General features: G+C 42.6%; 2 protein-coding genes and 1 long non-coding RNA gene across 6 annotated transcripts; all 3 read right to left on the reverse strand.

The window, feature by feature from the left end:
• Window positions 1-10352: 10352 nt before the first annotated feature.
• Window positions 10353-114423, reverse strand: LOC123373195. Its single transcript, XR_006580608.1, has 3 exons — window positions 114097-114423; window positions 46795-46905; window positions 10353-11326 (listed from the first exon to the last, which is right to left on the reverse strand). It is a non-coding gene; the product is annotated as an uncharacterized LOC123373195 (long non-coding RNA).
• Window positions 114424-167187: 52764 nt separating this feature from the next.
• On the reverse strand, window positions 167188-171581 carry CARTPT (CART prepropeptide). Its single transcript, XM_045021629.1, has 3 exons — window positions 169639-171581; window positions 169245-169328; window positions 167188-168551 (listed from the first exon to the last, which is right to left on the reverse strand). The coding sequence occupies exons 1-3, from the start codon at window positions 169780-169782 to the stop codon at window positions 168444-168446; spliced, it is 336 nt and encodes a 111-aa protein (XP_044877564.1). The 5' UTR covers window positions 169783-171581; the 3' UTR covers window positions 167188-168443.
• Window positions 171582-183618: 12037 nt separating this feature from the next.
• On the reverse strand, window positions 183619-266595 carry MCCC2 (methylcrotonyl-CoA carboxylase subunit 2). 4 transcript variants are annotated; one of them, XM_045022038.1, is made up of 17 exons: window positions 266379-266587; window positions 256766-256832; window positions 254017-254101; window positions 249990-250091; window positions 247069-247196; window positions 244110-244222; window positions 233962-234075; window positions 227675-227739; window positions 220264-220363; window positions 217939-218034; window positions 216462-216534; window positions 216141-216217; window positions 209297-209363; window positions 204599-204755; window positions 203635-203749; window positions 194761-194846; window positions 183619-184027 (listed from the first exon to the last, which is right to left on the reverse strand). In XM_045022038.1, exons 1-17 carry the CDS (start codon window positions 266508-266510, stop codon window positions 183910-183912), a joined length of 1695 nt encoding a protein of 564 aa, XP_044877973.1. In that variant the 5' UTR covers window positions 266511-266587; the 3' UTR covers window positions 183619-183909. The 4 variants fall into 4 exon arrangements, with proteins under 4 accessions (XP_044877973.1, XP_044877974.1, XP_044877975.1 ...); XM_045022039.1 differs by lacking the exon at window positions 266379-266587 and adding an exon at window positions 264866-264966; XM_045022040.1 differs by lacking the exon at window positions 194761-194846 and having other exon boundaries at window positions 266379-266592.
• Between the last annotated feature and the right edge of the window lie 1846 nt (window positions 266596-268441).

Raw genomic sequence — 268441 nt, forward strand, 5'->3', positions numbered from 1 at the left:
GTCAGACAGTGAGCAAGAAGTCATAGTCTCCTGTCACTCCTTTCATCTACCTTATGGTATCCATTTCCAGTATGGATCTCAACCGTACTGTCCCTCTGACCCCCAGCCTCCCTGGTATACGCAGCTGTGGTACGAACCTCCGGGACCCTTCCCACCCTCTCAATGGCCTTACTGGGACACTTGGCAGGAACATAGACATTGTGCCTCCCGTAGCTCTAGCTTGGTCTATCAGGAGCCAATGAGGCACCCTCCTTTGGCCACTGCATCAAGGGTATCCAAGTGTCCTGAACAGTTAAGAGAGGAACAAGAGGCTACCTCCCAGAATAACTTTTCATATTCATCATCAGATGAGACAGTGATGCCCCTCCACTGTCATTGGCAGATGACTTCAAGCTTTTCTAGGCGCTATCTCAGAGGGTGGCAGATGCATTACAACTACCATTACAAGAGGTGACTGAGTCACATCATAAACTATTGGACATTTTACACTCCTCTTCCTTGTCCAGAGTAGCTCTTCCTATCAATGAGGCTCTCTTGGACCCTGTCAAACTCAAATGGCAGACCCCTGCATCGGTGCTGCCAACATGCAAGTAGGCCAATAAAAAAAAATTACATGCCAGCGAAAGACATGGAATTTCTCTTCTCTTATCCGCCCCCAAATTCAATGATTGTGGACACAGTAAACTTGAAGCCATCAGCATCACCTGAAATACACCCCCTATGACCAGGACTGGAGGTGCCTCAATCTTTTTGGGAGAAAAATATACTCATCAGCCACTCTACAGTTCCATATTGCAAACTATCAAGCCTTAACAGCAGAATATGATCACATCAACTACTCAAAACTCAATTCCTTTATTGAGCAGCTCCCAGATTCTCACAAGGATCAATTCAAAGCCATCATTAATGAAGGTCAACTAGTGACAAAGACATCACTCCAGTCTGCACTCAATGGAACTGATACAACAGCACGTTCCATCTCCACTGCCATCATGATGAGATGAGCCCCTTGGTTGCACTTATGTGGTTTCCCCAAAGAGGGACAAACAACTATGGAGGACCTACCTTTTGAAGGCACAAAGCTGTTCACAGAAAAGACAGCTTCTTTCCTCCACACTTTGAAAGACTCCACAGTCACTCTTCGATAGCTTGGAATTGATATACCTGGGCAGAAGAGGAAATATAGTCCTGAGCCTTTGTTCAAGCCCCACTTGTCACAATATTCATCCCAATGCTTGTATGAATCCCAAAGAAAGAAGTCCAGGTTCTTCAAATGGAACCTTTGGGCCCTCAACCTATTTCCTCGCAGCCATCCACCTCATAATGACAGTTTTGACGAGTTGGTCAAGATACCATCAGATCACTCTCTTCAATACCATCCAATGCTGGAAAACCCTCTCTCATCCCTATGGATGTCATCTCACCCCATTCGACAGCACCTGGGAATGGATAACCTCTGACAAATGGGTACTGGAGATTATTCAAGATGATTACTCCCTCCATTTCACCGCCATATCTCCCCCAAAATGCCCCTCCCTGTCCATCTTCAGGGACCCTTCTCACAAGAGCCTGTTACAACCAGAGATAGACCATCTCCTCCCTCAGCACAGGAGCCATAGAATTGGCCCTACATCTAAGAGGCAAAGGCTTTTACTCTCGCTACTTCTTGATACCCAAGAAAAAGGGAGGTTGGAGACCCATACTAAACCTCAAAATGCCCAACATATTTGTCAAGGCTCAGAAATTCAAGATGGTCACTTTAGTGATGATTATTTCAGCCTTAGAAAATACACTTAGCAGCAATATTGACCTTCCACAAGTAGATAGAAGGATACAAAATTTTTTCCCACCTGACTATAAAGTCATTTCTCAAAGGCATAGAGAACCTCTCCCCAACCCAGGCTTCCTACCCCGTAATAGGATCTCAATCTAGTATTAAAAGGGCTGACTAGACACCCTTTGAACCCATAGCTACTTGTTCTTTAATTCATCTTTCCATGAAGATGGAATTCCTGATCACCATTACCTCAGCAAGAAGGATCAATGAGCTAGTGGCCCTGATGGCGCATCCCTCTTCTAAGTGTTCTTCCTTGACAAAGTCATTCTTAGACCACATCCAAAGTTCACCCCCAAAGTGAGTTCCTCATTTCACATGAACCAACTCATTCTCCTTCCAATCTTTTATCCCAAGCCTCACCAGGATAATAGGGAAGCCATCCACAATCTGCTCTATGTAAGGAGAGCCGTAACCTTTTATTTGGACATGACAAGCATTTTTAGAAAATCTCTGAGACACTTCCTCTCCATTGCAGACAAGTCTAGAGGCACAGCAATTTCAGCTTAAAGATTCTCTACATGGGTCTTGAACTGCATCACACTCTGTTATCAGATTTGCCATTTAGCACCCTATCTACAATCTGCACACATTCTCTGAGATTGGTTTCCTTATGCGTCACCTTCTCCAAGGGTATCCCTATATCTGAAATCTACAGAGCAGCTACATGGGCATCTGGATGGCAGATTCGGTGCCACAGTGCTATCATCTATAACAGACTCGACTCTGAAGCCCCAGCCTCCAGCGGGGGATACTGCTCAGGAGTCACCTACAGTGGAGCATGCATAGTGACACTATTGGAAGAAGAAATTTCTCACCTAGTGCAGTAATGATGGTTCTTTGAGATGTGTGTCCCTATTAGTGCTCCATGACCCACCCGCCTCCCCTCGACTTTGGAGTTCTCATACACTCCGCATCAGAGAAGGAACTGAGGAGGGTTTGCCCACGCAATGCTGATTAGCCTCATGGCAGAGCACGGGGGGTGGGGGGGAAAGGGGGAGGAAGCTGGAAGCGCATGTGTGGGCTACCAAAGTTCTCCAATCAGCAGCACAGGGAAACAAACACACCTGCAGTAGAGCACCCATAGGGGGACACATCTTGAAGAACCAGTGTTTCTGCAGAAGGTAACTTCTTATTCATTTTTATGTTTATTATTATTGTCCTGATTCTGCAACCCTTGTTCAGAAATACCAATTCAGAGGTACATGTGAGCTACATATATCTCTACATTTATTTTCTTCTTCACCTCTGTTTCCTACATATATATTTTCCTCTTAAGCAATTCTTTAGCATCCATATAATTCTCCAAATGTGGCTTATTTTTAGAAAGCAGGGGAAATGATGTCAGTAAGCAAATAACAAAGTTGTGTTCTCCCAACATAAAAGAGAAAAAAAGGATGATCAGTTTCCTTTTGGACTCCTATTTACTCCCCTAAAGGATCTTCTAGTCTATTCTCTAGACAACTCTTGGGCATGCTGAACTACAATATTAATAATACCGTCTAGCTTTTAGGTGGTATGTATTATTTCATCAGTAAATCTCAGAGTGCTTTACAAAGTTGACAAGTATAATTATCCCCTTTTTATGGATGGGGAAACAGAAGTACAAGGAGGTGAAGTGACTTGTCCAAAGCCACCCAGCAGGTCAGTGTCTGAACCAGAATATACACACACCCCCCACACAGGTGTCCTGAGCCCAGTCCAGTTCTCTATACACTAGAGCACACTGCCTCCTGGGTAAGTTAAGTTTATCATATCTTAAATTTGAAATCCAAAAAGAATAAACCCCTATTGTAAACAGACTTTTCCAGAAAAAAATGTAAAAGGCGGGTGAAATAATATATTTGTTTTTTAAAGTAATACAGTATTCTATACATGTGGTATAATGCCTTCAGATATAATAACCTCATTATGCAGTATGTCGAGTTTCCTGCAATTCTGAAAGCCGATAACAATAATTAAGCAACAAGACATGACAAGTAGTGTTTTATTATGCAATGCCAGAACACCTAGGTGAGTTGTTAGGCACAAAGCCAATTGCTTTTCACCATCTGGAAGGATTCTTTTTACACATAAAATGGATTGGAAAATGGAATGATCTGATTTGCCCATAGCTATGCAGTTATCACATTCTAACCACCTTGCTTAGAACTCATCAGCTCTGTGGCCAGATTGGTATTGATTTAAGTAGTAATGATCAAGCTCTGGGGCATTTCTTTTGGATTAATGACTGACTGGGAGGAGTTGATGGCCCAGGGCAGAGCCAAAGACCATTAACCCTGTCTGGTCATCAATCCCTAGGTAATGTCCTGTACTGAATTTGTTATTGTTAATATAAAAAATGAAAAACAAACCAGAGGTATACAGGCTTTTGCAGAGTGGGCCTGGGCGATGAAGCATCAAGTGGTACGTACTAGCCATTTCTAGGGAATTCATGTCTATTGCAGAAGCCAGTTGTTTGAATCCAATCTCATCATTCCATTCAAGTAACAATCACATAGATGCAATCTCGAGTACTTTCTAATGGTGTCTATTGGAAATGTTTAAGATAGTTGCATTCATTTTTATTCAGTTGAGTTATATATTAAAGGTTCCATTTCCAAAAAGCTGGATGTTCAAAATACCCAGATACAGGTATAAAATGAATCCTTTCATTTGCTATTGGTTAACGTTCAACTGCATACACATTTACATGGCTAAATGAAACTTTTCAAATCGCCTAATCCTGATCCTATTGAAATCAATGAGAAAATCTCATTGGCTTTAATGTGGGGTAGAATTGAGCCCTAGTGGCTCTACAGGTTTAGGAATCTGTAGAAAACTAATTTATGTAATTTCTTGCATCAAACACATTTCTTTAGTCCAAGCCACAATAACTGCTCTTCTTGGCTTCCAGAAAGGTGCCAAGCAACCTTAATGGGCTCAAGAATCTGGCCCTGTGTGTTATTGCTTATGCTGCACACACTCTGCATTCTATGACAATGATTACATGATTGATTTAAAAGAAGAACAAAGTACATTTTTATCTAAAATATGATATTAAAATAGCAATGACATAAATATTCCCAAAGATAACAATTAAAAATAGGTTTGAAGAATATGATGCAAAGTATATAAACAATACGTAAATTAATATATAGTAGCAAGGGTATAAAATGTTTAAATCTTATCAGGAGGCAAATAATTATCATCAGTTACTAATTTTTTCATTAAAGCCAGGGCCAGCTCCAGGGTTTTTGCTGCCCCAAGCAGCAAAAAGAAAAAAAAAATCCGTGATCACGATCTGCAGCTCTACCGCCGCCGATTCAGTCTTCGGCAGCAATTCGGCGGCTGGTCCTTCGCTCCAAGAGGGACTGAGGGACCCGCTGCCGAATTGCCGCCAAAGACCCGGACGTGCCGCCTCTTCCCCTTAGCGCCTCAAGCAGCTGCTTGCTGGGCTGGTGCCTGGAGCCAGCCCTGATTAAAGCTAAAGGCTTAGATGTTCAAAAGTGACTAGTGATTTGGAGTGCTTCAATTTTTGGGTGCCCAACTTTAGAAAATCCAGGTGTGACGTTCCCCTCTGGTGTCATCTAGACTGATGATCTGCTAGGCCACTCCAATCTTTGACTCTGGAAGCCAGCCTTACCCTGCTCTGCTGTGAGAACCCCCACTCCTGGGCCATTCACGCACAGCCTCTGGCATGTAAGCTGCTCCCAGCTACTTGCAAGCGAATGACACTAGCCAATATCTCCGGCCCCAGACTCAACCCTAGGAACCTTCATCTTGCAGTGTCCAGTTATTCCTACTGGACGCTGCAAGCTTATATGAGTTTGTCAGTTTAACAAAGAAATTGATATATACCGGGCTTGTTATCCCAAGGGGAGTCTCAGACACACTTCAAACCAAACACACTGCTTCAGGTAGAACAAATGTATTAACTACAAAGATAAGTCAGATTTTGTCAAATGAAATAAAAGCAAAATGCATGCTAAGCTGATCTTAACACTTTCAATGTCCTTACAAACTTAGATGCCACCACAGGCTGGTTGGTTGCTCTTCAGCCAGGCTCTCCCCTCTGATCAGCACTTCAGTCACTTGGTATGGTGTCTGTAGATGTAAGTGGAAAACAGAGGAAGAGCATGGCAAACGACTCTTCCTTTTTATCATGTCCTTTCCTCCCTCTTGGCTTTGCCACCCCCCCCCCCTTCCCCGTTCAGAGTCAGGGGAGCATTACTGAGTCTCTTCAGGCAAGCTTGAGCAATTCCCCTGATGTGGCCTCATGCAGGTGAGTCATCGCATTGTAGCTCCCTTGCTGGACAATGGCTGTTGATGGGTTGTTTGACACCCTGCCTGGGCCTTGGTTACTTTCCTTGCTGTTGCCCCTGAGGAGCTAATATCTGGCTGATTCCCCCAATTTACAGCATATTTTAGTGACAACCATACTACACAATTCTCATAACTTTATATGCATTATGATATACATATATGGATAGAGAAATGACTTCCAGCAGATCATAACCTTTCCCCTGATACCTTACAAGGCATGCTTTATATGTAAGATCACAAATTCACAATTACAGTCGAACCCATTTATGTCGACCTCGGTTAACTTGCCAATCCTGTTAAGTCGACGGTTTACAAGTGGAACCGCCAGACTCCCTCTTTGGCTTATGAGTTTCTCATCCGTTATGTCGATTTGCCGAACCCTAATATCTCGAGCCCGTCCCCGACCCACCGTGTCCCCAGCCGCCAGCTCCCCGGCTCTCCAGCCGCGCGGTTCCCCAGCCGCCCGCTTCCCGCGTCCCCAGCCGCCGGCTCCCCGGCTCTCCAGCCGCGCGGTTCCCCAGCCGCCCGCTTCCCGCGTCCCCAGCCGCCCGGCTCCCCGCGTCCCCGACCCACCGTGTCCCCAGCCGCCCGCTCCCCGGCTCCCCAGCCCCGCGGTTCCCCGCTTCGCCGCCCGCCCGTCCGCCCGGCTCCGCTTCCCCGCCCGCCCCCGTATACCCGGTCCCTGCCTGTCCCCGCCCGCCTGGCCCCGCATACCTGGTCCCTGCCCGTCCCCGCCCCACATACCTGGTCCCGGCTTCTCCTGCCGCCCGCCCGCCGGCTCCGCTTCCCCGCCCGCCGGTCCCCGCTTCCCCGCCCCCGCATACCCGGTCCCTGCCTGTCCCCGCCCGCCCGCCCGGCCCGCATACCTGGTCCCTGCCCGTCCCCGCCCCACATACCTGGTCCCGGCTTCTCCTGCCGCCCGCCCGCCGGCTCCGCTTCCCCGCCCGCCGGTCCCCGCTTCCCCGCCCCCGCATACCCGGTCCCTGCCTGTCCCCGCCCGCCCGCCCGGCCCGCATACCTGGTCCCTGCCCGTCCCCGCCCGTCCCCGCCCCACATACCTGGTCCCGGCTTCTCCTGCCGCCCACCCGCCGGCTCCGCTTCCCCGCCCGCCGGTCCCCGCTTCCCCGCCCCGCATACCCGGTCCCTGCCTGTCCCCGCCCGCCCGCCCGGCCCGCATACCTGGTCCCTGCCCGTCCCCGCCCGTCCCCGCCCCACATACCTGGTCCCGGCTTCTCCTGCCGCCCGCCCGCCGGCTCCGCTTCCCCGCCCGCCGGTCCCCGCTTCCCCGCCCCCGCATACCCGGTCCCTGCCTGTCCCCGCCCGCCCGCCCGGCCCGCATACCTGGTCCCTGCCCGTCCCCGCCCCACATACCTGGTCCCGGCTTCTCCTGCCGCCCGCCCGCCGGCTCCGCTTCCCCGCCCGCCGGTCCCCGCTTCCCCGCCCCCGCATACCCGGTCCCTGCCTGTCCCCGCCCGCCCGCCCGGCCCGCATACCTGGTCCCTGCCCGTCCCCGCCCGTCCCCGCCCCACATACCTGGTCCCGGCTTCTCCTGCCACCCGCCCGCCGGCTCCGCTTCCCCGCCCGCCGGTCCCCGCTTCCCCGCCCCGCATACCCGGTCCCTGCCTGTCCCCGCCCGCCCGGCCCGCATACCTGGTCCCTGCCCGTCCCCGCCCGTCCCCGCCCCACATACCTGGTCCCGGCTTCTCCTGCCGCCCGCCCGCCGGCTCCGCTTCCCCGCCCGCCGGTCCCCGCTTCCCCGCCCCCGCATACCCGGTCCCTGCCTGTCCCCGCCCACCCGCATACCTGGTCCCTGCCCGTCCCCGCCCCACATACCTGGTCCCGGCTTCGCCTGCCGCCCGCCCGCCGGCTCCGCTTGCCCGTCCGCCCGTCCGCCCGGCTCCGCTTTGCCGGATCCAGCCACGTGCAGGCAGCGCGGTAAGGGGGCAGGGAGGGGGTGGGGGGGTGGATAGGGGTTTATCTCGATCATTGGTTATCTCGATGGCTTTTGGCAAACCCCTAGGCCGTCGAGATAACAGGGTTTAACTGTATATGAAAATGAGGAATATGGGGGTTACAGCACGCTCCCCCAAGGTTTAGAATGTCACAATGGGGCACCCATCTTCTGAATAGACAATCAATGAATGGTAAATAGTAGGTTCTGAGGATTTGGGGGAGGTAGGATGGTGGCAGAAACTCACTGATTTCTTTATGAAAATGGCATGATTCTCCAGGTTTGATTGAAGGTTGAGAGTAAAATACTGGGCCCATTGAAATGAATGGGAATTTTGTCATCGAATTCAATGGAGTCAGGATTTCATCCCCAGTATTTATCTGAACTTTTATAATCCAAATAATACTACAGGGCTAAGAACACAGAGGAAGCCAACCTGCTGGTTGCAGTTCCTGAAACATCCATTGATGTCCAGGATGTCCAAGAGGGAGAGAAGACATTAAACATGCACATTAATTGGAAAAGTTATTTTGTCTCTTTTTCCTCTGCATCTACCTAATGTAGGCAGATGGTGACCCCACACCTTTATCAGATATTAGGGATATGGGTTACCTCTCACCATCCAATAGTTCTCGGAGCGGCACATACAGGGTTAAAGCTGTTTTTTAATGGAAGTCGTTCTCTAGCTAGTTTGTTCTCAATCACAAAAGCACCACTCTTACCAATGCTGGTATTTCACAACAAAAATACAAGGTAATAGGATGATGAAAATAGGGACTAAAGACTATATTAATTAAAAATAATGGAGATCAGTTTGATAAAGATTCTTTCTGTAAGAAATATAAATGATTGAGGAATAAATGCTGATACTTCTAAGGTCAGATTCTCACCATGCTCTGAGACCTTTACACTGCATAAAAGGTCCAGAACGGTATCAAGGGGCTCTAAAAGCCCCATTTCTCTGTCACAGGCACTGTGGATGACTGCCTTTCAAGGACCCCATCACAAACCCTGGCATAGGGGCAGGAGGGAGCAGGCCTGGCTGGCAGGGCCACAGCAAGCAGCACTGCAGAGAGATTCCTGGCTGTCTCAGGAGGCCATAACTTAGGGCATGTCTACACTACAGACAGTACAGCTACAGTGCTGCACCTGTGCCTCTATAGCACCATATTACAGACATTTGCTCCAGCAATGCAGGTGGGGGGTTCTGTCACTGTAATTAATCTACCCCTTGAGAGGCAGTAGTTACGTTTATGGAAGAATTCCTCCATTGACCTACCGCTTGCGCTAGTGAATTACATCTCTTGGGGGTGTCAGTTTTTCACACTGCTAAGGAACACAGCAAGGTCGACCTAAGTTTTAGCTGTAGACCAGGACTTAGGAGCATGTCTACACTACAGACTTTTGCCAACACAAGTTATGTTAGCATATAGCCACCCCAGTTAGTATATTGCTTGTGCATGTGTATACTTGACTTCTTGCATCAGTGCTACGCATATTCTCCAACAGTGCTTGTTTTGATGTACAATGCGGTGCACCATGGGAAGATATCCCACTGTGCAATTCGCCACCTTCCAGCACACTTACTTCTGGGAAGTTTTGGCAAAGCATAGTGGGGCAGAAATGAGTTGTGTAGAGGTGACTGGGATTGCAGGGGTAAAGTTCCATCATGCTACTTTCTCCATCCCATAATACCATCTTTATCTCATAATTTTCATGCCTATTTTGAAAATCCCACAAACCTGCACAGGAATAGTCTCTGTCCGCCATCTCTGGCAGAAGCAGGGAGCCTTCACAGCTTTGCACTAGTGTCATGACTGTTGCAAGCACAGGACACAGAATCACAAGAGCCATGGGGAACATCATGATTTATTGGAGGCCAAATTGCTGAGAGATGTAGCAAGAACTGATACAAGGTCATTAGCCTTCACTGAGTAGCTGCAAATGCTGCTTCTGGGCCCAAGAAATCATAGATTATTAGGGTTGGAAGGGACCTCAGGAGGTCATCTAGTCCAACCCCCCTGACCAATCCCCAAATGGCCCCCTCAAGGATTGAACTCATAACCCTGGGTTTAGCAGGCCAATGCTCAAACCACTGAGCTATCCCTCCTCCCAGGACCCCGCCTGCCCCTTAATCCTCTGGCTCATGAAACCATACATCAGCCAGGTCAACAGTACCAAGGAAAGATTCAGCTACAGGCTCAGCAGATGCAGAACAACAGTTGAATGAGCTTTTGGTAGATTGAAGGGGCACTGGTGTAGTTTCCAATCAAGATTAGATCTCGGTGAGAAAAATATCCCATGGGTTATAGCTGCCTACTGTGTCCTGCATAATATCTGTGAAGCAAAGGGGAAAAGTTGCTGCCAGGGTGGAGGTGGAGCAGCAAAGAATTTGATGCAGAGCTGTATGCCTCAGGGAGGCTTTGAAAAAGCACTTTAACAGTGAGCCACAGTAATGCATTGTGGTGTACCATGCTCTACCCAGCCCTGCAGTTTGGGGGCCTGTTAGGAATTGTTTGGTGCACATTTATGATAACACTGTTTGTCCCTGATCCTCTGAGCTATATCACAGTATACAATAACAATTACCACCAGGCATTCTACAGCATATGTTGGGAACTAATAAAGATAAATTGTTTTCCAAACAGCAGAGTTTTACTGAACAACAAAAATACCTAAAAATGTGCAAGTTAAAAGGTAATACATTAAAGCCTTAATCAATTTATGGAAGAGAGCTTAAAGAAGGGGAAGGAACATTCATGTCTATTTTAGCTACACATGCATCAACCATGGCTATCACATGTCAGTGTATGTGAAATTGTGGTTGTTCTTAATGTCCCCCTGGTGTGGAGTGGTAGAGACAGGGATGCAGTCCCTGATGCCATATGGAGTTTTGAGGGAGGGTCTAGGGAGGTGCTATCCTGGAGTTCTTCATGGACTGAGAAGGGAGGTGAACCCAAGACTGTTGAATCTGGAGGTCCACAAGAGTCTGCAGCATCTGTCTTTGCTGACAGAGAAGCCCCATTATGTCCTGGTGCATCTCCCACTCCTGCTTCTGGGCCTTTCTCCATAGTCTGCACTATTCATTCTCCAGGGCCTTTGCTTATGGTCTGATAAAGCACTTGGTTGCAGGATCTTGCTGACCATGTCATCCTGAGTCTGCTTCTTTCTCCTCATTTGGCTCAAGCGTTCTGTGGGTATGGAGGGGGAACCTGTCAAGGCCACAATGGCAGCAGCTACAGATAAAAACACAGAGGTATCATTGTCCATATAGTCCCGCTGGAAAGCTAAAGTTACGATTTAGAATTCTCTTCCCTTGCAGAATACCTCCATGAAAGTTTCATTGAGATCTCTCAGGAGGATTCAAGGGACAGCTATGTGTACATAAAGAAATTGCTCTGTGCCCCCCCCTCCCCGCTTGCCTAACTTTACAAGGGAATGAAAAGCAGATAAGTCTACCTCTTTGTTATACCATGGCAGTTCCTTTGCTTTCATGCAGCACAGCTGCTGGTCCCAGTCATACCCCTGCTCCTGCATCCCTCATGCAATCTGCTCACAAATGTCCACATTTCTAGAGTTGGTCTGTAGCTGTGCCTACACAGCCTCCTCTCCCCAAAGGCCCAGGAGATCCAATGTCATCTGGCTACTCCAGACCTGAGTGTGACATCAACATGGTCAGCTGGGCAGTTGCACACAAAAATGGAGAGTTGCAGGTGTGCCCACCAAGATGGACAATCAGGAAAATGCATGTCAAAAATTTACAGGGTTTTAACAGGGGTGGCTTCTGGTCTCTATGGCCCAGCTTGTGAAGGGGACCTAGGAGGGCTTAGCTTCTTCAGACCCACCACCAGGGGTTCATACCCTTGAACAGCTTCCCAACAACTCCGGCCCACAGAGTGAGTCGCTTTTTATCTCCTCAGTTTCCTAGGCTTGGACTCTGGTGTCCAAAACCAATTTGATAAACTCCATGGGTGATTGAGCCAGCCCCTTCCAAACCAGTTGTTCTTCCTTTGTATTGTAAGAATCCTGCAAGTGTTTGTCAAGGGATGTCTTATCCCAAGTCATTGGTCTGCCTTCCTCTTTGTTTCTCCAGTATAGTCTTACAGTGAACTGCCAATAACCAAGACACAATGCAATATCCATATGTTACAGAGCAGCTCTATGTCCTTCACAGTATATATATCCCACACACACCAGTCTGATTCTGATCTCACAAGTATAAAGCAGGAGAAACTGTGTTAAAGTCAATAGAGTTACACCAGTGTAAACTGGTATAAATGAGATCTGGGTCAAACTCTGTAAATAAGCCAGCTGAGATTTTAAAAAATAAATGCTTAGTCTCCTAAGTCTGTATTTAGACACTTAAAACATGGTCTGATTTTTACACTCAGTTTTCCCATTGACTAAAAACAGACATAGGAACCTAACCGTAGGCATCTATTTTAGAAAAATCTTGCCCGTAAAAATATTCAAACACACATTTCAAATTATAGAAATTTAAAACTGAAAGGACCATATTAGCTACTGTATACCAGTGCCAATGGAAGTGCATCTCTACAATATATTCTCTAGTGCTTTTTGCTCAGCTGAATTTTATGAATCTGTTATTCACGTCTAAATGCAGAGTTTTGAGTAGTGACAGATATATGCTATAGATACAGGTATAGCTTCAAATTAGCAATGTGAATCAATATAATTCCTAGATAAAATGTAACCTCTACATAACCACTAACACAGGGATTGATTCTTTAGTGATTCTGCAGCGAAAACTGCCATTGATTTTAATAGTAGTATCTTGTGCAGGGCATCTATAAGATTGGGCCTGTCAACAATCTGACTGTAATGCAAACCAAGTTTGGATTTTTTAATTTTATTTATTTAATTCCTATACTTTCTGGGTCAAATGGTCAAACAGTGACCTTGCAAATATGCACCTGCAGCTATGCATGCATTTAATGAGCTTGCCAATTAGATAAATGCACATGTGAACTGATATCCACTGAATCCAACTACTGAATATAAATGATTAGTAATTTGCTGATCTAGGCTCCTATTCTTCAAAGACTTATGCATGTGCATACTGTGAGTAGTCCCACTGAAACTAATGGGGATAATCATAGTGCACTAAAGATAAACACTGACCATATGGCTTCAAAGTTGTGGGAAATGTGCACAATTGTGGGAATAGGGTTGTGTGCACATTTTTGTGCACAGGCTTCCACCTGCACAGTTTTGAAAATTTGGCTCAAACTGTCCTCAACATGTTATTAAAAACTTTATAGACCAGAGAGATAGCAAATACCATCCTGGCTACTGCCTGCCAATAATGCTTTCCTTGCAATCATATAGCTTAATTTTATGTTTTGTTTAAAATCTAGTTTACACACATTAATTTAATTCTTAAAGTTTAAAAAAGAAAAGGTGCCAAAGTCCAGCAAGAGCACTACTGAAAAAAATACCTCTTTAAATGTGAAAAAGGCAGCTCCTTCTTTCTCTACTGCTAAACATATGTCTGGTCTGCTTTTTATCTGATTTTTTTTTAATCTATAAAGGTCAAATAAAATATATAAATAAGACACTCCTTATTCAGTCCTTCCTGGTGTTTAGATAATATGGTGGTGAATGAGGTCTAACATCTAGCCAGATTTTTAAAACATGACAGTTAGAAGCACCCTGAATGCAAATAAAATGCAGTTTTTATCTTGAGAAACAAACTGCTTATTCTTTAGATTTCTAAACACATCCATTTACAGTACTTGGTAACCATAAATACTCCACCAACACTGTATTTATACATTTTATTGACCTGCTTTTGTTCCAACTCATTCAATACAGAGTTGCTGAAGAAAATGCACTGAATTCACTGTGTGTAGAGCAACCAGACTGGCTGAAACTAATGGGCTGACTAGTTACTTTAAATACATCATGGACCAAAGCCATCTCACCATATGTGATTAGTCCCTGTGAGGCCAATGATCCTACTCACGGAGGTAAGACAGAAGAATTTGGCCCCAGATGGTTAAAAGAGCAGTTCTATAGCTGTTGCCTGTCACGGAAACATTGACAATATTGAGTAGCACAGCAGGTGATGAAAGCTTCTTACCTAATATAGATAACACAAATATTATTTACAGTATGAGTCAGGCCCCCCAAAATCATGAATTTTGTACATGTATATTGGGTTCTTTTTATTTTTTTTCTTTGAACCTTTAGGGTACATTTGGGTCATGTTCTCAAGCTTTTTTCTACAACCACAAGTGTTAGAAACTTACTTTTATTTTTAAATGACAGCTGAGATGCTCACATATTCACATGACTCCAGCAACTGGGGCTTTAAGAAAAAACCCAAATATGATGACACTCATAATCAAAGAGTCAGAACTGGCAACTCTGTATCTACCTTACATACATTGTGGCTATGACTGTCGGGTTAGATGTTATGCACAGAAAGAATATGCATGAATAGCCACTGAGCAACATTAATATTTAAGCTATTCAATTGCATATTCTTGCCAAAAACTTCATTTTTTGTATTGTGTTGTTACAACCATGCTATCCTAACCAGCAAAATAAATTGCTTGAGATTATACGTAATCTCCTTTCCATCCCTGTTGGTAGCAGGTCCTACATATAGCTAGTAAAAAAAAGTTTGCAAAACTGTCAGGTTTCTTAATTAGTTTTTTAATAGAAAGTTAGTCAAGGATTTTTAGATGAAACTTTTGATTTAAAAAAGTGATTTTTTGGCAAACAATCAGTTCTAGTCCTGTGATGTTTGGGACAAAATCCTGCCTCCAAGTCATGCTCCACAGCTGCTACTGCAGCTTGAGGGTTACTCTGTTGATTGCATCACTTGCATGTTGTTCGAGAGAGTACCTGATGGCTCCATGTACTTGTGGATCCACTGGCCCCATTCCCACTCCTCTTCTTCTCACATGGCTCTCCTAGCATACTGGAATGCAGAAAGAATGTGTGGCCTGCAAGGGGCATGGAACTCTTGCATGAGACCCTCAGGGGCAATCAACTCCTTCCCATCTCCCTCCTGTGCCACTCTGCTGGGTGGGAGCCCTTTCACGGCAGGGGAGAACAGGGTAGGTTTTGCCCGGTAAACACCAGTGACTAGACTTTTATTTTGATATTCTGTGAAGGATGCTATAAAATCTTGACTAATGAGCATATAATGGTTGACTGAACACAAGATGCACATTTTGGTTTAAACACTCAGCTAATTACATGCATAAAACAACAGTATCTTAAAGGTTAAACGCATTTTTAATAACTTTTGCATGAGCAAAGTATCCCAAGAATTGATTATGGATACATTATTTTTGTGCTTTATTGATGAAAACCTTACAAGTGGCAGAGGACCAAAGGCATTAGTGACTCAGAAATAATGTTGCCATGGTCAACCCACTGGGTATCCCTTGATAGATGATTATAGGGACAATATCTGTAAAAATAATCATCTGAAGAAAAAAAAAATAAGATTTCTGAGAATCAGTAAGTCACTGTAAAACAAAAGGAAATGCCCAACATGTAACTGTATTTTTGATAGGCTGGCTTGGTGAGGAAACTCACTGTGGCCAGGCTTTTGCTGAATGCTAATATAAGAGGTTTTCTCACATGATCTTGTAAGAGGGAATATAGAGGCAAATCTGAGGTAGAGGCAGCCCTTTGATTTCTAACCTGTGAACATCTGATCTGAAAGTTTGCTTTTATTGTATTTTTGGATCAAGCACTTACTGCCCTAATCTTTATTAAAATACTTCTAGAGTGTAAGCAAAAAAGGATTATATTGGTGATCAATAATTGGGCTACGGTAAAAATAGATAAGTATTGTACAGAGAGAACTACAGACATATACATATATTAACCTATAATTTAAATCAAACTCGTGAAATAAACATTGTCAGAGCTGATTCTGATTTTATCATAACAGCTATTTGAAAATTTACTATGTAAATATTAAAATGAAGAGTTTCTGAATATAAATTTACTTCTCATTTATAACTCCATCTCAAAGAAGCTCTTCGTAATAACAATAATAAAAAAAGTGCTGCTCATTGAAGTTTCCAGTAAAAAATAGTTGGGGGAGGTGAAGAAAAGGAAACAGATTTTTCCATTGTGCTACTCTCTCTTTTGTAGCATGATGCACATAATAGCTAAAGTAAAATCTGAGCCCTGCAGGTGTTCGGAAGAGATAAATACTGTCTGTAACACTAGACTCTGAAGAAGTTTCTAGTTAGATTATCCAGAAGCAAGCTGTCCTGTAAGGATCTATACATTAGCAACTGCTGCCAAAAACTCACTCTCTGGAAGTTTCAGGCTTTTAACTCTAGGATTCCATCCAGCTGGAGGCTCAGCAATGATGATAAAGCAAAGCTTACAATCAGCTAGGCTACGTGAAAAGTAATCTCAGAAATGCAAGCGAGAAAGGATTCTTGTCTCAGACAACAGCACTTCTTGAGATTTTCTGTGCTTCTCTATCACCATCGATACATTTTATCTGCACCAACAACACTCAGAAGTGCAATCTTTCTCCATCACATTTCTCTTATGCATGACAAAGTAAAATCATTTGCTATTTTCTTATCATGTAGCTTATAAAAATATATATTGATATTTGCTCATTACAGTTGTATTTTTGGGAGCCAAAGTAGTTTATAGAACAGTATTTTCACCTAAGTTCTTGAATTTTCCATCTTCTCTTCCTTTAGCTCTCAGTATTCAGTCTTAACACTTGTGCTAGAGCAGTATTGGGCTGCTGCTGAAGGCTCTCACACAACAGATATTTGTGCCAGTGCATATTGCAGCACAATGATGCAGCACAACTTAATTTCCTCCTCTCCTAAGGACAGAAACACTGCCTTGGAAAAAACCAACCCTCACCAGGCATGCCCAGAAGCCATACATTGCCCAGTAATTAATGCCAATTTCCCTTTTTAGTCTGATATCTGAAGCTAGGAGTCAAGTTGCAGCCTCTCTCGAGTGCAATACAGAGGAACATAGCTTTTCAGTTCTGCTGTGCTTTAAAAACATTAGCAGTCAATAGCATTTAGGCAGCCTCTTCCCTGCCTCCAACATACAATCTCTCAACCCACATCGGTATCACTGCATACCACTCAAAGGCAAAATTCACCCCAGCAAGGAGGTCACACATTAGTTTCCACCCCCACAGAATGGGCTGTTGGGATACTTTGTGTGGCACTGCATGTGGGCTTATGTGGATCCTCGGTGATAATAAAATACCTAATAAACTAGGCATTGGTATAAAATGTAACAAATCACATCATGACTTGCAGGTCTTCTCTTCTGAAAGCTAAGGAATGTCTTGAACACTACATCTGGGCTTTCCCAATGTGATTGTTTTTAGTGCTGCTAGGTTAATTGTTAATGTTCATAAAGCATTTTTAAGAGACAGGGTGCCACATAAGCGGTAAATATGATTGTATTATTGAGATGGGCTGATACTGCTTCTGTAGCTTTGGTTTATTTCTGAACATATTTGAGTGTCTGGCTGCCAATAGTGAGGCTGAGTAATCTTACTGCTAGTGCACCACACGCTGACTGGCTGTAACTGTTAGACTAGAACTACCACATTCATGGTACTGCAGAGGAAAAACAGTCATTAAGAACTTTTAAAACCTAATTAAGCAGCCGGCCTTCTGAGGAGAACAATACAGGGCAGAATGTTAAAAGTTACAAGATTAAAATTAATCTGAATTTTCTTCTTTGAAAATACTGGAGTTGCTCCAGCTCTCAAGGGCAGAATTTGGCCCGAGGCTTTTCCAGCAAGCTCAAAAAGAAGCAGACAGCTCCCTGGCACTAACTAGCAGACAAGTGTATTACTCATCCATTTCAGCACCCTGCAAAATCAAAGCAAGGGTGACATCAAAATCACAAATCCTTCAGAGGGATGCTGGTCTGGAAGTTCAAATTCCAAATGCAGGTTGTGTCAAAACAGCATTTTCCAAAACCTAAATGTTTGTTCCTAGTTTGTTCTTCACATAGAATGTTTTTCATGGTTTATTTTAAAATTTTATTGAAAACAGTTTATTGGCATATTATTAAACTTCCCGGGCAGTATTAGAAATAAATCCCAATACCATACAATTATGTTAGTCCATGAGAACTAGAAACCGAATGTTCTATTTTTCCATAGCAAATAGCTTTCAGTCTAAAAATGGCTCATTTTGAAAGAACACACTTAGGAAAGAAAGAATAAATATAAAGCCTCCATGAGGGAGCACAGTGTGTATGAGTCACTCTGTATCATCATCCATCTTGAACTAATTCTCATGAGTGCCCTGAAAATGGGCATTGGCCCTACTGTTTAGATAAAGAGAGAGTACCTAGACAACAGCTTTGAAATTACATAGCTTTATATACCACAAGAAGTGACTATTAAAAATACAACATCCAAAGGGTCCAGTCTTCTAAAGTGCAGAATGCTCTCAACTTCCACTGAAGTCAATTCCCCCCTCCTCTTTCTGAAAAATGTACACCAACTAAACACAAGGATTGCATTTTAGGCCAAATTCTGACTTCAATTACACTGCAATGTCATCTTTACTTCACTGGGTATCCAAGGCCAAAATTTTGCCCAATTATTTCTTGTTCTCCAGTTCAGCTATAATGGCAAGAGATACATAGCTTCTCTTTTCTTTTGTTATGGTCACTTTTATACCCAGTGAAGTATTGACAACATCTTTAACTTGGACCTTTAGATCCTAGATTGATTTAGCTACCAACTCTTCTTTTCTGATCAATGCATATCATCCAGTTTGGCAAACCGAATCTTGGCTATGAGGAAAAAAAAAACAGTTTTGAGTATTTGAAATACAGTTCTTGCAAAGTGAGGTAGGTACAGAAGTACAGATAAGACAGAATTTGGTCCTTGGTTCTGCCAGTGTGAATCAGGGTATTTCATCATAATGAGAAGGATTACTCTGTTTTCACTGGGGAAAATGGAAACAGAACTGTGCCACTAGTGCACAAGTGCTCTTATCTTTAGATCCATAAGGCCATAACTAAAACTGTCCTCATGAGATTAGAATCAAACCATTTTAATTAGTTTATTAACTTAATTTTTTCAATGTGATACACATTAGACCCATTAGAGACATACTTGAAAGTCAAAGATAACTAGTCAAACTAACATCAGATCCAACAGAATAATTAAATAATTTACCTCCTTATGCTGCCACTAGAGGTCAGACAATATAATGTCAGCATGAATACCAAAAAAAAGTATTTCCTTTTCATTTCTGCCCATATTATACTTTCAAATATACCAAACAAAACACATGCTGTGGGCATAATTTTCCTCTTGCTTACACCAGTTTTACACCAGAATAATTCCAATGAGTTCAATTCTTCCCTCTTATCCACCTATCCAATGCTATTGAAGTCAGTGGGGTTGCATGAGGCCCAAGGAGTTTACACTCAATCTGTGTACACCATAGTAATAATTTATCAGAAAAATAATGTGACTAAAAAGTTCAGGTTTCATGAAGATAAGAACTTTAATATGGATTAACTGTCAAGATGCAAGTGGTCATTTTTGACAGTTTCCCCCTAATTTGGGGTGGTGGTGACTTTTTTGGGGGAGGAGGGGGAGGGTTGGCTAGATATTAGCAAGACCCTTGAAATGACTATACAGACCATTTTGATCTTTTCCTGAGTCAATTTAATGATATCCCAGAGGACTGATGTCAGGATTTCTTATGATTGTAGCATGTCATTCCATGTGATTTTGATTTTTTATACCCTCCAGGCATATGCATACAATCTAGGGTTATGTCCTGTGTAAGGGAACACTTCCATACTCCTGCCTTATACTCTTCCCTCCTAAACTTCCCCTGCATCATATTTTGTAAGAGAGGAACACATCCTTTGCATTGCTGTTTTAGTTGCATTTTTGTATGTCATTTAGCACAGTCTAACACACATCTATACATTACAATGTGTGCCACTTATCAGTTATACCAAACAAGTAACTCACAGAATTGATGAGGGCTTATTTTCTGATCATTTTCAATTATCATTTTGAACCCTGATGGCATAAGAATAGGGTTTCTGATTTGTAGTTTTTTTTCTCATAGCATTTCCTTATGCACCACAGCCATGTTTTTCTCGTAGAAAAACAACCTAGCAGCACAGTTTAATGATATATTTTCTAATTCAGTCCAAACGGTCACTCTCCAGAGAAAGTACCCTCCTGTACCATGATCTCTCTCTAAAACCCAGACATTTTCACGTCATTGTGGTTCACGTTCTGGTCTCATTTGGAAACGCCGGGAATGTAATCAAAAAAATCAGGAGCACACAAGGGTCTACACATAAGTTTCTTGTGCTGGTTTTAGAGATGGATAGTTTATTCTGCCATCCTGTAGAGGAGAATGGTATTTACTTCTCCTATTTAATGCATGGAGATAAGAAAGAGGTCAAAAACTTTCTGATGGCACCCGTTCAAGAAAAAGGTACAAAACAGTAACGCTTAGTTCTGAAACACATTTACTGTTTGCTCTAACACTGCATTTATGCACATATGCTTTCCATCATGCCAGTAATTAATCCACAAGGACAGCAGTTAGTGGGATCATGATGCTGGGATAAAGTGGTAAAAAGTTTCTATCAAAGATTATGGGCCAAAAAAAAAAAAAAAAAGTTGCCTAATGCTTTTTTTTTTTAAACTGTCCCTTCAGATCAAGTTCGTTTTGTAGAAAAAATGATGTTTTGCATTTAACTGTAGATCAGAATAAAGAACAAAATTATAGTCTTCTTTTTTCTTTCCAGAAGAACACTACCACTGTCAGTAGCCACTAACATCAGTGAGAGCCTAGGTACTGGTCAAAAGTAAAATGGTGGTGGTCTCTGCTCCCACAGGTGCCATTAGGGGCATGAGAATACAATAGGGGTACACAGAAAAGAAACAAAATGAAGGTAACAGATACCTTCACAATGATGTCCTCTTTTTTAAGCCTGTTTAGGACTCAGTATGTCTAGAGCACTACACCAGAGCTGCCACACTGCTGCAGCACTTCAGTGTTGACACTATCTATGCCGATGGGAGGAGGTCTCCTGTTGGCGTAGGTAATCTACCTCCCTGAGACCGGAACCCATAATATTGCTTTAATGTGGATGAAAAAGCACCTTGGTTGTTCAGGTTTTTGGGTGGCTTATTTCGCTATAGCGAGATGTAATACGTAACTATCCACAGAACAGTCCATTTTCTCCTCACCAAACAAAAACCAAACAATTTCCTGTGTGGTGAGGATATGCAAGATTCCAATACTGGTCATATACACTAATCAACAGAGTAAAGTCAGTGGAGTTATTTTGGGTCCACACTGATATAAATGAGATCAGTATTTGGCCCACTGTAAATGGAGATACAATCAATACAGCTTGAGATATTATACTAAGATGAAAATGAACCTGTGCCCTATACACCTTTTAAATAGTTAGTGCTCAACAGAACTGCTGTAAAGTCCACAGAGGCCCAACAGCCCACATATCATCTCAAAAGCTACAGTACATTTTTTAAAATGTTGAGACAATTCACTTTGCCAGGACCTTATACGTAATGCACTAATAATCCCGTTGGTTTCTAAAGATAATGACAAACAGGATATGTATCTGCACATGTTTTTCTCCTTGTGCTCAGATATCTAACATATTGCACACATTTTATTCTGCAGTTTTCAAAAAAGAGTATCAGTGACCATGTTTCAGCTCTATCCTACTGAAAGCTTACAGATGGTGTTTGTTCTGCAGGACACAGTAAGGTCATATACAGTATACTGGTTGCAAAGCAAGATACATGGTGATCAGCCTCCCCATTACTGGAGTGGTCCAGAGGAAAGGTCTGCCCTGCGGGCAAGGCTAAAAAAGAAAAGAAAAGTCAAGTTTCCATGCTTGGGAGCTATGGAGCCAATCAAGGGTTGAGACACTCGTGAGTGAACCCTCCCACTGGCCATGTACCATATCTGTCTGTTCTTGGTCTTGCGCTTTCCAAGGCTGGAGCCTCCTTTCACAGCGCCAGGTGAGGCACAGACAGCAAAAAATAAAAAAGACTAAAACTAATCTTCTGAAGCGCTGGGTAACAGGGCCATGTAGAGGAGAGGGGGGCAGAGAAGAGCAGTTTTCCTATCCTTAATCTTAGTAAGAGTGGTGGTTTCCTACCTCTGATTGCTAGAAATAGGAGACCCTCATAACCCTAATCACCACTGTGGATGCTGATCCCCGTGTCAGAATGGGGAGCTCATTTACCACTCTCCTATTATGTGTAGTCTGGAGGATGGTAGGGCTTATATGTGATTTGTGACCCAATAATTCCCCCTCTTCACCCAGATTCACCTCAGTAATGGAGCTCAGCCCCTTATGACCCTTTTCAATTTGATTTTCTGGTCATGACATTTTTAGCCATGGAAGAATCAGTCCCCTGGACAGTATTACAATATACAGGGAAGTACATAGGCTGCAGATGTCATTCCCATGAGCCGATTGCTGGGAACTCTGCTATGTAACTCTGATCCTGGGAAGGAGGCAGGCTTGGAATGACTCATAAAGCTGAAATCTCCATCATGCAGACACTTTCAAGAAGTAGCCCCTTGGGCTGTGTCTACACCAGCTGTTTTCCCCCTAAAATGTCTCACCATCACTAACACCATTACTACTCCAATGGTGGCAACACTAGTATAACAGGCAAGGCACCAGAGCCTGCTGACATCTTTACCACCGTACCATCAAGCCCTGTTCAGGTCAAGTCAAAACACCAGAATGGCAGAGTGCTAGTAGCCACTGGCTCTTTGTCCACTCCAGAGTGGAGCTGCACCAATGTTAGCAACAGTGGGAATTTTCAGAGAAGAAAGGCTGGTTTGGACAAGACCTGTGTGGGAGAGAGTGTAACGACCATGGCTGTGTAGATCAGGCCACTGGAGGCCCTGAAGCTGCAGATGAGAATTTAACTGTGCATTCTGAGATTTGACTTACATGGGCCCTGATCCAACTCCCAATGAAATCAATGGCAAGACTCCACTACAGAGTCTTCTCCAAACACAGCTCAGACACAGGAGACTATCTGTCCTAAAGAGTTTGAAACAGCCTGAGTAAAAATTGCATCCCCTCACAATGAAGGAGATTTTATAACCTCACTTATTAGTTCTCCAGTCATCTATAAATTCTGCCAGGATAGACAAGACATGAATTTTTAATGTAAAAAAACATAAGAAAAAGCAACCCAGGTAACAGGCCCATTTTTTCCCCTATGCTGGTCACCATTAGAGAAATGAAGTGCTTTTCATTGTAAATTACTTTTCGTTTTGAGGTTGATTGTTTAGATCCCATTCAGTTTGCAGATAGGATCTTAAAAAATAGGATCTCTTATTATTATTTGTATTACATTGACATCCACCAGTACCAATCAGTTCCCTTGTGCTAGGTGCCACAGAAACATGTTGTAAAATGACAGTGACATGACAAAATATAGCAGGTGGATGAAACGAACAGATGGGCAAGAGGGAAGACAAGGTAGCAATAATAGGAGTAGGTGTTTGCATAGATCAGCTGCGTACATAGAGTAGCTCACCACCTGCCTCATCATTAAATGCACATTAAAGACAGCATTGCACTTTTCAAGGGAGGAAGGATTTTCCTGATTTACTTGGTCAAAATGGTTCTCTCCTGTATGATGATGGTTCCCTCCCTCCCCCTCACTATGAAGATGGCTGAATTTCAGTGGTGCCAAACAATATCACATACTTTCCCCCAACTCTTTTAGGATCCTGTAAGATGAAAGGTGCTATATCAACATATTATTGTCAAATCCTGAGGATCTTATTTGGTTTGCCTGCCTCCACTGAGAGTTTGTCATACTATAAACTAAGTAAAAATCCATTTAAGAATTCTGTATTTGACTCATTACTTATTAATTATTATTAACAGCAGCACCTTCTCTATGGGGAAAATATCTTTTTCCAGGAACTGATTGAAAATTAGCAAGCCTTAATATATTTCATGCACGAGTTGCTTATGTAACTGTATATCAACAGGAAAAACAAATATATTGACTAGCTTCTCTTAAAATTGCATTTGAGAGTTATTGCTTAACAGAAGACTTTGGCTATTTTTTTTATTTTTTTTTTTAACTAACACCCAGTTATGGGTATGGCTCCTGTTTCAAATCTTCTGACAGGGATTCAGAATGATCGGTCTGTGAGGATTGTATCTAAAGCTTGTTACACAAGGAGACCCCCCCCAGAAAGGAATTGCTTTTCCTATTATAAATGCAGTCCAGCCCCACCCCCACTCCCTCAATCAGATACTGCCTTCTGATCTTTTGTAAGGAGTCTTCTTATTCAAATAGATAGAAACATCTTTGCAGCTCTGAAATACGAATGGCTAGGACGATTTCTTCTTCAGATCAGATACATACTTGGGTCCCAGTCCAGCAGACACTTAGCACATGTTTAACTTTAAGTACATGCATAAGTGTTTGTAGGATATGGGCCATATGGTAATATAAATAATCACATATCAAACCTATATATAATATAGGGATTTCCAGACATGCCTCATTCTCACTGTGAAGCTATTGTGTAAGCCCATTCTCACCTCCATCTTTTCTCTCATCTCCTCCTACTCCTCTGCTCTATCCAAGCCCCTCAGTTTACTGCTCCTTTGGGCCACTCACCATCTCCTCTCCCGTGTATACTAGTTTTATTCTGGTGGAACTCAGCTGACTTCAAGGGTTTGTGAAATGAAACAATCCATTTTCAGTGTCTTAGCCCAGAATTTTTTAAGAAACAAGACATCACTTTGGCATAAACTAGTGCTGTGGTACAAAATTGTCCAAGCCAGATATGTCTAAACACTGTTTGCAAGGTCAAATTCTTCTCCCTTTTTTTTGTTTAGATAATACGGACACCAAATCCTGCCCTTACTTTACACCCACAGCACCCCATTGATGTCAATGGGGTTCCACTTGGTGTAAGTCAGAGCCTATGTTGCCCCATAGTTTGTGAATTTACTATAAGCATAATAAGCTAGAAGGATAGATAGTCTGAGGTTGTATTGTCTTTTCCACAATAACCCTCTGTGACGGGATCCCCAGGGTGCAGCCTGGGACTATGGGACTGCTGTGCCCCCTTAACACTCCCCAGCCTGGGCTGTCTTTTGCAATGCCTTACTAGTGACCAACAGCAAACCCCTCCAGGTGCAGTTATCACTCAGCACTACCGCATGTGGAGACCCATGCCCAACTATATTGCATGAATGCTCCCAGAGCCACTCATGAATCACACAGGGAAAGGCACCAGATGCCACCAGCAGAAGGCTTATATTCTTTTTTGGTGGTTTGGAGTCTGTAGTTTCTGCATCTGAGTGTTGCTCTTTTAAGACTTCTGAAAGCATGCTCCACACCTCGTCCCTCTCAGATTTTGGATGGTACTTCAGATTCTTAAACCTTGGGTTGAGTGCAATAGCTATTTTTAGAAATCTCACATTGGTACCTTCTTTGCATTTGCTCAGATCTGCAGTGACAGAGTTTGTAAATCAAACAACATGTGCTGGGTCATCATCCGAGACTGCTATAACATGAAATATATGGCAGAATGTGGATAAAACCAAGCAGGGGACATACAATTCTCCCCCAAGGAGTTCAGTCACAATTTTAATTAATGCACTATTTTTTAACACAATCATCGGCATAGAAGCAAAGACAAACTTGTTTGTCTTAGCGATTGGCTGAACAAGAAGTAGGACTGAGTGGACTTGTAGGCTCTAAAGTTTTAGTTTTTTTATACATAACTGCACTCAAAAACAAAACAATCTACATTTATAAGTTACACTTTCACAATAGAGATTGTAGTACAGTACTTGTATGAGATGAATTGAAAATACTATTTCTTTTGTTTATCATTTTTACAGTGAGCACTATACACTTTGTATTCCGTGTTGTAATAGAAATCAATATATTTGAAAATGTAGAAAAACATCCAAAAATATGTAATAAATTTCATTGGTATTCTACTGTTTAAATAGTGCAATAATTGCGATTCATTTTTTTAAATCGCAATTTGAGTTAATCACATGAGTTAACTGTGATTAATCAATAGCTGTACTTTATATGCAATATCACAATTATATATAGATGAGGAATATGGAGGGTTACAGGGTGCTCCCCCAAGGTTCAGAATCATCATCAGTGATCACCCTCCATACCAAGGAACCCCTGCTTTGAGAGTCAATGGAGAAGAGCTCCAGGAATCCTGAAAGAATTGTGGGGGCATGAGGCCTCTGGCAGATGTGTGGATCTCACAGGAGCCCACACCCCTAACTGGAGGCCTCACTTCCCCTGCACTCCAATGCCCTGCCCCAGCCCAGAGCCTTCTCCTGCACCCTGAACCCCTCATTTCTGGCCCCATTCCAGACCCATACCCCCTTCCATACCCCAGCCCTGTGAAAATGAGCGAGTGTGGGGGACAGCGAGAGATGGAGGGAGGGGGGAATGAAGTGAGCAGGGGCGGGGCCTCGGAAAAGGAGTGGTGAAGGGTGACAGATTTTTGTCACTCATATTTCTGCTCCTGACTTTATTTATAGGGTAACAACACATTCGTTCTCTTCAATTACTGCTGATACCTCCCACTTGGCCCACGAAATAGCATTTTCTAAGCCTGACACTAAAATCTTTTATTTTTACACAGTGTGGCATTAAAAACTCAACATTCGTTGGCCCTGAACCTACAGTAACAGTGGTATCTCTTACACTAGTATACAAGATACAATAGTCATTGTGCTGTGGAAGCTGTTGAGTTTTTAATGTGTCTCACTGGAAAAACTCTTAATTTAATTTTTATCGGGCATAAACTGTGAATCCTGTGGCAGTGTCAGCTGCTTCTACAGATTTTAACGTTTAAGGACATATTTTCAGCTGTAGCCTCTAAACCCATACCACCAAAATCATGAATGAAACTGTTTGTGTGCAAAACCTGTATTTCTATATGCAAAGGGTATTTGTATGCGCAATTTAGGTAGTTGTTACAACCCTACTATTCTGCTTTCATGCACATACAGATAAAGGCTAAACTTTACATGTGCAAATGGATGCAGGCACAACATATGCACATATGAAATCAAAGAGCAGTTTGAAGCTCACTGATGATTTGACCTTTGATGATAGCAGATTTCAGTTCCCAAGCAGAAGTGTACAAGCAAAGAGAGAGGCAAATACTGCCATCATATTTATTTCAAAATATGCACTTTAAATGACTCTTCCTTGCTGAAGTCAGACTATAAATTAAGCATTGAGATAGTCAGGCTAACATTTCAAAGTTAAGATATTTTTGAAGGAAATACAAACTACTGCTAACCCAACTGAAAGGCACTGGACAAAACTACTATTTTTGGAAAGCCAGAATGGAAAGATAGTAACATTTTTCTATAAAAACAGCTCTATTTGGGTCATATAACTGATCAAATATTTGCGGCACCATGCAAGATTCCCTGCTTGATAAAAAGCAGATAACCTCTAGACTAAAATTAAGAAAATGCTAGTCATAGTAAGCTCAAATAATCAGGATTGGAGCCAGTTCTACAGTAACTAGCTTGAAAGCCTTCTCCCACTCATCACCTGTTATGCCACCTCAACTCACCCTGGATTATACAAAGATATTTTTGCTTCCCATCTGAGCTATCTTATTGTTCAAAGTCTCTGTGAGGGGAGGGGGTGTGGGGAAGCATGGTGCTTTTAGTTGTCCCTGGAAGGCACATAGATGAAAGATGTCCCTTCTAAGAAAGAACTTCTGCCATTGTGGTTTCAAACCACTGTGATACAACAGAGACTGACAGGCTTAAGGTCTTTCTCATGGTTCTTCAGAGGTGCTAGTTGAAAAGCTGCTTTTTTTAAGCTTTGTTATCTGGGCTTGTTTCCAGTATTTACATTACTTTACCAATATCTGTTCTATATTGTCTCTGTCACAGAGGTTCAGATACTGTACATTGTATTTTATAGCCCTCCTGTTTCCTTTTAACTTATGACCTTTACCGAGAATGAACGCATTTGTCTGCAGACTGTCAGTAGAAAGGGTTGAATCGCGTGGATTTGGCATCAGTAGAAAGTGCTCAGTTGCTTTGTAATCCCCTGTATAGGGTTATTTAAAAAGAAAAAAAAATGATAGAAAATAAGAAATGCAGGAAATTAGAAAGCTCACTCTGAGCCTTTTCTCCTGAACCACCAAGCAAATTTTAAAGTTTGACCAAAATTTTTAAAAGGTAAAACAAGGTAATCTGAAAAGGGATTTCATTATATCCATTGCACATGCTTCTTGATTTCTTTTCTCATAAAAATAGTTCCCCACCCCCTCTATACTGCTCACACAGGCCGTGATCTTAATTGTATCTGCATGTGTAGAACCCTATGCTCACCTTGAGCCCCACTGAATTACAGGACTGGGTCCACTATCAGTTTCAGAACATTTAGATTTAAAAAAAAAACAAAAAAACACCAACACAATTTTGCTTCTCCCTCATTGTTTCATTGAAATCTATCATTGTAGTACTGCATCTGAGCACCTTGAAACGAGAGTCAGGTTAAAAAAAAAATCACATACATAACTAAAAGCACCTTCAGTTATTAAAAGTGTGTGAAAGGGTCAAATTTCAGAAAGAGAGGCTAATGGTCCCTTTGTAAAAGTGAGCTTGTACCATAACTGCTTGCCTGCATTTGTTCACAGTTGTACATGCAAATTAGGCATATCTAAGTGATGAAAGAGGTCAGGAGAGCTGGCAGTTTCTGAAGGAGAGAATATTAAAGGCACAATTGCAGACCATCCCGATGCGAAGGAAAGAGATGACTAGTAAAACACCAATATGGATGCATCAGGAACTCTTTAATGACCTGAAAAATCAAAGAGGAACCCTATAAAAAATGGGATCATGGAGAAAATTGCGAAGGATAAGTGCAAGAGAATGGCATAAGCATATAGGGACAAAATTAGAAAGGTTAAGGCACGAAATGAATTACACCTAGTAAGGGACATAAAGAACCTCTGCTTATTGCCTTTTAAATACATTAGGAGCATGAAAAAGATGAAGGAAAGTGTAGATCCCCTATTAAGCAGGAAAGGAAAAATAACTGATGACATCAAGAAGGCTGAGGTTTTTAGTGCATAACTAAAAGGTTAATGGTTACCATATACTCAACGCAATATTGACAACAAGGGGAAAGAACAGAATAGGGAAAGAAGGTTGAAGAATATTCAGATAAGTTAGATGTATTTGAGTCAGCAGGGCCTGATCAAATTCATTCTACGTACTTAAGGAACTAGCTGAAGCAATCTCAGAACATTAACATTAGCAACCATCTTCATGAACTCATGTAGGTAGGTGAGGTCCCAGAGAACTGGAGAAGGGCAAACATAGTACCTATCTTTAAAAGGGGAAACAAAGAGAACCCGGGAAATTATAAACAGGCTTTATCTGCAGCAAGGAGAATTTAGGTTAGATATTGGGAGGGGGGGGGAATTCTTTCCATCTCTAAGGGTAGCTAAGCTCTGGAATAGGCTTTGTAAGTAGGATGTGGAATCCCCATCACTGGAGAATTTTAAGAACAGGTTGGACAAACAGCTGTCAGAAATAGTCTAGGTTTCCTTGGTCCTGTGACAGGACAGGGGGCTGGATTTAATGACTTCTCAAGTTCCCTTCCAGCACTACATTTCTATGATTCTATGCCCTGAAGTGTTTATATCACTTATATTTGGATAAAAATGTATAACTTCATGTATTAAATATATATGTGCTTAATCATATTGAATTCAACCAAGTTATTGAGTTCAATTATATCTTTTGGCAGCAAGTTTCATAGGTTAATTGTACACCATCAGGAGCGGCTCCAGGCCCCATCACGCCAAGCGCGTGGTTGGGGCGGCAAGCCACGGGGGGTGCTCTGCCGGTGCCGCAAGGGCGGCAGGCAGGGTGCCTTCGACGGCTTGCCTGTGGAGGGTCCGCTGGTCCGCGGCTTCGGCGGACCTCCCACAGGCACTGAAGCCGCGGGACCAGCGGACCCTCCACAGGCAAACCGCCAGAGGCAGCCTGCCTGCCATGCTTGGGGCAGCAAAAAGCCTAGAGCCGCCCCTTTACACCATATAAAAGTCTTTGAATTCTCTTCTCAGTTTTATGTGGCAAGATTAATGTAGATAACATTGTTTAAAATTAAAAAAACTGCTTCTCTAAGAAAATTTTAATTTCTGATCAGTGTATTTATTTCTCAGCCCTTGCACTGCAGCTGAAATTGTTTTCTCCCTTTTTTTTTGGTCATCACACTGACCATGCATTTCTGGGCAGACACATTTTAATCTAAAAAGCCATCATAAATATCCCAGGTTCAGATTTGAGTTGCATTAACTGGAAAAGGCAGATCTCTCAAATGTGATACTCCAACAATCAATATATTTTCCTTTCAGAACTGGAGAGAGACACCCACTCCCTCTTCTCCCCCAAGAGAAGGCAGGAAATCTTGCAGCATAAAAGGAAACCACACAATCTGCATGCTCAGGACATTTATCAGCATTGCTTCCGCCCTTGGCAACATCATCCATGCCACACTATTGTTGCAGGTACTATACAAAGACTGTTTTTGGCAAGTTAATTCAAATAGCATTGGCGGAACATGGTATGCTCACCAGCCATCTCACTGGTTTAATACAATTGAAATTTGCCAAACCTACATCAATCACTTGTCCAATTTCCTTTAGCTCTTTTCTTTTTATGGGACTATGGTGTTAAAATTTAATGATGCGTTTCAGTGTTTTCTAATTTAAAAACAAAGGATTTCCCCTCCGCCCCCAGTACATCAAGAACAGACTTCCATTTTGGTCCTTGTCCTCTTGCTGTGTAGCAGCTATTACAGAATTGCCACTGCGGACATCTGGTTGTGGCAAGTTCTCATTATGAAGCATTTTGCTGCATTAAACTTGTTGCAGGATATTTTCTCAGTGACAGCTGGTCACAGACATTTCCTCTCTAGTAGCATAGATAATGGGGCATGGATTTATTATTTTGAACTCCAGGCCCCACAGATACCAACACAGATAACATTTTGTTACCAGTATGATTCTGCAGCTAATCATACAAGATTCCTACAATAAAATTGTAAACCATGAAATTTCACGGTGGCCAGATATCATGGAAGATCGCAATAACATGAAAGGCCCATGAAAGGAATTGTGCTTCTCAGGTGACTTGAGAGCATTAGCTGCAGGGGTGGAGGGGGGAAATCTCTGGTTTCAAGTGTAGGAGTTATACCTTCTGCTCTAAGGGAAGAGCTTTAATCAAAATTGTCAAAGCCAGTTATTTATTCTTAACACATCAGAATGACAGTTTTGCTTTTCAGTGGTGCCATAGGCAAGAATGGTTACATATTTCATTTTTTTTCCCTTTAAGTCTTTGGTTCTGGTTATTTCACACGTGGTTTGGCAAATGTGCCTTGCTCTTTAATGAGGGGTATAATTGCTTGGAAGCCTCATTCCATCCTTTCCTTTGCAGTTCACATGATTAGTACATATCTCTAAATACAAAAAAAATGTTAGCAAGTGAAAATGCTGAATTAAGATCAGTGTTGCTTTTATTCTAATCAGCCTTTATCACCTAGGCTATGGTCTGGCATATTGGAGACTCAGTGAAATCTAATTGAGCATTAGTACAGGCAGAGCATCCAGTACAATTACTCATGCTAACTGACAGAATAATTCCCCCACACTCTACCCCAGCAACCTGTAGTCCTAACTAAATCAAAAACTGTTGAAACCCAATGGGAGTTTTGCCAGGTGAAGGATCCCAGATTGGGTCCACAGTGACTCAGTCAGAAGAAACAGTAGCTGAGACATTTTGATTTTTAATTTTTTTTTAAACATAGAAAGGAGGACAGGCAAGTACAAGACATTTCTTACACATTTAACTAAATCCTATGTGGGTTTTTTTGGTTTTTTTTTTAAATTGTGTTGTGTTCTTACCAGAGCTGTGGGTAACATTTAGTGTCACAAATTGCAGAGACTGTTGTAAAGCAGTTCAGGGGTTTTTTTGTGGCCATTGATCTATAAAATGAAATTATCTACCATAGTCAGGCCTGCTCCTGCAAATCATTACTCCCATATGGAGTTCACTGGATTCAAAAGAACTCATCTAGGAATTGAGCTTTTATTAGAAGTTTTTAAAAACAATTTTACTCCCCCTTCCTCATCCCCCAAGGCAAATAGAATATAAACAAGAATTCCTCATATTATACACCATAATTTACTGAGGGGAAAATTCTATCCACTTCCCTCACAGCGGGGTCCACTGGTTATACTATGCAGGATCTGGGCGGCCACAGGGATGTAAACCCCTGTGCAGTGCAAAACCCACAGCAGCTGGGGAGGAGAACAAGGGCAGGGCCAGAGAATCTGTTATTCTGCCTTTCCTTTCCTCCCCACCCCATAAAATCCAAACCTAGAACCAGATCAGAATTTTGTCTTTATTAAGGAGTGGCCCGAGAGCCTAGATCTGAAGTGTAAATGCAAGTTTTGCAACTTGAGCTGTCTCTGGCTATAATTCACAATTGTTTATAATTAGAAGATTCTGTCAGTGTCTTCAGATAGTAAGTATGGTCTTACTTCAGTTTATTGCTTCCAATAGAGGAATATTTCCATGTGGTTCTCTCTCTAACCACTAATATTTCAGATCTGAATATTATTTTTTCCCTTTAAGTCAGCTAATTTTTGTATTGCTATAATTTATCAGAACTATTCACTGTTTTTAATTAGCAGAGGATAGATATGCCTATCAACACAAAACCGTTGATATCCATCAGAATCAATAGCATAAAAATGAACTTCAAAATTCCTCTCTCGTTAAGAAAATAAATGGCAGTCTCAGAAGGCAGTTTTTCAGCATTAGCTGAAACATTGCTGCTAATTCTCATGAATTGTTTGCACACTAAGTATTAAATGCAAGCAGAATGTTTTATTAAGAAGATGGGGATTTCCTGTCCCCCCACCCCACACACACACACACACCTTCAAAATCAGAATTTTTTCAAAGTTTCTCTTTCTAACCTAGCCCAAATAGATCTGCTGGTACCCACTCTAGAAGAGAGAGTTGCTGCCGGTTTGCAAAAACACACACCACCACCACATACGGCCCCCCATAAAACATTCATTAGATGAGTGTCAGTTTAGGACTGAGCAAGTATATTAGGGGAATTATGTTTGCCTACACCAGGCAGAGCTGAGTTTACCAAACTGCATCCAGGACATGCAGCTGTGTTTCCTAGGACATGCTTGCTTTCATTGCAACTTTGTGTCCTGGCATACTAAATGTATGCATACTAAATACAACTGGGGATTCCCCTCGTGTAAAGGAATTCCCAGGTGACAGAGCTACAACTTACCCCATCCTCCACAATCTCCAATATAAGGAGTGTGACTGGAATGTGCTGTGCTCTGGTGGTCAGGGTCTGCCACAGCAGATCTTGGGAGCCATTGAAAGTGGCCCTGGAGACTGGGGAAGCACAAAAACTATTTTTATTCTCTCCAGTTGATCCTATACCAAGCACAGTTTGGCCAGACACAAAGACAGACTCAAAGAGAAAACTGCTTCCCTGCAAACCTAAAATAGTGTGCAGCCCCAGAATTCACAGATGTTTGGATCTCAGCTTTAGTCTCAGGCTCATTTTGACAATAAAATAAGTAACATCACTGATTAGTCCTTTAATTCCTGTGATTGCTGCTTCATCTCTTCTAGGTCTTCTATCAATTTATTGTTTGAGAAAGTTAATACAGGGTCCACTTGGTTATGTGGAACACCACAGTATAGCTGTTAGCTCAGGGTGGCACAGACAACGCTGCTTGCCATTCTGGAAAGCGTTCTTCTAATGAACTCTCACCAAGCAGATACAGAAACATAGGACTAGAAGGGACCTTGAGAGGTCTTCTAGTCCAGTTCCCTGCACTCATGGCAGGATTAAGTATTATCTAGAGCATCCCTGACAGGTGTTTGCCTTACCTGTTCTTAAATATCTCCAGTTATGGAGAGTCCACAATCTCCCTAGTCAATTTATTCCAGTGCTTAACCACCCTGACAGTTAGGAAGTTATTCCTAATATTCAACCTAAACCACCCTTGCTGCAATTTAAGCCTGTTATTCCTTGTCCTATCCTCAGTGGTTAAGGAGAACAATTTTTCTCCCTCCTCCTTGTGACAACCCTTCATGTACTTGAAAACTTATGTCCCCTCTCAGTCTTCTCTTCTCCAGACTAAACAAACCCAATTTTTTCAGTCTTCCCTTTTAGGTCATGTTCCTAGACCTTTAATCATTTTTGTTGCTCTTCTTTGGACTTTCTCCAATTTCTCCACCTCTTTCCTGAAATTTGGCATCCAGACTGGACACAATACTCCACGCTGATTAGGCCTCAGCTGGAGTAGAGCAGAAGAATTACTTCTTGTGTCTTGCTTACAACACTCCTGCTAATACATCCCAGAAGGATGTTTGCTTTCTTTGCAACAGTGTTACACCATTGACTCATATTTAGCTTGTGAGCCACTATGACCCCCCCAGATCCCTTTCTGCAGTAATCCTTCCTAGGTAGTCATTTCCCATTTTGTGTGTGTGCAGTTGATTGTTCCTTTCTAAGTGGAGTGTTTTGCATTTGTCCTTATTGAATTTCATCCTGTTTACTTCAGATCATTTATCCAGTTTGTCCAGATCATTCTGAATTTTAATCCTGTCCTCCAAATCCTCTCAGCGTGGTATCATCTGCAAATTTTATAAAAGTGTACTCTCTATACCATTATTTAAATCACTGATGAAGATAATGAACAGAACTAGACCCAGAACTGATCCCTGCGGGACCCCACCAGGGGCGGCTCTAGGATTTGCACTGCCCCAAGCAGGGCGGCACGCCGCGGGGGGCGCACTGGTGGTCGCCGGTCCCGCGGCTCCGGTGGACCTCCTGCAGACGTGCCTGCGGATGCTCCACCGAAGCCGCGGGACCAGCGGACCCTCCGCAGGCATGCCTGCGGGAGGTCCACCGGAGCTGCCTGCCGCCCTCCCGCGGGACGCCGCCCCAAGCGTGCGCTTGGCGCACTGGGGTCTGGAGCCGGCCCTGGACCCCACTCAATATGCCCTTCCAGGTTGACTGTGATCCAGTGATGATTACTCTCTGGGAATGGTTTTTCAACCACTCTATAGTAGCTCCATCTAGATTGTATTTCCCTAGGTGGTTTATGAGAATATTATGGGAGACAGTATCAAAAGCCTTACTAAAGTCAAGATATACCAAGTCTACTGCTTCCCCCCATCCACCTGGCTTGTTACCCTGTCAAAGACAGCTATTAGGTTGGTTTGACATGATTTGTTCTTGACAAATCCATGCTGTCTGCTACTTTATTATCCTCTAGGTGTTTGCAAATTGTTTAATTATTTGCTTCATTATCTTTCCAGGTACTGAAGTTAAGGTGATTGGTCTGTAATTCCCCAGGTTGTTCTTATTTCCCTTTTTATAAATGGGCACTATATTTGCCCCAGTCCTCTGGGATCTCTCCTGTCTTCCATATTATACAACTGTAACAGGCTCCTCTAACTCAAAGAGCTTAACAGTGGGAACCAAAGTAATAGACATGGATACATCCCTCTTTTGCCCGGCTTTCTTGTGTTCTTTCATATTTAGCCTAGATTGTAATTTCCTTGGGGCAGGGACCCTGAGGTTTATTCTCTCTGTAAAGCGCTAATGTGTATCTAGAGCAGTATATATACAAATATTAAATAATAAATATAACAAAATAATTTTGCTTTTCCACTTTGTTTGGCTAAGCTTTGTTAATGACTAAGGGTTCAGCCCTGCAAAATGCTGAGACAATGAAAGCAGAATTCTCGCAGCTGTGGGCTGGGAAAATGAGATTTCATGGAGAAAGTAATGTATGCACACACAGAAATGATGCAAGACATTACAATAATGCAGTTGTCGAGGTAGTTTCCCCATGATGTAGTAAAGTGGAATATAGACCCAGACAGATTTTTAAACAGTAACCATAAAAGCCTTACTTCTCCCTTTTGTATTAAGAATGCCTGCATTTGTCATTAGTGCAGCTGCAGTCAAATAGGGAAATGAAAATCAAATCAATCCATAATTTGCCTGAACAATACAGTCAGTGATAGGGCGCTATGCTGTGCAGGGAGGGACTCTTGTTGAGCTCAGAGAGGGAACAAGCCAGAAACACTGACTCACTACAGCTGCAGAAATGCTGAGATAGCAGCTTGCTCCTGAGGAGCAGTGAGCGCATGAGGTTACAGAGCAGTCAAATGAGTACCAACAACACGTCCTGTTACAGTATTTGTGTTCTGTAATGCCCTCTGGATTTACAACAAATTGTTTCCAAGACATAAAACACGCTATTTCCACACAAGGTTTTTCATGTGCAATTTTTGATTAAACTTGAATTCTTTCCAAGGTTTCCGCCCCCCACCCCCCGCTGGCATGCAGATTTTGCAAATACATCTATGCTTATGTAAACTGATTCCAGATTAAGAGAGAGGCCAACAGAGAATGTTTTTGAAAATCCCAGCCTTAAATGCTAAACACATTCATGTTATGCACTTTGAGTTTAAGCCTCTCAACAGCCCTCCAGAATAGAGAAGTTTTATTGCAGCCATTTTGCAGCGGGGGAGTTGAGGCACAAGGAAGTGTAATGACTTTCTTAAGGTCACACTGGGATCACATGTGATCCCAGACTCGCAGTCCTCTGCTTTTATATGGCCTGCACTATTATAGCAGCTGAGCATTTGATAATCTTTAATGTAGTTATCCACCCTGCACCCTGAGATAGGGAAGTATTTTACAGATGAGGAACTGAGGCACAGAGAGACTAAGTGTTTGCCTACACACAACAGTTGTATAATTTGAACTCTCTATATAGTTAGGGTGGTATAACAACCACAGACCCTCACCCCCCAGTGTCATACAAGTGCTTATACTAGCATAGTTATTCCTGTATGGAAAGGAGATAAGCCATACCAATCTGTGGCAACTTTACACCAGTATAACTGCATCCATGTGAGCGGTTGTAGGATACCAGTGTACCTGTATCAGTATATACACACACTAAATCTGTGGCAGAGAAGGGACTTGACCCCACATCTCCCAAGTCAGTGTCCAAATCACCGGACCATCCTCCTTTTCCTGTACATACTCTTAAATGTGACCACTTTTCCTGTACTTCATGTAAGCTAACATATGGATATTTCAAGCCCTTCTCTCTGTTCCAGTGATACATGAGCCAGAGTCTGATCTCATTTATACAGGTATAAAACTACCAGTAATGCCACCAACTTCAAGGGAATTACTCTATATTTACACTGGATACAATAGCTGAGGTCAGAATCTAGTCCACAAGTATCCAGATCCAGAATGGACAGTTACAATATAAAGTATGGCTTCAAAACTGTGGACGTTAATTGCAATAATCTAAAAACCATACATCACACCATTTTCTTTTTTTAGTGCTTTTGTCTCCTTCCATAAGTGACTATTAATAATACAGCAGGTACAGGACTGTCCATCCTATAATATATCATCATAATTATGTGCCGTTTTAATATCAGAACATTTCAAAGTAATGATAAAAGTAATTACCACCAAGAACAATTACGGTCTACATGTAAATGTGTTTTTCAAAAGTGTCATTAAAAGAGGTGTACAAAAAACATTTCTCCTAACATTTGCTGAAGTATGCTCTCATCTCTTTAGTGTTCATTTTCCCATTATCGCTGAGCAATCTGGTTTTATTTACACAATGCTTGTGCAAAGCAATTTTTAATCTCACATATTTGAGAACTCGAATGCCTCTTCCTAACTGCTACCTCTCCCAGTCCTCTAAATACGGGTTACATTCATCGAAGCAGGGAATGAAAATAAGATCCGAGTTCATCTGGCATTGAATACTGGAGACTGAATTCTGATAGCAAAATGCTCACATCCAATCCACAAAGTTTAAAATAAATAAATAAAGCACAAAACATTTGAACTGAGCAAACCAAATAAATGACAGGAAATTAAGATTGTCTCATGAGCATTCTGTGAGGAGAAAGGCTAAATGAATCAAGTAAATTATACAACCTTGAATTATTTGCTCAGCATTAGTCAATAAATATTTGAAGCTATAGTCCTTTAGAAGTGACAGGAAGCTCATTATATTGCTAACTGTCTATACCATCAATGTTTTGCATTTCTTTTTCTTAGTTTATTCTTTTTCCAGGTTGAAATGTTGTACCCAGACAGCTTATCAGTTAGCCTTGGGGGAGTCTCTCTTTGCCATTCAGAACTATGATAGGGGAGACAGTGCCAACATGCTAGGAGCAGCCATAAGGAGGAGGGAAAAAAGCCATTGTCAAGCCTCTTTCTTATTCTCAGTTCTCTAATTAGCATTCAACAAAACAGTTTCATCAAATCAACTGAAAGCCTACTGTATGATTCAGTCCATATAATGTTGCCCATTGCACTGTCAAAGTTCTTACGGCAAGAGGCTGAAATGTTGCCACTGGACTGCTATGAAAAGAAGGAAAAGGATGTTAGAGAAGCACAAAGGGCTTTAAAGGGAATGAAGGATTCAGTGTTTCAAACTACGGGTGTGCATCTCCTGGGGTCTGTGTAATTATGTGCCGAGTGTCACCTCACAGAGCTTACTCCACACATTTTTCAGGAAGAAGCAACAATAATGGTGAGCCTCTGATGCTTTTCTTAACATTATCTTGCTTAGTGATTTAATAAGTAAAGAGTAAAGAAAAAAATCAGAAATTGTTTCAGTGCAGTAAGAAACACAGATGAGCATGTCTCTTCAGCAACATACCACTGACAACCAGACTGAAGCGAATACAGTAATGAAATATTACGAGCCAGAAGCCAGTTAAGGTAGTTTTCTAATTTTCTGTTCTCCATGCCACGTTCAGCTGCTGCTGAAGACTAGTCCTTCCTTTCTTGTCTGTAACAAAGAGTCTTTCACAGGGAGGGGCACTTCCAATTCAAGTGCAGAAAATCTTTATATTCCATTAAAAAAAAGCCATCCCAGCCAGTTGCTTTGGTTTTGTGTAACTACTTACTGTGCTTTCAAACGAAAGAGTTGTCACTATAGAAACTGCCACATCACATGGTATTTCTTCTCTCTCAGAGATACAGAATACCTGTTTAATGAGACATTTGTATTTCTTGCAGTCTATAGGAGACATACACTTCACCAAGTAGCATATCTATCAGTTTTACTTCTTAGCTGTGGATTGGAACTAGAGAATATACAACCAATACCACTGCTTTGTTTATTTATTTAAATTTTTTTTTAAACATTCTTTTGCATCCAAGGGAGATGCATGTATGAACATATTTGTCTATTTGAACTGCACCTTATCAACAACATCAATTCTCCTAGCATTGTGGAAGCTTTGAGATTATAGGATATGGATAGAGAGGAAAAGGAAAACATAGCAAATCTGCTCTTAAACACTCAATCCATAGTTTATTTGGGAGGAATAAGGGGATCATGAAGCTCTTTATTACCTACATAATCTAGCACGTCCCACTCTGATGACAAATAGTCTTGGGGGAAAACCTGTCTGTTAAAAAATTATGTATTTTCCTAGACCTGAATGATAGTAACCTTGCCACATGAAAGACTAAGAACTCAAACAGCTGATGTGCAAAATACTATGCTTATTTAATTTAATCTCAATAAATCACATTCAGAAAAAAAACAGTAAACATAACCATTCACCTGTAGGCCATAATAATCTATTTTTATTTAATTATTTCCACCACCACAACAAAAACTGATCTTAGGTGGGCACAAATCAGCTAAGCAATTATACCCTTAGAAGTCTGATAACAGCAAAGCCAGTAAATATTCTCCTTTTTCAAGAGTTCATAGCAGAGCACTCAGTTTTATCTTTCTTTTAAAACTTTTTCCAGAAAAAGAGAGAGGAAGGTCTCCGAAGATATAAACTTCTCCCACTTCACAGGGTGGAAAATTGCTTGCGGAGAAGGCTAGTGCCATAACTGCTTCTTTGCCCAGGATCAGTTTGTCTCTCAAATTACTTTTCTGTCTCTCCAAGGATAATTCACTTCATGTTTGGAGCAGCGTGCTCCCTGAGTTTGCCACTCTCCAACTCAAGACTGCCCCATTAATCCCTGAGCCCACTCCCTCGATCCCACACCCTCCCTTGCAGCATCTTTCATCCCATCCTCTGCCATCTTTGCCTCCCAATCCTCAATCCCACACCTGTGTCTCCAGTTACCACCCTACTTCCATACTTTCCTTTGCTTCCAAACTTTCTCAACTGCACTGGCTGCTTCCCCTGCCTAGAATACCGGTCCACTCCTCTCTATTACTATCTGGCTTTTGCCCATTTACTCCAGTGAAACTTCCTTTACCAAAGGTACCAACTACAACTTCTTGGCCAAGTCTCAAGGCACAGTCTGATCCTTCATGATCTAGTCACTGCTTTCAACACACTTACCACTCCTTCCTCCTAAAAACGCTCTCCAATTTTGGCTTCAAAGACTCTATAGGACCAATGGTTAGGCTCATCAGAGCAGTGCCTAGGACATCTGAGTGGGGACCAAGTTGATTTCTGCTCCACTAGGGGCTAATACTAACACAAAGCCACAGTCTTGTCAGTGAAAAAAATAAAGTGTCAAATGTACTCGTGTTTCAGAGACAGACTAGTTCAACTCTCTGGAGCCAGAGACTTTTAGACCAGATCCCTTTCTTATACACAGCTTTCTTCTCCTTATGGGAGAATCATTGCTTACTGCACTCTCAGCTTCATTTGTCAGTGACATGGTTTCTCACAACATATTGTAATTGAGAGGCTCACGTGTTAATCTCTTACTGTGGGAGTAGGGTTGTAACCCTCTCTCCACCAAACACCAGCTGGAGGCCTTGTACCCCAGCATGCACACACACTAAATATACCCCTAATTAAGTCCAATTCCTCTAAAATGATTCAATGTTATTTAGCCATAGAAGAATTGGCTATGGTAGGAGGAGCCTGAAGATTGGAATGAATTACAAAATGCACAGATCCCTGGATTGGTACCAAACATTACTTCAGCAAAGCTATAAGCCTGTTTTGAGTCAGAAACAGTGTAAATCTTTACCCATTGCTATAAATGGTCTCAGAAGTTACATGTGTGTGTGTCAGTTTTGCCTTGTGTTCAGATGTCTATCTAGTGAAACAAACATGAGTAGTCAGTACATTTTACAAGGCCAGTGTATGAGAAGGTAACTGTCAGGTATGAGGAGGTTGGCTAGAAAATGTGTGTGTGTTCATCATACATTCTTATGAAGTGTTATCAGAAGAAAATCCTCTCTACATTAGAAAGGTTGATATTTAAATTTTCTTTTACAGTAGACGTGTATTTGGTTTCTTTCTTCTTACAGGACATATTCATGAATCTCTCTAATCAGATCATAGCCTAACACTTCTTGGGACAACTTTGCACGAGCTGTTGGATGACTGTTGTAGTCTTCCATAGAGATTTCTCAATATTGATCAAATTCAAAACAGAATGTTGTGCTCAGAATTCTTTCCTGGACAATATCAGTACTGAACATCCCAGCATGTTTGTAAGTGGCACTCACAAATTAGCTTCTATAAAGTGATCCACACTAAAGAAAAGAGTTTGGATATCTGGGTTATGCCAAACTCCAATCAGAATGTCTCTGTGTGTGTGTGTGTGTGTGTGTGTGAAAGATAATGGTATCAGCCATTTGCATCATGTATTTGAAATCCATAGAGCATCTTTCAGCAATTAGAAGTCTAGTAGACGGTTTCTAGTAATCTGGGAAAACTGGATACTTGATGCAAATTATGACAAGAGACAGCTTATAATGTGACTTCTGTTTACCTACACTGATAATGGAGGTTGTTAATCGCACCCCTGCACCCCAAACAGAAAGTCACCCCCGTCCCCGGGCAATGGCAGGTGGTGTTTACACTACTCACCCTCCCTCAGGGTTTTTGCTTCTCCAAAGCAGCCTTGCTGGAGAAGGCTCCTGGGGAACATGCTGTGTGAGTGCATTCTTCAACTGTCCTCTCCATATTTCCCCTCTCTCACCAGTGCTACTCAGTTTAGAGGCTGCATTGGCTAGAGGCCAGTCTCTAGCAGCTCGGAGGTTGTTGGTGCGCTGTGCCACTGCAACCCCTACCCAGATGGACTTTCCATCACCACAGACCCATTGGCTTCTGTCACCATGTCCTACAGCTGAATTAGAAGCCCTGTGTCTCCAAGTTCTCCATTTGTATCCTTTGTTCTCTACAGTATAACCACCATTAGAATCCTGCTCATGCATTCTTTGTGCATACTGAATTCCTATGGGTTTCAGTGGGGGTTCTGGTTATTCAAGGCAGGCGGGATCTGGTCTAAAGTTAATGATTTGGTCACATAATTCCAAGTCATATTTGGACATTAGCATATTTTCCCCTTTATGTTCAATGCCCAGTACTCAATGGGAGTTCCCTATGTACATTATGAAGAGAGCATATACTCTACATGGCCATTCATTCCATCTAAATTGTTATGGTTATATTACAGTAGCACCTACAATGTTCTAGGGGCTGCACAGCCACATATACCAATCCATTCCCACAGTTGTGTAAATGCAACAATGCACGTCAGTTAGGCAGAGTGATCCTTTAAATAAAGGCTTTGTTCTCTTCTCTTTCCTAGCAAGGCAAAAATTAAAGTCAGGTGCATAGCAACTTTTTCTTATATTGCTTATGAAAATAGCACGGGTTCCACCTGTTTCTTCAAAAGTGTTTGGGGGAAAGCACTGACCTGCAACCTCACTCTGTTCCACCACTTCAGCCTATCAGCCAGCTTTAATCACATAGGGCTAGACTGTGCCCACCCATGCCTGCGTGCATCCAGTCAGGAAAGGCATAAGGAACCTCTCCTTTTGCATCCTGGGACAGTATCAGATAATAATGCAGATTTTATCTTTCCCTGACTGCCCACAGCAGCACTAGAGCTTTCTACAGTGCTGAAAAGATGTGGAAAGCCCAGCTCCATTCAAGTTGTCTAGCAGAGCTGGTATCTTGCAAAGGAACACTGCCTGCTGTCAAATGGTGGCATAGCAGCCTCACACCCCTTGTGCTCCAGGTGGCATTCAGCCTGCCTAAGGCACAAAGATTCCTGGAGTTCCCACTATGGCATTGTGCTTTTTTACACCCCCCCACAGGCTGTGTCTTCAAGGCACTAATTAGCCCACAGCATGATGAGTCAGAGCACAGAGGTCAGCATGTTGTAAAAGCAGTACAAGAAAATGCCAAAAAACTTGATCTTTGATTTAACCTTTAATTAAAAAGCTTTGTATGCATACATCTTCTCTCACTGAATTGTACTGGTCAAGATACAGCAAACTAATTTGCTTAGTTAAAGTGAAGTATTAAAAATCAAACACAAGGAAAGCATATGGGTGCTCTTAGGGGAACATGTCCTTGGCCTGGAATCACAGGACATAAAGAGAAATTATGCATCACCTTTAAAAGACAATAACTTATCAGTAGAGGTGACAACAATAACTACAACTCAACTGATAGGTAATAGAGACCAATATAGATAAGTGAAGAGTAATATGAAAGACAGAGGGCATTAAAAATACTATTAGCATAAATAGAGAAATCTGATCGAGAGGTTTGATAATAGGAAAGGGAGCCAGGAATTCCTGAGTTCTAAGACTAGCTTTAAAATTGACTCCTTGTATGGGTTTGACAAAGTCACAATCTCTCTGTTGATGTTAGGGTTTTATACAGTCACCCATCACCAAAGATTCAAGCACCTTCCACATAGCAATAGCAAAGTCCCTTGTGGGTTTCTGGGAGTCTCTGACATTTCTCCTTTTGAGGGTAAAAACTCTACTTGAGATAGGAAGATGCTGCTGCAGCTGCAGCTTTTAAGATTGGTAAGGGTTTATTAGGTAGGAGGGGGAGTCAGAGGGACCCTACTTTTCTTTGGGAAGAACACTACTCAAGCCTCACAGCAGGGATGTTTGAAGATTCATTCACATTTGGAAATCACCGTGCATTTGGAAAACACTCTGTAGTATTTTTCAAAACTAAACAGGAAAGGCAGAAGATTGGGAAGTTCTAAAAACAAACAAGCAAAACAAGATAAGAACAATCATTTAAATATAATAAACAAGGAATTGAAAATTTGAGATGAGATCAGTTAGTATAATGGGTTCTACAAATATGTACAGAATAGGCAAAGGATAAAAAATCCATTGGTTTATTTCAAAGTTATCTTAGGGAAGATAAATCAGGAGTAAAAGTACCTCTGCCATTTCTTTACATCTTTTGCTTCTTAGGATAGAGACCGTATTCTGGAAAGGTTAGATTTTCTTAAAGTAGACATAACTTCAGGTCTGGTAACATACATGTAGGAACATTCAAAATGTGAAGGGGAATAAAGCTCTGACTGATATTTTTTAAAGTTGTCAGGTTTTGAGAGAGATTCCCTGTCTGGAAATCAGCAAACATAAGAATGGTCAGATATAGAACTGATGGAAAATGGGAAAGTTTTATGAATAACTGTGTCACTGTTTTGGTCAAAAGCTTTTTGAAATCTGAAATTTTTTGACCAGCTCTAGTCAGGTATTGAACCAGACAACTAGAAATCACAGTGTAACATCTGTTCTTCAGAAAATCTTGGAAACCATCAAAAAGGCACTCTGGACATGAAAAAAACCCACACACACAAGAATGTGCTAGCAGTAAAATAATGTGGTGAATATTCCCAATAACCAAAGTAAAGCAGGGAAGTTTCTAGCACCTATGATCACATCTCAACATCTTTGATCCTAGTTTCTCAATCCAGTTTCTAGCCTGTATAACTTTCATCTGTAATGTTCCAGTCCAGTCATGTACTGATGGACCCTACAGATCTCCACTGAAGTCAAAGAATTCTAATATATTGGTGAGGCATGACTTCCCTTTAAAGAGCAGCGTTGACACTTCCCCGACATATCAGCCACATAAATGAACAGGATAATTCTCTTCTTTACTATAGTTTCTACCAATTTGCTCAGTACTGAAGTTAGGCTCACCTTTTTTAAAAATTGGTGTTACTTTAGCTACCTTCCAGTCATCTGGTACAACGGCTTGTTTCAGCAATAGGTTACATGCCGGAGTTAGTAGTTCTGCTGCAGTTCCATATTTGAGTTCCTTCAGAACTCTTGGGTGAATACCATCTGGTCCTGGTGACTTATTGTTTCATTTATCAATTTGTTCTAAAACCTCCTCTATTGATACACCAATGTAGGACAGTATGTCAGATGAGTCATAAAAAAGACTAGCTCTGATGGAGGTATCTCCCCCACATCCTCTGCAATAAAGAATGATGCAAGGAATTCATTTAGCTTCTCTGTAACAGTCTTGTCTTCCTTTAGTGCTTCTTTAGTACCTGTGTCTTCTAGGAGCCCCACTGCTTGTTTAGCAGGGTTCCTGCTTCTGATGTACTTACAATTCTTACTATTAGGTTTTTGCATCTTTAGCATCTCAAATTCTTTCTTGGACTTCCTTATCATACTTTTACACTTAACCTGCCAGAGTTTGTGCTCCTTCCTATTATACTTATGAAGTTTTGACTTACACATTTTAAAGGATGCCTTTTTGCCTCTAATAGCCTCTATTTCTCTGCTGTTTAGTCATGATGGCATTCTTTTGGTCATCTAGATTAACCAACATGCCATCATGTTTTAAGATTGAGTCCTATGGAAAAAAGTTACAGGTGTTTGGATTTATTCTTATTGTAGAGCAAGGAGATCACTAAATTACTTTGGGGGTAACCTAATTTAAAATTTTCAATTATCAAAACTATTGACAAAAGTTTTGATGAATTGTTCAGGCGGGTGAAAAATGCAAACAAACAGTCTAAGTATAAGAAAATGAGCTCTAGCTAGGACACATCAATGGAAATGTGTCACACAAAGGACACCATACACATACATTTGTTCAGCAGTTACCGGAAGAAGCATTCAAAGAAAAATCTGCTTAAGTAAGAGAAAGAAGTGATTAAAGACTATTGTGAAAAAACAAAAAGGTAGATCAGCCAAAAACTATGCAGCCATAAGGATGCAAATGGCCTTTTTCTCCTCCTGAACCAGATACCCAAAAGCCTGTACAGATATTACCCTACATCCTTTTAACTGGATCACTAGTGCTATGCTAATGGAAGTCCAACCACTTTGTTCTCTTCACTTGCCCTGACCCCAACTCTTAGATTCCATATAATTAATTTAATTGAATTAATCCCTCTTTATAGCAGGAGCTGAAATATTGCCCATTGGGGATTACTTTGGCTTTTCCTCTCTCATTGTAAGATTAGCTAGCATGTCTTCACAGAGGACTCATGACAAAAAAAGCTATAAAAATTATGAAAGCAAGTGAATGAATTCCTGGACTGGCAGATTCATGTGCAGACAACTGTACCATGACTTATTGTCATTAACTGCACTGATGTCACAGGCAGTTGTAAAATCTCCTCAGTTGCAGAGGCAGAATGCTTTTGGCAATCAGTGTACAGGTATTAATGCCAAAGTATTAAATGAAATTATTTCTTTAGATCTACAAACAGTTCTGCTCATTAAAAACATTACTATATTTTAAAATGTGTTGAAGCACATACTTTGGGGGTTTCAGCTTGCAGGTTCAACGTGATCTTTGCTCCTTACTTCCCATGTGTTGTTGATTATAATATGCATTTTGTATCTCTCAGAGCTTGAATAAAAACATTTCCCTAAAAACAAAGAGAAAAATACCATGTTATTTGTTCAGCACTTCACAATCCGCTCATTCTCTTTGGGAAATCCTCTTCATTATTATGCAGCACAAATCCTATCCAGCATGCAAACCCAAGCCTGTAACCCTTGTATCAAAAGAAACATAAATGCTTAGACTTGAACTCAAGTTTGTTTTGTTTTTTTGACTGCGGAATAGCCTCTGTGAAGGCAATGCAGTTATATCATTGTGCCCACAACAAAACAGTGTTACAGTAAGGTTGAGGTTGCAGGCACATATCAGTGGTTTGTCTTTAAAACCATTATAGTTAAAGAGTAAAAAACTAAAAACTACCAAGCTCAAAAAATTCAGAGATAAGTTAACCTTACAAGATAACCAAACTCTCTCCTAAAAAGCCTCACTCCGCCATGTGAGACAGTCTCTCTCCTGGAGAAGTATTCTGTCAATTAACCACTGCACCAAGAGATGGGGAGAGGAAAGAAGAAAAAATAATCTAGTTTAATTTGAAAACAACAAAAGGAAACATTTTGTACAGTTCAGATACTCAAAAATCAGCTTTTAAAAGAAGCTGGTTTTGAGTAATACTTTTTAAATTGCTCCAAAATTGAGGGATGTGAATGTTCATTTTAAAAAGTCATCATCTACCTTAAGTTTAAGAATTGCTTTCTTTAAGAAAATCGTGGGGGGGGGGGGTGTCCACATTTATAGTATCAGAGCTAGATATTTGACAGAGCAATTTAAATATATGTAAGGCAATAAAAGGGGTTTTGGAGATGCACAATAAATAATGGCATAGGTTACCTGTGTAGTCACAGATAAAGCCTTTCGAGGATTTCCTCTTGTCTTTTTAAATCCCCGTAGAGCATGGATTGCTGTGACTTTTAAGAAGTGTGTCAGACTTGCAGTTCCCAGAGGGCCCCCCACTTTGCAAGAACAGTGAAATCCCAGTGCCTGGTATAAGAGCAAGAGCTGAGAGCTGCTTTTAAACCTTTGAGTATAGTAAAAAAAAATTCAAGTATTTCTTTCATATCTGGCGTCACAATTAATGCTCCCTAATTGGTAGCTATGAACACCTCCAATGGGAAGTGTTTTTGAAAAGGATATGGAGGCTTGGAAAATGCTTTGAAATGCCTAAGAGACTGAGAACGCCTTCTCAGAATCCCAGTTTGTTGGGCCTTAGCAGATCCCATGTAAGCGTATTTAGTCTTTATGAAATGCTTGTAAATTGCTGCATGCATTAATCTCACTTATAATATCTGAGGTGTAGCTGTGTTAGTCTGTATCCACAAAAACAGCGAGGAGTCTGGTGGCACCTTAAAGACTAACTGTTAATCTTTAAGGTGCCACCAGACTCCTTGTTGTTTTTAGAATATCTGTAACCCATGCTATAGGGTAATACTTAAGCGTGTGTTCTGTAACTGCAAAAATGTTTCCTCTGAAACTCTAAATCCAGTCACGAAAGAAACATCACCAAATGTGAAATACCGGTTTCGAGCCATAAGGAGGGTTATTGCTGGACCATCAGGAAGGCCTATTGAATCTAAATGGGCCATTGTAAGTCAAAGAACAAGGACTTTATTAATTGCTCCTGGCACACCCATGAAGACTGGGGAAATGCTCATCCCATCAGCTCGGCCTTGAGGGAGATGGGGATAAAAATCCCTTACCAAAAGGAATTAGGGTCTTCTTATGCTGTTTGGACTCTAAGGGGCAAAGATTCTTTAACATAGAATATCAGGGTTGGAAGGGACCTCAAGAGGTCATTTAGTCCAACCCCCTGCTCAAAGCAGGACCAGCAAGAGATCCCCTGGATTAACCTGGGTTAGCCCAAAAGGATTTATATAGAGTTGCCATATTTCAGCAGCTCTATCACAATTTGAAAACTAAGACTCTCATTTGTATTACCAGTTTTAACCGTATAAATAACCCTCAGTTCTTTTTCTTTGTTAATAGATCCTGAGCTAGCTTATTATAGGGTTGGCTACAAGCATTGTCTTGTGTGTGAGATTTAAGGTGCAAGGTTACTTGGGGTAAATGATTGGTCCTTTGGGATTGGGAATAACCTGACTATTGTTTCAAAGCGGTAGCCATGTTAATCTGTATCAGCAAAAACAACGGGGAGTCCACAACCCACGAAAGCTTATGCCCAAATAAATGTGTTAGTCTCTAAGGTGCCACAAGGACTTCCCGCTGTTTTTGCTGAATATTGTTGTGATCTTTGGTATAAAGTGACCATCTATCACAGAGTCAAGCTTGCCTGGGTGGTAATGTAGAATGCCAAAGAGGACTGTCTGTGACTCCATGTTAAGGCTGTATAGTGCCTGAGGAGTTTACACGTGTTATGTAGTTGGTGAAATGTAAATATAGAACTCTCAGCCAGTTTGGGGTTTGTGCCCTGGTTCTTAACAGTCTGCCCGGAGTTTGGTATTCTCACTTGCGAGCCAATCCAGACAGCATGACTTCAATTATCTCCCTTTTCAGCATATATCACACAATGATCTTGCCTGATTTACAGCAAAATCTCAGCATCTCCCTAGCCAACAATGCATTTAATGGAATAAAATCATGTTCTCTCATTATTACCAACCAGAGCTCATGAAGATTCCTATTATAATTTTGCACTTACTGTGCATTGCTAATTGACCATTGGATTTGCCTATTAGCAACAATGACACTGATTGATGTATGGATGCTATACGAGGACACTTAATCACAGTATTTGTTTTCTTTTAGAAAGTCAGCACCAATAGTAAGTTATGGCATTTTATTGACCACAAGTATATTCATACTGAAGAATCAGCTCATCATCATAAAGCAAGTTGTAAACACAGAAAATCACTTTTATTCATTCCACATTCTTGCAGGGCATGTGATATAAACTATCAAATGATCTAGCTGCTAAGTATGAGCAGGCCCTGATTTCTATATTCTCAATCTGTTATTACCTGTCTGACAAGGAAGGCCTTTGGGTAATTATTTCTTTTTGCATTTTCCAGCATTACACCAGAAATGCTATCAGTATAGTACAGAAGGTATTTCCATTATAAGCCTCTATTTTCACATGTCTGTAACTTTCCAGATAAACAGCATGTCAAATGAAAATATACCTTTATCGCATCCCAATAATTTATTCCCCCACATGAAGAATTGTTGGTAAGACTTCACAGAAACATAAATCATTTGCATCAGTTAAGATGCTTTTCAGACTTTTTAAAACATACTTAGCTAAACTAAGATTGTTACTTTATTTTAAAAAGATTAACCTTGTTTAGTCAAAGCTAATGATTTCCCTATAGGTGATAGCTTCAGTCTCTCTCAGCAACAAACGGTTGTAACAAATTTCTGAAATTAACCAGACACCTTAGTAAAAAAACATATGGTATTTTGACACGTGTATTGGAATCCTGGCTCCATTGAAGTCCATGGGAAGACTCTCATTGACTTCAACAAGGACCAGAATTTCAGCCAGTGTGTTTTCCAGGGGCATAGCCAAGGGTGGGCCTGGATAGGCAGTGGCCCACCCACTTAGCATCGAGGTCCACCCAAATCTGAGCAGGGATATAGTGCTGCCAGAGGTGTAGCATGTCACCAGGGCACCTGAAATCCAGGATGGCGCTATGCGCCCGCCTTTCAGAAAGCTATGCTCCAGCATCTGCCTTGCCATTTAAGAGCTACCCCATGCACATGCCCAGCTTGGCAAGTGAAGCCTTGTGTCTGGGGGCACTAAGGCTAGGAAGAAAGTGTGGGGTCAGGGGAGAAACTGAGCTAGCACAGTCAGTCATTACCTGTCCACCCAAAAGTCAGGGCCCACCCAAATTTCCACTCCTAGCTATGCATCACATCGAAAAGATAACCAATTGGCAACCTTTGGCCAACTAACAGCGCAGAGAGTTCTAAAATGTGGCTTAAGTCTGTCCTTCTCAATACAGAAATGCAAATGGGGAAGGGTACAGGGCCCAGCATATAAATGCTCTGAGCAGAAAGCAAGGTAGAATGGGTGAAACTGGGGAAGAGAAGGGAAGTGGTAGATGAATGAAAAAGGGCAAAGGGAGATGGGTGAGAGGATTAGAGAAATTGAGAAATGAGAGAGGGGAAAAGGTGTATGGAAGAAAAAGAAACAAAGAGGGAAGACTACAATGCAAGAGATTTGACAATAGAAATGGATCAGAAAAACTGGAGTGTGGAAACTGAACATACTTCTAAGGCCTGGTCTACACTGGGGAGGGGGGTCGCTAGCGAATAGCGTAGCTGAAGTCGAACTACCTTAGTTCGAACTGCCTACCTGTCCAGACGCCGCGGGATCGAAGTCCGCGGCTCCCCCGTCGACTCCGCCACCGCCGTTCGTGGTGGTGGAGTTCCGGAGTCGACGGGAGCGCGTTCGGAGTTCGTGTCTAGATTAGACGCGATAGTTCGAACTCCGAGAAGTCGAACTCTACGCGTCGACCCAGCGGGTAAGTATAGACCTACCCATAGTATCAAAAAGGAGGAAAAAAGTAAAAAGTAAAAATGACAGGGGAAGAATGAGAAAAGTTAGATCATGAAGATTAAAGAGGGATGAATCATAGAATATCAGGGTTAGAAAGGACCTCAGGAGGTCATCTAGTCCAACCCCCTGCTCAAAGCAGGACCAATCCCCAACTAAATCATCCCAGCCAGGGCTTTGTCAAGCCTGACCTTAAAAACCTCTAAGGAAGGAGATTCCACCACATCCCTAGGTAACCCATTCCAGTGCTTCACCACCCTCCTAGTGAAAAAGTTTTTCCATAATAGCCAAGCTAAACCTTCCCCACTGCAACTTGAGACCATTACTTCTTATTCTGTCATCTGGTACCACTGAGAACAGTCTAGATCCATCCTCTTTGGAACCCCCTTTCAGGTAGTTGAAAGCAGCTATCAAATCCCCCTCATTCTTCTCTTCTGAAGACTAAACAATCTCAGTTTCCTCAGCCTCTCCTCATACATCACGTGCTCCAGCCCCCCACTCATTTTTGTTGTCCTCTGCTGGACTCTTTCAAATTTCTTCATATCCTTCTTGTAGTGTGGGGCCCAAAACTGGTCACAGTACTCCAGATGAGGCCTCACCTATGCCGAATAGAGGGGAATGATCATGTCCCTCGATCTGCTGGCAATGCCACTACTTTTATACTATATTATTATATTATATTATATTATACAGCCCAAAATGCCATGAGCCTTCTTGGCAACAAGGGCACACTGTTGACTCATATGCAGCTTCTCGTCCACTGTAATCCCTAGGTCCTTTTCTGCAGAACTGCTGCCTAGCCACACGGTCCCTAGTCTGTAGCAGTACATGGGATTCTTCCATCCTAAGTGCAGAACTCTGCACTTGTCCTTGTTGAATCTCATCAGATTTCTTTTGGCCCAATCCTCTAATTTGTCTAGGTCCCTCTGTGTCCTATCCCTACCCTCCAGCGTATCTACCACTCCTCCCAGTTTAGTGTCATCTGCAAACTTGCTTAGGGTGCAGCCCACGCCATCCTCCAGATCATTAATGAAGATATTGAACAAAACTGGCCCCAGGACCAACCCTTGGGGCACTCCGCTTGATACTGGCTGCCAACTAGACATGGAGCCATTGATCACTACCCGTTGAGCCCAACAAGCTAGCCAGCTTTCTATCCACCTTATACTCCAGTCATCCAGACCATACTTCTTTAACTTGCTGGCAAGAATACTGTGGGAGACCATATCAAATGCTTTGCTAAAGTCAAGGAATAACATGTCCACTGCTTCCCCTCATCCACAGAGCCAATTATCTTGTCATAGAAGGCAATTAGGTTAGTCAGGCATGACTTGCTCTTGGTGAATCCATGCTGACTGTTCCTGATCACTTTCCTCTCCCCTAAGTGCTTCAGAATTGATTCCTTGAGGACCTGCTCCATGATTTTTCCAGGGACTGAGGTGAGACTGACTGGCCTGTAGTTCCCCGGATCCTCCTCCTTCCTTTTTTTAAAGAAAAGCACTACATTAGCCTTTTTCCAGTCATCCGGGACCTCCTGCCATTGCCATGAGTTTTCAAAGATAATGGCCAATGGCTCTGCAATCACATCCGCCAACTCCTTTAGCACCCTCGGATGCAGTGCATCCGGCCCCATGGACTTGTGCTCATCCAGCTTTTCTAAATAGTCCTGAACCACTTTTCTCCAAAGAGGGCTGGTTACCTCCTCCCCATGCTGTGCTGCCCAGTGCAGCAGTCTGGGAGCTGGCCTTGTTCGTGAAGACAGAGGCAAAAAAAGCACTGAGTACATTAGCTTTTTCCACATCCTCTGTCACTCAGTTGCCTCCTTCATTCAGTAAGGAGCCCACACTTTCCTTGACTTTCTTCTTGTTGCTAACATACCAGAAGAAAGCCCTCGTTACTCTTAACAGCCCTTGCTAGCTGCAACTCCAAGTGTGATTTGACCATCCTGATTTCACTCCTGCAGGACTGAGCAATATTTTTATACTCCTCTCTGGTCATTTGTCCAGTCTTCCACTTCTTATAAGCATTTTTGTGTTTAAGATCAGCGAGGATTTCACTGTTAAGCCAAGCTGGTTGCCTGCCATATTTACTATTCTTACTATATATCGGGATGGTTTGTTCCTGCAACCTCAATAAGGATTCTTTAAAATACAGCCAGCTCTCCTGGACTCCTTTCCCCGTCATGTTATTCTCCCCGGGGATCCTGCCCATCAGTTCCCTGAAGGAGTCAAAGTCTGCTTTTCTGAAAGAGTAGTCAGCTTAAAAAAAAAAAAAAAAAAAGCTAAATATTCTGTAATGAGTTCATACGACAGAACAATTAGCCTATGGAAAAACAGAAAAGTATGAAGAAAAAGGGACACCAAGGTGAAGAGGAGAAAGCAGACTGAATGTAGGAAAAGAGAAGAGAAGAACATCCCAAGGGGTGGGCACAGCACAGGTGGGAACATTTTATTCTGTTACAGAAAGTTTGATACTGAAATACAATAGAATGTACATAAGTGGTTACAATTATTCACTATATCAAGAGATAGGATTGTGTAAAGGAGGTGGGGGGCTTTGGAGACTTGAGATGTTGTTTCCACAGTGGGGGGCAGATCTACTGTAGAATAAAATGTTTTAAATATGGTGGTGCTGCGGTCTTGCTTAGTTTTATGTCAGTTTTCATCAGAGTACCTGTGTCCATTTCAAGTTTGAGGGTTTAGGTGTGATTTTTATTTTTTTTTATTTTATTTTATTTTTTAAGAGAGAGAAACACAAGCCAGTAGTTTTCTAAACCAGAATTCCAGGTAAGTATTTAATATTTTGCATAAACTTTTTGTCCTAAAAATCTCATTAAATCTTCTCAACTACAGGAAATTCTATCTTGTACTATAGTATTTTCTACTTATATGACCACCTGCTCCCAAGTTGTCCCTTCTATTTTAGTGTACATGCTGCCACATATAAACTTGCGGACACACTGCTGTAATAAAGTAAGGCAGCTTGAAGCCACTCAGTATAAATTTGGTGTAACCCTCACATTGACAGAGTGCTCCTTTAAGCAAAGTTGGGCATCCCAGCCATAGTGCTATTATAGATAATTTACCTTTAAGAAGGGAGACGGTTACCATTTAAAATAAAATTTTATATTTGTCAGACTCCAAGAAATGTTTGCTCCAGTTTAATAGAACAAGCATGTATGACGTGGTAACAGAGGAATATATTAAAAAAAGCATAATGTTTTACAATGATAATGAAACTTTGTCATCTTTTCAGAGCTAGGGTGCCTTATGAAAAACAGTCTGTCAGCAGCCTGGTACATCTAGGCCAAGAAAACATACACTATCCATGGCTCAGGAGAGGGAGAAGCTATTTGCACAGCAGGTGATTTTTCAGTAAGGACCCCCTATGATATCCCCACTTGTAAATGAGGAAGTGGATCTTGGATCTATACATGCATGGCTCTGATGAGACACAAATTGCTGGTGGTGGTGCTGTGCTGATTCCTCTCTGTGCAGAGCCCTGATGTGAGACAGGGCATGACACACCACTTATAGATTCAGTGCTATAAGGCGTAAATAATTGAAAGCTTTTTTATATTATTAGGCCTTCTTATAGCACATCTTCAATAAATAATTCATAGGGATCTTTAGAACATCTTGCTCCATACCTTAAGCCACTCTCAGTTTTGCTTATTATCCATTTTAGATCATTGGCAATTGTGTACATGCCCTTTCCATATGATGTTCTTATTGTGCTAAGGGGGTTTTGTTTTATGCAGTTGTCACTCTTTTGGAATCTGTACATGTCTAATGCCTACAATTGCCATTATTTGAGTTAGTAGCCAATATATCTCCAGCATTCAGTGCTTCCTCATTGTTATTTAATTCAGGATTCAGATTCTGCAGTTCCTTCCCCTTGTTTATTGGATAATTCATCTGATTCTCACACATGTTGTAGAATATCTCAGCCCTCATAGTCAGGTGACATCTGACACAGGTAGCATCCTCAGGCAGACAGATTGGACCTAGTTTAATTAGCCTCTTATACTGTAGGATCTATTGAAAACCATTTTTTAAAAAGGCATAATTTTGCTTTCAACATCTTTTAAATATTAACATCTTATTTATTATTAATCATCATCCTTCATGTTATGCAGAAGAACTTACCTGGTTAGAAATTCCTTTCTGGCTTAAAAAGGTGCTGTGAAGTTTCTACACGCTGTTTCATTTCCTTCACTCACCACCCTCTCTAGCCTAATTTCTAGAACCAAATCATGTTCCCATTCAAATCAGTAGGCATTTTGCCATCTACTTGAGTGAGAGCAAAATCTGGCCCAGGAAGGTTTATTTTATTGGTTTTAGACTTAACTCCACCATGGTGGTTGTTTCTTTTCCACTGCATTTCTTCTCTAATCTAGATTTTGCCATGTTTTACATCCTGTATGGATGGCTTCACTTATCAGCCACTCCAAACAGAAAAGTTTCGTTCTGTTAATACTTGGTGATAACATGGTTTCTGAATTATTTTCTTTTGACAACTCTTACTAATTCTTGTTGCCTTTGTTTCCAATTATCTTATAAAAAATGTGAATGAGCAACTTGTAATATGGTGAATAGTCAAAACAGAGAGAATCAAACAACACAGGGTTTCAAATAAGTTTTATGGAGGGGAAAAACCAATTTCCAAATGTTTTGTAATCAGTAGTATACGAGCCTCTAGGAAGAACGGGCCTAGAAGTGGAGCAACATCTAGCCTCATAAAAAGAGTAAGGAAAGAGTATACACAAATGATTGCCTTAAAATGCTTCTTTTGCATTTTGACTTGTTCTGATCATATGTTTTGCTGTAGCCCACTGGATAGGTCTCTGATTACTTGCACATTGTATCGACTGCATTCTTGCATATACCACACTTTAAGGTTTGCCTGGTTCTGAATCTGGAACCAATATCCTCGCCATCCTTGGGCATGCAGAGGTGAGGGAAGCAATGTTTTTAGTCTTGATGCCAGGCAACAGAAATAGTTAATCCATAATTGGTTGAAATAACCCATATTTTCAGAGTCTCGGATCCAAAACCTACTTACCGGTTCAAAAGTTTTGGCAGATAGTTTTGTTTGGTTAAAGCCTTATGTCTGTGAGTTCCTTAGAAATTTTACAGCATCACATTGTGCTGAACATACTGACATTCAGGACCAATCTTTCAGCGAATCTTGTCCTGCCTCTAAATTTGCAAATGTACATATTTGTATGTGCAGTTCCTTGTGAAAGCATTACTGCTTGTGTACACGAGTAAATGTACACACAGATGATAGCTGGGTTCTTAATTATCACATTTATACATGCAAATCTCTTCTATGCTTGAATGCTTTCACTGAATGTGCAAGTTTAGGGTGACCATATTTCCCAAAGGGAAAATGGGAGACTTCATGGGGCTAGCCCATGCAAGACTGGGGCTCGCCCGAGCCCTGCCGCCGTCCAACTCCCCTGCCCCCTGCATGAGACTAGGGCCAGGAAATGCTGCTTCCCTCTCCGCCCACCCCCCGCACATTCCGCCACACCCCACTTTAACAAAAAGTGTATTTCTCCAGTTTGCTCTTGCCAGCTGTCTCATTTGCTCTTGATAACTTGATCAAAACACCCACTTTTGCCAAAAAAGTTGGGACAGGGCTTAAAAAAGGGACTGTCCCAGCCAAAACAGGATGTATGGCCACCCTGTGCAAGTTGAAACACTACTGTGATGCGATCCCCAGGGTGCAGCTTAGGACCATGAGATTGCTATGCCCTCTTAACTCTCCAATCTGGGCTATCTCTCACAATGCTCTGCTAGTGACAAGCAGCAAACCTGTCCAGGTGCTGTTATCACTCAGCGCAACCACCTGTGAAGCCCCACATCCAACTATAGTGCATGAATGCTCCCAGAGCCACTCATGAATCACACAGAAAGGCACCAGCCAAATCCCCCTACTCCCAGTACTGTACCTCAGGAATATACCCTCTTGCACTGCTAATTTATTAATTGGTTCACCACTTCGATGGAAAGTGAATATACACCAGCCTTTGTAAACCTGAGCAAATACCTTTACCAAACACTTCAGGCAAACTCACTGGTAAAGATAAACAGTTAAATGTATGGACTACAAAAGATAGATTTTACGTGATAGGAAAGAAGTCAGAGTTAGTTGGTGAAAGAAAATATAAGCACACAGTCTAAACTCTCAACCCGATTAGACTGGGCAACATCTAGATTAAGCAGTTTCTCTCACCCCACTGTATATTACAGTCCTTAATATACAGCTTTGCCCCTTAAACTTGGGCCAGTCTCTTCTGTTGGAGTCTTCAGTCTGAGGGTCTATTGCTTGCAGCATAGGTGAGGGCAGGAGAAAGTGGCCACATGCTGGGCGTGTGTTCTGTTTTATACCCTTAGTCCATGTGCTTGGAGAAAACAGATCCAGGCAGGTCTTGTGGGCCTTGCTGAGTCCCCAGGCAAGGTTGAGCAATTCCCTTGGTGTGGCCTTATGCATGTGAGTCATTGAAGCGTAGCTCCCTTGCTGGACAATGGCTGTTGATGTGTTGGACACATGCCCTGGCATTGGTTACTTTCCTTGGCATTGTCTCTAGAGAGTGTATCTGGGTGCTTCCCAAACCCACAGCATATTTTAGTGGCAACCATACAGCACATTCTCATAACTTCATATGCATTAATGATATACATATTTAGCTGGAACAATGGGTTTCAGCAGATCATAACCTTGCCATGTGAGGTACCATGGGAAATTCTTCATATGCAAGATCACAATTATATGTAAATGAGGACTATGGGGGTTACACGGTGCTCCCCCATGGTATAGAATGTCACAACGAGTTTAAAAAATATGAACCAGTAAGTATATGCAGATCACACAGATTGTCTGGAAAAATCCACCATTTATAATTAATTCTTTGGTTTTATTGTGCTTTACATACAATGCAGCTAGACACTCAGGCCAGATTCTGACCCCTGCGATGGCCCTTTTGTACCTCTCTGCCACAGACCTTGTGTGCTATAACCCACTTCAATCCTTCACTAGAGTGGGGGAATCCCAAGGTGGCATAGAATAGTTATGTCAGGGCTGGTGAATTGGCCCTTGGGAATCTGATTGCAACCCATTTGAAGCTTCTTGTCACCATCTGAAGTTCTGTAGAACTTTGCCTATCCATAAGAACGGCCACACTAGGTCAGATCAAAGGTCCATATAGCCTAGTATGCAGTCTTCTGACAGTGGCCAAAGCCAGGTGCTTTGGGAAAATGAACGGAACGGATAATCAAGTGATCCATCCCCACCACCCATTCCCAGCTTCTGGCAAAACAGAGGCTAGAGACACCAGACCTGCCCATCCTGGTTAATAGCCATGGATGGACCTATCCTCCATGAACTTATCTAGTTCCTTTTTGAACCCTATTATAGTCTTCGCCTTCACAACATCCTCTGGCAAGGAGTTCCAGTGGTTGACTGTCCATTGTGTGAAAAAAATACTTCCTCTTGTTTTAAACCTGCTGCCTATTATTCCTCTTGTTGAGCTTTGCATCAACCTCCAGCCCCCTTCTATTCTGCCATTTTTCCTCTCATTCTCATCTCATCTTCTCACATAATCACCTTTGTCTGCTTTTCCAGGCAGCCCCCTAAACTCATCCACAAAACCCTCACTCTGTCTGCATTTAAGTCCCTCTTAAAAGATACACACCTGCTGAGCTGCCTACAGTGAGCCTAGTTCAATTCTAATAAAAGTCCCTAATTATTATTCTCCTTCCCCTAACTTCCGTTTACTTGTCTGTTTGTCCTCAGAGTGTGAGCGTCTCTGGGCAGGGACCATCCCTTCTTGGATATCTGGAAAGTGCCTAGCACCTTCAGAGTACCACTACTACAGTGTTTCTCAAACTGGGGTCGCCGCTTGTGTAGGGAAAGCCCCTGGCGGGCCGGGTCGGTTTGTTTACTTGCCCCGTCTGCAGGTCTGGCCGATCGCAGCTCCACTGGCCACGGTTCGCCGCTGCAGGCTAACGGGAGCTGCTGGCCCGCCAGGAACTTTCCCTACACAAGCGGCAACCCCAGTTTGAGAAACACTGTACTACTACTACTACTACATCATCCCTAGTTAAAAAGATCTCTGGCTTAAGTGAAAGCAGAAAACCAGAAATACAGAAACAGTAATTATAAGTAGATCAACATGAAGAACATTACTAACATTTAACAATTAACCAGGAAGACATCTGTCTAGCAGACCGCTCCAACTATTTCATACCATTCGTAATTCTTAACAAAACCACTCTGCCACAGATGTCTGGTGTGAGCTTGGGCAAATCACAATCTCTGTGCCTCAGTCCCACATCTGTAAAATTAGGATTAATTCTAGATCCTTTATCTATCTTCTTTGTTTAGCATGTGACCTCTTCAGGACACAGACTATCTCTCACTATGTATCAGTGCCTAGCACAATAGGGACATGATCTTGGTTGGACTTCTAGGTGCTACTGTAATAAAAACAGAACAAGTAGTATGTGCATTAGGTACAGAATAAAACCTTTTATTTATATCACATTGAGTCATGCTACATATTTGAAATAATGATCTGTTTTTACTCTCTCATACAAATAAAATCCTATTTCACTTAATTATATCTGAACAGATAAATGCAGAAACGCATGGGGTGGGGCGGGGAAGCACATTATTTCTTAAACATGAGGAAGGAAAACAGTGATTTTCTAGTGCCCAAGAATAGTTTATATACATTAGGTCTGTTTCAGTAGCAGCCTGGCAAGAATCCTGTAGTACCAGACGTGCCTTAATTCAAAGAGCAATTAATGCACTAGTTCAGATGCTTGTACTAAACGTAGAGTGGATATTCAGTGCCACATTGTCTTGAAAAAGACAACAAAAGAGCTCTATGTAAAACAAAATGTTACTTAGACTAATAAAGGCATAGGGTAATTCTCATTAATCACAGTTAGTGGGTCTGGTATACTGGAGACATAATGGGATGATGAATACTGGTCTCGAGACCATGCTACAGTCTCAGGAAATTAGCTAGAGCCTTACTAGTATTCACTTGCTCTTTTTATTGGTTTTGAGCAGTACTTTCCTCTAAAACTTATTACTGTGGAAAAATTATATGAGAAACAAGCCAAAGGATTGGGGATATTTTTAATCCCAAAACTGAAACAGTGTTTGAGCCAATTGTTGACGATTCCTATTGAAGGCTAGGAGAGTAAAGAGAGCTCAGCAACCCACCAGCCTCACTACTTAGATCCATCCCATCTTGGTAGATACTTTCCAAAGCCAGTAATAATGGCTGGAGTAATTTTAAGACAACAGCCAAGGATCGCTCATGAGAAAGTCAGAGGGTTTTTCCATGTTGGACTAACTTGAACTTCAGTCCCAATGTATCGTCTATATTTTCCAAGATATAGAGTCTCTTTGGATTCTTGCTGAAAAAAATAAATATATTGAAGACATTAAATCTGAAGCTTTTAAAATGTCTTTTGAAGAGTCTGCAGCTCATACTAGCACTAGTTGGAGTAGATGGCCTCTGCAGTGCGTATAGGAGAGATTAGGGTTACACTTTTCTCTGAGCAAAGCTTGTACCCCACCATGTATTCCAGAGAAGTTTGCAGCTCCAAACACATAAGCAGCCATTTGTTTGGGGTCCAATTGACAAGCATTTAACTCTAAGATGTGAATTGTCACAGATGCAGCCGATGGGTCTTCTATAACTTGAAGATCTAGAAATGCATCTACTGGCCTACCACTGACATCAAGATAAAATACACAATGACTTAATACTTGATGCCCATTTGCAGTGGTGCATTCATCAGCCATGTATGCAAATTTTTTTAATGTGGTGAGAGTTCTTCATTTTTTCAACTGTTGAGTCTTTTACTGCTGCACCACATGATTCTAGCCAGTCAGCTGAATTTCTTGCAGAAAGATAGTGAGTATTTGCAGGTGTTGTTCAGCATCAATGATTAAACAGAATTCACTGATTCTACTGGAGACTTCTGCTGCAAAAGTGAAGATGTAAGACCCAGACTCATTCTGTAACACTGAGAGGCAACATGCATCTAAAATTGTAATGTATGGGCTCTCACCCAGAGAGTTTTGGGAAGTCAAAATATGGCCAGGCATACTCTGCTGATTTGTTCTGTAATATATGCATGGCATTTGCATAAGAGTAATACTTCTATTCACAACATTTATCATCTACTGGATGGATATATGTAAATCAAAAATAATTCTGAGCAGGAATTAAACCATATGGAAGTAGAGAAACAAGAGCTTTACTCTCTTCCCTCATACTATTAACTTGAGTACTAGAGTTATTGAAACATAGTATGACATGACAAATATTGAAGTCCTCTAACTACAAATATTTAAATAGAACTTACCCAACTCCTACACAAGTCAATTAAAAGACCTCTCATATGAAAGTCTCATGAAAAACTTGTTTAGTGGTGGGGGTTCTTAAACAAACAAACAAAAAAACAATAAAAACCACCACACACCCAATAACCACACACACAAACTTTCCATGTGATTTACACCAATGTTTCTCAAGGATGGGTGTGTGGACAGGGGCGGCTCTACGAATTCCGCCGCCCCAAGCAGGGCAGCACGCTGCGCCGCTCGCGCTGCCGGGCACCGGTCCCGTGCCTTCGCGGGACCTCCCGCAGACGTGCCGCTGGTCCCGCGCCTATGGTGGAGCTTCCGCAGGCATGCCTGTGGGAGGTCCACACAAGCCGCGGGACCAGCGCACCTGCCGCAGTCATGCCTGCGGGAGGTCCGGTCGTCCCACGGCTCCGTTGGAGCTCCCGCAGGCATGACTGCGGAAGGTCCGCCGGACCCGCCTGCCGCCCTCCCGTTAAAATGCCGCCCCACGCGCGCGCTTGGCGCGTTGGGGTCTGGAGCCGGCCCTGTGTGTGGACCAGCACCAGTCCCTGAGATCTCCTTGACAGCTTAGGAAGGCAGCAAACCAATCCCTGGTATCAAAAAGGTTGGGAAACACTGCTCTATACAACTCTACCAAAAAAAGGATTTCAACCACAAAGTTCAGAGTCAGATCCCAACTTCCCCAAAGTTCAAGGGTGGTTTGGAACAAGTGTTTCAGTTTTGGATCAAGCTGTTAAGTTTGAGTTTAGATCTAAATTTCTGCATGCATAGAGAACAATTAGAATATGGCCTGAAGTAGAACACTATGGTCCAGATTCCCATTTGCACCACTTTACACTCCCTTTGTGGGTGAAAGGGTCCTTAGTGTACATGAGATTGACTCATATAATGTTCTGGTTCAGGCTCTATTCTAATTATTCACCACCTTAGTCTACTCCATCTGGTCTTCGGACTTGCTTGTTCATTGCTTTTTAATGTTGAAATCGAAGCAGAAAACCTGTAGAAATAGGAGCATCTAGCTGAAAAGAATATATTCCACTGTCTTAACATTAAGAGCTGGAAAACGGTGGTGTACAAATTGAAACATCTGGTGATCATCTGAGTTATACACACTTCTTCCCACTCATGCCCTCAACATTCTATCATTCTGACATCATTGTTACGATCAGTATAATTAAGATCATTGTCCTATAAAACATTTCTTGGGGAAATTTACAATGGAAACAAGGAAATGTGTTCTTTTGGACAGCCAGATATGGTATACTCATCTCTCCTAAACAGACTGTGAATGTAAATTAAGAATTTGAAATAATCCCTTTGGTAATTTAAAAAAAATATTCCCACAAATCATTGCTGATATGCCAGATACAAGGGATCAAATTCTGAGGCCCCTGCTCAGTTTGTAAGTCAGTCCTTACCCATGTAAATTCAGGAGTTTCCCTGAGAAAGCATTATATAAAAACTGAGTAACTATCTCAGGAGTTAGCCAGGATTAGCTAATGCAGTTGGACAAACATATTGTGCGAACATGCTGCACTAGGGAATACAAGGTTAACAATTATACTATTAGAATATTTCATGATCTTTGATTTCAAGCTCTGCAGTACATCACAATGAAAGACAACGTGAAATCATTTGAGTTGGATTTCAAGAACGTTCAAACCAAACATACTGGGAGTCTGAAAGTGTAGACACAAAGGGCCACCTCCTCAGCTGGTGTAAAGCATCCCTCTGTTGAAATTAATGGAGCTATGTTGATTTACACCTGCTGGGAATCTAACCCATCATGCTTCTACAACGAACTTATCTAGGTTATCGGCCAGATGCTCTGGTCTGGTCAAGTTTCATTCAGCTGAGCACAAGAGAGTGAGCAAAGATGACTTACCTACATTTGGACAGCACTGATCCTCAGGCCAGCCACTCAGCCCTCCAGTCCCTGGTGTAAAGGAGCCTCATTGTGTCCTACTTTACATATAACTGCCTATGGCCCCAAAAGGGGCATTCTGGCACCTAGGAATCACGATCCCTTGCACTAGACACCAAGATAGGGGTTACTTCTTCTACTACCTAGTGTTTAAACTGGCTTTAAAGGATGCTTTTCTCTATAACCCAGTACAAAAAACACATACACAATCAAAACCATATCTGACAGTCGCTTTGGCAGCTAATATCTCTATGGCATAGCAAATGCATTAGAATGGCATTAAGACAGATTACAGCAGAGTGAGAGAGAGATGCAAATACAGTGGAACTTTGTTTTTGAAGACTTTCAGCTTTGAAAAGGTTTGCAAAAATAGTTCAAGTTTGCAAGGCTCATACAGTGAGATTAACTATACTGCACTATAGATATAACTAAATATGTTTAATTGTATTTCTTTTTTATACAGGTACAAAATTGTCTACATTAACGTAACTATAGTTACAATGGAAATAAAATATGAATAAGAATATCTCCACTATTATTGGATTCGTTACATTAGTTAAGTTGTAGTCATGTTCGGTTATTTGAAGGATATGAATGTTATGAACCTATTTCTGTAAATATTTGACCTTTGGCACTCAACCTACTCTGTTTCAATATAGCACTTCTACATTATGTAAACAAAGATTCATGCAGGTATTTTGCTTAGCTGTCTGATTAGACCATAAATTACCGTTTAATTCTCTAGATTGTGTATTAAAGTTTTATTTTCCACTTACGATATTTTTACAGTTTGTCAAATATGAAGCACGCTGGAAATCATAAACATAGAATATCAGGGTTGGAAGGGACCTCAGGAGATCTAGTCCAACCCCCAGTTAAACCTATCCATTCATTATGGCTCAATATTACTTATTACTCAGTTTTACTATGCTTAGAACACTCATACAACACTAGACAACTCTTTTAAAAACAAAAAAACAAAAACAAAACAAAAAAAAGAACCAGGTGTCTCCTTGGTATAACTTCCATTGAAGTCAATGAAAGTGAGACCTGAGATGAAATAGGGCTCTAGGGTTCTCTTGTAGCTTTAAGCAGTAGTGACAGTGCAGAGGTTCACCCACCCCCACTAGGGCACTGAGTAGCTCTAAGAAAGCACAGCCATTATGCCATCCTTGGAGAGGACGTAGAATGCATTTTTCTCCTTGCAGTTGGGCCATTAGGCTAGCACTAGCATTTGGCATTAGACTTAAGCTCCTAAGCATATATACACCCAGCCCCCTGCACAGGGGAGCAGAGAGAGGCCCTTTGAATTCCCTCCTCTCTCCTTGCAGTTCCACACAGTGGCTAGGCACAATCATGTCCCCAGTAACTGGGGCTGACCTCAGTCCACAGGATAGGCTATAAGAAACTTATTTTAGGGATTGGCAAAACCAGGGATGGTTTTATTTTATTTTCCTAAAGTCAGATTTTGCCTGATTTTTGCCAAACTAGATGTGGCTGAAATGCAGGATTCATTCTAGCTAGACCCACAAAGTTTGGGGGAGTTCAGAGATGGACTCCATCTCTGGTTAGGCTTAGGGTTGTTATACAAACTTAGTGCCTTTGATAAACCAGAAGGACAGAAGAAACACAATTATGAGTAGTTTCACTATTTCTATGAACCACTAATGAATTAATTGGTAATGAACAAATGAGCCATTAAATGGAGTTTTCTTTTCTGTTTGATAGAAATGGCATTTTAAACATACTTTATGAGATTCATCCTCAGGGGAAACAGAGCAAGACAAGGCAAAAATCACTCACTATCTATCCTTCTGGCATGTGGTCTTTCTAAAGGGTAAGTACAAAGGAATGTCATCAGGAAAAATCTTATGTCTCCACTAGGGCTGTCGATTAATCACAGTTAATTCATGCACTTAACTCAAAAAATAAATCGTGATTAATCGCAGTTTTAATTGCACAGTATACGTGAAAGTGCAACTTACAAATGTAGTGCATACGTGTAAGTGCAACTTACGTCACTGCATTCAAAAACACAAAACTTCAGAGCCTACAAGTCCACTCAGTCCTACTTCTTGTTCAGCCAATTGCAAAGACAAACAAGTCTGTTCACAGTTATGGGACATAAGGATACCCGCTTCTTATTTACATCACCTGAAAGTGAGAACAGGCATTCACATGGCAACATTCATATGCCCCTTCATGCTTCGGCTAGCATTCCAGAGGACATGCTTCCATGCTGATGATGCTCATTAAAAAAATGCATTAAATTTATGACTGAACTCCTTGGGGAAGAATTGTAGGTCTCCTGCTCTGTTTTACCCGCATTCTGCCATATACTTCATGTTATAGAAGTCTCGGACAATGACCCAGCACATGTTGTCTGTTTTAAGAACACTTTCACTACAGATTTGACAAAAACGCAAAGGTGGTACTAATGCGAGATTTCTAAAGATAGCTACAGCACTCAACCCAAGGTTTAAGAATCTGAAGTGCTTTCCAAAATCTGAGAGGGACTAGTTGTGAAGCATGCTTTCAGAACTGTTAAAAGAGCAAGTCTGATGTGGAAACTATAGAACCCTAACCACCAAAAAAGAAAATCAACCTTCTGCTGGTGGCATCTAACTTAGATGATGAAAATGAAATGTGTCAGTCTGCACTGCTTTGGATTGTTATTGAGTAGAACCTGTCATCAGCATGGATGCATGTCCTCTGGAATAGTGGTTGAAGCATGAAGGGACATACGAATCTTTAGGGCATTTGGCACGTAAATATCTTGTGAAGCCAGCTACAATAAAGCCTGTTCTCACTTTCAGGTGACATCGTAAAGAAGATGCATGCAGCATTATCTCCTGCAAATATAAACAAGCTTGTTTGTCTAAGCAATTGGCTGAACAAGAAATAGGCCTCAGAAATATTCAGTGTCCATGACTTTTACTGTACTGGAATGCCGCCCCTGAAATTGTGCCGCCCCAAGCACATGATTGATTTGCTGGTGCCTAGAGCCAGTCCTGGCCGCAGCAGCTGCTGTGAAAGTCACAGAATCCATGACTTCTGCAACCTCCATGATAGAATTGGAGCCTTAATGATAGGTCTGTAACTCTGACTTACAGAATTTAAGGTTAGAAGGGACCTTTGTGATCATCTAGTCTGACCTCCTGCACAGTTCAGGCCACAGAATCTCACCCACCCACTCCTGTAATAGATCCCTAGCCTCTGGCTGAGTTACTGCTTAGTAACGGGAAACTAAGTCAAAAGAGAAAGCCAGCTTCTATCATGGTGTATAAATAACCACAGTACAAAGCCCAGATTCAGGAAAAAAAATTTGTAAAGGTATTTAAGCCAAAAATTTGAGGGTCCATAACCCAAATATAGGGTGAGGGAAGATGAGTGTTTGGAGGTTCCCCCCCCTTTTCTCTCTTTTTAATATAGCTCAAACTTTGGCAAGAATTAATACTCATTTCCACTTGCACCCAATGTTTAGTAGGCATTGCACAAACACAGAAGCCATGCCCTTCTGCCCTGAAGAGCTTACATTCTAAACAGACATGGGACGTGTACTATATTTTCCCTTATAGAGACTTAGCTTCAAACACTGAGTAGGTCACCAGTGGAATAAGTTATGTGGTCTCACTGTAGAGTGAAGTACTGTGATCACACACCAGACTACAAAGAACACCCCCAAAATACCAGACAGTTTGACCCAAGTGACAGTCTCTGCTCAGTGATGGGTCTGTTGCCAGTGATGTGTAACTGGAAACAGTCAGGAAACTCCAGCTAGGGATTTATCTTTCAAGTGTTACAGGTGAAAAGTGCTTGAGAATTATTTCAAAGGAAAGAGCAGCCTGAGGGAGTCTTTTGTGTTCTACCTCTGACACTTGTTCAAATTCTGTTAATAAACACTAAGTACCTGTGACAGTCACGTAGGCACATCTTTCCCCCAGTTAGACAAATCAAATCCAGGTTCAAATATATGAGCCACTTTCCTGCTTCCTGCAAAAATAACCCAGAAGCTAAATTTGAATCTAGGATAGTGTCAAGATGCTGTCCTGAGAGACAAGAAGTGAAACCCTGGCCCCAATGAAGTCAGTAGTGAGGCATTGGACCTCATTGGAGCCAGGATTTCACCCAAGGTCTACAATAGAGTTTGTTTCCATTATGAATACAGCTTACAGTTACTCTGTTTTCTTTTATACTGGTGGATGGTAGTCATGCTTTACTTCATCCTCTGTGGATGATCTACCAGCAAGGTATAGGATGAACATACAGCCACACTGAAGCTTTTATTGAAGCTCGGAGGAGACAGCCTAATTTTATGACACAGGAAACAGAATTGCTGATGAAAAAGTCACTAATTTCTGATGCCTCTTTTACAGGATGGGAGTACTAGTCACTGCAAAAAAGCCACACATATAACTAGATCTACCAAGTCTCTTAGCCACAATAAGAGAAGTGTGGAAAAAATGACAGATGAGACCTCTGGAGGCTGATGCAGAGAATGGTGTGTGGGGGTGGGGGTGGGGAGGGAAATACCAGCAACTGAAGGAGGGCCACCAGACATACCTCCTAAGGCTAATGGTGACTGTCCCAAAACAAGACTACCTGTTGTGAGAGGAACTCTTTTACAGTATGTTCACAAAAGCAGTAAACTGCCACTAATGTGAAGAGAAATCTACTCTCAGATCTACTGCTCCTCTTTTCTCAGCAAGTGGGATTTGTGGTCAGATAACCATCCCTTCAGGCCAGACTGAGTGAAGAGGTGGTAAAAGTAAATTAAGGTGCATTTTGCCTTAAATTAGCTCCTCAGATTAATGCAATGAGGAATGGAGCCATGACTACTTCCACCCTGTCATCTTTGTAGCATCATACATCCCACCAGGGTATAAGAATGGATCAGTCCTGCATTCTCCTGAGTACATGGACTGGGTTCCCTCTGTCCTCCCCCTACTGTGCATCTGTACAAGGGCCAGGCAGAATCTGAGATTATGTATTGTGGTTTTAGCTCAAAGCAGATGCTTGATCATTAAGTCAATTGTTTTTGGCATCAGAATCCCCCTGGCTTAAAAAAAAAGAAGCACTGCAATGCTCAGCATTATAGTTATGGGCTAATTTTTCAAGGAGGCCTCTACCTAGTCTTTTTTCTTTAAAAAAAAAAAAAAAAGCCACTTGCATGTGAAAAAATCCCTTTACATATGCACTGTTTGCTCATTATCATTTGCATACCCAAATGAGAGAACATACATGTGCAAAGCCTATGTGCACAAATTGAGTGCAGATAAACAGGTGTTTTACTGTGTACATCTTATCCCTGTTTGTGAAAATGAGACTGGGCAATATGCACAATTCATACATAAAGCCAGCCACAGTTTGAAAATTTAGCCCCAGAGGTCTGCAGCTATTTTAAGTAGTTTAAATCTGATTGTGCGTGCATGCACACATGTAATTACAGTTCCATTTAGCTGCTTTCAAATATATTGACAACAATTTCATGAATGGCTTGCCACAACAGCTGATGAATGAGACATTTACAGTAGTTGCTTGGATTGAGCAGAGTAATGAGTGAAAAACATGGAGGAGTTTTTCAGGCATTACAGAAACTTTTCATTTGACTACAGGAGAGCAACATGTCCTCATGATTATCATAATACACCCTAACAAATGCATTGGAACTGTCAGCGAGCCCATCCAACACCCAGCCCTCATTTCAAGGCAGACTGTTTCTTTTGGACTCAAGTTCATAGGCCTTCCATCCAGACCTGGCATTACTTCCATGTTTATTCCTGTACATTTACAGTGACATTAATAAATACTTCATAGTGGTATCTACACATCACCCTCCCTCATCTGTGTAGGGTGAATAGGCAAAAGCTATTGGAGGCCAGACCAGAATTCCTTTGCAGTCCTTGACAGTTGATGCAACTTGTTGGGGCTGTTGGCAGCTGGCACAGATTACAGCAGCCATTTGGCTACTCTAAATTACACTAGGGACTATCACAATACATGGCTGATCCCAGAACCAGCACACGAAGTTGGATGCAAAGGTAGTTTGAACTCTCACCACTCAGCTTTAATGACCTGAGGATGTGGCCACATATCTATTTTAAACAGCTCACAGTCCAGAAAGTTTCCATCTGAGTTGATGTGCAAATGAATTACTCACTTCTGTAGCATTTATACTTTCAAGACACAGACTATGGACATTGTACGCGGTCTACAGACACAGACTCATTTTTAAGAGCTGCCAGTTGATTGTTTCCCCTTCATGAGTTCAGACTTAATAGTTCAGGGCTTGAGTAAACACAAGTTAGTTACAAAAAGGGAAAAATTTAATGTATTTCATTAGCTTAACAGTGTTAGTGTGGAGCTGTAACTAGAACTGGTCAAATAAAGGAAAAAGTGATTCACAGTAAACAGTGGCAGACTGGGTTCGCTGTTATTTGAGGTGTTATAATATTCATGGTTTGTGAGTGTTTATGGATCCTAGACCTTTCATTGTTTAAACACAAATGATTATTCATCCAAAGTGTCATACCAGAAGGCATTGTATTCATGACTGCATAGTCATTATTTGTTCATCTCCTGTTTCGAAAGGTTGTTATTAAGGCAGGGAGCAGAAACAATACCATTGGACTGAGGTGATCAATCACACTCCACAAAGAGCGAATGGTTGAATTAAACAGTTCGTGGGCTTTAACAAATCTGGGCCCCCTGGAAAGGGATTTGATTGGAGCCCACATCTGCAAAGCCCAAGATTCAGCATGTGGCTTTCTCCTTCCACTTGTCCCACATACTTCTTGCAGTCTGCATAGCAGGGGTCAATGTCAACACTGCAGGGGCAAGAGAAGAACACTTCCAGAACTGAAATGACCTGTACTTGTGGAGAGATGGAGAATTCCTTTTATACAAGAAGGGCCTGCAATGTACTCTAGCCAAAGAGTAAAATGAAGGGTGAGACATCCTGCCTCTACAAGGGCTCAAGCTAGGATTCCCCGTAGATCTCTCAGCTAGTATAAAGCAGTTCGTACTTCACACCATGTGGAACTGGAGCATAAAGTAGCAAACATACTAGCATCGATGAGGGGCCACTGCAGCTGCTGGTTTGGCAGCATTGGCTGATCCAGACCTGTGAACAGCCCATAGGCTAAACTTGGTTAACAAGCTACTCAGCAAATACTTATCAATAACTCAGACATTCGCAGAAGTCAGGATAGATTCTGTTCAAAAATCACTTTTTGAAAGAGTGTTAAATCACAGTGAATATTATGCACAACAAATAATTTGACCAGCTCTCACTATTTCATTGAATGTCACTTTTAGACACCACTGATCTGTGACAGCGAGATTCATATTATGCCCATATGATCCCCGTTCCCTTACAATTTATAAAATATAAGCAGCAGAAAGAGGCTTTATTCCTGTCAGTCTACTTTGAGCATGAAAACAGCATGAAAACAGCTTTCAGGAGCAAACCTACATTTTCCATACACAGAAAAAAGTTTTATCCAGCTAGTGGAGAATATCTTGTTGCCCTTATATAAATTCATGGTACACCCACATCTTGAATACTGCGTACAGATGTGGTCTCCTCATCTCAAAAAAGATATACTGGCATTAGAAAAAGTTCAGAGAAAGGCAACTAAAATGATTAGGGATTTGGAACGGGTCCCATATGAGGAGAGATTAAAGAGGCTAGGACTCTTCTGCTTGGAAAAGAGGAGACTAAGAGGGACATCATAGAGGTATATAAAATCATGAGTGATGTGGAGAAAGCGAATAAGGAAAAGTTATTTACTAGTTCCCATAATATAAGAATTAGGGGCCACCAAATGAAATTAATGGGCAGCAGGTTTAAAACAAATAAAAGGAAGTTCTTCTTCACACAGCGCACAGTCAACTTGTGGAACTCCTTGCCTGAGAAGGTTGTGAAGGCTAGGACTATAACAGCATTTAAAAGAGAACTGGATAAATTCATGGAGGTTAAGTCCATTAATGGCTATTAGCCAGGATGGGTAAGGAATGGTGTCCCTAGCCTCTGTTTGTCAGAGGGTGGTGATGGACGGCAAGAGAGAAATTGCTTGATCATTACATGATAGGATCACTCCCTCTGGGACTCCTGGCATTGGTCACTGTCGGTAGACAGGATACTGGGCTGGATGGACCTTTGGTCTGACCCAGTATGGCTATTCTTATGTTCTTAGTGGTTCACATGGCAGTGGCACTAGAACTTCTCAAGGGTCATTATTTAAAAGACCAAATCTCCAAGAAATCTAGAACCAACCAGCAAGTCTATCTACATGCAGGGAGTATCCACTTCAGAGATATGATGAATCAATAAAGAATATTTCAATACTTGCTATACTTCAGAGTCCTGCCATAGCAAAGAGTAAAGTCTTCAGTTGAATGTAATTGATTTTCAAGTGAGGGTGTAAATTTCTTTTTTCAGAACTCTAACAGGCTTGATGTTCTGAGAACATGTGCATCACAGCATACATCTGGAAGGTTAGATTCTCATCAGTTACAATGATAAGTAAACATGGCAAAGGTGCTGCTGTTACTATGAGCTGTACAAAAGCAACCATTCAATTACAGGTTAGGCATTAAGAACATTCTGAAAATATTTGAGGTTATAACAAAAAAGTTATAACAGCACTGCTAGATCAGAAAGCCATTGGTACTACTATAGCTGTTGTGAACTATAGAATACACACGTTTCCAATAGGAACATGCTAACCATATGTTTGTCACTTTTAAACATAAATCAGGGTGACACAAGGAAATCCATCTTGGATTGTGGTTAAACCTCACAAGCTCTGCTGTCAGGATTTATGAAGTCAGCAAGATCTCTTGCATGGGTTTTGCTCATTGGTTATTATGCTGCATATTACTTTATTGTAATATAATGCCACCACACTGGGGGAGAGGGGGTTCACTTTTGCATTACTGTTTTTTTCTCAGCTAAAATACTTTTGAGAGAAGGATGAGTATCTATGAAGCCTGTAGAATTGCCAAACAAGGTTGCTTGGTAAGTTTTCCCATGTTTCCTCCCCACCACCACAAAAAAAATAAAAAAAATAAATAATAGATTACATATTGATTCTCGGCAGTGGAGGCGAGGCCAAAGTCCTAGTTGAGTGTGAGGAGAATAATTGTTTCTGTTCCAAATTTCAAATCTGCCATGCCATTAATCACCACAGTGCATTGGGCTCAGGGGAATTCCTACCCCACCGAAAGTGGGAGGGGAGATGCTACTATACATCTTAAAAATCTTATATTTAGTTCCTTTAATCCCAAAAGCTCCGCAATAGCTTTACAGGAATCTATCCCCCATAGATATTTCCCAAAGGGAAAATGGAGCATCGTATGGAGTTAGCCCAAGGGCCGCCCCCACCAAGCCCGAGCTGCTCACCAAGCCCCCCCACTCGCCAGCTGGCCCAAGCCATTTGCCTGAGCCTTGCCTGCCCCGGCCACCCCCTAACATGGGACTAGCATTGCTGCTTGCCCAAGCCCTGCCTCCCCCCTGTGTGGGGCTGGCATTGTCACCCCCACCCCACATCTTCTGCAAAAGTGGGATGCAGATAAACAAGTCTGGCTCGCTGGGATAGGGCTTAAAAAAAAGAGGACCATCATGGCCAAAACAGGATGTATGGTCACCCTAGTCCTCTACCACTCACATAAAAATACAGTGTGGTATGTAACAGTACACGGCAATCAAAGAATCAGAAATGCAGAACTGGAAAGGACCTGGATAGTCATCTAAGTTTCTTGGCCCCACTCCCCAGCAGCTGGGCCCCAGTATGGAGCAGAGGGGACAGGCTGCCGCTGCATCCCCAACAGGGGTGCTAGAACAATTTGTAGAATGAGGATGCTGAGTGCCCTTGAACTAAACTATGAACCCTGTATATCAGGGCCAGCTCCAGCTTTTTTGCTACCCCAAGTGGCGAAACAGGAAAGGGGAAAGAAAAAAGGATAAAGCCGTGATTGGCAGCACTTCAGCGGCAGCTCCACCATGCTGCTTCATTCTTCGGCGGCAATTTGGCGGTGGGTCCTTCGCTCTGAGCTTCCTGAGCTGGTGCCTGGAGCCAGCCCTGCTGTATATAATGGAAACCACTTCAAATTATGTTATAGGGTGTGTGCGGCAGCACCCCCAGTTCCTGCACCTGTGCTCCCAAGCTAGGCTCTCTCTCAGAGAGATGCTGCACTACACAGAGGTAGAGACCCAGACTGGCTGAGGGTGGCCACTGTCAGAAGTGGCTCTGTCCTGCCCACTCCATTCCCCGCCCAGGGCCTGGCTGCCAGGAAGAGGAACCGATCGAGCTGGAAACATGCTGGGAGTGGAGGAGGACAGAAACACCCCCACCGGAAAGCCAAACAGAGCAAGCCCTACAAAGGCAGCATGGTGCTTGCAGAAATGGGGGTGGGGGAGGAGAGACATGTATAGTCACCTCTGTCTACACATTCAGATAGCTTGCTCTTGTGACCTTAATAATGTCATTCAAAAACTGCTAAGTCTCCTGAACTCCCCCTCGTTAGACTTATTTCCTGTGGGATCTTACTTACCAATTCTCCTACCAGTGTTACACATTAGGACGGTAGGGGAAGAATAATATTAAATTTCATGGTAAATTTCCCCTGTAGCTTCAATGACCCAAAATGAAATCTGGCTAGCAAACCAGAGTTAGTGTCACTATTCCTGTGAAAAATAGTGAAAAACTTATAGTGATCCACTAAGTCAGCATTTCATTTACTTCTCATCTACATGACGGTCCCTACCACCACTATAGGTGTGGGTTATTCATTCCTGTCACCTACTGACTCAGTCAACACTTACTAGGCTGGCTGTGAAAGTCTCTGATCAGAGTACTGATTAGACCAACCATAACTTATGACATGCGTTTGGACTACAGCTCAAAATGACCTACCCACACCACACAGTGAAACATGGCTCATGAACAGCTGCCAGATCAAATGGAGATTTATTGTACTAGCCAATTGTCTATAGGACAAGATTTACCACACTTGGGCCACAGGCATGTCAGTAGAGATTTGTTTATCTAGGTACTTATGGCCCTCATCAAAATAGTATCTAAAGCCTCACAATCAGAAATGCTATTTATTCTCACAACATCTGATGAGGTATGAAAGTATTTTACAGATGTAGGTACTGGAGATCACATCACCTGCCAAAGCTCACGTCATAACTTTGCAGCTGAACTGGATATTGAACCCAGCTTTCTAAAGTCTTAGTTCACTGCCTGATCTGCTAGAGTACAGAGAATTCAGGCCATTTTGAAACTGGGTTGAAAAGGCAGCAGATATAGTAATGCTCACAGCACCAGGTGTAAGGTCTGAAATATATAGTACCTGATAAACAAAAAAGTATCAGTGTTAGCAGTATCACACTACTGTATTACATGCAATGAAAGCATACAAATGCTATAACATATGAGCTAGTCAGTGATGTCCTGTATGTGACCTGTGCAGTAGCGAATCAGCATCAACTCAAGATGTTAGAGAAAGTCTCACCCTTAGCCCATGTCCAGTGTGACCGATCAGCCTCAATGCCATATCGGAAGTAGCATATAGACAATATGGGTGGTAATCATTGAACTGACGTTGCCAGAACATTTTTATACATGTATGTTTGCTCTGATTAAACCTAGCAATGATGCAACACACACACGCCTCTCAAAAAGCAGCAGCGCTCCACATTATCAATGGGCCAGTACAACCAGACACATGGTTCAGGAGTGTAGAACATCTACTGTAAAAGCGTCATTGTGTTATGTGCCAAACATGTTTTTCTGCACATCTCACATGGTCCTCTCTCCAGCAACAGGAAGGGAGGACTATATTGGATCCTTCCATATGACGGATATAACTCCCCACTATCAATCACAAGCATACAAAAAAAAGTCCAGGAGACAAGAGTGTGGATGTCTACCACACCATTCAAACAAGAGGATGGCTTTATTTTTCTATGGGCCATGATAACATCTGATCTACTGACAACTGGTTTACTATACATAGCAGTACCTTTGCCGCATAAGGTAAATGTTACCTAGCAGTGTGGTGGTAATGCATTATCCTGGATCTGCACCACTGTTCTATTGTTGTTGGATAAAGCTTTGCTAGTTTGGATAGTCAGGTCTATGCTTTACTTTTTTGGATGAGTTGAGAACATCGGCCTAAGCTTTCTATGGAAACTAGCAATTTTGGGTATCCAACTTGAAACAACTTAAGTCACTTAATTTTCACAACTGCTGAGTGCCTATCTTCTGAACAACAACTATTTTACATTAAAAGGTGTCAAGGTGGGCTACCAAAAACCTGAAATGCCCAACTTAGTCACTTTTGAAAGTTTTGGCCATTGCTTCTGATGCATATAGCCACATATTGTCTATGTCAATGTATTTAGATAGAAGGGTGCATGGCATAAGAGGAATCATTTCTAAAAAGAAGGTTTTCCAGAATTGTCCCTGCAGCATCAAGTTTTCAGAAGCTCTTAAAAAATGTTATTTTGCAGGTACATTTATCTTTATGCCTTCACAACCTAATGCTGTTGCTTGGTATTTGCTAGCTTATTGTTCAGGTACTAATAGGTGTAGCTTTCACATTACCAAGTCTCCCCAGAAGGTAGTATTTGTTGATCCTACTTAGATTTCCTTTCATGCTAAAAACTGGCACAACTCCCAAAGAAATAAAATGAGAGGCTTACAGTGTGACACTTGAAATTGTACAGCAAGAAAACCTAGCACATGAAAGGCATCAAATTGCCATTTTCAGTAAGTGCTTCAATTTGGTGCTTTAAAAGGAAACAAATATCCATTCAAATTATAACCATATAAAATGTGATAAAAAGAACTAAATGTATATAACAGTGAAGATTAAATGGCTAAGGGTTTCATTAATACTGTTGCCAAAGATGGCCTCCACAAAGGGATATAGTAATGGATATGCAGCCTCTGTATGCCCAATGAGCTCAGGAAATCATTTTACCACCCTGAGGCAGACTGCTTCCTTCTTGTTACTCTGAGTTAACTAGATCTTTTCTCTCCCCTTCCTCTCCCCCACTTATCTGGGGATACAAATATAAACCTATATCAACTTGGAGTTAAGGTTAAATACATACCAGTAACTTAAGGATTACAGCAATGATACAATATCAATATACAACATTAGAATGATACAAATATCAATGGAGCTCATATTAAAAAATTGACTGATAGGTCACAAAAAGCGTGGAATCATCATCTAACGTGTAAATGAAAGTGAGGTGGTATACTGAGAAATTCTTGGTGGCATTTTGAAAGATCTAAATTTATATCAAGAAGACGACGAAAATAGAACTGATAGTTGGCTCAAATACTGAATCTGTGAGAAACTCATGGTTCTTTGGTTCTAACTGCTGTCCATGAGAAGAGAACTGGCCCTGAAACATGCTTCCTCTGACACTGAAGAAAACTAGACTTGGATTTACTCCTGCTATCAAGTTGATCATCATCATCATCCAGTGGAAGTCACATGAGAGGGAAAGACCCCAAATGCAGAGAGAGACAGTCACCACATTCTCTGTTTCATCTACATGTCACAACCTGAACCGGAACTGATCAAGGAATCGGTAACTGTTATTCCTTGACTGCTTTTTCAAGGTCTGTACATTTGCCTCCGCTGCATCCTCCTAGCACCTGATCTTTGGCACAGCCTGTCAGTGTGTCTGTGTAGGTAGGCGCTGTCAGTTACTCAGCTGGAATGTCAGGCAGACAGTATAGCAGCCACAGCATTTCATCAGGGACCAACAGAACTTCATATGCTTTGAAACAGAGGGCTGATGATGGTGAAGACAAAGGATGCATGCAGCAGCTGATACTAACTTGAAGCTACTGTAATCAAGATGCCTGAGAACAATATGTTATCTCTGTAATAAGAATCAATTTCCACGTGATTATCTTATTTACAGGGGGAAGCATGTAATGCAGTTTTCTGCAGTGCCAAAAATCTTTATTAGCTATTCACCACACCTTTACTTTTCCCCAATACATGCTCAGACCATATGCAGACTACACAAGGTCAAGCAGTTCAAGAAATGGTACAGCAGTGCAAAAAAATGGGCATTCAGAATTTCAAGAATTACGTACCTACCCCCCCAGTAAATGAAAAAGGAAATACATTACTGATTGTCAATATTTATGCCAGTTGAAACATTTTTTCTATCAATAAACCCTTTTGAAATTATATTAAAGCAAAAAGGAGCTCCAGCTAGAGAAGTCACATCAGTATCTCAAACATGCCAAAGCTTTGTGGGGAAGGGTTGATCTGGGTCCAAGTGCAGACACTATAAAAGAGGGGCCTTTTGCCATTTCTCATTCAAATAAAAATGCCCGCAATATAAATAGGTGGCAGACTTTCCCTACAGTGCTGCTCAAAAAGGAAGCTTAAAGTTTCATATCGTAACACCGCAATCCTATCAGAGTGTGATCCCAATAGCAGCCTCATACATATTGAGCAAGCAGAAGGAAAAGAATGGCCCTTTGTGTCAATACATAGAGAGCTCCTGCATTCCCCACCCCATCCCTCAAACAGGAGCTTTTGGCCTGGCTTGACCTGAGCAGCTGTTAAATCCTCTCATGCCCCTAGATGTGCTAGTATGGGTGAGTTATGGCAAATCAAATCCAAGGTCATAAAACGTGTACAAGACCCCCAAAAGGGTCTAGGGCCATGAAAACCTGAGTTTGAGCCTACCATCAGAAATCTCATAACATGAAATAGTGATTCATGCTTCTATCATTTAAAAAAATATTGTATAGACAAGAGTGGATTGTGATGATACATTGCAGGAAATGACTGAAGCAGAACTGTACTAAGATTTCCATGTCTTATTATAATTAAGGCTATTAAAGTTATATCCCAGAAACAAAAAACCTGGATTTGAACGTTTATTGGTTGATGCTAGTGAGGCAGTGAGAGAAGTCAATGAACCATATAATTTTCTGCAAACAGGAGCTGAAAGGAATAAGGCAAAAAAAACCTGTGACTTTGAGGAAGCAGACAAAGGAAAACTGACTGTGCAAGAAAACATGCAGGGGATTTCTTCATTAGCTTTATTTTTAAAGCAATATTTAAACTGATGGGTGAGAGACTCCAACAGTGGTGCAAATCTTAAAGCATTCAATTTCAATTAAGGGCCAAAATTAACTCTTTATCATAAGCTCTGGGTGGCAGGATCTTTCTTTACTGTGTACGCCTAACGGAGCGCTGATCCCCAAGCTAATGCTGGGTGACAGAGAACATGAATTGCGGTAGAGTTTAGTGAAGGAAAGCAATAAAAAGAAATTAGTTATGGGGAAAGATCTGAAGAGGGAAGTGTTAGCAAATAGGAAGAGGATGGATGTTACAATAAAAACCAATGCAGTTGCTTATCTGTATTTATACTACAACAAATCCCTTTTATGGTTAAAAAGGGGAATGTCTCTCAGTCATCTTGACATTTCCAGTCTTATACCTATCCATTTAAATTAAGTGTGTATACATTCTGGATGTCAAAGTGAGACAGAGCATTCACTGGTGAATCACGAAGAAATCTTTCAGTTATCCAGGAGTTATGTATACCGAAGCATAAAAAACAGAGGTTGTCATTAGAATGCATAAATATCACTGGAAGATCTTAATCATGGTCATTAAGCTTAACTTATTTAATAAAACATAGGACTTTAGGGTTGCATATTCAAGAGGCCTACTACTTCCGTGTGCCTACAGAATTTGATAGCATAGCTATTTTGCATGTGCAAATGATGCATTTATCCATACAACACAGGTAATATATGGATCTACTTATAAACCAGTTTTATGGAGGCAATCCAGGACTCCTGCAGAAAAAGAGGCCCCTAGCTATTAGACATATGAAATGCTATTTCTTTTTTGATATATAATCGAATTTTAGAAAACAAAAAACTGACATTTGATTTTATTTATTATAAAATGTACTGCAGTGAAGGAATAGAGAACAGTGTGCTGCAGATAAAGATCTGTGTTAATAAATTAAAGTCTCTTTAGAATATCTTTAATATCTATGTGGAGAAATGAAAAATGTTCAAATGTGATACTTCATATAAATGTATGATTTAAAGATGTACAAGTGATTGCAAATTTCAAGAACTCTGGAAGGCCAGCTAGATGCTTTAACTAATCTCTTTGGTCTGCAAATCTTACAAGGAAAAGCATTTGTTCTCAGAAAACTTCTAGTATGATCTATTTTTTAAGATCCTGGAAATATACTTATTCCTCAATGCATTTCAGCATCTCTACTCTCTAATGTACGCAATGCAGAATTTTGGGGAAAATCAGTCATACTACCATACTTTGAGCCTCTAGCTATAAATTCAGTTCTGAAAATGTACAAAGGGTTCTTGTTAGTTCTTATTTTATATGAAACAGTTTGTCCATCACTAAAATGTACTATTTATGAAAAAATGCTAAGTCACAGATTTTCAGAATTAGGATCCTAATTCAGTAAGATATTTAAGCACATGTCTAATTTGAAGTATGTGAGTAGTCCCATTTACTTCAATTGGCTTACTCGGGTGCTTAAAATTATGTATGTGTTTCAGTACCTTACTAAATTGGGGTCTAGATCACTATTAGAAAACCTAACCCAGATTTTCAGAACTTCTAACTGGTCAGTTGCCCATGCAATTCCCATACAAGTTAGGCACATAAAGGCATACCTACATGGAACAACAATGTTGGTATGCATACTTCCACCTTTTCATGTTCTCTGTATGTATAAATATCTCCTGTCTGTGTGTTCCATTCTATGCATCTGAAGAAGTGAGCTTTAGCTCACGAAAGCTCATGCTACAATAAATTTGTTAGTCTTTAAGGTGCCACAAGTACTCCTGTTTTTTTTGCGGATACAGACTAACACGGCTGCTACTCTGAAACCTGTCAGTATGGGAGTGTGATTTCTACAGTGCACCGACATGTTGTGCACTAAGTGGTCCGTATAGATCCTGCTGGCATAAACTAAAAGTTTGCAAGTTCCAAACAGTACTACGTTAAAGCAAACTAGGGAACTATACAGTTAAAGCTCATGAATGTTTTGCGCACTAAGAAATGTTTTGCGCACCACACATTGCCCTTTTGTGGAGCCATGCCACAAGTGTGAATTTGTGCATGCATATTTACATGTATGCAATTATAAAATCCTGGACCAAGGTTTTGTGCTATTAACTTAATGAACTAGAGCCAATAGCTGTTAATGGAAATAGGTAGTCAAGTGCTATGTAGTTCAATTTTCTTTCCTTTCAGTTACTTATGTAGAATTGCATGACTAACATTCTTAAGCTTTGGATATACTCGCTGCTTCTGCTGTTGCACTGGTGTAAAACTGTCCCATTTTTAGATTTAACATTTTTTTCAAAACTGAGAGTCTCCTACCTCTCAGGGCATTCTGCACCAATGGATGTGATCCATAATCTATTTTGTTTAGAATTTTTATATTATGAACATCACGAAAGATTCCAGTTTCACTGCAAAGTTTTCATTAAAAGCAGCCTGGGTATTACTATAAAATTAGGATGAATCTATATAAATCTGACTAGCTCTAAATGTCAAAAGAATTTACTGAGTTTTGAAAAGAGCAGGAAATTTTATATTTGTCTTATGTCATGTCTTGTACTGTGTGCATCATGCAAGGCTATTTATTAGTGTCCAATATGAGACCTCCATATGATTGAAAGAACAGGTACTAAAAGATCAGCCAGCCACACGTCTACTTTACTGAGCGCTGTCCCATCATGATGAATAAATTTCAGCAGAGTGTTGTTATTCCAGGTGTTGAAGTATCAGGGTGTTACTGAAGTTGATAGACTGGCATAATTTATTAGGTGCTGATATTGCAAGGAAATGGTGCAAGTGGCTAAGTGCAGATTGGTACTTTGACTTCTTATACTGTTTAATATTTAGATAGTGGTAGCAGCTAGAGGCTAGCACACAACTGGGCCCTGAGCAAGACACAGCAGAAATTATATATTTTTTATTTACATATAGATAAAAATATAAATGACAGTCCTTGTCCAAGAGCTTACGTTATGGTAAGAGTCCCAAAAGCAATCTCCTGTAAGAAAAAGTCTTGCGGTTGAACGCTTTCACATCCAAGTCTAGGCTCTCCTTGCTGTGCCTTGCCATGACATGGAGGGAAAAAAAAAAAAAACCAACTCATTCATCCTTATTCAGCATGCAGAAAACCAGCCTCACCATCACTAAACTACATATAAAACTAGTGATGGGGAAACCTCAAAGTTTGAAGTTTTTTGTGGAAGGACATCCACAAGTTTGGGTGCTTAACTTAGCTAGGTCTCTCTAAAGCTTGGGTACATGTTGAGTTACTGTGCAGGTGCAGCAAGACAGGGTGTGACTCTACAGCTCACCAGCTTGCTGCTCAGTAACAGACTATGTGGACATTGCTCCAACACTGCCAGACTCCAGGCTTTGTATTCTGTAGCAATGTCCAGACAGGATGTTACCTGTGGCAAGCTAATGCATTGTAGAGTCACATGCCTGGCTTGCCAGGCAGTAACTTGCTGTATAGACCAGCTCCCCCCCAAGAGGCCCCACAGGCCTCTGTGTCCTGTCCATATAGTCCCCTCTTCCAAAACATTCATTCTGAGACTGTATCAGGGTGGTAGGATCTCTGACTCAGGATAGGGATACAGAGCTCTGCTGGTAACCCACCTTAGTAGTGGTAGTTTGGAATCATACATAAAAAGAAATAAGTAATAAATACTGCATATTAGTCCAAACTATAATAAAGGTGTACAAGACCTGAGCAGAGAGAACAAGGAACAGAAACAGGAGAGGTCATGCAAAAGACCACAAACAGTTAAATTAAGGGAGAAAAATGTAGATTAAGTCTGTTTAACAAACAACCACCACCAAGTTGCCAATAAAGCCAAATCCTAGGAATAGTGGAGTTAAACATACTACTCTAAAATCTGTGCTATAAAAACCCACACATCTCAGAACACCAAACTGATCAATCATTCTAATTTATTCATGAAAAGTGTTCTTCTACTCCACCAACATGACTCTACACTACATTGGGGGGGAGGGTGGAAGGGGGGGGAAAAGAGGGAAAAAACCACGTAGCACTCTGACATCATTTAATGCATCTTAAGACAACACTAATTTTACTAGGCTTTTAATAAATAAAGACAAAAAGCATATTTCCATACAAAACAAAGTTAAGTTTGGGTGCAAGTCAGGTGGGTGAGGAAAGGTTATATGGTGGTGGGGAATAGGCTGGAACTCTTAACTGTTCATTTCTAGATTTTGTAACATTTGGGAGTTTTGAAGAGCAGAATTTTTCCGAAGAGAAGTATTCGGCCTGCTTCTCCACTGCCTTGCATCTCGTGCAGCCATTCACACCTGTGCAGAGGCACTCGATCTAGTAGTGTCTCACACCTATTACACACATGGGGAAAGGCAGTGGAGAAATCCGGCCCATTCTATTTTTGGGTGTTAGCTGGATTACCCTGAAACACTTTCAACCTTAACTCATTTTAAAAAAAAAACAAAAAAAAAACAAAACACACACACCCACCACCCCACAATTTGTTTGTAAATATAGGTTTTAAAATATGGGAAATAAGGACAATGTGTAATTGATTTAAGGTCAGCTGCACTGTGATTAGTACTGTATCTGATTTACAAATCATCTGTTTATTATAGGAAGAGACTAATAGCTAGGAGCCAGTATGCTAGGTAAACTAGAGCAAATTCTCTTACCACCACCAAGTTTGACAGTGAAGGTCCGTATATTGAGTGTCCATAACCACACTGGACAGCTTTATTCCAGTTAAAGAGTGCCACAGGTTTATTACTAAAGCTAAGATTTAGTCACAGGTATTGTTAGTAAAGTCATGGACAGGTCAAGGACAACAAAAAAATTCACACCCTCTGACCTGTCCATGACTTACTGCAAGTACCCCTGACTAAATCTTAGTTGCCCCCAGAGCCCCACTGCTCTAGGAAGCCTACCCCGAGGCTGACAGAGGACTGCTGTTCTGGCGGCAGTGGCTCAGTGCCTCCGGCCACTGTTTGGGTGGCCTGGTGGTCAGCCGCACTGCCTGCTGCAGAAGTCATGGATCCCATGACTTTCCATGGCCTCTGACAGACTCTCAGGTTTATCTGTTATTGATCAAGTGCAGGCAGGTTAATTGCAGGCAACTGTGTTGCTACCACCACTGAGCAGTGTCCCCTCCAGACTTCACGTCTGATCTTCAGGAGTTCAGTGTGCAGGGACTGTGTCCCCAAGGCAGGCAACATGACCAAGAAGGGCCAGTAGATGATGACACAAGATCACCTCAGTCCTCAAGGCCAGTTCTCAATGATACAGCCACATTACTGTGGAAGTCAAACCAACTTATACCCAGTAGACAGTGCTGGCAATACATATGAAATACCTCCAGCCTCCTGCTGACTTGTTCATGTTTCAGATCCTTATAAGAGGATCATAAGTAGGCAGGTTTGATGAATCTGTACTTTTGTTTATACAGTTTCCACCTTCTTTTGGCTCTAGATCCTATGCAGGTCCTGCTAAACAAGTTCTCCTCAGGATGTCTGGCTGGCTGTGCCTATTTGCTGGCAATATACCACCCAAATAGATTAAATCATTCACTACTTCCAGTTTGTGTGGAAGCACAGATTTCTTGAAACATTGACCATCTATATTTTCTGGTTTTGCTCAAGAAAACCTTAGCCCAAGGACAGCTGCTTCATGCTAGAAGCTCCCTACTGCATTTTTGAGATGGTTTGTGACCTTACCAAAGAGGATTACATTATCCAAGACTGCCTTTAGGTCTGTGTATGTTGCTGTCAAAGACTTATTACATTCATGATGGATCTCGGATAAAAACAGACAGCAAGTATAGAATCCATTGTAGATCACCCAGCAGTGAAACCAAACTGCTCTAAGCAATAACATTTCACAGGGAGGCTGGAGCTGGGCAAGTATGACACATGAAGCAGAGTTATTGGTCTATAGCTGCCGCACTCAGTGTGTGGACCCCTGATAAAGCAGGATGATGATCCCTTCCTTTCACTCCACTGGTACCTTCCCAAGCCTGAACAAAAAGTTGCACTTGTGAGCTCTAAGATGCACCTGAGATGTTCAGGAGTTATACTGTCTGGTCTGGCAGCATGCCCACATTGTGTTTCTTTATGGCAAGGCAAACCTCTTCTAATGTAGGTGATCTACACAAGTTTCAGGGTCAGGGATTCCATTTGCTTGTAATGCATCCAGGTAAGGACATGGACTTGCTTTAGGATGGTTAATTGTAGACTCAATATTCTTTCCATCTTTGCTGGATTTCTTGGGTTAAGCATGTTATACCATCAGCCTTGTTTACTGGCATAGACCCTGTGCGGACTCCAGTTCTGGATTGAAGGGACTGAATAGCTTTGAATGCAGGTCATAGAATTCAAGAGCAGAAGGGACCATTATGATCATCTAGTCTGACCTCCTGCAAGATGCAGGCCACATAAGCCGATCCACCCACTCCTGAACTAATTCTCTCCCTTGACTCTGCTGTTAAATGCTCCAAATCATGATTTAAAGACTTCAAGTAGCAGATAATCCACCAGCAAGCGACCCCTGCCCCATGCTTCGGAGGAAGGCGAAAAACCTCCAGGGCCACTGCCAATCTACCCTGGAGGAAAATTCCTTCCCGACCCCAAATATGGCGATCAGCTGAACCCCGAGCATGCGGGCGAGACTCTCCAGCCGGACCCTCTGGAAAAGGCTAACAATATCCCAACATTGACCCTTTGTACTAATTACCAGTGTGGCATGTTATTGACCTATTGACTAAACCCGTTATCCTATCATACCATCCCCTCCATAAACTTATCCAGCTTAATCTTAAAGTCATGGAGGTCCTTCGCCCCCACTGTTTCCCTCGGTAGGCTGTTCCAGAATTGCACTCCTCTGATGGTTAGAAACCTTCGTCTAATTTCAAGCCTAAATTTCCTGACTGACAATTTATATCCGTTTGTCCTCGTGTCCACATTAGCACTGACCTGAAATAATTCCTCTCCCTCCCTGGTATTTATCCCTCTGATATATTTAAAGAGTGCAATCATATCTCCTCTTATCCTTCTTTTGGTTAAGGAAAACAAACCGAGCTCCTCAAGTCTCCTTTCATACGACAGACCTTCCATTCCTTGGATCATTCTAGTGGCCCTTCTTTGTACCCGTTCCAGTTTGAATTCATCCTTCTTAAACATGGGAGACCAAAACTGCACACAATACTCCAAATGAGGTCTCACCAACGCCTTATATAACGGAACTAGCACCTCCTTATCTCTACTAGAAATACCTCGCCTAATGCATCCCAAGACTGCATTAGCTTTTTTAACGGCCACATCACATTGCCTACTCATAGTCATCCTACGATCAACCAGGACTCCTAGGTCCTTCTCCTCCTCCGTTACTTCCAACTGGTGCGTCCCCAGCTTATAACTAAAATTCTTGTTAGTCATCCCTAAATGCATAACCTTACACTTCTCACTATTGAATTTCATCCTATTACTAGTACTCTAGTTTACAAGGTCATCCAAATCTCCCTGGAGGATATCCCGATCCTTTTCCGAATTGGCAATACCTCCCAACTTGGTGTCATCCGCAAACTTTATCAGCCCACTCCTACTTTTGGTTCCGAGGTCAGCGATAAATAGATTAAATAAAATCGGACCCAAAACCGAACCTTGAGGAACTCCACTGGTAACCCCCCTCCAACCCGACAGATCACCCTTCAATACGACCCTCTGCAGTCTCCCCTTTAACCAGCTCCTTATCCACCTCTGGATTTTCATTTCGATCCCCATCTTTTCCAATTTAACCAGTAATTCCTCATGCGGTACCGTATCAAACACCTTACTGAAATCAAGATATATTAGATCCACCGCATTTCCCTTGTCTAAAAAATCTGTTACTTTCTCAAAGAAGGAGATCAGGTTGGTTTGGCACGATCTACCTTTCGTAAAACCATGCTGTAATTTGTCCCAGTTGCCATCGGCCTCAAGGTCCGTAACCACTCTCTCCTTTAAAATTTTTTCCATGACTTTGCATACTACAGATGTTAAACTAACTGGCCTGTAGTTACCCGGGTCACTTTTTTCCCCCTTCTTGAATATAGGAACTATATTAGCTAATCTCCAGACAAACGGTACAACCCCCGAGTTTAGAGATTTATTAAAAATCATTGCTAACGGGCTTGCAATTTCACTCGCCAATTCCCTTAATATTCTAGGATGAAGATTATCCGGGCCCCCCGATTTACTTCCGTTAAGCTGTTCAAGTTTGGCTTCTACCTCAGATACCGTAATGTCTACCCCCATATCTTCATTCCCATCAGTCCCTCTACCACTATTCCTTAGCCCTTCCATTAGCCTCATTAAAGACCGAGGCAAAATATTCGTTTAGATATTGTGCCATGCCAAGATTATCCCTAATCTCCACTCCGTTTAAAGTTTTAAGCGGTCCCACTTCTTCCTTCTTGGTTTTCTTCCTATTTATATGGCTAAAAAACCTTTTGCTATTGGTTTTAATCCCCTTCACTAGGTCCATCTCCACCCGGCTCTTTGCCTTCCTCATTGCTTCCCTACACCCTCTGACCTCAATAAGGTAGGTTTCTTTGCTGATCCCTCCCATTTTCCAGTCCTTGTACGCTTTCTGTTTTTTCTTAATCACCCCTCTGAGACGCTTGCTCATCCAGCTCGGTCTAAAACTGCTACCTACGAACTGTTTTTCCTTTCTCGGGATACAGGCCTCTGACAGCTCCTGCAACTTCAACCTGAAGTAACCCCAGGCGTCTTCCGCCTTTAGATCCCTAAATATGTTAGTCCAGTCCACTTCCCTAACTAGTCGCCGTAATTTAGTAAAGTTAGCCCTTTTGAAATCGTAAACCTTAGTCTCAGATGCAATTTTGTTTATCCTTCCATTTATTTTGGAAGGATAAATTACTACATCTCATTCCCTCTTCACCAAGTTCTCAAAACAAGCTTAATGATCCACTTTTGCTCAAAAATACACCTTGTAAACACTTCTATTCAGTGTCTTAGCAGTGCTGTCTGGCCTCCGATATCTTTTGCAAAATTTGAAATCGTCTCATCAGATAGCCGGGCCATCATCACTTATAGCATTTTTATTCTGGGATGGCATCTACCGCTTCTCAGAAGACTGTACTTTAGGCTCTCCAGGCTAATTCTAAGTTATTCAGGAGAGAACTAAGTGCATCAAATTTGTTTTTCTACTGTGACAGAACTTTTTAGCAAGTGCTGAATTTTCAGATGCATTATACCTTATGTATCGTAACAGGCATGTTCTTATGCGATAAAACATAACCCACATTTTAGGCCAAACTCCATAATGCCCATGACATCCATGATTGACATGAGAAAATCCACATTTGCCACCAGAAATGTACTAACCTTAAACAAGGCTGGGTACCACATTTCTCTAGTCAGAATGTTGCAGTTACTGGAATAACAGAGAAGAAACGAGACTTGTGAATAATGCTCAAGAGTTTGTGGAGGATGCACATGACAAGTGCCACCCCCAGTTATCTGACCACTGTTTAATGAATCACTCACAATGTGGCACCCTATTTCTGATAGCGATGTGTCAACCTGGCATATAGCAAGGGACAGCAGTCCATCATTGTAGCTCATGCTCCCACCAAGGAAGCTACAGATGCTAACACAATCTGTTCTGCCATACAAAAACTTATGTTTGGCAATGTGAACACCACACTAAGTTGTCCCAGAAAAGGCTTTGAAACTATCCTCAGACTATTTTGTTCCGGAACAATAAATGACAACTCAAATTATTCTCCTTTTGCACTTCTCAACATTATCATCACGGACAGTCAGTTCAGGCACTTTGGATATCCAGATTTCCTGATATCAATGATGGGCAGACCAGGAAGGAGCTGGACCATATTGATCCAGAATAATAGTATAGTTAGGTCATACCAGGTCTACAGAGGTGCAGAAGTCCCAGTAAATGCTGACCCTTCTCTTTGTTGCTAAAATGGCAACTACTGCCCAATTCTAAATATTTTAAGCAATAGATGACAAATCAAGATTTTGGCCTCTCAGGTGATAAAAAAAACTAGAGTAAGATATAAATTCTGTTCAGCTCTAACATAGCTCTATAAATGGAAGACAATTCTGCTTTCACTGGAAAAAGAAAATAGTAACATGTCAAACTCAGTGCTTTGAGCAAATTCATTAGATGTGCTTTCAAAGCAGCAAAGAAATGTCTCCTTGTGTGTTTCTGTATAAAGTATGGATTGTGTGTTTTGTTCTATTACACCAATCATCCAAAAAAAATATAGCACCATTGTTTTTACTGTCAACATAATACGCTGTTTTCAAAGAGTCCAGAGTTGTTTGCAAAAAAGTGTATGTACAATTGCACATCTTTTGTGCACATTTACTATGGGTGTACATGCAAACAGCTGTCATTCTAAAGTGACAAACTGGCTGTAATTGTGCCCCCAGTTGCATACACACACTTGCACTGCCCTGGGTTCCTGGCACTGTTCTGATCACTGCAAACAAAAAATATAATTTTTCAACATAAAATTAAAGTCCTAAGAAAAAAAAACCTTAATCCGTAACTAAGAATCCATCTCTTTATTCCTTCCAAATAGATATGTCTTTACCACTAAAGCCTTCATCTAGAACAAAGACAGTTTGAGCCTCCAGTTCCTATCAGATGACATTTAACTGTAATCAGTCTTTTCTAAATCTGATAAATTTAGTCCTCCAAAAATTCTACCTAAGGGCAGGTCTACACTAAGAATGGGGGTCGAACTAGGGTACGCAAATTCAGCTACGTGAATAGCGTAGCTGAATTCGAACTACCCTAGTTCGAACTACGTACCCGTCCAGACGCCGCGGAACCGAACTCCGCGGCTCCAAGGTCGACTCTGCTAACTCCAGCTGCCGAGGTGGAGTACCGGAGTTCGAACTAGCGCTTCCGGAGTTAGTTCGAACTCCGGAAAGTCGAACTCACCGCGTCGACCCGCGCGGTAAGTGTAGACTAGCCCTAAGTTACCACCAATTTCTGGCATTTGTGTATATACACTTCAGGAAAATGAAAGCTCTATTGAAGGTTTATGTGATTTTTTTGGTTGGTGTCCTTTGTTAAGAGGACCATGCAAAGAGCTGCACTCAGGAAGCCATTTGCAGCCCACAGCAACAACTTTTATTGGCTCTATAAAACCTATAAATAATGCTGCAGAATCTTGAGTGCCATCTGCTGGTATATCATCATCAACATATACACGTATCTTTTGTAGACCACTTAGTCATACCTCCCTTGGTAGTTTGGCTCCTCCCTACACCTTGAATCCCTTTGGCCCTTCTGTGGTTCTGTTCTTGAGGAAGACAGCTACTTTGTCCTCTCGACCTCTACTCAGGATTCTTATTTCCACCTTTCATTGCCTCCCTCACCCTGACAGATGTATTTCTTTGGAGAGCACCAGCAAATAACATTTCCCCAGCAATAAAGTCAAGTCCAGTTCAGATTAGATAAAATAATAGCATGTGGTGGATTTTTTGTTAAGAGTATAATAGGGACAAACTCTGCAAAGTTCCTGCACAGCCCACTCAGGCAGGGAAATACCGCGCTGCCCTGGGGAGACTCAGAGCAGCAGCAGTGGCGACAGCAGGACCCCGCCTCCCTCCCTGTATCCTGGGCCCCACTTCCCTCCCTCCCTCCCTGGCTCCTCACACATTCCGGGAGCCCCTCTCGCCACTGCAGCCTGGGCTCGGCTCCAGGGGACGATGCTCTGGCTCTCCAGTGGCAGGGGTCTGGCCAGGGCCGGCTCCCAGCTTTTTTTTTTCCCCCTTGGGGAGGGGAGGGGAGGGAGGGAGGCCGGAGTGCCGCCCCTTGGAAAGTGCTGCCCCAAGCACATGCTTGGAGCGCTGGTGCCTAGAGCCGACCTTGCCCCCATCCCTTCTGTGCCAAGCAGATCTCTGAAAGAGCAGAATGTCAGAAGGACAGACTCTGGTCCTGTATATTTGCTAATAAGTGACATAGGTATAGGCAGGTATAGGTATTTTGAAGGGGGAAGGAACTGAAACATGAACTTCAAAGGTGACTGTACTAACACTGCATGTAAGCAGGTTAACACAATGTATTGTGCTATTTCAGGGGTTGGCAACCGGTGGCTCGCGGCTCGGCAGGGTAAGCACCCTGGCGGGCCGGCCCGGTTTGTTTATCTGCCGCGTCGGCAAGTTCGGCCAATCGCGGCTCCCACTGGCCGCAGTTCGCGGTCCCAGGCCAATGTGGGAGGCAGGAAGTGGCGCAAGCCGAGGGATGTTCTGGCCGCGGCTTCCTGCCTCCCGCATTGGCCTGGGACCGCGAACCGCGGCCAGTGGGAGCCGCGATCGGCCGAACTTGCCGACGCGGCAGATAGATAAACCGGGCTGGCCCGCCAGGGTGCTTACCCTGGCGAGCCGCGAGCCACCAGTTGCCGACCCCTGTGCTATTTGATCAACAAATGTTTTAATGCCAATTAACCATTATGCTAATTGTTACATTTAATACAAACGGGATGCTTATAAAGCTAATACAAGCTACAGTTTCTTTGCTCTTAGAACTTATACAAATCATTCACTTTCTACTGCCCTGTTCTGTGTTCTTCTATACAGACAAGCAGTAGTGCTTTTATAAAAAAACACTGGTCTTCCAAAAAAAAAAAAAAAAAAAAAAAAAAAAGTGCTTTTACCTTTTTTCCCAAACTGTGTGCCTAATAATGGTGAAACATTGAGAATTTTTAAACCCAAGCCACTATATTACTCCTTTATTCTCTTTTCAAAGCCTCAGCGTAGCTATGAGTCATCCACTCCTTCACCTCTGAGGCACACAGTTCAGGAAAGTAGAGGACTGTGCTGTATTTTTGGCTTATGTGAGCACTTTCTTGAATAGGAACAAAAACCTTTTAAAAATTCCCAGAATTTTGCATAAATAATATATAGCAGAATGTCATCAAAACAGCTGGTGGACACAGAGAACTAATGAAAATCACTCCTACATTAAAATCATAGGAACTCCATTGAAAGATTTTTTCCTCCATTCTTTTTAAATGGTCATTTGGTTTGTGTGTCTGCTGCTCTCCCCAGGTGGGCGGAGGGGAAGAGAACATACTAGAAGAATTTGGTCAAAAAAAACTGTCAGTCATTCTTGTTGCATTATAGGCCAGCACTGGACCTACTGCAGAGCCTGTCAAGTTCCTAGGGCATTATCAGCCATTTAGAGATCTGATAACTCTGAGCAATATATGGGGAGCAAGAAGTGCTTAGGAAATGTACACTGTGGTTTCAGGGGCTTAGAATAGACATGGGGAGAGGGGGCAGTGAGCTGTGTGCCTGAGTGACAATGTTAGAACAATACTGTATTTATTCTGACCATACTGGAGATGGAATCTATCCATGTTTCTCAGTAGCTGAGCCTTACTGTGAGAATCATAATAGCATAATACATGTTAGCTCTTCTCTCTCTTGGTGCTTTAGATTTGTTTTGCTTGGTCATTTGGAACCCCAGCTAGGGAACATCCAAGAGAGCAGTGACCTGGGAGTGCAACAGAATTTTTTCCAATTGCAATTTGGTGCAATTGAGAAATTTGGAAGGGTGTGATTCTAAAGAGCTGGTGTAAGATTTGAACAGCCTCTGTGTGTGCACTCATTGCCTTTGCTGTTTTTCTGTACTATCAGATTTTTATACCCCTACTGTCTTGCTACTAACATGTGATACAAGCAGGGCCAGCTCCAGGCACCAGCCAACCAAGCACATGCTTGGGGCGGCACCTTGGGGTGTGGCGGCGCTCGGGGTTTTTTTTTAATTTTGTTTTTGTTTGGTTGGTTTTGGTTCAGCGGGGCTGCGCTGGAGGGTTTTTTTGTTTGTTTTTGTTTCGGCCAGGCGGCACTCGCAGGGGGAGGGGGGGCTTGGGCGGTGCGGCGGCATGGCGCTCGCGGTGGGGGGGGGTGTTACGGCAGGCGGCACCTTTTTTTTTTTTGCTTGGGGCAGCAAAAAAGTTAGAGCCAGCCCTGGATACAAGAGCAGGAGTTTCTTCTAGAATATTTGCTTGTAGGCAGAAGGAGGGGAAAAAAAATAAGGCTTCTAAATTTCATCTGAGACTGAACAGTTTATAAAGTCTGTGTATTTAATACATCTCAGGTTGTTCCCATATTAATTCCTGCCCTGCCATGGAAGCAAATATATGACTGATGATCCCAGCTGTGTTCAAAAGGTTTCCATTCCCTGACACAAGTGTGACATTGTGAATTATTTACAGTGAGACACTGCAGAGCTCACTACTTCCTTGCTGAAAGCTTAGTTCAAGGAGATTGTCAAATCTGTAAATTGGGTTTGACTAATAGAAAAACTGATGTAAAAACATATTCAAGAGCCCAAATGCTGCTTGCTGCCACAGCAGCTAATCACCGACATTTCCTTGGTATGCTAGAACCTAGACAGTCTAGAGAGTTCCATTGCTAATAAAGAACATTATGCTTTTAAGAAAGGCTGACCTCTCCAAAATGTAAATTTTATATTAGCTGTCATACGGGAAAGCTGCCAAACGCACAGTGGGACACTAAGAAATCAAACAGCTATAGGATCTGCTGTGAACATCTTGTTGTTAGATGTTATTTGGCTGTGAAAATGCAGGAGTCCTGCACTTTGCAACACTCACCCCATGAGACTGATTCAGCTGACATTTGCTTCTTTATATTAATTTAATGCCACAAAGAAAAATGGAGGAAGCCTTCTTGGATTAAGTGCTCTTCACTTGCACGGGGACAGCAGTTAGCTGTTAGGGCAAGATGTGAGATTAAGGTCCCTGGGTATCTAACTTTAAGCACTTGAGTAAGTGACTTGCCCGAGATATCACACACAAATCTGGGGGAAAGCTGGGAACGGAACACAGGTCTGCTGACTCTTATTGAAATGCCTTATTTAAGGAAGGATGATCTCATAGCTATCTGCCAACTCTTAAGTGATTAGGCTAATTGGTCAGAGAACTCTGGCAAATCCAGCAAAGACTTAAGCACTTTTTAAAAATAAATAAAACCCCTTTACATTACATGTCGATGATTCAAATGTTTATCACTGTGAACTACATGCTGTGAAAGGCAGTAACAAGGAATTCAAATAGGTTTATGCCAATAGTGGCTCTGAGTATGAAATGGCACAACATGGAAATTAATAATTTGCACTCTATGGTCCTGATGTGCCACTGTAACAGATGGGCTAGAGCAGTAATTGAGTCAGAGAGCATGAGGAAACTTAGCAGAATACAGCAGAAGTGATAATCTTAACATCTTTTTGAGGAGGAAGGGGGCAAGACTACCCGCATAGCAGGCTTTGTTACAGTTCAATTCTAGTGTATTCTGTATATTGGAAGTGAAGATGATACACCAGCCATTTTTCTCTAGGACACCAACTGGTGGGTGTTTTGACTTGTTAGTACTGTTAGGAATTAATTAGCAAATTAGTACTGGTACGAATGCTCATTTGAGATGATGGTGCCAGTACATGGGCAAACTATTACCCATGAACCTTGAATAAATCATACTACTCTATCAGTAAATGAGTCATTGTGATGGAAATTTCCTCTAAGTATAGAGCAAGTGAATGTAAAACAAAGAACAGAATCAGTTGTTTGACTAACAATTAGAGCATGTTCTATTTTCTAATGTACTTCTATGATTCTGTCACACCCTGATCATCATATCTGAGCACCTCATAATTTGTTAGTGTATTTATCCTAACATGGGTGAGGTAAGGAAGTGGTATTAGCCCCATTTTACAAAGGGAGGCACAGAGAGATTACTGGTAAATTTTCTTGAAGTGCCTAAAGCCCAGCTTATTTAAGCATTGCTCCACACAGCACTGCAACACCTCACTTACTTAGTCATTAAGTCGATTTTGAAAGGCTTTTGACACTTTTGAAAATTTTACCCCAAGTGACTTGTCCAAGATGACACAGGAAGTCTGTGGTGAATTAAAAATTTGCACCTGGGACTCCCAAATCCCAGGTTGGCATCCTATCCATTGGACCATCCTTCCTTCTCAAAATTCCTCTTTTCAAAATCTTTTAAATAGAAGTAACTAGATATAGTATACACTGGTCTAGTGGTTATCTAAGAGTCAGGAATCTGAGGCTCTATTCATAGTCTGGCCACTAAACTAATGCATGATTTTGGGTGTCACAAAACTGACTCAATATGCCCAGTGGTACAGTAGGGGTGCTGTGAGATGCAATTGATTGTAAAGTAACTTGTGACTCAGCTGAGCTGAAAGCCACTAGATGAGAGCAAAGCAACATTACCATTCTACAAACAATTTCAACCAAGACAAAACTAAAAAAAGCAAACCTCACCTTTAAAAATAAAAAAAGGCAATTGACTTGTACGTACTCCTATCTGAAAGATATGCATAACAATTTTATCCCCATACTTAGTATCGCACAGTATTTACAACAACAGTGCATTCTGAGTTACACAAATGCAGAGATCAAACAGACCCTCAAAAAACAAGACAAAAACCACTGTCATTTCTACAAATTGAGAGGTATAAAAACAGATTATCCAAGCTACAGCTCAGCAGTCAGTATATATAGGGCCTGATTCAAAGCCGATTGAAGTCAATGGGCATCTCTTCATTGACATCACTGAAGGTTGAATCAGACCTTCCTTCTCCTTTTGGGATAATACTAATAGCATGAAATGAGAAAAATTAATCTAGGTTTTCAGTTAGGATCACATACATTGTGAACACTTACATTTGTGCCTAAGCACTAGACCGCACAAGCCTGAGTGCATGCATACGTACACTCAGAGCAAGTCATACATAACTTTTCATGAGCACATGCAAATACCCAATTTATCTGCATCCAATTTTAACAGTCTTGCACTCAATTCCTTCAAAAGAACATGAAACAAAATATATTTTGTATACAACTTTAGCTAGTAAAATTGCACTACACGAATACTATATATATTTTTATTTTTTTTGGAAGAAAAAACTCTAGTCAGTGAAGCATCAATGGACTAAACCTCCAGCACAGTGCAGAACTGACTTGGGTGGCCAGCCAGCCATAGAAAATGTTTCAAAGTTCTATTAACTATGGTTTCTATAGCATCATCTGTGGAACAGTTCTATTCTGCAGCAACCCTAGCTGTGACAGTCCCATAGTTTATACAGAGTAAATCTTCTGCCTGTAGCTCAATCCATCTGATTCGATTCTCTGTGAAGGGAACTTTAGGCTTTTGCTTCACTATACATACAAATGTTATTTCTGCTAGGAAACTGGACAGAGGCAATGCAGAAAGAAAGATTGCAATCAAGAATGTGAATGGGTGTAGCAGTGCGAGACTCACTACCGTGGCACCTCCTACTGGCCTTTCTAGAATTCTCTCAAGTCCCTCTGCAAGGTGCCCTCCTCCGGTGGCATCTTGTTCACCGTTACTCCCACTTTGCTGTCTCCACCACTCTGTGACCCACATTGCTCCTCAAACTGCGGCATCCTTTTCTGGGCACAGATTCTGGCTGTGTCCCACTCTGCTTTCTGCCCCCATTTCAGGGGAACTGGCAGTTTATAGTCTAGCCACTCACCTTGGGGGCCTGCTGCAGTCACCAGTCTAGTCCCTTGCTCCAGGGGCAAACTGCAGTCTGTGTTGGCTGCTTCCCTCAGGGCAAGGTGCTAGGGCTGCCCCCACTTATCTGCCCTTCCTCCAGGGCCTCAGTCTGGCAGTGGCAGGCCTGCCAGAAGCTCCTTCTTCTCTATTACTCTGCCCAGCACTGTTTTAGCCATGGTGCTTGTAGGCAGCCATCCTTCCCTCTAGCAGGCCAGGGAGAGGTTGCCTCTACTCTGTTGAGCAGCCATTTGTATATGTCCCCTGCTGGCCCTGATTGGCTCACTTAGTGAGCCCTCCTCTAATTGGAGGGTTCTGCCCAGGCTCCCTTTGGCCTGCTTTAACCCTTCCTCCCTGCATGGGGCAGCTGCCCCACTACAAAGGGAAAAAGAAAGGCTTCCTGTCGCTTCACACAGAACACAGCTGGAGGCCTTTCCACACCCTCCTACACTATCAGCAGTACAAATGTATTTCATATACAAAAACACTAGGGAAAAAAATCACTGAAGAGGAATGTTGGCATACAGTATTTCTAGCTTCCCAGGTGAGCTTCAAGACAAGCAGAGTTTATCCTAGCCCATTAAGAGTCTTTGCACATGGGACCAGGCCTTTGCACAGGTGAAGTCTCATGCCATTCAGTCTCATCATGAAACATTTCATTAGTGATGCAAGATGAGCTGTCAGGCACTGTGGATATGGTATCGGCTGAATAGAATCATCATAGGAGCCAAGAATACAAGTGCAGAAAGCCTCTTTTGACTGAGATTCTCATCTAACAAAGCCAGTAAGGGGCTAGAATCCATTTCAGGCTGAGAGAGATTCCCCAAACTCAGTTTGAAGGATGAATAGTGGGCAGGGCCGGCTCCAGGCACCAGCCCAGCAAGCAGGTGCTTGGGGCAGCCAACGTAGAGGGCCGGCACATCCATCTCTTCGGCGCCGGGTCCCTCACTCCCTCTCGGAGCAAAGGACCTGCCACCGAATTGCCGCCGAAGACTGAAGCGGTGGTGGTAGTGCCGCAGATCGTGATCTCGGCTTTTTTTCTATTTTTGCTGCTTGGGGCAGCAATAGGGTGACCAGATGTCCCGATTTTATAGTGACAGTCCTGATTTTTTTGGTCTTTTTCTTATATAGGATCCTATTACCCCCCCCCACCCCCACCCCCGTCCCGATTTTTCACACTTGCTGTCTGGTCACCCTAGGCAGCAAAAACCCTGGAGCCGACCCTGCTGCCAAGCAAGGTTTGGGCTGAGAAAGCCTTGAAGAGTTTGCTCGCGAACACAGACTGGTGTTGTCAGGGACTCGAACCCCGACAATCTACTCTGGGACTCTAGCTCAGGCCTAACAGTGTGATGGAGCTGACAGTCTAATCACCAGCCAAACTCAGTCTTGCCAAGGCAGAGATGTAACTGTGGCTCACAGCTTTGGATATCCCCAGCAATGTGTCAAACACCCATTAAAACACACACACACACACACGCGCACACACACACACGGATTGGAATCCCATTATGCCAAGCACAGTACAAACATATCCTCAGACAAGGCCCAAACACAAAGATTTTACAATCTATTTACAAATTGTGTGCGTGTAGAGCCTCTTGAAATATTGGAAGCAGGAACAGACATCACTTTTCCTTTTGTATGTTATATAGTCAAGAAGAATGGGTGGGGGGAAAAAGATGAAATAATAGAAAGATGATTTTTTAAAATATACTGTTGTAGCTGCTGCTGTTGATTCCCTTCCTCCTTGCCAAGCTTTGTCCACATATACATAGCAAGCTTCACAGAATGCGGCAAGTTACAATGTGAATAAATGTGTTCTTTTTATTCCAGAGTCTGACTAATGACAATTTGATTTCAAACAATTTTGCAGACAGCAGCAAGGGCTGTGCAATGCCACCCTTTGTGGGCAGTTTATTAATGTAATATATTTGTTTTGTATATAAGCATTTAACTGCTGCAGTGCTCCTTAAATCAATAGGCTAAGGACATTAATTAATATTTAATACAAGTGTGCCAGATTCATTCCTAATGTAAATTCATTTGATTCAATAGAGTTACTCCAGAAATGAATTTGGCCCAAGGCATCAATTGGTTTTTAGTTGACCCAAAAGAAACCAAACAACCAGGCTACTTTAAAAAAGTAAAGCTTCATAACGAAGAAAAACAACAGCTCCCTTAAAATAAAACCTTGCAGATTGAAAGTACAGCCTGGTAGTGCAAACAAACAAATATAAACATTTGTTTTGGTCAACATTTAATCAAATGTTGCAGTGTAGGGAATCCGAAAGTAACTGTAAAGTTACCTTTTCTAAACACAAGTGAAGAAAACTTTGCTGTAGGAGGGATGACTATCCGAAATAATGAAATGCACTGTGCATACACACCTCCAATAGCTTCTTATATAAGCTACAATGACCTTGGGATTTTTACAAGTGCAGATAAAATTAGTTTCACAACATTCTTTGTTGTAAGGGACAGACTGCATGTGCATATATTATCCATATAATGAGCTTCAGAAAAGCAGAAATCAGGATCCCATGCTTCAGACCATGAGAAATAGATGGAGCAAGTACACAGGGATAATGGTGCAGGGGTAGCTACTCAATAGTGTTGAAGCTAGCTTTCCACTACAAGCTTGATTTTCAAATCAGACAAACACCTTCCCCTAAAAACAGGTTCCCCCTGATATTTCACATGCCACATCTCAGTGAAGGCTTTGTAAAAAACACTTTTCTGAAAGTTAGTGGGCTCCAAATGAGGAAAGATGATCTTGTGGTTAAGGCATGGGACTAGCTCTCAGGTGATCAGGGTTCAATTCTCACCTCAGCAACAAGCTCCTTGTGATAGCTTGGATGAGTCACTTTGCTAAATTGGGAGCCAAGTACTTAAAAACAGAGCCAGCTATAATTTTTTTGCCGCCCCAAGCAAAAAAGAAGAGTGCCGCACCGCCGAACCCCCCCGGCGCCACCAAAACCCCCACTCCTCCGAGCACCACACCACACCAAGCCCCTGCCCCACCTCCGAGCGCCGCACCACGCCAAACCCCTGCCCCACCTCCGAGCGCCGCGCCGCCGAAACAAAACAAAAACAAAAAAAACCCTCCAGCGCTGCCCCAATAACAAAAAACAACTCAAGCGCTGCCCTGCCCCAAGGTCCCACCCCAAGCACATGCTTGGTCAGCTGGTGCCTGGAGCTGGCCCTGCTTAAAACACCTGCAGGAGGTAAGCCCTGGTTTGATAGGGCCTCAAAAATCTCTCAGCACAGGGCTTCCTTCCTGCAGACTTTACATGTTAACATATTTCAATCTTGTGATGATCATTTAAAACAAACAGGGAAATTCAGATAAAAACTTCATTAATATGAGCTAAGGCTGAAAGTATGTTTTAACAGATCCAGCTAACATTCCCAAAACAATGCTTCAAAAAAGCCAAATATATAGAAGACTGGAAATGAAAAAATAAGGAATTCATCCAATTCCCCAGAGCTATGTAATCCTTCATCATTCACTAGTAGTCCACCAAACCTTAATATCCCCCTTTAGTTTGTGAATCTATATTTCCAAGTTTAACAAATTACAAAGACATTATAAAAACTATTTCCAACATACCTTGGCACTAACATATATTACAATTTACATAGAGCTTGTAAATTTGTACTTTCACTTTTGTATTGAGTGTATACCTACATAATTCTACATCACCATACAACCTTCCATCTGAAGTCATAAAAATATTCTATTCCACACTGGAGGGTGGGGAAGGGGCTTACAGAACATTGTGTGCCTTGGGCCTATATTCCTGCAGAAGTGTTTTATGCTGCCCATTTAACAATATATAAAGTTAGCAGTATGTACCTAGAAACTTCTCAGAAATAGTACATTCTTGTGTACTGCTCTTCTTTTATTGTGTTGATCAAGTTAGCTTAAGACTGGTTCTTGGTGTTTATGTCTCATACTGTAGCTTCTCCCTATGAAGCTTAAGTCCACAGACAAGGATGGGATTCCTAGATAAGTAATGCATATTAACATTTCCCCAATCAGTGAAGACAATAGGCGTTAGCAACAATTTTGGTTAGTTTTGATTTTAAAGAAAAAAAACCAATCTTAAGATCTTTCTGGGGCTAGACATAGGTTAAGCCAGCACTGCAAATTTGGATACTGCTGTGAGGAATAAGATAGATCCTGTAAAGAATGCCTTATCCTACAGACTAATTTTTAAACTGTTACAAAAATCATTTTTTCTAGACCTTGCTACTGTCCTACATCCTCTCTACATCAGCTGCTCCAGAGACATGAGCAAAAGCCTGAAATAAACAAGGAAGCCAAGGTGCTTACAATTTCAGATGAAGTGTTTGTGCATTGTGACTCAGCATTTCTCATGCTTTATGATTCAGCACTGTATTACATTGGCTAGTGATGTCTCACCCCATAGCAAAGGAGCAGTGTGTCAAAGTTGTATTTGCATCTCATTTGTGAACACCAGCCAAAAGGAACTATGTACAAATAGAGAAAGATTCCCTTGACTTGGTATGAGAGGTTAATATATTTCATTGCTATTTGTATAGACAATTTTTTACCTTAACAGACCATCAGCCTCTGACATCTATATTCAGCCCCAGAAAAGGTACTCTAATGAAGGTTACTGTGCATATTTGGAAGGCTAGCATTTGTGCCTTAGCAAGTACAAATATGAAATTGAACACTGAAGCAGAGCAAAGCACTCAAATGCTGATGGACTCTCTCAATTAGCACTGGATAGGGGATAATTATTTTCCACAACAGATTCCATGGATGTGTTTGGTATATCTTGAATAGAAACATCAATCTCCTGTGCAGTGCTGGAGAGCAACTAGGAAGGTTTCTTTCAGAACCAGTATCTGAGACTACTGAGAAAGGGTGGAGGATTGAACACAAGTGTAGTCTTACTCCAGTCTGCAGTTGAAAGGAGCATGCCATTCATGATGAGTATTTGTGGTGGAGATCTTAAGCAATCATCCCCTATAAGCAGGCTCCAGGGCAGAACAGCCAATGGGCCCCCACGCACGCACAAGCCACGTGGACGTGGTCCGCCTGACATTTGGGCAGTACCACAACTGTGCTGGCTGGTGCCCAGCGAGCTGCCAGCTATGCTGCTGGACACTCTTCTGGCATGGCCAGGCCTTGTACATGCCCACCCAGTAGGGTTGCCAACTGTCTAACTGCACAAACCCAAAGACCCTCTCCCTGAGACCATGACCCTGTCCCGCCCCTTCTCTGAGGCCCCGCCGCCTGCTCACTTCATCCCCCTGTCTCTGTCGCTCTCCCCCACCCTCACTCACTTTCACCAGGCTGGGCCAGGGGGTTGGGTGCAGGCTTTGGGAGGGAGTTTGGGTGCGGGAGGGGCTGCGGGCTCAGGCAGAGGGCTGGAGTCAGGGTGTCGACGCGTACCTCAGGCAGCTCCTGAAAGCTACCAGAACACCCCTCTGACAGCAGCTCATAGGCGGGGCCATGGAGGTCTCTGTGCACCACTGCCTACAGGCACCACCCCCACAGCTCCCATTGGCCACAGTTCTCGGCTAATGGGAGCTGTGGAGTCAGCACTTGAGGCGAGGGCAGTGTGCAGAGACCCCCATCCCCAGGGGCTACAGGCATGTGCCGGCCGCTTCCAGGAGTGGTGCAGCCTGCCTTAGCCCCGCTGCACTGCTGGTGGTGGCTGGGGGGCCCCAGGCTCTTTTAAATCACCCGGCCCCCTAGGCAATTGTCCCCTTCCCTCCCCCCCCACCACCACCCCCCCACCGTTGGCGGGCCCGCCTATGAAGCTGCAACAATTGACAGGAGAGCTGCAGTGGAACATTTTCCTGCTGCAAAGCATTGATATATTGAAATCATGGGTCTTACATGCTACTTGTTACCCTAGACTGTTTGGTCCTTGATGAGGTACAATATGTGAGACAGAGACAGACAGACAATATATATCTTCACATAAACCAGAGAGGACAGGAACAGAACTGAGTGAACTGTTTAGGCCCCTCTGACACAGCCACTAAATAAAGCTGAGAGCACTATAGCTGAATTAGGGGGTGGAGCCTCAGGACAGGACCATGCAGCACTTCCCAGGAGACCAAAGACAGACCTGCCTACATCTCAGGACTCTGGGAGCATGCTCATCACTAACACCAAGCCAAAAGTGTGGGGTTTAGTGGATGGGGAAGGGGAAAGTTATGAGGTAAAGGGACATTTGCCTATTGGATGTTCACATTAACTTGGCTTCACTACTGACAATGAGGCTACTGCTAAAGTTACCATGGTGGAATGTTTCCTTCAACATACCTACATGAATCAGAAAAAAAAATTGTCTTCTTGAGCACTGATATACAGTGAACAATGAGCCTCTTCCTGAGCCAATATAGTAATGAAACTTCTACTGTCCTACCCTCTATACAGAGCTGTTTTCATTTATGTTACAATTCCCCTTGTGTATAACATTAAATCTTCAGCAAATTTAACAGAGACAGTACATTTGGGCAGACACACACACACGATTTTAGTGACAAGTCTGCTCTGTTTTCATTTGTACTTTCCCTGAGTTAAAGTTACTGTATTTTAAAACTGTGAAATGCAGTAACCCACATTAACCTTCTGTATGCAAATCATTCATCTTGTTATTTCACTCCAAATGCTTTGCCTTCAAAGATAGATTTATAGTGAGAGACATTAGCTGATCCGTAGCCATATGATTAGAACGTGATCTTAGAGGGTATGTAAAGGAAAAAATGTGCCAGATTTATGTTTGTGGTTAAGGATTTCTTTTCTTAGGGGTTGAGAACAAATGAAGGGAAGAGGACTGTTTCCTGGAATCTGTCCTATTCAGAAGTTCTTAGTCTCATCAGGAGAAGTAATTTCTGATACCAATACCAAAGAATACAATTGCAGATAATTGCTTGCTTCAGGCTTTGCTAGCACTTCTTAATGAGCTTCCAAATTATGCAGTGCCATGGTGCTGCAGTGATTTGCCTTTGCTTTTTGGACACACTTCAGTGCACACACTTGGGGAGTGTCATTTAAAATATGTCTGCATCTCAGAAAAAAAAAATCTCCTCACATGACAGCAATACATCAGAATAGATGCTTTTACAGGCAGATATGGGGAGGGAAGTGGACAGAGGTTAATGATATGTGAGGCAACAGACTTTCTAGACCATTTGCCCCTGGTAATTTGCACTGAAGTGAGCAATAAATGAATAAGGCAGTAGAACACCTGTTAAAACAGAATTACACCATTGAACACACTTGGCTGGGAAATGAAAATATAAGTCAATAGGTAGTTTTAATGCTCAGGAGTTGGCTTCCTGAGTGGCTTAATTTGCTCAGGTTTAATTTGTAGAAGTAAATAATTTTGCCTTTTTAAAAAGCCACCATGTCTCCTGAATTATTTAGGGTTTGGAGACATTTATAAAATAAAAGTAGCCTGAGCAATTTGGTCAGAAAACAGGTAGACTCCACCATTATCCTCCTCCTCCAAAGGGTGTTCTTAGATGGGATGTCACACACCCTGGATCACTGGAGAGAATTGAGGAACTTTTCAGTAGACCAGGAGATATGAAGGCTTTTAGTTTGCTTCCTCTCAGTAGGCCTTTTTATGGCAGTTCTCACTAATTGTAGGTTTGGATCAAAACAGTAGAAACAGATATTCTCTTCCTAATACTAAATTTAAAACAAGAACAGCCATGATACTGCCATGGTACTCAGGGGCTTTAGAATCTACAAGCTAAATATGAGTCAACAGTGTGATGCTGTTGCAAAAAAAACAAAAACAAAAAAAACCCACAACGTAATTCTGGGATGCATTAACAGGTGTGTTGTGAGCAAGACACGAGAAGTCATTCTTCCGCTCTATTATGCACTGGTCAGGCCTCAGCTGGAGTATTGTGTCCAGTTCTGGGCACCGCATTTCAAGAAAGATGTGGAGAAATTGGAGAGGGTCCACAGAAGAGCAACAAGAATGATTAAAGGTCTAGAGAATATGACCTATGAAGAAAGGCTGAAAGAATTGGGTTTGTTTAGTTTGGAAAAGAGAAGACTGAGAGGGGACATGGTAGCAGTTTTCAGGTATCTAAAAGGGTGTCATAAGGAGGTGGGAGAAAACTTGTTCATCTTAGCCTCCAAGGATAGAACAAGAAGCAATGGGCTTAAACTGCAGCAAGGGAGGTTTAGGTTGGATATTAGGAAAAAGTTCCTAACTGTCAGGGTGGTTAAACATTGGAATAAACTGCCTAGGGAGGTTGTGGAATCTCCATCTCTGAAGATATTTAAGAGTAGGTTAGATAAATGTCTATCAGGGATGGTCTAGACAGTATTTGGTCCTGCCATGAGGGCAGGGGACTGGAATCGATGACCTCTCGAGGTCCCTTCCAGTCCTAGAGTCTATAAATCTATTAATCTACTCCACAAGTTTTCCCCCTTTCCAAGATGGGACATTTGAACAGGCCTGTGCTTCTTGGAGGGTTTAGGCTAGATTCCTGGATTCAGCAATAGTAGACAATAGATATATATAGTCTTTGTTTCCCTGTTTCAAGCAGAGCAATGTTTCCTCAGAAGCAGCTCTGCTTTTCTGACCTTTCTGCACTACCCCGTGGTCCATCTGTTGCATAATTTAACACTGTCACCATCAGCAGAATAATACCAAACACATTATTGTTAATATATTCTATGGAGAGTTTTGGTTATTTTAATAAACCTCAAGGCAAATCCTACACTGATCTGACAAGAGGAAGCAGCGTTACTGGCAGATGCATTCATTTCTCCCTTGGCAAGTCCTGAGAGGGAATCTGGGAATACCTGGTCAGGTATCCCTACTGGGTGTTCTTAACAGGAACAGCATGTTTCCCCAGACAGCACATGCTACTGACTGCAGTTCATGTGCTAGCCATTTGGGGGACTAGGCATGACTCAAAGCCAAACATTCCTGGGAATGTAAGGCCAAGATGATCAAAAATAGCTACCTGAAGTTAGGCTTGCTCAAAAAAGATTTGAGCAAGTATCAGTTCCTGTTGAAGTCAATGGGAGCTGCTGGAGTTCATCTCTGTTGAAAAAAATCAGGCTGTGTGGGATGTTTAAATATGGATTCAGAAGCCTAGTTTTAGGTACCCATTTTGGGGCATCCTACCTGTGGCATCCAGGCTGGCATAGGGCCTGCTCTCTCCCTTAGCACTCTCATGCTTGCACAGAAGAACAGAATTTCCCTACACTGTCTCCCTCCCAGCCAAACCTCCACACCAACACTGAAGAAGGCAGTATGGAACCTTTAGATAAATGCAAGTATGCACTTAAGTGCAAATATTATTAAAGTTGATTGTTTTGACAGTAAGAGCACAAGGATTTTGTACTCTGAGTCATAATAGTGCATTTGATTCTCATACGAACGGCCATACTGGGTCAGACCAAAGGTCCATCTAGCCCAGTATCCTGCCTTCCAACAGTGGCCAATGCCAGGTGTTTCAGATTGCTGTACAATTCCTCTCAGATTGGCTCTGGGGTTCTGATTTTCATGATGACTGCATGGTTTCCCCAATGACCATATTATGAATATCCTTATGCATACTCTGCAGTGCTATGGCCCTCGTAACTACCAATCTGTGGTCAGCAATGCACATGTGCATAACTTTAAAAAATATGCATAAAAGTTGCTTTGTTGAATCAGGGTCCACGTGCCAAAACAAATGTCACCTTAACTTCTGTACCTCCATCCAACACTCCACCCGGTCCCACATATTACATAGTATTTCATTTTTTTTAATGATTACTTGAAATGAGGAAGGATAAGGCTGTCTCCTGCCTCTAAGCGACAGAGAGGATATTGAAAAGCTAGGGGGAAAATATTGAGTGGCACTCAGAAGCAGGAACCATGTTTGTTGTGGATATACATGATAGATTACCTTCTGTCCTCAGAACTCATATACCTCACAAGTAAGAGGATGAAAGCATATCTCCATCTAAACAAAACCACCAAACTTAATAATAGCGCTAATGGGTTGACAAATTTAGCTTCTATTTTTTTGAATTGACCTTGAGCAGTTTAGGACTTATTCTAATTTATCTTCAGCAAATAATTCTTAGTCTGCATTCACAAGCAGTTTGTTGCAAATATTTGATATTCAAAATTGCCATTGGTTAGTTTAGATTGAATAATAAATCACAAGTTGTTTCAGTTCACTGACAATGTAACTCCTAGAATCGGGTTTCTGGTGTGAATACTCGTATACAGATTCAAAGTTCTTCCCCCAAATATTGCGACAGATTAGCAATAATGTGTGTATCAAACTGACCTTCAATTGACATGGAAACCACTATTTTGGAGGTGACTTACATTTTGAGTTTGCAACTGTAACTGCCTAAAGATGTCAAGGATAGGACAAGGGAAGCTTATTTTAATGCCAAACACCTTCCCGAAGAGCTAGCACAAGAACAGTACATTGGCCAAACCAGACAGTCTCTATACAAAAGAATAAATGAACACAAATCAGACATCAAGAATTAGAATATTAAAAAAAACAGTAGGAGAACACTTCAATCTCCCTGGACACTCAACACCACTCACACTTCAAAAACAGACTCCAGTGAGAAACTGCAGAACTGGAATTAATTTGTAAACTGGACACCATCAAATTAGGCCTGAACAAAGACTAGGAGTGGATGGTCACTACAAAAACTAATTTCCCCCTGCTGATACTCACACCTTCTTGTCAACTGTTTGAAATGGGCCACTTGATCACATTGGCCTCATTAGCACTACAAAATTGATTTTTCCTCCCTTAAAAAGAACAGGAGTACTTGTGGCACCTTAGAGATGAACAAATTTATTTCAGCATGAGCTTTCATGAGCTACAGCTCACTTCTTCGGATGCATAGAAGAAGTGAGCTGTAGCTCACGAAAGCTCATGCTGAAATAAATTTGTTCATCTCTAAGGTGCCACAAGTACTCCTGTTCTTTTTGCGGATACAGACTAACACGGCTGCTACTCTGAAACTTTTCCTCCCTTTGTATTCACCCCTTCTTGTCAACTGTTGAGAATAGCACACTTCCACCTTAATTGAATTGGCTTATTAGCACTGACCCCACACTTGGTGTAAGGCAACTCCTATCTTTTCATGTGCTGTGTATTTATACCTGCCTCTGTATTTTCCACTCCATGCACCTGATGAAGGGGGTTTTAGCCCATGAAAGCTTATGCCCAAATAAATTTGTTAGTCTCTAAGTTGCCACAAGGACTCCTCTTTGTTTTTGCTGATACAGACTAACATGGCTACCATTCTGAAACCTGTCACAAGAACAGTGAGACTTTTAGGCCTGGTCTACACTAGAAAATGAAGTTGGCTTAACTACATCGCTCAGGGTAAAGAAACTAAAGAGTTATAATAGTAAGAACTTTAATTAAAAACATGAGTTTTGGAAGGGATGTAAACCCTCATGCCTCAGGCATAAGCCAACCTCTAATTAGCATGTGTTAGGAAGACACTTTCCCTACAGGCTAGTTGCAGGGTTTTGTGTATCTTCCTCTCATGCAGATGAGTGACCACTATCTGAGATGAAATGCTGGACTGACCCAGTATGACAATTCCCATGCTCCTATCCACACCAAGGTAACGACTTTTTTTTTTTTTTAATTTAGACAAATGTTAAGACTATTTGACGTATTAATCCAGTTCTGCTTGGTCACTATATCCTGAGCAATTACATTTTTCCTTTGTCCTGGGATTTTGTTTAGCCCAGAATATGGTTAATACCTAACAGTAACATTGCATACAGTATTTAATGTGAGTAATCAGTCAATACTGATAAACACGTCAACTGGAATTGAAGCACAGGTCCTCTTGCTTCATAAGCTAGCCATATACAATAACTAGTTGTATTGTCAATTTAGTTATACTAATACTGGAATAGCATAATAGTGTTTGCTTTTACTGAAGTAATGAAGGGAAATATTGTAGTACTATGAGCACTTTCCAATGTCCAACTGCATAGGAATTTGAAAAAAATATGCAACAAATCCTACTTGTGGTGACACTGGAGAATTTAACACTGCACCTATGAAATTTTACCCCTTTTCACTAACAATATAGTGCTTTTAGTAATTTACAATTCCTATATTAAACAATGCTCATATTAATGCAGCTACAGTATAATGCATGTATTGAGACATTTTTACCCTTGGAGAATGCTAGAAGAGTTATCTTCACAAGGATAGCTGAAAAAAAATATTATGCACTCATTTTTCTGTGTTCAGGAGAGCTAGTTTTAAAGCAGTCAAGGTAAAACATCTCAAATCCATTTTTTAGACATAAGTGCTATGTTCTAAAATAATCTCTCAGTTCATAGTGTTCTTGGCTTGAAGTATTTACAGTTGGGCAGAAAAAAAATGAACTTCTACAGTTCAAGAGAAGAAATTGAAAAATAGATTTGATGCTTTTGGTACATGTTCCAAACTGGCCTTATGTAGCCCCATTATTCCTGAAGGTTAACCCTCACTAGACATCATTTTTTCCATAATGAAATGGCACAGAAGGTGAATTGAACTTCTCTCCGTTGGAAAACAGGGCATATCTTGCTCCAACAGCCGCAACTTGGGCTCTGGCTGGGGGATTGACATGAGGTGGGAGCGGGACCAAAGACTTGCCATTGACTTCAGTGGGAGCAAAGCAGTGGTGCAAGTAGAATTCATTTCTTACCAGTAAGCTGCACCAGCTAAAGGGGGAGCATGTGACACGACCCCACCACCCATGACCCCACGCCACCCCCAGCCTGGGGCCCCCACACTCTCCCGCTCCCCTCCCTATGGTTCATCCCACATTATTTGGGAGGAGTGCTCCCAGTGGGTGGGCACAGCTGCTGTGCAGGCTGCTAAGAAAAGAGGAGGGCTTGCTCTCTGGAACAGCTGGCTCAGTCATACCTGTTTTAGGAATTGCCAGCAGAAGAGCTTCAAACCAGCTCCCTCTGACAGCAGAGAATATTTTTTTCAGATATGCTGGTAACCAAGCCCCATGCCAGCAGCTCCTCCCACATGACTGTGCCAGCCCTGCCCCCAGCCCTTCCATGCAGCTGCATCTCCTGAGTACTGACCAGGGTCTGTATAGCAGCCTCCCCATAGGACAGGGCTGGGGAGGGGGGCAAGGCTGGGGATGGTACTGCTGCGCCGGAGGAGCTGCCAGGGTGGGGTTCTGCTCCTTTCACACTGTGGTTCCCAGGAGAGCCCTGAACCACTGGGCTCTCCTAGGAACTGCAACAAGAGGAGCAGAACATGGGACTGCTGGGCATAGCAGCCCCTCCCCCAGCCCTGTCCTCCGAGGGGGGGCAGGGGGGGCTTCTGTAGAGACCCTGCAGAGGAGATGCAGGCACACAGCTGCGTGGAAGGGTTGGGGCGGTACAGCTGCGCCTGAGGAGCTGCCGGCCTGGGGCTGCCCAGCAGTCCCACATTCTGCTCCTCCTGTGTCTTTCTGGTACGCCACACCAGCTATAAATAGCTTACTTTAAATCCTGAAACCAGTACAGCAGATGAAACAACAACCAAAAAGGTAGAACCTTAGGGTATGGCTACACGTACAAATCTGCAGCGCTGGTAGTTGCAGCGCTGGTCATCCAGCTGTGCAGGGCCAGCGCTGGTGTGTGGCCACACTCACAGCTACCAGCGCTGGTGTGGGGCCACATTTGCAGCGCTGTTGGGAGTGATGCATTATGGGCAGCTATCCCAGCATTCAAGTGGCAGCAACGTGCTTTTCAAAAGAGGGGGGTGGGGCGGGGCGTAGTGTGACAGGGAGCGGGCGAGAGAGAGGGGATTTTTGGAGCCAACACTGTGTGTTACCTTCCTACCTTGAAAAATCAGAACATGTTCCCGATCCCTTACCCTTAACTCTTAACTGCAAACAGCCTGCAGCCAATGGACTCCCTCTCTCCCCTCTGCCCCGTTTCTGTCAAGCAAACACTCACTCCCTGCCTGCCTCATTATCTCATTTGATTGTTCACAGATTGATCACAGCAAACAGGAGCTGTGTTTGTAGATAAGCAGCTCCGGGATCAACAGAGCTACGGAGCTCGGAGTTCACAACAAAACAAAGAGAGGCTGCATAACAAAACAAAGAGAATAATTTATAAAAGCATTCTGGGATATCTGCTAATACCCTGGAGGCCAATAACAGCGCTGGTGTGTGGCCACACTTGATGACCAGCGCTGCAGCACCAGCGCTGCAATCTTTATTCCCCATGCTGAGCCAGGTGTACGGCCAGTGCTGCAGCCAGGGAGTTGCAGTGCTGGATGTGCCCTGCAGGTGTGGACACTTACTAATTGCAGCGCTGGAAAACCTCCACCAGCGCTGCAACTCGCAAGTGTAGCCATACCCTAAGTGACACTATTTCAGCCAGTCAAGTTTTGTGATCTGCAGGAAGTTAGTTCTACAAGCGACCATCAAGTAGCACTTTTTGCAAAATTAGCTAGTTTCAGGCACAGATCTGGCTAGCAGCCTTCTTGATTAAAGACAGGAATTAAAAGGCACAACAAAAGGACTAGAGAACTCCAGTGCCCTAGGCCACAGAAGGATCAGTCTAAAACCAAAGTCCTAATGGCTGAATCTAAAGTGAAGTTTAGAAAAGCAATGTTTTGTCAACACTTTTATCAGGCATGGAGACAAGGCAATCATAATGAAAGAAAAGAGCACTGGGTGTTTTAGATAGGCTGTTTAAAAGGATTTTTGGTGTCAGATTGCAGCAACCAGTTTAAAAACCAAGGCCTATTGTCCCACCAATTTGTAAGAGATTAGCACATATAACCCCCATTAATGCTAATACATGCATAAATCTCCAGCACAGGGATGGGAATATAGACCCCCAGAGTGCATGGAAACACAGGAGGGGAAAAACAGCAGATGCCTTTTTATTTAAAAACTTGAAGAGTCAGAGCCTTGCCATGCTTAAGTCATCATAACTCCATTTAAATCAACTGAGTTATGTCAATTTACACTGGCTGATGATCTAGCCTTTTGAGAAATGGCCTGTATGAACAAAGATTCAGGGAGCTCTAGTCAAGGCATCTTTTCATCCACAAGACATCCTTCCGTCAAGGCAACCATAAAAAAACCCTACTGGGAAATATTTGTTGGAAACAAACAAGATCTGGAACAGTTTCTATGATGCTCCCAATATCTGGACCTTTTAGCTGCTCCATGAATTTCACATATGAAAGCAGCATAGAACTGATATCCAAAAGGTGTGTAGCAACCATGGAAGGCGGTGGACAAGGGTGGCTCCAGGCACCAGTGCGTGCCTGGGGCGGCAAGCCGTGGCAGGCAGCCTGCCAGTTGCTGTGAGGGCGGCAGTCAGGCTGCCCTCGGCGGTGCGCCTGCGGGCGGTCCACTGGTCCCGCGGTTTCGGTGGCAATTCGGCCGCAGAGATGCTGAAGGCACGGCACCGGCAGACCTCCCACAGGCATGCTGCCGAATCTGCATGACCAGTGGACCGCCCACAGGCATGCTGCCAAAAGTCACCTGACTGTCGTGCTTGGGGAGGCAAAAGCCTTAGAGCCACCCCTGGCGGTGAGGAAACAAATACATTGAATGTACTACATTTAGAACAACATTGAAGGTCACAAATACTATGACGTGGTGGATAGCTCAGCTGAGACAGCCCAACATTTATATGTAAAAGTAATTAATTTAAATGTACAAATAAAGTTCTTAATAATCAAAACATTAAGTGCCCTATCACTAAGGCCCCTTACTAAGGGTATCATATATATAATTCAAGTTTAATTAGGTCACCTTTACAAACAGGGTAGGTGGTTACTCATGTTTATTTACATCCATAATTTATACACTCTCTCCATGATCGATCTTACTCAGACTCCAGGGGTTCAGTTATTTCTCTACTGACAAGTCAAATTCACATCTACTATGGCCCCTCTCCTTCCATCAGGCCTCATTTGTCTCTGATTCACACTGGCACCACAACCACATTGACACAGTCAAGGCAGAACTCAACAGCTTTCTGCTGTAACCCCTCCCACAGCCTTCTCTGCCGGTGTTGATACAATCCTCCTCCTAGTCTTCAGGCCCAGCCTCAGGCTATGTCTACACTTAAACCGATACACAGAAAAAATAGAAGCCTGGATAAGGCCAGACTACAAATATGAACGTTGTGGACAAAAGTTAGAGTGTGCACTAACCACTGGCTATTAACAGTCTATGCCCCATAAGCACCAGGAACCAGGTGTGAATTCCATTTGACTTTGAAATACTGATAACCCAAACGTAACAATCCTAACATTCAGAAAGGAGCCCTGCCAAAAGTATCATGTTTATGTTAATATGTCAGTAGGTATTTCCTGTGTGCAGGCACAGCTCACTGAATAAGGTGATGAAGCAAATAATTGCTGGCACAAAAGCCACAGAAAATCCCAGAACTGAGTCATAACGGTGCCACCTAAATCTGACAATGGAAACTGATAGTGAACATATACAGTTTGATATTATGAATTTATTGTTCTACTTTTGACAATGGATCTTCTAATACATCTACATATTTAATACAGATTTGCTTTACCATCCACATTAGAGATAAAAATGTGATGATTGGTCTTATTTGGAGGTTTTTTTTTTCCCCCCAGCAGCCACGTATGAAAATTCCCTGGTTTAGTAAAGTCACTTGACAAAACCAGGGAATCTTCATACGTGGCTGCTGGAAAAACCCTCCTCCAAATAAGACCAACTGGGAAGTGATCAATGGAATTCTGGGATACTATTCAGAAAAACGTGTGTTCATTACACTAAGCAACGGTTCTCAAACTTCATTGCACCATGACCCCTTTCTGACAACAAAAATTACTACACCACCCCAGGAGGGTGGACTGAACCCTGAGCCCGCCAGAGCCGTGCTGCCCCAGAGGGAGGAGAGAGGGGCAAAGCTCAAGGGCTTCAGCCCTGGGCAGGGGGCCTTTGACCTGAGCCCTGCTGCCCAGGGCTGAAGGCGAAACCTGAGCCCCGCAGCTCAGGGCTTCAACAAGTCTAATACCAGCCCTGGTGACTCCATTAAAATAGCATGGCAACCAGGGGCGGCTCTAGGTTTTTGGCCGCCCCAAGCAGTCATGCCCGGGAGGCGCCCCCGAGCCGCGGGAGCAGCGGACCTCCCGCGGGCATGACTGCAGAGGGACCGCTGGTCGCGCGGCTCGGCTGGACCTCCCGCAGCTGCGGGCGGTTCGCAGGTCCAGCGGCTCCCAGTGGAGCTGCCGCAGTCATGCCTGCGGGAGGTCCACTGGAGCCGCCGGCCGAGCGTCCCCTCCGCAGTCATGCCTGCGGCAGGTCCGCTGCTCCCGGGGCTCCGGTGGACCTCCCGCAGGCATGACTGCGGCAGGTCCGCCGGCCCAGCCTGCCGCCCCCCCGGGAAAGGGCCGCCCCAGGCAGGGGCTTGCCCCGCTGGGCTCTGGAGCCGGCCCTGATGGCAACCCACTTGGGGTCCCCACCCACAGTTTGAGAACTGCTGTATTATGCATTTCAGCATTACTTAATTGTCTCCACCTCATTTCCTGCTCTAAGTTAGCTGTTCAACAGTAGAAAGGATAAAAATCTCAGAAAACAGGAATGAGATTGACAATGCTATGTTGAATGAGGCCATATCTCAAGGTCACCTCCTTGGGGCAAAGGTAGACACCTCACTTACCTTGTACATCATTTCCTGGGCAAGGCAGTCTTGGGGTATGGTGTAGCCAGCTGTACCTTTTAACAAGTCTCCCCTCTTCAAGGCAAGAGGGGGTATAAGATGTAATAAAACAGTCCAAACCAAAAGGAAAATAGTTACAAGGGGCTAGGACCCCTCCCTCACACAAAGGAGGAGAAAGTCTTTCAGGTTCTGCAGAAATTCTTGGCTCCCACACCCCTCTGTAGCTAAAAACCAAGAGCTAGCCCTAGGGATTACAAACAAACCAGCCCATCTTCTTTTCTCAGAGGACTGGGGCTGGCAATGCTCTTAAGCTCTTCCTCAGCAAATAACCCACTACACTGGTCTAGGTCTGCTTGTTTCAGAATACCACCTCAACTGAGCTAAATTACTCTCCTTTAATGGTCCACAGTCAGGCCTGATAAGCCACACAGGTGTGGTGGATTGGGGCTGACTGACCACAGAAGTTGTTTACCACTCACCCACCCACCCGTCAAGAAGAGGTTAATCTGTTCCACCACAAGCATTTTTAACACCATATGACAAGTGCAGTAGTGACTATTGTGCAGAAACCCTAAGAAAAATATGTGATTGGTGCCTTGAGGCCTTAAAAATTGTGTATCTTAATTTTCACCCTCAGACATTTCCAAATCTTATTTTCTCCCAAAGAAGTGACTCAGAAAATTAAACCATATTTTTCTTACTAAATGAAAATTTCTATAGAGTGACAAAAAATAAAAATATTTTTTTACTTTTCACTTAGATAGTGTGTTTCATACAAGGCTCTCAATGGGAGCACATTACCTCTCTAGCATTTCTAGAGCTCTCCCAACCCAGGAGGTAAGACGCTGATTTTCCATTTGTCAGAGAAGTATCATTAGGCTACCTGGTCAGAAACACACTGTTTTAAATCACAGAATCAGTGGTCTCTGTGTTGCAAACAATACTGCTTCTGTAAAATGTTGCATTTTGGCTTCACAGATATGACCTTGGGAGCCCAGCCTCTCTCTTTGTTATTGCCGGCTGAACAGCTGCGCAGAATTAGAAAGCTGCCACAAAGAACTAAAGAGGCCTTTCTGCGTGAGGTCATGATGCACTCCGTGGCTGAAAAAACAAGAATTGGAGTGGTGGGACAGTGAGAAGAGGGACCAAAAGGAGAACACGACACGCCAGAACGAAGCGGCTCTTAAAAGTTATGGAGCGCCAAGTGAACACGCTCCAGGTGCTACTAGCACTACAAACCGAGCAACTCCGTGCCCGCCCTCCTCTGAAGCCGCAAAACTTTCCCATATGCCCCCCAGACACCGTCACCACACTCTTATCAACGCCTGGCTCCAGTCTGTACCCGCCGTATTCTATTCCTGCCCCGTTACTGTCCAGCCCTGCGGACTCCCAGTACCCACTGCACTCAACACCCGTCCCTCTGCGCAGGGGTCGGCAACCTCTGGCATGCAGCTCGCCAGGGTAAGCACCCTGGTGGGCCAGGCCAGTTTGTTTACCTGCCACGTCGGCAGGTTCAGCCGATCGCGGCTCCCACTGGCCGCGGTTCACCGTCCCAGGCCAATGGGGGTGGCGGGAAGTGGTGCAGCCGAGGGATGTGCTTCTCACTCCTTGCTCAAAGAATTTTCTCTTTAAATAAAAATGGACATCCCAGAAAGCCAGTATTTGCCACCCTAGGGTAATGCAATATTTCCTTGTATTTAGAATAGGAAATAATCTCAGTTATTGTCAGGTGGTATTGTTGGTAACTATTTTAATGGTGACCACTGTACTTCAGCTACCCACTTAGGCTACATCTACACTACACAGTTCTAGCTTGTACTATAGGCATACCCTAGTTTTCATGAACTCATGGAATGATTTAATACTACAGATAAAATAAGGAACTTCCCTTAAACCTTCATCCATAACTCACGCAGAACCCTAGACAATTTTAAAAGGTTATGATGATCTTCAAAATACTTGTGTGCCTATATCAGCATTGGAAGTAAAGGTCCAGAAACAAACACAAGAGAGGATGATTTCAAAGGGAGATGCACCTGTGTAAATGCGGGAGGAATCAGGCCCTTGTTGCAGAGGCGGATTAAGGTGTCTTGGGGACCTGGGCTGGAGCAAGTGGGGGGGGCAGTGCCAGAACTGTGGCCCCACCCCACTCCTTCCACCTTTGATCCTGTCCTGTTCCACCCTTCCACCTGCAGCCCTGCCCCATTCCACTTACAGCCCTCCCCCACTCCGCCCCTTCCCCCTGTGGCACCCTGTGGCCACAGCAGGGAGCAAGAGCTCCTCCAGCCCCATGGCTGCCACAATGGTAGATTTTTCCAGGGGCCTCAAATCTGCCCCTGCCTTGGTGTTTTAATGAAAGACACTGGAAGGCTGTCCTGAAAAGATTTCCACTCCAATGTGGCTAACTCAAGAGGCTCAGAAAATGTCACTAAGTATCCAAACCTTGGGGTACTTACGCAAACCCAAACTCCAGATCTCTCGCACTTCCCCAGTTACTAAAGATGGGCCAAATGTTGTGCTTAGTTACACCTCTGCAGGCCCCTAGGACTGTACAGAGGCAAGTAAGAACAGTATTTAGCACATCATTAGTAATGGGGGAACCTCAAGAGGTTCAAATTCAAATAAATTCACTCCTCCCTAATCACATACACAAAGGCTCTGATTCTGCACTTAGGGTACGTCCAGACTATCCGCCGGATCGGCCAGTAACGATCGATCGATATATCGCGTCCCATCTAGACGCGATATATCGATCCCCGAACGCGCTCCCGTCGACTCCGGAACTCCACCAGGGCAAGCGGCGGTAGCGGAGTTGACAGGGGAGCCACGGCCGTCAATCCCATGCCATGAGGATGGGAGGTAAGTCAAAATAAGATGCATCGACTTCAGCTACGCTATTCCCGTAGCTGAAGTTGTGTATCTTACATCAACACCCCGCCCCCCGGTGTAGACCAGGCCTTAGTTACAGCTGTATAGCCCCACTGAGTTTAATGGGGTTGCACAGGTGTAACTAAATTCAGAATTACAGCCTGTGTGTGGGATTAGGAAGAAGTAAATGTTATTTAAATACAAATTAAACTGACCAGCACTTTTCCAAAAGTTAAAGTGACCCTGAATATTTTTAGAAGGTTTGGTTTTTAATGTTGATTATTTTCATGCATAGCTGCACTTCCTAATTTTGGCCAAAACCAGAAGCACCAAACCACTGTGTTTAAAAAAGAAATAAAAAAATATATATCTGTTCTTTACGCTACTTTCAACCTGGCCAAACCCAGGAAATACCAGAAGCCTTCCAGAAAGGGCCCATTATGTGAGACTGCCAGACCAAAAAGATGTGGTGTTTTTAAAAAGAATTACTCCAAGCTCTGCGGTTTTTCAGCACAGCTTGTCTTCTCTGCATCTCTGTTTTAAACCCCAGTCCTGCAATACGCTGTGTGTTTCAATGAAGGAACACATTGCAGGATCAGAGAGACTTAACTTACAAGACTTCAGGGACAGGGACTTTATTTCTTTTATGTCCTATATAGCAATGAGTACACTGTCAGCTCTAGAATAAGATTAATAAAGAGATGCAATCAGATTATATATATAGATATAGATAAATAAAATCTTTAAAAATGCATTGTTTTGCAAATAATGTCTTTAGCAACCCAACCCTGATACCAGTTTAAATCAATAGCAAAACTCCCATTAACTTCAGTGGCAACAGGATTGGGATATTAACTGAAAAAAAATTAAAATCTAATTTCCATTCCACAATTACACTGGTTGTTTGCCTTCTGCATTCTTCTCAGCTTGGGTAAGAGAACCAGACTAGTCACTTCCACTTTTATTTCTGTGCAGAGGAACATGTGTGATCCTGACTTGACCTTGTGCTGTAGTGTTTGGTTTGAAGATTCTGTAGAGGCCAGCTTGTTTGGGCTTTTCAAAATGTTCTCTTTGTGGGTTTTGCTTTGGAGTAGATCCATGGAAACATTCCTGGTTGCCTTAGGTTTCAAAATAGTTCATGTTTCCCAATTTCTGGGACAAACTTGACCTAACAGTGCCTTTTAAAATTACTTTATATGTATTCCTTACTGACCACACCAAGGGTCAAGTGTGATCCTTCACTTAGAAATAACAAGGCTCAGTGTCATTGTTCTGAAGCTTTTCCTGTGTGGTGGAATGCAATAAAAGACTGAAGATTCACAAAACTGTGTCCAAGATGGTGACTGATAACAACATGGCTGTCAAGCTGTGGGAAACTATCCCTAGTTATTAAATGCTGCAGCATGGGACCAACACAGACTTCCATCTGTAAGTCACAGAAAGGCAGCATGTAGATTGTGATGAGGAAAAGATTATATTTAGAAATGTCATTTTGCAGGTTACAAATAATGTGCTAGATTATGTCTCCCATAGTGCAGGTGCACTGGATGGTGGATGGGCACAGGAAGCTTATCCTTTCTCCCCCTTACCTTATGTACTTGCTCAGGAGCCAGACAACCTGGCTTCTGTTGTGGAAGTTCAGCAAAGGCAGCTAGCATTGCTGGCAATGATAGCAGTAGACAGAGCAGGTGTTTCTGGGAAGGGGGAGGGTGCAGCCATAGTTTCATCCTCCCCACACTCTAGGATGGTTATATTTGAGAAAGCATTGTCTACACTGGCTTTACAGAGGTAACATAGGGTACCCTCATTCATGCTGCTTTGATGAATTATTATTTCTTGAAAATACATGTTTCCTCCTGTCAACAACACTTGGGGAGTTTATCATCTATGGGGAGAGAGATAGCTCAGTGGTTTGAGCATTGGCCTACTAACCCAAGCAGGGTTGTGAGTTCAATCCTTGATGGGGCCATTTGGAGATTTGAGCAGGGGGTTGGACTAGATGACCTGCTAACATCCCTTCCAACCCTCATATTCTATGTATATCCAAGATGACTATCACCTTAGAATCTATGGTAGGCATCATACAAAATTAAGTATTGAGACCATCACAAGAACATTTTTCCCCATGCCACTTTCCATCTCCATCTCTACAACATGCTTCAGGCTCAGAAAAAGCCCTAAACATACCCAGCAGAAAGCAATGTGGCACAGATGTTGTAATAAGCAGAATTTAAAGAGCTATGTCATTAAATGCAGTTGGCTAGCCACGATGAATTTGGATTGCAAATATCCAGTCAAAACCACAGTCATTCAAACATATGCACTGAGTCATTGAAGGGCTGGTATTTCCCTTCTTCAGAAGAAACATATTGGTCTAGTGGCAAATCTAAACAACAAATAGGACCAAACTAAAACCCCATATCTGAAAACTCACAACCTTTGGGAAATTTTGGATCCAATCCCAATTTTGCACTTTAGGCCTCTCTCTAGTCCAAACCTGTAGAGAAGTTGAGATTTGTGGTTCTCCTCCAATCCTCATTACAACTAGTTTCCCAGGAGGGTCATCACATTCTCTTGGTAATGTCAGAATTCTTTCTGACATTACTTTTCAAGCCTCTCTTCATTTGTTCTCCCCTTGGAAACAGAGACTGGCCAACATTCTGCTCACAAAATCATGCTATCACTGTTATTTCCATGACCCCTCAGTGTGCCAGGGTGGCTGTTGTGTCCGCATGGTATTCATCATCATAATGCCAAATACAAAGACATTTACCAATGTTTGGACAGGACTTGGCTCAATGCCTAAGCAATTTCTTTTTAAAAGTCTCTGCAACACAATAGAATGCAGCAATACTAGGCAATAGCCCCAGGTAATTCAGTGAGCACAGTCCTAAGGAAGTCAGTGCATGTTTCTAAAACTCTTTCAGGCCCAGACTTTGCTGAACAGGTAGGGTAGTTTTTAAAATATTGATGAAGAGAAAGCCCTTCTTTAGGTTATAACAACATAATGCTTCCATTATAAAGTGTCAGCATGAAATAGCCTGTTAGCACATAGTAGCCAGGATAAATTTAGCTAAAATTGTACAACTGTGTCTGATGCTTCCCCTACAGATTTCACTTCTGCTGCCTATGGAGAAGCTGTTACTTCTGTCTCATCCCTGATGCTGCCACAGTAGCACACAAGCTCTGCCATTGGGTCAGTGGGTACTGGTACTAGAAGTGAATCTTTTTTTAAGTTATTTGAGTCCTACCTAATAGCCAGGTTTAGGTGACTGTTCTGTGGATTTTTGGTGTTCTACTGTTGCTGTGTATAAGGAATGGTTCTGTTTCCAGTGCTCTGCATTACAGCCATGTTAAATGTTTGTAACAAATCAAACTGAAATTCACCTGGGTTGGGTTTTTAGGAAACAAAATCCCAGCCCAGATTTAGGCCCCTCAGTCCTCATTTGACCTGCCACAGGTGCTTGTGACTTTAAAAGTCACTCAAGGCAACTGTCCAGAAGCTAATTAAAAATTCTGTATATACCACTTGATGTAGACATGACATGAAATTATGGAGGCCCACGCTAGTGCAATAAGTTAAAGGATTAGAACATGTTTCCCCACACCTGGCAACCTTTGTGCCCATAGCTATTGGGTAGTTTAAGAGTCCAACTTTGCTAGTGCATTCAATTGCTGTCTTCTAAACATATAAAGGCAGTTACCTTGACTTGTGACATGCTGCCACCCCCTTTCCAGAGTGCTCTTTGGCCTGGATCCACAAAGGGACGATGGTGAGCATCAAACTCCTAACTTTTAGGCATGTAGGAAGTCACTGGAACAAGAATGGGAGCCACAAAGCTTGAGTTAGGCACCAAGGCTCCCTCTATACTGAATGGGGAGACACAGGTGCCCAAGAATGCAATTCACAAAAGCCACCTGAAAACCCCTCTCCTAGAGTCAGGCAGCTTAGTCACTTCTTGCAAGATATGTCCAGAGGTAGTAGTGCTGCCACCTCCCTCATAACTTTTAGCCCAGTGGTTAGAGCATTTACCTGGGATGTGGGAGACCTCGGTTCAATTCCCCCCTTCTCTTACTGATGTGGCAAAAGGATTTGACAGCAGTCTCCCACCTCCCTAGTCCCTGAGCTATGGGCTATTCTGATGGAGGGCTCCCTCAGTCTCTCCTGTTGAAGCAGTTCCACTGGTCATCAGGGTGGAGAGAAATAGTAAGGGTGACTGGATAGCTGACTGGTTAGGCACCCATCTGGGAAGTGGGAGACCCAGGGTCCAGTCCCTAGCTCCAATGACTATTCAAGTATTTGTCCAAAATGGACTGGCTTCAATAGCAGCAACTGAGGGAGCCCAACATCAGACTCTCCCCTACCTCTGAGGTTAGAATATTTCCAGAGAGGTAGGAGACCCCTGTTCAAATCCTTGCGGCCACACAGGGGGGAACGGAACCCTGCTCTCCCACATCCCTAACCAATGGGTTATTATAAGGAAGGTAGCACCACTACCACCTCTGGGCAGATTTTGAATAGGGCCCAGTTAGCAGGCATGCTCAGAGCATGGCTACCAGATGAGGCCCTGCAGGTGAGATGAACATTCCCCTGCCTATCATCCTCTGGTTCATGGGTGGCTGTGACATACTGTTCCTCAGTATAGCACCCTGTAACACCCACTGATAGGTGATTATGATATGTTTGGTACTAAGTATGTCTTGTGAGGTATCCTTTGAAAAGTCATGATCCAGTTGAATTATATGTATTGCCACTGTATGTGAAGTTGGGCTGTTATGGCAAAATGTCGTAAGTCTGGGAGATGCCCAGAGGTAGCCTTTCAGTGGCAACAAAGAAGAAACTAACACCCCCAAGACAGATTTACATCAGGACTAACCAGCCAAGCTACTCTCCCAGTGGGCCCCTCCCAAAGACTCCTGAGAGAGCATGTACATGATGGGGGCTGTCTAACCCCCATGACACAGCAAGGATCTCTCCAGGAACTGGGAGAGTGTATAAAATGAGGGGCAATGACATCATCGTTTGAACTCTCCCCTCCCCTCCACTGCAACCTACACTGACGGCAACAAGAATGTTTGGAAGAAAAGACTTTGTACTGGGGAAATTGGTCCCAGGCCGAGCAGGGAATTCAGCCTGTGTGTTAAGAACCAAACTGCTTACAATGCCTAGTGAAGTGAGAAAAACTGCTTGATTCAAGTCTTGCTTAGTCTGATAAAGTTTAGGAATTAGAATGTGATTTTACCTTTTATTTCTTATGTAACCAACTCTGACCTCTAAGCCTAACACTTCTAATTACTTAAAATCTATCTTTTCTGTAGTTAAACTTATTTTAAATGTTTTATCTTTACCAGGGAATTTGTCTAAGATGCTTCTGGAATCTGCTCAGATTACAAAGGCTGGTATATGTGCATTATCCAGTTTAAGTAATGCAAAGTGTGGCAAGATTGTGGATCCTGCAGTATTTCATGAGCTGCAACGCTGATGCTGTGGTGTCTGCCCTACTCTGTGCCACTTACTTCTCCACCATTACTGCAGCTCTCTTTTTGGTGTCCCTGCGCTGAAGGACTGAGTTGAGCTCTGCACACAGTTCCAGGAAGGTGGCTTTGCTCATCCAAAAGTTGACAGCCATCCCGAAAGTCATCCCAGACCTGCTTAATGATGCGATCCCACCACTCAGTGGGTGTTTCTCAAGACCAGAACTGATGGTCCACTGTGTGCAGCTGCTCCGGACCGTGAATGCCAACAGCAATCTTGGATTGTTTCTGTCCACGGCCCAGAGCAGGGCAGACACCACAGCATCAGCGATCTTGCCACACTCTGCATCACTTAAACTGATGTCATGTGGTTTGGGTTGGCTGTGTTACATAGTAACACCTGAAGAGCTTTTCTATTTCTTCCTCTTACAGCTGTGTCTCCTTGCCTCTAATTGCTATTAATTCTTGCCCTTCTCTGGACATTTTCCACTTCTTCTATATTTGAGATGTTGTGACCAGAATTGAACACAGTATTCATGATGAAGGTGTTCCATCCATTCACATGATTTCATTAACATTTTTTTAAACTAATCCAGAAAAAAGACCCTACTATCTCCTGCCTTTACCACTCCTATGCCTGGAACAGCTGTTTTCATTGAATTGTCCACAATGATGCTCAAGTCAAAACAATAATTATATACCAGCTGCCTGAAACATGCCTAGTATTTAACTAACCCACAAAATACTGTCAAAGTAATTGAGGCTTATTATAGTTGGTTTGTCTGGTTTTTCTTAAAGCATCAGTTAACTGCTGGTAAGCAGGAAAAATTAGCTTGCTTGATTTATAATAACCAATTATTTTTGCATGCAAGGGAAATTTGGTTTAGCAGGGCTAGGATTAGTATTGCAACTATAGAAAATGTTACAAAACACTTTTCAGTTTAAGGTTTAAAGGCTCAAATTCTTCTAAAAATAAAGGTGCGCACCCTAAACTTTGCAAATGAGTTACAATAGTTGCAGAAGTTGGTATTTTCCAGTTACTTATGTTGTGGGCAGCAGATATAAGCATTACCAGCAGCTCAGTTTTGTCCTCAGAGGAATCTATAGTATTGCTCAATTGTACAGTTGGCATTTTCAGAGTTATATGCAATTCATTGAGTGGGTGACTACTGTTTCATGGCATATTTTAGTCACACTTTACATTAAAGCTGCATTTTGAAATCATTTATAAAGAGTTAATAGATGTTTAATGAATGATTAAATTGTTAGAGTCCAATAGATCAATGGATGCTTATCACCTCTGATGTGTTTCTAACAATCACTAATATATTGGTCATGTCAGTAAGATGTTACTGACATCCATCATTAACCTTTTATCTTACAGGTACATTTATAAATAGTTAATAAAGTGGGACTGACCATTATGTTTGAGGCTGTATAAAGTGCAGTATTTTCATGATGAAAATAAAGAAATTCTTCCAACTACTGTAGTGTAGGGAACATTTTTACATTGGTGGATAGGGGCAAGATGGCTATCACTGACTTCCGTGTTTCTATGAATTAAGAGCTGTGGTTTGGCACATCCAGAAACTAATTCAAGAGACAAAACAGCTCCAGCCCAGAGCCTGTGATGTACTTACTCTGCCTGAAGTTTCAGGACAAAGGGCCCACTTCAGGCCTCCAGCATTGGTAGTTCTGCTATGTGGAGGACAGGCAGCTGCAGAGCAGGTTCCCAGCAGGACACCACATGCCCAGTCCCTGGGAGGTCTGGGCTCCTTGCCAATTCTACATAAGCCATCCCAGAGTTAAGAGGTATGATACTCCAGAAGAGCCCTGCTGATTTTAATGGTGCTACTCATGCAGTAAGGTACTGCTCAGTGTGAACATAGGTAGCAAGATCTGGCTGTTGAGTAGTCCCATTGAAACCAATGGCTCTACACCCATAATTGTTTTGAAGGATACAGCCCAAGCTTTTTTCCAATTCCGGTATCAATGATCCTGAGTGTACAATAGCACAGAATAGCAATTTGAGGTTTCATTAAGTTTTTATGCAGGCAGATCTCAGCATTCCCTAATTCATACTTTGTTTTAATTTTACAATCAATTTGCTATTATTCACATGCTGTTTAGGCTGTACCTTGTCAACATTTATAGTCAAGTTTTCCCATCATTAGATTATAGATTACCCCTGCTTTTCTAAACAGACTTATCTGAGGGGGGGGGAAACCCACACTTCACATGTAGAGAGCTATGTTAGAACATTCATGCATCCCATCTCTGTATGTAACCAGCAATATTAGAGAAGGGCTGTCTTTAGACAGTCATGTTAAACTGACATCTCACCAAGGACTGCGAACCCCCAGATAAGAACCCTGAATTAAGGAGAGAAGGGGTATTGTTTGTTCTTATTGTCTCTTATGGCTTCTTTGTTTTTAAAAGATGTTCAGTATTGAGTGTAATTATGTTACTTGATTCAGTAACTAAATACCAAACTGCAGACAGTATATTAGATACATAGAGTAATTTAGAAAAATGTCTAATATGCAATAAATATTTTATTGCAATATTTTGACCTAGTCCAAACAAGCCACTTATGTTCAGCTATTCATTTATTTTATTTGCTGACTTCAGCACCTCTGGATATACAGTATACTACAGGTTTTCGTTACTTGAGTAGCCTACTGCTGCCCTTCAGTGGGAGATACTGATGTAGCACTAGGACTAACTATTTTTGTTTGCAGTAAGAAAGTGTATGCTAAAGAAATAAACAGTCTTCATCATACCAAATACTGTGCAAACACTTAAAGGTAAAACCATGGGTTTAGTTCATATTTTAGAAACCATGTTCATTGCAAAATCCACTACAAAACCATGGAGAACTTGAACATTTTCCCAAGAATTATCCCTCACCTCAGATTCAATGTTTTATGTTTTTCATATTATAACTGTGTAAGTCATTTTAATGTGCTCTTTCAGAAGTACAGTGAGGCATATTTGGTTTTAAAAGGTTACTGAATTTCCTAATAAAATCCAATACATTGATATTGACAAACAATCTTTAAAGAGCCATAGTAAGTGTCCCAGTGTCTTGCAATAAAGTTAAAGCAATATTTATTTTTTCAATATTTAGATAAATTGATCCATACCCCAGGGGGGTTCATTCCCAATAGGTATAGGATACACTGCATGAAACATAGCTTAGGCTGCAAGAGTACAATAGGCACCTGCACTGGCATGGAGCACCACTGATGTCAATGCCCCTCTTTCCCCACCCTAGACAGCAGCTGTCAGGGTTCCTTCACAACTCTAAACTCTAGGGTACAGATTTGGGGACCCACATGAAAGACCTCCTAAGCTTATTTTTACCAGGTTTAGCTTTTGTTTCAGGTTGCCCCTTCTGATATTCGCTCCAACTGCTGCTCAAAGACTTTTTGCAGATGCTCCAGGTGTTCTGCTCATGAATCAGAAAAAATGGCTACATCAAGGTAGGTGACTGCAGATTCTCCCAATCCCACTAGGAGACCATCTACAAGTTTCTGGAAAGTGGTGGGTGCATTTCACAGCCCGAAAGGGAGTACATTAATTCATACAGCCCTACATGGGTGATGAAGGCTGACCTTTCCTTGGTGGTTCATCTAGCAGTACTTGCCAGCAGGGCCGGCTTTAGGCTGATTCCCCGGAATCAGGCCCCATTCCTAAGAGGGCCCCGTGCCTTAGGTGCCTTTTTTTTTTATTAACATACCCAGCGGCAGTCCAGGTCTTCGGCAGTGCGAGGGGTCTTTCACTCACTCTGGGTCTTCGGCAATGGTTCTGGTGCTGGTTGTTCTGCCAGTTCTGGTTCTGGGACGGGCTCTGTCTGGGTCTCTGACTGGAGCCACTACTGCTGCCGCAGACATTGGCATGGAGTCCGGTTCCACCACCTCAGTCTGGGTCTCTGGTAACAGACTGGGCCCTTGTAGAAGGCACAGGAATGGAGCTAGGTGTGAAGGTTTGCTTAGCCTGGCTGCAGGTGACCATTCCCACCCTCTTGGCTAGCTTCACATGGTTGGCCAAGTCTTCCCCCAGCAGCATGGGAATGGGATAATCATCATAGATTGCAAAAGTCCACATTCCTGACCAGCTCTTGTACTGGACAGGCAACTTGGCTGTAGGCAAGTTTAGAGAGTTTGACATGAAGGGTTGAATCATCACCTGGGCCTCTAGGTTGATGAATTTGGGCTCCACTAAGGATTGGTGGATAACCGACACTTGTGCTCCAGTGTCCCTCCATGCAATAACCTTTTTCCCACCCATACTCATTGTTTTCCTTCACTCTGAAGGCATCTGGGCCTGGAGACCTTTGGTGTGATTCTTGTGTAATCAACTGCAATCTGTTGGGGCTCTTGGGGAAGTTAGCCTTTATATGCCCCACTTCATTACATTTAAAACATTGCCCAGCTGACTGGTCACTGGGGTGAGGCGGGTTGCTGGAGACTGGTGTGGTGGGACAATACGGGGTTTGGGATTTTCCTTGGGATGTAGGTGGGACTTGGGCTGCCCCCAGTGGTAGGGTTTTGTTTCAGGTTGCCCCTTCTGATATTAGCTCCAACTGCTACTAGTTTTCTTTTCTGCCACCTCCACCCATTTGGTTTCAATCTCCCCCGCCTCGGTTACAGTTTTGGGATTCCCATCTAGGATATACCTTTCTATTTCCTCAGGAACATCCTCTAAGAACTGCTCCATTTGCATTAGGAAAGACAGATCTTCCAGAGATTTAACACTTGCTCCTGATATCCAGGCATCCCAATTTCTTACAATGTGGCAGGAGTGTTGGGAAAATACCACGTCTGGTTTCCACTGCAGGGCTCTGAACCGTCGATGGGCATTCTCGGGTGTCAGCACCATTCTAATTTTGGCCTTGTTTTTAAAAAGTTGGTAGCTGTTCATGTGTTCCTTAGGCATTTCAGCTGCCACCTCTGCTAAGGGTCCACTGAGCTATGGTCTCAGCTCCACCATATACTGGTCTGTAGAGATGCTGTACCCAAGGCAGGCCCTTTCAAAATTTTCTAAGAAGGCCTCTGTATCATCGCCTCCCTTGTAGGTGGGGAACTTTCTGGGATGAGAAGCAGTACTGGAGAAGGATTGCTATGGTTGTCTGGTATATTCTGCTTAGCCCTTGCCCTCTCTAACCCCAGTTCATGCTTCCTCTTTCTTTCTTTATCCTCCATCCTGGCTGTTTCTGCCTCCATAGCTCTCTTGTGGGCAGCTTCTTCTGCCTCCATCCTGGCTTTTTCTCTGGCCATCTGTCGATCATGTTCTTTTGGTCTCTCTTCAGCTTCAAACCTGGCTAATTCCAGCTTTTTTTTGGATGTCACTTTGTCATCCTAGCCTTCCTGTGCTTAACCTAGCTTAAACTGAGAGCTAGAAAGGAAAAAGCCAGCTTGTGAATTCCCTTGGTGTAACTTGACTCCTCTGCCTTGAGGCAGAGAAAAAACGCAAGCTGCTCTCAGCTAAAAAATAAAAATGTATTTAAACTCCTCAGAATGATCCCAATTCTTCCACCATGTCAGGGTTTCTTCCCCACTCTGAAGTACAGATGTGGGGACCCACATGAAAGACCCCCTAAGCTTATTTTTACCAGCTTAGGTTAAAAAATTTCCCCAAGTACAAATTCCACCTTGTCTTTGAACAGTATGCTGCCACCACCAAGTGAGTTAAACAAAGATTCAGGAAAAAGGACCACTTGGAGTTCCTGTTTCCCCAAAATATCCCCACAAGCCCTACACCCCTTTCCCGGGGAGGCTTGAGAATACTCTACTCATCTTGTTACCTATCTGGTTGGTACAGACCAGACTCTTGGGTTTTAGTGTCCTAAAACCCAAATCAGATTCTTAAAAAAAAGAACAACCCACCACACAGACTTTATTATAAAGAAAGAAAAAGTAAAGGAAGCACCTCTGTAAAATCAGGATGGAAGATTGCCCTGTAAAGTTATCAGATTCAAAACACAGAGGATTTCCCCTCTAGGTAAAACTTTAAGTTTACAAAAACAGGGATAAACCTCCCTCTTAGCACACGGAAAATTCACAGGCTAAAACAAAAGATAATCCAATGCATTTCTTTGCTATTACTTACTATTTCTGCAATACTAGATGCTTAGTCTAGATATGGCTTAGGGAGATGTATTTGCCCTGCCCTGGTTCCTTTGCTGACTCCGAGAGAACAAAACAAAGATAAACAAAAACGTTTCCTCACAGATTTGAAAGAACTTCTCCCCTTATTGGTCCTTTTGGACAGATGCCAATCAGATTATCTGAGCTTCTTAACCCTTTACAGGTAAAAGAGGAATTAACCCTTTACAGGGTAAAGAGGGATTTTATGTTATCCTTAGCTGTATGTTTATGACACCAACAGTTGATTGTTCTTTGCTGTCTAAACTTAAAAGTCCTTATTGAACTGAGCAGGGCCACTAAATAAGGACTTGCAGAACTGGAGCCTTATGTGGATGTAATTTGTTCCAACATGAACTGATTCATAATTCATAAACTGTGTCAGTTTGTTATTTTGCTCAACTCCAGATCTGGAGACATTATGTACTTGAATATCTGGATCTGTTGGCACTACAGCAGAATTCTAAATTAGTTAATACTAGGACATATGTCCCTCTGCAGCCAGAGGGGATATAAAAAAAGAAAACAGGATCTCTACTGTTACAGACTGTGGAAGGGGAGAGCACATTGGTTTTCTGCTTCCCCTGACCCTGAAAGAAGCCCTTCCACTGTGCAGCTTGTGCTCCCTAGGCCAGGAGTGAAACCAGGAAGGTGCCCTGGACAGTTATCACCACATTCCCTCAAGCCCTCTGGACTTTGCCATGTCACTTAATGCTGACCTATCAACAGCACCTTGCCTGCTTTTCCTCCCTGCTACAGAGTCTCCTTTGGGGAAAAGATGACTAGCAGATACCTCACGGGGCCCACTGTAGCACTAAAGGGCCTCCATATGGCTAACCCTGTGGATTCCATTAGTTCTGGGGATCTGGAGACAAACTTACTTGCTGCTTTAGTGAGAGTGGATACAAGCCATGTGCTTAACAAAAGAATGCAAGAGATATTCTGCAATTGCAAAGTCAGAGTTTTGGCCTCTGCACGGATGTAGCCTCTGCAGGGGACAATATAAGCCCGCTATGTTCATTACAGCTGCTGAGGACATTTTCAGATTTCAAAGTTTCAATGAAAAGGGTGACTTTTTTCTGATTTTTGACCAGATCAAGTGTTGATGAAAACATGAATGAGAAGGCAGGATGAACATTTCCCCCCAAAGTATATCTAGAAAAAACAAAGCTTGACAAACAATATATGTGTAAAAAAAAAAATAATCAAAGCCCTCTTTAGGTATTTCAGAGGTAACAGGCTTGTACTGCTGCACTGAGCGTACTGCAGGGATGCATATTACTGCTGCTCTGTCACTGAGCTACCCATTGCATTTATACAACTTAAGAAAGGGATGGGACACAAATCTGCTGACTCATTACTACCCCACAGGTGTTGCAGTGATGTTTAAGTGCAGCATTCAGGCCAACTAGCAGCAATTTCATGCTCTTGCAGCATTCAGGAAGTAGCAATCAAGGGGTCTTTATAAGAGAAGAACAAGTAGTTTTCAACAAGGCCAGTCCCCCAATTTGTTTTTCCTCTACAAAATTCATATGTTTCTTCAGCTCTCCCATATTTTCAGGCACTGTAGTCTTAAGTCTGTGGACTGCCGTCTACAAAGCACTACAGATGTGTTACTACAGACTGTTTCAGCAGTCCCTGTTCTGCACACCACCCCCTCACAGAGCATCATAGAAGCCATGGAGTAGAAGAGGTCTGACTTCTCTGGAACCGCAGCCTCCTACCCCTGGCTCTGAAAGGGGACTATTTAATCTAGCTGTGCTAGGGCTTATGACACAGTTGAGAAGTTCTGATTCCAGCCAATAAAGAAGTACAGGGACATGACTGCAGAACACAATTATACAAAGGGATGCTGAGTGGAGATTCCTTCTCCTCCCAGAAGGATCGTAAACAATTGCCTGACTACTGCTGCTTTAGTTAAAGGCTTCTCTCTAGTCTCTGCCATGGCTCCAGAAGACTACTTTTGTTGGACCAGCTCTGCTTCAAACTCCCATTTCCCCATCCTAATGATAACAAGCATGTTAATAGGTTCCTCATACCCCTGAAGTGTATTAGTGAAAACACAAACACATTGGACTCAACTCAGCCCTTAGGCCAACAGAATAGGGCCTGGTGATAGTACCTTCAGGGATGGGGAGGAGTTGGAGATGCAAGGCACCCACGATCCTCCCTTCTGCTGAGCGTACAGTCAGCAGCCTTGAAGACAGAGGTGCTGGGCGGGGAGAATTGGACAGCCCAAGATGCACTAGTTAGTGCATTCCATGGGCAGTCTCTGCTAGTGGAGGTCACTATGGAGCCCTTCCTGCAAATTAAAGCTGCCCTGATTGGCAAATCATGAAGAGCGGATACTAATACAAATGCTGCCTACCTTCCCTGAGAAGCAACTCCTCCCTGCTATAGCAACAGCAGCTGAAACAGGTGGGAGCAATCTGCATCCCCCAGCCTCAGCCAGGATGAACAGAGTCCACAGTATTCACACTAAAAAGTACTCTGTACAGCACCCAAAAGGGAGATTTTTCCTTAAGAAAAGCCTGCAGTTCTACACCAAAGGCTATGTTCAGCAGAGCTATCAGGACACTAGTGCCACTTTTACCCTATTTTGATTCATGCAGCATAGTCTAAACAATCCCATAGATCTATTTAAGAAAAGAGCACACAAGAGCATGCATGCCCAGGTATGTTCCCTGGGGCCTCCTGCAGAGAATCAAAGGGAACAGAAACTGCATCATCATCACCCCCTCACTCACACCTTATGAACACAGCCTCTCATTAGATACAGCTCTTCACTTTATAAAGCAATTGTATGGATAATAGTTTGGTTCAGGGTTTTTCCAAATAATCCAACCTTTAGTCCGTATTAATCACATATGCCTGTTAATTGCTGGCATGAGGGTTAGGATGCCAGCCAGCCTTATTGACATTCCTGGCTTGGAGAGACACCCTCAATGCTCCCAGCTGATGCACACTCCAGATCATTGATGTGCATGCCATGCCCATGTGTTACAACACTGCCTGCTCCCTATATGACAGTTCTGCTAGTGCTCAAGGGGCAGGCAAAGGCAGCATCATGACACTGGCATTTTTCCACCTGATGACAATTGCTGCAATTAAGGAGCCAAAAATCATATTCCAGAACAGTGAAGTATGAAATGACAGGAGTTGAAGACACTTGAGGGTGCCAGATAGACAGACTATCAAAACAAGCCTCTGGGAAACCTATGGGGAACATATGGGGGGCGACAAGTGTCTGGGACACAAAAGTAGCACCCACAGGCATGCTCTGCAACAAGAAAAAGCCCCTGGCAAACAGTGGCAGCAGCATACCAGCTTAAGCACAAAAGAGTCAATGGGACAAAGCAGAAAATGCAAGCTGTGCATTTGTGCCAAAAACAGGCCACCAGGTTTAGTGCCCCAATGGGCTCCCTGGTTTTGTTGTTAAACGAGTGAAGCAGGATAGCTGCAATGAATGAGATCTGAACAGAGCTGGGTAAATAGGAGAATAACTTATTCATGAACATTTTAAACAACTGCTAAATAAAGCTATTTCAGCAGGGCTCACACTCCACTCCATTCTTTTTCCGAGCGTCACGCAAGTGAAGTTCTGCCAGCACAAGTATGTGCAAAAAGCAAGTGTCAGGCTCACAGCAGAGGTTCATTTAATTTAATAAAATCAGATTAGTGCCAAAATAAAATCATTGTGGGTGGAAGCCAAAGTAGTTTCACCCCACATTGTGCAGGGCACAAGAGCCAAATCCTCTGGTTAATAAGAAAGAGTCTTTGCCCCACTTCTTGGGTGAGGCTATATTTATTTCAAGCTCTTAATAGAATAAGCACAATAAATGAAGGTGCAAGACCCACCACAGACCTCTTCCACACAAGGTCCCAAGCCTGCTGCTTTGGTTACAGGCTTTAAAAGCATACAATTACAAGAAAAGAGTCCCAGAACATAGAGGTCCCTCCCTACCAGCTCTCTGGGCAAAACAGGCCTTAACATGAACTCTGACTAGCCTCTGAGCTCCCCAGTCCATGTGCAGCAACAGTCAGTAGGTTATATAGTTCCTTACTGGCAAGGTAACAAGGTTCATGTGCCAAACAAACCCCATCAATTTGCCACATCTGGTCCTTTGTAAACACTGTAGTAGAGGCAAGGATAGAAGAGGTTTCCTTCCAGGGACTAGCTTTGAACAGGACTTCAAAATGTCCTCCTTCAAGAGCACAAAGGACTAATATATCCCATCATCCCCTGAAGTAGTTTAGAAAGGTCGAGTCATCCAACCAGGGAACAGACAATACCATGCGACTTGGACACCAATCACATTACTGAATATTTCTTACAGTATTCAATGTCTGAGCAAAGACCTCAAAAAAAATCCACAGCCTGAAATCAATTAACATTTATGGAGCAATTCTGAAGAGAAGAATCATGAAGGTCCTGGTTCATCAGGGCTGCAAATGTTTTATAGGCCCAGGGCAAAATCTGAACCTAAGGCCCCCGAAGCTGTCCCAAAGAATTGCAACTGAGTGGAAGCTGGCCGGGGAAGGGAGGAGGAGGGGTGTTGGAGAGTGAGTCCACACCACATTTGCCCTGCAACAACTGCTCAACTCTTGTCAGCGGCGGCTCCAGGCACCAGCGCTCCAAGCTCATGCCTGGGGCGGCAAGCTGCAGGGGGGGTGTTGTGTATTTGGTTGTCATGGGTTTTGTTACTATGGCAACTGAGTTAGACTATTAAGGGATAGCTCTGCCGGTTTCAACCGGCTGAGTGAGCTCTCCGTTTCTGTAAATAAAATGGAGGTTTTGGTTAGCTGTCTGCTCTCTGGCCTCAAGTGATTGCTTCCTACACCGGCTGCCCCTAGGACATAACACTGGCGACGAGGATGGGATCCTGGTGCTGCTCCAGTAACAGAAGGAAGTAGAAGTCAAGGTAAAGACCAAACAAAGAAAAAAAGCTGCTTGTTTGCACTGACTGTGAAAGTGAAACTAAAAATCATGGCTACTCTGACCAGGCCCCTGGAGCCTTTTGATGAGAATACAGAGCAGTGGCATGTGTATGTTGGTGTCACCAGGCATGGCCCAGTGTTGACAGAGGGGTGGAAAACAACAGTGCCAATGAAGGCTCCCTGTATCAGGCCTCTGCTTGCCCGAACCGCTTCCATGTTTAGACTTTAATTAACCCCACAGGCCAGATGGAAAGAATGGAATGTGTGGCAACTAGTTATCAGTACCAGGAGGCAATTATACAGCCTGCTTGCACCTGGCTGAAGGGAGTGAAACAAAATGACCGGTCAAGAAAAGTTACTAACGAGATAATATGTTTGCTGCCAAGTCTTTATAATGTGCTTGCTGTATGGGAACGCGAGGGGGAGGAGGGGGGGTGAGTAGAGGGAGGGGTAGGTAGTGGGGGGTAATAGAGATGCTTAGCTAAAATCATGTATAAAGAGAGAGAGCTGTTTGTATCTGTGTGCAGGATTTGAGATTGCTATGTCTCCCTTGCACCTTATCTGGGCTCAAATAAACCTGGTTTTTGCTTCTCCACCTTGGTGTGTTTATTGGAAGCGAAGCACACCGGGCAACGAACCACTGTTGCTGTCGCCTCGGGCCTCTGTGCTGGCAACATGTATACTGAGCGTTTTGAGCTTTTTGGTATTGCAAATGACATTACAGAAGCGAAGAAGGTGCCAATATTCTTAACTCTTGTAGGGGCTAAAACCTACTCTCTGCTACGCAGCTTACTACACCCTGTTAAGCCTGAGACTAAATCTTACAGTGACATTGTGGAAATCCTGGGGTCTCATTTCTCCCCAAAACCACTGGTAATTGTTGAAAGATATAGGTTCCACAAAAGAGACCAAAAGGAAGATGAAACAGTTGTACAATTTGTAGCCATTTTAAAAAAGCTAGCAGAACACTGTGAATTTAAAGAGATGTTAAATGATGCCCTGCGTGACAGGTTAGTGTGTGGCCTCTGTAGTGAAGCTATACGGAAGCGCCTACTGACAGAGGCTCAGCTTACATTACAGAAGGCTGTTGATATTGCTGTCTCCATGGAACTGGCTACAAGGGAGGCACAATACATCGGTGCATCCCCTAGGGTGCAAAAAGTGTCACAAGAACTGACCCACAAAACGGTGCAGAGTCAAGAATGTTACCGCTGTGGTAAGCTGGGTCACCAGGCATCAGAATGCTGGTGTAAGGACCTGGTGTGTCGACACTGTGGCAAAAAGGGACACATTGAATATGCCTGTAAACAAAAGAAAAAGAGGCCTGTGGTCTGGCCGACAAAAAGAGGAACCTTGCATACCCTAGAGCAGACCCAGGATGATCAAGGTGACACCTCCTCACAAGAGGAAGTGCCACTGCATGTTTTGTCTTTGGCAGCAGGCTCACATGAATACTGGGTAACCCCCTTATTGGAGGGCAAACCTATACGCATGGAACTAGACACCGGTGCAGCTGTCTCGCTGGTTCTTGAGACTGTGTATAAGGAAAAGCTACAGCATCTTCCGCTTAAGGCAACAAAAACTGTTCTGAAGACGTATACAGGTGAAGCTGTGCCCATGTTGGGCACTATTGATGTTAAGGTGGAGCTCAATGGACAGGCGGCTAAATTGCCACTGTTTGTGGTGAGAGGTGACTACCCAGCCTTAATGGGTAGGTCTTGGCTTGGGAAGAGTCAGCTGAACTGGGCAGAAGTGCACCGGATGACTAAAGAAGAAACCAGTCTAACCCCTATACTAAGGAAACATGCTGCTGTTTTTGGAGATGATTTGGGAAGTATGAAGGGAATCACTGTGACATTGAACATTAAACCTGGCAGTCCACCAAAATATCTGAAAGCCCGAACTGTGCCATATGCCATCAGGCCAAAAGTTGAAGCAGACCTGGAGCGCCTGGTCACCAATGGAGTCCTAATACCAGTTACCCATAACTCATGGGCCACTCCTATCGTTCCAATAGTGAAGAAAGATGGCTCTCTCCGGATTTGCGGTGATTTTAAAGTCACTGTCAACCCAGTGTTGTGTGCAGAGCAATACCCGCTTCCCCGCATCGATGACCTCTTCGCAGGCCTGGCTGGGGGACAAAAGTTCAGTAAGATTGATCTGAGTCAAGCATATTTACAGATGCACGTCGATGAAAAGTCCCAAGAGCTGTTGACTATTGTGACTCATAAGGGGCTTTATCGATACTGTCGCCTACCCTTCGGAATCACATCGGCTCCCGCCCTGTTCCAGAGGGATATGGACCAGATCTTGTGTGGCTTGTCAGGAGTTCAGTGCTATCTGGATGATATCCTGGTCACTGGAAGAAATGAAGAGGATCACTTAAAGAATTTAGAGGCTACCCTACAAAGACTGGAAGAGTATGGCCTACGAGTTCGCAAAGACAAGTGTGAATTCTTCAAGCCCTCTGTTGAATATTTGGGACACATCATCGATTCTGCAGGTCTTCATAAGGCCCCTGCAAAAGTTAAAGCTATTGTGGAGGCTCCCCCACCTCGAAATGTAAGCCAGCTACGCTCATTTCTAGGACTACTGAACTATTATGGAAAGTTCATCTCACAGTTAGCCACACTGCTAAAACCACTTCATGAGCTCCTTGGGCAGAACAAGGCCTGGAAGTGGACTGAAGCCTGTGATGTTGCATTTAACAAAGCTAAGGATGCATTGTTAAATTCTGAAGTTCTAACGCACTTTGATCCATCCTTACCCCTGCAATTGGCCTGCGATGCTTCCCCTTATGGAGTGGGAGCGGTCGTGTCACACATTATGCCTTCGGGAGAAGAAAGACCTATTGCTTTTGCTTCACGCACTCTAAGCAAAGCAGAAACTAACTACGCCCAAATCGAACGTGAGGCATTAGGAATTGTTTTTGGAATTAGGAAGTTTCATCAGTACCTGTTTGGGCGAAAGTTTACTCTTCTTACAGACCATCGACCTCTGACATCAATTTTTGGACCCTACACAGGCATTCCCCCATTAGCTGCTAGTCGTATGCAACGTTGGGCATTGATACTTTCTGCACACACATATGAAATCAAATATCGGAAATCCACTCTGCACGGCAATGCAGATGGCCTCTCAAGGTTGCCTTTACCGGTCAAACATCAAGATAGTGCCCAAAAGGAAATCTTCTACTTTGAACAGGTAGAGAATACACCCATCACTGCTACTCAGATAAAGAAGGCAACCCGCGTTGACCCAGTATTATCCCAAGTTATGGACCTGGTGATGCATGGAAAATCTCGACAAACCTCTCCGGTCTCACCCGACCTTGTTCCCTACATGTTCAGGCGGACGGAGTTATCGGTCCAATCTGGTTGTTTGTTGTGGGGGAGGCGTGTCATTATTCCACCACCCCTGAGATCACAGATGTTAGAACAGCTACATTCCGGTCACTGTGGAATAGTGCGCATGAAGGAAATTGCACAAAGCTATTTTTGGTGGCCTAGATTGGACAGTGCTATTGAAGAGAAGGCAAAAGCTTGTATGTCATGTCAGAGTGTAAGAAATGCACCCCAGTGGGCACCCCTACACCCATGGGACTGGCCTGAAAACCCGTGGCAACGTATTCACGTTGACTTTGCTGGCCCCCTTGAAGGAAGCATGTTCTTGGTGGCAGTAGATGCCCATTCTAAATGGCCAGAGTCTCTATAATGCAGTCCACTACTGCAGAGAGTACTATCCAAAAACTACGAGGACTCTTTAGTCGTTTTGGTCTGCCAGAACAACTTGTGAGCGACAATGGACCGCAGTTCGTCTCTCAGGAGTTTCAAAATTTTATGAAGGCAAATGGGATACACCACATCACGTCAGCACCATATCATCCGTCCACCAATGGATTAGCTGAAAGATTTGTGCAGACAATGAAAAACGCTTTGAAATCAGCAAAGGGACAACACTCCATTCAAAAGCGTCTGGATACCTTCTTACTTTCCTATAGAAACACACCTCATGCTACGACCCAGGCTTCCCCAGCCTTTCTAATGATGGGACGACAGCTGCGCACTTGCTTTGATCTGCTGAAACCTTCTGAACCCAGACAAACTGTGCAGCATCAGCAGCAATATCAAGTAATCAGACGGGCACCCAGAGCAAAAGACCGAACCTTTAGCCCAGGGCAGCCGGTTTTGGCTCGGAATTATACTTCCAGAGCTAAATGGGTCCCAGCCACAGTCATCACTCAAACAGGACCTGTTTCCTATACAGTCCGGACTGCAGAGAATCTTACCTGGCGGCGACATGTAGATCAGCTGTTGCCAGGTCATGCCAGTCTTCAGGACCCATCTGCAGTTGAGGGGTCTGACTTCACCCCTCCTGGTGAGACACCGAATCATGAGTCACCTGTTCCTGACTGTTCTCCTCCATTACTGCCGGCAGCTGAGATACCCCTTTGCCCAGCACGAGCTGATACCACCTCCTCACCTATTCGTGCTGCAGACCCTGAGCCCCTAGTACTTTCGGGTGCAACAACACCAGAAGTTCGCCGTAATCCACCTAGAGACAGAAGGCCTCCTCATCGGCTGGATCTTTAGTTAGGGCGAACCCACGGTTATGGGGCAAAATAATCCCCAGGGTTTAGCCGGGAATGGAGGCAGTCTACCCTCCTTCTCTAGTTTAGTGTGTGTTTTATTTAGGGGATGTTCTTATTAGGGGGGGAGGAATATGTTGTGTATTTGGTTGTCATGGGTTTTGTTACTATGGCAACTGAGTTAGACTATTAAGGGATAGCTCAGCCGGTTTCAACCGGCTGAGTGAGCTCTCTGTTTCTGTAAATAAAATGGAGGTTTTGGTTAGCTGTCTGCTCTCTGGCCTCAAGTGATTGCTTCCTACACCGGCTGCCCCTAGGACATAACAGGGGGGGCACCCTGCTGGTCCCTGCGAGGGTGGCAGTCAGGCATTCTTTGGCGGCTTGCCTGTGGTAGGGCCACTGGTCCCGCGGATTCGGCAGCAATTCAACAGCAGGTACGCCAAAGCCGCAGGATCGGCAGACCTCCCACAGGCAAGCCACTAAATCTGTGAGACTGGGGACCTCCTGCAGGCACACTGCCAAAGGCTACCCGACGGCCGTGCTTGGGGCAGCAAAACAGCTAGAGCCACCCCTGACTCTTGTCCTGCAGGGCTGGGCCCAGCTCCCTGCTCCAAGTGGTGCAACTTGACATGCAGGGTCACAGTGCCACTCAGGTGGTGCTGCAACCACACATACCAGGTTGCAATGCCAGTTTGGGGGCCATCCCATCTCAGCTGGGGGAAGGGTCTCCCCCTCCTAATGGCCCTGTGGTTCATACAACTAGAAAACAGGGAATGCTAATGTGACAAACTGTTTTCTTCTTCCCACTGACATCACCTCCATCTTGCCTTTGTTCAGCTTCAGCCAGGTGCTGTCTCATCCAGGCAATAGAATTGTTAGGAGAGGGTGCTACTTGTGTCAGCTGTGGGAAGGAGATGTAGAACTAGAAGATAGATGATTTTCATCTTCCTCCCTTTCCCCCTTGTGCCCCAAAGCAGGTAAAGGCAGCAGGGCCAGGTGTTCAACACACAGCATCAGAACACACACTAGACTTCCGGTTTATAAACGAGAAAAACCGGAATGTCAGCACCAACACTTTCTTCAAAAGGTCCTCAACATAAAGTGGGAGGATCATTGCACTAATGCTAGTGTCCACAGAGGCCAACATCTTCAGTGTTGAGGCCCTGATTATCCAGCACCAGCTGAGGTGGAGCAGACACTGTGTGCACATGCCTGATGTACACTTACCAACAGGGCCGTCCTTAGGATTTATGGTGCCCTAGGTGGGATTATTAAACTGGTGCCCCTGTGCCTGTCTTGCTCTTAGCAACACAAACATAAGCCTACACTATTGGAAAACTTGCCACATGCATGTTATTAAAACCAGTTTAACTTAATGAAGCACACTAATGCTGATGGACTAGCACTAAAGAAGTGGCACTATAGAAAAAATTCTGATTTGACAGAATGATGCAAATATAATTTTTTTAATTTGTCAACATTTTATTGGAAATTTCTATGAAGAGGTATTGAAACAAGGATTTGTTTTTAATTAAAAGCAATCTTTCTGGCTTTTTTGGCTGCAAAATCAGTAATAATGTCATCGTATGACAAAGACAAAGTGATGTCTTGTTTGATTGCAAGAATAGCAAGACCAGTCAAGTGTTCCTGACTCCTTGTAGAGTGGAGATAGTTTTTAAATGAGCTTTAGTTTTGAGAAACTCCGTTCTCCTGATGCTACTATTACAGGAATTGTCAGTAGAATACAAGTCACAATGTACACATTAAGATATATGTCAACAAGTTTGCTGGTATGAGTAAACTGTACAATGTCCATCATCGATTTTGCATGTGGCAACATTTATGACAGTGTACTCAATTCTTCATACAGTTCAAGTCCATTTAAATCAAAACGATCGCCGTGCTTCAGGAGGCTCTCTAGGTCAGGGGTCCCTAACGCGGTGCCCGAGGGTGCCATGGCGCCCACAGGGACCTCTCAGTGCACCTGCGTACTGGCTGGTGGATGAGCATCCACTGAAATGCCACCAAAATTCGGTGGCATTTCGGCAGCGATGCCTCTGGATGACGCCACTTGCCACCAATAAGCAGCGTCATCCAGAGGTGTCGCCGCTGAAATGCCGCCGAATTTCGGCAGCATTTCGGCGGATGCTCGTCCACTGCCACGGTCTTTCGTCTGGTGACTGCCAGACGAAAAAGGTTGGGGACCACTGCTCTAGGTTCTTGCACTTTCTCATTAGTTGCTCTTGTTTTCCTATTTTGTTGAATTTAGTCCTGCTCAGCCTGCTACCAGCTGAGTGAATGGAACCCCAGGCCAACAGCGGGTTGAGTGGCTCAGCCAGGGTATCAGCCACCGGCCTACTCAGCCCGCTGCCAGCCTGGGGTTCCTTGGGGGTCCCGAGGCCAGCAACAGGTGCTGAGGGGGGCTGGCGGCCGGGACCCCAGGTGGCAATGTGGCAGCAGCCGGAACCCCAGAGCAGCGGCGGGCTGAGCCTCTCAACCCACCGCCGCATGCCATCAAAAATCAGCTTGCGTGCCACCTTTGGCACATGTGCCGTAGGTTGCTGACCCCTGCTCTATACACTAGTAAGGAGATGAGCATATTACAGTTGTTGGAGGGCTCTATTTAGCAGTAACAGGGCTATAGGAAAGTCAGTCAACATTTTTTGTTTCTCTGATGAAAACTGGCCCACTCCCTTCCCCATACCAAACTTGTCACAAATTATTGTCAACAACTTAATTTTCTGTTTTTTTTTTAAAAAATATTGAAATTGAATTCAGGATTGTTAGCAAGCATTTTTGGCGAACAAATTTGTTAAATGACAATCTAAATGGCAACGCAGTACTGCTTCCATGCTTGGCTCACCGCCCAGCCTGCTGGTCCAACAGCTGCAGTAGAGGTGATAGGTGGAAAACTGCAGGACCCCAAAATCCACCTCTTGGGGTGCAGAGTGGAAACAGCAGCAGCAAACCCTCAGCTCCGATCACACGCCAATGAGCACCACCGCCAGCCCAACGGACCATGGTGAAGTTAGCACAGCATCTGATCTCAGGGACAGGGCACCCATGGAGCCACAGCAGCTCATCCTGCCTTGTGCAGCTCCCCCCCAGATGAGATGGATCACTGCCAGCCCGGGGGAGAGACGCACTCCCCAGCTAGGGTGACCAGATGTCTTGATTTTATAGGGCCAGTCCCAATATTTGGGGCTTTGTCTTATATAGGTACCAATTACCCCCACCTAAGGTGACCAGACAGCAAGTGTGAAAAATCGGGACAGGGGGAAATAGGAGCCTATATAAGAAAAAGACCCAAAAATCAGGACTGTCCCTATAAAATCGGGACATCTGGTCACCCTATAGATGAGTGCCTTCCCCCACCCCTTCCCAGAGACCCCAGCAGCCAATCCCGCCTCAGACTGTGATGCATTCAGCTCTCTCTAGGACCCAGGAGCCCTGCTCTTACAGGCTCCACTGCTTCCCGTCTGTACAGGCTCCTGGCAGAGCGGTGCCCCCAGACCTAGTGGTGCCCTAGGCAGCTGCCTATTCTGCCTATGGCTAAGGATGGCCCTGCTTACCAACACAACTGCTGTACGCCCAACTCAAAGGAGAAAGGAAATGGGGAGGCCAAAAGAAACACTTTAAAGACACCTTCAAGATAACTCTCAAGACATGTGGCATTGACACCACACACTGGGAGACAGTAACCCAGGACAGGGATAACCGGCAAAGACCTGTCAGAGAGGGAATGTCCATTTGAGGAAAATCGCCTTCCCCTGGTTGCAGAAAAAGTGCCAGAAAAGAAAAGACAGACAACTGTCATGCAGCCCAACCCTGACTTACAACACCACCTGCAATGTCTGCTAACGAGCCTGTGGTCAAGGATCGGACTCCTCAGTCAAAGGAGCCATAAACTCCCGCGAAAGATCATCCTCAACCTTGAGGGACCACTGACAAAAAGCAGCAGGAGCAGCACTACATACTAATAGAGCTTATTTTAAGGAAATGGATCCCAGATGCCCCCTTGCTCTCCCCCCATGCAAAGCACATTCCTTTGACCTTGCCTTGTCTAACACAGTCAGGCGTGCAGTTAAATAAAACCCTACCAAAGCAAAAACACAATTTTCGTCCCTTGGGAGAGAGTGTGTGTGTGTGTGTGTGTGTGTGTGTGAGAGAGAGAGAGAGAATGCATGAACCAAACATAACAGGTGTTAGTCATGTTGCTTAATGCACTACTGGAAGGTGCTCAGGCACTATGGTGATACAAGACCCTATCTAGGATAGCAGTTTGCAGATGATTCTGTCATTTAAGACTGCAGTGTCTTACAATTCCTCTCAATGGCTTTTTATGGTATAAAAGGATGGGTGTGGGAGGAGTATTAATCATACACAGCCAAGAGGTGTTAATCCAGGAATTCCTGCGTGAGAGGAGGAGGAAGTTTAGGAACAGGATTAAACTTCTCTAATGATCACACTTTCAGAGCACAAGACACATCACACTTGTAAGTGTGTAATACTCAATTACATCCATGGATGTCAGTGAAGGACCACTGTTTGAGTATTCTGGAAGAAAACACAAAGTTTAAAATGACATAGCTCAAGGTACTTAAGGGCATTGCCTAAAAGACACAGGAGCCAAACTAGATATCAAAAGGGCAGATTGCTATGCATTTCCAAAAATGCCCTCCTAAAAAACATACAAGGGTCTAACTATACCCCCACTCTTGTAAAGATTAAGTGCAGGGCCGCCCAGATGATTCAGAGGCCTGGGGCAAAGCAGGGGAGCTGCAGCGCTTGTACTCATCTGGCGGCAGTCCAGGTCTTTGGTGGCATTTCGGCGGCAGGGGGCCCTTCAGTCACTCCACATCTTCGGCAGCACTGAAGGGCCCCCTGCTGCCAAAATGCTGCCGAAGACCTGGACCGCCGCTGGGCCAGGGCTCGTGGGGCCTGAGGCAAATTGCCCCACTTGCCCCCCTCCCGGGCGGCCCTGCTTAAGTGCTGTCCTTTTACTGCCCACCCAAATGGTCTATCCTAACCCCCAACACTGTGTGCAATTCTTGTCTCCCATATTTGAGAAAGATGAATTAAAACTGGAAGAGGTGCAGAGAAGAGCTACTGGTATGATCGGAGGAACTGAGAAGCTACTTTGCCAGAGGAGACTTAAGAAACTTGGCGTGTTTAGTCTAACAAAAACAAAGACTGGGGAGATGTGATTGCTCCCTATAAAGAGAGAGGGATAAACACAAGAAAGGGAAAGGAATTAAGTTAGGGGCCCTGTGTTGGCACAAAAACAAATGGATATAAACTGGCCATCAATAAGTTCAGGCATGAAAGTAGATAAAGGTTTCTAGCAGTCACACTGCCTGGGTCCTGGCCACCGGTCTGGGGGGCTCTGCATTTTAATTTAATTTTAAATGAAGCTTCTTAAACATTTTAAAAACCTTATTTACTTTACATACAACAATAGTTTAGTTATAGATTATACACTTATAGAAAGAGACCTTCTAAAAACGTTAAAATGTATTACTGGCATGCAGAACCTTACATTAGAGTGAATAAATGAAGACTTGGCACCCCACATCTGAAGGTTACCGACCCCTGTTCTAGTTAGTAAGAGAGACAAATGCTGCCATCTGCTGTTCCTCTAAGAATATGGCTGACTTCCTGTGCAGGGCTGGCTTTAGGCAGATTCCTGGGAATTGGGCCCTGCAACTTAGGTGCTTTTTAAGTTTAATATTTTTTTTAACTCACCTGGCACCTCTGTGGGGGGGGGCATGCTCTGGGTCTTCAGCGGCATTTTGGCGGGCGGGGGGGGGGGACGCGTCCGCTCCGGGTCTTTGGTGGCATTTCAGCGGCGGGGGGTCCTTCGGTGCCAGAGAAGGCCTGGAGCAGACCCCCCCGCTGCTAAAGTGCCGCCGAAGCCCTGGACCACTGCCAGGTATTTGAATCGGGCCCTGCAGTTCATAAAGCCGGCCCTGACTCCAGGAGCTGCCCCAGGAACTGGGGAGAGAGGAGATGCAAGCAGTACACAGCTAGGCAAAAAGCTTAGCTTTAAAATGGAGCTAGTTAAAACATGGAATCTGTTCCTGTTTCCCCCACCTGGCCTGCAGAGAGAGAGAGAGAGGGGAGGCTGGCCTGAAGGAGAGTCCCTATCTGTTGGGGCTTGACCTTTCCCCTGCCCAGACCAAGTCCAAGCCCCACTGCCTGGCTTGTATTAGCAGAGGCAGCTGGTATGCTGTGTATCAAGGCTTCTGAAAAATTATTTATTGTGATGGTGGTCATGCTGAAATAAGATTGTGTTAATTACTCCTCCCTCTCTAGTTCAGTTAAAGCACTCACATAGACCAAGGGATTGAACAAAGAGAGAGCTTATTAACATCAGCAGTCCTGCTGCTTTAACCATTTAACATTGCAACAGGGAATCAGTGAACAGTGCCATTAGCAGAGCCAGTTTAACAGTGCAGCAGTGAATGCCCCCATCAGTCCAGCAAAGTCTAGCATTTAACAGTGCAACAGAGAATCCTGCTGCAACAGTTGACATTGAAACCGTGACCCATAGTAGCAGCCCCCCCTGCCTTATGAATGTGTGGTGCACTCAAGGGGTACAGTGCCAGTACTGCACATGGTCTGGGTACTTCATCACTCCACCATCCCTGCCTGGGGGTGCAGTGAGGAGGGTAAACCTGATCATATGTACTTCCTTCCAGGCGCTGGCTAACACTCCCCACCCTCCCCCCAACCCAGAGGCTGCACCTCAGGAGAGTTCATGGCTGCAGGATGAGGCTGCTCCTGAACCAAGGCTGGTGCTGGAGCTCTGCTGGTCTGGCTCCTGCTGTCCACAGTTCCCTCACACCATTCATACATCACCATTTGCCAGTGGCCCTCTTTGCACTGCTGCAGGCAGTCTTGTTCTGGCATGACCCAACCAGGAGAAATACTCCGCCAGCAGGTGCTACTCCTGTAATGGAATGTTAGTTATATGTTCAGCCACTAGGTAGAACCATGTGTAATATACCTTACCTGCACTGAGAACAGCTATAGTTGGCAGTAAATAAAGGATCTTAAGGAGAACACATTTTTGTATCTCTTTCTGGGGTGGAAGCGCTGTAACCAGTCCATACGTGGCATATCACATGCCCTCTGAATGCAAAGCTCTTGTCTTTGTAAGTTGTTTGTGGTGAAGTGGCCCATGCAATTCAGAATATTTCAGGGCTAGGCAAGGCTGTGTTCTACCACCCTCTTAGTTGTAGCCTGGAATTGCCATGGCTACTCTGGCATCATTCTCTGAAGCTTAAAGTTCATCAAGACCTTTTGCCAAAGTTCCTACACATCTCCACCAGAAGGCCCTCCTGTGACCTCTTTCTCCTGCTTCTGATTCTGAACCGTGGCAAGGGTCAGAGCCTTCTGGAAGGAATTGCTAGGATGTACTTGTCCAAATGTGCCTTGAAGGAAAGAAATAGTACATCATTTTTCTGTCAAGGGTTAAAACAGAAGGCAGCATCACTCCTTTAACTTTAAAAGCAAGGCTTAAACAACTTTTATCTCTAGGCCTTCGCTCCACAACAAAAGCAAAACTGTTCTGCAGCTGCTGAATTCCAGGGATCCTGAGCATAGTAACAATGGTAAGATATTTGAGTAAAAATAAGCTTAACACCATTTTGGGGAGCTTGAGTGCATAGTGAGGAGCGGGGCTGGGACACCAGAATGTTACCAGGGATGCTCTTAATATTATTTCAGGATGTGTCAGCATTGGAAAATGCTAACCTCCCTCAGTGGATCAGCTACTTTCTTAGCAGAACAGCAGATGGCAGACTTCTTCAAGAAAACCCTCCGTTTATACACTGGCCTTCTTTTGTCAGCTCCAGATTAAAGGACCATAAATGCCTGTTGGGGAATGGTCAGCTTCAGAGAGAAGTTGCGGCTGCCTAAAAATCTGAAGAACCATCTGGAAAGTCTGCTTTACAGAGAGTTCTATTACCCAATACCACAAGAATGGGGTAAAATTCAGGCCAACAGCCAAGCTGCTGAACTAGATGCAGGAGCATCCATACAACAATTATTTCTTTCCACCCCACCCCATATCCCTGCAGCAGTCAGAAACCAGTCCTGTGCTTTTGAAGTGCTGTTAACTGTACACTAAAGTATCAGAGGGGTAGCCGTGTTAGTCTGGATCTGTAAAAAGCAACAAAGCAAGTACACCAAAGAAAGGCCCTGCAGTGGACTGACTTCCTGGAGCAGTGGTAACAGGGTTTGGACTGCCTCTAAGTGCTGAAATACTACAGCCCGTGAGAGAGAGCGTGCATGCATACTGCTATCTACACACCTCACAGCTGATTGTACCCTCCCCTGATTCTGCTTTCACAGGCATTTACAGTGCCTAATTGGCACACATGGAGTGATGTGCTGCAAAATAAATCAGAATTACAAGGTGGGTGAGGTAATATCTTACATTGGACCAACTTCTTTTGATGAAAGACAAGCTGGCAGTACATTCTTTGGCTCTGTGGAGCTTGAAAGCTCATCTTTCACCAAGAGAAGTTGGTCCAATAAAGAGACATTACCTCACCCACCTTGTCTTTAATATCCTGAGACCAACACTGCACACAATCTATCAGAACATATAAAAAAATCCCCATTGCTTAGAATCCATCTTGGTGCTGGAGGTGTTGACCAGCGGTGGGGGAAATGGAGGTTGCTGATGCTAAGGCACCATTAGTGTATGCTGTGGGAGTGGGGGGTGTTGGTTTACCACACTTGGCAGGGAACGGTTTTTGCAGCTGTACTGAAGCCAGGCTTCTGGATGCTGAGCCATGAGTGGGGGAATGATGGTTCCACTATGTGTGGCAGTATCGGAATCCTGCCCACTGGACACCAGGGGTTGGCATGTTCCCATGCCCAGAAAAGAGGGAAGCTACAAGCAGCACCTGCCTGCCCTCTACCACACAACATCCTCCATTCAGATTAATCCTACAACTGCTAGGATAGGCCCCCTATGTCACTCCCTACCCCCTGACCATAACAGGAATGGGAAATGGAGTCCTTACCTGGGTGAGCTGATGAAGGTCCCTCCGTCATTTCCTCCATCTCCTCACTTGAGTCCTGGATGCGGCCTGAATAGCTGTAGTCCCCAGTGGAGAGTGTCAGTGCTACCTCACTGGAAGTGGTTGTCAGTGATAGCTTTTGGTCCTCCTCAGGTACTTATGGTCAGTCCCTCATGAACTTCCCCAGGAGCACTTGAGCCATCAACTGTGATGATGGGCTCTGTACTTGGGACACCACAGAGCCCCTGGTTGAACTGCTTGTAGTACAGCAAGCTCATCAGTGTTTGACTGGACTAGAGTTCTAATCCTTTGCCTGATAGTATTTGATCTTCTCCCAGTACTGGTGACCAGTCCAGTTGATCACTTCAGACAGTTTGAGCTCTCCTTGGATACCTGCTGATTTCTAGTCTTTGATCCCAAATCCTAAGTCCTGCTGGCATCACACCACAACTGAACAGGCAGTTTGGTGTCAGCCTCAGGCCAGGGAGCCATATGCTATGAAGAGGGTTTTCCACAGGTCGCCACCTGACTGATGAAGCATAACGCAGAGCTAGAGCAAATATTACAGGTGTGGAGTGCTATGTTAAGTGGGCTCTGACCACTGAGGTGTCATATTTACACTGAGTTAACTTCCTGTCTTGAGGCAGGGAGGGATAAACAGAAATATGCCTAGGCAGAGATTTGAGGAATGCCCTTGGGGGAATTCTAGCACTTGAGTAGCCTGTTGCTGAGTTTCCTCTGCATTATTAGCTCAGCAGCACTCAGACTTCAGCCCACACTCCCAGCAGGCTAGTTACCTCAAGCTTAAAGCCCTTCTTACAAAAATCTCTAGCTTGAGTTATGTGGACAAAAGTTGGCTTCAAGCTAACAAGAGACAAGCCCTTGGAGTGTATTGCTGTGCTAGGCATAACAGCGGGGTCTCCCGTGCGCCAGGCCAAATAGCACAGACTATATTCAGTCATAAAATAGCACCTACGGGTGAATCTGACTCACCATCATTGTCCAGTTCCACCCAATCTAAGGAGCTCATTTCAGACTCCACTACTCTTTGAGAGGGCAAGAAACCAAAGAAAATCCATCAGCCTCAACTAAGTTTGCTGGGATGAATGCAGATGGAAAGGAAAAACTGTCTTGTCTTCCAGAATCTGAACCAGATGGCCCTAAGCCATCACACGTACAAACAGACTGGAAAGAAATAATCTGCCAAGAAAGGCAAAGGGACAATGGAAAGACTAAACGCTCTAACTGGCCATCACATTGTGGTGTGACTAGTTTTGTAAACACATGCTGTTAGAAATCCTGCTTCAAGTTCCCAGAAATCTTGTCACTGGATGGGAAGAAAAAAAAATCCCCAGCAGCCCGGCATTCATATGGTTAATGAGGAGGCGATCATTTATTAAAAACAGATGGTTAAAGTATTTAATGGAAACAGCAGCACACCGTATCGTACATTTTATATTGTGTTTTTGTCCTTAAGGATTTACTAACCATGCACAGATACAGGAACACCTTCACCCAACATGGAATACAGCCATTTCTGATGTGGAATGCAACAGCTATTTAACAGCATGCACCAGCACAGGAAGTCAAGAATACCAGGCCAGATTCTAAGTATGGTGGAGGGATTGAGGCAGAAAGAAGTTGATCCTGGGGACAGTTCTGTGCCAGCTTGGTCCCAGGCGTATATTAGAACAGTTGTAAGGCTCTTCTAAGCTACATTGTACATGTACAGTCCCCAGGGGCCATTCCATTAGCAAGGGACTAGTGGAGCATAGGGATACCACAGCACTGCCCTTTTCCCCCTTGCTACAACCCCAGTGCCAGGAGTCAGGGTGGCTTAAACCACTACAGCTGTTCTATAACACCAGAGAATTACCTAATGCACAGAGAATTCCTCTGCCAGCCAGCTCTACTGGCAGCTTTGCACTACCAGACCTGCACAAAGCTGCCCTAGTGGACCCAAGCATCACACCCCTGAAATGAAAGAGGGAATTTAGATTGAAAGAATGAAATGACTGGAATGTGCTGATCACATTGCAATTTGAGTTAATATCCCTCATTACCAAACGGGTCATAACTTCTTAGAACGGCCACAATGGGCCCACAACCTCCAATTTACCTCCATTAGCACAATAGCTTTTAATACCATGCTGGGGTGCTGATCCAGTAATGATTCAAAAGGGAAAATATCAACTACAGAATTACCACTGCCACTTTCTGCAGCTTTCGAGAATGCACTGGATGTTTCCCATCCAAGTCCGACCAACCCCTACAGTACTTCGTGCTTGTCTACACTTGAAATGCTACAGTGGTACTGCTGTAGCACTTCAGTGGCACTGCTGCACTTCAGTTAACAAGTCACAGTTGGTGAATGAAGCAAAGCATTCTGTCCACACTCAATCCAGGCAACAACAAATGGTGACTGACTGTTCTCAGAATGAGCTGTGGCCTGAGGTAAATAACAGCATAAATCAAATGCTCTCATTGTCACATCAGTCCCTAGCTACTTGAGTTACTTTATCTGAATCAAGAACAAATTTCACTAAACAGATTGCTTTTGGAGTAAATTGTAAATATTCTTTTTTTTTAAAGTCTGTTCTTCACATAGTAATTTCTCAGTTACATGTGTCTATAGGGACTGAATAGATTTTTTACATCCACCTTCTCTTTATTTTTCCTCCCCATGGGATCCTTGTTGCCAGGTGGGGGACTCCTGAGTTTTAGTCCCAGTTTTGACACAGACTGAGGGCCAGATCAGGCCCTGCCTGGCTAGGGTACAGGGGAGGGCACAAGGAGGAGCTGCCTTCTCTCCTTGAGCCCTCTGCCCTTAGACACAAGGGCTGCTTCCCCTAATGCCCCAGGTAGCCTGCCCTTCCATGCCAGCACAGCTATCTGGGCAGAGAAGAAAGCATGCTACACCATTCAAAGGGGTGCAATCGCTCCTGGAATTTCCCCACAGTGTTTGTGAAGCTACAAGACATATTTCTTACATGTCCCTTAATGTTGATTCTTTACTCAGCATTACTTGTCATGCATCCGACGAAGTAGGTATTCACCCATGAAAGCTCATGCTCCAAAACGTCTGTTAGTCTATAAGGTGCCACAGGACTCTTTGCTGCTTTTACAGATCCAGACTAACACGGCTACCCCTCTGATACTCAGCATTAGTCACCTCTCTATGTCCCTTGACTGAATGCTCCCCACCTCTTCCTCACATAACCCTTACATTTATTTTGATGCATGCTGCTGACTCAGTGATGCAAGATGCATTTTCCTGGCTCTCCCACAACTGCTCTGAATATTGATTGTCGAGTATCAAGCCTTTTCTATTTCTTGATCTTGGCTGATTAATCCATTTTGCTCAGCGAGGATTATTTATGTAGTTGCTGTCACTGATTAATATGTCTGAAGAGATTTTAAAGAAAAACATGGTATTTTTAATGATGTCGAAACAGCAGTAAATAAAGTCTTAAAATGAAGAGTAGTGTGTCACTTGCACTTCTGATACTCTGTGACAGTCTGGTGCTGTCACAGGCAAAACAGAGCTCAGTAAAAACATCCTAATAATTTTACATCACTGTTCCTTTAGTCTTAGATAGCTATTATACAGAAGGAAATTAAAATAATTGGGAGGTTTTTAAACAGGAATGGCAATGTGTCTAGTGGTCAGAGCATGGGACTGGTGGTCAGGAGACCTCAGTTTCTGACTCTGATTTGCTGTGTGATCTTGAGCAAAAACACAATCAACCTGTGCCTCCGTTTCCTATCCTATATTATGGGAATAATGATCCTTCCTCTCATTCACAAAACTGTGTGAAATCATACCCCCCCCACACTGAAATCAATGGGAATTTTGCCACTGATTTCAGTGGAGCCAGGATTTCACTCTGATAGCTAGATGAGATCCATGATAAATACACCATCTTAATTATTATAACAAAGAAGATGAACACTGAATATCTGTTTATAAGCAAGGCTGTCCTTATTCTTCAACTAACATGACAAATACCTAACCAAACCAAAATAATTCTTCTTAATAAGACAGAAAATAATCTGTGGTACAGCTCTCTCTCAGTGCTGTAGATTTTAGATGTGGTGCACAGTGTATAACTATAAGTCTTTCTGTACTTGCATAGCAGCTTTTTCACTTTGACAAGCATCACAACCAACCAGAGCTGCATCAAATCTTCCAGCCTGTAACTCAGTCATAATAACTGAAATAATAGAAGTTCTGTGTGACCAGTACCTCTGAAAAATCAGGCATCAGGTGCCTCATGTTGCACTCAAAATTTTTGAAAATGTGCAGAGGCAAGGGCTTGATCCTTCTCTCTTTTAAGGGAATGGAAGTTTTGCCATTGACTGATTGGAACAGGATTGGTCCCTGTATGCAAAACTGGGAAGAGAACTCATGTTTTAACTCAGTCTCTTATCAATGCTTAGAAAACCCTTTCTCCTTAGAATGTACAATAGTATAATATAAAGCACTGAACTAAATGTGCAAATTGACTAAGGACAGAAAACAGGAAATCCCTTCATAGGCAGAGGTGGCCCTCATTAAAGCAAATTAATATTTGGTGAGGGAAGGTTAAGCGAGTCTTATTAAAGTCTCATACCAAAAATAAAGGTAAAATACAGTTATGACACTTCCCCTCTAAGCTATGATTAATACTACATTGAATTGATTTTTCCAGTGAGTGGTGAGTCACAATGGGAACCCCTTTGGTTCTCCATTTCTGTCTGGGTATTTGTATGGCACTCAGCACTGCAGTATCTGTGTCTCTAGGATATGTAGCTCTTCATAGCAGTCAATCATTTGATGTGCTGTGATAGACAACTTGTCTGAGAAAAGTCCTTTCAGATAATGTTTCCTCTTGTTTGATACTCTTGTCAGTGGTTGGAAATTGAAAGGGAAGTCAAAAGTCTAAGGCGAGTGAATCTTCATATTTCATTTCTTGGAGACCTTCTTTCCATCTCCAGAGGAATAGGACTAGTTTATAGACTAGGTTATAGAACAGACATGGCAAGTAGCTTCCTCAGTACTTTGTTAATGGAAAACAAATGTACAAGGAATTAGAGATGAATTAGAGTTTGGCTACAAACAAACAATGTACAGGTATGGCAACCTAGTTAAGTATCTGTAAGATATTTTCTTTACCAGTCAGGGTAGGAAGGAGAGAATTTTGAAGCCATAGAATCCCTGGTTCTGAGGTCTACATCTATTTAGCAACACTTAAGCATGGGTTTAGCTTTAGGTTTAAGTAAGTTCAGCATTTTCAGCATTCAGCATTTTCATTGAATAATGGAGTGGAAAGTATACTTATAAAAATTTGCAGATGACACCAAGCTGGAAGGAATTGCAAGCACTATGGAGGACAGGAATAGAATTCAAAGTGGCCTTGATAAATTAGAAAACAGGCCTGAAATCAACAAGATGAAATTCAATAGAAACAAGTGCAAAGTATTACACTTAGGAGGCAAAAAAAATCAAATACACAACTACAAAATGGGGACTAACTGGCTAGGCCAGGGGTTCTCAAACTGGGGGTCAAGACCCCTCAGGGGGTCGTGAAGTTATTACATGGGGGTGGAATCACAAGCTGTCCGCCTCCACCCCAAACACAGCTTTGAATCCAGTGTTTCTAATGGTATTAAATATATAAAAAGTTTTTAATTTATGGGGGGGGGTCACACCCAGAGGCTTGCTATGTGAAAGGGGTGACCAATACAAAAGTTTGAGAACTACTGGGCTAGGCAGTAGTAATGCAGAAAAGAAACTGGGGCTTGTAGTGGATCACAGTTTGGATATGAGTAATAGTGAAAAATTCTAATATTCTGTATTAAAAGGAGTGGCATGCATAAGCCACAGGAGATAATTGTCCCTCTCTGCTCAGCATTGGTGAGCTGAAGTATTCATTATGTCCATTTTGGGCACTACTTTTTAAGAAAAATGTGGACAAATTGGAGAGAGAGTTTAGAGAAGAGCAACACAAATAAGAGGTTTGGAAAAACTGACATATGAGGAAAGGTTAAAAAACTGGTCATGTTTAGTCTTGAGGAAAGAACCTGGGGTGGCGGGAACCTGATAACAGTCTTCAAATAGGCTAAGGGCTGTTATATAAAAAAGGATGTTATATTTTCCTCTGTGTCCATTGAGCATAGGACAAGTAGTAATGGGCTTAAATATTAAGAAAAACTTCCTGATTATAAAGATAATTAGTACTGGAATAGGCTTCCAAGGGAGGCTGTGGGATCCTAGTTATTGGATGTATTTGAGAAGAAGGTTAGACAAACATGTAAGGAATCGTCTAGGTATATTTGATCCTGTGATAGTGCAGGGGGCTGTATGAGAAGACCTCTCAAGGTCCCTTTCAGTCCTATATTTCTATGTTTCTATGTTCTTAAGCATTTATTGAATGGCGATGGTCTTTAACAGTGCTCATTGTGGCCCAGAGATCGGAATGCATTTTACCACAAATCTCAAAGTTGTAAAGAAGATGATGCCAAGGCAGAATACATCTTAAGTTAGGACTGTCAAGCAGTTAAAAAAAAAAGTGTGATTAATTGCTCTGTTAAACAATAGAATACCATTTAAATATTTTTGGATGTTTTCTACATTTTCAAATACATTGATTTCCATTACAATACAGAATGAAGTGTACAGTGCTCACCTTATTTTTGATTAAAAATATTTGCACTGTAAAAAACAACAAGACCTAGTATTTTTTCAATTCACCTAATACAAGTGCTGTAGTGCAATCTCTTTATCATGAAAGTTGAACTTACAAATGTAGAATTATGTAAAATGTTAGAGTCTGCAAGTCCACTCAGTCCTACTTCTTGTTCAGCTAATTGATCAGACAAATAAGTTTGTTTGCATTTGCAGGAGATAATGCTGCACACTTCTTGTTTACAATGTCACCTGAAAATGAGAACAGGTGTTCACATGGCACTGTTGCAACCAGAGTCACAAGATATCTACGTGCCAGATGTGCTAAAGATTCATATGTCCCCTCATACTTCAACCACCATTCCAGAGGACATGTATCCATGGTGATGATGGGTTCTGCTTGATAACAATCCAAAGCAGTGTGGACCAACGCATGTTCATTTTCATCATCTGAGTCAGATGCCACCACCAGAAGGTGGATTTTCATTTTTGGTGATTTGGGTTCTGTGGTTTCTGCTCTTTTAAGACTTCTGAAAGCATGCTCAACACCTCATCCCTCTCAGATTTTGGAAGGCACATTCTTAAATCTTGGATCAAGTGCTGTAGCTATTTTTAGAAATCTCATGTTGGTACCTTCTTAGCGTTTTGTAAGATCTGCAGTGAAAATGTTGTTAAAATGAACAACATGTGCTGGGTCATCATCCAAGACTGCTATAACATGAAGTATATGGCAGAATGTGGTTAAAACAGAGCTGGAGACCTACAATTCTCTCCCCAAGGAGTTCAGTCACAAATTTAATTAATACTTTTTTTTAACAAGCATCTTCAGCATGGAAGCATGTCCTCTGGAATGATAGCCAAAGCATATCTGGCATGTAAATGTCTTGCAATGCCGGCTACAAAAGTGCCATGCAAATAGCCGTTCTCACTTTCTGGTGACATTGTAAATAAGAAGAGGGCAGCATTATCTCCTGTACATGTAAACAAACTTATTTGTCTTAGTGATTGGCTGAAGAAGAAAAAGTAGGACTGAGTGGACTTCTAGGCTTTGAAGTTTACATAACTTCACTCAAAAACAAAACAATGTAACCAACAAAAAAAAATCTACATTTGTAAGTTGCACTTTCACAGCAAAGAAATTGCATTACAGTACTTGTATGAGGTGAATTGAAAAATACTATTTCTTTTGTTTATCATTTTTACACTGCAAATTTGTAACAAAAAATATACACTTTGATTTCAATTACAACACAGAATAAAATGAGAAAATGTAGAAAAACAGCCAAAATCTTTAATAAATTTCAATTGGTATTTTATTAACAGTGCAATTAAAACTGCCATTAATTTTTTTACGTTAATCGTGTGAGTTAACTGCGATTAATCAACAGCCCTATCTAAAATAGATACCACACCTACCCACACCCCACCACCATGGAGGGAATTCCAGTGGAAAAATAATTGAACACTTCTATATTCCAGGAAATACCAGCAGGGTGAACCCAGCTGGCTGCTGCTGGAGAGGACATTGACAAGTAGGTCACCGCATCAGTTTTCTGACACTCCCACACAATTTCAAATTTTGTTCACATGTCCATAAACAGTTTACAGAAAAAACTTTAATATATTTTGATACTTAGTTTACTTCCCAAAGCTACAAAACATGGAGATATTTTCAATAAATATCATTAGCAGAAAGGAAACACAATGAGATAGCAAACAGAGCACAGCTCAGACCAGACAATCTCAAAACCAGTTTGTGTGTTGGACTGTAGTCAAACTATATTATAAAGTAAAAAAGCCTTTTAAGCTATAGTTACATTATCTAGAGGTGTCCGCCTCATTTAAATATTTAATAAATAAGAGCTGTGTCTAACAAGTCTGCACCAAAACCACACATTACCTGGATATTAGAATACTATTTTACCAAATATCTGTTTGTATATCAATGCTGCTCTAAGACCTTTTGTATAGTTGTATAGAACTATAATGCAACCAATACCTGTGCATGTGTCCTTACTTGTATGTATCATACTTTAGCATATATAGTACAGTCTATTTTAAACGTAAATGTAAATATAAAGTTCAGTTTCTCTCACACACAGTTTCAACCAGCTCAAACAAATCAAGCAGCCCAGGTTTCTGTCCCATGTTTCTTCCAATTCAGGGGCTTAGTCTATAAATACTGTCCTCCATTTTAAATTCCCTTGCCAACCTCACAGAGCTAGCTTCTGGTGCAGTCAAGCAGCTAAACTTAAGGAAAGAGGGAACAGGGAAAGAAAGGACAGATGGGCAGGGTTGACTCCAGGCACCAGCGCAGCAAGTGCATGTCTGGGGCAGCAAGCCGGCGGTGGGAGCGGCGTGCCGGTCGCCGTGAGGCAGCCGTTGGCGGCGTTTCTGCAGGAGATCCTCTGGTCCCGCAGCTTCGGCCGTAATTCGGCGGCAGGTTCGCTGAAGGCGCGGGATTGGCAGATCACCCGCAGAACCACCACCGAATCCGCATGACCAGCAGACTGCCCGCAGAAATGCCTCCCAAGGCTGCCTGACCGCCATGCTTGGGGCGGCAAAAAACAGAGCCGCCCCTGCAGATGGGAAAGGAAAAGAGCTGGCAAGTGCTGGAGCAGAACATACACCCTCTGTCTAAAGGAAAAAAAGATTCATTCCTCCTTTGTCTTGGTCCTAGAGTTCTCTTGGACAAGTATCATTTCAGATTCTCCATCACAGTGATGATACATTTTTCAGGTTATCTGAATCCAAATGCATTCAGAGGGGGTGAACTCACATAAAACAGTATTCCTCACATCCCTATAAGTCAGTAAAATTTTATTGAATGTTACTAAATCGTGAGCAGGCCTCAGACATGGCAAATTTTGGAAAGGTTACTAGTCAAATAAATGACAGGAGGTTTGGTTCTATTTCCTGGAAGTATGATTGAGTTTAATAGAATTACTTGTCAGATTCTTCAGTTTGTGTGTATATATATATACCGTATATATATATCACTAAAACGTGTGTGTACACTCACATACATACACACATTTTAGTGAATCCCATGGGTGAAATCCTGGCCTTATTGAAGTAAATGGGAATTGATTTCAGTGGAACCAGGATTTCAGCATGTGTGTTTAATATGTTGCTGGAACATTTATAATTTTGATATTAACTTCTTGAATTTCCTCCTTTCTTTACAAAATACACAACAGTAAGTCCAAAAGAAAGCGGTTCCTCTGAATTCTACTTAGCAGTAAGAGGTCAACATCACCTGCTTCCATATGAGAGAGGGTTCGGGGGGCAGTCATTGTCTGGAAAATGAAACAGTTTCGCAGAAGGCTATAAGAACAATACTAAGGACCTCAATATATTTTTCTTCTCCGGATTTGGAAATGAGCACAGTCACTGTGGTCAGCTCAGTTTCACAAGGATAATTTATGGTGTGAAAAAAATTTGTTTGGCCAAAACTAAATAAGACAGTGAACAAAGCTGGTGATTAGCTTGGAGAAACATATATGGCATTTCTTTCCTCTTATGTAGCTTCCATATGCCCTCCCTCTGATAGACTCAACTATGAGTATTGCTATTAGTAGTGCTGTTGAGGAACCAACTAAAGAGTCTATATTTAAATGCACACCCTTCCTGTCTATAGGAGTAACTACATCTGTCTTTATTTATAGACAAGAATTTTGGACTTGAGCCACATGTTCTTGTTTATCTAACTCTATCCACATTTAAAATGCACATTGTCAAGATGTTTACTTGAAAAAAAATTAAAGAGAAAGTATAGTATAAAACTGAGAAACAGGCAATTTATGCAAAAGAGGCCATCCACTTTTATCCAATGTGTGCTTCAGGGAAAGCCTGCACGAAAGATGAAGCGTACTCTACGTGGTGAGGTATGGAAAATCCTTCAGAATGCACTAAAGTAGTATGGAGAATGTAAAAGTGAAGAGGGAACAGGAAAGAACAATGGTGACAGACTAGAGAGATACCAAGAAAACATTTCACTAATGCACATATTTTTTTCTAAAGAACATTGATAGGTCAAAGATCAGCTGAAACATCCAGAGAGACTAGGAGGAAAATGCTATTCAAACTCCCAGTGAGTGTGGCATTTGAAGGAAATAAGTTTTGCTGAGATGGATTAGAAGAAAGAAATTGTTTAGACGTTGTTCACAGCTGAACAAAGCCCTTGGAAGCCATATAGAAAATAGGATATTACAGAATAATCGTAGCAATCAGTTCTAAAGTGTGATTAAATGAACCAAAATGAGAGCAAGCTGATTTCTATTTCACTTCAGCCCAACTTCAAGTCAATATGTTGTCATAAAAGTAACTCACAATGTCTGATTTAGACAATTCAAACAGCCTCAGCGGCTGTGCACACATCTCCCCAATATTACTCTAACACCTTTTGTAACAGAGCCATGATTCCCCTGAAACACATCAAAATTAATGCTTTCTCGAGAAGTAGTGGTGGAAGGGAGCCCACTGCATACGCAAAATCACTTTCTGAATTCCTGACTATAAAAATCTTTCACTCCAACATGGTTGCTATCATCCTTGGAATGACTACTATGGCAGCACCTTTCCCCTAGCTAGAGAAGGAAGTCTCTCTTCAAGGCCACCATGAGGGCTGCAATGAACTAGCCCTCTTCAACCAAATGTGGTTTCCAAGGTTCTCAGATAACATGCAGATGAGCATGGTGCATAGATTGATTGATCAAATCAATAGGCTATACGATGGCCACAGGTCTCTAAAAAGAACCACAGACTGAATTTCCCAGCTGCAATCCTTAGGTCTTGATCTACCTTTAATCCAGGAAACTGCCTAATGTTCAAACTGAATTGCTCAGTTTCCATCAGTCACATTACCCATAGTCATACAGGCTATATGAAACTGAGCCAAACTGGGTAGCTGGAGCTCAGTGTTCATGGATGACTTGTAAATGGAGATCTATACATACACTATATTGTCTTCTGTGACTTGTTACCCTCAACCCTTTTAAATAATCTGTATATTTCTCTCTGCAGGATGCTATTATCATATTGATTAAAACAAGGCAGCTGCACATGCTAGACTGAATTATTAATGATTAAAGTCATCTGGTGATCTATGTAATTCTGTTCAGTGACAGCATATCCTTCTTACTGAAAATGATACAGCTGACTCTGTAGAGGTGCAAACTGGATATGCACAATACCACTGTCTAAGATTTGCACAAACAGACCCTTCATTTATTATTTGCTTTTCGTCTGAAGACCCTTTGTGGATTATAACTGACTAATTCTAAATATTCCTTATGTGTTTCATGCTTTTCAGATGAGACTTTATTTATCTGCTCATTACTCATGATTATCATGGTTTTACAAATGAATTGCCAGTTGGATAGAGCAATTGAAGAGATATTGGTTGTGACGTCAAAAAATTAGCAGAAACCTGAAAGCAAAGATAAGGGGATAGTGGAACCACAATAGCATTGTTATTTCACATTGCAATGCATCATTCTATCTATTGTCCCTGTCACTGTGTTTAGACCATGAACTACAGAAGTGGATCTGTGTAGACAGTATTGAGCAAGAGACACCACCTTCAAAACCAGCCAAGGAAAAATGGAATATTTTCATCCTTGCTTAAAAAAAACTTGGGGCTACTAATAAGGTAGATTGCTGAATTGAGGTAAGTGGTATGTTGGTAACTGACAGGGAGAAAATACTGTTTTTCTGCTAAATAAAGTTGTATCACTTTTTTTATTGGGTCAAAATCAAAATGCACAATACCTGGTCCTTCTCATAGGAAAATGAAAACAAGTATTTCTATTGCCACCCATCCTTTCCACACAAATGATCTATATCAGTGGTTCTCAGCCAGGGGTACGTGTACTCCTGAGGATATACAGAGTTCTTCCAGGGGATACATCAATTCATCTAGATATTTGCCTAGTTTTACAACAGGCTACATAAAAAGGACTAGAGAAGTCAGTACGAACTACAATTTAATACAATGACTTGTTTATACTACTCTATATATTATACACTGAAATGGAAGTACGATATTTATATTCCAATTTATTTTATAATTAAATCATAAAAATGAGAAAGCAAGCAATTTCAGAGTGTTGTGACATTTTTGTATTTTTATGTCAGATTTTGTAAGCAAGTAGTTTAAGTGAGGTGAAACCTGGGATATGCAAGACAAGTCAGACTCCTGAAAAGGGTACAGTAGTCTGGAGAGGTTGAGAGCTACTAATCTATATCACCTACTAGTCCCCAGTTTTGTTTTCTTCACTATTATCAGGCTCAGTGGAATAAAACTGACTGGTTATGTAGCATATGGAATGTGGCAGAAAGGAAATATTAGACCTATTATTTTCAAAATGAACTAGAGATCTTTAAACCCGCATGGACTCCTTCTTAAGATCTGATCTGCACCAAAACTTAGGTCAATGTCACTCAGGGCTGTGAAAAATGAGCCTGAGCACTGTAGTTAGGTTAACCTAACCCCTGTGTAAACCTAGCTACTGCCCCTCAGAGAGGTGGCTAACCTACATCAATGGAGAAGCCCTTCTGTTGATGTAGGACGCCTCTAAATTATGGCACTACAGTGGCACAGCTGCAAAGCTGTAGCTGTGCAACTGTAGCAGCTGCAGTGTAGACGTAGCCTAAAACACCACATCCTCAAGCTCTGGGGAAGAAAAGAAGTGGATCGACAGCAGTGCTTACTTTGTGCCAGGGCTTGCCAGATCTGAGCCCCGGCACCTCTCGGCTTGGCAGTTCATAGCCTCAGCCCCTCTGGGCTTCCCATGTCAGTTATGAAAGTAAAATAATTACTTGAGCCCCAGCACCTAATTGCTTGAGCCCCAGCACCTCTTTCATCACAAAGAGAAGTGCTGATGGACAGACAATTTAAACTGAACCTAGGCTAAAATTAGATCAATATTTTGAAGAGTAAAGAACACGTGAGTGTCAAGTGTCCGAGTAGAACAATGGCTTCTTCCTCAGTAGTATGAGGTTTTCCTTATGTACAATGCCAGTACCGGCTACTCAGAGGAGATACCTTTGTTACTTTATCATTTAAAATCTTAGAGCTTTGTTGTATGCTATTCTGAGTTTTTATTTAACTCTATTTGGAGTTGCGGTCTTATGACAAGAAAAATGAGAACAAACAAGCTGAATGTGTCCTGGCAATATGTATCAGTCTTGTTTTGTATTAATGATTTCAGTTAAAAGCTATATTATAAAAGAGTATATGTACATGGAATGCTATTTGTTCAAATGAACGTGGCACAAAGCACTGTCTAAAAACACCCACTGCCTTAGAAAAGCTAAATCAGATATTTGCTATGCCTTCAACCTTCTGTACTCTCTATATTCCCCTTACACACAAAAATTAAGCAATCCCCACGCCACAACCTGCTGCCCATTCAGTTCCTCAGATCCCCACCCAGTCATGTTCTCATTTCCTGGTTCCTTCCTCCCTCTAGTTCCTTCCCATTTCTCCATGGGTCCTGCATCTGCACAGCCTCCAGTTGCCTCCCAGCCCTAATCTCCTCCTCCTCCAGGACCCAGCATCTACCTCCTGCTCACTCCTTGGATTCTTTTCCTGGCCCCACATTCCATAGCAACCTCACACCAGTCCCCAGCAGCATAGCCCTCCCACTTTTAAAAATGACGGGGCCATGACCCCTAGGTCTCTCCCTCTTCATGTTGGGAACCTTTGTGCTAGTAAGAAGTTATTAGAATGATATGGTGTAACACCTACCCAAACCATGTTACTCATTGATTCATTGGCTTTTGAGTTAAGCTAAAGTACAGAACCAAGCTTCTTGCAGGGGAATGGTAGCACCACTATTGTTAAAGTTGAAACCAGCTTACTGTTTAACAGCCAATTTTCTAAGCGCTTTAAACAATTAATACATCCCTGTCAATTACATTTAACATTGCCATGATCGCACATTTTAGGGTACTTAATAGTTGTCTCCTAGCAACAGACTTTCCTCTTATGGCATCTTGTCTCCCCCAGAGTATGAAACCTAATCAGTACCTTCCTTTAGATCAGTTTGATTTCTTATCAAAAGGAAATCACTGATTCTAATTTGAGTACAGTTATCAAATAAAACATGGATATTTTAGATAATCAAAGTTTCAATTGTTATTTACCCCATATCACAAAAAAGGGACATTTCTCTTTCATAAATGCCCCAGGAGTTCATGGTTTATAAAATAGCTTGCCAAACATCAATAAAAAACAGCTATCCTGAAGAAGCTAGTGGAAACTCTCTCCGAATCTGCATATTTACCACAGATATACATAATAATAATAAAATCCATATCATGTGGATATCAGTACAATGTTGTTCGATTTATATTTGAATCACTAAGGCAAGCCAATCATGAATTTGCCACTTTATTAGACGAGTTTGATTCAGGGGTTGACTGGTCAAGTAGTGTCATCTAGTTGTCAGGACTAAGGCCTGTGACTTGGAGGGGGGTTGCTGGTAGGGGAGCCCAGGTCCTCCCACTCCACCAGGCTCTGACCAAGGGCCCTTTGAGGGCTATCAGTGATCCTACAGTCAAGGCTGCCCTCCCTGGGCCACTTCCTAGCTCCTCTCCCCCCTACAATTGTCCCACAGTCACAGTCTGGGTTAAGGCAATGTGAAGGGTGCCACTCACCACAAGGCACTTTCATATGGCAGTGTGCAGCATGGTAGCCCTCTTTCTCAGGCAGCAACTTCCTCCTCCCATGGTATGTCCCCCTCCCCCTAGTCAGCTCAGTCCAAGAGTGTTCCCAGGCTGGGGTAGTCCAAACAAAAAATAAAGGGGCTTACCAAAGTCCAGAGTTCATATGAGAGGGGAATATTTCCCTCTCAGGCTGTCTCTGTGGCAGGTCCTCCCTTCCCTCAGGGAGGAACCTTTGAGAAGCAGTCTTAGGGAGAGATTCTGCCTTCCCTCAGCTCTCCTCTGTTGGAGTTGCAGGTCTGCTCTCTTCCCCAGTCTGCCCTCAAATGAGCTGCTCCCTGGCCTTTTAACTCCTCCTGCAGTTGGAGCATCTCCTACAGGTGTGGTGGGGTGGGGCTGGCTGAGCCTAAAGTAGTTCCCTAACCCCTTGTTGCCCAGTGGGGGGTTGTACACCCCATCATACATGGTACAGTAACTGCAATTTCTTATCCAGCTAAGCTTGGAATTCTCTCAGAACAATAGATTTATCTTTGGAGATTTTGATGATGCAGAGTATCAGAGGGGTAGCCGTGTTAGTCTGGATCTGCAAAAGCAGCAAAGAGTCCTGTGGCACCTTATAGACTAACAGACATATTGGAGCATGAGCTTTCATGGGTGAATACCCACTTTGTCGGATGCAACGATGATGCAGAGTGATTTTTATGACCAAATTCAGACCTGGTGCTGAATGTATAGCTTTTAGGACCAGAAGGAACCATTTTAATAATCTAGTCTGATCTTCTGCATAACACAAGCCTAAGATCCTCACACAGTGATCTCTGCATCAAGCCTATAACTTCTGTTTGAGCTAGAACATACCTTTTAGAAAGACATTCAGTCTTGATTTAAAGACATCAAGTGATGGAGAATGCACCACATCCTTAGCTAAGATGTGGCAATGATTAATTACCCTCACTGTTAAAAAGCTGTGCCTGATTTCTAGCCTGAATGTATCTAGCTGTGACTTCCACCCATTGGCCTTCAAAATGTCTTTTTCTGCTATTTAAGCAGCAGAGGGACATGATGGAAAAGAATCTACTGTCAGTTATGTCTTTCGCCTGCAGATGCTTGTAGACTGTGATCAAGTCACCTCTTAACTTTTTCTTGGACAAATTAAATAGATTTAACTTCCTAAGCCTCTCTATATAATGTATGTTTTCCAGACCTTGACTCATTCTTGCTGCTCTTTTTCTGAATCATTTCCAATTGTTAACATCCTATTTGAAGGGTGGACACCAGAACTGAACACAGCATTCAGGCAATGATCTCACCAATGCCTCCCTACTCCTACTTGATCTATACCAAAGGACTGTGTTTGCCCTCTTAGCTATAGCACTACACTGGAGCTCATGTTTGATTGGTTATCTACCACGTGGCCAATACCTTTTTAGTGTCACTGCATTCCAGAATACAATCCCCCCATTTTGTAAGTGTAGCCTACATTCTTTGTTTCTATATGCATGACCTTGTATTTGGCTGTATTCAAATGTGTGTTATTCTAATGAGCCCACCTTACCAAGTGTCCCATATCAGCCAGTTAATTGACCAGTCCCCATCATTACATAGCACTCTGCCAATTTTTTGCGCTTCGCCAAGCTCCTCCCGCTGTGGCTGGCTGGCCTCCTTCAGCGTAGAGAAGAGCTCCTGGCTGCATGCATCTCTGACCTCCGAGTCATCCTCTGCCTCAGGGTTCCTCTCCCCCGCCACATCCTCATCCAAGATTTCCTCCTCCTGGCTCGGTTCACTCTTGACTGGTACGCATGCCACCGAAGTATCCACGGTGGCCTTCGCCGTGGAGATGGGGAATCTCACCCGAGTATCGCGTCCAGCTCTTTGTAGAACCAGCAGCTCATGGGCGCAGCACCAGAGCAGTGGTTTGCCTCCCATGCCTTGTGATAGGCATTCCGCAGCTCCTTCACTTTGACTCTGCACTGCAGTGTGTCATGGCTCGTTTCTTTCATGCATCATGAAATCTGTCCATAGGTATCATAATTCCTATGGCTGGAGCACAGCTGAGACTGCACAGCCTCCTCTCCTCAAATGCTGATGAGGTCCAGCAGCTCAGCATTGCTCCAAGCACGGGATCACCTGGCATATAGAGCAGGCATGGTCACCTGGAAAGATGCTCTGAGACCACTGCACGTGTCACTGAGCAAAGACAAAGGGGAGTTTCAAAATTCCCAAGGAACTTAAGGGGTGGGGCTCATGGTTGGTCAGGGCAGTAGAGGTCAAACCTATGACCAGAGAGGCGAGAACAGGCATTGTAGGACACCTCCTGGAGGCCAATCCCAGTACTGTTATCAACCAGGATGTCTACACTGGCACCGAGGCACTGTAACCCCAGCACAGAAAGCTGTATGCCTTTCGTCAGGGTGGGTTTTTTACAGCACTGCAACTGCACAGTTTCTGCGCACTAAGTGGCTTGGCAGTGTGTAGATCTCAGGAGTTACACCTAGGGTGACCAGACAGCAAGTGTGAAAAATCGGGATGAGGTGGGGGGTAATAGGCACTTATATAAGAAAAAGCCCAAAATATCAGGACTGTCCCTATAAAATTGGGACATCTGGTCACCCTAGTTACCGCTCAGAAAGCTGCTTTACTGAGCAGAAACTTGCCAGTGTAGACAAGGCCTGCCAGGAGGTGTTTGCCTATCAGTGTAGTAGCATCTTCACTGAAGCACTACAGCAGCGCAGCTGCACAGCAATTTAAAGTGTAGACCAGCCCTGACTTGCTGGAGATTGCTACAGTTTGAGAGTCATGGGTGGCAATTTCATTTGGGGAGAATTTAATGAAAGTCTTTTGAGAGAAAAACTAGCCACATGAATGCTTCCTAGGTTGGGAAGGGCATTAGGAGGCAAAAGAGGGGGGACTAGGAGAAAAGGGTGTGGGAGCTGCTGTGAGGGGAGGAGAAGTTTTGCGGGGGCTAAATAAGGCTGGATCGTAGGGAAAGCAAGAGAGGGTGGGGGCTCAGGTGAGGGAGGCATGGTACCCACAGCTCTGCCAGTGAACCCCAGCTCCCTATAGCCCAAAATCTGTCAGTGTAGCCCACTGTACCCCAACCACCTGTACCCCAACCACCCTTCCTGTACCCCAACCACCCTGAAGCTCCCAATTATGCCCATACAACCCAATTGTCCTGTAGCTGCAGCTCTGCCAATGGCCCTCAACCTCCTGTGCACCCTCAGCTCTGCCAGCATAATCCAACCCCCCACCCCAGTCTTCCATTTGTAGACCAGGGAGTGAAGACTTCAGAGAGATGTGTGCCCTGCTTGTGGTGGGAAGGGGGGATGAATTGAATGAGTCAGGGGCATGGCTGGAGAGGTATGCTGAAGCAGGACTGATGGGGCCCAGCTGATGCGTGTGTGGTGGGGTGGGGGATGGCTGGCTTAGTATGGTAATTGCGGGACATGATACGTACAACTGCGTATATGACTACTAACTCCTAACAGCAATATATCTTTTCCTGTTTGAAAAAACAAGGACATTCAATGACAAAAAGAGAAGTTAGTGCAGAGTTAAAGTTGCTTAGTGGTATGTTGCCCCCTTGTTCCCCGACTTGCAGAATGCTGAGTTGAACAAAACTCAAACTTCTGAAAAAACAGGCAATGTGGCGTTATGGGTTCCATGCAACCTTAACTCTGCCCTCTTTCAGCAATGCTCCAATGTAACCCATTAACATACATACCAAATGTAGACATAGTCTCATGGTAAGGGTGTTGTAAGAGTCTGTAAAGTGGTTCTTAAATTGTACACATGTGGTAATCTTTCTGGGGAGCTGGCTAAATGTATGAAGGTATGCCAGGATCTGGAAGCTGCTGATTTTAGAGTGCCAAGGGCCAGTGTGAATATGCGCTATGTACATATTGAGGCATTGCTGGTAGAGGTTAGAGGGAAGGGGGCATGGACAATATTTTTTTTCTTTTTATCCTTTAATAGTGTTATATGGAATCCTGTCAGTGAGAGTGACTGGTTGTAAAAGGAGGTGAAGCGCTTTCAGCGGCTATGGTGTTGGCAGAGCAAAGGTATGTGTGTTAATGGGGCAGCTTGGGGCATTGCTGAAAGAAGGCAGAGGTAAGGATGCCTGGGCAACCTTAACTGTGTATTTCCTGGTTTTCAGACGTCTGAGTTTTGCTCAACTCAAGTTCTGCAAGGGAACAACATACCACCAATCACCCTTACCTAGGCATTAAATTAGTTTTTTGCATATATGTTTTTGAATGTAAGTGGTGCAGCAACATTGGCTTGATGGCAAGCCATAAATTTGTCCCTTTGAATTCTGATATATGTCTCCCAAGGTAAAGGAAGAACAATAACTGAGCTATTTGACGATGATATTCTGGCAAAATCACACAAATTTGTAGGAATTTGAATTAAATGAATAAAATGAGTCTACGCCTCAATTTGTACACAAAAATCACATCAGAAATGTCTTTTTTAAGTATCCAACTGTCCATTTTCACATGCAGTCTATGCCATTTGTGGCAATCATGGTAACTGACCTGCATTTTTGCAGATGGGAGCTCTGACAATCTAGTCCAAAATGTATTAATAATGCAGATATTACCAAAACAAAAGAAAGTTAAAATATTTTACAGTTTACAAAAGAAATTCCTTCCAGTGCTTGTTGACAAAATTAAAACTTTTTCCAAACATTGTCCTTGTCACCATGATTTTATTAACGGAGAATAAATAAAGGTTGAAAACACATTATGACTTTTTTGAAACATATAGGACACCTATGAAACATATAATAGAAGCTTTACATAAGTTTGTTATAGAAATATGTGAATAATTTGTCTTGTGTGCCTTTAAATAATTGAAACATTTTGCATCATTCGGTAATGAATCTAGACAGTTTCTCTCTACAGTAGCCCTGGGAAAGCAACTGATTAATCAGACAGGAAGATGTTACTATACCAGTGAGTCCTGTCAATTTCATGCAAGATTTCCTCAAGTGTTTGATTAATATTGTAAGATTATCATCCTTATATCTACAGGGTGGGTTGAATTCTACCCTCAGAGGCATGAACACTCTCCCCTTGGCCCTTATGGAGTTGTATGTACTTAACTGAATGAAGATACTGGGCCAGAGTGTTTTTCACATAGAAGTGCCTCTGCATCACTAACGACAACTGAAGGATCCCCAAATTTTCCAAGTTTTGCCCCTCACACTAATATACACCTTTGTGTTCCAAGTCAAAATGCAGTCACCCTTCTGACTAAGAACGACTGGAGAAACCTCTGAAATCCACTGCTTATTTTTCCTGTAGAGTTGGTATTTTGCAATGATGCACTTCCCACCCTCTAGAGAATGAGCATGCTGCATCCAAAGTGCTTCCATTCTTTCAACTGAGACACCAAAGCTGGGCTTTGAAGGCTCAGTAATACCCGCAGCAGCAGCTGCCAAATGGGCTGGTCAACAGAATGGTGTTTCAGTACTGTTCTGGTAAGCTATAATGGTGATGTAGCCAACCATACAATTTCCCTAGCATGACGCAGACTTATAGGCTGTAATGCAAAAAGGCAATAAACTAAAAACATCATTATGAATAATTTGTACATGCTGTATTATTTTGTCTTTGTTTCCCCCTCAGTTCATTTCTGGAAAAGCCTGTAATTTACAAGTGCTGTCTAGCTCTAATTTTCATTAGGACATTCCACATACAAAAATACAATTTCCAAATGTAAGAAACTCCTTTACACAGCGATACACACATTTTGACCGACAAAATTAAACAGAGAAAGAGAGTACAAATGCTGAACGTCAGACATGGCACTGCACTGGCACCGTTAGAATTTCTAACTGACTTTCTCTGAATAACAAATCACAAGACGTTTTCTCCACTGTCTTCGGGTGAGCACAGGTATTACTTTCAGGCAAGGTCACTGGGTCCTTTTGTTGTTCCATGGGGAATTCTTTATAAGCATTTCAAAAGAAAAGAGTTACAAGAAGTTCCTCTTGGACAGTCGCAGAGCTTCCCAATTCTAGCTCCTTTCCTCACTGCACACTGCTCGCCAGCATCACACTGTAAATAGCAACAAACTCTTAGGCACAAGACAGAGCAAAGCAACCGACATGGTCATGGTCTCAATTCCTGGTTATTTTTACAGCACCCCGAGGCCCTACATAAATTATTTACTTTCCGCTACTAAAACGTTTATCTCAAAGTTCCTCATTTTTCTTTAGAATTGCTTCAGTTTCCATCTCAGTTGTTTCGAGATAGGATGAGAAAAGTGACATTTACAGCAACAATGTTAAAGACTGAATTTGCCAGCAGTGGGAGCCAAACCAAGGCATTTTATGCTGCAGAAATTAAACAGAAGAGTTAGGAAAAACTGATCAGGTCAATGACCTACAAAGGTATTTTCCCAGGAGAGAAGCAGCGCATTCACAGCTTGAGAAGAAGGCATAGATCCTGATCTCAGTAACACGGGTGTAAATCTGGAGTGTCTCTACGGAAGGCACTGGATTTACTCCAGATTTACACCCTTACGCCGGGGTATTTGAGATCCGTATCTCCCCCACTGTTATCTTTGACATATTTGTCTAATTCAGTTTCATGGTCTAGTGCAACGCTAAGGTGCTCCTGAGTTTTAAGATAAATAGCCTCAGTTGAATTTATCCTGCTGTCCCAATCGCTGTAGCGGGGAGAGCCCATTTTTGGCCTTGGAAAAAATTGACAGAACCTGAGGCTTGGCTCGGATCTGAAATCACTCACCATGGGGACTTGGCCGAACTTCTTCTCGTAAACTGGGATCCTTTTACTTTTCAGCTTCTCCAGGACCTCCTGCAGCGCCTCGATCTGCAAACGCACAAACGTTCAGCCCACCGGGGCGCTGCCCTCCGCGGACACAGCGCCCGGAGCCCCAGCGCCGAGCACCGAGCGCCTTGAGGCAGGCGCCCCGCTCCGTTTCCCGGCAAGGCTGTCGAGACACAGAGCTGGAGTGTCCGCCTCCCGGGCTACCTGGAGCCCAGATCCCGCGCTGCGGCTGCATGAAATACCCCCGGCTGCTCGGTACCTAGCGAGGCGGTTCGGGACCCTCCCCCAGCCCTCGCCTCCCCGGGAGCCGCGCACATGGCTCGGCTGAGCGCCCCTCTGGGCGGGCACCTACCAGCTCCTTCTCGTGGGACGTGTCCTCCATGGGCGGGTAAAGGTCCAGGGCGCGAGGCTGCAGCTCCGGCTCCTCCTGGCCGCGGGCCCCGAGAAGCAGCACTAAGGTGGCGCTCAGGAGCGCGAGAAGCCGGGCGCTCGCCATGGTGCTGACGCGCCGCGGAGCCGCCGGGACCTTCTTTATAGAGCGCGCGGGGGGGCGGGCGCGCGGGGGGGGCACCTGTTGACAGAGCCCTGGCACCGCGCTACGTCAATGGCCCCCGCCCCGGGCTCAGGCGCTGACAGCGGGATCCGGTGGAAGAGGCTCCTGGTTGCAGGCAGTGACCTCAGCCACTGCAGGGCAGGGAAAGGGGACGGGAGGTCCGGGGCAAGCGAATGAGCAGCTGCCTTAAGCAGCAACAAGCCGAATGCGTGCGCGCCAAGGGGCTGGGCCCCCCACCTCCTGACCTCTGGAGCCCCGGGGGGAAGGGAACTGGAGGTTGGGTTTTTCCTCTGAAGGCAAATTCAGATTTTTCAAAAGATTTGTCAAAGCTCCTGCCCACTAGTAGCGCTACCCATGAAAGCTCTCATGTCACAGAAATACAGAAATGCTGCACAGATCTTGTGTGTGGGTGCGGTTTTTATTCAAACACACTAGTCTTCACCTCACTCTTTGGTGAATCCCCTTATTGTTCAGGGAATAGCTTATTCAGCCTGCATCATTCATTACACACCTTCTAACTTCTACAACAAAAGAGGCAGGGATCCTATAGCCAAATGCCTCCATCGCTACTCAACCCCGATTCATCTCCAGAGCATGATCTATCAGCACACTGAATGAGACAGGGATCTTGTGGAAAAAAATAGTATGTCATCATATAAAGATTGTATCATAATGCATATATACAAGGTTGCATGAGCAACCTTAATTCAAGCAATTCCTAACCTTTAATTGACTTTGCAACCTTAATCTTTGAGTGTAGTTTTGTGTGTGAGATATTAGTAGTGGCCAGAGGCCCCAGTCAGTCTCAGGGCTCCATTTTTCTACAAGTCCCAAGATCACCTAGGCAGACGTGTGTTGGGACCTGGACTAGATGACCTAGCAAGGTCCCTTCCAGTCCTACGATTCTATGAGTCTATGTGCTCTGCCACAAGGAGCTCACACTAAGAAAAGAAGCAACATGGTACATGTGTGGTAGGGGAGAAGGCTACAATTTTAAAGGATATTTGCCTTTTTCTGTTTGTTTTTAATATATAAATAATTCCCTCTATCCCTGACTGCCTCTCAACACAGTCTTCATTAATTGGCTGACTTCTTGTGGGCTCTGCAGCAGACATGAGGATCGAGAATATGGCTAGCACCTTGCCTATATCACTTCTGGGAGGGCGTTCCCTGCATGAGCACATCAGCAGTTATAGCTTCTAAGAGGGTTTTGTGGGGTTGGGACATTGATTGTTGGTTGGAATGGGAAAGCTAAGGCCTGGTCTACACTACATGGGTAAGTCCACACAAGGCAGCTTATGTCAACCTAACAGTGGATGTGTCTACACTTAAATTTCACTCCTGATGACATAAATGCCCTGCTACACCACCACCACATCCCCCAATGGCGTAGAGTTAAGGTCCAAGTAGTTAGTTCAATGCAGTGTCAGTGTAGATACAGTTACTTAAATGGACTGCTACTGGCATGCAGAAGGTGTCCCACAATGCCCCAACCCTGGCCTCTCTGGTCACTGTTGGGAACTCCATTGCCCAGTGACCAGGGAACCACTCCTCCCCTATAATACCTCGCAATTTTTTAAAGTTTCTTTTCCTGATTTCCCAGCTTGTGGAGCACACCTAGCAACTGCCCAGATGACCATGCCAACTCCATGTTGAAGAAGCACTGTTACCTGTAGTACACAAGGGGTGTTAGTTCTCCTCAGTCTGCAGAGAGAAGAGGCTGTGCAGGCACAGCTCCAATCCAGCCATAGAAATGTCAACATCTACCAGCAGATTGCTCGGAGCATGGAGGAGAAAGGTTACAAGAGGGACCAGCAGCAGTGCTGCTTAAAAGTCAAGGAGCTGCAGCAGGTGTACCAGAAGGAAAAGGAGACCAGCAATCAATCTGATGCACAGCTGCAGACCTGCTGCAGAGATCTCACCACCACTCCTAACAATCCCGTGGTACTTCGGAGGAGCTTGAGTCACAGGCCCTGCACCATGAACAGGAAGGAGGAGGAGTATTGGGACAGGTGGCCTACGGCATCCAGATGTGCAGTGAGCCAGGACATGTTTTTGACCCCACTGCAGTGCAGCCAGTCCCAACAGTTGTGCATGAGCGAGCCTGATGCTGGGGAAGGATGCAGCTTGCTTTTAAATTACAAGGATAGAAACCTCAAAGTAGCAGGTCACATCTGTTGATTACTGGTTTTACTTGTGCCAGAAGAAGTAGTGAAGCAACCAAGAGGTACAGTTCCTATCTGCTTTTCAGCAATTTATGTGCACCAGGATGTCCATGAATCCTCCATAGAGATCTCAATGAAACTTTCATGAAGGTAGTCTGCAATCTTCTGCCAAAGGTTTCTAGGGAGGGCTGCCATGGTAGAACACTTTCCCATGCCACTAAGCAATTACTTCAGCCAGCACCATTGGAGTATACCTGCTAGCAGTATGTGGTCCCAGGAGGCACTGTGACAACAGCAGCAGCTCTGTCTGTCGCCCTCAGGCATGAGATATCAGCTGAAAACACCACTGCCCATAGAAAACTGTGCCTTTATTCAGTTCCTTTGACCTATACACATACACTCATGCCTGTGAGCATCCTCATTTTCCCACCACCATCCAAGCTTACAACTGGTGTGGATGAAGGGGAGTGAGTTCAGTATCCTAAGTTTCAATTTCTGTCATGAATACACTGACCTCTGTTTGATGCATCATTAGCTGCTGGCATTGTTGCTTTGAAGGTCTCCCTCTCCACACCAGTGGAATGCCTGAAACAAATAAGGAGGAGAAAGATGAGGACTCGGGATGATGTGTTCAGGAGATCCTGCAAGCCAGTGCTGCATCAGAGAACTAGCACAGGGCTTGGAGGTTCACCCTTGCAAACAGCATGGACAAGGATAGAGTGAAGAGGAGAAAGGCACAAGAAAAGGAGAGGGATGTGCAGCAGGAGATGCTTGCCCTTCTCGGGCAGCAAACAGAGATGCTGCAGACTCTGGTGGACCTGTATGTTCAACAGTCTTAGACTCACCTCCCTCTGCAGCCCATAGAGAACTCCATATCAGAACCTCCTTGCACCCCACCCCGATCAACCTTCCAAATGGCATCAGAGGCTGTTGCACTACCCCCCACCATTCTACCACAGGGGACATTGAGTGCCCATACACTTACCTGTGAAAGACATGGTTGGTGTATGTGTATCTGAAATGGAAATAACTATTCTTTCCACTTCATACATTCTCTCTTAATTCATCAAATTATATTGTTATAATTTTTTTTATTTCCACAGTTAGAGAATAAAATTTTATATTTTGAAACATAATTCATCTTTATTAGTTTACAACATATGCTGGCTGGTGCTGAGTAAGTCTAACACTCACCAATTTCCTATAACTTCATTTTATAAGTTCTATGACAACAGCATACACAGACAATATTAATTGGTGCATTGGCAATGTTACATTCTCTCTCTCTCTCTCTCTCTCTCTCTCTCCCTCACACATGCACACACCCCTCTCTCACTGCAAGGTTCATACTGGTCTGAAAAAGAGCAAGGCCAGGTAGAGCACTCTACAGCAACACACACTACTCTGGCTCACTATTAAAATGGTCTTTCAAAGCCTCCCTGAGCCGTTAAGCTCTTCTTATAGTCCTGGAATCTGGCTGTTCACAATCAGCAGACAGCCAGTGAAATAAAATCCCTGCGTGCAGCTTTCTGAACATCTTGTGTTCTTAAAGATGTGCACATTATATACCTACCCTGATCAGCCCACATTGATGTCAGTAAACCATCCCCGGTGATCCACCAGCACTTGTATTACATAGAAAAGTAGCAGTTTCTGTTAATGTACTCTGCAGCGAGCAGGTCTGGTGCTAAAATAGGGATACACGTGTCATCTATCACCCCGCCACAATTCAAGAAGCCCATTGCTGCAAAACCATCCACTATGTCCTGCACACTGCCCAGAGTCACAGTCCTGTATAGCAGGAGGTGATTAATGGCCCTGTACACTTGCATCACACCAACCCCAGCAGTCGATTTCCCAACTCCAAATTGATTCCTGGCTGATCAGTAGCAATCTGACATTGCAAGTTTCCACAGTGCAATCACCACTCACTTCTCAACTGTCCCTGCGCTGGAGCGAGTTCAGCATACAGATCCAGGAATGTGGTCTTGCACATCCGAAAGTTCTGCAGCCACTGCTCATCATCCCAAGCCTGCATGACAATGAGATCCCACCAGTCAGTGCTTGTGTCTCAGGCTGAGAACTGGGCTCCACTATCTGCAGCTGCTCCAGAAATGCCACCAACAGCCTTGAATTGTTTCTCTTTATATAGCACAGGCATCTGGCCTCCAAGGAATTGTCATGTTCCCCACGGCTTCTCTTGCAACTCTGTAAATACTGCAGGATCAGGTGCCATGTTCTCACAATGCTCATCACTATAGTGCAGAGCTATGCAGGATCCATGCTTCTGTCAGAGATGGCTGGAAGGACACATGGGTTTGCAGGGATTTTGAAAGGAGGCACAAAATATTGTGGGATGGAGAACCCTTCATTATGGGAAATTGAACCCATGGAAGCAGTCACCCCTGCGTGGCTGGTTTCAGCCCCAGGAGGGATTACTAAAACTTCCCCAAACACCATACACTGAATGGTGGCAAGTTGCACAGTGGAATAGCTGCCCACAGTGCACTGCTGTCTGCATCGATACAAGCACTCCTGGTGAGGATGCACATCACCTACACAAGAAGCATGGTGTGGACACTCACAAGTGATGTAATAACTGCAGTGGCTGTATGCCGACTTAACTGAGGTCAACATAATTTTGTAGTGTAGACATGGCCTAAGTCAAAGAGTTGGGTAATGGGCAACCTCAGCAGCATCTCCATAGCCTGAGACTACAGTGCCATCAGTGTATGCTCTGTAATTAATAGACTTTCTGCCACATTTAAAGACTTACCACCTGTGCTCACTGGCCCCTGTGAGGTAGCTGCCCCAGGAGTGGAAGGCTAGTGTAGACAGGAGAAAGATTTTAAAATGGAACTAATAGTGGTGACTAGGGCGTCAGTTAGGAACAGCCTACAAAAAGAGAGAAAGCAAATGCAATAGAAAAATAAGAGGCACAAAGCCTAGGGTTGTATTTTCCAAATGGGGAGGCAAATATTAAAGGGAGCACAGAAGAGTTATGGTTTGACTGGAAATTTATAACATATTTTAAGTCAGTTAAATGATTCAGAACCATTAACTCATACACATTGCTTGCTGATGTAACTGCATGATCTCATTACTGTTACCTTCTTGTCTCCCATGCTCTTGTTTGCTTGCCACATTTATTTGAGTCTGGTTTTTCCCTGCTCTTTGAAGCAGGGACTATGTCTACATGTGTGTTTATACAGCACCTATTCGCATTCCCAAGAGAAATCTGCAATACAGTTGAAATACGCAATGTTGTTGTAGTTGATTTGGTCCCAGGATATTAGAGAGACAAGGCCAATGAGGTAATGTCTTTTATTGGGCCAACTTCTGTTAGTGAGAGAGAAGTTTTTGAGCTTATGCAGCCGGAGCTCTTCTTCAGGACTGGGAAAGGTACTCAATGTGTTGCACCTAAATACAAGGTGAAACAGATTGCTTAGTATAAGTAATTAACACATATTTCAAGAGATCATTCAAGGTGAAGTGGCCCATAAACGCCTCTCCAGTCATTGGGCGAGGAGGAGGAAGTAGGGGGCGGTTAGTGGGTTATACATCATCTTCACCATTGGAATCCCACAGACAACTATATACAAGAAAGCCACAGATCACCCACTTACCTTCAAAGATCCAGTAACCATCTAAGTAATTTGATATCTACCCCAGGCCCTTGGATACCACAAAACATGCTCAGAGAAGAAAGTCTGGGATATACACTTTAACACACTTAAAACCACCTTCATCAAACAAGGACACTCCACCAGAGAAGTAAATCACATCAAGGAACAGGTCACCCAAATACCATGAGAGAACCTACTTCAATACAGAAAAAAACCCTCCGACCGCACATCCATAGTTGTCACCTACCACCCCACACTGGAACCTACATGGGGTATCATCAAACATCTACAACCCATACTCGATGGGAACCCCATCCCGAAAGAAATCTTTCCTGAACCCCCACTTCAGGCCTTCAAACAACCCCCAACCTCTCCAAGCTAATCATCAGATGCAAGCTTCCCTCAGACCAGGACACACCAACTCAAAGCAGCACCAGACCCAGCTAGAACAATAGATGCAAAACCTGTAGACATAGCTTCACTGCTACAATAATCAACCCCCCCCCCATAACACACCTTTCAAAATCTCTGGGTTCTACACATGCCTATCACAACATGAACCTATCATCCAGTGCACTAAATGCCCCAACAACAACTATGTGGGCAAACGAGACAATCACTACGCGTTTGAATGAACCCATACAGAAAAATGATAAAAGACAAAAACACCCTATCACCTGTGGGTGAACATCTTCCACAGAGCGATCGCTCTATATCTGACCTATCCGTCCTCATCCTCAAAGGAAACCTGCACAACACTTTCAAAGACAAGCCTGGGAGTTTAAATTTATAACTTTTCTAGACACTGAAAATCATGGACTGAATAGAGTCACTGGATTTATGGCTTCTGACAACAATCTATAACACACTAACAACCCTCCCAACATCTCTCCCCATGACTTGTCTACACTTACAACGCTGCACCTGGACCAATGTAGTACTTCAGTGAAGACACTACCCTACACTGATGGGAGGGGTTCTCCCTTCAGTGTATGTACTTCTCCTACCCAAGAGTCAGTAGCTAGGTTGAGGGAGAATTCCCCCGTCAACCTAGCACCGTCTACTCCAGGGATTAGGTCGGTTTAACTGCGTTGCTCAACTTGTCTCTCTCTCACCACCCAAAGTTGGTCCAGTAAAAGATATAACCTCACCCACCTTGTCTCTTTAATACAATTGATTTCAGCTTCTAGGATGGGTGAGCCACTCATAGCAAATTCAGGATCATACATCTGAGCATACAGGAGGGAGGCTGAAGGGAACATGTCTCTTCTCACCTCACTCCAATTTTTGCTATCCTAATTGTCCCCCTGATGCACTAATGCATTCTCACTCCTGGTTCTCTGCTCCCCCAACTTTAGTATATAATTATGCCACTGCTTTCACTCATGTATTTGATTTTGTGGGGAGGAGTATTTCAGGGGAAACGATGATCCAGATAAACTTTAGAGGGCCTCTAAATAAAGTAAAACTAAAGATGAGAGGCAAACTAGCCACAATACAGAAGGACAGAAAATCAGCTACTCAGATGCGAAATGGGATCTGTGGAACTTGACCTGTCCTTTAGCTACCAATCTAAGAGTAAAGCTTGATCTGTATTTTGAAATAAGGACATATATTTGGTGTGATTTATATAAAAGAGGGAGGTGGCCAAAACCCCAAAACCTCAGCTGTTTTTTTTTCCTTTAAAAAAAGCCCTGTATTATTTTCAGGTTAGGGATTTGCACTTTAATTTAAACATTGAAATTGTAATTCGTATTTCTCCACATTCAAGATTATGATTTGCCCCAAATCTATAATTACAGTGTTACCTATTGCTGTGTTTAGATTTATACTTAGCTATTTTTGTGCATTGTGCACATCTACCACAATAATAATTAAAGAGTGGTATGCACAGTTCAAGGGGATGTATATAGGGAAAATACCAAATAAAATAATCAACTAGCATAAAAAAATGCATGAGCAACAGAAGTCCCATGGCAAAAATAACATAAATGTCATTCTTCATAATCCATAAATATGGTAAGCAGTTTCTGGCACTGTATCAAGACCTAATGAGTCCTATCACTAAAAATACAGTTGAGTACTGTAGCATCACAGACCTCCTTATCTCCAGGTACTTTACATTCAATCAATAAGGATAGGCATGGACTATAAACAAGCCTTTTGTTACCAATTACTAATCTCCAGAAATATCAAAGTCACTCAAACATCCTCACGTTTATGCTACACTCATTGCAGATTAAATTTGAATAGGAAATACATTTAATGACTATCAGCATTTAGATACAAAGTCCATTTCCTAGTTACCCATTGTGTGAGCTTTTCATATACCTCTACTGTTAGAAAATAATGCAAATTTCTGCTCTGCAATCCTAATCTCCTAAAGCAGAACTCAAAGTAACACAGTATTTATTCAGTAGTGTGGTTATAAGCATTCATGGATTATTCTGCTCTTTTGCTTGAAGTATGTACACAGCTGGACTTGTTTTTGAGATTATTAGGTTTTAAAGATTCAAGTTAAGCATATGCTCAAGTGTTTTGCTGAATCAGAGCCCTGAAAGCAGACACTTAGCTTTAAGCACCCGCTTCAATGTTTTGCTGAACAGGAATGGACTTGCTTAAATGCTTTGCAAATTAATCTAGAAACTTCAATTTAAAAAAATCTTTTAAAATAAAATGCTCTGCTATTGGCTTTCTGAATCAGCACAGTAAAATGGATTGTCTTTCACTGAAATCCACAAAACCAAAAGAAATTTAATTTAAATTGAGGGTTCTTCTGTTTGAAGTAATAATTAATTGAAACCAGAGGCAAACTAGAAAGATAACATCTTCTTTACTAAGAGATACCAATTCAACTGCATGAGCAAGAGATCTGAAATATTCTTAGTAGAAGAGACCAGTTCTCATGGGATTCCAGCCACATAAAAACTAGCAAGAATATTCAAATTACAAGCTTCATATCAGAAAAATTCTGATGGGAAAACCACAGAACCACTGACTTCTTAGAGCTGACTTGTACAAATTTGCTATTCACTCCTGTGCACAAAGCCACCACAGAGTCTATGCACCAATTAAGTCTTGCTTAAATCTTCCAAACGGCCACTTAGGCTCTTTGGGCAGGAATAAATATCCTCCCTTGTGACATTTTCAACATAGACTAAGTAGTTTGGGTAAGTGACCACTTCTCAGTTTCCTTAAGGAACCTGGTACTGGAGATGGGTCAGGACGTGGATTTTCAATTTCATGGGAAATTCCATATTTTTTGGGGGGGGAGGAGGCAGAATCCAAAATGGAACAAACCCCCCAAAATTCAAAATTTCTCATGAAATCACATCCCGAGGGGATTTTTTTTGGGTCAGTCAAAACATTTTGTTTTGATAAAATTGGAACAGCACATTCCAGCTGTGACTTTCTTCAAAACCTTGTCTTGATTTTATATTTTAAAAAGCATTTAATTTTGAAAAGCCATTTTGAAACAAAAAAATTAAATGTCATTTTGTTTTTTCCCCTAACTGAAATTTCATCAAAATCAACAAGTTTTTCTAAATTTTCTAAGTTTTGATTTTGATACTAGTATTTGTGAGTCAAAAGATGTTTGGCTGAAAAGTTTACAACTAGCTCTACCTAGTACACTTTTGGATGCCATAAAGTATTACCAACAGTGGGTGTCAAATACACCACATGGCTGATCTATCAATTCATTGTGTTGTGTCAAGGAACCTAAGAATTAAAGTCATATATATGCAACGCCAAGGAACAGGATGACAAGTACAGTCTGTCTCAGCCATAATTCTGTATTTCTTTGGGGTTTAAAACTGCATAAGGGACACTTATCAACCTTTCTAAACTCATACTTTTTCCTCTCTTAAATGTGTTTTATATATGGGATGTACACCGAAGGTTTTAAAGACTTAGAACTAGATTTAGCCAGAGATTATAGAAGTTAAAAGGGAAACTCTGGAGGCAATGGTGGCACAAGGTGTGTACCGCTCCCACAGCGTGAGCACACTGCTCCCAAAAGTTGGCAGCACTGACAGGAAGGAAAGGACCAGGCTAGAGCAGCCAGGAGATATATTTCAGTGCGGCCATTAAGTTTCCTCTTCTGGTTGGACTCCTGTGTCTTTACACTTGCATTTTAAAGCTGCCATCCACTAAAAATCCTCCCAAGACATGGCTGTCGGGCAAACAATGCCTGTCATCTTTGTCAGTCACCTCTCCTACAAAACTACTTATTTCTTTACCATTTAATTTCATGATCTTATGTTCTTTTCACACCCAAACAGCTACATTGATTTCAATGCAAATTATGAGCATACAAATAATATGGGATCAGGCCCCCAGTATAAACATGCTCCACATCATCAGCAGATGTTATAGCATGAAAGATGCATCCCAAGCTTCACAGCCAGTGGGTCAAAGTAGAACAAGCTGTTACTTCAGCAGCTCTCTGCTTGACTGCACTCTGCGGTGGCTCTTCTGTCATTTTTTTCCACGTTCTATCCAGTGTGTAGGAAATGTCCATGTACAAACTACATGATGCTAATATGAAAAGATTATCTAAGAAGCAGTTTCACACATAGTGGGGAAATGATAATTATTTAATTAGTGTTTAATTAAATTATTTAATGTAATTATTTAATTAGGTCCTGCTTCATATCTTCCTCTCGACAGACCTACGTTGGTGGGGCTTGCCAAAGCTTGTGTTAATTCTATAGCGAGCTTGTTTCAGGAGATATGTTTTGTTAGAACGGAACAGTCCCATTTATCCAGAGACATGTTTTGACTTGCGGCTACATATATATTAGACTGAAGATACTGCAGAGAAAGTAAATAACTATTCCTTCACATTATAACAAGATAGAGGAAGGGAACATTCTCTGAGGCATGAATCCATATAAATGTATCCACTTTCATTAGCTACCTCTCAACACTATTGATTACTATTCCTTACTCAGAATTATTTCATTACTATTTTCTCTGTGGGTATACTTCCATGCATAGTATATTATGCCAAAGTGATCCCCTGCTGTTCAAATAACTGGTCTACCAGATCAGGTGGCTGAAAGACAGAGCATCTGATAGAAATAGTAAAAAAGCAGGTAAGAGCCTGAAAGCCTGAAGTAATGTAGCTATTTGAGCAGTTATTGGTGATATATATTCACCTTCACTTTTGTTTTCAAGCATGCTTGCTAGGCTTTATTTTATACACAGTCTTGCTGCTATTTTCATAGGGGTATAAGGATAGCCTCTCCATATTATCAGACGCAAGCTGCCTGGGCAAAGAGCATGTCCAGCCCCAGTTATAAAACCTTGTTATGCAATAACAAGTACAAGAATAAATAACAAAATACAGCTCTTTTCCCTATTGCAGTTTTAACTACAAAAATTTAAAATATTCCTCCTATAACTATACATGTAAGGGTCAAAATACAATATTAAGAATGTCCACATTAGTATGGCATTGAGGGGAATATATCCATAGCTACGGAAATAACCTTTTAATGACACAGAATGAACAACTTCTTATAGACTGGAAGGAACTGATATCTGATCACTTACAGACACAGGTAAAATCTTAGACTTTTGTGCAAAGAGGGGGTATGCATGGGACCTAATATTTGGTCCAGTGTTGGGCTACATGTATTCAATATTCAGGTCCCACTCAATAAACACCACTTCTCCAACCTGCCTGTTTCAGTTTGCTCTCCCATTCCCCAAAGAGTCTAGATGAGAGGTAGCTGGATGAATTTCTTTCCTTCACTCTTCTGGGACCAGGAGAACTTCTCCCCTCTACTCCACAAGCCAGGGAAAGCCAGCCCTGGCATGCTCTCCTGGTGGTTTCTTCTCCCCACAGGCCAGGGTAGGGACTAAATAGGATCAGCATCTGAGTAGCTGAATTATGCAGGTATTTGGTCGCCAGTCATGAGTAGCAGTACTAGCCATTCAGTTTGGCATTCATCTACCTGAAGTTTGGGCATTCAGAATACCAAGCTAAGGAAAAATTACCTTTCTTCAGTGACACATGGCACAATCTTCAACCCCTAACTCTGGAAAGAGTAATTTCCATGCTTGATATTCAGGCTCTGCAAGCTACATTATATTAAAGATACACAAAAATGTGTTAGCCCTAGAACTCTAACAAAGCATCACATTACACTGAAATGTTAAGCCCTGATTCAACAAAGCACTTACGCATATGCTTAAACCAATTAAAGTCAATGAGATTTAAGCGTGTGCTTAAAGTTTGGCATTGTGAGCCGTGTGGGCAGACTGCTGAGCCCAAGTGGAGCCACAATTACCCAGGAGGATCACACTGCCAGTGAGGGTGTGACACTGCACTCCATATTCTTCATAGAGATATTAAATGAATGTAACGATCATAATGTATTTTATGCAGGATAAGTCATGTGAGATATCACTGGAATCATTGAATATGATTATCCTATTTGTATGCGTGTATCATTTTTGTATCTGAAGTTAGGAATATCGACTATGTATCTGCATTACAATCGTGTTTACACATGAGGAACACCCACTAGACAAAATGCTCTCAGTCTAGATGGCTGGCTGGCTGGGAAGAGCCCATTAAAATTAATGAACTATTAGGGAGAACAATAGGCCTTAGAAAAAGCTTATTGCCCACCGTGTGTTTGTGTGTGTGGGGGGACTTCCTGAGGATGCTACAAATAGCCTCCGACTTATGGCCACTGTGAGACGACAAAGAACTGGTGCTGGACTCCATCTTGGGATACCAGTGCTTTTCCACTGACTGACATGGGACTCAAGCTTTGAAACAAAGGGTTCCCGCCATATGCAAAAGCTATATAAGGCAGGGGAGTGACATCATTGTGGCTCTTCATTGACTCCCCACCCAAAGAGACTCCTGGAAACACCTGAGGAACAAAGAGGGAACTGCGAGAAGTGCTGGACCCAGGCTAAAGGGATTTTTAGCCTGTGAATGGAACACCGGAGGAGTCTAAGCTGTAAGCCAGTGCAGCTTGCCGCTTAAGAATCTGCAGCCTGCTTGTATCATCTCAGAGTGAGGATCTGCTATTCATAGCCAATCTCTTTAGTATATTAAGCTTAGATTGTGGTTTTGTTTATTTGCTAGGTAATCTGCTTTGATCTGTTTGCTATCCCTTATAATCACTTAAAATCTATCTTTTGTCGTTAATAAACTTGTTTTTCTTTGTCTAAAACCAGTGTGTGTGTGAATCATAACTTGGGACAGAACGCTGTGTATATGCCTCTCCACACTGAGGGAGGGGACGAATTTCATGAGCTTACGCTGTACAGTTCCCTGTGCAGTGCAAGACAGTATAATTTTGGGTTTACACCTCGGGGGAGGAGAGGGGGGCATACCTGAGTAACTGGGAAATTCCTTAGCTGAAGTCTTCCCATGCAGAGCTGCTCACAGCGTCGGTATGTAACTGCAGTTGGATGTGTCCCTATTTGTATGTGTGCTAGAAGGGGCTTGAGAGCTTGTCAGCAATACAGTGTAAAGGGAGCCCGGGCTGGTGGGTCAGGTGCGCTCAGTGAGACCCCAGTTCCAGATGGCTGTCACAGAGGGGTCTTAGGCACCTGAGAAAGTGGTCCAGTTTTCAAAAGTGCTGCGCATCAACAACACCCACTGACACCAATATGCCTTTGCTAGCTCTCCCAACAAGTTTAATGCAGCTTGGCTAGCATCCATCAGATTCACTGTTAATTGTTTAAATTTCAGGTGATAATACAGAAAAGTAATGTATGTCAGGGGGAAAAGACAACAGAGAAAGACCAGAATGCCAATGATTAATAGGTACACAATATACAATTTCATGCTGTCTTGTGCCTGTTGGCTGTCTTCACTGTAATTCTCTTTGCAGAAAAGTAGAATATGTGGCAGTGGAGGGGAGGTGGTTTGTCTGACTGCAAGAGTAACTTCTACATTTTGGAGGTAAAATGTGGATTTAAAAGGAGCAAACACAGAGAAATACCAGAAACAGAACTCATTTCATGGATGTAATTTTAATGGTTAAGAGATTATAGCGATGATTCTCTGACAAACAGATCTAGCTTAATGCTGATAGTTACAATTTATTCACCCAAATGCCAGATTCAGTATTACAGAAATGATGTATGGACTGATCCCAGATGATATTAAAAAAAAATACTTAAGCATGGTATGAAAATTGTTATATCAAAAATTTAAATGTATGAACTCCTCAGAATTACCTGTGTACATTTGATCTTTAACCTTGATTAAAAATGTACAAGGGTGTTCTGAAAAGTCATTTAGATCACATCCTGAAAACTCCAAATTCTGTCCTCTTGGTGGGTGCATTTAGTGCTGCGCTAAGACTCAGACCCAAAACAAGTCTTGTATCAGCGGGGTCAATAATTCCATCGTCCCATAATCTGAAATTGGACCAAACAATAAAAGAAGAATTATATAAACAGTTTACAAGAGATAGGCTTTCCGACACACGGAAGTAAATACATATTTCTATTGGAGGGAGTGGATAAAAAAAAAGGGCCAAATTCTGATTTAAGACAATTGAGCTACTTCGTATTTACTCTGATACAACAAAGCAAAATTTTGTGCCTACTTTTTTATTATTTGTATAATTTTTCTTCTAGATTTAACTATACAGTTCTAAATAAATGAGTAGAATAATCTCTACCTACTTTAACTGGGATTATTCAGACTATTTTTTCAGTATGAAAATGGCATCTTAAATTCAAGAGAAAAAATGTAATGAGAAATAAATGGAAAAGATCTCAATGTCATGAAAATGGCTCCCCATCCTGTTGGTAACTATATTCTAAAAAGTAAATTAACATAATTAATAAACGTTATTTGGCTCATCTTAGCTGTCAACTCAAGATATTTAGTTATGAAAGCACAAGGATTTAAAGTGCTGGAGTATTTTTTTTTATGGACTGCCAACAATTATTTCACTAATCTTCTTTACTGAAGTCTATTTCTAAACAGTTGTAAATTAATCTGTGGCATAGTGAAGTCCCTGAAAGCAATGAATTCATAAAGCTATGCCACAATAACAAAAAAAACCCTCTGAATTCCAAACAACTAACTCCCCAATTGACAGACACTTCTGCACCTGCTTAATATTAAGCATGCAAGCAGCCCAATTGAAGTTAAGCACACATGGGACTGTTTGCACGGTCAGTGCCAAAAGAGTTCCATCCAGGGGCGGCTCCAGGCCCCAGCACACCAAGCGCGTGCTTGGGGCGGCATGCCGCGGGGGGTGCTCTGCCAGTCGCCAGGAGGGCGGCAGGCCGCTCCGGTGGACCTCCCGCAGGCGTGCCTGCGGAGGGTCCGCTGGTCCCGCGGCTTCGGTGGAGCCGCAGGACCAGTGGACCCTCCGCAGGCACACCTGCAGGAGGTCCACCGAAGCCGCGGGACCAGCGACCAGCAGAGCGCCCCCCGCGGCATGCCGCCGTGCTTGGGGCGGAGAAATGTCTAGAGCCACCCCTGGTTCCATCTCGCTCCAAATGAACTCCATAGCAAAAATTCCAAAAGTCCTAAAAATTGTATATGTTGTACAGCTACCTTCCCTAGCCACTTTGTTTAGAACCAGATCCTGAAGTCCTATTGCAGCTAAAGTCCCATTTAAATCAATGTGAATTTTAACCAGCTGAGGGACTGCAACACAACATGAAATATCTTTAAAAAAAAAAAAAAAAGATTCCCTTCCTCATGCCCAAAGAGAACAACTTATTTTGCAATCTTTTCTGAGATTATTACATTGTTGTCATGTCTGACAATTTTATTCTGTGTCTTTAAAATTACTGCTCTGCTTTTGGTAAATTAGTTTTTGAAAGTGATGATCCTTTCATGTTGTTTTAAAACAATGGGTAGCCAACACTGAATTTTTAATCAAGAACAAAAATATTCTTCCCTTCTGGCTAAAATTTCAAGTTGTCAATTTTACATTGAGGATTACTTTTTTTTAAAAATCAAATTGCACAGGAAACAAAACATTTAGCACACTTATCTCAATAATAAAGAAGAGAATAAAGAGAACTGCATAGTGTATGTAAATAAATACTCATGAGTCTTAGTCACCAAAAGAAGTTTGCAACAATTTTGTAAATTTGTTTTAGTTTAGCATTTGTTGTTAGCGTCACTTTCACCAAGTCACAGCAAATAATTTTTAAAATATCTAATTACATTTTCTCTTTTACAACTTGGGTACACACAAAACAGGATATCCAGAAACTCACTTCTAGGATGCTCCCAAGAAACAAACTATATTAAAACCAACAAATATAAAAACTCAACAAACCTATTTTCCCTTCTCTGGATTTTCCAGTCTGAATCCTGTCCGCTCTCTGTTTGTCTCTATGGGTACATCTACATGACAGCAAGTCTCAGAACCCAGGTCAACTGACTCGTGCTCACAGAGCTCATGCTAAGGGACTAAAAAAAGCCCCTTAGGGAGGAGCCCAGGTTCTGAAATCTGGAGAGGGAGGCAGGGCATCTGAGCCTAGCCCTCACCCGGAGCAGTAATATTTACATTGCTCTTTTTAGCCTGAGTCAGTTGACCTGGGCTCTGAGGGTCAAAAACAGACGACATATACCCTGAACCATCCGCGACAATGTTTTTGACCCTTCAGGCTTTGGGAGCTCAGCCAAGAATTCAAATGGTTTTCAGATAGTGTGGAAACTGTGGGATAGCTACAGTCGTCAGTCGCTCCTCCCTCTGTGACCGTCTATTTGATTCTTTGACTTTCTGGTACGCTTGTCTCAGCTCCTTAAGTTTCACGCAGCACTGTGTTGAGTCCCTGTTGTGGCCTCTGTCCATCATGGCCTTGGAGATTTTTTTCAAATGTTTTGGCATTTTGTCTTTTGGAACGGAGTTCTGATAGAACAGATTCATCTCCCCATACAGAGATCAGATTCAGTATCTCCCGTACGGTCCATGCTGGAGCTCTTTTTTGATTCTGGGACTGCATGGTCACCAGTGCTGATCAGCACTCCACACTGGGCAACGAAGAAATGAAATTCAAAAGTTCGCAGGGCTTTTCCTGTCTACCTGGCCAGTGCATCTGAGTTCAGATTGCTGTCCAGAACGGTCACAATGGTGCACTGTGGGATAGCTCCCGGAGGCCAATACCGTCGAATTGCGGCCACACTAACCCTAATCCGAAATGGCAATACCGATTTCAGCGCTACTCCCCTTGTCAGGGATGAGTACAGATATCGATATTAAGAGCCCTTTATATCAAAATAAAGGGCTTCGTTGTGTGGACGGGTGCAGCGTTAATTCGGTTTAACGCTGCTAAATTCAAAATAAACTCGTAGTGTAGACCAGGCTGGAGACAAGTTTCCCTGGCATTTTTGTTTGGTTGGGTTTTTTGCCATGTAGATGTACCCTCTGGCTCCTATCCCACAATGAGAGCTGCTAGCAGGCACTCTTATGCCCACATGGAGTCACACTAGCAGATCCTATTGCAGGATAGCAACACACTGTCTGTGCTTGTTGTCATGTTGTCAGCACTTAGGATGTGATTCAGAAAAGCATCCCTACTCAGGAAAGCACTTAAGCACATATTTATGTCCTACTAAATTTGACAGAGTGTAAGCACATGCTTTGAGCTAAGTATGTGATTAAGTGCTTTTCTAAATTGGGGCTTTTAATAATAATCATTCATTAATTACAACCTTTTGGTGTATTTTAACAACAATATTACATGGAAAAATTAAGTGCTCAAATTAGGTGCTTTTTCTCCTTAAGCCACAGCAGTGAAACACAAAACAAAAGTATAATTAGAAAACTCTTGAGTTCAGAAGAGCTAGAGGACCAATCTAACTCCCACTGAAGTCAATAGCACTAGTGTTTCTATTAACTTTAATGGACGTTATGTCAGGCCTTAAACTCTTCAGGAATAATGGGTGTGTCCCATATCTATGCATAAAACCCCAGTTTAAGAAAATGTCAGTGAGATCAATCTAAGATATACATGGCCAACATTTTGTAACATCAGAGAATACATGTTACCAAGAACACTTCAGCAGTTTTAACTACAAATTTCACATAAAAATGCATTAATAGAATCACAGAATATCAGGGTTGGAAGGGACCTCAAGAGGTCATCTAGTCCAACCCCCTGCTCAAAGCAGGACCAATCCCCAGACGGATTTTTGCCCCAGATCCCTAAATGGCCCCCTCAAGGATTAAACTCAAACCCTGGGTTTAGCAGACCAATGCTCAAACCACTGAGCTATCATTATTTTTATTGATTATTTTTATTACCCATTAGAACCTGATATAGTTTTGATCAGCTTAATTTCTTGGCACAGTGGGATAATCATTGGGATATCTCAGTGAACTAGTTTCATGAGATCAAACCCTCAGTCACCCTGCTCTTCATAATCTTAAAAGGATAATAAAAATTAACTATTTATAGTGATTTCTATTTGTTCTAAGTGTGATTTCATTTCATTTTTCTGATAGTTACATGTTTGTTTGGTCCTTCTGGAAAGGTCCTGCAGTATTGAGATGTACCTCACTATTTGGTGCAATGATTTTTCAATCTCTTTTAGTAAAACCATCAAAATTGAATGAAATATTTCAATCCATTAAAGAGGTTTAATGTAACTGTATTTTTGTGGGATAAGTTATATTAAGAAAGTGTTGCTGGCCCAAAGCAATTAACCTCAGAAGTCCAGCCTTACAAAAGGCTATTGCTATAATAAAGACCTTTCAAAACTTTACGCACCTTTTTTTTAATAGAATACTTGTTTTTTGTAATGACAAACTAGCTTTTATTGACAGCCTCAAAGATTTTACACTGTATAAGGTAAAGATTGCTTTGAAGGTCACCACTATCTTCTGCTTTTCTTTGTTTAAAGAAAACTGTCTTCTGTATTGGGACATAACATTAAACATCCTATTAAAAACCCAATGCTAGAACATGAATCACATCTATGTTCATAAAATATTCAGAACAGGGACTCTGAGTAAAAGAAACAAACAGACCAGAAAAGAAAATGGCCCATGTAATTTGTTACAATGTAAACTGATTAAACTCCATTTGGAAACCTGTAAGCAGATTAATATAGTTCGTTAAAAAGGGAGCTGGCTAACGACTCTCGTTAATTAAGACTGTTCAGAGTGAAAGGTTCTGTTCAGACAATTGATTAAAATTTGATTAGAAAACACAACTAAGGGGAAATATATTGACATCCTGAAGATAACAAATTATAATTTATAAGCAAAATTGCATACACAAAGCAAATAGGGAAATATGCTTCCATTTTAAGACCATAAAAGCATTTTTCTTCTTTACTTTCAAATGTATTGCTCAAGGGCCTCAAAGTCCACAGAGGTCAATTGAATGCATCCCACTGACTTCAGTGGGCTTTGAATCAGGCCCCAAGAGCATGGACAGAGACTATATAACTTCATACACATTTACCAACAGGACAGTGCAAGGTAGATTCAAACACTGCCTGTCTCATGCAGTGATCAAAACGAATTCAGACATTATCTCCACCTACAATCCCCTGCTCCCCTTACTGGAGGCATCTCGTTGGTCTGATTAGCACAAGACAAAGCCAGGTTTGGCAGAATCCAGTTTTAATTTCATGACCTGATGCCCAGCACTTGGCTGGGTTGATTCTCACTTGACTACCCAGGTGGCAAGACTGATTGCCATGTTTGGAGTCAGGAAGGAATTATCTCCTCCCAAAAAACTGACCATTGCACTGAGGAAGTGGGTTACTTTTCCTTCGTACACTGCAGCATGTGACATTCAGTAAACATATTGTTATGCCTGCATGCAAATTTGTTGGCTAATGGAAGCAAAGTGTCTCTAGCCCATACTTCATGCAGGGGAAACGTCAATTTCTGCAGTGCTTGTAATAATTACTCCTGGGGGAATTCTGTGCCACTGTGCATGCGCAGAATTCATGTCCTCTGCAGATTTCTTTGCTTTCCCGCAGAAAAAGGATTGTATGACAGGGAAGCAAAGGCAAGCTGCAAGAGCAGTCATGCACTCCTCCCTAGAGCACAAGTACATCGTTTCAGGCACCTGGAGCAGTCAGCGGAGAGGTGAATCACCGCAGGGCTGGGAACACCCCAGCCAGTGGCTCCTACCCAGCGCTGGGATCTGCTGCTAGTCCCAGCTGAGCTGGAGGAGGGAGAGGACAGGGCTTCCTCTTCCCCTGCAAAGAATAAACAGGGCTGTGTCAGACCCACCCCCAGAAACCTCCCTCCGGCTGAAGGAAGTTCAGCATCCTCCCCTGCTTCCTGCCCCATCTCTCCTCAGCCACGGGGGAGGGGTCACTGTAGGAGGAGTTGCTCCCTCATCTGCCCAACCCCCACGTATCCGACCTCCCATACCTGGACCCCCTGCCAAACCTCACCCTGTATACCCAGACCCCCCCTCAGCCCTCCATACCCGAACCCCACCCCACTGAACCTCAACCCCTGCACAGCTGGATCCTCCCTGCAACAAGACCTCCTGCCTCCGGACCCCCACCTCTGCACCCAGACCACCCTCCACTGAGCTCCCTGCACTCAAACTCCCACTCTGACAAGCCCCATCCCCCTGACCCCTCACATCCAGACCCCCACCCCACTGACTTGCAACTAGCTGCACCCAGACTCCCAAGCCCCACTCCCCCAGCACCCAGACCCCCCCATTGAGACTCCCCCCACCCAGACCCCCTGCTGAGCTCCAACCACCTTCACCTGGATACCCCTGTAGAGTCCTATTGCCCCTCCACCTGGAACCCCCCCAATGAGCCTCTGTGCATCCAGATCCCTTCATGCCTAGACCCCTCACTGAGCTGCCTGCACCCAGATTGTCCCTCACAGAACCCTCTCACCCCAAACCTGGATTCCCGCACACTGAGCCCCTCCACACTTGGATCCTGCCTGGTTGAGCCTGCCTGCCCCACACCTGGTGCACCTGGCGCAGAAGGGCACGGGCCCAGGGTATTTCTGGGGCAGGCCCAGCCACTGTGCTGTGTCAGGGTCGTGTGCAGCCTCACCACTGAGTCCGTGTCCCAGGGATGGGAGGGACTGCAGGGTGATCTCCCACCTTCATGCAGCCAATGGCCTATGATCCCACTGCCAGGCTGGAGCCTCTGCATTTATTTATTGACAAATAAAACTTGCAGAATTTTAAAATACTGTGCACAGAACTTTTAATTTTTTGGCACAGAATTTCCTCAGGAGTAAATAATAATTGATATAATTGGTGACTGGACTAGGCCACCAAACTGCAAAAATAGTAGTGTAAAGCTTAGAGTCTTAATCCAGTATTCCAAATTCTGAGATCTTACTGAGGAAAATGAAGTATATGAAGGGAGTAGGCATACAATGACATGATTGGTGGGGACAGGTATGAATACTGGGCACAGTTAGAAGACAACTCTATTAAGGTGCACAATTCTTTCCACAGGAAAAAAAGAATAGGTGGGAATTGAGGGCTCCCAGACCATGTATACAGGGCCGGCTCCAGACCCCAGTGCGCCAAGCGCGCGCTTGGGGCGGTGTGCCACGGGAGGGCGGCAGGCAGCTCCGGTGGACCTCCCGCAGACATGCCTGCGGAGGGCCCGCTGGTCCTGCGGCTTCGGTGGAGCATCCGCAGGCGTGCCTGCGGGAGGTCCACCGGAGCTGCGGGACCGGCGACCGCCAGAGCGCCCCCCGCAGCATGCCGCCCTGCTTGGGGCGACTCAATTCCTAGAGCCGCCCCTGCATGTATATCAGGGTCTTAGACCAGATCTGCACTACAGACTTACATCGGTAGAACTACATCACTCAGGGGTGTGAAAAATCCACATCCCTGAGCAACATCGTTATACTGACCTAACCTCCGGCGTAGACAGCGCTATGTTGGTGGGAGAGCTTCTTCCATCGACATAGCTACCGCCTCTCATGGAAAGGATTAAAATTACACTGACAGGAGAAGCTCTCCCATCAATGTAGGAGCGCCTTCACTTAAGCGCTACAGTAGTGCAGCTGTCCTGATGCAGCGTTTTAAGTGTAGGCCTGCCCTTAGACTGTAAGGTCTTCAGGCCAGACAAGGAACCTAACTTTAGGCGTCCTTTAAAAAAAAATCTTCACCTAATTCTTCAGTCAAGGGAGGGCAGATTGTTTGTTTTTTAGTTAATAAAATACTGTCCCAAAATGAGCTAGGAGCTTCACAGTCATAAAATAAGACAAGTGTCTGGCCTGAAAGTGTCTCCCACTGAAATTAGACCACTTATTTAGGTATCCAAATATGGGTTTGGGGCTTAAATTTTTCAAAATGACTAATTATTTTAGGTAACCCAAGTTGCAGGAGCCTGACTTTCAGAAACTGCTGAGCACCCTTTAAGATGTCGCAAGCTAGGCACCCAAAAATCACTTGACACCCTTGAGAATGCAAACACCCATTTTTAAAAAGTGTGGGCCCTAGGCTAATATTTAAATCTCTCTCCTTACACGTAACTACTGCTCTAAATATTAACAATGAGCTGTGGGCTGTTTGGGGGAAAATTGAGTTGTTTTTTACATCACAACTGTACACATGCTGCATGCCTAATAAATCCAATAATTTTTCAGTCCTCAGTACAAAGAGATTATGAATGAGATTCCAGTGGATATTAACAAAATCAAAGAGTTCATTTTCTCCTCCAGGAGATTAAGGATTTGGTCTAAATACAGATACCCTGACTGTAATTTTTTAATGTAATTAGTTCAGTGAAAAATTCTTCTTCTTACAATCCAATCATAAAAAATTAAAACCCTTACTGTAATTTTTCTCTCTGCCTGAGGGATAAATCTGAGGCTTTGTAAGAGTGATATAGGTACAGATCCTCAACTGGTACAAACCAAACTAGCTCTACTGATTTTATGGAACCACACTGATTTACACCAGCTGAGGACCTGGTCCACAGTCTCTATCTACATTCAGAGCAAATCTTATAAAACTTCAATTGGCTAAAAAATAGATGAAGCATGCAAGCTATCATGTCACCGATCAATACATATTAGTAATAGTTTATGACTTCATAAATAATACCCTAACCTGAGAGTAAAAAAACCAAACAAAACAGATTGCTTTGTATCTACATAATGACTAGGAGTTGACATATGGATAGAGACTGCTTAAATATAGGAGCTTAATGCTTACAAACATCTGTTAACATACTTTTATTAAAGTGGTTAAACTGATCACATTTACAATTGTAACAATGCAAATTTACCCCTGCTGACAGAGTGTGTCTGGAATTAAAGAATTCTAAGCACACTCTGTGGATTTACCAAAAGAGAAACTTCTTGCTAACTTTTAGCATAGTCTATATCTTTATTCAAATGTAATCATTTATTTACTACCATAAGAAAAAGATGAAAGTAAATATAATACTTGGGGTCATTGCCATTAAAAATAATTTATATAGTGGACAACAGTTCACTTAAGGTAGGGTGTAGGAATCACTGGTGAGAAAAGGGTAGGAGCAAATTACTTGAGTTTTAAGGAGAGATTTGAAGGAAGACACCGGGGTCCCAATATAGACCCACTACAGCTAGCTAGTTAATCAGAACTTATAAGACTTAAGGAATAGACAATTAGATCTTGGAATAATGCTTGCTGTTATCTGTGGTGCAATTCTTTTTATAAGCTGTGTACATTGCCATTAGTGAAACTGAGAACAAGGAGAAGCAGGCAGCATGATGAGAGATAAGGCAAGCCAGGGAAGAAACTACAACGGTACCATATAGCAAAAGAAAGAAAGAGAGATGGGTGTAAGGAATGGTTAGGAGTAGTGGAAATAGAAACAGAGGCCTGGTCTACACCTAAAAATTGGATTGACCTAGCTACGTCACTCACGACTGTGAAAAATTTTGTGCCCTGTGTGACATATTTGGTCTGCCTAACACCCAGTCTTCCGTTGACTTAACTACCGCCTCTCAGAGGAGTGGATTACGTATAATGACGGAAAAATAACCCTACATCACTGTAGCAAGTGTCTATGCTGTGGTGTTACAAAGCAAAGCTGCAATGCCATAGTTGTGTCACTGCAGCGTCTGTAGTGTAGACATAGTCAGAGATATAAGGAAAAATGATGTAGTATTTTGTAAGTAAAGACAAAGAACTTGAATTTGATAGCATAAGGGTAAGGAACCCTTTAGAAGGATTCATGGGAGGACCGATGTGATCAGAAGATGATTTTCCTGTCAGCATTTTGAACATACCTGAGTGATGAGAGGCATGGAAGGGCGACAAAAATGATTTACAATAATAAATGCAACAGAAGATCAACACATGCACAAAATTTTAGTGGTGGCATCAGTAAAGAATTTGGTAACATCAAAAAAGTAGTATCAGTCATTATCAAGATGCTAAATATGGGGTTAGAAGTGGAGAGAAGTGTAAAAAATTTCACAAGATTGCAGTATATATGCTCACTATAAAAGGAAAAGAGAATACATTATTTGTATTTTAATGGTATGTGCCCTACTCCAGAATAGCGTGCCCATATACTTGATCACCTCACCTCAAGAAAGCTATAAAAAGGAATTAAAAAGAACCCAAGAATGACAAATAGTAACATGCTGAGGTTTACATGAAAAGGAAAGGAAGGTTGCAAAGACTATGATCATTTAGCCTGTAAGGGCATTTGACTTAAAAGGGATTTAACTTTGAATTAATAAAGCAACATCCATTTACCCAATGCACTAATAACCCGTGGAAGGTCAGATATACACCAATACAAAACTGGACACAAAAAAAGTGGGTAAGTTTATCATCCTTGATGTTTATAGCTCTACAAGCTACAACGATATAAAAAATCAAATGTCATGCTTCATAGGGTACTATGACCATCTGCAGGAATCTGTAAAGAATCTCCCTCTCCACCACAGTCCCACCTACATAGCAGTACACAACTAACTTGTGCATTCTGGAAACATACGCCTTCCTTTAAAGCATCAGGTACTGGCTGCTGTCAGAGACAAGATGGAACCATGGTTTGGATTGCATAGTACCTGTGGACACTGAACAAAACCCTTGCTCCAGATTGTTTTAAACTGTGTGTAACTGGTCTGTTGTTCAGCATTAAGATCTAAAAGGTGTTAACACATTCTGGTTATATCATCAAGTTCTGGGAATAGTCATTTATATTTTACCTTGCACTGGAATAATAAGGGTTTCCCTCCTCTTCAAACCTCCTAATGATTGGCTCCTTCAAAGCTGCTTCATCTGCCTCAGATAACTGTAAGGAATAAAGCAAGTAACTGAACACTGTCTATACAAGAAATTCTTCAAAATACCTACTTACACAATGACATCAGATCCCCACCTCAAACAACAGCCAAGAAGTGACTTGCTAGACTATCTCCAGAGACAAGGTCTTTTATTGGGCCAACTACTGTTGGTGAGAAAGACAAGCTTTCGAACCACACACGGCTCTTCTTCAGATCTGGGAAAGTTACTCAGAGCATCACAGCCAAATGCAAGATGGAACAGACTGTTTAGCAAAAGTAATTAGCACATACAAAAAAAGGGGGTTAGTGGGTTACAGATTGTTGTAATAAGTCATAAATCCAGTGTCTCTGTTCAGTCCATGATTTTTAGAGAGTCTAGCGGAGTCATGAATTTAAGCTCCCAGGCTCATCTTTTGAAAGTGTTGTGCAGGTTTCCTTTGAGGATGAGAATGGATAGGTAAGATATAGAGTGATCACTTTGTGAAAAAAGTGTTCACGCACAGGTGATAGGATGTTTTTGTTTTTTATCATTTTCCTGTGTGAGTTCATTAGAGAGCATAGTGATTGACTCACTTAACCACATAGTAGCAAAGAATCCTGTGGCACCTTATAGACTAACAGACTTTTGCAGCATGAGCTTTTGTGGGTGAATACCCACTTCTTCGGATGACTTGCATCCGAAGAAGTGGGTATTCACCCACGAAAGCTCATGCTGCAAAACGTCTGTTAGTCTATAAGGTGCCACAGGATTCTTTGCTGCTTTTACAGATCCAGACTAACACGGCTACTCCTCTGATACTTAACCACATAGTTGATATTGGGGCATTTAGGTATACCACATATTGTAACTGGCATGTGTAGGATCCATGGATCTTGAGAGGTGTGTTGTGGGGGGGTACTGATCATTGTAGCAATGGAAATATGTCTACAGGTTTTTCTTCTGTTGTTCTGGCTGGGTCTGGTGCCGCTTTGAGTTGGTACGTCCTAGTCTGTGGGGAGCTTACATCTGATTATGAGCTTGGAGAAGTTGGAGGGCTGTTTGAAGGCCAGAAGTGGGGGGTCAAGAAAGATTTCTTTCAGGATGTGGTCCCCATTGAGTATGGGTTGTAGTTTGATGATACCCATATGAGTTACAGTATGGGGTGGGAAGTGACAACTATGGGTCGGAGGTTGGAAGGAGTTCTATTTCAGTATTGAAGCTCGCTTCTCCCAGGCTATTTGGATGGCCCATTCTACTTTTGTGATCTACTTTTCTAGTGGAGTGTCCTTGTTTGGTGAAGGCAGTTTTAAATGTGTTAAGGTGTATATCCCAAACTTTCTCCTCACAGCATATTCTGTGATATCTGAGTGCCTGGCTGTAGATAACAGATTTCTTGGTGTATTTGGGGTGGTTACTAGATATATGAAGCAAGATGTGGTGTTCTGTGGGTTTCTTGTATATGGTTGCCTGTCGGGTTTCATTGCTGAAGCTGATTGTGGTGTCCAGAAAGTTTATACTAGTGTGGGAGCGTACCAGAGAGAGTTTAATGGATGGGTGGTGGTTGAAGAAGTCATGGTGGAAATCTAAGAGGGAGTTTAAGCGTCTGGCCAGGGGATGAAAATATTGTTTTTGTATCTCAGGTATATCATTTGTTTCATGGTGCATTTGTCCAGAAATTCTTCTTCAAGGTGGCCCATGAAGAGGTTAGGATATTGGAAAGCCATCCTAGTATCCATGGCTGTTCTCATGGTTTGGAGAAAGTGTTTGCTATTGAACATAAAACTGTGATGGGTAAGGATGAAATGGATGAGTTTGGATATGTGTTTGGGGTGGATACCTGAGGGTTGTCCATTGTCTTGCAAATATTTGAGGTAGGCAGCTATGCTGTCATTCTGAGGGATGTTGGTGTATAGGGAAGTGACATCTATGGTGGAAAGGATGATGTTCTGAGGGAGGTTGCTAATGTTGCAGAGTTCGTGAAGGAAGTCAGTTGTATCCTGGAGGAAGCTGGCCCTTTAGGTGGTGGTTAGTTTGAGGATGGTTTATAAGAGTCCCACTATTCCTTCAGTAAGAGTGCCATGGCCAGATACAATGGGTCTGCCCGGGTTCCCTGGTCTGTGTATCTTGGGAAGCATGTAGAAGGTCCATGGGGTAGGTTCGTGGGTGATGAGTTAACAGAGTTTCTCCAGGAGCTGTTTGGGGAAGGATTTGATGATATCCTTAGGTTGCTGGGTAAATTGTGGTGCGGGGTCTTCTCTGAGTTCTTTATAGTAGGTAATTTCAGACAGTTGTTGGTTGGCCTCATTAACGCAGCATCATGGTTGAGGACTACAATGGCATCCCCTTTGTCTGCTAGTTTGATCACTATCTGGTACTTAGATTTCAGGGATTGAATGGTTAGCCTCTCAGCAGTGGAAAGATTATGTTTATTAAGGATTTCACAGTCAATTTTTTTTTCCTGAAACAATTAATTCAGTGATCAAGAGAGTGGTTTAATCTGCTCTGTGGTGTCCAGTCAGATGATTCTTTTTTCTTATGATTGTCAGAAGGGATGTGGTAATTGAGAGTGGTGTCATCACTGTCATGAAAGAGTTCTTTGAGGCAGATACAATGGAAGAATTCTTCTAGTTCTCCACATGTTAGTATGATATCAGGTTCTGTAGTGGGGCAGAAGTACAGTTCCTTAGAGTGTAGAGATAATTCAGCTCCAGTGAGTGGTAGTCTTAATAAACTGATGAAGTTTGGGTGTCGTGTAGTGTCCATGTGTTGGGTATGGTGCCATGGTTTCTCCCAGAGTTGGTGTTCTGTGGGTTGTGGAGTAGTTGCAATTGGTTCCACTATTTATTTTTGTGTTGGATGGCTGTCACTGGGGGTGGGGTGAAGTCATAGTTGTTCTGGATTTCTTGCATGATTTCCAGGTAATAGTCTTGGATTTTTTCCTCAGGTGTGTCCTATGACTGTAGAGGTATTAATAGGCCACTCTACCTTGAATAGCTCCTTAGAATATGTGCTAACTACTTATGCTAAAGAATTGGTTCCCCCTTTCCTGTAGCTGTGATGCTTGTACCTTTCCCAGACCTGAAGAAGAGCTGTGTGTAAGAACATAAGAATGGCCATACTGGGTAAAACCAAAGGTCCATCTAGCCCAGTATCCTGTCTTCTGACAGTGGTCAATGCTAGGTGCTTCAGAGGGAATGAACAGAACAGGTAATCATCAAGTGATCCATCCTCTGTTTCCCATTCCCAGCTTCTGGTAAACACAGGCTATGGACACCATCCCTGCCCATCCTGGCTAATAGCCACTGATGGACCTATCCTCCATGAACATATCTAGTTCTCTTTTGAACCCTGTTACAGTCTTGGCCTTCACAACATCCTCTGGCAAGGCGTTCCACAGATTGACTGTGCATTGTGTGAAAAAATACTTCCTTTTGTTTGTTTTAAACCTGCTGCCTATTAATTTCATTTGGTGACCCCTAGTCCTTTTGTTATGAGAAGGAGTAAATAACACTTCCTTATTTACTTTCTCCAAACCAGTCATGATTTTATAGACTTCTATCATCTCCCCCCTTAGTGCGGCTCGAAAGCTTGTCACGCTCACCAACAGAAGTTGATTCAATAAAAAACATTACCTCACCCACCTTCTCTCTCTAATATCCTAGGACCGACAGGGCTAGAATTACACTGCATAAACCATCTCCAGGCATTTTCCAACTTGCTCCACCCACAATTCTCAATTTAGCGTACCAAGTGACATACATTAAAATTAAAACAGGCACCTTGACAATTTTGGGGTACAAAAGGATAAAACAACTCTATCCTAATGCATGTCAAAAGATTCTAATAAAATCTCCATTTTCAGTTGCATATTGGTCATGTATTTAAGAGTTTTTAAGTGCTGTAATTTGAGATTAGCTATTTTAAAATTATTGAGGCTATTTTTTAAATGATAAATATAGTAAAATAAACCAGGTTGTGGACTTCTCTTTCAGCTGAGATTCTGCTTTAAGCCACCTTTGCACCCTCCTAACCATGGGCTGCTTCAGACACAATGTAATTTAAACAGCCCTGGGAGCTTAAATTATGGCAACCTCCCATACTGCAGTCCCAATATACCCCTGCTATCCCAGTATGCCACCTACACCAGAGCTTGTGAGGGGATGCTTGGCAGGCAGCCTTACAGCTGTCATCTGCAGTGCCTGTAGTGGGGAAATCCTTCCTCGGCCAATCCAGGTCTTTTAGTCTGTCACTGCAGACCTTTCACATGGTCTAAAGGGACTAGGAATGGAAGGAGGATCTCACACCCCCTTTTTAAAAATCTTTCATTAAATATAAATATCAGGGTAAATTCTCAGCTGTCACAAATTGGTGTTGCTTCCTCAACTTCCATTAATGGGACTATTCTTACATTTAAAGTTAACCATGTATTTAAATTCTTTGTTGGATCAGCTGAGAATCTGGAACATTATTTAAAAAAAAAATAAAACAAATTTTGCAAGCCATTACTTTGAAAAGTAAACAAAACACACCGTGCTTATGTTAATATTTTTACCATTTATTTATTTTCATATATATTTGCTTCTGTCAATACACAATATTTTATTTCTTTTGAGCCCAACACTGCTGGAGTTCACTGCCTGTGAAATTAAGGGTAAGGATGAACCTAGCCACTTCTAGAAAGACCTTAAGATGCACTTCTTTGGCAAGATGTTCCCAAATGACTGAGATCCTGATCCAACAAAGCATTTATGCATTTGGTTATCTTTAAGCTCGTGAGCAGTCCCATTAAAGTCAATGATCCAGATTCTCTGCTGGCCTGAGCCTCGTGTAATCATTTGCACCAATGAAACTCAAGCACATGCTCAAATGCTTTGCTGAACTGGGGTGCCTGTCCTGGTTTCCTAGCTGACTGATATACTATAGGGGAGAATGGTTTTTGATCTCTTACTGTCATCTTGATATTCTTAATTTCAGCTTTGTAAGGCAACTATAGTATTTGGCAGCAAATAAATGCTAATAAATACAAAGTTCTGGCTTTCCTTAACTATAACCACAAAAACATAAAATGTCACTTATATCATGTCTCATTTGAGGTTCTGAAAACATTTTACAAGCTAACTTTAATTCAGTATCACAACTTCTCTTCATGGTATTATCTCTATTCTACAGATTGGGGAAAATGAGGCAAAGAGAGAGGAAGGGTGAATTTCACTCTATCCATATAGAGCCCAAGGATTCAGGCTATACGCAATTGGAATGCTAAGCAGATGGGGAGATAAAATCCACAAGCCTCATTATCCTGATCATTATTCACAATAAAAAAACTCTGAGTATGAATATTACAATAAAAACACTTTAATGCAAAATATCAGTTTAATAAATAAGGAAAATGTTCATAGCCAATGACAATGTCCATTTTCTGCTTCATTATTAATATTGAGTTTCTACATTTGACTCCAAACTATTCTGTAATACACAAACAGATCATTTCACATCTAAGGATGTATTCAGTTTCCATGGCAACTATAGGTATCTCCCATTTCGTGTTAGTGATCAAGATGCCCTGACATAACCATAAGAAATATCATATAAAAACAGTCACAAGTGATGTTCTCAATTCCTTTGCCTATTTATTAAATCAAAACAATTGCAGGCTTATTTAAATACCACAAATTTCAAATGAAAATGGTGAAATCAGCCACTGCAAACATAATTGGAAAAAGACACTTTGTGCTCTCAGATATTCCTCTAATCGCCCACATAGGGGGAATCTCCAAATGCTAAGCTGAGGCAGGGCTGAGGATCTGGCCCTAGGGCCCAAAGAGAGAGAAAACCTGGAAAAAAATTTTTTTTTCAAGTAATTGTCTCCTAAGTCAGTGGAAACAGGGCAAGTCACTTGCTATATGGAAGATGCAAGCACTAGCATTTCATGAACACCCCCGCTAGTCAAACCACTGAGCAGCATTTACAGAACCCTTAAACTGTTAAGTGTCAGATTCATAGACTCCAAAGCCAGACAAGCCCATTGTGATAATCTTGGCTGACTTCCTGTATAAATAAGGTCATAGAACTTCCCCAAAATAATCCCTGGAGCAGAGCTTTTAGAAAAACATCCTATCTTGATTTAAAAATTATCAGTGATGGAGAACCCACCACAACTCTTGGTAAATTGTTCCAATAGTTAATTACCTTCACTGTTAAAAATGCACACCTTATTTCCAGTCTGCATTTGTATAGCTTCAATTTTCAGCCATTAGATCGTATTCTACCTTTTGTCTGCTAGATTGAAAAGCCCATTGTTCCCTATGTAGGTACTTATGAACTGATCAAGTTACCCCTTAACATTCTTTGTAAAGCTAGATAGACTGAGCTCTTTGAGTATATCACCATAAGCATGTTTTCTAATCCTTTAATCATTCTTATGACTCGTCTCTGTTCCTTCTCCAGTTTAACATCTTTCTTGAATTTTGGACACCAGAACTGGACACATAGTATTCCAGCAGTGGTTACAGCAGTGCTACATGCAAAGATAAAATAACTCCTCCATCCCTACTCAAGAATCCCCTGTTTATGCATTCCAGGATTGCATTAGCCCTTTTGGCCACAGCATTGCACTGGGAGCTCACGTTTAGCTCATTATCCACCATGACCCTCAGACTTTTTTCAGTCACTACTTCCCAGGATAGAGTCCCCCATCCTGTAGCTATGGCCTACATACTTTGTTACTAAGTGCATACAATTACATTTAGCTACGTTAAAATGCAAGTTGTTTGCTTGAGTCCAGTTTACCAAGCAATCTAGATCACTCTGAATCAGAGACCTGTCCTCATCATTAATTACCACACCCCCAATCTTCATGTCATCTGCAAACTTTATCAATAATGATTTTATATTCTCTTCCAGGTCATATACAAAAATGTTAATAGCGTAGGCCACGAACCAATCCCTGTGGGACCCCACTAGAAACGTACCCACTCGATGACCATTTCCCATTTACAATTACATATTGAGACCTATCAGTTAGACAGCTTTTAATCCATTTAATGGGCCCCATGTGAATTTTATACTGTTCTAGTTCTTTAATCAAAATGTTGTGATATAGCACTCTACCAGTTCAAAGGAAAGGTATTACAATGTGAGCCAGCTACAATGCAAGATTAGATGAGAATGATGGTACAAAAGGTAGACCGTGCCAAACCAACCTGATCTCCTTCTTTGAGAAGGTAACTGATTTCTTAGACAAAGGAAATGCGGTGGATCTAATTTACCTCAATTTCAGTAAGGCATCTGATACGGTTCCACATGGGGAATTATTAGCTAAATTGGAAAAGATGGGGATCAATAGGAAAACTGAAAGGTGAATAAGGAACTGGTTAAAGGAGAGACTACAATGGGTCGTACTGAAAGGTGAACTGTCAGGCTGGAGGGAGGTTATTAGTGAATTTCCTCAGGGATTGGTTTTGGGACCAATTTTATTTAATCTTTTTATTACTGACCTTGGTACAAAAAGTGGGAATGTGCTAATAAAGTTTGTGGATGACAGTATTGCCAATACAGAGAAGGACCGGGATATTATACAGGAAGTTCTGGATGCCCTGGTAAACTGGACTAATAGTAATAGGATGAAATTTAATAGTGAAAAGTGCAAGGTCATGCATTTAGGGATTAACAACAAGAATTTTTGTTATAAACTGGGGATGCATCATTTGGAAGTAACAGAGGAGGAGAAGGACCTTGGAGTATTGATTGATCACAGGATGACTATGAGCCGCCAATGTGATATGGCCGTGAAAACAGCTAATGCAGTCTTGGGATGCATCAGGCGAGGTATGTCCAGTAGAGATAAGGAGGTGTTAGTACCGTTATACAAGGCACTGGTGAGACCTCATCTGGAATACTGTGTGCAGTTCTGGTCTTCCATGTTTAAGAAGGATGAATTCAAACTGGAACTGGTACAGAGAAGGGCTACTAGATGATCCGAGGAATGGAAAAACTGTCTTATGAAAGGAGACTCAAAGAGCTTGGCTTGTTTAGCCTAACCAAAAGAAGGCTGAGGGGAGCTATGATTGCTCTCTATAAATATATCAGAGGGATAAATACCAGGGAGAGAGAGGAATTACTTAAACTCGGTACCAATGTGGACACAAGAACAAATTAATATAAACTGGAAATCAGGAAGTTTAGTCTTGAAATTAGACAAAGGTTTCTAACCATCAGAGGAGTGAAATTCTGGAACAAACTTCCAAGGGGAGCAGTGGGAGCAAAAGACATATCTGTCTTCAAGACTAAGCTTGATAAGTTTATAGAGGGGATGGTATGATGGGATAGCCTAATTTTGTCAATTAATTGATCTTTGACTATTAGCAGTAAATATGCCCAATGGGATCTGAGTTACTACAGAGAATTATTTCCCGGGTGTCTGGCTGGTGAGTCTTTCCCACATGCTCAGGGTTTAGCTGATCACCATATTTGGGGTCAGGAAGGAATTTTCCGCCAAGGCGGATTGGCTTTTCGCCTTCCTCTGCAGCGTGGGGCACGGGTCACTTGCTGGAGGATTCTCTGCACCTTGAAGTCTTTAAACCACGATTTGAGGACTTCAATAGCTCAGACATAGGTTAGGAGTTTGATACAGGAGTGGGTGGGTGAGATTCTGTGGACTGCATTGTGCAGGAGGTCAGACTAGACGATCATAATGGTCCCTTCTGACCTTAAAATCTATGATTCTACCCATAATACCAGGGTAGGCCAAGAGTCTCTACTTTCATTTGGCATTTGCCTGGATCTTATCAGGGGTGAGCAGAAGAGAGTGACAGTACCTGTTTCCCCTCCCTTGCTTTTTGGTCCTTAGCTACTGTGGCCAGGACAGTTGCAGCTTGTTCTCCTCCCATCACTGAGATGCGAGCGTTTGGCCACATATAAAGAAATCTTGGACTGAAAAAATACAACATTAAACAAACTTAAAACAAAACACAAAGATCAGCTTTTTACCAGAGAATTAAAAATACACTGTTGAGGTAAATAATTCTGTTATTTGTATTGATAGGGTTTATTTTAAAAGTGTAAATTAAGCTAGAACAATACTCCATTGTTTGTAACATCATGTTATAGGGTTAGAAAAATATGCTCCATTGTTTCCAATTTTAAAGGCTCTAGTATCTCCATTTCTTAAACATTTCTCTTCCATCCTCCCACCCCGAAAACAAACAAAAAAGCACAGAAGACAGAACAAATAAACCTGCCACATGACTCTTTACTTTAGGTAACAACTGCAGCTTCAACAGAACCAGAGGCATTGGTGCCATCAAAAACACTATTTGAATAGTGTGAACAGAGACTAAAAAACTAACAATTTTTTTGGGTGGATCCTATAAACATTACTCATACAAACAGACCCCCTGCAGCCAATAGGACTTTCACACAAATAAGAACTACTTGTCCAGCCCACTATGTTTGCTGTGGGATGCACAAAAAACAGCAGTCATTTTTTCATTTTTTAGCAATGGAGAAATAGTTTTTTGTTTTGTTTTTTAAAAGTTAGCTATTTATCTTCCTGAGAATTTCCTCCACCACAAAATTTTAAGAATAGTTAAGTTATGAGCCTAACAATCTCCACAAGGTCCTACAGCTATTATTTACTTCTGGTCGCACCCACTGCGTGCAAGATGCTTTCTAAACAAAGGCAGCACAGTTTCTGTCAGAGTTAAAATTAATTTTTGGGTAATGGGATTTGAAAGTCATATGAAACCTTTACTTCCTATTATAATCAGGAGTAATACTTACCTATATGCTCTTCCACACATACCATAGTTTCCAGCACCATATGATCCTCCAATAATTACTGTTATTTTAGGTACACTGGCACAGGCTACAGCAGTTACCATCTTGGCTCCATCCTTTGCTATTCCTCCAGCTTCATAATCTCTACCAACCATGAAACCTAATACATTTTAAGATGAACAAGATCTTTCAGTTGCTAACTACTAGCTATGCAGCACTCACTCAAACAAAACCATATTATTATAAATCATTGATGGGAATGGGCATATATGTTCAGACAAGCTGGTTTCTGACAACTGAGAGATACAGATAATATACACTAAGGCCTGGTCTACACTCCGCGTTTATACCGAATTTAGCAGCGTTAAACCGATTTTACGCTGCACTCGTCCACACAACGAAGCCCTTTATATCGATATAAAGGGCTCTTAAAACCGATATCTGTACTCCTCCCCGACGAGGGGAGTAGTGCTCAAATCGGTATTGCCATGTCAGATTAGGGTTAGTGTGGCCGCAATTCGACGGTATTGGCCTCCGGGAGCTATCCCACAGTGCACCATTGTGACCGCTCTGGAAAGCCATCTGAACTCGGATGCACTAGCCAGGTAGACAGGAAAAGCCCCGCAAACTTTTGAATTTCATTTCCTGTTTGGCCAGGATGGAGAGCTCACCAGCACAGGTGACCACGCAGAGCTCATCAGCACAAGTAACAATGCAGTCTCCTGAGAATTGAAAAAGAGCTCCAGCATGGACTGCACGGGAGGTACTGGATCTGATCGCTATATGGAGAGAGGATTCCGTGCTAACAGAACTCCGTTCCAAAAGACGAAATGAAAAAACATTTGAAAAAATTTCCAAGGCCATGATGCAGAAAGGCCACACCAGGGACTCAGTACAGTGCCATGTGAAAGTTAAGGAGCTCAGACAAGCCTATCAGAAAACCAAAGCAGCAAATGGGAAGTCTGGGGCAGGGCCGAAAACATGCCGCTTCTACGCTGAGCTGCATGCAATTCTAGGGGGGTCCGCCACCACTACCCCACCCTGTCCGTGGATTCCGAGGTGGGGGTGGTAACGCAGCCATGGCTGAGGATTCTGCGGACGGGGAAGATGAGGAGGAAGAGGAGGACGAGCTTGTAGAGAGCACACAGCACTCCGTTCTCCCCAACAGCCAGGAGCTTTTTCTCACCCTGACGGAATTACCCTCCCAAGCAACTATCCCAGACAATGAAGCCATGGAAGGGACCTCTGGTGAGTGTACCTTGTAAATATAAGACATGGTTTAAAAGTAAGCGTTTTTTAATGATTAATTTGCCCTGAGGACTTGGGATGCATTCGCGGCCAGTACAGTTACTGGAAAAGTCTGTTAACATGTCTGGGGATGGAGCGGAAATCCTCCAGGGACATCTCCATGAAGCTCTCCTGGAGGTACTCCAAAAGCCTTTGCAGAAGGTTTCTGGGCAGCGCTGCTATATTCCGTCCTCCATGGTAGGACACTTGACCACACCATGCATGTAGCAAGTAATCTGGTATCATTGCATGACAAAGCCTAGCTGCGTATGGTCCCGGTGATTGCTGGCATTCAAGAAACATCCGTTCTTTATCTCGCTGTGTTATCCTCAGGAGAGTGATATCGTTCATGGTAACCTGGTTGAAATTCAGGAATTTAAGTAAGGGGACAGAGATGGCCATTCCTACTGGGCTGTTTGCCTGTTGCTTAAAAGAAATCCTTCCCTGCAGGTAGCCAAGCGGGGGGAAGGGGGGGGGCGCGATTGGCGCTGAGCTTTTCCGCATTTGGCTGGCAGGGATCTTTCCTGCTACCAGCCACGCGGTTGGGGGTGGGTGGGAAGGGGGGTGTTTAGCAGTGATCTTCCATAATACCAGCCACGGGGTGGTTTCTGCTGCTGCACGTTAACAGGAAAGAACCAGCACTCAACGGGCTTTGCTTGCTATTTGGGAAAGGAGGGCGCTGGATAGATGAAGGCTGCAGAAGACGAAAGACAATGGCTTACCATGGCAGCATGCAAGCCGAATTCTGCTGCCCGGACCTGCGTCTGTGATCTGTAACACCAAAGCCGCAGGCACTCAATATTAAGATGCAAAATGCGACCTTGTAGTGAAAACACATGTGCTATGTAAGGTGAATAGTGTTGTTCACCGTGAAACAGTATGACCATTGTTCTCTAAAATGTATCTTTTTAAATACTTCTCTCCCTTTTTTCCCTCCCTCATGCAGCTGCAAATTTTTCAAGCCTCCCTACTCCGTCCCGAAGGCTCTCTCAGATAAGGCGGTGGAAAAAAAAGACGCGAGGAGAAATGTTTTCTGAAATCATGGAAGTGACCCGCAATGAAAGAGCTCATCTGAATGAGTGGAAGGACGTGGTAGCAAAGTACAGGAAAGATGCCAGTGACCGTGAGGACAGGAGGGACCAACGTGAGGACAGGAGGGACACTCAAGATGAGAGGAGAGATGCTCGAGATGAGAGGTGGCGGCAGGAAGATCAGCGGTGGCAGGATGCAACTCTGGGGCTGCTGCGTGATCAAACTGACATGCTCCGGCGTATGGTGGAGCTTCAGGAATGGCAGCAGGATCACAGAGTGCCGCTGCAGCCCCTGTATAACCACTCTCCCCCCTCACCATGTTCCTTAGTCTCCTCACCCGCCAGACGAGTAAGAACTCATGGGGGTAGGCTCCGTGCACCCGCCCACTCCACCCCAGTGGACAGCCCAACCAAAAGGCTCTCATTATTATGAATTTTTTTTAGTGGCCTTTTCCTTCCCTACTATTCTCCTCCCAAACCCCACCCGGGCTACCTTGTCAGTTCTCTCCCTCTTTTTATAATTAAGTAATAAAGAATACATGATTTTTAAACGAGAGTGACTTTATTTCCTTAGAAAGCAAGCTGTGATCGAAGGGGGGGGTGGCTTACAGGGAATGAGTCAATCAAGGGGGTGGGGTTCATCAAGGAGAAAGAAACACAACAGTCAGACTGTACCCTGGCCAGTGATGAAACTGGTTTTCAAAGCTTCTCTAATGCGCACCGCTTCCTGGTGTGCTCTTCTAATCGCCCTGGTGTCTGGCTGTGCGGCCAGGTGATTTGCCTCAGCCTCCCACCCCGCCATAAAGGTCTCCCCCTTACTCTCACAGAGATTGTGGAGAACACTGCAAGCAGCAATAACAAAGGGGACATTGGTTTGGCTGAGGTCTGAGCGAGTCAGTAATGTGTGCCAGAGCGCCTTTAAATGGCCAAATGCACATTCTACCACCATTCTGCACTTGCTCAGCCTGTAGTTGAACAGCTCCTCACTACTGTCCAGGCTTCCTGTGTATGGCTTCATGAGCCATGGCATCAAGGGGTAGGCTGGGTCCCCCAGGATAACTACAGGCATTTCAACATCTCCAACTGTTATTTTCTGGTCTGGGAAGTAATTCCCTTGCTGCAGCCATTTAAACAGATTAGTGTTCCTAAAGACGCGAGCGTCATGAACCCTTCCTGGCCATCCCACGTGGATGTTGGTGAAACGTCCCTTGTGATCCACCAGTGCTTGCAGCACCATTGAAAAGTACCCCTTGCGGTTTACGTACTGGGTGCCCTGGTGCTCCAGTGCCAAGATAGGGATATGGGTTCCATCTATCACCCCACCACAGTTAGGGAATCCCATTGCAGCAAAGCCATTCACTATGACCTGCACATTTCCCAGAGTCACTACCTTTCGTAGCAGCAGCTTAGTGATTGCTTTGGCTACTTGCATCACAGCAGCTCCCACAGTAGATTTGCCCACTCCAAATTGATTCCCGACTGACCGGTAGCTGTCTGGCATTGCAAGCTTCCAGAGGGCTATCGCCACTCGCTTCTCAACTGTGAGGGCTGCTCTCATCTTTGTATTCTGGTGCTTCAGGGCAGGGGAAAGCAAGTCACAAAGTTCCATGAAAGTGCCCTTACGCATGCAAAAGTTTCGCAGCCACTGGGAATAGTCCCACACCTGCAACACTATGCGGTCCCACCAGTCTGTGCTTGTTTCCCGGGCCCAAAATCGGCGTTCAATGGCTAGAACCTGCCCCATTACCAGCAGGATCTCCAAAGTGCAGGGGCCCGCAGTTTGACAGAATTCTGTGTCCATGTCCTCATCACTCTTGTCGCCGCGCTGCCGTAGCCGCTGCCTCCTCGCCTGGCTTTGCAGGTCCCGGTTCAGCATTGACTGCACAAGAATGCGTGAGGTTTTTAAAACGTCCATGATTGCTGTCTTGAGCTGAGCAGGGTCCATGCTTACTGTGCTATGGCGTCTGCACAGTTCACCCAGGAAAAAAGGTGCAAAACGGTTGTCTGCCGCTGCTTTCACAGAGGGAGGGGTGAGGCTGTACCCAGAAGCACCAGCGACAATGTTTTTTGCCCCATCAGGCACTGGGATCTGAACCCAGAATTCCAATGGGCGGGGGAGACTGCAGGAACTATGGGATAGCTATGGGATAGCTACCCACAGTGCAACGCTCCGGAAATCGACGCTAACCTCGGAACATGGACGCACACCGCCGAATTAATGTGCTTAGTGTGGCCGCGTGCACTCGACTTTATACAATCTGTTTTAAAAAAACGGTTTCTGTAAAATCGGTATAATCCCGTAGTGTAGACATACCCATAGATGCTGCCTCAATGCCTGAACCTGAATGACCCACAACAAAGCCTATTAGTCGGGTTTACTCACCTGTGATGTTCTGCAAAAACACAATGGGAATATTTCTTTGGCAACATAATTGAATAAAATGAGTTCCCTGCAAACAGAGTAAAGGTAAATTGTTAAGAGATGAATGAGTGAAGCAATATCTACATTGCATGTACTTGCATCCGACGAAGTGGGTATTCACCCACGAAAGCTCATGCTGCAAAACGTCTGTTAGTCTATAAGGTGCCACAGGATTCTTTGCTGCAATATCTACAGTCACTCTGTTTGATGTTATTGTCACTCTACTTCCAATGGACATTTTGCCATAAGCTTCAAGTGGGAACAAGGGCAGGCCCTGATTTGTCCCCTTTATCATAGGGGACACACTGGGGGCAGGACCTACTCCTCTTCCCACTAAAATCAATAGCAAAACTTCCACTGACTTCAGTGGAAACAGGCGCCTGTGAATAATGTGTAGGTTCAAAGATAAAGTAACAACTAATACTGTATAATGGAAAATAAACAGATAAAAACCACAGTTATGAGTGAAACCTCATTTTTACATTCCTTCTAGTGAAATCTACCCAAATCCTCGGTGCCTTACCTTTCTTATTTTTCCAAACTACTGCAGTATTCGATTTCTCCATCATTTCCATGGAGCACAGAGGAAATTCTGTCTTTTTATTCTCTCTCTTCCTCCCTCTCCTCATTTCCTAACTAAGGGCTATTTTACCTAATGAAGAAATGGCAGCAGATTCCTCTGCAATCAGTTACACTCTGGTAATTGCTGCCATTAGAGGTGGGGTTAATTTAAAGAACAGATGCAGCAAACAGCAGGTAACAAAAGTAAGGCTATATCTACAGTAGCACTTTTGTCAGTAAAATTTTTGTCAGCCAGGAGTGTGAAAAAAACCACACCCCTGACTGACATATGTGCTGGTGTGAATAGCGCTGTGTCATAGAGTGGTTACACAGGAGACTTTGCAGTGGCCCAACTGCAGCAGTACAAGGGTGCTGCTGTAAGGTCTGTAGTGCAGACTCAGGTCTGTAGTGCAGACTCAAGAACAATGCTGCTGTATAGAAAGCCATTAACAGCCTGAGGTCACTGCTCCTTGCAGTTCCAGGGAGGCAGGGCAGCCTGAGGAAAGACTCCAGGATAACCTCAGCAGCAAAGTCAGTTTGGGGCTGCACTCAAGAATTTGAGAAACTACAAAACTTTTTCTTAATTTTACTGGGTTTGTCCATTAATGTTTTGTTTTGCACATTAAACAACTGCCTAAACCATCTTTGGCAAACCTACCCCAAGTCATGCAGCATTTGAGAATTTTTCCATCCCCATCTGCCCCACTCTAGCACTTCCAAAGCCCTGGTTGTTGCGGGGTGGGTGACGCAGGGTTCAGGTACAAAAACATTTTATTGTATTAAGTTTGGAGGAATCCCATGCAATTGATTGAACCTGAATGCTGACTGAAATGCTGACTGACTTGGAGAGGAGGTCAGGAGGACAAAGAACCCCACTAGCTCATTGAGCATGGCCAAGATCAGTGAGACAAGGCAAAAATGCAGAGTATTTACAAAGCATCAGAGTAGTGAGATAGTCCACAAGATTATTTATGCCTGTGAGTCATTGCCAAGGATATTTTAGGCTTCATACTTTCAGCCTATTACATATAGTTAGTTTTATCACATGTGAAGATAAAAAGAGCATGTTTTACATTCTTAGGTAAACCATAGAAAAATAACCAACAAGCTGAAATGGCTTTGCCACATTTTTGGGGGGTGAGGGGAAAACCTTAATTCTGTAACACAATATCTATTCTGTGATAACAGTAAAAAATAACAAAGCAGGTGGTCATACTGATACTGAAAAATGTAAACTTGACACAAATGAAAGACTTGGCTTTTCAGTCAATATTACATATTTTTCCTTCATTTAAAAACCTTATTTATTCTCTGCTAATAGAGCTTAAATTAAATGACCAATCTTTCAGACTATAAACCCAAGAGGTGCACCATAGCAACTGAAAAAACCCTGACCTGTTCACAATACTCAAATAACCCCTAGTTGCTAGCAAAGAGGGGAAAACTGATAATACACATAGAAACACTAAAAAGACTATGGAGAAAAGCCACAGTAGGCAAGGTCTGCCATTTTAAATAGGTCTGTATAGTTTTGGAACTGTTAAAAATAGCGTGTGCTTTCTTCATTACATTATCAGGTTATGGCCATTACAGAAGATAAATCATATGTTGTACAGACTAAGCTAAAAATTAGGTAAGGGTCTCATTTATTTAAAAAAAAAATAGAGCAGAGCAACAGTTTGATTGTTCTAAATGCTCTAATCTGTATAGTTAATCAGATTGCCTTGAAATTTGGTGTGCCTCATGGGGAAGCAGGGTACAGACGGTGATCCAAATCTGGGGCCATTTGAACAAGGGGTTCCCAAGATACTGCCCCTAGAGGAAAAAACCCCCAGCTTTTCTTAAAGTTGACATGTTCTGGCAACATTTTTTGCTCACATACAGAGACCAAACCAGGGCTCAGATCATCACATCAGGATCTCAGATGCTTGAGGGTTACCTCAACAGAGTGCATGGCACTCACCTTCCCTTTAATCAAATTAAAACATTTTTTTAAACAGAGTTTGCTTCTCCAGTAGGAACTTTAAGGGCATGTCTTCACATACAGCACTACAGCTGCACCACTGTGGGGCTTTTGTGAAGAATCTACTGCACCAACAAAAGAACTCTCATCAGCCTAATTAATCCACCTCCCCGAAAGACAGTAGCTATGTCAGTGGGAGAAGCCCTCCAGTTGACAAAGTGCTGTCTACATGGGGGAAGGGGGGTTAGGTGGGTATAAGTAGGTTGCTCAAGGATGTGGTTTTTTCACACCCGAGTGGTGTAGTTATACTGACATAGGTCTGTAGTGTAGACCTGGCCTAAGGCTTATGCACCCCATGGATTACACTGAGAATATACAGAGTGAAGTGCTAACTGTCCATAAAACTATCTCTATGTCACAGGACCTGGATGGCTTCAAGGACACATTATGGTTACCAATTCTGAGCAACACTCTAGTCACTGTGAGCAAAAATCCAACCTAGGGCAGAAATCTGAAATTAAAAAGAAAACAAACAAAAAAACCCCAGGCATATTGCTCCAATCAGCCTCTGTCAAAGGGGAATTTTTATTCTGGGGAAAGTCCCTCTCCCTACCTTGCTTTGTGAGCTGGGATCTGAGCGCTCCTACCCCCCCCACAACCCCCCGCAAGGTCTCTGAGCCCAGCTCTCTGTCCCCATGTGTGCGCCAGCATCAGGGGAAGGGATTAACTTCCCTTTCCTGCTCCCTTCCCCCTGTGAGTATGGTTCTGGAGGGCCCTTGACTTTCTGGGGGTGTGAGCCCCTCTACCTATACCTCCCTGAGGTGAGCCAGGATCTGGGGAAGCCCTGCCCTCTGGGTGGCGAGCTTAGAACAGGCATGCTTGGGTCATGCACCAAGAACACACTGCTGAGACTGGCTGAGGAGTGAGGAGCGAAGAATGAGTATCAGAAACTCTCCAGCACTTGGTGGAGGGGAGCACTCATTGACATGAAAGGAGCAGTTCACGTCTCAGAGCTATTGTTTCAGGCTGTATTAATCTCCGTTAGGTATTCTCTTTCATCTGAGAACATCTCATTGAGACAGATGGGCCACTGAACACCTCTGAAGCTGCTATGCTGCTGATGGATGCATAGAGGCTCTCTCTTATAGTCTCCTCCTCATTTCATACAATATTATAATGGAGCACCAGCGCGACCCTCACTATGGTTGGGAAGTCCTTCTTGTTAAAAGGATTACTCTTCTTAATGCTCTAAAATACATGTGCTTGCACAGATTGTCTCGTGGTACTGTAGGAATAGCAATCCACATGTGAAGTCATTGAACAAGGTGTTCCCAAAATACAGTCACAAGGGGAAAAAAATAGTATTTCATTAAGTTCATTAAGTTCACAGATTCTAGCAACTCTGAAGTTTGAAACGCACCCTGGGCAGAAATCTGAGCATGAACTATGAACAATTGTGAAAAAGCTGCCTCTGTCCAGGGGGGTTGTTGGTATTTTTGTTTGGGGGGGAGGGTATAGAAATGTAATCTGAATACAGCAGAATATTCAGAAGATGCTGCAACTATTTTTAAAAGAAAACTAAATACACATGTGAATGTTCACGAGGGGGGGGGGAGAGGTGATTAGGGCTTCAAAAAAGTTTTAGGTCTGCAGTAAGGAATGGGGGTACTATGGAGATTGGATAAGTGGGAATGGGTGGTTGGGCAAGGAAGAGGGTTTAGGGGACTCAGGTGAAAGGGAAGGGGTAGCACAGGAAGTTGTGGGTTTAGGAATGGGGGGGGCAGTCAGCTCTGAATTCTTCCCTTCTGTATGTGCACTGGGATCTGGGAGAGCCCGATCCCTGACCATTGTGTGTTCTGGGATCTTGGGGACCTTACTAACCTTGGGGTGGGGTGTCTCGGTAGCCATACATAGCTCAGGAAACTTGAACATTTACTCATGACGCTGCTGTGGATTTTTTGAAAACTGGTATTTTCTCAGGACCAGGGCCGGCTCCAGGCACCAGTGAAGGAAGCAGGTGCCTGGAGCAGCCAACAGAAAGGGGCAGCACTCCGTTGGTTAATGGGTGGCACGTCCAGGTCTTTGGCAGCACTTCGGTGTCAGCTTAGGTGCTCCACTTTAGTCTTCGGTGGCACTTCGGCGGCAGCTCAAGTGCTCTGCTTTAGTCTTCAGCGGGCAGGTTCTTCACTCTGTCTCTTCCTCTTTGGCAGCACTTCGGCGGCAGCTCAATCGGGTTTGTTTTTTTTCCCTTCACTGATTGGGGTAGCAAAAAAGCTGGAGCCGACCCTGCTCATATCATTATGATTGCTCCACTTCACTCCTTCACCATTCAGTACACTACACCTCACATAGTTAATGCAGCCGGAGTGAATGCAGATAATTCTCAGTAGTTATTGCCAGCTCCAGAGGGCAGAATAGAGGTTGCATGGACGTTTACCTGAACTCTTTATTTTCCTGGTTTTCAGAAATCTGATTTGTGCTGAATTTGATGTTCTGGAAGGTCACCGGTTACTAGGCAACCGTAACTCTGTGTTAATTAAGTTTTCTGCCATTTAACAGGAGAATATGAATTGGACAAGTCTGATGACAGAAGTGGCTGAGAGTTACCACCAAGTTTCATGGGAGGACTCTGAACACTATCATTCCATGATTCTGAACATGTACTTTATCTGGAGGTTGGAGGTTGATAAACTACTCTTATAGTGCCAGATACGATGGCATAAATAAGAAGAAGAAAGAGAGAAAAAATACTCCCTTGCTTTCTTGTTGACAGGAAAGCTTTTGCAATACTAATCACCAGAGAATACTGAAGGTATAAAAGGGCAATGAGGTCTTTACAAGCTGCAGAGAGCTGCAGAAAACAAATGTCACCAGAAAATGATCTTATTTATTGCAATCCTTAAAGTTCAAAGTATTCTCCATTACGCGCAGCTCAACTTTGTGCCTTGTTTCATGCCACTTATGAGCCAAGCAAAATCTTTTCCCTTCTTCAACTTTCTCCCAAAAGCTCTCTCTTTCCCCCAGTCTTCTTGCACTAACTTCCTCACCAGTTCTGTGAGGATTTCACCAAAAAGAGACCAGGATATAGGATAACTATTGCCCTTCTTCCCTGCAAAATAGAAATTCAGTTTGGCCTTGTTACTGGTTTCTTTAAAGAATCCAGAATCCCATATTTAAGTAAGACAGAACTTGGCCAGTAGCCATCTTCTCACCTAAAGAGCCTCTCTGTTCCCTGATCCTTGTGTAAAAAGCACTGACATATTCAGAACATTGTACTGGAGTAACACTTTTGTTTTTTAAAAAGGAGCAAAAATACACTATACCGAGGTTGTAAAGAAGATATAAGGATGTATATCAGGGATTGGCAACTTTTGACATGTGGCCCACCAGGGTAAGCACCCTGGTGGGCTGGGCTGGTTTGTTTACCTGCCGCGTCCACAGGTTCGGCGGATCACGGCTCCCACTGGCCGTGGTTCGCTGTCCCAGGCCAATGGGGGCTACAGGAAGCGGCACAGGGTGAGGGATGTGCTGGCCGCTGCTTCCCACCATCCCCATCGGCCTGGAGTGGTGAACCGCAGCCAGAGGGAGCCGCGATCGGCCGAACCTCCGGACGCGACAGGTAAACAAACTGGCCCGGCCCACCAGGGTGCTTACCCTGGCAGGCTGCCTGCCAAAGGTTGCCGATCCCTGATGTATATTATATCTTTATTTTATTAGTTAGTTTATTTCAGGAGTCACCAAGGAGAAGTATGAAAAGCAAACCTATTGTAAGCCAACAAATTGGATATCAGAATGAGAAATAAGAGTACACTAGAAATTTTGACTGGGACCAAATTCTTACCAATCACTAGAAAAATTATGATTTACTGTAACATTTCAATTTTAAAGTTTAGAATTTCATCTAACAATTACTTTTTAAAGCATTTGTATTGACTTTCCTGTAACAGCTGGAGGTTTTAGAATGTATTACTTCAACTGTGTCATATCCATACAGCTTTGATTGCTCTTCTTGTAACTATACTTTCCTATTACCATGTCTGCCTCTTATCTGAAACAGTTATGGTAACACCATCTTTTATAAAATAAAGTCAATTACTTTCAAAGTCTATCAAGGAATTTTGGTCATTTCATGTTCACATCAGATACCCACACAGACCAGTCCATCCATTATTACAAAAAAGGGCCATTTTTCCTCTTGGAAATTCTGGTTCAATAGTTGAGTTCTTAGTAACAATGTTCAATTAAAATTTGAAAAGAGGCTCAACAACACATTAAACTTGCCTTCTTTGCTGACTCGGAGAAGAGAACTCCATTGTTTCCAATAATTCCTACTGGGTAACCAAATAGTCTAGCAAATCCTGAACAGGGAAAAAAGAAAAACAAAAAGTTACAAATTTTCAGGTTCTTTGATTTCACTATAAAAATGCAGAGCTAATACTGTTTTCTTGATGCAATGATGTGTCTCTTGAGGAAAGAAATGTTTTTATTATTAAATAATTTTAAAGCTCAGCACAATGGGTGAGCCAAACAAAATGATGCCACCTGTAAAACTGGGAGAAATATTTACAGAATAATTTTTTAAAAAAAATATGTTTTAAATACCTGTGATTAAGGTATCCCCGTATAAGGCTTTGAATTCATCAAATTTACTTCCATCTACAATTCTAGCAATGACCTTAAGGGGGGGAAAAAAGAGGAAAATTAGGCTCCCCTCCTTATTTTAGTTTGCACTAAAATTTGCTTAGAAAGACAGAGTGCACTTTGAAATTTAACTTGTCATCATTTATTCAAGGGATTTTGAAATAACCATTTCATTTTGATGGCAGGCAAAAGTTAGACTGGGGGGAAAAGAACCCTTTTGCCTTATAAGTTATGCTTTACCTCTATTTTCATGAAAAGAGGGTCTATTTTAAAGGAGATTTAAAGCTTGAGAATATCAGGTCCCAAACTTTACAAACCTTCAAAACTGAATTTTAATTAAGTTCTTCTGTTTACGCCCACGTCAGATAGAAAAACTGGTTTTTCCAGGCATATTAACCACAAATGGATACACTCACTATACATTTCAAAGATAGAAAAAGCTACATACATTCATTTGCCAGTTTCTTTAGAGGTACATGCATATGAAGCTTTGCTTATGTTTGGGACCTGTCATACAACAATGGACGATCAGTTTTTAAATTACCAAGATTCGGTTTTGTGACTAATCATATGAGCATAACCACCAAGACACATGACAAAAGAAATGTCAACTTTAAAGAATAGGAAATTGGAGTATTAAAGTACTTCAGTGTCCCTGTAATGAAAGTGAGACTTCATGTCTCCTGGCAAAGTATTTAAAGGAGGTTTCAAGGCAGGACTCTTAACTACAGACCAAATACTGGTCTTGCAGGCAAAGTTTCAGTAAATAGACTTTGCACATGGGACCTTATGCAGGGGGGATTGGAGAGAATGCAGTCCTCCTCCCCAACCCATAAACAGTGTGTGAACTGATTGTGCAGCTGTTACTGAGGCCTTAGGGCCCTCTAAGAGCATGTTGTGATCATTAGATGTGCAAAGTAGTGCTACATATTGTGGGGCAGTGCTCTGCAGGGTGAGACCTGTTTGTGTGGCTGGGAGAGCTGAACTATTTCTGTTATGTTTGAGGCCTACAGAATCCTTAAATCAGGACAGAATCCTTTATATTTAGCTCTACAGAATTAGCAAAAAAAGAAAGCTGAAATACTGTATCTGGGCAGTGGCCACGTGGTATAGAAGACTCTGCGAATGCATTAGTTAACTGTAGTCTTGGCAACCTTTTTAAAATACTATTAAACTCTAACCTTTGTTGATGCTTTTTTCAACAGAATAATAGAAAAGGGTTACATTTTTAACAATGCATTGACATTTTACTGGGTTTACCAAAACAAGAACATTTAAAACATTAGAAGATCCTATAATAATGGAAGATTCATCAAGCCCAATAGCTGTATTCTGAAGACAAATGTTGAGGAATAAATGAAGCATGCCTTCCTGCACGGAAATTGAGTGCAAAAAGTATTTTGTGTGTGTATTTTGCAGCTAAATTTTTTATCTATACCTCTTTGACATCAAAGTTTCTTTTAAGCTGATCCCCAACTATTCCATATAATTCATCAGCAGGATATAAAGGTTCTTCTGATGGTTCTACTGTTACCTGCAGCAATTTAATAAAGCTATTAAAATGACAAAGAAATTATTTCACACCATAATAAACCAAAACAGCCTAGTGAATTTACCAACTACCCTGTTCATACCTACCCTTTCACCACTCATGCTCAAATCACTCTACTCGCATCCCGCCTTGTTTTGCATCAAGTTCAAGCCCCTTACACAGAAGGGTCTGAACAGCATCAGTCCTCACCTTCTTTCTGTCCCTAACTTCTACTACTGCACACCTCACCTCTGCCTATGCTCTACACTGACAATTCCTCCCACTTTACCAAAACTTTTGCATCTTTCTCCCATTTGCATATCAGTACCCTTGTCCCCAACTAGATACCAGGGTGGTTGGCACACTATAAACAGAAAAATATTTTTTTCCAGGCCATTACTTATGTTTATATACCCTCTCCTCCTTCGGCCAGTGTACTCTACCTCCTCAATCTGACCCTCTGACTTAAGCTAATTCCTCCTCTCGGGGTGAAAGTAACTTAGAGGACTTACCGGTACTCCAGAGTCCTTAATTGGGGGGGGGGGCGCTAAACCGTAAGAGGCATGGCCTCTACCGGAAGAGGCGGGTCCTTTAAATACCTGGGTGCTTTAAATCAGGATTTAAAGGGCCTGGGGCTGGGGCAGCGGTAGCTGGGAGCTCCTGGCCCTTTAAATCACCCCAGAGCTACCAGCTGCAGAGGTGGCTGGGAGCCCCAGGGATGATTTAAGGGCCCGGGGCTCCAGCTGCCGCTACCGCAGCAGAGCCCCAGGCACTTTAAATCATCACTGGAGGGGGTTCCCGGCTGCCACCGCTACCCCGGGACCCCAGCCTCTGGTGGAGCCTTAAAGGGCTCGGGGCTCCACTGCAGTAGCAGCAGCCAGGAGCCCCATGCCCTTTAAATCACCCCAGAGCCCTGCCACCGCTACCCCAGGGCTCTGGCAGCGGGGCTCGGGTGGCGTTTTAAAGGGCCCTAGAGGGTAGCGGCAGTGGGAGCCCCGGACCCTTTAAATTGCCACCCGAGCCGCACTGCCGGAGCCCTGGGTAGCAGCGGCAGCCGGGGGCTCGAGTGGTGATTTAAAGGGCCCGGGACTCCGGCTGCCGCTACAGCCCCGGGCCCTTTAAGTTGTCCCCGGAGCCCTGCTACCGGAGCCCTGGGGAGGCAGCGGCGGGGCTCCAGCAGCTATTTTAAGGGCTGGGGCAGTAGTGGCTGCCGCAGCCCCGGATCCTTTAAATAGTTGCCGGAGCCCGACCGCCTCCCCAGAGCTATGGGGATGATTTAAAGGGCCTGGGGCAGTAGCTGCACCAGGAGCCCCAGGCCCTTTAAATCATCACCTGAGTCCCACCACCGCTTCCCCAGGGCTCCGGCAGCAGGGCTCTGTCAGCAATTTAAAGGGCCCGGGTCTCCAGGCGCTGCTGGGAGTCCCAGGCCCTTTAAATTGCCACCAGGGGAAACCTATCCGCCCTGGTACGGCGCACCAGCTCTTGCCGGTATGCCATACCAGAGCGTACTGGCTTACTTTCACCTCTGCCTCCACTACAAGCCATCCGCCCTTTACGTCAAACCTAACCTATTATTTTAAAATCAACAAGACACATGATGAACCTGAATTATTAATGATTTGACTGCACCCCCTCCCTCTCCACTTCCTTTGTTCTAAAACCCAGATTCAAGAAGGTATTTCAGCATGTACCTGACTTTAAGCATGAGGAGGTCCCACTGAAGTCAATGGGACTGACTGCTCATACGCTTAAAATTAAGTATGTTGTGGAATTGGGTCTACCTTAATTTACAGTTACCCCCAAACCTCTGTTTACTCCTGCATATAGTCCCATCAGTTTCACTGGGACTGCATATAGGAGCACATATTTGCAAGATTAGCCCTTTAGACAGATAACTCTTTGGGACAGGAACCGTGTCTTTTTTCAATGTCAAAAATATATTTAATGTCAGACATACCAATGCACTATACAAATAATAAGGAAAAACTAGATAAACAGGGTGGGTAAGATAGAATCTCTTATTTTGAGCTACACAGAGCTCCTCTTCAGCTCTGTGTTATTCAAAAGCTTTTTTCACCAACAGAAGTTGGTCCAATAAAAGACATTACCTCGCCCACCATGTCTCTCTAATATCCTGGGCTCAGCACAGCTATAACAGCAAAAAAAAGGAAAAATTATACATTTTAATTTAGAAAATGCATTACGTTAAAAAAAAATCACATATATACTTACATCTACTTTCTTTTGGTAATTTAAACTCCTCACAACTTTCCTAGCTAGATGAAGTGCATGATTGTCATCCAAAGCATAGTGATCGGTTACACCAGATTTTCTGCACAGATGTAAATATATACATATATATATATAAAATATACAGCACACATACACACAAAAAACTGATAAAAATGAGAGTTTTTAAAATACTTTGGCCATGATTTTAAAAATTAGATGCCTAAAACGAGGCTCCCAAATCCATATTTAGGAGCTTAACTTAACATACAGTTTCAATTTTTTTTTTACTATTGTAAAGAAACCACAAAGGTGGCAGACATCATATTTGCACTCGTCTTTTCTTGTATATTTTTGCACCATCCATGTAGTTCCTTACATGGATTTAAAATACAAAGTGTTTCAATATTTAAAATAAAATCTAGTTTGAGCAGCCCAACACTTATGAGTAAGTGAACAATAAAAACCAATGCATGTTGAAGAATGAAGAATTATTAGGGAAGAAAAATTTCAATACTAAACTTCTAAAAAAATTAGTTAAAATAGTGAACGAAAATAACTAAAATTATGGGGGAAATCTGACAGCGATTTTAAAATATTATGAATTGCCTTAACAATAACACTTCAATCACCAATAAACTGAAGTACAAATGGAGCTTATTTATTCATTGTATTATAAAGGAATACTTAAAATTTGCTTTCCCCCCCACCCCATTCTGAGACCATGAAAGTATATAGTTATTTCAATTTTGATGGTATAGACTCTTGAAAAAATGTTCTTTTTATCACTGGGCATTTTGATTTAGTGTAAAATAAGCTACAGTTGACCATAAAGGAAAGAATCCTAGAAGGCATAAGATGTATGACCTTTTCCATGATTTAATAACCTAATAACATAAAACAGAGAATGCACAACAGATATGTACCTATAATATGCATGTTATTGCAGTTGATATATAATAACAAAAACTTTATTCCAATATATGATACCCACACTGCCCTACTTACAACAATAGAATGAATCTGTCATACAAGTTCTTATAATACTACCAATTCCATAATCTCAAAAATGGCAAAATAAAAAATACCAAGTGTTAAATAAAAAACAAATCTTGAATAGCCTATGATAAAGTATTATCAGTAAAATACAACACCACAAAGTCTGGGGATCTGAGGTCAAACATGGTACCTAGAGACTTCCTAGAGTTTCTTTAGTTATTGCATAGCGACACCATTTTCAGTACAATTTCCACTACAATCATTGGATGAGGGCTATGGGCATTAAATGTGTACATTTAAATTACTGGATTGGTAAATTATGGAAGTGGGCTGTCTTCCTCTGAAAAAACAGTTACACACCTTCTAGTAACTGTTGTTCTTCGAGATGTGTTGTCCATTTCAATCAGGTGTGTGCATGCACATGTGCATGGTAGCCAGAAGATTTTTCCCATAACAGCCTCTGTCGGGTCAGCCTGGGTGCCCCCTGGAGTCGCACCTTCATGACGCTCAATATAGAGCCCTGCCGACCCGCCACCCCCTCAGTTCCTTCTTTCTGGCTACTCTGAGAGAGGGGTAGGAGGGTGTTTATTGGAATGGACATGAACAATACATCTACAAGAACAACAGTTACGAGAAGGCGAGTAACAGTTTTTTCTTCAAGTGCTTGTTCATGTCCATTCCAATTAGGTGACTCACAAGCCCGAGTTCAGGAGGTGGGGTCGGAGCCGTCCACTGACTGGTGCACTGTTCTTCCAAAGTCTGTATTGTCTCTGGCCTGCTGGGTGATCGCATAGTGTATCGAGGACCACAGTGCTGCTCTGCAGATTTCCTGGGTGGAAACCTGTGCCAGGAGCGCCGTTGAAGAGTCCTGAGCCCTGGTGGAGTGCGCAGTGATCAGAGGAGTGGGCACCTTCACCAGGTTGTAGCACTCACGGATGCGGGACATGATCCATGATGAGATAAGTTGAGAGGAGACAGGAAGACCTTTCATTCTGTTCACCACTTCCACAAATAACTGGACTGTCTTTCAGAATGGCTTAGTTCTCTCAATGTAGAAGGTTAGCGCTCTGCGGACATCTAATGAGTGAAGCCTCTGCTCCCTGCTGCTGGAGTGTGCTTTAGGTTAGAACACTGGGAGGAAGATGTCCTGGTTGATGTGAAACTGGGAGAAAACCTTTGGGAGGAACGCCGGGTGAGGCCTGAGCTGAATCTTGTCTTTATAGAACCCGTGTCAGGGGGCTCTGATGTCAGTGCCTTGAGCTCAGACACCCTCCTGGCTGAGGTTATCGCTACCAGAAACACTACCTTGTACGAGAGATAGAGCAGGGAGCACATCGCCAAAGGTTCAAAGGGTGGTCCCATGAGTCTGCAAAGAACCAGCTTGAGGTCCCAAGCTGGGACAGGCTGTCGGACATGCGGGTGTAGCCTGCCGAGACCTTTAAGGAAGTGGCTGACCATAGGGTTAGCAAAGACCAAATGGCCCTCTGCGCCTGGGTGGAAGGCAGAGAGGGTGGCCAAGTGAATCCTTATTGACGACATGGACAAGATAGTCTAATAGAAATGGCACAGAGGTGAGCGTCGGGGACAACTGGTGCTACACCGACCAGATTGAAAATCTCTTCCACTTGGCAATGTAGGTGGCTCTCATGGAGGGTTTCCTACTGCCAAGGAGGACTTGTCTAACCTTATCTGAGCAAGAAAGTTCCATTGGGTTCAGCCGTGGAGCTTCCACGCCATGAGGTGCAGCAACTTGAGGTTTGGGTGTTAGAGACAGCTGTGATCCTGAGTTAGTAAGTCTGGGAAGAGCGGCATGGCGACTGGAGCTTTCATGGACATTTCCAGGAGTGATGTGTACCAGTGCTGGCAGGGCCAGGCTGGAGCTACCAATATCACTGAAGCTTGTCCCCGCCATATCTTGAGGAGCACCTCGTCAACGAGAGTGATAGGTGGAAACACATATAGGAGATGGCCTTCCCATGCGAGGAGGAACACGTCCATGATGGAGCCCGGGCTGTGATTCAGGAAGGAGCAAAACCGCTGGCATTTCCTGTTGCGTTGCATGGCGAACAGGTCTATCTTGGGAAGACTGATGGAGGACTGAGGTCGCCGCATCCCGGTGAAGGGACCACTCGTGGCCATGGAACGACCTGCTGAGATAATCCGCCAACTCGTTCTGTACTCCAGGGAGGTACAACACTTGCAGATGTATTCAGTGCTCTACAAAGAAGTCCCACAACATGAGGGCTTCCTGGCACAGGGGAGAGGAACATGCACCCACATTTGTTGATATAGGACATTGCCATGGTGTTGTCTGTCATAACTGATACACATCTCCCTATCAAGTGGTCTTGGAAAGTCTGGCACACAAGGCATACCGCTCTCAGCTCTCTGACACTGATGTGGAGAGCAAGTTCTGCCTAAGACCAGAGACCTTGTAACCTGAGGTCTCCCAAATGTGCTGCCCAGCCCAAGGCTGACACATCCGTCACCAGCGAGAGGGACGGCTGAGGCCTGGTGAAGGGGACCCCTGCACATATTATCTGTGAGCCGAACCACCACAGGAGGGAGTTGAGTACCATGCAAGGCAGGATTATGATCCTGTCCAAGCTGTCCCGGACTGGCTGATACACTAACGCTAGCCACAATTGAAGAGGTCAAAGTCTGAGTCTGGCATGCCATAGTACATAGGTACAACCCGCCAAATGTCCCAGGATTTTCAGGCAATTCCTTGCTGTGGTGGTCAGGAATTGCCTGAGACCTCGTATGATGTCACCAAGGGACTGAAACCTTGCTTCCAGGGGGTATGCCCTGGCTTGAGTCGCGTCAAGTACTGCCCCTATAAACTCTATCCTCTGAACCAGGGACAGCGTTGATTTTCCCTCATTCAAAAGAAGGTCCAGTTCATCAAACGTCGGCCTTATGAAGTCGACTTGTGCCTCCACTCGAGACCTGGAGTGGCCCTTGATGAGTCAGTCGTCGAGGTACGGGAACACCTGTACCTGCCGTCTGCGCAGGAACACAGCCACGACTGCCATGCACTTGGTAAAAACACGAGGCGCCAATGACAGGCTGAACAGGAGGACTGTGAACTGGTAGTGGGTGCTGTTTACCACAAACCTGAGGTATTTTCTGTGGGACAGAGTTTCTGCTATGTGAAAGTCCACGTCCTTCAAGTTGAGGGCGGCATGGATCCTGGATCCAATGAAGGGATGATGGAGGCCAAAGAGACCATGCAGAACTTGAGCTTCTTTACAAATTTGTTGAGTTCTTGCAAGTCTAGTATGGGCCTGAGCCCGTCCTTGGCTTTTGGTATTAGGAAATACAGTGAATAGAAACCTCTGCCCTTCTGCTCCTGAGGAACCTCTTCCACTGCTCCTAGCGAAAGGAGTGAGTGCACCTCCTGTATAAGGAGTTGCTCATCAGAAGGGTCCCTGAAGAGGGACAGGTAAAGGGGGTGGAAGGGCAGGAGGGCACAGAATTTGATGGAGTATCCCCTCTCTACAGTGCGGAGCACCCAGAGGTCCAAAGTAATACAGGACCATGCACAGTAGAAAGGGGACAGTTGGGAGGAAAAGGTAGACCCAGTTTTTGTTCTGGTGTACTATCCTCGACTACACCTTTAAAAGGCCAGTTTGGGGCCAGAAGGTGGTTTGGGTTGGCCACAGCCTTGGCCTAGGGATGGGTGCAGCCTTTTTCTGCCATTCCTATTCCTCCTCCGGAAGCCATCCTGTTGGTAGAACTGTGGAGAAGGTTGAGGCCTGAAAGGTTTCCGCTGCTTGGCAGGAGTGTGTAGGCCCAAGGATTTGAGGGTGGCTCTAGAGTCTTTTAGGCGGCATAGCCTTTTATCGGTCTTCTCTGAAAACAGAGTCATACCCTCAAAGGGGAGGTCCTGTATGGTCTGCTGAGTCTCGTACAGGAGACCTGAGACCTGGATCCAGGAGCCCCTTCTCATGACCATCCCTGTAGCCATGACCCTCGTCATGGAGGGAAGCTCGGGAGATCAGCTTGCCCTCCTCAACCAAGGCCGAAAACTTGGCATGGGAGTCTAGAGGAAGCAACTCTGCAATTTTGCCATTGCAATAGAGGTATTAAAAGAGTACCGACTGACAATGGCCTGTTGGTTGGAAATATGGAGCTGCAATCCACCCATGGAATAGACCTTCCTCCGAAAAGGTCGAGTTTTTAGCCTCCCTGTTTTTAGGGGAGGGGCTTTGAAAACCTTGCTGCTCGCACTGGTTAGCAGTATCCACAACAGCAGGTGGGAATAAAGATGTTTATAACCCTTACAGGACACAAAATATCACCGTTCATTATGCTTGACAGTGGGTGGCAATGAGGCTGGGGTCTGCAACGGGGTTTTGTTGGTGCTTGCGATAGTTTTTATGAGCAGTAGGGCAATATAGGAAGGTCCAGAGGGCGCGAGGATATCCACCATGGGATCAGAGTCCTCTACTACCTCCTCTGCCTTGATGCCCAAACCCTGGGCCACCTGGTGTACCAAGTTTTGCAACACCCGATTGTCCTCAGGCACCGGGACTATGGCGGTACCAGCCAGTGCATCGTCCAGCAATGATGAGGAGGAAGCCCCAAATAACGACAGCTGCTCCCTGCCATCGGCACCCAATGGATCCCGTGACTCTCGGGGATCCTGTGCAGGAACAGACACGGACGGTGCCGTGCTTGGTCATGGGGCTGTTAGCACCGAACTTGGTGCCGGTGTCAGCATCGGCAGCGCCCCTGGTGGTGCCATCAGTGCCGGAGTCACTGTTGGTACTGCTGGTGGCAATGGAGCTGCTATTGAGGCCGGTGCTGATGTTGGTGCCGAAGCCATGGTTGGTGCCGAAGCCGGAGACGGTGCTGCAGCCGATGGTGTCAACGTCGGTGGCAGTGGTTCAGTGGCTGGTCGCTCAGCCAGTGGGATAAAGGTGGCCGAAGCCACAGAAGTCGCTGCTGAATGGGACCCTTGGCTTGTTCCCTGGCTCTGGTGAAAGGCCCAGGGAGTCCAGAAGGGCTACTGAGAGGGGTTCTGCCATTGCGGTGGCCAGGGCACCGGGTAAACCCGTTTGTCCCACTGCAACCTGGACCTCCTGCTCCTGCTCTTATCGGAACGGTAGGTATCTGACTCTGACTCCAAGGTCTCTGAAAACAAAGACCACAGAGGAGTCGTGCTTCAGGGCACCGAGCGTCGGGAGCTCGGGGACCGACTGGATTCTCTCTCCGGAAGTGTTGGTGCCAGAGGGTGCCATGGAGGAGGAGAGCGCTGGGACATCATCGCTGGCTTCCCTCTTGATTACACCGGAGGTCGGAGCCATCTCTGTGCTAGGGGGCGAGAACGGTGCTGTGAGATGCAGCAATTCTTGAGCTGCTTCGAAAGCCTCCAGTGTCAAGGGGAGCGGCAGTTGCTGGCCAGTAGAGTCCAGCGATCACAATCAGCCCAGACTCAACTGCCTTGCCTGCGCAGGAGTCAATGTGGCCCCGCCCAGGGACCTAGTGCTGTGGCCCAACTGGGGTCTCACAGCCGTTCGCTCCTTAGACTTAGCCTGTGGGAAAACGCTCTCTCTCTGGCTTGTTCTTCTTCTGTGGTACTAGTGACTGAGACTGGTGCCTGGCCGACTGGCTGTGGGAGGAGCCGTGCCAGTCTCAGGAGTCATCCTTTTTTCCCCGGGATGATGGTGCCGGGGCACTCTGCGCCAACGTGCTGTGTGTGGGGTCCCCTGACCCGGGGTTTGAGTGGGGGTGAAGAGCTGCCGCCATTAGGAGAACCTTAAGCTGCTCTTCCCCTTCTTTAATAGTTCTGGGAGGGAACTCGCGGCAGATCCTACACTGGTCCTTTTGGTGACCTTACCTTAGGCACCTTAGACAAGTAGTGTGGGGGTCACTGTTTGGCATGCGCTTAGCGCAGACCTCACATGTTTTGAAACCCAGGGACCATGGCATACCCCAGTTCCAGGGAGTTGGAAGGGGGGGAACCCCCAACTAACTTTAATTATTATACAACTAACTACAGAGAACTATACATGAAAAAACAGAGATAAAGGCACTTGCTAAGCAAGTGCTATGGGACATTCCAGCTAACCGTCACTGGTGGTAAGAAGGAACTGAAGGGGCGGCGGGTTAGCAGGGCTCTATATTGAGCACCATGAAGGCACAACTCCAGGGATGCCCAGGCCGACCCGACAGAGGCTGCTATGGGAAAAATCTTCCGGCTACCGTGCATGCGCACACACCTGATTGGAATGGACATGAACAAGCACTCAAAGAAGAATTAGTTACTGGTCATTGCTGGACTAGGATACTAAACTAGGTGGACCAACCTGCTATAGAAAATCTTTTGATCAGTTCATTTTTAGCCCCATTAAAAACTAAAGGGGGTGTGTGGAAAATGACAAGCCCCAGGGGGGTTTGTTTATTTTACCGGCAGTGAAGATCAGCACCTCCAAGATCCTCCGCTGATACCTCCTCACCAGTTGCTGCTTTAACCTATGGTATATAAACAGCAGAATCAGGGAAAGAGTTTGCACTTACTTCACATGAATGTTTAGAAAAGTTTAGTAATAAAAAAAGTTCCTCTCCAAATGTTTCTTCACTAATTAGACTCAGTCATGTTTCTGCAATATTTTCCCACTATAGTATTTAAAATGTGCTAAGGTGATCTTTTTTAAATTACCCAAATTTCATGGAATTCATACCTTCATTATTCAGCATTTACACTTAAGTTCTATATCCACAAAGCAATTTCCTATACTAATGTGTGTGGGTATATGTGTTACCTGACCATTATTTTTTAGATTAAAAATGGTTTACGCTAATAATCTATTGATGAGTAATAACTTTTACAAGGTATGCATTAGGTGATGGTTTTAATCTAGCTACAGGTATTCTGCTGTTTGTCACAAAGCTAATAAGTTAATGTCAAATGGGATGCTCTGCTGTATCCATAAACGTTCGAAGTAAGAACAACAAATGTCAGGCTTGCACTCAGTTTGTGGAAGATACCAATGCCAAAATTAAATAATTCCTTTTTCATTAGACAAACCATTTCGCTACTTGCACATGGTACTAGCTTATACATTTTCTGATTCAAAATCTACTCTAATATTCAGTTATTTTCTTGACAAACTCTTTTACAAATTTCAAATGTTTAATTTAGTTATTCTATTATTAAGCTTAAAACAATCATGCATTATTGAGTCTTGTCTCACACCCAGAAAATAATTTAACAAGAAACCTTTTCTAAAAAGAGCACCTTTATAAAAGAAAACTATCTGAATTAAGTGTGATCTTCCTAAAAATAACTAGAAGGTGTGAAGTAACCTATTACATGAGGAAGACTGTGGTGACACTGGGGATGGACACCTGGCTATTTCATAAAATGTTTGATAGAATATGTAACTGAAGTTTCACTGGCAGCACACCAAGCTCTGACACCTCATTGGACAAAGACGTAGAGTGTGGGAAGATACTTTCAGTGAGAATAGGAAGATACCTACTAGCTATGAAACTGAAAAGTGGTTTTATTGGTATCACAGATTGAGATTATGACAAGAATCTGCACATTGCCAGAGGACTGATAAGAATTCTGTTATGTGATGGATGGATTTCTTACAGTGCAATGTGCAGGTAACTGATGACTTAACTTTCCAAGAAGTTTTGGCCTTGGGCCCCATGGTCAGGCTATCTTGTAAAAACACTAGATCGCCCTTTGCTTCAGCTGATTTTGCCTTGATGTGTGTTCCTTGTAACACCAACCTAAACCTCAAGTGATATATAGACATCATCTGTGAATTTCCGCTGAGATGCTAGGAGCGAGTTTATCACCTTCTTAGAATGTGTGACTCTACTTCTTTCCTTTCAGCTTCCCAGCTGATGAGTTAGGCAGCACTGGATTTTGGTTCAGAAAAAAATCCCTGTATCACATTTGGGGTGCAATTTAGACCAGTAAGGGGTTGTGTCAGCACCTGCTATGAAACCTGGGGTGCCTCACAATGCTTTGATGCTGTAGCTCTCAACCTGAGCTCCTCACAAACAGCATGCAGGTCATACCCTAAGTGTCTGCATATAGCTGCAGCCTGCCAGCAACACTGACCTCAGCAGCCTTGGGTACTACCTGCAGGGTGACCCAACATACCCCCTGTCCCGAATTGTCCCCCAAAATGTGTCTTCTGCCCTGTCCAGCCCCTTCCTGGACAGTCCTGATATTGTAGGTCCATTGCTCCTGTAAGGGAACAATATCCAATAGTTTGCTAATTTAAAGTTTGAATGCAAAACTGGATTAGTTTGATTAAAGAATAAACCAAGTTTATTTAACTACAAAGAGATTTTAAGTGACTACAAGTACAAGGTATTAAAGTCAGAAATGATTACAAGATAAAATGCTTTCTAGTGCTAAAACTTAAACTAGACTTGGTTCAAGATCAATTACCACATGCTCACAGCAACAGGACTGAACAAATTTCAGGTCAGGATCTCTCCCAAAGTCAAACGGCTACTTCCTTTGTCTTCTTAGGTGAGAGAGAGAGAGAGAGAGAGAGATATACCTTGAGGTGGGGTTTAGCCCCTCCCTTTATAGTCCAGGCACCCTTTGAAATGTATTTTCCTGAGGGTTACCTCTAAGTAAAGTTCATTCCTGCTGTGAGGTCGGAGTCATGGAGTCTCATGGTGAAAGAGGTTCTATGCTGTTTGCTAAAATATAGATCGATCTGTTACTGTGACGAGAAGGTTGTCAGATAAGGTTAGACTTTCACTTGAAGGGAGGGATCATATGGCATTTGTGAATAAATCATGTAGAATTTATGAGTCCAAAAAAGGAGTGTTCTGTATTGAAAGTACTTCTTACTGTAGCAAAAATTAAAGTATTTCTGGGCGACTCTCCCCATTCATATTTTCAGTAGCTCTCCAGGAGGCTTAATTCTGGGAAGCTTAGCTGAGAGTCTGAGCTATCTCATCGAAAGCCCCAGCTTTACAAAGTTCTCCTCTTTAGCGGATCTAAAGGGCAGAATCTCACAGGAGAGGTTTTAAGACTTTACGCTGCCCCTTTTGGGGGCAATTTCCTTCACCAGTCCCTGGGCCAAACCCTGTGAGGGGACGAGCATGTTACCAGGGAGACTGAAAAGAGAGCCTGCAGACAAATACCTTGTACGTCTCCCTATGGAGAATACAAGATATTTGTCTGCAGGCTCTCTTTTCAGTAGTAGCCACTTTGGCCCAGATCCTCAAAGGTGTTTAGGCTCCTAACCTCTACTGATTTCAATAAGTTAGGAGCCTTAATACCTTTGAGGACCTGAGCCTTTATGGTCTTCTATAGGACCCCTGGAGGCTGGAAGGGGAAAGGAGGTAGGTCCATCTCCTAGGTAAGGAGATCTGAATCATTTAGCCCCATGCTCCCTACTGCTGGGTCTGGACTGACTGGGGACCATCCGCACAGAATGAGAAGTGAGCCAGAGTCACTGGTGACAAATGACGCATCAGTATCAGAAAGGCCCCATCATGGCAGTGGAGGCCTTGCAGGTAAAATGGTTTGTGGGAAGGGGGGATGCTTATGACCTTCTCAACCATCTGATCACAGACCTTGCCGGCGCTGGCTGTGGGCAGGAATCTTTTACTCCTGGTTGCTGTGGGGGACCTTGCCTTCCCCAAAATTCAGCAGGGCTCCGAAAATCAGACACCTGTCTCTATACCACTGTTTCTGGCGTGATCTCAGTAAAAGGATATTCCCTGTAACCTGCTTGACTCTTGCCATGGACCTTGCTCATTCTCTGGCTGGGAGCCTGGTTCCCTGCAGCCTGCCTGTCTTGTCATCGACCTCACCCACATGCCAGCTGGGGATTGGTATCTCTGTGACCCGCTTGACCACCTCAGCATGTACCTTGCACACACCAGCCGGGAGCAGGTCTCCCTACAACCCATTTGCTCTTTGTGAATGGGAGGGGAGGGAAAGTGCTGTCCTTCAAATCCTCCTCAGAAAGCCAAAAGATTCACATTTTTAGTTTAGCAATTTTGAGGAGATGACCCTCAAAGTCAAAAAAGAAACAGAGAGAATTAGTTAAAAGTATTTTACAAATCCTGTCAAAGGTCCACTCCAAAGAGAGACTTAGAGTCTGCCATGTATGCTGCTCAGAGGCAGAGAATTCTGGACAGTTCTTTCTGAGGGGTAGTCCTCAGCCTAGGCTCAGAGCAAAGATTTGGTGTGCCCCAGTTGCCATGGAGACGGAGAACAGCCCACTGTGCAGACCATCTGACATAGAAGGGGCTGAGAATAATCTAAAACTTAATGTTTTAAGGAAGTGTTTAGTTCATTTAGGTATTTATACTTATACTGATCATTATGGAAAGCTAGAGTGTGAAAAAAGAAAATAAAAGATTTTGGACCTGAATTTTATATATTATAATGTAATTGTTAATTCAATACAAACATAGAAATTGCCATGCTAGATCAAAAAGTGATCCATGTAGTCCAAAATCTTGTCTCTGACAGTGGTCAGTGCCAGACACATCAAAGGAAGATGCAACAAACCTCACAGTAGATAGTTATGGAATAACCTGCCAATAAGAGAAGCTTCTTGATCACTTCCATTAAACAGTGATCAAGAAGCTTATGCCCTGAAGTAATTTATCCTTCCTAATATAATTATGGATGTTATCTCTAGACACATAAATGTCTAATTCTTTTTAATCCCACTAAGCTTTTTCCCTCAATAAAAGGTTACATGGAGTATCTGGAAAGAATCATCAGGTCTTGCTGACATTTCTGTTTTCAAGTAACATGTCTGTTCACATTTATGCCATTGTCCACAAGAAAATCCCAATCATCTTTCTAATTAAGACAGATAAAATAAGTGTCCATAAAAATCTTTAATTTGAGGAAAATTCTCAGTATACATATTGAGCTACCATTCTGGTGAACAGGATTAACACAAGGTAGAAAAAGGAAAAAAAGACTGGATTAACACATTTTAAATGACATAATTAGTGCCTGAGAAATTCTAAAAGGAAATGAACAACAAATCAATTAGCACTAAATGGCACAGTTTCGTCATTCAGGACTTGCTATTGATTATTACATTTGTTTATGCTGATTACTTTGTTCTTTTCTTCAAACTGGAAAATCTCCATTGAAATAAAAACACAGAAAATACTTTCCCAGGCTAAACATCAACATGATTTTGTGCTTCATTTTCCTCCCACCCACACATTTCAATTATGTTTCTGCTGACAGGTTTGGAAAGAATTGTTAATGTTCAGCAACTATCAAGTTCACAAAGAACTATGTTTAATAACTATATATGCATATTTTTGAACCCCACAGGAGTTATAAACTTACCCATAAATGGAGTCAAGTAAATTTACAAAATGCTGAAGTACCTGATTAATAGGACTAAATAAAACTAAGGTGAAGAGAATGGCTTCAAATGTCAGGGTGGACAGTGGGAATAAGAACAATGCCATTCAAATAAACATAGAATGTGAAAAAATGGCCAGTAGCAGTAATTTTGCACTGGCAGGAGAAAAGTTATGGAATCATGCACAACTGATTGGTGAAAAATTTTCATTAAAAAAAATAAATCTTGTTTCCATCTAGCTATACTTAGAAATGATATTGCTATATGTTCCCTGTGACCTAACTGGCTGACACAAGCAAACTCCCTCACCAGAGTCCTCATCGCTGTATCCCTAGGAATTGGGTAGTGTGATGTAATCAGCAAAAGAGTTAACACCTGATTTCCCCATTTATACAAGCACTTTTGAGAGATATTTGGTGTCTACTAATTTTAGGCAACTGTAGCCCCTCAGACTGTTCCCAAAACACTCCACCATCTCGCAGCAGAGCATAGTGCTGCATCACATCACTGCGTTTAACAATATAGTTTATTGTGGAATAAACTATTCCAGAATCATTAATGTGCTTTGTGAGCACGCAAATTATTCCAGAATGAAGTCACTTTTATTCTGAAATACAGCATCCAAATGGAATACCTATTCTGCTCAACTTCCCCACGTAGACAAACACTTAGTTCTAAAAGGTCCTACACATTAAATCCTGGCCCCCTTGAAGTTAATGGCAAAAGTCCCACTGACTTTGATGGGGACAAGATTTTATCTATTGTTTTTAGCATGTCATCTATTTCCAGTGCTTCTTGTAAAGTGGGGAGTCTACCTAATTCCTTATTTAATTAATTGTATTCTATTGATTTTTTAACAGTTAACATTCAGCAAATACCACATCTTAACTTTTTTTCTAAATTGCATCCTGTAGTTAATTTAAAGTAGAATTGCCTGCCTAAGGCTTGGCCTACACTTAAAATTTATACCAGCAAAACTATGTCAGTTAGGGGTGTGATTTTTTTTATTTTTTGTTTTATTTAACCAACATTGCTATGCCAGTATAAGCCCTAGAGTAGATGCAATTATACTGGCAAAAAGCGCTTTTGCCAGGATAGTTTGCTTCTCTCTCATGAAAAGCTTAATGTGATCTCATTAATACACTTGTTATACTGCTACTGCAGACAAGTATATGAGAAAGAAAAGGTTTGATTTTAAATTTTTAAAAGTCAAAAGAAATCTTAATAATTAATAGTTACTCATTTCTTGGAGCAAAACAGGTCATAGAGAAAGGCTGAGTTACTTGTAGAGCTGTACAATTTTCAGACACGCAAAGGCAGAAATTGTTTTAAATTATGTTGCTAAAAAGATGTGTCTACTTACCAATGGAGGTCCTCCCAAGAAAATTGTTCCCTGCTTGCCAACTATTATACTTTCATCAGCCATTGCAGGTACATATGCTCCTCCTGCTGTACAGGATCCCATTACCGCTGCTATCTGAAGGAAAAACAGCAATATATATTATCAAATCAGTCTAAACTCTTTGAAATTCAAAGGCACCTGTACACTAATCTCTATTGTGCAGAGTTTGTCAAAGGCTCACTAGAAGTGACATGAGATCACTAACGTCTATGCAGACAGATAAGACCTTTTTCTGGTTGTTGTTTTTTTTAGCATTTCTTTGGAAACTACATGGAATCTCTGTAGGTATGTTTCTTACCCACATAGTCCTAGCATCTGAGGGCTTCCCCATTAAACCAAATCCTCAGCTGGTGAAAATAGGCATAGCTTCACTGAAGTCAAAAGCTGAGATCAGCTGATATACACAAGCACAAAGTCCCTAGGTTTAAGTGTCTGAGGACTGACGGCAGGACATTTTCAGAGGAGGTGGCCCATTTTCAGTGGGAATTAATTTGCTCCTCCAAGGGGTCTACCAACAAAGCCTACGTTCGTTGACCTTAGTAATAAAACATAAAGCACACCTCTTTTCTCAGGCTTTTGCCTGATATGGTATTGGTGTCATGTTTATTTCTAATGGTGAGGTAAAGTCTAGTTATTATTACACCACACACAGTTAATTTAGTGGCATTTTTAAAAGAACTGGCTTTTTCCCAGATACCACAGTGAGGGGTGGATTGTTATAAATTCAAAACCAAAAGTATATATATATAAAAAAACCAGTGTAGCAACCTGTGATAGTAGAGTGAAATTTTCTCTCAGCTCCAGTTTCAAGAAGGATTCACAAGAAAGTAAATCCTTTCAAGGCACAATGATGCAGGCACAGAAATGCCAGGCAGTGCAAAGCATAGCATTGCCTAATGTATTATTATTTGCTCTCACACCTACTGAAAATACAGTCTGAACCACAAAAAGAGATTGGGATAATATTAATAAAAAGTGAAAACACACAATCTTCCACTGTTACACATTGGCAATAACTTAATGGCTGCTATCAGCAGTGAATTACGGTTTCCTGGGGCCCCTGGTCAGAGCAAGTAGCAGGGGCCCCTCGCAACCCATTCCACCAGTGGTCCCGCCCCTGTTCTGCCCCCCTGCCTGTGGCCCCGCCCACAGCTCCATCTGTTTCTGTCCCTTCCCTGGGGCTCCGCCCCATTCCACCCAGGGTCCCCCTCCTTACTGTCCCCCCACCTGCAGCCCCGCAACTTGTTTGCTACTTTCTGGCCCCCACTGCCCCCCACTGCAGCCCCAAGATCAGAGAAGCTCTGTCCACCTGCCACAGCCCCAGCAGGGTGTGAGAGCTCCCTCAGCCCTGAGGCAGCAACAGGTAGCAAGAGCTCCCCTAGTCCCCGAGCCACAGCAGGGGTCCTGGTGCTGGGGCTTCCCCTGCCACCTCACCACCACCACCACCACGGTGCTTCTGCAAGGGACCAGGCTCAGGACAAATTTTTATTTTTCTGCCGGAGAACGGGGTCAGACACAGGGGCTTCCCCTGCCGTCTGCTGGCTTCTGTCTGGGATGGGGGGCACTAGGGGCTTCCCCTGCTGCCCCCCAGCTTCTGCCAGGGAGTGCATTTGGGGGGAGTGGGGGCTGCCCTGCCTGGCACTGCTGTCAGGAAGTGAAGCTGGGGGGAGCATGGGGGCTTCCTCCACCCTGCCCACCTGGCACGGGCCCTGTAGCTAATCTGCCACTGGCTGCTATTAAAAAGCAAATGCACTCTTCAAAAACAGATGGTCGGGGACTTCACCTGCACCTGAAACAGGACTGAATGATGCCATTACGCCTCCTAGCATGGAGTCAAAAGGAGCTTTTTCAGCAGTTGGCATCTTGTGCACCAAATTACACCCAGGACAGAGTGATGAATCAATAGGACTTTCTCTTACACATTTTATCAGACGTCATCAGGTATCCACAAGCCTAATGGATGACTCCTTAAGAGTACCACTTATGATGGTCGCTCCCCTCCGCCCATATCTCCCCCCCCCCGGGGCTTTTTTTTTTTATGTTGCAAAATGACAAATTTTATTTTTTATGATGTTGTTGTGTTTGATATACAAGTTGTGTTAATCATTTTTCAATATAAATATGGAATTTCAAAATTCTGGGATCCAAAGTAAAACAGATCTCCAAATCGCTAGACTACAGAGCTAGTTAACTGATTGCATTCCTTTGTAGAATCTCATGGAACCTTCCAGACGATCTGAGAACTACATTTTCCTCAAATCTCCTAGAATGTCATCAGTCATGCCCTCACAGGTATATAAGGGGCGGGGGCATCGCCACTCAGTTAGTGAGATATAAGAACAAACTGAAGTGAAGTGAAGTGAGAGCCTAGCAGCAATATTGCAAACCTTGTTTTATTGTATTACTGTGAAAGTGTACTTGTGTTTTAAGACTTGAAGAATGTAAGTAGTAATTAATAAAGAAAATATTTAAATGAGATGCCAGAGATATCTATCGAACCCCTATCTACGCAACAACATGAAAGAAATACTGTTACTTTTTTTGCCATGCTTACCACTTAATATTTGATGACTTTCCAAGACTGCAGAACATAGACTTTTGCTCTCCCTAATACTGTCTATCTTCCCCTAAAGAAAATAAAAGATGCCTTCAGGAGCTCAGTGTAGGAAGCGAAAAGCTCAACTGCAATCTAGTTTGTTTGCAGCAAGGGGCAAATTTGATGGGAAAATATCTGAAACAGAACACAGACCAGGCTGAACATATCACTAATTTCCTCAGTGTGGTAGAGCTCCTTGGGAAATACGATGTCATGTGTGAGCACCTATGTCAAATAGTTTGTAAAGAAGCTATGGACCATTACAGCAAGAAAACAATTCAAATCTAACTGATTGACCTTATGTTATCAAGCACCTTCCTTGCCATAAGGTCAGTGGACAATTCTACTGGAAAAGGCTTAATAGAATTATTTATAAACATTTTGAATGAAAACAAAATAAAAGCTACAGCCAAGGCTACAACAACAGTGTGAACATGAAGGGAAGAAACAGTGGTATCCAGGCAAGAATTCTTGTGCTGAATCCAAGAGCTTTCTTCATGTATTGTGGCTGCCATTCCCTCAATCTGGTTGTGTCAAATGCATCTTCTTTAGATTCAGTATCTCTCTTCAGATTACTACAAAGGATATATGTCCTGTTTTCAAGCCTCATGGACAATATTACAAATCTGACCGCAAAGCAACTAAGAGATACTTGCTGGGAAAGCTGCATTGACAACATAAGGCCAGTGAGCTACCAAGTGACTGAGGTTTATGATGCCCTGATGAAACTGGAGCAATCACCAGGCCAGAATCTGACACAAGGTGCAAAGCCTGGCAAATCAGATCACTGACTTCAAATTCCTAGTCTCAGTGTGATTTGGCACAATATCTTGTTACAGGAAACATTGTAAGCAAGGCATTACAAACTCAGCCAATGGACATTGAGACTGCTACTATGAGGAGAAGCTGCCTTGATTTCGTTGTGGCCTACAGAGACCATAGATTTGAAGATGCCATAACTGCTGCGAAAGAAATGGCGGAAAACTTAGGAGTTGAGCCTGTCTTCAAGGAAACTCGTATTCATTGGAAGAAGAGACAGTTTGGTTCAAGGGCAAAGATGAGGTATTAGGAAGCTAAGAAGAAAAATTCAAGAGGGAGCTTTTTTTTGCTCACTCATTGACACTGCTCGAGTGCCCATCGAAGAAAGTTTCGGACAAATGAAGCAGCACAAAAAGAGCTAGGGGTTTTGTATGACCTTAGTAAGCTTTCAGCATACAGACCTTCACCAGACACTGACACCTGGGGAATCTTCAGATGTCATTGATAAAGACCTCTATATCAAATTGGACAACATCCATCACATTGCCACATGGCAAGCACTCTCCTCTCCAAGTTCTCCAATTCATTCATCATGCAGAGCTGAAGGACACTTTTCCTGATCCACTTTTCCTGGATAGCTTTGAGGATTCTTCTCATGCTGCTGGTCACAGTTAGGAGTGGTGAGTGCAAGTTTTTGAAGCTCAGCTTATTAAAACATATTTTCGATCGATGCTGGCCAATGAGTGACATCACTTGCTATTTTATCGCGAGAAAATGCCATTGGTCAGTCTTTGGATCTCTCTGATGCTGTACTTCAGTTTTGTGAGAGCAAAGGTGAGAAAAGCAACCTTTTGAACTAAAGGATTAGGGTTAACATTCTAAGGTTGTCACCTATTGTAACACCATTTAATACTGGTCCACCCAATGTTGGTATATAGTTCAATTTCTTGATGTTAGTACATTTCAGTTATAAAATTCAAGTTTCTATAAGCTTAGAGGAAACAATTTTTTTATTTGCTTATATATGGCATGAATAAACACAGATTTACAGATCCTAGCGTGCAAATTTGTCGTTTTATAAGACAGAGATAACTCATGCATGCAAATCATGCATCAAAGTCATGAAATGGGCTACAAATTGCAATAAAAAATAAGGTAGTCAAAAGTTTAACAAATGGAAGGGGTGCTGAAGATGCTCCTCACCTGAGACACCATTTGGTCTAGGGCTGGCCCTGATCATAGTAGAACCTTCTACACTTAAAAATCTATGAATCTAGAAAGAGAAGCATTTGCGTTCTACTGTGACACCAGCGTTATAGAAAGCGAAGGCAATACATGAGCTAAAAAGTTGTTTTTGAGGATGCTCTTTCTTGCCCAAGAGAAACAGTTTTGTCTATCTAACCACAGTAAATTGAGAGAGAACCACGAGTTTAGTCAGTCAAAGTGCTTTGTTAGGAAATTTTAAAGTATATTATTTCACAGCTGCTTTTTGTCTAAATGGGAAAAAAAACAAGGCTGCTGAAAGTAGCACTCACAGTGGAAAACACGTTCAAAAATAAATTCTATCTTAATTAGTAACGGCGTATAATCAAGGTTGGCACTCACTCTAGATTCATTTCAGTCAAAGAGAAATAAGAATAGTCAAGTAGAATAAGATTCTTTTCTAGTGTTGCCAAATTAGATTAAACTCCAGTTGCAGCAACAGTCTGATTTTCTGCAGAACACAACTTTTTAGTATTGACGTTGTCAACAATGGACAGCAAGCCAAGAACAATGATCTCCCATGTCAAAATGATTAACAGATAGAAAAAAAATAATCTAGCACCGCATTTTCTCAATACAAGTCTAAGAAAACATCTTGTCAGACAAGGAAGATAATCTAAGTCACTGCTATGCATTAATAGATTTTCAAAACACAAATAGCTGCCCTTGGAAATAAGGATTAAAAACAAAAACTTTCAGGGAAAGCAAAGAGATCTTGACTGAGAATCTAAAACAAGCCTTAAGTAATAAGAGCTATAGTAAAAATGTTTTCCACTTTTCTTTTCCTCTGTAAATGCTTTCAGAAAACTACCACCATTGCCATATTAAACTGAGGGATAGATATGTTTTGACCAAAAGTAATTTCTTTCCTGCAGTCAGTGTTTTGCTTATATAAAACCCAATATATTTCCTCTATTTTGATGCCATATAATGGTCAAATGATGAAACTATAGCACTATAAATGTATTATATTTTGAATGTGTTTAAGTGTTAGACATTTGATTACTTCAGAGTATTACGGAAAATACTGAACATGATTTAAAAAAAATGCTTTAAAAGCAGGGACCCTGCTTAAAAAAAATCAAGATTTCTCCAGCTCTGTTTTTCTTGTTTTGAACTTTCCCATTTTGAGTCACTATCTTCAGACTACAGTCCCTCTGCTGGATAATGACTGGAGTCACTTTGGTGCTAATTATCTAGGCTTCTACTGATTGAGGTCTGGTCTACACTTACAACTTAAATTGACATAGCTTTAACACTCAGGTGTGTGAAAGATCCACACCCCTGAGCACCTAACGCCTGATGAAGAAGCAAGTAGGGCAATGGAAGAATGCTTCATGAGGAGGTGGAGTTCCTACAGCGACGAAAAAACTCCTTCCATTGCCATAGTCTGTGTCTACATTATGGCATTACCGTGTCATAGCTATGTCACTATAGTACCTGTCGTGTACACACTGCTTAATACAAAGTACTCCATCTACACAGGATGGAACCACTTCCACAGCATTCTCAGTCTCCCTCCTGGCTGCTGACTCTTTCTATGCTCCCTAAAGCTTTCTAGTCTCTTTCAAGAACTACAAGGAACCCATGAGTGAGAATAAAGTTAGTTAAAACTCCTTCCAAACAAATCACTCACTGATTCAGCACCATAGCAATGTAACTATCTGTTGACTCATGTTATTCCACTGAACTGGTGGGACACCAATTATACCTAGCAGAAAAGGGTGCCAGAGGCTGCCTCTGCCCTGTTTTCCATAGAGGAGGCATTCAGTAACAATCATATGTAGGAGTACTGGGGAAGAATAAAGCTAAAATAGTAGAAAGCAGAACTTACTAAAATCAATCCTAGCAGTTGGCGACATTCCTCAATATGTCATGTTAGAGCTGAATGAGATCTTCCAAGTTCAGTTTGAAATGGGTTCACAAGAGAATAGTGTGATTCATAATTTCCCCCTCTAATATTATGTGAGAATTGTTTCACATAGGTTCTCAGACCCTGAAGTTAAAAACAAGAATTAAATTTAAATGAATCCAATTTTTCCTATCTATGGTCTAATTTCATTGTAAATCATAGCCAAGGTTCAGGTTCATCAGCTTTGTGCCCACTCGCATGCCTGCTGGAACTGAAGGCTGGACTAGGCCTCATCTTCAATAAGAGAAGAACTTACTATTCTCAAGGAAATTGATTTCCCTTCGTAAAACTGGAATAAAGTTTTTTTTATTTTATCATAATAAAAAAAGACACTGACTGCTAAGCAGAGAAAATAGCAAATGTAACATTGTACTTTTGGCCGCTTCCTGCCACCAGCCAAAAGGAAATGTTCTTTTCCAACTTCCCCACCTGGATCAGAACAGTCAGTCAGTCAGTCTCTCTCTGTATCTCTCTCTCAGGGTACGTCTACACTATGGGATTATTCCGATTTTACATAAACCGGTTTAGTAAAACAGATTGTATAAAATCGAGTGCACGCGGCCACACTAAGCACATTAATTCGGTGGTGTGCATCCACGGTCAGAGGCTAGTGTCGATTTCTGGAGCGTTGCACTGTGGGTAGCTATTCCGTAGCTATCCCATAGTTCCCGCAGTCTCCCCCGCCCCTTGGAATTCTGGGTTGAGATCCCAGTGCCTGATGGGGCAAAAATCATTGTCGCGGGTGGTTCTGGGTAAATGTCGTCAGTCACTCCTTTCTCTGGGAAAGCAACGGCAGAGAATCATTTTGCGCCCTTTTTCCCTGGATTGCCCTGGCAGACGCCATTAGCATGGCAACCACGGAGCCTGTTTTGCCTTTTGTCACTGTCACCGTATGTGTACTAGATGCCGCTGACAGAGGCGATTCAGCAGCGCTACACAGCAGCATTCATTTGCTTTTGCATGATAGCAGAGATGGTTATCAGCCGTTCTGTACCATCTACCATGCCATTGTAAACTGGCAATGAGATGACGGTTACCAGTCCTTTTGTGCTGTACCATCTGCTGCTGTCATAGGTGCCCCTGGTTGAGATCAGCCAGGGGCGCAAAAGACAAAAATGGGAATGACTTCCTGAGTCAATCCCTCCTTTATGGTATCTAAAAATAGAATCAGTCCTGCCTAGAATATGGAGCAAGTGTACTAGAGAACCAGTGTATCAGAGAACCAGAGAGCACAGCCGCTCCGTGTCAGATCCCGTAGAAATGATGAGCTGCATGCCATTCACAGGGGGTGCCCCTGCAACAACCCCACCTGTTGATTCCCTCCTCCCCCAGCCTTCCTGGGCTACCGTTGCAGTGTCCCCCCATTTGTGTGATGAAGTAATAAAGAATGCAGGAATAAGAAACAGTGACTTGTTAGCGAGATAAAATGAGGGGAAGGCAGCCTCCAGTGCTATGATAGTCCAGACAGGACATTAAGCAGTGTAGGGAGAGGAGCCCAGCATCCCGCTGCTATGATAGTCCAGGCAGAACAGAATCTTTTCTTTACACATGAAGGGCGGGGGGCTGATGGAGCTCAGCCCCCTGTTGCTATGATGAAGACGGTTACCAGCCGTTCTGTACCATCTACTGGGAAGTAGTAGCACTCATGGGCTGATGATGAGGACGGATACCAGTCCTTCTGTACTATACCATCTGCCACAAGGCTGATGATGATGATGGATATCAGTCATATTGTACCATCAGCCACCAAGGAGGGGGGGCGAGGATGCTACAGTTCAGTGCTGCAGCATCGCGTCTACCAGCAGCATTCAGTACACATAGGGTGACATTTAAAAGAGTCAAGAGACGATTTTTTTCCCTTTTCCTTCTGGGGGTGGGGGGTGGGGTAAATTGACGAGCTATGCCCTGAACCACCGCGGACAATGTGTTTGACCCTACAGGCATTGGGAGCTCAGCCAAGAATGCAAATGCTTTTCGGAGACTGCAGGAACTGTGGGATAGCTTGAGTCCTCAGTCCCCCCTCCCTCCCTCCATGAGCGTCCATTTGATTCTTTGGCTTTCCGTTACGCTTATCACGCAGCAGTGTGCTGAGTCCCTGCTGTGCCCTCTGTCTGGAGATTTTTTTAAAATGCTTTGGAATTTCGTCATCTGTAACGGAGCTCTGATAGAACAGATTTGTCTGCCCATACAGCGATCACATCCGTACGGTCCATGCTGGAGCTCTTTTTGGATTTGGGACTGCATCGCCACCCGTGCAGATCAGAGCTCCACGCTGGGCAAGCAGGAAATGTTATTCAAAAGTTCGCGGGGCTTTTCCTGTCTACCTGGCCACTGCATCCGAGTTCTGATTGCTGTCCAGAGCGGTCAGTGGTGCACTGTAGAATACCGCTCGGAGGCCAATACTGTCGATTTGCGGCCACACTAACCCTAATCCGATATGGTAATACCGATATTAGCGCTACTCCTCTCGTTGGGGAGGAGTACAGAAACCGGTTTAAAGAGCCCTTTATATCGATATAAAGGGCCTCTTAGTGTGGACGGGTGTGGCGTTAAATCGGTTTAACGCTCCTAAAACCGATTTAAACGCGTAGTGTAGACCAGGCCACAGAATCCAAATAGAAATGGCTTCTGCTGGACCAAGTTGTCCCTCTAGATTAGAAGGCATAGCCTCAGCCAAAAAAAGAAAGTAGAAAAACCCATGTGCTTTCTACTGTAAAATGTATTCTAATGAACCAGGTTCAAAATAAAAATACACCAAAAATAGGATCCTGAAAAAAGACCTAGTAATAATATCCACAGAAAGCAAAAAATTAGCAAACCCCACACTCCTCTAATATGCCCAAGATTCCAGTTGTCATTTCCATGTGTACAATTTTTCTAATTAGGTGAGCTATTCTGCCAAGTTTGTTAATCCTCCTTCCCGCCTAGATATCAATACATTGAATGCAGCAATGAATACAGAGAATTAAGTGCTCATGTTACCAGTAATATCAGTATCTAAAACATGAAGACCCCCTAAACATTTCAAATTGAGACATCATGACTAACAGTAATTCTATGAATCATTAATACATTAGAAAATGACCTCTGTCAACAGCAGTACAAAAATGGTATATATATATATATATATATATATATATATATATATATACACACACACCCCCACACACCCACACACCCCCACACACACCCCACTTAGCTAAATATGCATCACCATCATGCACAGGGGTCCTCGCCTCTCAAGCAATGATTCAGAACAATCAACTGTTGCAAATGATATCCTAAAGCTCTCTTTCACCCCTTCACCCCAGGCTGACAATTTCTCTTTTTCTCCCACTCCAGGAGCAGCTAAGTCATATCACTAACCTTGAGGCTGAGAAGAAAGACAGCCTATTTGTAAACCATAATGCCATTCTGTGAACAGTAATGGTGTTTACAATGCCTCCAAATCCCCACACTGAGCATCAGGTCAGCAAAACTTTAAGCTGCCAAAAACCTGAGGTGCTGGATGAGCCGAAAACCCAGATAGAAGAAGCAGGCGTGCAGAGTAGCTAGCAATTTTTGCTTTAAAAAAGTTACCTGTGGAATTCTTTGTGAGGACATGAGTGCTTGATTATAAAAAATGCGACCGAAGTGATCTCGATCTGGAAATACTTCTGCTTGGCGGGGTAAGTTTGCTCCTCCTGAGTCAACTAAGTCAAGTGGAATGAAAAATAGATTTACATACAATTTATCTCTGTACAATTTTAAACAGAGATATTATTTCATATTATTTAAAAATTACTTGAAATGTCACCTGTTTGCAAAAATTTATACTCAACATACTAATCATGAAAAACAGGCCAGGCTTCTCCACTTGCTAAAGGAAAATTGATGACCACAAATGAGAAGCTGTTATGCATACCAAACATTTTTAGGTAAACTAATGGTAGCTGCATTTAAAGATGTAATTACACTTGGCTTTACAAAACTTTTAAAACTCATCTGACAAACACCTGTTTGTTTTAAAAGACACTCCCTTATAGGCCTTAAAACTGGAAATTAAAAATTAAATTTTCTGTGTTCCAGGATAAACTTATTTCCTTCCTAAATATATACAATCTAGTATCATTCACTGTAGCTGCAGAAATTAAAACTACAGTTAATTAAAACAATATATAAGGAAAGACATTCTAAGGAAGGCACTGCTTAACCCCTCACTTCATGAGTGGTTGCAAGAGCCTAATGCTTTGTTTATAACTCGATAAATCACAGAAGACCATACCTTTGATTTCAAAGAACAGGATCACACAGTATTGCTCATTCTGATAGTAAAAGTTCACAAGCCAAATATTGTTTATTAAAAATTTAAACTGAGTAAAATATACTACCTATACCACAGCAAGCACATTTAGCACACACATTTGCTTATTTAATAAAATAATGTCTAAGCATGCTAAAAATTAAAAAAATTATTTACTCAACCATTGACTTTTTTGACTGATTAAACAAACGGAGTAAAACACACTGAGATGGAATATACTAAAAGAAAAATGTCAAATTGTAAAAAGCTATTAACAGAAACTATAGATTAAGTTTGAGTTTTTATTCATTTTAGATGGGAGTATTTCAAAAAATGTAAGTAACTTTCTAAGAGAACCTTTCAACAGAAATAATAAAACAACAAAATGACTTCAGTTCCTGTCTTTTACATATAACTTGAATTACTGTTGATGTGTGCACACAACTTTTCCCCACTGGGCTATTTTGCTTTGTTCTATTATACAGGTAGTAAAATGAAATAACCCATTTCTCTGGGTCTTTAGTTCACTTTACTACCTTTATAAAAGGAATGAACAGATAAGCATATCATCAAAAAGCACTGTATGTGTGAACGTGTCTGAAATCCAAAACACTTGATTGGTAAAATATGAGGGTATATCAGTCTTAGAAATCTAGGACTGCAAGGAACCTCAATAGGTCATCTAGTCCAGTCCTCTGCACTGAGGCAGGTCTAAGTATTATTTAGACCATCCCTGACAGGTGTTCATCTAACCTGTTCTTAAAAACCTCCAATCCACAACATTGCTAGGTAATTTGTTCCTTACAGTTAGAAGTTTTCCCTAATGTCTAACCTAAATCTCCCTTGCAGAAATTCAAGCCCATTACTTCTTGTCCTGCCCTCAGTGATTAAGGAGAACAATTTATCAACCTCCTCTTTATAACAACCTTTTATGTACTTGAAGACTTAGCATGTAATATCCCCCCTGTCTTCTCTTCATCTGTGTGCTAAATGTGCATGCTAAATGTGTTTGCTGTGAGGTAGTATATTTTTAATATAAATTCTTCAACACTGAAATACTCCCATCTAAAAGATTACATAAGTCCACTTGTTTCAGTCTTTCCTCATAGGTCATGTTTTCTAGACCTTTAATCATTTTTGTTCCTCTCCTCTGGATTTTTTCCAATTTGTCCACATCTTTCCCAAAGTGTGGTGCCCCAGAACTAGACACAATACTCCAACTGAAGCCTTATTAGTGCTGAGTAGAGTGAAAGAATTATTTTTCATAGCTTGCTTACAACACTCCTGTAAAACCTCAGAATTATAAACACCATAGCTACAAACTGACCAGTCAACCACACACCTCATTTGGAACTGGAAGTACACAATCAGGCAGCAGCAGAGACCAAAAAAAAAAAAAAAAGCAAATACAGTACAGTACTGTGTTAAACTACTAAAAAAATAAAGGGAAAGCAGCATATTTCTTCTGCATAATAATGTTTCAAAGCTGTATTAAGTCAATGTTCAGTTGTAAACTTTTGAAAAAACAAAGAAAGAATAAAGTTTTCTTCAGAGTTATGAACATTTCAGAGTTATGAACAACCTCCATTCCTGAGGTGTTCTTAACTCTGAGGTTCTACTGTACATCCCAGAATGATGTTCACTTTTTTTGCAATGGTATTATATTGTTGATTCATATTTAGTTTATTATCCACTATAAACCCCAGATCCTTTTCTGCAGCACTCCCATTTTGTATTTGCAACCAATTGTTCCTTCCCAAGTGTAGTATTTTGTATTTCTCCTTACTGAATTTCATCCTATTTATTTCAGTCCATTTCTCCAGTTTGTCCAGATCATTTGAATTCTAATCCTGTCCTCCAAAAGGCTTGCAACCCCTCCCAACCTGGTACTGTCCACATTTATAAATGTACTCTCTCTGCCATTATTCAAATAATTTATAAAGATAATGAACAGAATTGGACCCAGGACAAATCCCTGCAGTACTCCACTTAATATACCATTTCAGCTTGATTGTGAACCATTGATAACTACTCTCTGAGTACAGTTTTCTAACTAATTGTGCACCCACCTTATAGTAAGTTCATCTAGGCTATATGTCTCCAATTTGTTTATGAGAAGGTCATTTGAGACATCAAAAGCCTTATTAAAGTCAAGATATAATGTTGATGGCATCCAATTAAAAATGTAGTCTTCTAGCTAGAATCCCTGACCTTTGTTTAACGATAGCCATTTACTATTTTTGTAATGGGACTTACCTAAATATAGACAAGGGAGATGATTTTGCATTGCAATTTCTTGAGCACGTAAATGTTTCTTCACCGTGACTGGATAGTAAGTACCACCTTTGACAGTTGCATCATTAGCAACAATCAAGCACTCCACTCTGAAAAGCAGAAACTTTATGAGAACCAAACATATTTCCCAACTGATCTACTTTACCACTATAACCATGATATTTGCAACAATTTACATCAGCATTAAATGTTTATTGTTTTAAAACTGTTCCACTGTTAGATACCTCTCTTCAAGGCTGCATGTGATTTCATGTCATATTTGCTTCAAGTTCTTAGAAAAAACAATATTAATGAAGAAGCATCTGAAATCTCTAGTTTTAAAGAAAGCTGTACCCATTTTACTGAGCATAGCTGTACAGAACTGTAATAGAAAAGGAAACAATTTGTTGTTTAACGCTTTCTTACTCTCTCAAAATCTGCTGCAATGTGCATGTCCCTCTCGAAAAATCCCTATTTCTGTGTTCTATATAGGCAACATTCATATTCTGAGAAGGTGACCGGTGTCAAAATATAAAGCAGTCCCACAAGCTTCTCTACAGTTGCATCAACTAAAGGAACAACTTTATAGCTTCATTGTTGTTCATGTGGCAAAGCAATTGTTCTGTTGATTAGCAGTATGTAAGCTGACAAAAAAAAGTTTACAATGCAGGGCTCCCAAACTGTCAACAGTGAAGTTACTTTTCAGCATAAGGCCACCCACAAGAAGTTAACAAAAAGAGAGAGTGTTTATTTTAACATAACACACATGCTGGATTTAAAACCAACTGTAGCTAAATACACTTTGGAAATTCTCAGTCTAATACACTTTTGGAAGAAAAAAATACTTGGTTTTCTTAACTGTACTTAGGCACCTGGTTGAAAATGAAATACTTGCTGTCATCATTCCGGATGAAAATATACCTCTACCTTGATATAACGCTGTCCTCGGGAGCCAAAAAATCTTACTGCATTATAGGTGAAACCGCGTTATATCGAACTTGCTTTGATCCACCGGAGTGCGCAGCCCCGCTGTCCCGAAGCGCTGCTGTACCGCGTTATATCTGAATTTGTGTTATATCGTGTCACATTATATCGGGGTAGAGGTGTAGTAATCAACAGTCATGACTAGATAGATATACCTGTATTATCTTTGATGGCAGAAATGAAGCTCTCAGTGTGTTAGCATCAACATGGAAGTTTAGAACCAAGGAACTATGAATTTGTAATGTATTTTGTTAACTATTTCTTTTCAGTTCCAGATACTTGGGTTATTAAGAGAACAAGAGACAGGTTCGTGGCTCAGAGCAGCTGAGGAAAGCTAGTAGTAGTGGAGTGGAAAAGGTGTTTCTAAGATACACTTCAACAACCCAGTTCTGGGCTGTTCAAGGATGCTCTAAACTACGCTAGATGCAGTCATCCCATAGGGACCACTGCACCAGTCTAGATCAGTGGAGAACCATGTGATCTGCCTTTCCCCTCAGGACCTTAGCTGAGGCTGAGAATCACTAAGACTCTTAAAGATATTTAAGCTGATTTTTTTAAATTTTGTTATTGACTTAACTCTGAGCCATTCTGTCTTTGCAGCACCATACCTTCATGCTAGAAGAGCCTCTGAGTGGCTCTACCTAGAGCAGGAGTTCTCAGGCTTTTCTACTGATGACCCCTTTCACACAGCAAGCCTCTGAGTGCGACCCCCCTTATTCATTAAAAACACTTTTTATATATTTAACACCATTATAAATGCTGGAGGCAAAGCGGGATTTGGGGTGGAGGCTGACAGCTCGTGACCCCCATGTAATAACCTCGCAACTCCCTGAGGGGTCCCGACCCCCAGTTTGAGAATCCCTGACCTAGAGTGAGTCCATGAATTACCCAGACAGACTGTGAAAGCAAAGCAGCAACAGTTAGTTCCTCACTGATCAGCCAACTTATGTTAGAACAGAGTAGGTGAAATCCAAAAACACCAGAAATCTCCCAGAGTGACCCAGGTTCTTAAAACTAAAAAAAACCACTCCTCATTATTAGAAACAAACCCAAAGAACAGTTCCGCCTCAGTGGCATCCACTTAAAGCCACAAGCCATTTGAACATCCTTACTAAAAGAGATTTTATTTTGAAGAACGGTAAATGGTTGTTCAGAATTTTTTTTTTTTTAAAGAAAGAAATATAAGAGGAGCTTGGCCATTAAGCCATACATTGTGGGTGGCACAAGAAGGCACTAGATAAAATCATTACCCTTCTGGGGTTCCTTCAGCTTCCTGGCTCATCGTCTCTAAACTAATATCCCATCACACTAGTTTTAACAAGTGCATCAATCTCCCTTAGAGAGACTTTCTTAATCCAGGACATCTTTCCACATATTTAAAATTGCCTTTCTACCTCACCTATGTCCTTGCACAATTAACCATATATTTCTCATCAGAAAGGTAACAATGCAGCCTCCAAATGAGTTAATACGGATGTTGATACATGTATTATCTAAGGTCTGAGCTACGCTAGAAAATTAGATCAGTTTAATGACATCAGTCAGGGGTGTGAAAAATCCACAACCAACCTAAATCCACAACCCCCCTACCCCCATGTAGACAGCACTAAATTGATAGAACCTCTCCCATCGGCATAGACAGCACAGCTATGCCACTGCAGAATTTTAAGTGTAAACAAGCCCTAAGAATAAGAATAATAATCACCCAGCTGAATCCTTTCCCTGAAGTCAAAACTAAATAGGCAGAATAGCCATTTTAGTAATCTTTTGGGTCATAGGACTCAAATACCAGAAAGCCTTCAACTTAATATTGGAAACAGAGTGCTAGATGGCTCCCAGAGCTGGAACTAGGAACCACACAAAAACATCCTCTCACTCACATAATAGACATAATATGTAGATCACTGGCAATTTCTTACCCTGACACCCTTCCAATGCCTGTGATAATGCCTCCTGCCGGTACCTCTTCATTACCATACAACTGGTAACCCGCAAACTGGGAGAACTCCAAAAATGGAGACCTAAAAAAATGACAAACATTTTGATAGGATTATTAACCGGAAGCAGCCTGACAAACATTACTTTCTTTTATAAAGTTCATGGTTTTAAAATGTGTTCTTGCAATACATCTTCCAAACAATAGATATGTCAAGATTTAAAACCAACACTACTTGCCAGCAGGGTGGATAAAAATCAATGATTTTTTTTTAATTAAAAAAAATCAATTTTTTTTATGAAAAAACCTATCTAAGGATAGTTTTAATTAAGATACATTATAGCTCAAAGATATCTCATCATGGAATAGGGATTATAAATTCTAATTCTATAGTAGGAGACAATATATTCGTGTAATGTTTAAGAAAAGTTTTGTAAATGAGTTCCAATAGTTCATGGATTAGGGACCCAATCCGATGGGGTTACAGGGGCTTCTATATCGATTATTTAGGTTAATCTTTCTATCTACCCAAGGGGACTCAGTGCTCAGTCTAGAAGATACCATCAGAGATGCTTCATTTTGCAGTTCTCAAACTGTGGATTTGTGTCTCCGGAGATAACCTGCAAGTTAACAGCAAAAATGTTTTAAAATAAATAAATAAATAATATGTAGAGGTAAGAAATAACAGACCTCAACCCTATTGTCCCTCTGCAAATTTGTGTACACAGAGTCAATCCCTTACCTCTCTCTAAAAGTGCAAAGTTTCAAAAAGTGCAATGAATAGAAGACTGTTGGGGGCAGAATAGATCTGGACAAGGAGAAGAAGTCTGGAGATAAATGTGAAAAGGGAGGGACAGGCAGTAGAAACAAACGTGAAACTGTTTGAGCAGCATATTCCAGAAGTCTTGAGGTCTTTCTGAGTGTAGCCTTCATTGATTTGAGATCTACCATACCATTCTCTCACTAGAAGGGAAAACCTATAATGGCAGCAGGCTGTAAAAGAGACCCAGTTTGGGAATATTTTAATGAAGTTCCTCTACCTGTGGGTAAGACAGGAATGCATGGAAAATGCAAACAGTGCAACAAAGAAATGCAAGGCCTGGTTGCCCAAATGAAACATCATCACGAGAAGTGTTACTTCTCAAGAGGAAGCTGAGTTGAAGATGATGAAAGGAATATGTCTGAACATGCAGGATCTTCAGGTTGATAAACGTTTTTATTTCATACTTCTTTCCCAAGGACTTCCTTCTGGACTATTCTTGAATTCTCATGTTTGAGCAAAAAATATAGTTGTTACTCTATGGTACTATCATTTTAGATGCAGTTGTGATAAAAAATAAATAGCTGAAATAGGCAAATCTTCCTTTTACAATTTCACCTTTAAAGTAGTACTGTCAGTGAATGCAATGAGTAATACTAAACGAGCGACACGGTAATAATACTTAAATAACTGCATTGACTTATTTTGTTTAGGAGAATCCATCCTCAACATACAGGATTCTGAAGACTATCCACCTTCAAGATCACCATCATTTTCTATAGTTTCAGAGTAATCTGCCAATGATAGTGTTTCAGTCACATCACGTATGTCACATAGCCACAGTATATCACCTGTAGCAAAAAAAAACAAAAAACAACCCATCATCCAGAAACAATCATAGATAAGTTTGTGATAAGAACCAGCAGATTACAAAATGAAATAATTGATGAAAATATTGCCCAGTTTGTTTATGCAACAAACTTTCCTTTCCGTATGATTGAGAACCCACACTTCATTGACATGGTTCAGTCATTAAGACCAGGATACGGTCCATCCAACAAAGCAGATGTCGCAGGCAAATTGCTGGATAAAGCGTATAAAAGAGAAACTGAGCAGTGTGCAAAAGGTCTAGAGGGTGAAATTGTTAACCTGAGTCTTGATGGGTGGACCAATGTCCACAATGATCCTGTTGTATGTGCTTGTGTGACAACAGAAGGGAATGTCTTCCTTACAGAAACAATTGATACATCAGGAAATGCACACACAGCAGAATACTTACAAGAAGTAGCAGTAAAAGCCATAACAAACTGTGAACAAAATTTCAAATGTCTATTATGCAGCCTGGTCACAGACAATGCTGCAAATATATCCAAGATGAGAAGAAATTTAGAAGAGAGTGAAGAGAGTCCCAAGCTAATAACATACCGTTGCAGTGCTCATTTGATGCACCTCCTAGCCAGAGACTTCAGTGTTCCAGAAATAAAGGTTAATGTTGTTGAAATTGCAAAATACTTCTATAACAACCACTTTGCATCAGCTGCTCTGAAAAAAGTGGGAGGAACCAAGCTAACTCTCCCACAAAACGTGCAATGAACTCAGTAGTGGACTGTTTTGAGCATTATATCAAGAACTGACCTAATCTGATGACAGTTTGTGAACAAAATCATGAACAAATAGATGGCACTGTCACAGCCAAAGTTCTCAACATTGGGCTTAAGAGAAATGTTGAACGCATGCTGAGTTCTGTGAACTCTATTTCTGTAGCCTTGAACAAAATGCAGGGAAATAGCTGTTTTATTGCTGATGCTATTGAAATTTGGAAGGAACTAAGTGAGATCCTAGAAAGAGAAATATGCAATCACAGAGTTAAATTACAAACATTAAAAAAATGAATGGGAAAAGTTCACTTTCTTGCAAATATTCTCAATACTCAATACCAGGGTCAAACCTTAACTGTTGGGAGTTGACTATGACTTTGACATCCAGCAATCATCCCTCCATAACGCCAACCATAATAAACTTCAGAGCTAAGGGTGAACCATTCAAGAAATATATGTTTGCTAATGATGTTTTAAAGAAAGTCACACCAGTGAACTGGTGGAAGTCACTTAAGCACTTGGATTCAGAGACTGTCAAAGTGATAATCTCACTTTTAACAGCAGTAGCTTCTTCTGCCAGTGTAGAAAGAACATTTTCTTCCTTTGGACTAATTCATTCCAAATTGAGAAATCATTTGGGACCCGAAAAAGCAGGAAAGCTTGTTTTTCTTTTCCAGATTATGAACAAAGAGGGAAATGAAGGTAAAGACAACTGAGTTAGCTGCAGAAGCCAATATTTTAAGTTTCTCATGTTGACCTGGCTGATATAGTCGATTTAATTTTTGCTTTGTTTTTAAAAATACATTTAACTATTTTAGTTTAAAACAATTTTAACAAAAACAAACTTGATTTTAAAAAACTTGAATGTTTAACTAAATTAAAAAATTCATATGCTTTTTTTGTTAAAATATTACGTTTGTTGTTGAAGAAAAAAATCCAGAATACATAATGTTGTTGTTTTAGTTAAATAAAACACTCTAAATGTCTGTCTGGTGATGTTCTCCTCCTAATACAGCATGGCAAGAAAATCCTCCAAATATTAATGATTAACCTGTTGAATTGGAGATAGTTCACCTCCCAATGACTTCATAAATATCTGCTTCAATTACCTTTGGTAAATGAAATAACCAAACAATCATTCATTTTCTGATATACACCTCTACCCCGATATAACACTGTCCTGGAGAGCCAAAAAATCTTACTATGTTATAGGTGAAACTGCATTATATCGAACTTGCTTTGATCCGTCTGAGCACGCAGCCCCGTGCCCCCGGAGCGCTGCTTTACCGCCTTATATCCGAATTTGTGTTATATCGGGTCGCGTTATATCGAGGTAGAGGTGTAGCCATAAAACTAAACTGAAAAGTTTTCAAAATAAATCACTTTAAAAATGTATAGTGTGTACTTTCTAAAAATAAAACCTATATCTATCTCTGAGTTGTGAAGAATATGTATTAAGGTTATAACAACCAACAAGAATGCACTTTTATATAGAAATCCATGATTAAATAGAGTAATCCTGACTAGTGATTTAAATCAAATCCACCCTGCTTGTCAGTAGTTTAGGAAACTTCGAAAAAAGAGACAGTTCTGTTAGCTTACACAACACAAAAGAGTATTTGATGCTTTATAGCCAATAATAAATTACCCACCCTGGATCTATGAGTCTGTCAATTCTCTCTCTGGGTAACAGCTTTCCTCTTGATGTATGAAGCTTCCGTGCCTTTTCTCCACCCCCTGTGATACAAGGTCATTAATTAGATCTACTGTACACACAAATGAATAAATCACTATTAACGTTTAACTTAGAATAAAAACAGATCTGAATTCTCAATTACAAAAATACAGACCTTAAAGAGACAATATATTTAACAGACCTTATATTTAGATGACAGAATGATCTGTATCATCATCTTAAATCAGTTTGTCATATATTCTAAGTTACTTTTTCTACATTCTTTACTAACAAAGTTTGAAAGCAAAAACTCTCAGCTAATAGAGCTCATCTACTGCTGCCTGGGGTTTCATTTTGACAATGAACTAACAGAGCACTCAAAACTTACTTTTTAGGGATCATAGGATGGAGAGATGGACAGGAATCTACTGAGTTGTGTTCATTTCCCTATAGCACATTCTAAATTACTTTGCTGAGTTCAGTTTTAAATTGCTCAACCGATGGGAGATTTCTCGGGAGATTACTCTAGAGTGTAGAAGACCTCACAGCTGGGGTGTACAGCATTTAACATTCAGCCTACATTTCCTTTTGCTCCTCTTGATCCATCACTTCGTTATCTCACTTTGCACTACCGTAAATTATACCTCTCATTCCTTGGTGTTTAACACCATTCCAACACTTGTTGCCAGCTGACATCTCTCACCCTCTTAGTAGCAGTGGCATATACCATTTTATATTTCTTCAGAAACTAATCCCACCGATATCAGTGAAGGCTAATTCAGTGAGAGACATTCCTACCGATAGGGTGAAAGAGGGACACTTACCCTTTAGCATTATGCCAGACAGCCACCTAATCATTTTTATATGCTTTTATGCCTTTTCAATACACTATAGACTTCACAACTTCAGTGAATTTCACAGACTGAAGGGTAAACTAATGCTCAGGAGGAATATAAGTGAGCAGGATGAAGGAGAGTGACTGTGCAATACTTTGCTTTTCTCCTATCCCCATCTGATGGAAAAACATAGGAAGATTCACAGAAACAAACAGCCCTATCCTATTAGCCATGAGCACCAGTGGGAGGCACTGAGCATCCTTCACATCCATTGAAATGAATGGGAGACAAGGATATTCAGCACTTCCCAGAAGAAAATTAGCAAGCCTGCAAGCAAGTAATAACGATAAAATTAAACATGAAACCTTAACTCTGTTCCCTTCCAAGGTTGTGAAAGAAATTGTATTGTAAGATTTGAGAAATAGCAATTTAACAAATAAACTCTCATAATGCAGAGTTGAAGTTGGAGATCCAGCCTTGTCACAATTAGTTGTACAGCCCTGAGGTAGTATTTTAAATTTTATATTCTTCACTTAGTTGGAATTACTTACTTTGAATTTTACAATCAATCATGAAGATTAATCCCTTTGTTTGTAGTTCTCCTATAGTACAAGGCATGGCTAACTTCATCAAAGGTCATATTTGCAAACTGAGGGTTTATCTACACAACAGCAGCACAGCCATGTAGTTGCTTCTTTCATTGACAGAAGGGTTTTTTCCATCCATGTCTCCATGAGGCAGTAGTTAAATCAACGGAAAAATTCTTCCACGGACCTAGCTGCGTCTACAGCAGGCTTTAGTTCAACATAACTATGTCTCACAGGGCACAACATTTTTCAAAGCCCTGAGCAATGTAGCGATGTCAATCTAATTTTTAGGTGCAGACCAGGCCTGATACAGTAATTGACAACTTGAAAAGAAGTGTATTTGCCCAGCTAACTGGTTATAAAGGCAAAAAGCATAGCAACAGACTGGAATGAAGAAGGGAATATAGATGAAGTGAAAAACATATCAGTAAAAGTCTCTTATTAACAATCTTATTTGTTTAAAGAAATACTGTCACTAAATTCATTAAAACAACATACTTGGGAATTTAAAATTATTTTATTTTAATAATCAACTTTCTACTATTTATTCAGTTCGCTTACTTTTTGCGCCTCTCTCAGCTTCGACAATGAAATTAAGATATACCGGTAGTTTCATTAAGTCAGCTTCACTTTCATTTAGAGTCTGTTTCTAGTCACTTTCGGATCTTTATGCAACAGCACATTGCTGTGCTATTTGAATGGCAAACACAGGGTACATTAATTTAAAAACTCCATTGCAATTTTTTTTAAATATCATGGAAATATGTTCTTGGTGTTATATTTTTGTTAAGCTTTATTATTATTATGGCAAAACCTAGATTTTTGAACCAAATTAGACCTGACATCATCCTTTCAAAGTTTTCAACTAATGGAAGGTAGCAGAACTAGACTAAAATAGAGTTAGCCCTACATTTCAAAACATCTACTGGAATACATGTGAGAGAGAATCAGCCAGCCGAGAGAGAGAGAATGCCACCTCAGATCACTGGCACACCCTGTCCAGTATCCCATCTCCAACCACAGCCATCACTGATGCTTCAGAAGAAGCAGACCAAAACCCCTTCCAGAATATTTTTTTATTCATTCTTTCCTGACCCCTACAAGTGGCTGGTTGAAACCTGAAGCTTGAGCTTTTAGGAACATAAATGAGCCCTGCCCCCACTAACAAAAGAAACCCCATCACACAACACACTCATAAATTTGTCCAGTTTTTAAGAATTAAGATCAGTAAAGAAAAACTGTACAAAAAATAAATCCAAGGCTGCTTTAAATAATGTTCTAAAATCACACACACAGAACTTACCTAATCTGATTTTTTCTGCTAGCTCTTGGAGTTCAGTTACTAGTGCTTTCATTCGTTCATAGTTTTCCTAGATGGGGAAAAAAATATGAGCATTTAAACTTTAATCAACACTAACAGTAATATTTTAATAGAGAATCATGTCACAGGAAAATTTGTTAGTTACTGGTGATATCACATTGTTTGTTCCTCTTCAAAAAAATTTATATTTTCTTTACACTAATAACAATATTTCCACTTATCTTTTATCCAGGCATCGCAAAGTGTTTTCAAACAAGCCTCACAAGAGCGCTAGTGGAGTTAGATTCTCAGAAGACTTGTTTTATGTTTCTGTAAATCAGAAATCAGCTTATCCATAAAAGGAGGCGGGGGGGAGGGTGCTCGGGTTTTTTCCCCTAAGTTTTAAGTTTTGTTTTTAACTAATCTTTATAACACACATCAGAAGGATTCAGTTCAAATGCTAGTACTCCTACTTTGTGCCAAAAGATCATTGGTTCAAGTCCCAGCCTAAGGAGAAGTTAAAACTCAGATTCTGTATACTTATTCCAGCTGACTATTTAGGTATAAACTAGGGCTGTCAATCGCACTGATAAACAATAATATAATATCATTTATTTAAATATTTTTGGATGTTTTCTACATTTTCAAATATATTGATTCCAATTGCAACACAGAATACAAAGTGTACAGTGCTCACTTTATATTTACTTTTATTACAAGTATTTGTACTGTAAAAAACAAAATAAATGGTATTTTTCCAATTCACATAATACAAGTGCTGTAGTGCAATCTCTTTGTCATGAAAGTTGACCTTACAAATATAGAATTATGTACAAAATAACTGCATTCAAAAATAAAACAATGTAAAATTTTAGAGCCTGCAAGTCCACTCAGTCCTACTTCTTGTTCAGCCAATCACTCAGACAAACAAGTTTGTTTACATTTGCAGGAGATAATGCTGCATGCTTCATGTTTACAATGTCACCTGAAAATGAGAACAGGCGTTCACATAGCACTGTTGTAGCCGGCGTCGCAAGATATTTATGTGCCAGATGAGCTAAAGATTCATATGTCCCTTCATGCTTCAACCACCATTCCAGGCAACATACGTCCATGCTGATGACAGGTTCTGCTCAAAAACGATCCAAAGCAGAGCAGACCAACGCATGTTCATTTTCATTCTCTGAGTCAGATGCCACCAGCAGAAGGTTGATTTTCTTTTTTGGTGGTTCAGGTTCTGTAGTTTCGGCATCGGAGTGTTGCTCTTTTAAGACTTCTGAAAGCATGCGCAACACCTCGTCCCTCTCAGATTTTGGATGGTATTTCAGATTCTTAATCCTTGGGTCGAGTGCTGTAGCTATCTTTTGAAATCTCACATTGGTACCTTCTTCGCATTTTGTCAAAGCTGCAGTGAAAGTGTTCTTAAAACAAACAACATGTGCTGGGTCATCATCCGAGACTGCTATAACATGAAATATATGGCAGAATGCGGGTAAAACAGAGCCGGAGACATACAATTCTCCCCACAAGGAGTTCAGTCACAAATTTAATTAATGCATTATTTTTTTAATGAGCGCCATCAGCATAGAAGCCTGTCCTCTGGAATAGTGGCCAAAGCATAAAGGGACATATGAATGTTTACCATACCTGGCATGTAAGTACCTTGCAATGCCGGCTACACAAGTGCCATGCAAATGCCTGTTCTCACTTTCTGGTGACATTGTAAATAAAAAGAGGGCAGCATTATCTCCTATAAATGTGAACAAACTTGTTTGTCTTACTGATTGGCTGAACAAGAAGTAGGTCTCAGTGGACTTGTAGGCTCTGAAGTTTTACATTGTTTTGTTTTTGAGTGCAGTTATGTAACAAAAAAAAATCTACATTTGTAAGATGCACTTTCATGACAAAGAAATTGCATTACCAGTATTTGTATGAGGTGAATTGAAAAATACTATTTATTTGTTTATTACAGTGCAAATATTTTTAATAAAAAATATACACTTTGATTTCAATTATGACACAAAATACAATACATATGAAAATGTAGAATAACAGCCAAAATATTTAATACATTTCAATTGGTATTCTACTAACAGTGCAATTAAAACTGCGATTAATCCTGATTAATTTTTTTTTTATTTAACTGTGATTAACCAACAGCCGTAGTATAAGCTAAAGACACCGAGATGCTTATCAAAGAAAGAATAAAAATATCCTGGTGGCCTAGCCAACATCCCTTCTTTTAATAAAACGGGCTCTAATGTTTTTGGATGTGAGTAATCCATTAATGAGCTCATAATTACTTCCCTGTTTGCCAAAGAGTCACTGCACAAAATTATTAGTGCAGCATACCTCAGTAATTAAAGATACTATCCAACCATGTTCCAATCTGGCTTTTTAAAGACTCTAGAAGGAGTTGCTCTAGATAGACAGATAGATGGATAGATAATAGTTGTCAAAGAAAGAAGACAATAGCTATTGTGCACTCATTCATATTGAGTTATCTTATTGTTACCCAGTTCGAAAATATAAAACTCTGCTTTAATATCAACAGAACCTCTCTGTTTAATTCTGAAAACGTAGAGTTGCCAATTAAGGTTAAGATTCCAACAGATATCTAATGAGTCTCACAACAATAAGGCTCTCTCAGGTCAACACAAATAACCTGACTCACTCCTTTAGTCACAGAAAGGGCACGAGGGTGGTGGAGGGGAAGAAGAAAAGAAAGAGATGAAGTGTACATATGCAGGAAAAAAGAAAACACAAAGACAATTTTAATTTTAGTAAATTTAATTTCATACTACATCATACTCTGTCACAAAAGATCATCATATGCATTCTGAAGTTATTACTGGAAGATGAAAAATCAATTTTTAAATATCTTTACTGAAAAGTGAAAACATATAGTCTCAATACAGGGCTTTAAAATTTTGCCAGTCACCTACTAGTTAGAGCTGATATAAAAGATGTGTGGGGACCCATCAGCAAGATCCAAGGACCCATTTTGATTACAAAATCCAGCTCTCAACCCCCCATACCAGCTCCTGGAAAAGGGTTCAAATTCTTAGCAGGGTACTCTCCGGGGACACTGCTTATACATGTGCCATCTTTATTTATCACCCTTTGGCTAATGAGCATCTGATAAGATTGAAACCTCTACCCTCAGCTGCTGGAAGAGACAGTCTCTCTTTCACATACTACCACTCTATAGCCTACTGCAGGGGTCGGCAACCTTTCAGAAGCAGTGTGCCGAGTCTTCATTTATTCACTCTAATTTAAGGTTTTGTGTGCCAGTAATAGTTTTAATGTTTTTAGAAGGTCTCTTTCTAGAAGTCTACAATATATAACTAAACTATTGTTTCAGAGTAGCAGCCGTGTTAGTCTGTATCCGTAAAAAGAACAGGAGTACTTGTGGCACCTTAAAGACTAACAAATTTAGTTAGTCTTTCGTGAGCTTTCGTGAGCTACAGCTCACTTCTTCGGATGCATAGAATGGAACACAGAGACAGGAGATATTTATACATACAGAGAACATGAAAAGGTGGAAGTATGCATAACAACAGGAAAAGTCTAATCAATTGAGATGAGCTATCATCAGCAGGAGGAAAAAAAACTTTTTGAAGTGATAATTAAGATGGCCCATAGAAGGTGTGAGGAGAACTTAACATAGGGAAATAGATTCAATTAGTGTCATGACCCAACCATTCCCAGTCTCTGTTTAGGCCAGAGTTAATTGTATCTAATTTGCATATTAATTCAAGTTCAGCAGTTTCTCTTTGGAGTCTGTTTTTGAAGTTTTTTTGTTGCAAAATTGCCACCTTCAAGTCTGTCACTGAGTGGTTAGAGAGGTTGAAGTGTTCTCCCACTGGTTTTTGAATGTTATGATTCCTGATGTCAGATTTGTGTCCATTTATTCTTTTGCGTAGAGACTGTCCGGTTTGGCCAATGTACATGGCAGAGGGGCATTGCTGGCACATGATGGCATATATCACGTTGGTAGATGTGCAGGTGTACGAGCCCCTGATGGCGTGTCTGATGTGATTAGGTCCTATGATGGTGTCACTTGAATGGATATGTGGTCAGAGCTGGCATCGGGCTTTGTTGCAAGGATAAGTTCCTGGGTTAGTGTTTATGTTGTATGGTGTGCAGTTGCTGGTGAGTATTTGCACTTCATTTCCAGGTTTTTTTCCTCCTGCTGATGATAGCTCATCTCAATTGATTAGACTTTTCCTGTTGTTATGCATACTTCCACCTTTTCATGTTCTCTGTATGTATAAATATCTCCTGTCTCTGTGTTCCATTCTATGCATCCGAAGAAGTGAGCTGTAGCTCACGAAAGCTCATGCTAAAATAAATTTGTTAGTCTTTAAGGTGCCACAAGTACTCCTGTTCTTTAAACTATTGTTGTATGTAAAGTAAATAAGGTTTTTAAAATGTTTAAGAAGTTTCATTTAAAATTAAATTAAAATGCAGAGCCCTCCTGGACCAGTGACCAGGACCCGGGCAGTGTGAGTGCCACTGAAAATCAGTTCGCGTGCCGCCTTCGGCACCCGTGCCATAGGTTGCCTACCCCTGGCCTACTGGCTGCTGTGAGTATGGGGCATCTCCACAACCTTACACCTCTCCCTGCACTTTCCAGGCTCCTGAAGAGAATTATGCTTCATTCCTCTTTCAGCCTTTTTTTTTTTTATTTTATTTTAATCCCCTCACCTTGCAAATAGCTCCAGTACCTACTTCTACTGTTCACCACTTTCCTAAATCGTAAGTATACATTGCAATTGATTATTGCTAGTTTTACTGGTGTCACAGGATTCCCAACAGCAAGCAAAAAACTGACCAGTCTTGTTAATTTCACTGCTCTGCTGCAGCAATTTGCACAAGAACTGTCAGCAGACTAAGGGAGCCAAAACTGCATTCAGTTCACATCCAAAAGATTCTCTTTGTAGCCTATTTGATTAGTTTTTTCTTTTATCATAGATTCAAAGGCCAGAAAGGACCACTGTGATTACCTAGTCTGACCTCCTGTATAACACAAGACATAGCACTTCACCAAAATAATTCCTAGAGCGTATCTTTTAGAACAGGGGTTCTCAAACTTGATTGCATTGCAACCCCCTTCTGACAACAAAAATTATTTCACCACCTCAAGAAGGGGAACCGAAGCCTGAGCCCACCCAAGCCCTGCTGCCCCAGGCTGGGAGCCAAAGCCTGAGTCCCAATGCCCCAGGTTGGGGGATCCTGTAACCTGAGCCCTGCCACCCAGGGCTGAAGTCCTCAGGCTTTGGCCCCCCAGCAGTGGGCTCGGGGTTTGACCACGGGTGGTGGGGCTGGGGCTTTGGTTTCAGTCCTGAGCCCCTTCAAGTCTACTGGCAGCCTGGCAACCCCATTAGAACAGAGTTGCAACCCACTTTGGGGTCCCAACCCACAGTTTGAGAACTGCTGTTTTAGAAAAACACCTAATCTTGATGTAAAAGTTGTCAGTGACAGAGAATCCACCACGATTCTTGGTAAATTGCTCCAAGGGTTATTTACTCTGACTGTTAAAAACTTACACTTCATTTCCAGTCTGCATTTGTCTAGCTTCAACTTCCAGCCACTGGATCGTGTTATAACTTTCTCTACTAGACTGAAGCACACTTATTAAACATTTGTTCCCCATGTAGGTACATACAGACAATAATCAAGACACCCTTTAACTTTTTTTTCTGTTAAGCGACATACATTTATCTCCTTGAGTCTATTACTATAAAGTATGTTTTCTAATCCTTTAATCGTTTCTTGTGGATCTTCTCTGAACCCTCTCCAATTTATCAACATCCTTCTTGAATTGTGGACACCAGGACTGGACACCATATTTCAGTGTCAGTCGCACCAAGTCTAAATACAGAGGTGAAATAACCTCTCTACCCCTACTTGGGATTCCTATTTATGCATCCAAGAATTGCATTACCCCTTTTGGCTACAGCGCACTGGAATCTCATGCTCAACTGATTATCAACTATGACCCTCAAATATTTTTCAAAGCCATTGCCTCTCAGATTAGAGTCATCCAGCCTGTAAGTATAGCCTATCTTTTTTGTTCCCAGATGTATACATTTAGTCATATTAAAACACGTATTGCTTTCTTGAGTCCAGTTTACCAAGCAATCTGGATCACTCTGAATCAGTGACCTGTCCTCTTTATTATTTATCACTCCCCCAATTTGTGTGTCATCTGCAAACTTTATTAGTGATGACTTTATGTTTTCTTCCAGGTCATCAATAAAAATGTTAAATAGCATAAGGCCAAGAACAATCCCTGCAGGGTCCCACTAGAAACACATCTATTCAAGGAAGAGGATGATTCCCCATTTACAATTACATTTTGATACCTATCAGCTTTTAATCCATGTTACAGGTGCCATATGAATTTTATATCATTTTAGTTTTTTAATCAAAATATCACGAAGTAACAAGTCAAATGCCCAAACTTGTAATCTCATTTTTTAAAAAATCAAGTTAGTTTGACAGGATCTATTTTTCATAAACCTGTGTTGACTGGCATTAATTATATTACCCTCCTTTAATTCTTTATTAATGAAGTCCCACATCAGCCACCTTTATCTTGTCCGGGATCAAAGTCAGATAGACAGCCCTATAATTACCCAGATCATCCCATTTACCTTTTTTTAGATATTGGAACAACATTAGCTTTCTTCCAGTATTCTGGAGCTCCCCCAAATTTTTAAAATGTTATAAAATGACCATCACACATATGTTTCATTTTTAAGCCTACAATAGTTACAACACCCCAAATCAGTGTAACTGTGATTAAGAAAAAATATTTTCTTTATTCTTTGTTTTCTTATGTGGTTCATTTGCCAGGATGCTATCTATAATCAAGTTTTACTCTTTCTCCTTTATTCAGTCAGTTGCCCCACACGTGTCTCTTTCTCACAGTATCAGGGAGATAAAAACTCTTTTTTTAAAAAGTGATTGAAAAACCACAAATATTGGCAGAGGGACTTGGAAACAGATACACTAGCTGAAACTAAACTCATTTTTTAAATTGACTAGATTTTGAGTTGACCACATCCCTTTAAATGCTGCATAAACTGACAATTTAGGCCATGAACTTGCAAAGGCGTAAGCATGAAAATAATTTTATGCATATGAATTATTGAATTCAGTGGGACTACTCTCATACATAAAGACACATACATAATGATCTTTGCAGGATCAGATCATTTAGCGACCCCTCCCATCCCTTCCACTTGCCAATGGTAGAAGGGTTTTTCAGGCCATGGATGAATATATCATACCAAATGGAACTATTTAGTGAATTTGAGACTTGAATACCTCCATTTTAATCCTAGTTCTATAACTAGAACAGTAGATCATTCTACCCTACAAAGCAGCAACAATAATACTTTTAAATCTTCCCTTACGCTCTGAGCAAAATAATAATAAAAATTTAAAAAATAAAAGGTTGCTCTTAGCAGTATGCATTATTACTTCTACCATATATTTCTGAACTTTTGTTATATAATGCTAAAAGGACAAGCAAGATGTCATGCATTCTTCTCTAGAAGAAAACTGTCTTTATTTTATAGGAGTACTATACACATCTGTTGTTAATAAGATAACTTCTAGATACAGCAATGCAAATCTGAGGTGGCAGAAAATACAAACTAATTCTGAAATTACTGCACGGTTGAGATCTCCTGTTGACCTCTGTTTGAAGCCACACTTGCAAAATGGCTACAGGATCTGGTCCTTTGGGTCTTTTTCCAGAATTTAAATTTTCCTTTTCTCTTTTTAAAATTACCCCTCTGGTTTGTAAGATAGTTTACATTTAGAAGGCTAACCTGTCTTGCTGAATTTACAGCCATAAAGACAAATATTAGCTAAGGGAAGTGTGACCTTCATCATTCACCTTATGCCTTCTTGTGTTTGCAATGTTATCCCATGTAATACATTTGTTTCAGACTGTAAGTGCCTCATGGCAGGGACCTTGGCTTTTCTGTGTTTGTAAAACATCACAGACACTTATAGTGCTCTATAAGTAATTACTGCTACAAAAATGTTAACACTGTTTGCCACCTTACTGTTTGAATGACGTACCAGATGTATCCACGTAAATGTGCTTGTCCAGTATAGCTGGACGTACCTGGCTTGTGTTGACGTCCCATAAGAAACTGCTGCCAAAATACATGAACATTTGAAAAAACAGTGAAAAGTTTGTATTAAAAAAAAAACTGAGTCAGGTCTCATTTTTAGTTTGAATTCTGAGGGCACACACAATTTAGTTAACTAAAGTAAAAATTAACTTTTTAACCCTTTCAATATTTCTGACTCCTTTGGTTTATCATATATTCTTACTAAAGTGTCAGTCAGCTGTTTCTTCCTCAAATTTACATTTTGCAAAACAAAACCTAAGACTAATGGAAATCTTTCTATAATGTGTTTTTGTTTGGTTGGCTGGTTCAGTTTTTCGTTTTGTTGTTTGGGTTTTTTTTAATTCCAATGGAAACATTTTAAAATAAATGCATATTCCTCTGCAGGGTTTGCAACCCATATACTACAGCACTATGAATCAAAAAGTGAAAGTGATTGATTTTCAGTGTTAAAGCTGGGGGGAAAATGAATGTACACAAATAGATTAATTAGTGAGAAGTAAACTGAATCCTAATATGTACAGTTTTAAGTAATCCAAGTTTACTAGTACACAGCTTTGTTTGCAGTGTGATGAAGTTAACAATGCCCTTTTAAAATGATGCACAGATTAGTCAATTTACACCAAACCAAACTTCCCATCTTTTCCAAAATAAAGATATTTTTACAGATTTCCTCGTTTTCTTCAGATACTGACTGAATTGTAAAAACATTGCTCACACCCTCAATTCACATTTAATTTCCAAGCAAAGCATTGCGTCCAGCTTTCAGTAATCAATCAATGCCTTCTAAGGCACACTAACTCTCCACAATTTGAGGACTTCAAATTGGTTAGGGTTTTGTTATAGAGGTGGATGAGTGAGATTTTGTGGCCTGCGTTGTGCAGGAGGTCAGACTAGATGATCATAATGGTCCCTTCTGGCCTTAAAGTCTATGAGTCCACCTCTGTTTCATTAGTGAAGCTATCCATCTCCTGCACAAAGCCCATTTACTCGGGCTATACCCAGGAGTCAGAATCTGGCCATTTGCCGGAAGAGATCCCTTTGCAGAAGAGTGGGAACTATGGAAGAAAGGAGGTTTAATGTGCGCTCTTAGATTGGAAGCTGCTTGGAGCAGTGGCCACCTGCTCCTGAAAGCCCGAGGCGCTCCAGGCACCTAGCGGGCGCTACCGCCACCCCCATTATATAAATAATATGTTTGCGGGGAGAGGACAGGGACATGTTCCTCCACGTTTTCCCTTTCGCTGGGTCTCCCTCAGGCTGCATGGGGCGAGGGCTGAGACCACGTGTGTGGCCCTGCAGGGGAGCACTACACCGCAGGGCCCGGTGCACAGGCACCAGGGCCGAGCTAGCCCGAATAGCAGGGGCCAGACCGTCCTCGCAGTTTTCAATGGGCGCAGGAGTCGGGCCCAGTCAAGCCCCCGAGCCCGGCCTGGTGGCGAGGCTGCCCCGGCCCGGCCTACCTGATAGAGCGGGGAGCCGGCGTCAGGCTGCGAGCCCACCGCGGCCACCCTGTCCCCGTGGTACGCGCGGGCCAGAGTCGCGGCCGGGCGACAGAGCCGCAGCCCCAGCCGCCACTTCAGGCCCGCCAGCATCGCGGCACGGAAGCTCCAGGCTCGGGGGCGGGAGCGGCAGCTTCCCAGGCCTGGAGCCGGCTGCCCCGCCACTCCCCCCCGCTGCAGCCAATGGAAAGCGCGGGGCCGAGCTGCGGCTTCCTCCTGCTGCTGAGGCCGGAGCCGCCCTGCTGGGCTACGGCATCGGCCGGGGTAGGTCGGTTACCAAGGGCCCGGCCACCCCCTGCCCCGCAGGAGCGTGGGAGGGACGGAGGGAGGCAGTAGCCCGGGTGCACCCGGCCCCTCACATCGCTGTCGGGCCCCACTCTGAGGAAGGAAGGGGGCCAGAGGCTGGACAACTTGGCCGTGGCTGCGCCAGAACTGCGCCCATTGAGCTGCAGCCCTGCAGCGCCTCGTGTACCAGCCCCTCGGGCAGGTGCGGGCTGTCTAGTGACCCAGCCTAAATCCAAGGCCTGCCCGTTACTAATGGAACTAATGTCTCTTTAAATCTAATGCCAGTTACTAATGATGTGTTTAAATCTGCCCCTTGGTGGGGTTAGACTGAGAGCCTGGCCTAAACTCCCCTCACCTACCACTGCAGTCACAAATCAACTGGAGGCAGCAGCAGAGTGGAAGCCAGACTTAAAACATGCAGCTAAGACCACAAGGTATTGAACAGACCCGTCTCAGAGACCTCTCACCTTCACTAGTTTAGGCATTTCCCCCACCTAACTGGTGGCTTTTGTGATGTAGTAATCTGCCAGCTTCCCAAAAGTCTTTTAGGGCTGTGCAGAGTAACTCTAGGGATGTCTGTCTGTCTTGTTTGGTTATTCTGCGCTGTTAGAAGCCAAACAGTCCAGAAATGAAGAATTTTTCTGTGTCCATATTTATTGCTTCTCACAGAAACCAAACTGACAACAGTTGCTACAAAGGTCCCTTCTTCATGGGAGAAAGGGAGGGAGGAATGCATTTAAAGTCTGATCATTGATCTCACACAATGGCTCATTTGCATTTAACTAACAGTATTTAACATCTTGTTAGAGACCATCATTTGCATTACACAAGGGTTTTTCCCTGTTTGATAAGTTACATAGTCACAGACTATGCAAATACTTGCTATCACTTTATAACAGGGTATTGAGTGAGAACAATACATGCAGCATCCTTAAGCATTTTATAAAACACTAAACACATCCTTATGAACTTAAGATCTAATAAGCAAGAGTGGTTCCTAGCTATGCATCTGTAAGCTTTCAGTGAGGCATGGGGCCTTGACGTGAGCTGACATCTGGTCTGCCAGCATCACAGGTGTCTGCTGAAGTTATTGATGGTGTGAGAAAGTGTCCGACTGCAGAGAAGGAAATAAGGCTCTCATCCATAGAAACCTTTAGGAGATGATTGCAGAGTACCTTCATGGAAGTTTCATCAAGATCTCTCAGGAGGATTCAAAGGACATCTCTGGGTACATAAATTGCTCTGTATGCATCCTCCATCCCACCATAACTGTAAAGGGGAATGAAAAGCTGATAACTCTACCTCTCTGTTGGACCACTACCTTTTCTAGTACAAGTAGATTAATGAAAACAATTAGTAGCTGCGTCCTAATAAGTTCAGGGAGTCATAACTGTAGTGGAAAATAAATTTAAACACTTACCCAAGGTTCCTTCCCCTGCAACTGGCTCACCAGTGCTCAATTGCAGGGACTGGCTCTACTGCAGTGGAGGTCCTAGCTTGTGGCACAGCCTAATCACCTGTCCCCCATACTCCTCCTCCTCACTGTTTGTGGCAGAGGCCTGCGACTCGGGCTTCTCGGAGGTTTCCACAGTGGCGTATAGGCTGGCAGTAGGGTCTCGGCCAAGTATGGCATGCAGCTCTTTGTAAAAGCAACAGGTCTGCGGCTTGGCACCAAATCAATGGTTGTCCCTGGCCTTCTATAATGCCTGCCATGGTTCCTTGGCTTTCATGCAGCACTG

The sequence above is a fragment of the Mauremys mutica genome, chromosome 6, assembly GCF_020497125.1.
Source record: "Mauremys mutica isolate MM-2020 ecotype Southern chromosome 6, ASM2049712v1, whole genome shotgun sequence".
In the NCBI taxonomy this organism is placed as follows: domain Eukaryota; kingdom Metazoa; phylum Chordata; order Testudines; family Geoemydidae; genus Mauremys; species Mauremys mutica.

Excerpts from the sequence above, each read along its gene's own strand:
- CARTPT (XM_045021629.1), bottom strand. The coding sequence starts at position 169,782 with ATGGCGAGCGCCCGGCTTCTCGCGCTCCTGAGCGCCACCTTAGTGCTG. Across the intron at positions 169,329-169,638 it reads CGTCCCACGAGAAGGAGCTG|ATCGAGGCGCTGCAGGAGGT; the intron begins GTAGGTGCCCGC and ends GTGCGTTTGCAG. Across the intron at positions 168,552-169,244 it reads AGTTCGGCCAAGTCCCCATG|TGTGATGCTGGCGAGCAGTG; the intron begins GTGAGTGATTTC and ends TGCTATTTACAG.
- MCCC2 (XM_045022038.1), bottom strand. The coding sequence starts at position 266,510 with ATGCTGGCGGGCCTGAAGTGGCGGCTGGGGCTGCGGCTCTGTCGCCCG. Across the intron at positions 256,833-266,378 it reads CCGGCTCCCCGCTCTATCAG|GAAAACTATGAACGAATGAA; the intron begins GTAGGCCGGGCC and ends TTCCCCATCTAG. Across the intron at positions 220,364-227,674 it reads GGTGCTGATCTTCACTGCCG|AAAATCTGGTGTAACCGATC; the intron begins GTAAAATAAACA and ends ACATCTGTGCAG.